The 205,525-nt window shown below is 47.7% G+C and overlaps 6 protein-coding genes and 2 long non-coding RNA genes across 13 annotated transcripts; 6 read left to right on the top strand and 2 right to left on the bottom strand.

Annotated features, from left to right (window-relative positions):
* The first annotated feature begins 19,312 nt into the window (after positions 1–19,312).
* Positions 19,313–41,462, top strand: TRAF1 (TNF receptor associated factor 1). 3 transcript variants are annotated; one of them, XM_043567454.1, is made up of 9 exons: positions 19,313–19,472; positions 22,047–22,176; positions 22,395–22,785; positions 24,637–24,721; positions 33,252–33,317; positions 33,809–34,219; positions 35,736–35,913; positions 37,852–38,000; positions 40,238–41,462. In XM_043567454.1, the coding sequence occupies exons 3-9, from the start codon at positions 22,646–22,648 to the stop codon at positions 40,454–40,456; spliced, it is 1,248 nt and encodes a 415-aa protein (XP_043423389.1). In that variant the 5' UTR covers positions 19,313–19,472; positions 22,047–22,176; positions 22,395–22,645; the 3' UTR covers positions 40,457–41,462. The 3 variants fall into 3 exon arrangements, with proteins under 3 accessions (XP_043423389.1, XP_043423387.1, XP_043423388.1); XM_043567452.1 differs by having other exon boundaries at positions 19,317–19,472; positions 22,047–22,296; XM_043567453.1 differs by lacking the exon at positions 19,313–19,472 and adding an exon at positions 20,476–21,416 and having other exon boundaries at positions 22,047–22,296.
* A 1,594-nt stretch (positions 41,463–43,056) lies between these two features.
* LOC122474593 lies at positions 43,057–48,718 on the top strand. The gene is made up of 2 exons (XR_006294952.1): positions 43,057–44,805; positions 44,903–48,718. It is a non-coding gene; the product is annotated as an uncharacterized LOC122474593 (long non-coding RNA).
* Positions 48,719–60,816: 12,098 nt separating this feature from the next.
* Positions 60,817–65,532, top strand: LOC122474688. The gene is made up of 2 exons (XR_006294980.1): positions 60,817–60,945; positions 63,306–65,532. It is a non-coding gene; the product is annotated as an uncharacterized LOC122474688 (long non-coding RNA).
* Positions 65,533–71,202: 5,670 nt separating this feature from the next.
* On the top strand, positions 71,203–91,079 carry PHF19 (PHD finger protein 19). 2 transcript variants are annotated; one of them, XM_043565721.1, is made up of 16 exons: positions 71,203–71,366; positions 71,831–71,950; positions 73,769–73,969; positions 74,458–74,539; positions 77,401–77,496; positions 77,987–78,087; positions 78,632–78,780; positions 80,367–80,462; positions 81,229–81,297; positions 81,502–81,622; positions 83,129–83,196; positions 84,709–84,870; positions 85,430–85,517; positions 86,309–86,394; positions 87,393–87,488; positions 88,610–91,079. In XM_043565721.1, exons 3-16 carry the CDS (start codon positions 73,784–73,786, stop codon positions 88,950–88,952), a joined length of 1,743 nt encoding a protein of 580 aa, XP_043421656.1. In that variant the 5' UTR covers positions 71,203–71,366; positions 71,831–71,950; positions 73,769–73,783; the 3' UTR covers positions 88,953–91,079. The 2 variants fall into 2 exon arrangements, with proteins under 2 accessions (XP_043421656.1, XP_043421657.1); XM_043565722.1 differs by lacking the exon at positions 71,831–71,950.
* A 1,278-nt stretch (positions 91,080–92,357) lies between these two features.
* On the bottom strand, positions 92,358–113,948 carry LOC122474687 (protein CutA homolog). The gene is made up of 6 exons (XM_043565724.1): positions 112,320–113,948; positions 108,176–108,324; positions 101,234–101,293; positions 98,998–99,043; positions 98,695–98,744; positions 92,358–95,815 (listed from the first exon to the last, which is right to left on the bottom strand). The coding sequence occupies exons 1-6, from the start codon at positions 112,386–112,388 to the stop codon at positions 95,674–95,676; spliced, it is 516 nt and encodes a 171-aa protein (XP_043421659.1). The 5' UTR covers positions 112,389–113,948; the 3' UTR covers positions 92,358–95,673.
* Positions 113,949–114,407: 459 nt separating this feature from the next.
* On the top strand, positions 114,408–138,547 carry PSMD5 (proteasome 26S subunit, non-ATPase 5). The gene is made up of 10 exons (XM_043565720.1): positions 114,408–116,996; positions 124,458–124,602; positions 125,551–125,664; positions 126,104–126,232; positions 128,508–128,617; positions 130,660–130,802; positions 132,513–132,704; positions 135,314–135,423; positions 136,057–136,197; positions 137,742–138,547. Exons 1-10 carry the CDS (start codon positions 116,824–116,826, stop codon positions 137,997–137,999), a joined length of 1,515 nt encoding a protein of 504 aa, XP_043421655.1. The 5' UTR covers positions 114,408–116,823; the 3' UTR covers positions 138,000–138,547.
* A 3,703-nt stretch (positions 138,548–142,250) lies between these two features.
* Positions 142,251–144,612, bottom strand: B3GALT9 (beta-1,3-galactosyltransferase 9). Its single transcript, XM_043565291.1, has 2 exons — positions 144,607–144,612; positions 142,251–143,354 (listed from the first exon to the last, which is right to left on the bottom strand). Exons 1-2 carry the CDS (start codon positions 144,610–144,612, stop codon positions 142,251–142,253), a joined length of 1,110 nt encoding a protein of 369 aa, XP_043421226.1.
* Positions 144,613–147,366: 2,754 nt separating this feature from the next.
* Positions 147,367–176,212, top strand: FBXW2 (F-box and WD repeat domain containing 2). 3 transcript variants are annotated; one of them, XM_043566760.1, is made up of 8 exons: positions 147,367–147,488; positions 147,591–147,699; positions 154,302–154,719; positions 163,648–163,842; positions 165,909–166,042; positions 168,369–168,455; positions 169,292–169,461; positions 175,537–176,212. In XM_043566760.1, exons 3-8 carry the CDS (start codon positions 154,617–154,619, stop codon positions 175,823–175,825), a joined length of 978 nt encoding a protein of 325 aa, XP_043422695.1. In that variant the 5' UTR covers positions 147,367–147,488; positions 147,591–147,699; positions 154,302–154,616; the 3' UTR covers positions 175,826–176,212. The 3 variants fall into 3 exon arrangements, with proteins under 3 accessions (XP_043422695.1, XP_043422693.1, XP_043422694.1); XM_043566758.1 differs by having other exon boundaries at positions 154,210–154,719; XM_043566759.1 differs by lacking the exon at positions 163,648–163,842 and having other exon boundaries at positions 154,210–154,719.
* The last annotated feature ends 29,313 nt before the right edge of the window (positions 176,213–205,525 follow it).

Below are 205,525 nucleotides of genomic sequence, written 5' to 3'. Positions count from 1 at the left end.
GGGACATGATCTTTAACTCTGATGGGGAGATTGAAATGTGGCTTTATGGTTCTGAATCAGAAAGGAATTGAGGAGGAAGGAAGGAAAGAATGAAAGAGAGAGGGTGGAGAAATGCAGGAAGGGGAAGGGAAGGAGGGAGGGAGGGGTTTGTTTTAAGACAAGATGAGAACTCCATTTCTAAGAACCTTCTGGATTCTTCTCAGCTGGCAGGGTCCCCACCCTGACAGACATGTTGGCAGAAGCAGATCTGTTCCTTGGAACACAATGTCCACTCCTTCACTGTTTCCATCATTATAATCAGATATGTGTGCATAACACACACAGAGACTCACGAATTATATGATCTGAAATGTCCAAGCCAGGAAGGACCTAGAGCCCATCACATCCAATTCCTTCATTTTCACCTGGGAAAACAGGCCCAGAGGAGCAGCCTGCTGGTGGTCAGAAGGCTGTTAAGTGGAAGGCCTGGGACACCAGCCCAGGGCATCCGAGTCTTAGCCCAGCGTTCTTTCTGCCACGCAGATGAGGGGCGGTTACAGAGAAATTGATTTGGTCTCCCTCCAGAGAAGCATTTTCTTCCAACCAGAGCCCTTCAAAGACAGAGTAGGCTCTGGTGGAGGGACTAAGTGTCCCATCACTAGCCCCTTCCGGGAGTGTTACAGGAACCATTCGGTGTGGGAGGTCTGCCCCGAGGATGCCCACTGTGCCTTCGGCTCATAGAGGTCATTAGTAGAAACGAAAGCATCTGCTTTACTTCCGTAAGCCTCTGTCTTCACATCTGAAAAGCGGGAGCACTAAGAATTCACCCTCGGGAGGATTTCTGCGAGACTTCAGCGGGAGAGCACACAGAAAGTGATGCGCACAGGGCCTGGCATGACGAATGTAACTTGGGGTGGCTAAGAACACATCCCTGGCACGCCACGGATGGTGACGTTAACACGTTTCTTGCCCGGCGCCACACTGATTGCATTTCGTGGAGCACCTATCGACATTTCACGGCCCAGGGATGATTGCCACCATTCTTACTTTTAGGAAGGAAACAGCCGAGGGTCTGGGAGGCTGCATTGCCCTAGGTCACACACCTTCACAAGTGGTCGGGCATCTTTTGGGCCCCGGGGCCCAGGCTCTTAGCCACCGAGGTACACTCTTCCCTCCTGTTAGGGCCTGGTGTCCCCTCCCACCAGCTGGGCCTCACCGGCCAGCACAGGTCAGAGCCCCCTGTGGGGCCCAGGACTAACAGTTTCAACAGAGGAGATGTGAGAAGTCAGGACTATCTTAGAAAGAGGGTTTTCTGTTTGGCTGAGTTGGGGTGGTCAGGTGTGTGTGTGTAAGAGACAGAGACAGGACCTGTTACTAAGGGGAAGTAACTATGGTGAAGAAGTAGAACTGCTGTTGTTTGTGACCTCGGGAATGTTCCTGAACATTCTTCTGTGAAGACAGAGTAGCATTGTCAGCCTCGGAGGGTTTCGAGGATTAGAAATAGTACCTCAGTGGGGCGCCTGGGTGGCGCAGTCGGTTAAGCGTCCGACTTCAGCCAGGTCACGATCTCGCGGTCCGTGAGTTCGAGCCCCGCGTCGGGCTCTGGGCCGATGGCTCAGAGCCTGGAGCCTGTTTCCAAATCTGTGTCTCCCTCTCTCTCTGCCCCTCGCCCGTTCATGCTCTGTCTCTCTCTGTCCCAAAAATAAATAAACGTTGAAAAAAAAAAAGTTAAAAAAAAGAAATAGTACCTCAGTGCCAGCCCAGGGAACACAGTCTGTGGTGGCCAATGGCAGCCAGCCGGCTGTGGGGTTTCTACCCCTCGTAACTCTCTGTGCCTCAGTTCTCTCTTTTGGAAACGAGGTGAGCCCTTCTCCTGGCTCAATCTACAGGGTGGTTGCAGGATGAAATCAGATCAAACACATGAAAGAATTTATAAGCTGTAGGATTTTGAATAAATATGGAAATAGCATTAATAATCAAAAGCATCTTTGTGCTAAGATGTCAGAGGCAGAGGCTGCCTGACGTGCTTTTAAAAGACTGGGAAGGGGTGTGCTGTCTTAAAAAGCTGTCTCCCCCAGGGCCTCAAATTTTCCTGTTTGGGCTTTATTCCTTTGATCCGAGAGGCTGTCTTAGGTCAGCATCCCCATCACCCTGTGGAAATGCAGATTCTCAGGCCTCACCTCAGGCCTACTGAACAGAAACTCTGAGTGGAGCCAAGAAATCTGTATTTTAAAAAGATCTCCAGGAAAAGCAGAGGCACATTAAAGTTTAAGAGGAATTGTTTTGGAGCTCGTGGAAATGCGGGCTCTGATTCTGTAGGTCTGGAATGGCCCTGAGATTCTGCGTTTCCCAGATGATGCCTACAGTGCTGGTTCTCAGACATAGCAAGGTTCTAGAAGTGTCCCATAAAGTCAGGATTTTTGCATGAACGGAAGCAACCCCTTAACAGCCAACACTTTAGTTAAGAGTAATGGTGCCTGGGTCTTTCAGGAATGGGTTGCAGGAAAGGCTGAGGGATTCTGGCAGCCAGAGAAACACGAGGCAACAATGAGAGATCTCAAGAAAAAAAGAGAAGGTAGGGGGTCATTAAAGAAAATGTAGGCTACCCTTGTGGAATGTGTTCAGGGCAGATCAGAGCATTCATTAAATCCATTCGCTCACTAAGTGCTGTCTATATGTTAGGCACTGTCTGTGCTTTTTGCATTCATCAACTCACTTAATCCGCTAGAAACCCAACGAGGCCGGTACTTTCATTATTACCATTTTACAGAGGGGTGAACTGAGGAACAGAGAAATTAAGAAATTTGCCCGTGATCACTCAGCTCGTAGGTGGTGGAGGCGGGATTTAGAACTGAGGCAGCCTCACCCATTAGCACTAGACTCTTCTGCCTCAAATATAGCGTCTGCCATCAGGAAGCTCACAGTTGTCCCGTGAGGAATAAGAGCTAGGAGGAGTAATGGCCAACACTTGGATGACGCCAACAATGTGCCAGGCACAGTTGTGAACACCTTACACACATCTGCTATTTTAGCCCTTGCAGCAATTTTAGGAGACAGGGCAGGACACTGCTGAATGGGCCCGGCTGTGTGCAGAACTGTGCAAAGCAGGTGCACAGACGCCGAAAGTCCCAGACTCCAGGTTCTAAGAAAAAGAGCTCCAATCCAGGAATAACCTTTGCAAAGGGGCCTCCAGTATACCGGGTGCAAGCCCCACTGTGTGTGCTCGGCTTCCACACCCTCTCCGCTTCCCGACCTGGCCTCCAGAACTAGGCTCCGCTGTACCAAAAGGCAGGTGTAACTGCCAGCTACTCCGCTCAGCCTGGCTCCTGCAGCTGCACCCAAGTTCATGCAGCGAGTGAGGCCCCCTGCGTGTGCAGCTCCAGGCAGGTCTGTAGAGCCAGGCTGTTGACCCTCCTGGAATGGGTGGCCCGCTGAATGGTTGGTCCCTGCTGCCGCTGAGGCCTGACCCACCCGTCCATCCCTGCCATCCCAACTTGTGTCTCCCGCCCTCCGTCCCTCCCTCCCCCACACACCAAAAATCACTACCTTGGCACGTGGGATTCAAAAAGTTGCCTAACAAATGAAAACTGACCTTACATCTTTGCAAACCACTTCTGGCAATACATTTTATGAGCCAAAATATGTTTCTATCCCTTGATCCAGGAATCCTCCTCCTCTTGGATTATTTATAATAAAATAAATTTCCAAAAGTGGGTAGGGAGAGGGGGAGTTCATACACAAAGATCTCCTGTGCGGGATTAATTATTCATTTGATAAATATTTATTGAGTTCCTCCTGTGTGCCAGACACAGTTCTAGATGGTGGAACCAAGATAAACAAGGTCCCTGCTCTCCTAGGAATGACATTTTAACTGTGGAAAAAGACAATAAATACCTACATAAATGAGAAAAATAATCTATTTACAAAATTCTCTGCAGAGAATTAAAATAAAGGTCTGTGGTAGAGAATAACTCGGTGGCTGCTTTTGATTAGGTGGCCAGGGATGGTCTCTTAAATGTCACTAAATAAGATGACCTTTAAGCTGAGATTCTCAGGACAGGAAGGGGCAGCCATATGAAGGTCCAGAAGAGAGTATTCCAGAAAAGGAGGCCAGTGTTCCAGGGAACTGCAAGAAAGCTGATCAAAGAAAGCAAGTGATCCAAAATGAGTTCGGAGGAGGGGAAAGGGCCAGATCAATAGGATCTTGCAAGCACGGGTGAGGTGTTTGAACTTTGTTCAGTAGATAATAAATACTAAGCAAGGGCATGAGACCATATTGTGGATGAGAAAGGGGCAGTTAGGAGCTCTTGCCGCTGTTCCCGTGAAAAGGGATCGTAGCTTGAACCGGCATGGTGGAAACGGAGAAGAAGAGAAGTTGATGGATTTGCAATATTTTTGGAGGCAGGGCTAGAAGGGTTTGTGGAAGGAATTGGGATGGGGTGATGAAGGCAGAGAAGTCAGGATTACTCATGGATCCTCGACTTGAGCTGCCACAGGTACCAATTATACCGTTGGGAAGACGGGAGAAGATCAAAATTTGGGAAATGAGAAGGGAAGACGTTATGGGTTGAACTGTGTCCCCCTCAAAAAGCTATGTTGAGGGGCGCCTGGGTGGCTCATTTGGTTGAGTGTCTGACTTCTGGTCAGGTCATGGTTCGCGAGTTTGAGCCCCACATCGGGCTCTCTGCTGTCAGTGTGGAGCCCGCTTCGGATCCTCTGTCCCCCGCCTCTCTGCCGCTCCCCTGCTCGCTCGCGCTCTCTCTCTCAAAAATAAACATTAAAGAAAAAAAGAGAGAGAGATGTTGAAATCCTAACCCCCAGCGCCGCAGAACGTTACCTTATTTGGAAATCGGGTTATTGCAGATGTAACTAGTCAGGGTAAGATGAGGTCCTGCTGGAGTAGGGTAGGCCCTTTCTCCAACATGCCTGGCGTCCTTATAAGAAGAGAGAAATTCAGACACAGAGACAGAGACACACAGAAAGGAGAAGAGCATGTAGAGACCCTGACACTTGAGGAGAGCCAGCCACATGAGGAGGGGGCAGAGATTGGAGTGAGGCATCCATAAGTCAAGGGATGCCATGAACTGCCAGCTCGTCATCAGTGGACAGGAAAAGGCATAGCAAAGGTCCCCCCTCAGAGCCCTCGGGAGGAACCAATCCCGCCGAGACCTTGATTTCAGACTTCTCAACTCCGGAACTGCAGGAGAATACATTTTTGTTGTCTTAAGCCATCCAGTTTGTGATACTTGGCTATGGCCCTAGGAAACCATACAGAAGAGAAATAGGATTTCTGCTTGTTATGTTTACACGAGAAGCCTTTTAGACGCCCACGTGGAGTCACTGAGTAGCCATGGGATATACGCGTCTAAGGCTGTGGTCTGTAAAGTAAGGCACCGGCCTTTATACTTTATACAATATAGCTTTATATATATATATGTATATGTACTTTATACGATAGAGCTACATGACATACAAAGTGATGTCCTAGAAAGGGAGAAACGATTACATAAATGATGGCATGCACATTCTATGAAATGGTAGGTCGCCTCTGAAAGAGAATCATTCTAAAGACAGGTAGGAACCTGGAAAATGCTTATGATACTGTTACGCACACAGAGCCGGCGACTGCCATTACGTAACGACCATCTGCGTGCGGATGAGAAGTAAGTGTGGAATTGTCTGATTCAGAGTGTCTACCACAGGCCAAGCATTGTGGCAGCATCAAAGGTTAGACTTGGCGAGGGGCGCCTGGGTGGCTCATTTGGTTAAGCATCGGACTTCAGCTCAGGTCATGATCTTGAAGTCCGTGAGTTCGAGCCCCGCATCGGACTCTGTGCTGACAGCTCGGAGCCTGGGGCCTGCTTCGGATTCTGGGTCTCCCTCTCTCTCTGTCCCTCCCCCACTCATGCTCTGTCTCTCTCTGTCTCAAAAAATAAATAAACATTAAAAAATTTAAAAAAGGGGCACTTGGGTGGCTCAGTCGGTTGAGTGACCGACTTTAGTTCAGGTCATGATCTTACAGTCTGTGAGTTCGAGCCCCGCGTCAGGCTCTGTGCTGATGGCTCAGAGCCTGGAACCTGCCTCGGATTCTGTGTCTCCCTCTCTCTGCCCCTTCCCCACTCATGCTCTGTCTCTCTCTGTCTCTCAAAAATGAATAAACATTAAAAAAATTAAAAAAAAAAAAAAAGGATAGACTTGGTGAAATCTCCAGTAAGCCACCCTCTGTGAGCACACCTATGCTGGAACTCTCACCACACACCGAGTGTCCTGATGGCTTATCCGTGTCCCGTCATCTCTATGTGAGCTCCTTGAGGACCGGGGCTCCTCTCTGTATCCCGAAGCACAAGACCTGGCACAGGGCAGATATAAACTGAAGGCTGTTATATTTACTAGAACAGGAGAATCAGAATTTGATTGTCATACAGGAACGTGCAGCAAAGGAAAATAGATACCGAGTCTGTTGGCCAGTGGACATGAGGCTCCTTAAAATCTCCCTCAAGGTAGGGATCTGAAGCCTGAAGCCCAGCTCAACGTTTAGTGCCTGTTAAGTGACTTTATCTAGGGGGAGCACGGGGACTTAACTGCTTTGGAAGAAGTGATAGAAGCAAACGCTGGTGAGTAGAAAAATATAACCGAAGAAGACATCCCACTTTACAATAGCAAAGAGAATCAATCCATTGAGTAAGTAAGACTCACAGTGTATAATCATAAATCAACTTAATTTCATTTCCCAGCCCCCCAAAGGAGGGTTGCCCTTTCTCTGCCCTTCAATGAGACTTCAAGCATCCTCCAACCTGTCTGCCACTCCCAGGAAATGAAAAGTCCGGTGACCACTTCGATCACCAAACAAACGCTATTCCTAAATGAGATGCTCAGTCCCAGACAAAAGCAAAATCCCAAATTTGATTTAAAATTCTGCCTTTTAGGGGCACCTGGGTGGCTCAGTCAGTTAAGCGTCCGACTTCGGCTCAGGTCATGATCTCGAGGTCCGTGAGTTCGAACCCCGAGTCGTACTCTGTGCTGACAGCTCAGAACCTGGAGCCTGCTTCAGATTCTGTGTCTCCCTCTCTCTCTGCCCCTCCCCCCACCCATGCTCTGTCTCTCTCTCTCCTTCAAACATAAATAAACGTTAAAAAAAATGTTTTTTTAATTCCACTTTTTGTTCCAACAGGGCTCGCTGCAGGTAGGACTGCTGTAGCTGGGGACAGGGGCGTGGACAGCTGCTTCTTTTCCCCACTTTGCTGTGATTCTGACTTCTCCAGGGCTAGAGGGGTGGGGAGTGGCGAGGTGAGGAGAGGCAGAAGAAAGGAGAGCAGGAGGGGCGCCTCGGTGGCGCATTCGGTCGAGCGTCCAACTCTTGGTTACGGCTCAGGTCATGATCTCGTGGTTCATGGGTTCGAGCCCCGCATCGGGCTCTGTGCTGACAGCTTGGAGCTTGGAGTCTGGAGCCTGCTTCGGATTCTGTGTCTCCTTCTCTCTCTGCCCCTCCCCTGCTCATGCTCTGTCTCTGTATCTCTCTCTCTCTCTCTCAAAACTAAATAAACACTTAAAAAAAAAAAAAAAAAAAGGAGAGCTCTTACCTGACCAACACTATCATAAGATGGCTTTAAAGCTAACTCTTGTGTGGACACATCCATGGACTTTTCAGACACTTGCCCCACAAGCTCTGAGGACCTCTTACCCCAATGTGGGCATGGCACCACCTTGTATCCCATTGTTCACTCCTTCTGCGACCTAAATATCCAGAGATAACTTCAGCTCGTGCCCCCCGTTAGACACACCTAACAGGCCTTCACATCAGTTCTTCCAATGCATGGCTCACTTCTAGTCCCTGGGAACAGCATCCTTTGCACAAACCATCTTGGGGCATTCAGGCCGATCTGACAGTGCCCCCTCCCCTTTGTCTTGTTTGCCTAAGATGGTACCCATCTATCATCCCTTGAATCTTTTTTTAATGTTTTTTTTTTTTTTAATTTTTTTGAGACAGAGAGATACAGCCAAGCAGGAGAGGGGCAGAGAGAGAGGGAGACCCAGAATCCGAAGCGGGCTCCAGGCTCTGAGCTGTCAGCACAGAGCCCGACGCGGGGCTCGAACTCACGAACCGTGAGGTCATGATCTGAGCCGAGGTCGGATGTTTTAACCCACTGAGCCACCCAGGCGCCCCTCTCATCCTTCAGATTTCTATGGTGGCCGTGAGATGCCAGTCTCCCCTGTCTCCCCGTCTCAAACTACCATAGACACATATTAAGCTTTCTGAGTAGACTCCAGGGAACATCTGTCTCTCTCCGTCCTTCTCCCTCTCTTTCAGTATAATTAACATACAATATTATATTAGTTTCAGGTGCGAAGAAGCCCCTCTTTCTTGACTTGCGAAAGGGGGCCGCACAAGAGCTCACTCCAACACAAAATTTGTTCAGCTCTAATCTAAAGGCAGCCCCAAGGGTCTCGGGGCTTTTGCCATTACACCATACCGCTAAGTAGTATGAAGGACACACACACACACGTGCTCACACAGGGGAATCAAAGGTGCCTCCACCACTGTTTCTCAAGAGTTCCGGTCTCTGAGGAGAACTGGCACATGTATCCGTAAGGCCAGCCCGAGGCAGCATAGTCCCTGCTGGACGCAGTAGAGAAGGTTCCATGGAGAAGGCAGCCTCTGAGCTAGGTCCTAAAGGAGGAAGACAAGCAGAAGCTGAAACGAGGGGGAACTGTGTGGACACATGCCCAGTGGTGGAATCGAGGAGGAGTGTGTAGATTACCACTAAGTAGTTTGTTTAAACGGGACAAGTGAAAGATAAGGCCGAGCCAGACCCGACATGAACAAGACACGGGGTTTGGATCTTTGTCTGCAGGAAGTCAGTCCTGAAGGTTTCCAACGGGGCAGCAAGATGGAGGGCGGGTTGAGAAAGGCAGTGACTAATTCTTGGTGAAATGTGTTCTTCATTTCCTTGAGTCATTAACCAGGGTCCCATTAAGAAGAAAAACAAAACAAAAACCTTCCAGGACTTGCTTTCTTTTCCAGGAAAACCCTTGCCCTTTGGATCTTCTCCTGAGTTCAGTTTATAAAGACACCCAACCCTCTTTTTACTCTTAGTTAAGGGGTCTTGGCACAGCTGCTCGTCCCAGGACCCTCCTTCCAGCCCTGGGGCCCTCAGCTTCAAGCCTGACGGAGCTGCCCAGCCCATTGCCCCGGGGCCCCCCAAGCTGCCTCTGCGAGAGGCCTAGGGGAGGGCCGTCCTTTCTGAGCAGAAGGGCCATAAAAACCTTGTGTCCGTGAGCCCAGCCACAAAATCTTCACCCTGGGCCCACTGAAGCCAAACGGGAAAAATCTAGAAGCCTGCAAAGCCAAGAAAACAGCAGGTTCGGATTCAAACCCCAGCTTTGCCCCTACCCTTTCCGATCTCGAGACCTCCCTCAGCCTCTATGCGTTAACCTGTAAAATGGAGACAAAACCACTTACCTCAGCAACGAGGCTGCTGTGACAATTAAGCGAGAGAGATCTTGTCCACACAGCTACCACAGAGCCGACGCTCAGAGAATGTCACTCCTGCTCCTTCCCCCAACCTCTCTCCGTGTCTTGATTTCCTTGCCAATTAAATGTGATGGGGAGTCAAGGAAAAAGTTGAAACTGACCAAGTTCCCAGACCTCTGCCTTCTGCCCCACACAGAGGCCAGCAAGAGCAGAGAGCTTTTTCTGCCATGTTTGAGCTCTGGAAGCTCTTTCTTCTTCTTTTTTTTTTATTTATTTATTTTTTTTTAATTTTTTTTTCAACGTTTATTTATTTTTGGGGCAGAGAGAGACAGAGCATGAACGGGGGAGGGGCAGAGAGAGAGGGAGACACAGAATCAGAAACAGGCTCCAGGCTCTGAGCCATCAGCCCAGAGCCCGACGCGGGGCGCGAACCCACGGACCGCAAAATCGTGACCTGGCTGAAGTCGGACGCTTAACCGACTGCGCCACCCAGGCGCCCCAGTTTATTTTATTTTTAAATATAACTTATTGTCAGGTTGGCTAACATACATCGTATATGGTGTGCTCCTGGTTTCGGGGGTAGATTCCCGTGATTCATCGCTTACATACAACACCCAGTGTTCATCCCACAAGTGTCCTCCTCAGTGCCCATCACCCATTTTCCCCTCCCACAGCCCCCCCCCATCAACCCTCAGTTTGTTCTCTGCATTTAAGAGTCTCTTAGAGGTTTGCCTCCCTCTCTGAAACTATTTTTCCCCTTCCCTTCCCCGATGGTCTTCTGTTAAGTTTAAAATCACAAAGCCACTTAGTTGTAGCACACATTGGCACATACTTGGAAGGAGCCTACCTTCCCCAACCTCACCCCATTACCACCGCCTGACTCAGTTTCCCCCTCTGTAAAGTGATTGCATCTGAGACGGGTCCCGTCTTTCCCCCTCTGCAACTGCCCACTAGGTTGGGAGGACTGAGCCCGGCAGAGGGCGTGCTGAGCGTAACCTCTTGGCCAAGGCCCTGGGGAGAGGCGTCCAGCCAAGGAAAATTCTAGTGGAAAAAACGAAGAAAGGATTCCAGGTTTATGAGTCCCAGACTTTGAAAAACAAAACTGCTGAGTTGTCTCCTGAGTTAGGGAAAAAGAACACCACAGCCGCCTTGAGATTTCCAGGAAACGATTTGTGAAGGTTTTAGGGGAGGCTGGCAGGGGGGCTCAGGGAGGCCCAGCTCGGTTGGATGCCCTGGGAGGTGGGGGACGGGGGCAGGGGGGTGTTCCCGTGGGAGGCTGAGTGTCCAGGTGTTCCTGGTCATGGTAGAGTTAGGTGACTCTACGTGGGTTCATAGGGACTGTCTATGCACACTTGTCTGTTTGCCTGAGGACAGCCCCCCCAACCAAGTATTTATTGAGCACTTTCTATGTTCCACTGTGCCCTGTGCTAGGGGATGGGGACGCAGCGACAGATGAGACACAGTCCCTGAGCGCAAGGAGCTGAGTTTAGCAAGGGATGCAAATCAGCAGGCTTTCAGTTGGGAGTACAGGCACCTGGGAGGCGGTTTGGGTGGCCATTCACTAGCTTTGTGGTCTGCAGCCCAGGGTGCAAGCCCAGCCACAGGCTAGCTACTTGACTTTGGAGATGACACTTGGTCTCTTTAGCTGGAAAGTTAACAGACTACGATGACATCGTAGGAGATAGCGAGTGTATGTAAACGTCTGATGACTTCTCTCCATCACGTGCCTGCAAGGTCTGCACCTGGGTAAGTACACAGTTCGTGCAAAGTCTGGGTGAGCTCTGGGCAGGGCTTGCCTGCCTAGGTCACGTGTGTGCCAGGCTCCATCAGGGGGCGCAAGTTGGAGCCCACAGTTTGTGGGGACGCTCGTCCAGTTTGGATTTGTGTTTCGGCTCACGGAGCGTTCTAAAAATCAGGACGTTCTGCATAAAAATCCAGATTTCCAGTTTTTCTTCAAACCTCGGAAGACCTGGCCATCCTGCAAGCCTGCCACGGTCTCTGCTTCCCATGGATGCGTCCTTCCCAGGAGCACCCTCGCTCCTGGCTGGTCTCCAGGTCTGTCCTTGGAGGGATTCCAAGCTGGTTCAGGAGGGCTTGTGTGCAGACATGTTCTCTCTGAAAGGAGAAGCAACACTGGGCAGAGGCTGGTGCCAGGGCCCCAGCCTCCCCGGGCAGCTCCAGCTGCAGGCATCAGAGGGGCAGAGAGGCCGGCGGACCCTACCCAAGGCTCAGGCTGTGTGGCCAGACACTGGTTACCAGCGATAGTACCCGAGGATGGCAGCCGGAAAGAATGGCTTTTCTGGCCCATTCGATTTTTACATTTCCAAAATGCGTCAGTTACAGCTCCCAAATGATTAAGACAACGGCTCTCCCCCAGAAAGTGTTGCTGAATGTATATACTATGGTTCTTTTTAAATGAGCAAACACCGGACACCTGGCTGGCTCAGTCAGTCAGTAGGGCATGTGACCTTTGATCTGGGGGTTGTGAGTTCAAGCCCCACGTTGGGTATAGAGCCCACTTTAATTTTTTTTAATGTTTATTTATTTTTAAGAGACAGGGAGCTACAGTGTGAGAGGGGAAGGGTCAGAGAGAGGGAGATACAGAATCCGAAGCAGGCTCCGGGCTCTGAGCTGTCAGCACAGAGCCCAACGCGGGGCTTGAACTCACAAACCATGAGATCATGACCTGAGCCGAAGTCAGACGCTTAACCGACCGAGCCACCGAGGCGCCCTGAGCTCACTTTAAAAATAAATAAATAATAGGGGCTTCTGGGTGGCTCGGTCGGTTAAGCATCCGACTCCTGATTTCAGCTCAGGTCGTGATCTCAAGGTTCGAGAGTTCAAGCCCCGCATCGGCCTCTGTGCTGACACTCGGGAGCCTGCTCAGGATTCTCTCCTTTCTTCTCTCTGCCCCTCCCTTGCTTGCTCTCTCTCTCAAAATAAATAAATAAACCTAAAAAAAAAATAAATAATAAAATAAAATGAGCAAAGAGGCTCATGGTTTAAGCTAAAAGTGTATTTGTTAAAATTCACGCTGGGAGCCTACAGGTGTGAATGGTAGGATGGATGTCTTCCTACTATCCCTAGATCCTCTTAAGATGGAACGTAAGCCCCTCATAACAGATAGTTACCGGGCCCCCACTGTGTGCAACATGCAGGCTGGAACAAGACAGGACGGGGTATTATTGAGACATCTTGGGACAAAAGAGCACCAGAACATAGAGGAAGACCCCTCTGGACCTGTGACTTGCTGTGCAAGCTCGTTCCCCTCCCTGGGCCCCCATTTTCCCTTCTGTAAGATAAGAAGGTCAGAAGAGATGAACAAATACCAACCCCACACTCACAACCCTCCCCAGCCCCGAGCTTGGGCATTGTTTTCTTATTTCGACGGAGTACTAGCTATAGCCGTGATTCTTAGCCTCTTACTCCCCATCCCACATTCTTGCTGCCAAGTCTTGGCTTGTGCTGGGAATTCATCTGGCTCGAGCTCTGAAAGAAATTCATCAGAGGAGGTTTTTCACATTGTTTTCTCTTATTAAAAAAAAAAAGAAAGAAAGAAAGTCTGGAGTCCAAAAAGACGAGGCATCCGGTGGAAGCTTCCAGCATCCGTTATAGAGGTGGTCCTGGTCCAGGTGGGGAGAGGAGCCCCTAGACAGGTGGGAGAGCGGTACCCCTTCTCCAGCACCAGGGTGTGAGTGGCTAAAGGGTTCGCCCTGAAGGATTCCTCTGAGGTCATTCTCCCAGTTCACAGATGGGGGAAAATGAGACCCAAGGGTGGATGGGACATTCCCCACAGTCCTGAATCCTAAGCAAAAGCGCTCCCCACTGCCTGATTTTTCTCTCTCAGGCTGAGTCCTCAGGACGGAGTGGGATATGCCCCTCCTCAGCCTGAGGTTGACTGCCGTTGAGCTAAAACATCCGGTTTTCTTGTTTTGCACCAGCCGAGAGCCTGGGAAACCCAATCTCTCAAAAGTATGTGTAAAGGCACAGCAGTGTGTCTGTAGCCCAGGAAAAGGCCTTGGAGGCCCGGGGCGTCCACCTTTAGGAGAGTCTTGATGGCCAGATCCCGCGAAAGAAGGAATTTAACACACGTAAAACCAAGCTTTTAGAGCGGGGTACACAGGTGACCAGAGACAGTGAAGAGAGGGAGTAGGTGACTAGTATTAATCCAAAGATGTTTGCCTTCCTCATTATTGGCCTCTTAGGAGCTTGTCCTTATCAAAGGGTCCATCGGTCAAGCTCTTTGCCTAAACCACGTCGCTATCCCCATGAGTATCACTGACATTTGTGTCATAAATTGAAATCCCCATTGCAGTTTCAAAGTGGCCAGTCCCACAAATAATTGGGAACCCCCTAGGGACAGCTGTGAAGACTGCAATTCAAGGAACTTCAGAGGCACTTTGTTCCTGACCTTACAATCTGAAACTCTGTGGAGAGTGGAAAACTCACCATTTTAAGATGGTGAAAATCGCCAGACTCAAAAACTCCCTTCCACAAACAACCCCAGATTTCTTATCAAATTTATGCTACCTCTGTCATCACAACACCCTAAAAACGCCCAAGTCTAAGACACTGAAATGTGTTCTGATGATGCATCATTAACGATGCTCACCTTCCCTGAAAATGTGCACGGATCGTGTGTTACACGGCAGTCCCCATGGAACAAATGTTTATCGAACGCCTCCCATGTGCCAGGCACTGTGCTAAGCCGACAACAATAATGAAGAAATCAAATACAACCCTACTTTCATGCATCTAATTTCCTATATTCCCATAACTCCTATACTGTAGTGGGGCCACAAGAAAAAAAAAAACTTGTAAATAGGCACATGTTGTAAATTGCCTATTATATTATTCCTACGGAGTAGGAATTAAGTGTATTATAATTTTTATATTATTATAAAAATTATATGTATTATAATTATTTTTATATTATTATTAAAAATTATATGTATTATAATTATTTTTATATTATTATTAAAAATTATATGTATTATAATTATTTTTATATCATTATAAAAGTTATATGTATTATAATTATTATAGTGTATTATAATTTTCCTACAGAGTGTTAACGGAGGCTGAGGGAAAGAAACTCGGGGGACATTTTTCGTCATCACACCAAAGCAGAGAGGCTATAGTTTTCACAGAATCATTTGGTGTATTTCTTTATTTTGTCGCTGATGTCCTTTGTACAGAAGTTACCCCGGAGAAGTACGGAATTTGGGTGGAAGCACCCAGTATAATTTGGTCTCCTCCTCTCCTAGGTGACCACTAGCCTGTAATCATCTGTTTAATTACATTTCCTGGCGCAGGAATCAGCAGTTATCAGAGGGGATTAAGATAATGCTAACGGGAGGGGCGCCTGGGTGGCGCAGTCGGTTAAGCGTCCGACTTCAGCCAGGTCACGATCTCGCGGTCCGGGAGTTCGAGCCCCGCGTCGGGCTCTGGGCTGATGGCTCAGAGCCTGGAGCCTGTTTCCGATTCTGTGTCTCCCTCTCTCTCTGCCCCTCCCCCATTCATGCTCTGTCTCTCTCTGTCCCAAAAATAAATAAATGTTGAAAAAAAAAAATTAAAAAAAAAAAAAAGATAATGCTAACGGGAAAGCTGTTCACTAACTGTTTTTACTAAACACAGGCTGTGAATATGCGGAACAAGGCAGGTTACTGGCAACGAAAAGAAGGAATATAAGGGAAAAATCGGGAGCCGTCGGTATTTCGAAGCAGAGGGAGGATAGCCCATCCTGGGCTCCACATTTTAAGGGTTGTTGACAAATAGCAGCATGCCCAGTTGGCTGTCATTCGCTGACTGGATTCACGCAGTTGGTTCATGTACATCCAGATGGTAGCCATGATGGGCTAGGAGCCATGTCTGTGTCATTCACAGCGGTAGAGTGGGGCCTTGCTTATGGCCTAACACCATGTAAATGTTCAGTAAATATACGCAGGGTGAGGTCATTGAAACTGTCTGCAGCAACTGTGACGCACCTTCTATCCTCCCCCAGAATGGACTCTCTGAGTTCCTTCTCCTCTACCGGCCCGCCCTCAGGAAGATTCCCCCTGACCTTTAAATGGATCACCATGACTCAGCTCCTCTCCTCTCCCCGAAGAAGACATTAAGGTGTCTCTTGTTAAAGAAATGTCCAGAATTAAGGGGCTGGAGGGTGAGCTGCCATATTGGTCTGGAACAAGCAGTCGGGTGGCCCCACTTCACACACCTGTACCCTAGACCTGGATTCTGTAAACTAAAAGTCATGGTGTGCAAAGGATCCCTGAGGGTATCTGTTCCCCTCTTGTCACTGTTATCATTTTTACCATAACCACAGACCCCAATCCTCCAGATGCTTAGGCTGACACCTGATCCTGCCTTCCCCCAGAAGGCTGATGACCCAGTCCAGGGGAACGTCTCCCTTCCTCTAATGCCCTGGGTCACCAGCAGCTGAACTCCATAGCGCATGTAAAGTCACGGTTGTCAGAGTTTGGGGTGAACGGCCTGGGACAGCTGAGGCAAGTCAGACCAGGAGAGAATCCCGGTTTCCGCATGTGGGACCTGAGAACATCTCATTAGGTCCATGATTTTCTAAAGCACATCCCCAGAGCCCAGAGGTCAGGCTAGGGAGGACAGAAGGCCAGTGCACAGGCTCCGGGCCACCTGCTCTGTTTGACACAGTCTCTGCTCCTTGCATTTTTATCTATTTGGGTTCCATGAGAGAAAGCATTCAAAGACACAGTCCTACAGCTAATACGAAGTTTGAAAAAACCCAACCCATTCTATGGTCTTTAAGGTTATTTTCCACTATTAAAAAAAAAAAATCTGGGGCGCCTGGGTGGCGCAGTCGGTTAAGCGTCCGACTTCAGCCAGGTCACGATCTCGCGGTCCGTGAGTTCGAGCCCCGCGTCGGGCTCTGGGCTGATGGCTCGGAGCCTGGAGCCTGTTTCCGATTCTGTGTCTCCCTCTCTCTCTGCCCCTCCCCTGTTCATGCTCTGTCTCTCTCTGTCCCAAAAATAAATAAACGTTGAAAAAAAAAATTAAAAAAAAAAAATCTATGAACTATTTTTTTTTTTGGACTATGACTTAAGCATTCATTTATTTATCCCAAACAACTGGTTAGAGGCGAGGAAAAACCAAATGGAACGCAAGTCTGACTTCTAATCCAGTGCTCATTCCAATATATAAATATATCCTCCAGTATATCGCTTAGAGATTTCGGGTGGGGGCAGAGAGAGGGAAGATTATAGTCCCTTTCCTCCCAGTACCAAGTTGTCAGAGTGCGGTCAGCTTTTACCATTTTTCTATTCTCCATCTTGGAAGGGATTAAAAATCTCTGCTCTGGGAAATAGGGCAGGCCAGGAGGTGGTCGGACACGTAAGGGGCTTGTCACATGTGCTCGAACAGTGCAGCACGGCTCACAAAACTTTAATTACCCAGCGTCCTTCTGATCGTTCCGCACATCGCTCCTTTCAGGAGCCACAAGCTCAAAAGGCTAGGAGCGCAGGAGGGCAACGTCAATATCAAGAGTCTGGTGGCTGAAGGTTTGGGGCAGAAGCGGAGGATGGAACTCTTGGTGCCTCTTCGAACGAACCCAGCAGATACAGATGTGAAAGGAACCGCTGAGGCTCAAACCCTCCCTACTTCCCTTCTCTTTCTTGTTCCTCAGTCTCGGCCTCCCGCTCAGACCACCAGATCTTAGGGCTTAGCCAGACGGACTACATTTCTTTTTAAACTTATTTTTAGAAAAAAAAAAAATTTTTTTTTTCTCTACCGGGTAGAGATGAGTGGTCTCCAAAAGGTTTCGTTTCCTTTCTGAGTCAGATTCAGCCTCATGGGGCTTGGCTTTCAATTTCTTCAGCCTCGCCATTCCCCGAGCACTCAGAGGTCCTCTGGTGAGTCCCCCTCAATTTCAAGAGCCCCCCAGAATAAGCCAAATGACTACAGATAAGTTTTTGGTACTTTCCAAAATTAAACTATTTCCCTTGGTGAATTTCCACCAAATGAGCTCATTAATTTGAAAACAGGAAGTGACACATGAAGAGAGTGAGGTCAGGCTGCTGGTGCACTTACACTGCTTTGTTTTGGGGGGGGCGGAGAGGTGGTTGGGAGAGAGGTGGGACCAGAGAATGGCTTTCACAGGTCCCAAATCCTTCCCGGATTGGACTGAGTCGGGAATCGGTTTTTTTTTTTAATTTAAAAACGTTTTTTAATGTTTATTTATTTTTGAGAGAGAGACAGAGACAGAGCACGAGTGCGGGAGGGAGAGAGAGAGAGAGAAGAGAGAGAGGGAGACACAGAATCCGAAGCAGGCTCCAGGCTCCAAGCTGTCAGGATAGAGCCCGGCTGGGGGCTTGAACTCACAAACGTGAGATCGTGACCCAAGCTGAAGTCGGATGCTTAACCAACGGAACCACCCAAATGCCCCGAATCAATGAGTTTTTAAACCAGAGATGCAAAACTCAATCCTTTCCTGTCAGGATTGATGGACCCTCCGGAGGACACCACTGGTCAAACTTCCCACAGGCTGCGACTATTAGAAGCCCCTGAGACCCTCTGCTTGAGCAGGTGTGTCCCCTCCAGGGAGGACCTGAAGGCTCGCCCTTCAGCAGCACCGCTCTCTGCCTGAAGCATCAGCTACTCCCTCAGAAGCTAGAAGAAGGTCTGCCCTGGGGAGGAGGCTTAAACACATCTCAGGTTAAAATACTAAACCCTGGGCGTGGGGGGCGGACCTGGGTGGACACAGGTGCTTAAGCATCAGGCTGATTTCAGCTCGGGTCACGATCCCAGGGTTGGGGAGATCGGTCGCCTCCAGCTCCAGGCTGAGGGTGGGTGCCTGCTTGGGATTCTATCCCCCCCCCTCTCTCTCTCTCTCTCTGCCCCTCCCCCGCTCATTCTCCCCCCCCCATAAATAAATAAATAAATAAATAAATAAATAAGCAAACAAACATTAAATTTTTTTTTTAAAATTTTTTTTCAACGTTTATTTATTTTTGGGACAGAGAGAGACAGAGCATGAACGGTGGAGGGGCAGAGAGAGAGGGAGACACAGAATCAGAAACAGGCTCCAGGCTCTGAGCCATCAGCCCAGAGCCCGACGCGGGGCTCGAACTCGCGGACCGTGAGATCGTGACCTGGCTGAAGTCGGACGCTTAACCGACTGCGCCACCCAGGCGCCCCTACATTAAATTTTTTTTAAATAAAAACACAGTTAAGTATCAGACAAAAAAAAAAAGAGACCCTGACACATAAAGAGAACTTACTAGATGCCTCTCCCAGTAACTAAAACCAAAGCAAACCAACCAAGTGGGCAGCCTCACTCCTCCCTCAGCTAACGGTCCTGCAGCTATCAGAGGCGTGATGAAGAAGGAGCCTTCGTCAAATTCATAAAACCGAAGGCCGTTCGTATCTCTTAAAAATTCCACTAAGTTCCGTAACGATTTTGACTGATGCACCCAAACGCACGGCGGGTAAGTGGCCTGGTGTGCGTGCGTATGTAGGTGAAACCAGACTCGGTGCCTTAAAACATCCAGTTTGGTCGCGTGCCTTCGGAACCGCTCTGCAGCATCTCTGCGGACCGCTGCGCGCCGAGCAGCCCGCAGCCGCGCGAGCCCTGGGCCCGGCTCCTGGCGCGAACCCAGGAGAGCCAAGCTTGGGGGTGTTGCTGCTGCTCGTCCCGTCCCCACGCGGGATTTCAGGCAAGCCGGAGAGGGGGGCGGGCAGGGGGGCGAGTCCCAGGTGCGCATTCGTTTCCTCCGCGAATGCTTTTCTGAGTCCCGCATTTGTGCCAGGGGAGAAGGGCCGTGGCCGCGTGCCGCCGCCCACGCCGCAGATCCCGCCCCGAGCCTCAGTTTCCCCATCGGGGAGGCGCCCGCCCCGCCCCCGGGGCGGCCGGGGGCGTCGGCGGGGGCCGCGGGGACCTGCCCCGGGCCTTCCCGGCTTCCGCCTCCCGGGCCACGTCCCCGGCGCCCCACCGGAAGCTCCCGCTGGGCCGCGGGGAGGCGACGGCGACGGCGGCGGCGGCGGCGCCGAGGTTGGTTGCACTGCACCCCGCCCCCACCCCAGGCCAACCCGCCCCGGGGCTGCCGGCGGCCCCCGCCCCCTTGCTCCCCGGGCCGGGCCGCCCCGGCTCCCGCTGGCTCGGGCGGGGGACTCCCCAGGCGCAGGCCTCCCGGCGCGGCCCGTGACCTGGACGCCGCGGCTGCGGAGCCCGCCCCCGGACTCCTACCCCAGCCCTTCCTGCGGGCAGCGGGGGCAGCCCCGGGGGTTCGCCCCCTCCTCGAAGAGTGGCGGGCGCCGCTCTGCTCTCGGCACTGGGCACGCACCTGATGTGGCGGTGGCGAGGCGACAGTCACCTGCCCGGGGGCGGGAGGGATGCACGATTGAGGCTGGGGGGCACAGACAGGCAATCCCCGGCATCGGCCTCATGGAGCAGGGGGGCTGTGGGGGACGCTATGGGATCGAAAAGCCGGGCGCCCAACCCCATCCTGGGGCCAGCCCACGGAGACCCAGGGGTCTGGTCAAGGGCGCCGGAAAGGGCAAGTGGATGGCTGGGAGGAGGGGGTGTATGCGGCGCGGAGAGACTCCAACCGTGCAGATCCCGCGGTGGAGCCACGGAGATGGGGCCAGTGGAGGTTCAGAGCAGAAGAGAAAGGGGGCAAGGAGAAGATAAGGAGTGTCCGGAGAAGTGGGGGGTGGGAGGTACACGGAGAGGGTGCGAAAGCCAAAGGAAGGAAGGGAATTTGAAAGGAGAAGCCACCAATGGTGTGAGGTGCTGGCCAGAGGGCTGGTCGGATAGCGGGGACAGGCCCCGGGCGTTTGGTGACTCCAACATTGAGAATCTTGGGGAGCTGGTTCCCGGAGATTCGAGTGAGGAATTCTCCATGGAGCCAGTCTTTTCCAGAAGTTCTGATAAAGTGAGGAGAGAGTGTCGACGCAGGGGAGGACTTTGGGATAAGGGTGAAGAGCAGTTTAAAGCAGACCGTGTGGTTAAAGCACAGGCTCTGGGGTCAGGGGTCCCCGCACACTATCTGCGAGATCTGATGATGATGGACAATGCCTGCCTGTTAAGGATCATGTGAAGATTAGCTGAGACAGTTAAAAGTACTTAACGTGGCCCTAAAATGCTGTACCGATCATTTTCCACTTTTGTTATTGGAACAACTTGGGCATATTTTGATGTTCGTATGGAAGAGCTGGTGGAGAAGGAGGCATTGGAAGACGGAGAGGAGAGAAAGGGGACCAGGGGAGAGGGACCCAGAACTTGGATGGGAGATAAGATCCTGTCTATGCCGAAGGAAGGGAAAGAGAGAATTGGTGGGGATGCAGGGAAGTTTGCAGGTTTGGGGTATGTGGTTAAGGGACTGCCTTTCTCTGCAATAGGCCCCAAGGTCGTTTGCTGAGAGGGCCAGGCCATGGCTGGCCCTGGTGAAGAGGGAGGTCCCAGTTTACACTGCCGTGGTAGGGTACCGTGCCCTCTTTGCCAGGAGCCCCAATGTCGTTCCAGCGAAGAGGGGCAGTTGAATTTTTCTGGGGTCAGAGGACAACATCTGACCTGCCTTGCCCACTTCCGAGGCTCAAGTAAAGTTGAGGGGTGTGGAAACGCTATATAAGCAAAATTTACCATCTTAATCCTGTTCCCTGATCTTGAAGAGCTGGGAGCACAGTGGCCCTGAGTGGAACACCATGCCAAAGCCTTCCAAGCAGTCCCCTTGGGCCATGCACCACGCCAGGTTCCCACCCTTCACCTCATTCCGCCATCACACCAGACGGGGAAGGTGGAAACTATTATCCCCGTTTCACAGATGCACAGACTGCCATTCAGAGGAGTTAAAGGCCACGTCCCAGGACCCAAAGCTAGTAAATGGAAGACCCAGGATCCCAACTCCCATCTGTCAGACCTCAAAGCCCATGATTTGAAATCACTATGAAAGTTTGCAAAATCCAGCAGGATAGGAAGATGTGGAGCTACCATCCGGTAGGTGAGAAAACAGGCTGGGATCTCTGCCCTCCATCCCAGCTCTGTAAGCGCCACCAAGTTGCCTTGTTTTTTGTCCCTCACGCTTGGGTAAAAGAACACAGATCTTAGAGTCCCACAGACCTGTTGCTGATGCTCCGCTACCGGGGGCTTTGACTTTGGACCAGGCATCTCGTTCCTCTGTGCCTATATGCGGCCAGTGGATTCTCAGCAGGTTTTCTATGGAGTAGGAAGGAAAATGTTGCCCAGGATGCAGAAGACATACCAGGGACCATAGTTCCTACACAGCCATGGGTCTCCGTCCCACTTGGCCGCTTAGCCCAACTCCCTGCGACCTAGTATTTATTTCGAGCTTTGTTCTCAGAACCAGGACGTGGTAGCACCTGACCCAAGTATGTGGCCACCTATGACTTCCTGCGGGGGGAGGGCCCAGATCATGGTCCCGAGGCCTAATTTCAAAGGAGGGGAGAGCCCTGTGTCATCACCGTGACTGACGAGGAATGCCACGGGCAGGGCCGGGGCATCAGAAGCCTCTCAGCTGCCTCCGGTGGCTTGGCCACCGGCTTGCAGAATCTCAGAGCCCAGAGGGGCCTTGGAGACAACCTGTTACGACTCCTTTTTTTTTTACAGATGAGGTTAAGAAGACCCACTGTGAGGAAGTGACTGTTACCTGAGACACTCTGGCCAGTGCACAGCTAAAGCGCCTGGAGCTTGCATTTTTGAACCAGCCTCCAGCACCCTGGGGATTTCCACTGGGGCGGTGAGCACCCTCACCGAGAATTCTGGGCTGCTTCAGGGTGACAGGGAACACCGGCTGTGACCGCGCCACTGAAGTCCCCAGGAGGAGGAGGAGGAGGAAGCCAGCAGGAAGCAGCCCGAGGTGCTCAGAGAGGGGAACTTTTGACTGCAGTTCCTGAAAATCCACGGCACGGTTCTTTTTTCTCTCTGACTTGTTTTCTTTTCTCTCTCACTTTAAAGAATGACTGGACACTCCTAAAGCCTTCAGTCACCATCCAGGGGATTTTTTGCACCACAAAGGGTAATTCCTGCCCCATCCCTGCTGTGACTCAGCCGTGACGTTGAACCACACAAGCCAGCAAAAAGATAAAGTTGTCAGACTCCTGCTCACCAGAGAGAACTCACCTCTTCTCTCAGCACAGACTTTACAGGCCCGGTCCCCGCCCCAGAGGAGCGTAGACGGGCCCCCCAGGCCAGCCTGGGACCCCGGGATGGCCTCTGGCTCAGCCAGCAGCCCCCGCCCAGCCCCTGATGAGAACGAGTTTCCCTTTGGGTGGCCCCCCACCGCCTGCCCGGACCCACCAGAGCCCAGGGCCCTCTGCTGTGCTGCCTGTCTCTCTGAGAACGTGAGGTGAGGGGTCGGAGGAGCAAAGGGTGGGTGGGCAGGGAGGGACCCCTGACAGGAGGAGAGGGTGAGAGGAACCGATGGCTTTAGGCGGGTGACCACCTGGCCGGGCCTCAGTTTCCACACCCTTTCCATGCAGTCCATGCCACTGGCCCTTCTGACTGGTGGTGGAGAGAGAAGCAGGCACTGAAAGCTGTCCGCACCCCTGCAGAAGGCCACCCGGGGCGGGGGCCGGGGGGAGGCGGGCTCTGCAGCCAGCGGGGCTACTTTCTGCCTGTGTGGCCTGTGCAAAGTGCCTAACATCTCGAAGCCTCAGCTTCTCTGTCTGTAAAATGCCTGCAAAGCTCTTCTCTGCCTCCCGGGATTGGTACGAGGCCCAACCAACAACGCACGAGCCCGTTCTTGTCAGGATGAGCATAAGCTCCCATAGCAAATGACAAAGTGCCATAAAATACATCTCTTTCCACGATACCACCCGCCTCCTTATACTGTGTGCTGGCCGTGCTTTTAAAGGGGAAGCAGATGTCTATGTTTATACACATCTATATTTATCTATTTCTGTATAATATATTAGATTGTGTATATCCGCATATAAATACAGATACATGTATTTACATAGAGTATACATTTTACATATGTATCAAGTACATATAATATACATCATACATGCTGTATATAATATGTAAAAACGTGTATATTTGTAGTTACAATATAAATAATTCAGGTGTGACAATATGATCCTCGACATCCCATCCGAGGCAACTATTATGCACCTGCTGTGTGCTAAGCACTGTTTCCTTGGCTCTTCCAAGAAGGCAGGAAAGGTGGATACCGTTATTATCCTGTTTTACAGAGGGGGACAATGAGGCCTAATGGAGAGATTAGGGCAGCCTGTCCCCGGTCAGCTTCCTGGCCAACGTGCTCCCAAACTGCCTTGCGCCAACGTGACCTTTGCTTGGGGCTTTGCCTGGGGAGGCTGTGAGGAGCGGAGAGGATGTGGCTGTGGAAAAGCCAGGTGGGGAATGGGGGGGGGGAGGGCGGGGAGCAAAGCTTGACTGCTTTTACCATCAAGCTGATTTGGGGGGGGTTCATCTCAGGCTTTTTGCAACGGGTCTGTTCTGCCCAGCTCCTGAATCGGTCTGCACTTGGCCAACTCATACGTCCCCGAGGCCTCGTTTTCCTCCCGTGTAAGCTGGGCCTGACCGGTGGCTCTCACTGTGGCTCAGAACCCCTCGGGAGCTTTCTCAAAGCACATAGATCCGTGTGTCATTGCTCTCAGAGTCTGATACCCACTCCTGGTAAGGAAACCCAGGCTGGTTGTTCTCTGAGGCCCCTTCTTATTCTGACTGTGCTCATCCAGAATTACTGAAAGTAAGAGACCCAAAGCCTAATAGAGGAAGCCGGGAAGAGCAAATATAACCACGCATCCACAAATCCCTACCGGAACCCCTGGGCTCAGGTATATTTTGGAATTCGGGACTTTTTCAGATGTTAGAAAAGGCAGTCAGTGCATTACTATGTAATTCTTCCAGCGGGGACGGGGGCATGTTAATATTTCTGCCGTGAAACAGAAGGGCTCCCACTACGTGGGGTAGGTAAGGGTGATGATAGCCTCCAGTCACCCCAGGGCAGGTGCAGCTGCTAACTGAGCTCACTGCGAACTATGGGAAGGTACCGGGTGCCCAGTACTTTTGAAGTTTGGGAATGGTGGGTCTGGGGCTGTGGACCTGCCTGCACGCTTACTGAAATCAGCTGCGAAACCGGGCACGGCCTGGACGTTTGCAGCGACAAGGATGAAGGTTGGTGCCGAGAAGCCATGAATGCTTCACTCAGCAGGCTTTGTTCATGTGTCCCCAGGAATGGCGAGGACCGGATGTGTCCAAAATGCAGAGGGGACGACCCCCAGTCTGTAAGCCCAGGAAGCCTTCTGTCTCAGGAGAAGGTACGTGGCACGGCCTGGAAAGAGTATTTGTCCTTTTTTTTTCCCTTTTGTCGAGGTTGAAGCCATTGGGCAGCTGCCCACAAAGTCTCTGGAAGATACCTGCCCCCTTGTCTGGAGTCTGGACTGCATCAGTTTGTAAGCAGTGGGTGGACTGACATTCACAGTGGCAAAGGGACTTACCCAAAGATACCTCACTGATCTGTGACAGATTCAGGGCGAGGACACCAGTCTAGACCAGAGGTCTGCAAGCTACGGCCCATGGGCCACATCTAGCTTGCCACCTGTTTTTGTTTGTTTGTTTTTTGTGTGTCCCACAAGCTAAGAATGGCTTTTATATTTCAAATGGTTTTAAGAAGCCAAAGGAATGGCATCTTGGGACATGTGAAAATTTTATGAAATTCAAACTTCTGTGTCCATAAATAAAGTTTTATTGGTTTGCAGCCACTACCTGCTCATTTATTTACGTATTGTGCGTGGCTGCTTTTGCCCTGCAACAGTAGAGGTGAGTAGTTGCCACGGAGGCTTCAAAGCGCTAAATATTTGCCATCTGGCCCTTTATGGACAGGTGCATCACCTCTTGATCGAGACTTCTTTCTGCCCCTGTATCCAGGGACAGGGAGAGGCATTCTCAGCTTCTGTCTCAAGTTCCGCTGTGCTTCTAGGAACAAGAAATAGCTTTGGACGTGTGAGGGGCCGAAGACACATTCTCAGGCACCGCAGTTTAGAACTCTGTCCCTACCAAGCTGGAAGAACCCTCACCCGGCATGTCTCCAGGGCAGATTCCCGCATGCCGGCCGGCTCTGGTCCAGTCCCCCCCGGTATATGACAAAGTGATAAGAATAAGGAAATTGTAGTGAGTTTGTGGGTTGTTGTTTTTTTTATATATAAAACTAGAATCTTTTCCACTTATAGAATCAACCTTTACCCTGGGATTATGCCCTCCCTGTACGTGTCTTTGTACAAATGAAATGAGAGTGATAATAGATGGCGGGATTTTTGATAAAGTGTTTACTTGGTAAAATTAAAAAAAAAAAAGTGGCAGTCTTTATGTTAATCTTCTGGCTTAAAAAAAAACAAAACAAAACTTGTATTGGTCCCAAGCTGTAAGAACCACAGCTCTAAATCCACACCCCTGGTCTTACACGTAGGGCCCCAACACCCACTGGGGAGTCTCGGCGTGAAACGCCCTAGTGACCAGGGTCTCACCGTTCGGCCACCCTCTCTGTCTGCGAGATACCTGGCTTCTTTCAGCCCAAGTTCCCTCCTTGTCCTGAAACCACAGCCCAGCGGTCAGGAGCCTGGTGTCCAGGGATGTTGTAGACTCAGTGCGCGGCCAAGATAATGCCCGTGCCTGCTTCTCCATCTGTAAAACGAAGAACCGGATTTGGCTTCTGCCAAGCCTTTCCAGGACCTGTGATGTCCAGAGTACCTGTGTGGGCGGCTCTCCTTCCCTCCTGTGGAAGCCAGAGGCAGACAAGTCTCCACACCTTCCTCTCCCTTCTCCATCCTGGCCCCCTTCCTGCAGAGAGTTGGAGGAATTTCCTGCCCTCGACCAGAGCTGGTTTTGAGGGCCCCCCATCCTTTCCTCAGCAGCCCCTCCCCTGCAGGCCCTCAAGGAAATAAGAGTGAGGACCCGATGCATTTTTCTAGAACTGTATAGCTTGCAACATGGTATAAGAGCTAATTGGATACACTGAGGCAGGCCTCCCCGTTGGGACGTGTTAGTGAGCTAACCCTGAGACGCCAGCAGACCCCTGGCTCTGCGGGGGACCCCCCACTCCACCCGCAAAGAGGAGGCCGTATGCCACATGCCTTCTGAGGCCCCTGCCTGCTTGAGTGCTCCAGGAAGATCGTTTCCAATTTGGTTTATGTTTGCCTCTTAACAAAATTAATACACACGCCTTGTAAAATCTCGGATAATATAAGTAAGAGAGAGTTTAGATCTCTCCAGGGGCTTTAATTTCTCATCTTTGTGAATCGGACTGAGGGGGAGCCTGACACCCCATAACCTTTAGTTGTGCCCTTTCCTTCTGTCCCAGCTCCCGAGGAACTTTAGGGGCTCCTGGCGTCCTGCAGGGCACAGTTTGAAGCTTGCCGCCTTAAATCCAGTGAAATGACTCTAATGGTGGAATGATAGGAACCCTGACAGGCTTCCAGGTGGGAGTGGGTGCTGCCTGCGTGGGAGGCCTTTGCCTCTTGGGTGCAGGCAACGGCAGACCCCATCCCCACCCCCGCTTCCCCGCCTGAGGAGGTCGGCACTGCACCCCCAGTGGAAAGCTGGGGGCCAGCATGAGCCAGAAGTCTCACACCTGCACAAAGCCACGACTGGAAAGAACAGAGGTTCCTCTGACCCCTCCTGCCCCTGATGGGAACTTTGGGGGACTTTTGACCAAAGCAGCTGATTAGGAGTCAACACTTTGCATATGTGGTCATCCTGAAGTTTGTGCATCTGGGGAAACCTGGGAGATGGGGTGCGGGGTGGCCGGAGCCCGGCCAAGTCCAGCGCAGAGGTGCCTGGCCTTGTGAACACTTTCCATGCCATCTGCTTATCGGCGTGTCCTTGTCTTCTGACTTCATTAGAGTAACATCTGTCCCAGAAATGCTCACAGCCACGGGCTGATAAGCTAACGTAAGACGCAGATATTAAAGGATCACCGTTGGCCTAGTTAGAGGCTGCATTCTTGCCTGGAATGACCTTCCTATAGAAGTGACAGTGAAATAGGGGGCAACGCAGTGGCTGGAAAATCACGTTCAATTCTGCCTGCCTGCGACACTGTGAATACAATGGCGTCTCTCACTCTCTTCCCTTGGAGACGGCTCAGGAAGGCCAAAAGCAAGCTGGCATCTGATGCTGGTGGCTTACAGTAAGCCACGGGCTCATTACCTCCTGAAACAATCACTTCTACCTCTTGGTTCCTCTTTGGACTGAGCCGAAGTCTGTTTCCCTTACGGCCACGAAAGGCAAGTCAGTCATAGGCTTCTGTCCCCCAAAGCAGGCCTGCATCTGTGGGAAGACACGGACCGTGTCCCTCTGGAGTCTGTCCCCAGTCTCTATGCGTTTGTGGTAACTCTTTCTCCCATTTCTCGGTGTCCCTTGATGTGTGATGCCTGGAAATGAACCCCTGCACCCCTACACTTCTGAACTTGATAGTTACGTCTGTAACCTTGTCGACCCCATGGCATCCTGTGTCATGGGTGATGGTAATATTCCTATTTTACCTAGATTTTAGGTAATATATTGAGGCTCAGTGAGAAGGTGTGCCTGAGCCAAAGTCATACGACAAGGAGGGGGATGGTAAACCTAGGCCGATGGCGGCTTCTCTTGGGGGATCACCCCAAGTGTTTTATGCAGGTTTAAATAATACAGTCGGCCCGAAGTACTGGAATCCACCAAGTGCTGGAAAAACAGGAATAGGCAAGGCTGCTTTCTACTAGGAGACTCAGGGAGGGCTTCCTGGAGGAAGTGGTGAGCTGAGCAGAAGGTCCCAAAGAGGAAACTGGCTCGGGTACAGAGGAGGGCAGGAACTGGCAGGTAGACAAACACTGACCCGGCCCGCCCTGTCGCCATAAAGTGCCTATCTCTCAGCTGACGCCAGAGCAAGACCTGAGCCAGCCTCTGGGTCTGATGCAACGGTGTGGTCAGTGCCTGGCCCGCCGCAGGCCCTGTGTTCTGTGCAGTGGCTTCACAGAGGCCCTTCTTCTGCTCTGGCACTCTCTTAATGCTCTCACATTCTCGGAAGCCCACAGGCCCCCAAATGGGGGGGGGCCTCTGGATGACCCCATCACAAAGGGCCTGGGTAAGCAGGGTGGCTGGGAACACCACACGCCCCCAGACTTCTCGGATACAGACAGAAGGACAAGTGTTCCCTCAGGGCTGGGGTTTTGTTTTCTGTTTCTGTTTCCTCTTCAGAGAAAATTCCACTGCGAATTTTATTTTTAGCAGTTTGCAGGCGGTGAGGCCACTCACACAGGGGCCGCTCATGGCACCAGCCATATACCAGGCTTGGCCCGGGACAGATGCCCCGTTCTTCCTCTGCAACCCCAGCCTGATTCCCTCTCCTGCCCCTCAGTCCCCAGCCTTCAGGTGAGGCCACCCTTTGGTGAGAGGAGGGACCCTGGTCATGGACTCCAGGCCCCTGCCTTATACCTCGTCTTTGCCCTGGACTTGCATCACCCCCTGCAAATCACTGGTCGTCCCTGAGCTTCAGATTCCCCGCTTGGACGACAAGCAGAACCTCAAAGCCCCAACCTCCTCCTCATGGTGCCGTGAGATCCGATGGGGCGGGCGCTCACACAGGTGCCCAGAAGGCAGCAAACCCTTGCAAGGTCCTGGAACTATGGGACAGGAGACCCAGACCCAGCCTGGTGTGACCTCAGACGCGCCATGACTCAGTTTCCCCATCCGTATGAAGATGAAGCTGCCGGCACCCTGCCTGCCTCCAGAGATCACTGCAGGGATCCCACGAGATAACACGCAAGAGTGCTTTGGTGCAGTTTCAAGACGAATACGCTGAGGATGTTCCTCGCCTCCCCGAGGAAATCGAACGGCAAAATAGGGCTTTACAGGATTAGTTATTAAGAGTTCGAGAGGTGATAAGTAAGTGAGAAGCACGTATGTGACAGCAACGGGAGAAAGGAAAAAAACGTCCTAAGGGCAATGCTTAATCCATAGGAATAAAAATACAAATAATATAATACCACTGCTACTAATGGAGGCTAACATTTATCGAACACTCTGATGGGCAGAATGGTATCCACAGATGTCGACATCCTGACTCCCGGAATCTGGGACTGCGTCATCTTACATGGCTGGATTGGTCTGCTCAGCCTGCCGTGACGAAACACCACAGATCACGTTGGCAGAAACAATAGAAATTTATTTTCTCATGGTTCTGGAGGCAAGAAGCTGAAAACGGCGTGGGTTTCACCTGAGGCCTCTCTCCCTGGCTTTGTCGATGTTGTTTTCTTCCAGCATCTTCAAATTGCCCGCCCTTGGTGCCCAAACTTTCTCTTGTTACAAGAGAATCCCCTATTGGATTAGGGGCCATCCTAATGCCCTCATGTTGACCTCTGTAGAGACCCTGTCTCCAAACACAGTCATGTTCTGGAGGTTAGGCCTTCAACGGATGAATTGGCGGGGTCAGGGGAGGGCGGTGGGGTGGGGGGTGGGGGGAACACAAGTCCGCCCATAACAGCGGCAAAAGGGACTTTGCAGATGTGATTAGATTAAGGATTGAATTGAAATGGAGAGACTACCCTGGATTGTGTAGGTGGCTCCAGAGTCATCACAACGGTCCTCATAAGAGGAGGGCAGAAGAGTCAGAGTTAGAGAGTTTGGTAGCTGTTGTGCTGCGGACTTTGAAGGTGGAGGAAGAGACCGTGAGCTGAGGGATGCAGGCTGTGGCTGGACGAAGCAAGGGAACGGATTCTCCTCCTAGAGCTTCCGGAAGGAACTCAGTCCTGCCGATACCTTGAGGTTAAGGCTTCCGATCTCCAGAACTGTCAAGAGAATAAATTTGTGTTGTTTTAAGCCGTTGCGCGTGTGGTATTTTGTCACAGCAGCAACAAGTAACTAATACCACCGCTTGTAAGCATCAGCTCATGTAATCCTCACAACTCCATGAGGCAGTTGGGGAGCGTGCTATGATTATCCCCGTTTTGCGGATGAGGAAACCGGGGCAGGGAGCAGTTAATGGCTCTCCCAGGGCTGAGCAGCCAGTGTGTGAGGTGACTGAAATGGGCTTTGCACCCCCACAGGCTGACCCCAGAGCCCGCTAACCCGTGTGGCAGTCCAAGGAGCGAGAGGCGGACTGTGGCGGGCCTGCGGGCAGCCTGGCTGGCCACCTAGGCCTCGGAAGGCCTCCCCCTGTCAGCCATGGGAGGCCGATCACAGGCCACGCCCATCCGCGCATCCTGATACATCCAGAAGGTGCTTTCCGTGCCGCAGCGCGCTTTGCCTGCACAGATCACGCCAGCAAGGTGCAGCGGCCAAAAGAACACGTGCTCCTCCACCTGCGGGTGATGTCTGAAATTCCACCCTTAGTTTTGTCACTTTTGCTTCGTTATCCCTTCTGTGACTCGCTTCAGACTTAGGGGGCGAGAGCTTACCCCTGGTCCGTCCCTTCACTCAGGAACCAGGTCCACTTCTAGCCTCAGGCACTCCATTGTGGCCAAGTGTTGAAAGCTACCTGCTGGGAGAGGCCCTGTCGCCACAGGCTGGGTCTCTGCCAAAGCTGCCCTCTGCCCCCGCCCCGGTGAAACATCTGTGTTCCATTCCTTGCCGGGAACAAGTTGTGCTTGGAGCCCCGGGGCAGGCGGTGAAGGGGAGGGCGGCCCTTTGCTGAGCTGTGTTCTGTGCCCCACACCAAGTATACTCAGTAAACCCACAGCTCTTGTTTATTTTACTTTTAAAGAATAATAACTAGTGTGGCCTTGTATTTGCTTAGCCTAAAAGACCTCTCCTCTCCCCCCTCGTTTCTCCGTATCTCCCTTCATTTTGCTGCATAACATTATTCTTTTTTAAAAACAAACAAAGCTCTTGGAAAAATCAAGGTATTACTTCTACGCAATAAAACTCACTCAAGTGAATTTCGCTCGAGTTTGACGAATGCCAAGCAATGTATACATCGTGTGACCATTACAGCAAAGGTGGCGAATGTTTCCACGCCTGAAAAAGCTTCCTCGTGCCCCCCCCCGCCCCGGCTAGTCAGTCTCCCCAGCTGCGGCCCCAGGCAGCCACTGAATCCACTTTCTGTCACTGGCGTTTATTTTTTTCTAGAATCTCCTAAGAATGGAATCATAGTATGTAGTCTTTTCTTGTAGTGTTTGACTTCTTTCACTTACCGTAATGCTCTGGGGGTTCTTCGGTGTCCTTGCACGTATCGGCAGTTCAGTTCATCTGATGGCTAGGGACTGTTCCAGTGTGTGGGCACAGCACACTTTGTGTATCCATTCACCCCTTGATGGATGTTTGGATGGCTTCCAGTTTGGGGCCATAATGGAGAAAGCTACTCTGAACATTCACACACACAGGGATGTGTGTTTCAGGTTCTCTTGGGTAAATTCCTAGGAATGCAATGTGTGGGTTGTGCAATAACTTTATAAGCGTGCTTTTATAAGACAGTTGCTTTTTAAGTACCATTTGACTGTATGATATACTTGCATCAATTTTTCCAAAGTTGGGTGTACCATTTTTCACTCCCAAGTTCCTCCACATCCTCACCAAAAACTGATATTGTCGCTCTTTTTTAATGTTGGCCATCTAGTGAGTAGATCGTGGTAGTTCACTGTAGTATTTCGTTATAATTCGCATTTCTGGGATGATGAGTGATGTTGAGCATATTTCCATAGGTTAGTTAGTTCCTTTTCCAATGTATCTATTCATTATCTTGCCCATTTTGCTAGGTTGCTTGTCTTGTTTATTGAATTGTGAGAGCTCTTTATATATTCTGGATACAAGCTCTTTATAGATAATATGTTTTGGAAAATTTTTTCTGCCAATCTCGCATGAGTTTGTTATTTTTTTTTAATGTTTATTTATTATTGAGAGAGAGAGAGAGAGAGAGAGCACAAGCAGGGGAGAGGCAGAGCGAGAGGGAGACCCAGAATCCCAAGCAGGCTCCAGGCTCTGAGCTGTCAGCACGAAGCCCGATGCGGGGCTCAAACTCACAAACCGTGAGATCCTGACCTGAGCTGAAGTCGGGTGCTTAACTGACTGAGCCACCCAGGCCCCCCCTCCCATGGGTTTATTCTTGATAAGAGATGGTGATATTGTGTGGAAAGAGCTCTGTGGCTCTGCTGCTCCATAGCTGTTCCTTCCTGGGCAGACTCTTTCCCCTCTATGAGCCTCAGTTTCTTCATCAGTAAAACGGGAACCAAAAAAACTATTCTGCCTTCCTCACAGTGTTGTTAGGGGCCCTGATCAGAATCATGATCATGAAAGCATTTTGTAAACTCCTCAGGTGCATAAGTTGGTTAACAGTGTTGTCAAGTTGCTGTCGCATCCTGTCTGCGTCCCTCCCCTCAGGGCACACGTTATCTGTAAGGGACAGCAGTACAGAGCAGACATGCCTCAGTCAGTCAAGGATGGATTGCCAAGGAGGGGTGCATTTGGGAGCAGAGGCCCCCTGGGCTTCAGGAGGAGGGAGGTGCTCAGTCATGCAGCCCAGCATCCTCCCAGTGTCTCCCCTGGGACAATGCTGGGAGCACAGCTGTGACAGACCCCCAGACCCGTGGGGCCGACCAAAGAGCGAATGACGACTGTAAGGCTGGGTGGAACATGCCCCAGTGCAAGAGGTAGCAGCACTGCCCAGGATCATGACGGAGGCCTTGACCCTGTTGTGAAGGACAGTCCTGCAAGGGCTGATGCTCGAAGGAGGGCAAAGAGTCATCCAGGCAGAAGGAACAGCCTGTGCAAAGTCATGTGAGCCAGCCCAGCTCATGCCCTGGCAGATCCCAGTGCTTTGCAGGGAGCCGCAGTGGTGGCCACTGGGACACACGTGACACCTAATGACCTGGTTATTGTTTCCAGGATCACCCCGAGGTGGCTGAAGCTGAAGTTGGGTGCCTCTTTGCTGGTGTTGGCTGCTCCTACAAGGTAAGCATCTGGGTGTGAGAAAGGAGACCTGCCCACTTCAGCCCCTCCCAGATTTTCCCACGACATCAAGCTACTCCTCTGGATGTCCCTTACATTAATGACTTCCCCGAGCAACAAGTCCCACTAGTGAATCATCCCCATACTCAGGAAAGTTCTTCTTAATGCCTCACCTGGGCCCCGTAGCATCGCTAAAATACACCCCCTCCCCCAACCCCACCCCCCACCCCCAGGCCTCTCTCCGTGGTCCTGAATTATCACTGCACTCAAGGGCAGGGCAGAATTGTTGCTCTAGAGGCTGGGGTGCACATGGCTCAGCCTGGGCGTGTCTGATGCCAGGATCCTCATCCAAATCCCTCTTGCTACACACACCCTTGTGCTGGGTGAATGGATCTGACTTTCCTTGGCAGCCTTTGGGTGGCAGGTGTCTCCCCTGGTCCCTGGTTCTCCTCAGCCTTCTCTGTTTTCACTGACCAGCCCCGCTCTCTCGACAGGGGAGCCCAAAGCTCATGCAGGAGCATGAGGTCACCTCCCAGACCACCCACCTAAACCTGCTGTTGGCGTTCGTGAAACAGTGGAAGGCCCAGCTGGGCTCTGGCCTGGGCTCTGGGCCCCTGGCCCTGGAGCAGAATCTGTCAGACCTGCAGCTACAGGCGGCCGTGGAGGTGGCTGGGGACCTGGATGTTGACTGCTACCGGGCACCCTGCTCTGAGAGCCAGGATGAGCTGGCCCTGCAGCACTTAATGAAAGAGAAGCTCCTGGCTGAGCTAGAGGAGAAGTTGCGTGTGTTTGAGAACATCGTCGCTGTCCTCAACAAGGAGGTGGAGGCTTCCCACCTGGCGTTAGCAGCCTCCATTCACCAGAGCCAGCTCGACCGCGAGCACATCCTGAGCTTGGAGCAAAGGGTGAGCATGGGAGGCAAGCTTACCTTCAAGACTGGCGCGGGGGTCCCCTTTGCCCCATCTTGTCTCCAGAGCAGTGGACCAGCCGCCTTCCTTCTAAGCATTCTCCGCGCGCAGAGCAATCACCCCTGCCCATCAGAAATATCTCTCCCGTGCTCAGGAAGAGCACCGAGTCTCAAGTTGTAGTCCAGGGCAAACTCCTCCATCCAGTATGCTTCATTTCCTTTGCCTGAACTTCTTCCATGATAGGATAGTCCCTTCCCAAGCATCTCATTCCACTGGTAGACATTGTTCACTATGAGAAAGTTCTTCCTTATGCTAAACTAAAATCAGCCTCTCTGTGTCTCCCCTGCATTGTTCAGGGCCCACAAAACAAATCTGCCTTCTAGTCCCCATAGAAGCCCTTCAGATACAGTGTTTCCTTCTTGAAGCTAAACACTCCTGGTGTGTTCACACCTTCATCAAAGCACATTGCTTCATGCTGTCTTCATATGCTCTGTCTCAGTCTCTAGAGAATTCCCCACACTTGGAGGGTGATCCCAAACCAACTCCAGATAATTCACCTATCTGATAGTTCTTGGTTGAGCAGGACTATGCCCTCCTTTGTTCCAGAGCTTATACTTCTCTTGATATAACCAGTCACCATGCTAATGTTGTTTTTTGCTGTTGGGTTTTGGTTTTTGGGGTTTTTTGGCGGGTGGGGTGGAGGGGTGATGGTCCAGCAATACTATATCATTGTCTCAAGTTGAGTTAGGCCTGGATTTTAGTTTCAGCTCCACCATTAACTTGCTGGGTAGGTCTGAGTAAGTCGTTTCCCCTCTCAAGATTTTTAGCTTTCCCATCAGTAAAATCAGGGATTCAATTTCCTTACAGGATACTCACTTCCATTCGTACCTTCCCTACCCGAGCATACCCAAGAATAAATCTGTATTTTTTTCAAATGTCAACGGGCGAACCCACCAGAAAAGCAAGGCACTGGGTTCAAGTGACCGAGTAAAACCTCTCTTCATGTAACTCTTGCCCCAGTTAGAAGGAGGGCTCTCCGAGGGCAGCAACCATGGCTTCAGTTCATCAACAGCCTTCCTGGCTCTACTCTTACATGCCAGGAACTTTGCAAGGCCTGGACACAGAGAGAAAAGTGAGCATGGGCCCAGCCTTCGTTAGGAGAAATCATCTATCTGGTAGGAAGGGCAGAAAGATGCATCTTATAAAACCTGCTGTAAGGGCTCTGTAAGAACACAGACAAGAGAGAGAGACCAGCTGAGCGAGGGCAGTGGTTAGAGGCTTCCCAGAAGAAAGGCTGTGTATGCCAGATGCCTGATGGGTAAATAGAGGTGGCCGGTGGAGAAGAAAGGCAGGGGGATTCCAGCCGGGAGGGACAGCATGAACAGAAACAGATACTTGAGGGAGGCACGGTCAGGAAGGCATACTTTCAACAGATCTGTCTCTCTATCCTATCATCCCCTCCCCATCCCCAAGCTGCGTTCTGGTGTCCCTGGCTGAATGGGCTTCCCCACAGGTGGTGGAGTTGCAGCAGACCCTGGCCCAGAAAGACCAGGCCCTGGGCAAGCTGGAGCAGAGCCTCCGCCTCATGGAGGAGGCCTCCTTCGACGGCACCTTCCTATGGAAGATCACCAATGTCACCAGGCGCTGCCACGAGTCGGCCTGTGGCCGGACGGTCAGCCTCTTCTCTCCAGGTACCGGCTCCCCCCGGGGCACAGACCAGCAGGGGGAGGCAGGCTCTCCTGGACCCAGGAAACAAGCAGGGACAGCAGCCCAACTCTGTGACTGCCATGCTGTGACCGCTGAGGCCACACTGGGACCGTGGAGGAGGCAGGCTCCCTGCCCAGCCACATGGAGCTCGGGCTGTTTGAACCGGGCACGCCTTCTGCCTCCCTGAGATCAGTCACATTCTGCAAACAGGAGTAAGATTGTTGTCTACTTATGTGGCTATGGGCTACGAGAGAGTGCTGGAGCCAGAGCTCGAGGAAATGAGAGGGGTGCAGAGGATGCTTTCCACAGGGGCATCCCGCAGGCCCCTGCCATCAGAGAGCCAGTGGCCTGAAGTCAGGCCAGTGGAGAGTTCAGTAAAACGTGCCTTGGTAGGTTGTGGGTAGCGTGTGAGTGAGTGCTTTGTAAACCGGGCCACTTCGCATTCATTTCTGGGGCCCCTGAGCCTGGCTGGTTACTCAGTAGACTTTTCTCTGAATTAACCTGTGTCCGTTTCTGAAACAATGTGTATATTTGTGCACAAAGTTCTCCGACCTATGTGCTTTTCCCCGACTCCTAACACACATGCGTCTAAGTAAGGGGGTGGATCGTTAGGAGGATTTCTGCAAGTTACAATCTTACTATGGGTTGTTTTTTTTTTTTTTTTAAGTTTTTAATGTTTATTTGTGAGAGAGACAGAGACAGAGCGCCAGCAGGGGAGGGGTGGAGAGAGAGGGAGATGCAGAATCCAAAGCAGGCTCCAGGCTCTGAGCTGTCAGCATAGAGCCTGACACGGGGCTGGAACTCACAAACCGCCAGACCATGACCTGAGCCGAAGTCAGACACGTAACTGACCAAGCCACCACGGTGCCCCTCTGCAAATTACAATCTTAACAGCCTCTCACGTTTGCCCCAGCTTCATACCTTCCCTGTTCCTCAGCTCCTCTGCACCCGTGACCAACAGGGCTGGGCAGAAGAGAGGCATTGGCCTTTGCTCCACAGCACAGAGCAGGGCTGGCTCCCAAAGCCGGGCCCCTTTCCTCAGGGGCAGCCCCCTTCATGGGGTGGCCTCACCTCCTCCACGTAGGCCTTTTTTCCTCACTTCTTTCCAAAGGGGGGGAAAAAGCAAGCAGTGTCTCTGGCTTCCTGTTTTACCAAAATGTAAGGGGACAGATGAGTCAGCCTGTCAGTCTGTCCCTCCTCCACCTCTTTCTGCCTGCCCCCGCCCCACCATCTTCCATCAGCCCCTCCCAGAGGAGCCCTCGTGGTGACAGCCACTGGCACCCACGCTTGGACGGCCCCTTCGGCCACCCACGGAGAGAGCCCACGGGCCCCTCTGCGTAATCACCAGGGGATGATGATTCATCCCTCAGGGGCCTTCGCCGAGGTGGCGGGCAGAACTGTGAGCTGCCCCAGTCTCCCCCAGCTTCCAGGGGACCCCCACCACTTAGCCTAGGGCAGCAGAAAGAGGTCAGTGTTGTGGGGTAGGAGCCCTGGCCCCTAGGCCTGGCTCTGCCCCGGGCACACTGTGAGACCAGGGCCAGCCCACTTGCCCTTGCTGGGCTTGGTTTCCCCATTGCAAAATGCAAGTTAGTTAAATCAAAAGTGTGGTCCGGGGGCCAACAGCATCACCATCCCCCGTCAGAGATGCACATTCTCAGTCCTCGCCCCGCACGAGTGCATCAAAGTCCAGGCCCGGCAATCTGTGGTCTGACGGCGGGTTAACAGCCACTGAGCTAGATGATCTCCAAGAGCCTGGTTCTCCTTGATGCCCTGGAATGGAGAAGAGCGCTGGGTTCCAGCCCCAGACGGCTTAGTCGTAAGCCGCTGACCTTGGGCACGCCTAGCACGGGTCCCAGATTCCTCGTCTGCTGGTGCCATGCCCTCCAGCTACCCCTGTGCTGACTCTGGCTTCCACCTTTCAGCTTTCTACACTGCCAAGTACGGCTACAAGCTGTGTCTGCGGCTCTACCTGAACGGGGACGGGACGGGGAAGAGGACCCACCTGTCTCTCTTCATTGTGGTCATGAGAGGGGAGTATGATGCTCTGTTGCCCTGGCCTTTTCGGAACAAGGTACGGGCTGGGGGTGGGTGGGGGTGACCGGGCGGGGTGGGGAAGCCTGTGCCCTGGTCCTCTCTGCATTTCAACTTCACCTTTTATAAGAGAAGAGCCGGAGTTCACGTCTGGTATCCATGGCTATCATGAGTCCAGGGACTAAAATGCCTGGACCAGCTCCCCGGGATGGCACGCAGAAATGAAACTCACATGCTGGGGTGAATAAGGAGAACTTCCTGGTGGAGGTGCTGGGGGGCTAGCCTGAACTGGCAGCATTTTCAGAGAAAAGGGAGGGAGGCAGTTAACCGCTGCGCACCTCTTAGAATGGCCGCAATCCAAAACACTGACAACACCAAATGCTGGCAAGGACTTGGAACAGCCAGAACCCTCATTCGTTGCTGGCAGGATTGCAAAATGGGGCACAGCCACTTTGGAAGGTAGTTTGGCAGTTTCTTACAAAATTAAACATACTCTTACCATATGATGCAGAAACCACACTCCTTGGTATTTGCCCAAACGAGTTGAAAGCTTTTGTTTTCAAAAGCCTGCACACAGATGGCCCTAGCAGCTTCGTTCATAATTGCCAAAACTTGGGAGTAGCCAAGATGTCCTTCCGTAGGTGAGTGGATAATATTATCCGTGCTAAAAAGACATGAGCCACCAGGCCATCGAAAGACAGAGAGGGCCCTTAAATGCAAATCACTGAGTGAAAGAAACCAGTCTGAAAGGGACTCTACAGACTGTGTGGTTCCAGCCATATGACATTCTGGAAAAGGCAAAACTATGGAGACAGTGAAAATATCAGTAGTTGCCAGGGGTTGGGGGCGGGGGGAGGGGGCGACGAAGAGGCAGAACACGGATATTTTTAGGGCAGTGAAACTATTCTGTGTACTATAAGTCCGGGTACATGCCATTGTACATCTGTCCAAACCCAGAGGATGAACGCACAGCACCAGGGGTGAACCCGGAGGTCAGCTGGGGACTTTGGGTGATTATGATGTGTCAGTTTAGGTGCGTCAGCAAATGGACCACCCTGGGGTGGGTGCTGGGGGGGGGGAGGGGAGGCTGGGTAGGAGCAGAGGGTATGGAGAGATCTCTACATTTTCCATTCGCCTTGGCGCTGCACCACAAACTGCTCTAAAAAATAAAGCCTATTAAAAGTATTTAGAAGGAGGATGGGAGCAGGGAGGTGGGGGAAGGCTGGGCACTCCCTGCAGGCAAACAGCAGTGGCAAGGGGGCAGGGTAAGGAAGGGGTGGGGTCGAGCACACAGACCTCAGCGAGGGTGGAGGGAGATGGACGGAAGACAGGTGGGGCAGGGGTGGGGACGCCACAGTGGTCTGGGTATGAGTCAGTCAGCAGGTCGTGGTTCCCATGCCTGTCAGGCAGAGTTTTAAAATACCAACGGCTAGTCTCACTACTGTAAATGGTGAGGCCTGAGCATCAGGGTTTTTAAAGCTTTCCCAGGGCTCTCTAAAGTGCAGCCGGCGGCACCTGGGTGGCTCGGTCGGTTAAGCGTCCGACTCTTGGTGTTGGGTCAGGTCATGATCTCCCAGTTGGTGAGTTCCAGCCCCCCATCGGGCTCCACACTAACATCAAGGAGCCTGCTTGGGATTCTCTCTGCACCCCTCCCCGGCGCCCCTCCCCCTCCCCCCCCCCCCACCACGCCGCCAAATAAATAAATCCACGTTTTAAAATAAAGTGCTGCCCAATTCGAGAACCACTATGGTAGGCATCGGGTGTTTCAGTGACATGTGCCGGAGAAAGGGGTGTGTGTCATACGTAGATCATTGGCTTCTGAGGGGCCGCGTATCTGTGCATCCCAGAAACTCCATTCACATCTCAGGGCATTGACTAACAGCCCCTCTGCAGAAGGCCTGTGTGTTCTTGCCCCCAGCCTTGCCCCAGAAGATTCCAGGCGTAGTTGATGGATCAAACAGTTCCCAGCAGGAAGGGGCGCTGGAGGCCATGGAGTCTGGCCTCCTCGTCGGTGCTTGGTCCCGCCTTTAGCACCCGACCAAAGTTGACCACAGTTCTGAATTCCCTCCCTTCTGATCCCTACTCATGGGGCAAGCCTTGAAGACTGCCCAGAAACCAGATGCTTCCATTAACCGGCTCTTGCCGCATGCCAGGTGTGGTCCCCACATTGCGTCTTTGGCTGCCAGTCTGCCTGAGCTCAGGGGCAGAGGGGCTGTACGGGTGTCCCTCGGTGCTGCCGCCCAGGGCCTGACCTCCCACCTGCCCCCTGCCGCACAGGTCACCTTCATGCTTCTCGACCAGAACAACCGTGAGCACGCCATCGACGCCTTCCGGCCCGACCTGAGCTCGGCATCCTTCCAGCGGCCGCAGAGTGAGACCAACGTGGCCAGTGGCTGCCCACTCTTCTTCCCCCTCAACAGGCTGCAGTCACCCAGGCATGCCTACGTGAAGGATGACACCATGTTCCTCAAGTGCATCGTGGAGACAAGCGCTTAGGGCGGGTAGGGACTCTGCGAACAACACCTGACTCCCGAGTGAGCACCACTGGGGGTTTAGTAAGATGACTGAGGTCCTGCCCTTGGCGCCCAAGATCCCAGGGCACGATGTTGGGCCGGGCTGGCAGGATCTCAGCGGGCCTGCCAGACTGACCGTGGCTGGCCATCAGCTTAGGTGGCGGGGCCTTGGGCTGGGACCACAGGGGCAAAGGACCCAGGAGACGGCAGCCGGGTCGTTCGTTGCCCTCTGCACCGAGCACACAACCCTGCAGGCCTGGGAGCCACTCCAGCCCTGAAGGTTGAGGCGGACTGTGACCAAGGGAGGGAGGGACTACGGACCAGGCCTGGGGCATGGATGGTGAGCGTAGGGAGGAGCGCCCGAGCAAAGAAATTCTCAGACAGGAAGATCTCTGCCCAGGGCGGGAAGGCATCAAGTTGGGGCTTGGATTTAAAGACCTTCAAGCTCCTTCCAGTCCAGAAAGTCTCCAGTTTTGGGCCTCTGGCCCAGAAGAGACCTAGGACTTGAAGGGGTTCTGGAAACGTTCAGGAACCTCATGCCCACCAGGCTTCTGACTCTCCTTCAGTACCGCCAGGTGGGCCGGGCTGGCCCGCACAGCACCTGCCATGCCGGGTCTGGCATCTCCGTTCCCCACTGCGCGGGGGCCCGCGTAGGTCCTGAGCCCCGTGCCCGCCAGCAGGACTCCCCTGCACCTCCTCCAGGTGAAAGCTCCCAGGATCAGCCGGAAGAAATGTGGAGAAGGAGGGGGGCCCAGACTCTGCTCTCCTTCCCTCGGAGGCCCCACCACCTTTGCACTTTCCTGCATCTCGTGTCACCTAATTAAGCAAGGTATTCACTTCTCTCAGTTGACTGATCAGAGCCTCTGAGCCACTGAACAGAGGCTGTCCTTTTCAATATGTATAAAACCAAAGAAAGAAATTTTTCTACATTTCTGTTGAGGCTTCCATGAAGTGCATATCCAACCTGGGCCCAAAGCAGGTACCCCACAGCGCCTGAGCCTCTTTATTTGAAAATGGGGGGCAGCGCCCTCGCTGGCCCTGCCCCGTGCACGGGGTTTCACGAGGCCCACATACAGCAAGGAAGCATGAGTGCTTTGTATGTTCGACAGCACCTTGCTGTGCGTGAACATGCCAGGCTTCCTTCTCTTGCCCCAGCGGCGGACAGCTGGTCAGTAGTGGAGACTTCCCTGCTTCCCCTGGACAAGTGGAAGCAACAAGTAGAGGTCTGGCCCAGCAAGTGCTGGGGACTCCTGCCTCAGCACCTGTGTCCTGGCGAGTGACATCTTCGTCCCTCCCCCCTGGGTGCTGAGCTGACGGGATCGAGGACAAGCTGCTTCTAAAGACAACTGCTGTTCTTGCCTTTGCTCACACGTTTCTGATGGGAAGAGACACGTCCTCGCTTCTTACGGCGTGAGCGGCAGCCACTGTTTCAGCAAAGCCTCACTGAGCCCCGCCTGTCCTCCCCTCGCCAGACACTAGGGAGGAGGGGTTAAGATGTGCACGCTACCCGCTACCCTCGAGAGACTCTGAGTTCAGTGGGGGGAGCAGGTACATAAGTAGATCTTTGAAACTGATGTGGAAGAGTAGCTCAGAGAAGGCACAGGATCCCAGGTCCATTGGGTGAAGCAGGAAGGGAGGGCTTCATGGAAGAAGTGACATTGAAACTCAGCCTTAAAGTATTTTGAGATGCAGAGGATAGGAGTGTGGGGGAGGGGGAAGACACCAAGGTGGGAGGCAGTTTTGGCTGCAGGGAGGGAGGGTGTGCGAGGCAGAAGCATGGAGGGGAAGGGAGGGGAAGGCTGTAGCACCCAAGGCAGCAAGGCAGTCCCAGCTGTCTGAAAGCAGCACCAGGAAGTGGGGGGGGGGGGGGGGAGGAGTGGTTCTCAGATCGCCCGCAGGTGATCCTTTGGGCTGTTAACAGCAGGACGAGACGATGATTTAAAACATTCAACGGGGCGCCTGGGTGGCTCAGTCAGTTAAGCGTTGGACTTCAGCTCAGGTCATGATCTCACGGTCCGTGGTTTCGAGCCCCGCGTGGGGCTCTGTGCTGACAGCTCAGAGCCTGGAGCCTGCTTCAGATTCTTGCCTTCCTCTCTCTCTGCCTCTGCCCTACTTATGCTCCCCCCCTCTCTCTCGAAAATAAATAAATATTTTAAAAAATTGAAATATTTGACAACTGATGCAGGGCAAGCAGTGGTAAAACCAAAGGACAACTAATAAGTCCAAACAGACAATTGTTGAAAATAACCAGAGTAGGCTTACCATGCATACTAAATTATTCATCAGAGATGAATCCCCTTCATCTCTGTTGAAGAATATGAAATGTTTCAGATACAAAATGTTTCAGATAATTAAAAAAAGAAGGAGAATTTCCCACATTAGAAAGAGGCAAGAGGGGCGCCTGGGTGGCTCAGTCAGTTAAGCGTCCGACTTCGGCTCAGGTCATGATCTCACGGTTCGTGGGTTCGAGCCCTGCGTGGGGCTCTGTGCTGACAGCTCAGAGCCTGGAGCCTGCTTCAGATTCTCTCTCTCTCTCTCTCTCTTTCAAAATTAAAAAATAAATAAATAAATAAAACATTTAAAAAATAAGATAAAACATTCACCCATGTGTTTTCCAGCAAAGCCCTGAGATTAGTGCCCTGTCGCCTCACTTGTCACCTCACCTCTCCTCTCTCAGGTGATTCCAGGGGAGGGAAGGCAAGGTGGAGGCAAAGCCACTGTTTCTTGGGTCCCCACAGCTCCCCCGTGAGGCGGGCACCATGTCACCCCGTCTTAAAGATTGGGAAGCCGTGGCCAAAGAAACCAGGTGCCTTGTGCAAGGTCAAGTGGGAGCGGGGGAGTGGAGGAGACAGCTGGAATTAGGAGTCGGGTCTTTGGTTTCATGTTACTTTCCTTCCTCTTCAAGCTTCCCTTTGGCTGAAGTCTGTGTCTTCTGCCGCGATGAGGTCACATCCTCACGGGAGGCCTCAAGAGGCGATGGGTCCCTCCGCTGCCAGCCACAGGGGCCAGCCCTGTGGGCACACCCCGACCCTGATGCCAACCCCGACCACCCCTAGGAGGAGAGGGTGAGCACGGTCAGCACCGAGAGCATTTGCCCACAGCTGGGGGCTCACCAGCCGTCTCCTCACTGTGGTCCGCTAACAACCCTGAATAGTAGGGACAGCTATTTTTTAGGCCTTTAATTGCTCATTTCTTACTGGAAGAGACACACACTCATTGTAGAAAAACTAGGAAAAAAACAACTACAAAAGTAATATATAGAAGGAAGTAAAAGTCACCCATGAGCCCAGCGTCCAGAGGGACTAGGGACGTTTTAGTACATTTTCTTTGTCTTTTTTGAAACAGTGGATGCAGGCACACGAAGACTTTTAATTATGCAGCGAAAATCATAGCAATGACAGCTTTATGCCCTCCTGTTTTCATTGACATCCCACTGTAACATTTTACCATTAGCCTCTTTTTATAGGCAAAGGCACAGAAATTAAGAAAAGGGAAGTAACTTTCTCAAGGCCACTCCAGGTAAGTGGTGGAATAGAGATGCACCCTTTTGATGGATTCCCACTCCGATGGAGAAACGGAGGCACAGAGAAGCGCAGTGACCCACATGAGGTTGCACTTCTGAGGGGTGAGCCCCCAACTGAAGGTCTGGACTCTTCTCTCTCCTGCATGGCGTGCCAGCGGGGCTCCGGGGGAAGTCCCAGGACAGGATTGGCTTTGTGGGTCTGGAAGAGACAACACGTCCAGAAGCTGGTGGGCGGGACACCACACCCACAGCCTGGGCCAGGGGACAGGGATCTGTCCTCTGCCTTCTGGGATCTGTCCTCTGAACCCCAGCACAGCAAACAGGACGTGCTCTCCCCTAGTGACCCTGCCTCCCTGCTGAGCTCGAGAGCAGACACTGACGAAGCCTCAGTTTTCACTTGTGCCACGTGGCTGAAAATTCTAATGTCCCAGTGTTGTGGCCAGGGTGTCAGGGTCACAGAAACCACTAGCTTTGTACACGGTGGAGTCCCAGTCTGATGAAAACAGAAACAAGGATCCCAAACAGCCATGGGTGCCTCGCCGAACAGCAGACTCTGTGCCGAGGGCTTGCGTGCGTCCCTTCAGGAACCTTGCGTAAAACCCCACGAGGAAGTGTGGTGATTTTCTCCCGTTTCATGGAGGAGGAAACGCAAGCTCTGAGGAGTAAAAATCATCCACTCAAGGTTACACTAGGGCCAGGAGCCAGAACTAGGATCCAGATCAGTCTATGCCAGGTCCAAGCCCTACAGTCCAGCGACTTGATCCACATAATGTCGCGGAAATGACACAGAAGGGAGAGATCCGGTCTTCGTTCTGGGCAGACCACAAGTTGATTTTTTAAACAGCCGTAACAAAATGATGATAGCTTATTTATTGAGCACCTACTTTACTTGGCTTTACTTGCAAGGAACACACTTAATATTGATAACTGGCTTGGGAGGAAGGTTATCCTTTCCTTCACTCTATAGATGAAGGTACGAGTTCAGAGAGGCCAGGCAAGTTCCCCAAGGACACACAGCTGATAGGCAGGTTTCTGCCCCCACAACCAGAGGTTTTACCCACTGTGGCATCCTCTCCAGTGCTTTGGGGGATGGTCAAACAAATGAGAAGTGTGTCCAGCAGTCTTCTGGGCCGGCTGCCATCCCTTCTTCTCCAGGGGAGATGCCCACGCCCGGAGCACCACAAGGATGGAACGATGCAGGCCGTGAGGAAGGATGAAGTCAGGGGAGCACTGGCGTGCCAGTGACCCTTTGCCAGGAGCTGGATCTCATGTGCCACCTCAGCATCTGGGACGTGTGTGTCTGTTTAAGCAAGGCACATTCAAGTGGCCCAGACTTTGGGGGACCATTCCGGAGGGGGGTATCACACTCAGCTGGGCCAAGGGGAAGGACGCCCACTCTCCCTTTCCGGTCCTTTCCTCAATCCCCGCCCATCTCACAGCGTTTTCCTCCTCAGAAAAGCTGGGGAGCACGGGGCTGGTGTTGTCATAGCTGTTACATGACCACCGTCCAGGCAGGGAGACCCAGAGCACTCGGCGGGTTGGGGGCTCCGGTGGTGGCCTGAGATTTCTCTCCTGGAGGTCAGCGGAGCCATCGTCCCTCCCCGCCCGCCATCCCGACCCTCTCCCCTCCCTCTGGGGCGGTAGGCTCCACTCTGGGAGAAGTGCAGCCTCTGTTCTCTGCGTGCCGATGAAAACAAGGAGCTCAGAGGAGAAAAGTGACTCACCCGGGAGCACCCAGCTGCCAAGGGGCAGAGCCTGCCCGGGACCGGGGTCTTTTGCCACAACGCCCGGCCCTTCTCCCTGCACCCAGTAGCTTGTTGGTATGGATACTAAAGATTCTCTTTCTGGAAACAACGGATTTCTACCCCCCAGCCCACCCCCAAGCACAGCCCCACCTGTCGGGAAATCCCAGGGCCAGCAGTGGAATGGGAGCATTTGGGACAGTGGGTGAGAAAGCCCCTCCCCCCCACTGCTGCTGTCCTCCCACGTATGGCTATAGGGGGCCAGGTGGGCGGGGTAATGAGGACACTCTGAACCCCCAAGACGGTCACAACGTCCCGTGTTCGGCCTACTCAGGACTCCATACTCTTGCTGTGGGATCTTGGGCCAGTCACCTGCCATCTCTGAGCTCATTTTCCCTCTCTGCACAGTGGACAGGTGGTTGGCGAGAGTTACAGGCCTCCAGCACTGACCATGTTGGATTCTGAGCGCAAAGAGTCTGACGGAGAGAGGCCCTCTTCCCATGGGAATCTCCGGTGATATCTTTTCTCAGTCCTGGCCCCTGCTCCTTGAGGAGGACCTAAGGCTCTGGCCCTGTCTGCCCTCACAGGGCCGCCAGTCACGGCCTCCCCACAGTACACGAGCTGGATTCCCTCTGAGCTGGGTCAAGGGGTGCAGGTCACTGAAGACTGTCTCCCCAAGCCTTACCCTTGCATTTGGTCTGGGATGCATGTGTCGGAGTCCAACAGTCCAGTTCAAGCCACGCCTCTGTCATTTCGTAGCCGCGTGTCCTTGGGCATGTTATTGAACCTCCCCGTGCCTCAGTTTCCCCATGTGTGAAATGGTGATATTAAACTTCTACCTCATAGGGGCGTTGTGGGGTGAAGCAGGCCAACGTATGGCAAGGGCGTGGTGAGCACATGGCCTGCACCTCATATTACTACTACAATCCTCATTATAGTCTTAACCCTCGGCCTCCAGCCCCCCGAGGATCCATCAGTCAAAGCCATAACACCCTCTTCCCTCTTCCTGCCTCTGCCTCCAAATGAGTGAATGACTTTAGACCAGCCCCTTCCCCTCTGTGGGCCTCGGTGACCCTGCCTACAAAATGACCCTTGAACCTGAGGAGGGCAGGACCACCGTCTCTCTCCAGGGGTCTCCCCGGGGGGGTGGTGCACAGGACGCAGCACAGGGTCTGGCACTCGGGGGACCACACAGGTGGATATCCAGCATGCTCAGCACCGTGCTGGTTCTGCCAACTCTTACATCGCCAGGATCCCAAGGAAGAACACGCACCTCTTTCTCCCACAGGCATGGAACCTGGCTAAAGAGCGGATTAGGGTGTTAATATCTGGAGCATTCCTTTCTGAACTGCCGCCGGCTGTTTTCAGAGCCTTACCACCCATGCCCACACCTCCTTCTGGCCCAGGGGTCTCCCTGCAGCTCGAAGGACAGCCCCGCCCCGTCCAAGGTTCAAGATGGAGCTGGAACACTGGTCTGGAGGGGGAACCTGACACAGACCACAGCCACCTTGGGGTTCCTGCTCCACTCCTGCCTTTCTCCCTGGCTCCTGCCAGCTGGCCAGCCCCGCCCACTGGTGCAGGGGAAAGTTTGGCTCCGGAATAGGCTATCTGTTGGCCCCCAGAAAGACAGTGGAGGGTGCCCCAGAATGCAAGCACCTCTGGCCTAAACCCCAGCCTCCCACTGTTCAGCTGGGCACGGAGAAGCCAGGGCAGGTGCCCAGGCCAGCAGGGCAAGCCAGCGGGAGAGCTAGAATAAGAGCCCCAGGCCTCAGAGAGCACTTAGCTGGTCCCCTGCTCCCAACCAATCCACAGCCCGCACAGGAGCAGAGCTAGGTGAGAGCTGAGCCTTGGAGAGGTCACCTGCCAGGAAAGAGCTCCAGGTCCCTTGTCAACAAGGAGAAAGCCAGCTTCCTGCTGCTTCCCAGACTTGGTTCTAGAAGGCGGAGAGGAGAATAGACAGAAAGACAGGAAGAGCTTGTGAGGATGCTCAGCAGGTCCCTTGAGGTCCTCCGAAGTATCCAGAGGCCCGAAAGCCAGGGAGGCAGAGGGCACAGCTGCCTTTGCCCTGGAGAGATACTCAACGCTGTGCCCAGGTGTCATCGAGACCTTCCTTCACACAACCCTCTGTCCCCAGAGCACGTTCAAACCTGGACACCCTGGACAAACCTGGACATCCTTTGACCTTCACCAGAGCCTGTTCCGAGTTGCCTTTTACAGGTGAGGAAACTGAGACTCGTAGCTGTTGGGCAATGTGACATGGATGGGAAGGGTGCCCACTGGGTCCCCTCCCTGGCTCAGCTGCCAAATCACTAGGAACCTCTTGCAAGCCTCTTCCGGCTCCGGACCTCGGTTTTCCCATGTGTAAAACGAGGCTGCTGTACCGATGGCCTCTGAGGACCCTCCAAGCAGTCAGGTGTCCCGGCACGGGGCAGCCCCGGCCTCCAGCCTGCCGGTGTATTGCCACCCCTCTTGCAGTTGAGCAAGCACTTATATGCCCGGTACCTTGTTGCATTTTCTCAGGCGTGGGCATCATCAGCCCCATCTTATGCACGAGGCAAGCAGAGTCAAGCAGGGACATGAAGTGACTCGCCCAAGGCCCCACAGCCTGTTAGTGGTTGGGCTGCACTGTGAAGCTAGGAGATCTGACCAGACTTTCCACCTCGATTCCCTAGAGCTGTGCCATCCAGCCTGGTAGTCACCGATACGTGTGGCAGGCTGACCTCCACATCCTAACCCCCGAAAGGGTGCCTACGCTGCCTTCCATGGCAAAGAGACTTTGCAGATGTGATTAAGGATCTCGGGACAGGGAGGTTATGGATCATCTGGGTGGACCCAATATGATCACAAGAATCCTCATAGGTGAGAGTTCAGGGGATCAGAGTCAGGGAAGGCAAAGCGACAGACAACCAAAGCAGGGGGGAGAAGATGTGCCCACGGAAGCAGGGGTTGTGATGATGCCCTTTGGAGGCGGAGGAAGGGACACATGGACGGCATGCAGGTGGCCCCCAGAAGCTGGAAAAGATAAGGAAGGAATTCTCCCCCGGAGTCTCCGGCAAGAACCCAGCTCTGCCAACACCTTGATTTTATTTTTTTTTTAATTTTTTTTTAACATTTATTTTTTTTGAGACAGAGAGAGAGCATGAACAAGGGAGGGTCAGAGAAAGAGGGAGACACAGAATATGAAACAGGCTCCAGGCTCTGAGCTGTCAGCACAGCGCCCGACGCGGGGCTTGAACCCCCACGAACTGTGAGATCATGACCTGAGCTGAAGTCGGAGGCTTAACCGACTGAGCCACCCAGGCGCCCCAACACCTTGATTTTAAAAGCCCCCATAAGACTCATTTCAAGACTTGCGGCATCCAGAATCCTAAAATGATACATTTATGCTGTTTTGAGCCACTGAGATTGTGATAATGTGTTACCACGGCAACTCGGAACTAAGGCCGCACTTGAAATGTGGTCACTCCAAATTGAGATGAGCTGTACCTCTAATACACGCACTTTGGGGCGCCTGGGTGGCTCAGTCGGTTGAGCGTCCGACTTCAGCTCAGGTTGTGATCTCACCGTCTGTGGGTTCGAGCCCTGCGTCGGGCTCTGCGCTGACAGCTCAGAGCCTAGAGCCTGCTTGGGATTCTGAGTCTCCCTCTCTCTGCCCCTCCCCTGTTCATGCTCTGTCTCTCTCTGTGTCTCAAAAATAAATGTAAAATACACGCATTTCCAAGACTCACTGCAAAGAGGAGAATTTATTTCATGACAGTTTTTATATTGATGACACGTTGAAATGACCCGCATTTCAATATATTAGATTAACTATATGATGAAAATTAATTTCTCCCGCTTCTTTCTTTAAATGTCGATATTGGAAAATTCAGAATTACACACGCAGCTCGCACTGCTTTCCTATGGGTCAGCGCTCTCGAGGTGGACTTTTCTCACTGCCTCGAGCTGGGCTGGGCAGACCGGGCCCCACCCCCTGTGCTATAGTTGGGGATGGGGCGGGGGGGCTGGTGCTGGGGAGAAGAATCAGCCCCCCACGCACCCTGCAGGTGGGGGTCAGATCAAGACCCTCCTCTCCCACGCCCCTCCCCCTGGGGCGAGTCCCGCTTCCGGCCCGGCCCACGTCCCTGCGAGACTTGACTTTTATTTTTAGCAGCCTCAGCGCCGCTGGCTCTCAAGCTTGCTGGGTGTGGGCCAGCCCCAGGCCACCATTTCCCTGCCAGCGGGGGTCTCCGGGGACCGGGCTCCACGTTTGGAGCCTCTCAGGGCTGGTAAGCAAGCCTTTCAACATCCCACGGCAAGTAGAGTATCATAATCTGCGCGTTTTCCATGTCGAGGCCCAGGCCAGGAGGTCTCTACAAGCGAGGAGGGGGCTGAGCAGAGTCTGAGCCTTTCCTCCCAAAGGCCTGACCCTGGGGACCCAACGCGGGCCGCTTGCCAGGTCTCAGGCAGCCTTTCTCTGGGGGCATTTTATACCTTGGAAAGTATCCTGAGCAAGAGAAAAGGCCAGAAGCAATTTGGAAGGAGGTGGGGGTGGCTGAAACTCAGCTTCAGGCTGTGCAGGCAACATCTTCTAGAATAAAGTGGGTCCGAGTAGTAAAAAAAAAAAAAAAAAAAAAAAAAAAAATCCATGCAAACATAAAGGCAAAGCTACATGAAAACCAGAGTGTCTGATGGCTCAGAACCCAGACTCCAGCATCACGAATACCTGGCTTCCAGTCCCTGCCCCATCCCTTAGAGAGCTCTGGGTTGGCCTGTTCTGGGCCTCGTCTCCTCCCCTGCCCAGTCCGCACACATTAGCACTTGGAAGAGTGCTGACCTCATGCGGGAACCTGCCTAGCACGGTGGTGCCCAGCCCTAGAGAATGTTCCATGTTGTTAATATTTACCAAGGGCTCCAGGTGTATCCAGATCCAGCACTGTGTGAAACAGTTAAGTAATTCTCATTAACACAACAAGCTCATGAAGTCCCTGCTGTCACCATCGCCATTGAAGAGAAGGAAACTGAGGCAGAGGCAGGGGATGTCCCTCTTCCAGCTATTGTGAGGGGCAGAGCCAGGAATTTTTTTGGTAATGGCTTCATTGAGATATAATTCACGTGCCATACAATTCACCCCTTTAAAGTGTATAGGTCGGTGGTGTTTATATATATATATATATACACATATATATGTACACATATATATACATATATATGTACACATATATACATATACACACACACATACATACTGGTGTATTTTTTTTGTTTCTTTGGTGGAATCCTGATACTATCTAGATTCGTTTTTAGTTTTAAATCACGTTCTATTTTCTAAGCACACATTTGTTTTTAAGCGGACAGATTATATAGTAATTTAAAAATAATATAAAGGTAGGGTATATTTTTTTTTTCAACGTTTATTTATTTTTTTGGGACAGAGAGAGACAGAGCATGAACGGGGGAGGGGCAGAGAGAGAGGGAGACACAGAATCGGAAACAGGCTCCAGGCTCTGAGCCATCAGCCCAGAGCCTGACGCGGGGCTCGAACTCACGGACCGCGAGATCGTGACCTGGTTGAAGTCGGACGCTTAACCGACTGCGCCACCCAGGCGCCCCAAGGTAGGGTATATTTTATGGCGAGTAAATGATACTTCAATAAAGCCATTGAAAAATAATACTATAAAAGTGATAGCTGCTCATTACTTTTAAAAGGGAAGGGGAAATACAGAAAAGCATCCGACTACTCAGAGATGACTACTATTAACATGGTGGTATATTTCCTTCCAGACATAGATATGGGGTATAGGTACATATATGGATGAACCAGACACACACACAATCATCAATATTGGGATATGTGTACATCATTCTTTACCTTGCATTTCCTGTTTCCTATTGACAGTTTTCTATACCATTAAAAAATATATAGGAGCACTTGGGCGGCTCAGTCAGTGAAGTGCCCAACTCTTGATTTCAGCTCAGGTCATGACCTCACGGTTCATGGGTTCGAGCCCCACATCGGGCTCCGCGCTGACACTGCAGAGATTGCTCAGGGTTGTCTCTCCCCTTTCTCTCTGCCCCTACGCCACTGGCTCTCTCTCTCAAAATAAAAGAATAAACTTTAAAGAAAAATTAAAAAGAAAAAAATCTAGGAGCAACTGGGTGGCTCAGTCGGTTGAGCATCTGACTCTTGATTTCAGCTCAGGTCATGATCCCAGGGTCGTGGGATTGAGCCCTCCAAGCTGAGCTTGGAGCCTGCTTAAAATTGTCTCTCTCTCTCTCTCTCTCTCTCTCTTTTTTCTCCCTCTGCCCCTCTCCCCCACTCGCACTCTCTCTCTCAAAATAAATAAATGTTAAAAAAAATTAAATGAGGGGCGCCTGGGTGGCGCAGTCGGTTGGGCGTCCGACTTCAGCCAGGTCACGATCTCGCGGTCTGTGAGTTCGAGCCCCGCATCGGGCTCTGGGCTGATGGCTCGGAGCCTGGAGCCTGTTTCTGATTCTGCGTCTCTCTCTCTCTCTGCCCCGCCCCCGTTCATGCTCTGTCTCTCTCTGTCCCAAAAATAAATAAAAAACGTTGAAAAAAATTAAAAAAAAAATTAAATGGAATTGTATTTCATATTGTGTAATATGTCCTCATCCAAGTAAGTTCTGTGGTTTGTTAATAGCATTGTACCAATTTCAATTTCCTGGTTTTGAAAATGTCCCATAGTTACATAAGAAGCTGTCACTGGGGAGAGCTAGGTGATGGGGTACCTGAGGATTCTGGACTATTTCTGTAACTTCCAAACAAAAGGGTAAAATGTAAAACCAATGTAGAAAAAGAGTCATTTTGATTCTCTTTTAATTTTGATGGACTCATTTTTTTATTTTATTTTTTTCAATATATGAAATTTATTGTCAAATTGGTTTCCATACAACACCCAGTGCTCATCCCAAAAGGTGCCCTCCTCAATGCCCATCACCCCCCTCCCCTCCCTCCCACCCCCCATCAACCCTCTGTTCTCAGTTTTTAACAGTCTCTTATGCTTTGGCTCTCTCCCACTCTAACCTCTTTTTTTTTTCTGCCCCTCCCCCATGGGTTCCTGTTAAGTTTCTCAGGATCCACATAAGAGTGAAAACATATGGTATCTGTCTTTCTCTGTATGGCTTATTTCACTTAGCACCACACTCTCCAGTTCCATCCACGTTGCTACAAAAGGCCATATTTCGTTCTTTCTCATTGCCACGTAGTACTCCATTGTGTATATAAACCACAATTTCTTTATCCATTCATCAGTTGATGGACATTTAGGCTCTTTCCATAATTTGGCTATTGTTGAGAGTGCTGCTATAAACATTGGGGTACAAGTGCCCCTATGCATCAGTACTCCTGTATCCCTTGGATAAATTCCTAGCAGTGCTATTGCTGGGTCATAGGGTAGGTCTATTTTTAATTTTCTGAGGAACCTCCACACTGCTTTCCAGAGCGGCTGCACCAGTTTGCATTCCCACCAACAGTGCAAGAGGGTTCCCGTTTCTCCACATCCTCTCCAGCATCTATAGTCTCCTGATTTGTTCATTTTGGCCACTCTGACTGGCATGAGGTGATATCTGAGTGTGGTTTTGATTTGTATTTCCCTGATGAGGAACGACGCTGAACATCTTTTCATGTGCCTGTTGGCCATCCGGATGTCTTCTTTAGAGAAGTGTCTATTCATGTTTTCTGCCCATTTCTTCACTGGGTTATTTGTTTTTCGGGTGTGGAGTTTGGTGAGCTCTTTATAGATTTTGGATACTAGCCCTTTGGATGGATTCATTTTTTTAAACTCTTTCCTCCATCAGAAATTTATTTGATATATAGTGAGAGGCAAGGCTCTGACTTTTTTCCAGATGGCTGGCCAATCGTACTAGCCTTCCTATGGAACCATTCTTTACCTGGTGATTTGTGCTGCTATCTTTATCATACACTGAAGCCTCTAGGTGATAAGGACTGTCTGTGAGCTGGTTGTGTTTTTTTTTTTATCTTTTTTTTTTTTTTTTTTTTTTTGGCATTTGTTACATCCTTTCCACTCTGTTTTGATTTTTATAGCTTTAGTATGTTCTAAAATGTTCCAGGACAGCTGTTATTTTCCTTCACACATCGAATTAATCTTCTTAAAAAAATGACTCTTGGGGTGCCTGGGTGGCTCAGTCGGTTAGGTATCCGACTTCGACTCAGGTCTTGATCTCAAGGCTCGTGAGTTCAAGCCCCGCCTTGGGCTCTGTGCTGACAGCTCAGAGCCTGGAGCCTGTTTCAGATTCTGTGTCTCCCTCTCTCTCTCTGTCCTTCCCTCACGTGTTCTCTCTCTCTCTCTCTCTCTCTAAAATAAACATTAAAAAGAAATTTTAGTGACTTATTTTTCAACATATTTTGATTTTGTATTCTTCCAGATACAACAAACGTTATTAAATATTTCAAAGATTTCTTGTTGGACTCTCATTAAACTTGCAATGTAACTCGAAGGAAGCTGACAGCTGTACAATATCCAGTCTTCCCATCCAAGACCATCGTATGATAGAACCTCCCTTTATTTCTTTGTGTGTTTCTCAATAAGAATTTGTCGTTTCTTCTTGTAGATTTTTCAGATTTCTTGTTCAGTTTCGTCACTGGTATTTTACGACTGAGATCTTCTTAATAAAAATTCTATTTTCTAGTTGGTTTTGTTGGTACGTAGATGGTCCAGATATACAGGACTGTGATCACCTTTCCTATCCAGTCGCTTCACTGAATCTCTTATTAATCCTAGTAGCTTTTTCAGTTAATTCTCTTGGTTTCCAAGGGGCACAAACAGATCCTCTTTAACTCAGCTTCATTTTGCCTCCTTTCCAACAGCAGTAGCACTCGGGAGCCACAGGACCATTGGGTGGACAAACACAAGCGAGTGATTTATGATCTACGAAGTTTAATTCCCTTGCACGTAAACTACGAAAATAATACCGAGATACAAGTAAGCATTGCCCAGCTTGCTGAGGTGCTACAAGAATCAGATAAAATAGTTGATATCAACTCCAATTTCAGAGTCCTTAAGCAGTAATAGTGTCTTTTTCTCCCCCTCACCTTCTTGCTTCACATCTTACAAGGGCGGCTTAGGCTTGCAGATCAATGTTGAATAACAATGGTAACCGAAGTCCCTATTAGGTTCCTAATTTTAACTGGAGGGCTTTCAGGGCGTTACCAAAGAGCCTGTTAATCACGTGATCATGCTCCTATAGCTGGAGCAGAAACAACAGGAAAATCACAGACCCTGTTTAAGGCCATTGGGCTCCCTTAAATTTGAGAGCTCAAAAACCTCCCACAATTTTATGTGTCGACTATACATCAATGAAGCTGAAAAAAAAAAGATTTTATTGAAAATCTTGCTGGAGGTTGCTATGCTTTGTTTTCTTTCTTTTCTTTTTTCTTTTTTCTTTTTTTAAATTTTTTTTTTCAACGTTTATTTATTTTTGGGACAGAGAGAAACAGAGCATGAATGGGGGAGGGGCAGAGAGAGAGGGAGACACAGAATCGGAAACAGGCTCCAGGCTCTGAGCCATCAGCCCAGAGCCCGACGCGGGACTCGAACTCCCGGACTGCGAGATCGTGACCTGGCTGAAGTTGGACGCTTAACCGACTGCGCCACCCAGGCGCCCCTTTTCTTTTTTTTTTTTTTTTGAAAGACAGAGAACAGGCAGAGAAAGAACAGAGAGAGAGAAACAGAATCCAAAGCAGGCTCCAGGCTGTCAGCACAGAGCCCTAGGCAGGGCTCGAACTCACCCACCGTGAGATCATGACCTGAGCCAAAGTCAGACGCTTAACACACTGAGCCACCCAGGCGCCCCTGTTTTGTTTTCTTAAGGAGTCAATTCCTTTATGAGTTTCAGCAACTCTGGAATCCAAGTGAGAAAAACCCCCAGGATGCCAGGGTGAAGTCTCAGCAGGGCCTGTCTCCTTGTGGAGCTCAGACAGAAAGAGCACTGGACCTGGGTCCTTTAACCTGGCTTCAGATCCCGATGGAGTAGGGGAGGGAGGGGGAGAGCTCCTTGCTAGCTGCGTGACGTTGGACAAGTCCTATTAGCGGCCCTGAGCCCAGCTGTCATCAGGGCGGAGCTGAATATCCAACCCCGGGCCATTCCCTGGGATCACACTCGGAGATCCTGACACAGGGAAGCTTCCCCTGGGAATGGTAGGTGGGAGGGAACTGAGCGCTCTGGGGGACTGTGGGCTGGGTTTAAGGGGGGAAATTCCTAAAGCCTTCTCCCAATACATTGTCTGTGAAGTGTTGACTCATCAAATCCTCCTAACATCTACTACGTTCCTGGCACCGTGCTAGTCCCGGGAATCAGTGGTCACCCGCGCCCCGGGTGGCTGGGGAGACAGACAACACAGGAGCACAAATAAACGTGCTTTCTTGCAGGAGGACGGGGCAGGGGCGACCCGTGCAGCGCCCGGCCGATGGATCGCCGCAGTCGGCTTCCTCCTTTCGGTCCGCTCCGGCCGGGCCCAGCGCCGCCCAGCACCCGCAGCCAGAAGGAATGCGTTGAGCGACGCTTGCATTCCAAGCACGCGGTTCTGCTCTCCCAGGAGCCGGTTCCCGGACCGCGCCAGGCCCTACCGGGGCAGCCAGGGCCTTTCCAGGCCTCCGGGGCCTCCTGCCCTGCCTTACCCACCCCCTGCCGGAGCGCCGCCCAGGGGGGCGAAGGGAGGGCCTGACCGGAGGTTGCGAGCTAACCTGTGTAGGGGGGGCCGCTGGGCGCCAGCAGGTGCCCTTCCAGCAGCCCCACCAGGGACTTGCCAGGGGCTGCAACGTGGTCTAGAAGGACGGGGCAAGGCGGCCCCAGGGGCCTCAGGAATCCCAAGGATCCTGTTTTTCTGTTGCAGAAAAAAACCAAACATTTCAAATAAAAATCCTAAGGTTGGCATTTAGGGGCCCAACCAACCCTTCCAATCAGGTTTCCGGTAACTTTGTCTTCTTTTCTCCTCCCTGCTGAAGCCCTTGTCTTAGGGTCTGTGACTGACGGCGCCCGTCCCCGAGCAGCACCGGGTGGCAATCAACACTCCAAGGTTGGCTTGATGCTTGACCAGGTGAGGGGATTGCTCGGCACCCACCGGGTGAGGCCCGATTCCCACATCAGTCTCATTTCCCTGACACACTCCTACTGTAGAAGCACCGGCCTTCTTTACAGATGAGGGAGTTCAGGCTGGGAGCTGGAACCCAGGCTCTACGCCACTGGTCTACAAACGGCACGTGCATCCAAATCACCCTGAGGGCTTATTAGAACACAGAGTGCTGGGCCCACACCCAGGTTTTGTGACTCAGTAGTTCTGGGGTGGGGTTGGGTGATTTGCATTTATCACACATTCCCAGTTGATGCTGATGCTTTTGGTGCCGGGACCACACTTTGGGAACCTCTGCCCTCCACAACGATGCCCCCTCTGGATCAATTTTTGGCATTTAGGCAGACCTTACGTTCCCCATAATGCCACTTCCCGTGGCGAAGATCTGTGGTGAATTTACCTAACCCATCACGATACTACAGGGCTACGTTCCTGACTGTCCACCTGATGTTCCGTCCCCAGAGGACTGCCCTCCCTGTGCTCCGTTCAGTCCTCGGGAAGTGCTCCCCCTGAACACCAACAGGACACAAATTTCCTGCAGTGGGGGTGCGGCCATCAAGCAATGAGGGCAAATGACCCTTCATGATGAATTTGCTCCTAAGTGATCACTAGGAAAGGGGCCGCTCAGGGCCAGGGAAGGAGCTGGAAAGCTTGGGGAAAACTGCCAGAGGCTTCCAGAAAAGGGGTGTTCAGGACTCGGGCTGGGGAGCTGAGTTATGCACGGGGCAGGACAGGGTCTTCCGCACCTGAGCACGCTGGAGAGTGATGCCCGCCCCCCTCACCCCACCCCCCCACCCCACCCCCAACAGGAAGCGACCTGCCATCACTGCTGTAACCACGGGGGCCCTGGGCGTGGCAAGCAGAGACTTGGGACAGAGAGCTGAGGAACTGGAGACCTTCCCAGAACTCATTTCCATTTTATTCCCCAGCGTGTACATGTGGCTTCTTTGTCAGATTCTAGCGGGCTTGAGCAGAGCAAGAGTCTATTCTCACTCCTGCTGCACCTTATTAATTAGGCTATGAAAGAATGACATCGTATATGAGGGAGCTCTTATTAATAGTCACAGCCGCTATTTATCAAGTGGCCTGCTATGTACCAGGCACTTTACATACATTATCCCACTCAATCCTCCAACAGCTCTGATGAATAAGGTGAGTGCTGAGATTATGCCCATTTTACAGGTGGGAAAATGAAGGCTAAGAGACGTTAAATCATTTGTGTAAGGTCCTAGTGGCTGGGAAATGACAGACCTATTGTCTCTCCATCTCTAAACTGTCGCTTTCCACCCTAGCATCCTGCCCTCGTTTCCTGAACACCTGCTGTGCAAGGCTCTGGGTGGTTCTGCAAGATGAATCATTTAAGCAGTCACTTACTCAACAAACCTTTTTTTGAGCCCTTGCTACTTTGTATGGGCTTATTTATTTATAGCATGCCTTGTTCCAGAAAACACATAACAGAACTTCTGTATTTGAGAGACTAAAATTTTAAAGGTGTGGTCACGGGACGGGACGAGTGACAAATGGAAAACAGAAGTTGAAAAGGTCAGAAGAGCCCAGGAATGAAACAGCGATCCAAAGTACAGGCCTTGAGGTCCTACGTGGTACAGAGACAGGCTACAGGTTGTCCTCTGAGCTTTCCAGCAGCCAAAACCAGATCCCACGCCGTGCGGGATCCATGAACCAGTTGCAAGAGGAGAAACATGACTCACGTAGGTCCCAGGACCAGAGAGGCCTTTTCCCGGTGCGTTCGCAGAAGAGACAGAGCATCATCAAACATAGGGAGCGATGTCCACAACGCTGCACATACAGCACAGGTGTCAGGGGACCTTTCCCGTAGGCCCTCCATGCTGGCCCAAGTCCTGCAGCCTTTCTGCAGCAGGGAGAGGATGACAGCACAGGGCAAGCATGCCTCGCCCTGGCTTAATCCATATGCAGTGTTTGTAGGAAACATTTACAGCAAACTTGCAGTCAACTGGCTAAATGCAGTCCTCGGGTGAGCTTTGTTTGGTCCGAGAAGGATATTTAAATTGATTGGATTACAAGGGGGTATAATGCACCCTGAATTTCATACCAGCGTTATCAACAATAGGCAAATCACAGGGGCCCCCCGGGGGCTCAGTCGGTTGAGCGTCTGACTTCAGCCCAGGTCATGATCTCATGTTCATGAGTTCGACCCCCGCGTCCTGCTCTGTGCTGACAGCTCAGAGCCTGGAGCCTGCTTCGGAGTCTGTGTCTCCCTCTCTCTTTCTCTCTCTCTGCCCCTCCTCCACTTGTGCTCTGTCTCTCTCTCTCTCTCTCTCTCTCTCTCTCTCAAAAATAAATAAACATTAAAAAAAGAAACGATAGCCAAGTTACGGAAGCAGCCCAAGTGTCCACGATTGATGAATGGATAAAAAACATACACCATGGAGGGGCGCCTGGGTGGCTCAGTCGGTTAAGCGGCCGACTTCGGCTCAGGTCATGATCTCACGGTCCGTGAGTTCGAGCCCCACGTCGGGCTCTGTGCTGACAGCTCAGAGACTGAAGCCTGTTTCAGATTCTGTGCCTCCCTCTCTCTGACCCTCCCCCGTTCATGCTCTGTCTCTCTCTGTCTCAAAAATAAATAAACGTTAAAAAAAATACACCATGGAATATTACTGAGCCATCAAAAGGAATTGGAATCTTGCCATTGGCAATGACGTGGTTGGAGCTACAGTGTATTATGCTAAGTGTATTTGTCAGAGAAAGACAGATATCATATGATTTCACCCATATGTGAAATTTAAGAAACAAAACAAATGAGCAAGGGGAGAGACAAACTAGGAAACAGACTCTTTTGTTTTTTTTAATGTTCATTTTTGACAGAGAGAGAGAGAGACAGAGCATGAGTGGGGGGTGGGGGAGTGCAGAGAGAGACACAGCATCCAAGGCAGGCTCCAGGCTCTGAGCTGTCAGCACAGAACCTGACACGGGGCTCGAACCCACAAACAGCAAGATCACGACCTGAGCCGAAGTCGGACGCTCAACCGACGGAGCCACCCAGGTGCTCCGGAAACAGACTCTTAACTATGGAGAACTGATGCTTACCAGAGCGGGGGTTGGGTGAAACAGGTGATGGGGATTAAGGAGGGCACTTGTGATGAGCACTGGGTGATGGATAGAAGTGTATAGAAACGCTGAATATTGTATACCCTAAACTAATGCTACGTGTTCACTGACTGGAAATTAAATAAAAACTTTTAAAACGTGATTGAATCACCTGTCAACTTTAAACTGTTAGATTTCACAGAAAAATCCAGATTTGGGAGGTCTATTAAAAAAGAATGGGGGGTGGAGAATGACAACATGGGGCCCACATTCCCAAAGAACAAGGATTGGCTAGGGCTAAGTAGTTTTCCAATCCCCTCCCATGGTTCCCTGAAGACGCATTATGTTGTTAACTTCCTCGCCTGGCGTTGCAAGTCCTGGGGAGCTCGAAGCCCCGAGCTGTAGCACACGGGCGTGCATCAGAATCATCCAGTAGCTTGTTCACATTGCGGGGTCCCAGATGGGCTCCTTGGATCCGGGGTGGGGCTCAGACAGGCATCCTTCTCCCAAGTATCGTGATGCAGGTGGTCCCTCCTAATAGGCCTGGAGGGTTGGGAGGGGGGTGCAGCAGGGCAGGGGGTATATAGCTACTGAGCACCGCTGCTCCAGGTAGGAGCATGAATAGTGCTTCTTTCAACACAACCTGTGGCAAGTTCAATGGAGCTGTGAGTTCAAGATCATGCTCTGTGAGAGGTGCCCTGGGTACAGCTCCTCTGAGCTGCCGGGGAAGTCCTAAGTCAAGTGCTATAAATCACAGTGCTGTTCAACCTTGGCCACACGTAAGAACCACCTGGGGAAGTTTTCAACCCATGCTCCCCAACCCCAGGCCCAGCCCTCCCCCCCTCCCCTGACCAATTAAATCCGAGCTTGCGGGAACGAGAACGCAGGTGTCTGCGTTTCAAGGCTCCCGGGACGACCTCAGTATGTGCTGCCGGGTGTGAGGCACAGGACTGCAAAACTGAGCACTTTCTCTGAGCCAGAGCCGGTATTGAATGTAGAGACACAGAGATGAGCAAAGGTCCCAGAAGGGAGCGGACTGCACAGTAAGTGCGGTGAGTACCCTGGGGAGCCCTTGCAGAAACACCTAACCCGTCCTGGGAGACTCAAACTGTCTCCCCCCGTTCTCTGGAGGAGAGGCCTGGGCTAAGTTTGGGAGTAAATACCACCCAGCCACATAAAGAAGGAGGAGGAAAATCCCAGCCAAAGCAAGGGTACAGTCCAAGATGCTGAGGCCCAAGAGGAGGGGGGAGAAGGTGGAGCTGAAGGTTTCTGGCACCGCCCGGATCAAGGCTGGGGGTGGGGAGCATAAGAGGCCACAGAGGCGGGAAGGGGCCAAATCACAAGGCGGTTGAACTTGACCCTGACACTAGGAGGCACCTCTGGAGCGTTTTAAGTCAAAGAGTCAGAGGGCTGAACAAACCCATGATTTGCTGGAGTTACCAAGGAGGGCTTCCTGGAGGAGGTCAGACTTGAGTGGAGACAGGGGTAGCGTTTGGAACTCTGGCAGGGAGGGAGAGCTGGGGGCATTCTGATCGGCCGGGGCAGTTAAAGCTCTTGAAAACCCTTCCCTCCCCCACGCCCTTTGAAACCCTTTGAATCACAGCCTGCCTGGGTCAAAGACGTGTTTGTTATTTGAAAGCTGTGTTTTCTCTTTAAGAGATTCTGGGCCCCATCCTTTGACTAGGAACCAGGAAGGAATGAAGAATGCAGCCTCTTGCCCAGAGAGCTAATTGTCGAAATGCTGTGGGCCTCACCAGGTTTTATGGCGTCACTGATCTCTATCCCCCGACAGCCCCTCATCTCTAACCGGTCAGTTTTCAGTATATTTTTATGGGCTGCCCCAAAGCCAGCTGGAAGCTTTTTTTCCTATAAACTTTCTCTGAGACAAGTAGCCGAGTCTCACATATTAAAATGAAAATGTCAAAGGGGTTGTTTAAAATATATATATACACATAATATCATTTGTGAAGCTTCAGCTCACGAAACCCACATCAGAGTCCAACAACGTCTGTCCTTTTTTTTCTGCAAAGCTGATGGTCAAGTTAGGACGACCATAAAAATCACTTGCTTGCTTGTTTATCCATTCACTCGACAAACATTTACTGGGCATTTACTAGGTGCCAGGCTGTGAACTGGGCACCAGGATGAAAAGATGCCTCGGGCATGGATGCTCCAACACCAGCACCCTCTAGGGCTCAAAATACAAAGTGTTTTCACCTGCAATTTTGTGAGCTGTCTGTGCTGTTATTCTCCCCACTTTTCAGAGGAGGAAATCGAGGCTCTTAGAGGTGAGATAACTTGCCCAGAACCAGGATGCCAGTAAGCGGTAGAACTTGATCTCAGGACATCCAAGTTCACATCCAAGTTCTGTCCACTTGGCTGCTTTTTAAGCAACACCATCTAACTGTTAGTGGCTTAAGAAGGACAACGGCTCCAAAGGTTTAGCCGTTACTTGTAATCTGTCCAATATCTACCCCCCACCTAGAACCCTGCTTTCCTTTGGGGGGAATTCCCCATTGTGAAGAAGGAAAAAACTGGCATCCATTTCCCATGGCCACCATTACTGTAAAAGCAAAGCGAAGCCAGATTCTTCCCCAGCGTCTCCTCCTGCCTGGATAGTGAATAGGCATGTGTGAAATACAACCTCAGCCAATCAGGTACTCATTCCATAGGCTGACTCCTGAGTGAGTGGTGAGTGGATCCTTGCTGGTAAAATTCAGTCTCAGTCGAGGCCCCTGGATCAGACTGTGCCTGCAGTATTCCATTGGCTGGGGTTCCCGTGGTTCCCTTGACTGCCCTCACTGTCTTCCCTTAAGTCCTTCCCTGCTGAAGATGGCCACAGACAGTCCTGGTTACTTGTAACCAAGAATCCCGACTACTACAAAATCATAGGTCCCCAGCCCGTTTACAGAGCCGGCAGGAAATAGCCCCCTTCCCATGGTGCCGTGGGCACGGATCAAGGAGATTCTTCCCAGGAAAACCATTTTCGAATGCTGGGAAAGGCTGGGAAAACGTTGGCATAGCCTCTCTTGCCAACGCCTGAAAAATATCCTAGCAGACAGATCCATTTGTCCAGGCTGCTGCTCGCATCCTGAAAAGCCAGGCACGACCTGGTCTGTCTCCCCACACGGTTCCAGACCTCTCGGCTCTTCCAGCTGCTGCCAAGTTTGCTCTTCTACAACCCCATTCCCACCTGGATCCTTCTGGACCTTTTGTGGTCACGAGGGTGGACAAGGAGACTGAAGTGAAACCCGGGGGTCTGGTCTGCGTAAGGAGGGATGGGCTGGGGTATGCGGACAGAGGGCTAAGGGACAGAGGGCGTGAAGAAGTTCTCCAGCAAAACAGAACCAACTGGAGAAATATATATAACGTCATTAATTCATTAATTCATTCGGAGATCCCTTTATTTTAGGAAACTGGCTATCATGGCTGTGGGACTGCCAAGTCTAAAATCCACAAGGCAGGGCTGGAAACAAGCAAGAGTCGGTGCTACAGTCTTGAGAAGGCATTTCTTCTTCCCCAGGAAACCCCAGTTTTTGTTCTTAAGGCCTTCAACTGATTGGATAAGGCCCACCCATGCTGCAAGAGGTAATCTTTATTTAAATGAACTTATTGTAGATGTTAACCACATCTACTGGATACCTTCCCTGCCATGCCTAGATCAGTGTTTGATCAACCACCTGGGCACTAGGGCCCAGCCAAATGGATGCAGAAAATTAACCATCACAGAAGGGTCACCCCAGTGGGGTATCCCTGATCAGTCCCATACGCTCTTCCTTCCCGGGTGCACACTGCTCTGGACTCCCTCTCAAGCTTCTCTTTCAACCACCCCAACCCGGCCACCACACACACCCTGTGTCTGTCCAAGCCTCACAGGTGAGATCCAGACACTAAAGCTCAGAGCCACATCTGGAATGAAGAGCTCTGAGTTCACAGCCTCCTACCCAGGGTGTCTCCCACACAAGCTGGGGAGCTGCCTCCATGTGACGCTGGCCCAGATGTTTCCTCTCTTCCCTGGCAGGAGGCGAATGGGACCTTGAATTGTAATCTTGGAAGAAGCTGCTGCAAGACACAGATCTGAGCGGTCCTAGCTAAACTTCTTGGCACTACTGCCCCACTCCAGACCCAAAGATCAGGGAGCAGGACAGACCCCAGAGAGAGACCAGACTTGAGATTTTCTTCTGAGAGCACCAAAAGAGTGAGGATTATCTTGGAATTGCTGTAGAATTCTGGTGGCAGAATCACAGGCTCTCCAAGCTGAAAGGTCACTTAGATGTTCCCCCACCCTCTGAAATTCATGAGAATGTCACGTATCACAGAACACTCAACCAGAAGGGTTTTTAAACAAAGTCTGGCAGTCGAAAAACTCAAGAGGACTGTTGGAGATCCGACAAAAGCAACATGACGTAAATCTCTGGGCAAGGAGGCAGAAGCCTTGATCACATGATGGCTCGGCTGCTGATTTACCACTTGACCTTGAACAAATCTTTCCTGGACGACCTTGAGCAAGCTTGCTCTCCAGGCACTGGTTTTCCCACCTGAAAACGAGGAGTGGGCAACTTGACTTGGAAAGTCTTCTCTGGTTGTTGTGACTCCCTGCCTCCCGAGTCTGGTATCTAACATGTTCTAGCTGCATGGCCTTGGACATATCACTTAACCTCCGTTTCATTATCTGCAAATTGGGGGAATCATAATCCCTGCCTTGCTCGTCTTGTATACTTGCTGTGGGGATGGAGTGAGAGGTGTGAGGTTACCCTGGGTGAAGTACAAAGTGCTATTCACATCTAATGCATTATTGCAAGGTGAAATATCATTGTATGATGTATCTAGGGTATCTGAAGCTGCACAAGCCCCTACAAGACCCAATCTGTCCCCAATTCACAGGGAACAAAGGGCACGGGGGTTAAAGGCTCTGGAGCCAGACTACCTGGGTTCGTGGCTTACCTCTGCCAAGTTTCCTCATGAGCGAAATGGAATAATAATAGCTCATGTGAAGCCCAGGGCAGAGCCTGGCGTGTGGCATGGGCTCCATCCACGTCGGTGATTATCGTGATCATTCTATCATGAAGCGAAGGAGGCAGGGTGGGGCCATGAGAGGACCGGTGGCTTTTGAATAATACACCAGACCCAGCTGGGTTCAAGTCTCAGTTCTACCATTACCAGGTGAATCATACACGTGGCCACATTCTACATCCACTGTCTTCTTTTTTGCTCTCCTCTGATGGCTCCTGGGTCCAGTACTTGTCCATTTTCCCTCTCTTTTGGGGCTGGACACTTGGTTACCCACGTTGATTGATTGATTCATGGACTGCTTGATCCAGAAGAGATGCCTGGAAAATATTGGAATGCACTAGCACGAAAGGCTCCTCTGTATTTTAATGTGTGGATAATTTGAAAGATGTCTTTAATCCTTTCTGGAAGTATCTGCTATAAAATGGCATAGATGGACTAAATACCAGTGCCCTTGCTTTGGGCTTGAATTCTGTTTGTCTGTCTGTCTGTCTATCCATCAACTCTTTCTTTTACAACCACACTATTTATATCATATCAATCAAAGTTCTGATTGAATGCAATAATGTGGACCTCATTCATATGAAAGAGAAGACAAAATATAATAAATGCAGCGTTTGGTGGTCAAATCTTTATAGAAAAGCCTTTGTGGAGACAGATTGGGAACTACTCACTTGTTCTAAATGTTAGGGTTTAACCAGTTTAACCGGAAGCCCGGATTATTCAAAGTTACCCAGAGAGGGAAAAACCAAGCTTACGTTAAGTTCATAGAATGAAATACCAGTTGTCAGAAGGAACTTAGAGACCCTCGATATTTGCTCAGGGCCATCACACCCGGTGCATTAACCCACCATCGCAGTCACCTGTCGATCGAGGAGTCTGTCCCTCCAATCCCACCTGCCAGCTCTGGACCAGACATTTTTTGAGCCCAGCGGCTGTCTTACTCATCTTCACGGTGCCTCTCTCTCTCTCTCTCTCTCTCTCTCTCTCTCTCTCTCTCTGCTGCCCACCTCCTCTCTCTCTCACACAGGGCCCGCCTGCAGCATGTTTCCCTAAAAGGCTGCTGAATCTTCAAATGTGAGTAAAGCACCACTTTAACAGATGGGGAGCCCGCATTTTGGAGGAGAGAAGAGGGCCCCACCTACGGTTCCGCAGCAAGTCTGGGGGGAGGGCCAGGAGGATCCCCTGTGTCTCCGTGTAGTCGCTCTTCTACCCTCCTGAACTCCAAGAGGGGGACAGGCTCTTGCCTTCTCTCATTTCCTCACAAAAGCCACAGGTAAAGGCGTTTATGGCCTGGCAGCTAACCAAGACCATGGTTCTTCAATAGGTCACGGTCTGACCCCGCCAAATGTTGTTGCCGTTGTCTTTAATTTTTAAATGGTGTTAACGGTCACGCCTTCTACTGTAATTTGGAAACTCTCCGGCACCTCATGCCGGGGACATTATAAACTGACCCCCAAGTTCAGGCAATGAAACACAGACCCACCTAGCTGGTCACCTGGCTTCAAGGTGAAAGTAACTTTACTATAGTTACTTCCAAAAATTGTATTACAATAATAATTACTCATATTTGTGAAATGCATTTCTTCTTTGTTCAAGCACGTTCATATACCCCCAGCTTATCTAGCATTAGTGCTGTGCTTTTCAAGTAGGTGATTTTACTGTGTAGGAATTACATATGCCTCAATGAAGCTTTTTTTTTTTTTTTTAGTTTATTTTGAGAGAGAGAGAGAGCAGGGGAGGGGCAGAGAAAGGGAGAGAGAGAGAGAAAGAGAGAGAGAGAGAGAGAGAGAGAAAATCCCTAGCAGTTTCCTCACTGCCAGCACAGAGCCTGAGGCGGGGCTCAAACTCACAAACTGTGAGATCATGACCTGAGCCAAGATTAAGAGTTGGATGCTCACTGAGCCACCCAGGCACTCCTCAGTGAAACTGACTTTATTTTTTTTTAATTTTTTTTTAACATTTATTTATTTTTGAGACAGAGAGAGACAGAGCATGAACAGGGGAGGGGCAGAGAGAGAGGGGGACACAGAATGGGAAGCAGGCTCCAGGCTCTGAGCCATCAGCCCAGAGCCTGACGCGAGGCTCAAACTCACGGACCGCGAGATCGTGACCTGAGCTGAAGTCGGACACTTAACCGACTGAGCCACCCAGGCGCCCCTGAAACTGACTTTAAAAGACAAAGGGTGGCTCAGTGGGTTAAGCATCTGACTCTTGATATTGACTCAGGTCACCATCTCACAGTTCATGGGTTCGAGCCCCACCTCAGGCTCTGTGCTGACAGCTTGGAGCCTGGAGCCTGCTTCGGATTCTGTGTCTCTCTCTCTCTCTCTCTCTCTCTCTCTCTCTCTCTCTCTCTCTGCCGCTCCCCTGCTTGTGCTCTGTCTCTCAAAAATAAACCTTACAGAAAATTTAAAAGACAACGAAAACCACAGGTGATGTTCGTGTTCTTCCTTGTGCTTTTCTGTATTTTCCAAGCTGTCCCTAATCAGAAGAAAAAACTAGAACAGTGCAGTGCACCAAAGAAGGATGGATTACTGTAAGGCCCGTGATCTGCTCTGGAGGTTCTGGACTTTGGGAGTCTCCGGTGATGGGCAGGTGGTAAGACACAGCGGAGAGGAAGGGACCCGTCCTCCCTCCCTAGGGTATGTGACCCTGGAGAAATCACTTCCCCAAGCCTCCATTCTCTCCCCTGTAAATGGATCTGAAGCCTGCCGTGCCCAGCTCCCCAACTCTGGCAAACCTCCTTGCCAGATGTGTTAGGACATTGTAGCTATGATGGCCCTGCACCGGTGACAGGTAATGTTATTACCAAACCTCCTCTGCTCTACAGTCTCCTGGTCTCCTCACCTCCCCCATCTTTAAAATTGCCAAATATTTCAGAGGCACCTGGCCGGCTTTCTTGGGAGAGTGTGCGATGATCTTAGGGTTGTGAGGGTGAGCCCCATGTTGGGTGTAGCGATTACTAAAAAAATAAGCCAGCAAATATTCTAAACATACAGAAAATAGAGAAAAAGTTTCAGGCTTGAGAAGGAGAAGGGTCAGACGGACCAGCTATGGACTGGCCACCCAGCTCTGTCAACTCTTCACACTTTGCCACCTCTGCTTGAGATATTCTTCTTTTTCCTAAGAAATCATAACAGATAGAATTCAATCCCCTGTGGGTCTCTTTCTGATCGCCTTCCCAACCCTCCCTTCCCAGAGGTTATCCACTGTTCTAAATTTGGTGTCTTTGGTTTCCTGCACACGTTTTAATACTTTTTGGACCCGACTGTATCCCTAAAAATATATACATGGACAGTTTTGAGTGTTTAAAAAAAAAAACAAAAATTTTTCTATCACGCTGTACCTATTCTATAACTTGATGCTGTTTGTTTTTGTTTTTTTTTTTTCTGGATAATATCTATGTTCAAGCTTATTGCCTTGGTTTATTTTCACTCCCAGGAGATCATTCCACTGTATGAACAGATCACGATGTGTCTATCTCTGGGCAGCTGTAGATGGACAATTAATGAAGGTCTAAGTTTTCAGAATTATATGCTGAGTGAGTGGATCACTATAGCACAGAAACGGGCACCTTTGAGTTTATGAGAGGTTGTCAACACTTCGCCAATGTAGCTGGAGACACGTACATCTCTACCAATGGTGTATGAGGGTTTTAGCCATGTCACACGCTCAGCACCCCGCCCCTCTCCCCACGTGGACAGACTCTCACTCTTGGCCCGTCTGGTGGACGTGAAATGGTGTGGCACAGGCTATTCTCGTTTGCATGTCTCACATGGCCAGTGAGGTTGAACTTCTTTTCATATTTTTGGCCATTTAGGTTTCCTTTTTTGTGAATGGCCCATTGATATCCTTAACCCTTTTTAACCCCCCCCCCTTTTTTTTTAGCCATTGGATTGCCTTTTTCTTGTTTGTCCACACTTTCAGCCCACTTCTGCCAGATCCCAAAGCAAATTCAGATCATGGCACTTCCCGAAGCTCTCTCTAGAACATCCAAAGCTTAGCTTGTAACCTTGCTAGTGGCCCTGGTTTGCCTGTGGGCTGTAAATCAAGTTCAACCCCAAACTCAGCTCCACTTTCTTTCTCTTCCGACCTTACCTTCCACTGCTTCCCTCCATCCACCTGAACTCCAGCCCCATAAACGCAACCTTCTCTGTCCCAGGCTTTCTGCAATGCTGTTCCCTCCTCCTGGAAGGCTCACCTCCCTATTTCTGCATTCTGCCTACTGCCACTTTCCCCGTGAAATTTATACTCTCTTCTCGATTCAGAGTCAGAGCTGCCTCTAAGTAATCACTGGTGCCATCATACTTTTCTGGTGGCATTTATTATTTCCTAATTTGTACTGTTTTGGCAACTCGCTTTAGGGGTGCCTGGGGGGCTCAGTCAGTTAAGTGACCGACTTTGGCTCAGGTCATGATCTCACAGTTCGTGGGTTTGAGCCCCGCATCGGGCTCTGTGAAGACAGCTTGGAGCCTGGAGTCTACTTCAGGTTCTGTGTCTCCCTCTCTCTCTGCCCCTCCCCCACTCACACTCTGTCTCTGTCTCTCTCTCTCAACTAAATATTTTTTTAAAAAACTCGCTTTGCATACCTTTTCCTTTACAAATGTACCTGCTCCTTCATTATGTTATTTTAACCTTCATTCATAGTCTGATTTTAACCTCATCCATGCAACAGCCTGAGATGGGGTGGTGTTAACAACTCCTTTGGACAGATGTGGAAACACGGCCCAAAGGGCTACTCGCTTACCCAAGATCCCATACTGGCCCAGAAGCAGAGCTGGATTTGAAGCCTGGACTCTCCCAATTCCACTTCTGGATCACTGCACCACACCCCTCATATGTGTATGTGTGTGTTGTGTCAAAGCCTGATTCCCCCTTGAGACTGTGGCCCCCCGTGGCTCCCAGCTCTAGGTCCCCCCAGAGTGCACTCAATGAATATGTAATTCCTTGAAACTACAAGGATCGCGGGGTGCCAGGGACTGTGCAAATGTCAACTCTGATCTTCACAGCAACTCTATTCAGATAAGGAAACTCAGGGTCCCACGGCCAGCAATTAGTGGAGCTGGCCTTTCAGACCCAGAGGTAAGCTCCTACTTCCATAATCTCCGCCACTGGCATCCCGAAGGCAGAGCCAGCCAGCCGGAGAGATCAGAGCCCAAGGCGGGGAGGCAAAGGGCCAATGGTGGGCAACTTGACAGTGAACATGGAAGGCTGGGATGCGGATGCCCACTGACCACACCCACGATGTGCACACTGCCCCCAGACTCCACGGAGTGTCTGCAGAACGCGACGGTAGCAGGTCAGAGGAGGGCTGAGGGATGGGGTGGGGGGTTGTTTGCAAGTGTTCACCCCACCCCCACAGAGTGAGTCTGGATACGGACAAGTCTGCACCCCCCCCTCCCCAGGGCAAGGACTCTAGGTGACTGGAGTCATGTCCAGTGCCTCAGTCAGCTATTCCTATGACCCTGTGTGTTGTCTTTCACGGTGTGCCATTTATTTAGACTTTGTGTTTGTGTGCCTGGTATGTATTCGCGATTCTATCTTTGTGTTTCGTTCCTGTGCGTTGTGTTCGTGTGCCATGCGTCTGGTGTCGTGGGCCTGTTGTTTGTCTACCTTACGTGCATGTTCCGTTGTGTGTCCGTGCCGAGCACACTCTGTGTCTCTCCTTGTATCTGTGTCCAGTCTGTGTCTCTATTGTGTGCCGTGTGTACCGTGTGTCGGGAACTTGGGTCTGTGCTGCGTGCGCTGTGGATCTACGTTATGCTTGTGCTGGTCTCCGGCCCGACTGTCCACGCGGCGAGCGCCGGCTGCTGCGTGTTTACGTGTGTGAATCCCGTCCGGCCGCCCCGGGGCCTGCGCCCCCGCCTGCAGCCAGTGCGCGTCCGCACCTCCCCGCCGCGCGTCTGGGCCAGCGGGAGGTCTGCGCCCCGCGCGCTGCGTAGTGTGTTTCCTCCAGCGGCGCGGGGCGGTGCTTCCGCGTGTGCCCGCGGCGTGGCCCGGTCGCGGCGGGCTCCGCGTCCCCGTGCTGTCGCGCCGCGGGCCTGCGCCCGGCGCGCGGGGCGGCGGGGATGCGCGCGCGGGGGCCGGGGGCGCGCGGGGGCGGGGGCGGGCGCGGGCGGGAGGCGCTGCGGGGCCCCGCGGCCGCGGGCTCCAATGGCGAGGCCGGCGCGGCCCCCGCTAATTACATAAGCGGGACGTCAATAATTCGCGGGAAAACGCGAAAAAGATGGCGCCCCGCGCCCGGGGGGCCCCTTCCTGAGCGCCCCGGCCCCTCCCTCCCCCGCCTCCCCCCCCTTTTCCCCGCGGCGCCCCCGCCCCGCCCCGCCCCCGCCGAGACCCCGACCCCGGCCCCACGGGCGGACACTCGGCCGGGCAGCCGCGGGCCGCGCGCAGCCGCCTCCGCCGCCGATGCGCCTGGTGGCCAGACTCCAAGTGGGACCGGCCGACACGCAGGCTCGCGGTAAGCTCAGCGGGGACTCCCCGCCACACGCTTCGCTCCCGGCACACATCCCTCTTCTCGAAATCTCCCCGGACTGCGGCGGGCCGAGCGCCTCCGGGGGTCGGGGTGGGGGGGTTGGGGTCCCGGGGAGCCGCGCGCCTGGGGCTGGGACGCGGGCGAGCGGCGTCCGCGGGGCCGGGGAGCCCCGCCCGAGTCCCCGAGCCTTAGGGGGGCGTGGGTGACAGGTCGCTGCTCCCTAGCCCCAAATCTTGACTTTTCCCGTTCGGGGCGGGGGGTGGGGCGGGGTGGAGACCGACGGGGGCATTTGGGATTTTGCTCACGTCCGAAGTCAGGCTGCAGCAGGACTGGGACGGGGGAGGCTTGGCGTCGGAGCGACTGAAGAGAGGAGCGCTTGAACCCGAAGGGGGTACCTCTGCAAGGTTTTTTTTTTTTTTTCCCCCTCCTGAACACCCTTTTTTAAAAAGCCAACGGCTGCCCTGGGAGAGGCCCCGGCGCATGAATCATCCTCGCTTCCTGCCCCCGCCCGGCCCCGCGCTCCGGGTGCCGCGGATTTGAACTGGACGCCGACGGGAACCCGCAAACAGGCATTTCTTTGCAGATGGGTTTGAATCAGCCAATCACAGCCCGCGGGGGCCCGCCCCGGGAGGATGGAGGCGCGGGGAGGGGGCCGCCACCCGGGGGCCCCCGCCCGGCCAGTGGGGGCGCGGCGACCGGGCCGGCTCCCAACGGCGCGAGGGGGGAGGAAGTGTCAGTTTGTGAACCTGCCGCGGCCCTGGGCCCAGGCCCGGCGGGCGGGGACTTCGCAGCGCCTGGGAGCCAGGTGGCAGGGAGAAGGCAGGGATTCAGAGCGCTGACCCTGCCCAATGCCTGCGCTGCCCTGCTGTCCAGAAAAGGGCAGAATGGGTGTGTGGGGTGGAGGAGAACGTGGCCACACTATCGTCTGGGGGGCCAAGACCCCTACAGTGCCCTGCCTGCCCCATGGCCCCTGACATGCACACGCATGTATTTCATTTCATATACACACTGACATACTGCTGCAGACATCATCAAGCCCAATCTCACGGGAGTGCACATGCACTCACACAGAAAAACACACAGAATTCTCTCCCTGTCTATAAATAATTGTAACACCAGGTGCCGGTGCCATGGCGGGGGGGGGGGGGGGGGGGGGGGGGGGGGAGGGGGACCAGAGTAGGAGGTGCAAGGCTGTGTTTTGACTCAGCAGGGAGTGTGTGGAAGGGCACGGAGCCAGGTGAGCCCAGAGAGGGGAGGAAGGGGCCTTGGGAAGGCTTTCAATGCCAGCAGAAGACATGGGGGAGCCACAGAAGGTTTCTGGAAGGGAGCCTAAGAAAGGGAATTGGGGGCCCTGGGGAAGAGTCTGGTAGGAGACAGGAAAGCAGGGAGTGACCTGCACTGGGCACTGGTGTCTCATTCCCCTTCCTAGTACCCAGCATAAGTGAGCCTTCCGAACCAGTTACCGAATGAATGAATGAATGAATGGCCCAAGCAAAAGAGGCCTGAACCAAAATGGGCTTGGAAGAGAGGGGCCAGATGCCAGAATTCACTAGGCTTGAAGTTGGCCGACTGTGGCAATTCACGGTTGGAGAAGTCTAAAGATGCTCGGGTTCTGGGGACCATCAGTGGTACCATTAGCAGAAAGAAGAGCGCACTGGGGCAGTGGCACATGTCGTAGGATGGTGAGAGAGACAGGTGTGCAGAGAGTGACCAGCAATGACTTCACTGTGTGGAGCACATTTGCATCTGAGTAGAAGCATAGGGAGTTTAAATGTCCCAGAATTGGTTTTCATTAAATCACCTCATAATTGAGAACAGAAAGGGGGATTACAAAAGACACAGGTGGCCAGTCTATACCGGGTCACAGGCCAGCTAGGAATTTTCCTTCCTAGGTGACTTTCCTTGGGCCAGATGTCAGGGCAGGGGCAGAGAGGGGGGAGAGTGAAAACTTTCCGCTGCTCCCCTGGAGAAGACCCTCCACTCAGATAGCCCGTTTGCTTAAGGGAGAGAGCTTCAGGGTCCTAAGCCTGGGATTCAGGCCCCCTGGGTGCAGAGACCACTCTGTGGATGGTTGAGGTGTTCGTTGTCTTTAGAAAGCAGCATGGTATGGGTGGGAAAGAGAGGTGGGGTTTAGAATCAGCCCACCTGGTTATGAATCTCGGCTCTGCCTCTGCCCCACTGGCCACTTTCCCTTGCCAAGCCTCAGTTTCTGTGTATAGTGGGAGTAATAATGTCTCCCTCGCAGGGTTGTCATGAGGCTCCAGTGAGATAATAGAAGTGCCTGGCACATAGCCCGGGTTTCGTAAGTGGTAGTCTCCTTCCTTCCCCGGATGGACTTCTGGAGCAGGGGAGAGAGGAGTAAAAACCCTGTTCTCTTTCTCTTCCAGTGTCAGGGGAAGCTGATGGAGAATCGCGCTCTGGACCCAGGCGCTCGGGACTCCTATGGTGCCACCAACCACCTCCCCAACAAGGGGGCTCTGGCAAAAGCCAAGAACAACTTCAAAGACCTGATGTCCAAGCTGACGGAGGGCCAGTATGTGCTGTGCCGCTGGACGGATGGACTGTATTACCTCGGGAAGATCAAGAGGGTAAACCTTTCCTCCCGGGCCCCAGTTCCGAGGCTCAGCCTCTCTGCTCATCCTCTGGCCTAGGCCTCCCTTCATCCCCCTCATCCTCCAAAGATGAACATGGAAGGAGCCAGAGTCTGCTCTTGCAGGTGCCGTCCTTAGGGCCAACATCATCCAACCAGGTCTTTAGAAAAGAGCCCTGCGGTCCTACAGAACAAAACAAAGGCAGGTTGGAGAGGATCTCAGATGACCACCTGGCCTGTGCTGTCCTCAGCATTTCCACCAAGTTGTGGTCCCCTGGCCCCCGACCGTGCGGCTCCAGGGTCTGGGCGCGCACTACCAGGAACTGCTGTCCTCCTTCCCCTTCCAGCCCAGCTCTGCTTTCTGGAGCGCGAGGAGTGGGTGTAATCTCTCTGTCCTGCAGGGGCAGAAATGGGAGAGGAAGACCACGTCCCAGTGGCTTTTCCCCAGCCACTTTCTCACGTTACCCCTCCCTCTCCGTGCCCCAGGTCAGTAGTTCTAAGCAGAGCTGCCTGGTGACTTTTGAAGATAATTCCAAATACTGGGTCCTGTGGAAGGACATACAGCATGGTGAGTACTCCTAAGAGCTTGGGCCCCCTGCCCCGTCCCTGGCCCTCTCTCCTCCTCCACTTCCGTTTTGTCCTCCTGTCCTTCTCTCTTGCACTCCTGGCACCTGGCCTTGTCTCCCCACTCCCCACCAAGCCCACCTGAGAAGACGGTAAGGTGGCCGGTTGTGTTTTTACACGGAAAAGGGCTTCTGACATCTGTCATGCCCTTGATTACTCCCATGTCTCCCCTGTCACAAGGGAGGCAGGAAGGCGGAGAAGGTGGTTCGGGAAGGTGCCGGGAGAACTGGGATGGGTCTCGGGCCCGTGTCTGCTTTCTTGCTGTGCTTCACCCCCTGCTGCACGAAGCTGTGGGTCAGTCTGGGGCTAGGAACGGGGAGGGGTCCAGGCAATCCAGACGGGCACCTCTAGACGTGAGCACCGTGTGCCGTACCCCCGTGTGAGGAAACCGAGCGGAGGCAGCTCTAGCCTCGGTGGAAAGCCAGGAGAGCAGAGACGGACCGGGCAGGGTGAAGATGATCATGCCTACGCGGGGCTGGACCAGCTTCGGGGGCGAAAGGGAGCTGGGCTGGGTGCCACCCCTGCACTCGGAGAGCTGACATCTTCCTGTCTCGCCACCGCTGTGCCTTCCCACGGACACGACAGACCTCGCTAAGCAGTCACGGCACTCTCATATTTCCAACGTGGAGCTCCAAGCGGAGGCTCAGTAGACCTCGGACCAAGGTTTAGCTCTGCTGCTGGCTGGCTGTGTGTCGTTGGGCAAGTGACGACACCTCTCTGAGCCTGTTTCTTCATCTGAACAATAAGGAGATGATGAAAAATACTGGACTCCCAGGGTGGTTAAGTGAGACTCCACGTAAAACTCTTAGCCCAGTGCTCCGGAGTTACAGGGAGGCAGTCTCTAAAGAATTTGTTACTGTAAGAAATGATCTCAAGGAGCCTGCCAAGTAGAGGCCGCAGAACCCAGCCAGTTTGTAGAGATTCCAAACTGCCCTTTTCTCTAAGATGTTGTGGCTAATGTAGACTTGGAGGTTCTCCAAGCTTCCCTCACCCTCAATTTATAATACAGAGATCCAAAGCAATGAGGAGCTCTTCTCCCAAGTTACCCTCTTATTGAAGACCCAGAGAGCCAACAGGTGAGAAAGACCCCTCAGCAGACATTGAGTAGAAGGTCCAGCACGTGCCAGGGACCACACGTGTGCCACCGCCCCTGGGGAACAGCTTGTCTCCCCCTCCAGACGACTGTGCCTCACCGGCAGGATGGGGCCCTGTCCTTGGCTGTGCCCAAGATGAGAGCACAAGGCTGAGCAAGCCGTAGTTATCGATTACTTAAGCTTGTTGCTTTATTGGTTTATATCAGTGGCTTTACTTCCTGAAGCCAGTGCCGGCTTAGTGCAGCCCCTGCCTGGGGGCGTATTGTGGGATAAGAGGCAAGAGACTGCGTGTTCATGTTCAACAAACATGTCTTGACCATGTGTTATGTGCCACACACTTTATGAGGTCCTGGGGATATCGTGAGGAGCAGCTACCATTTCTGCCCTTAACAAAACTTTTAGTTGGCTGGGGGAACCAGACAGAAACATGTTTCAAAATGTATTAATTTATTCACGCAAACCTTTCACACATAAATATACTTATTCTTCAACAATAACCACCCCTCCCCCCCCAAAAAAAAGCAGAGAAAAAAAGAGATGAGAAAGAACTTGTAGATTAGAAGCAGTTGAACACATTTGTGGGGCACCTGGGTGGTCAGTCAGTTAAGCATCCGACTTCAGCTCGGGTCACGATCTCACAGTTTGTGGGTTCGAGCCCCGCTTCGGGCTCTGTGCTGACAGTTCTGTGCAGCTTCAGATTCTGGGTCTCCCTCTCTCTCCGCCCCTCCCCTGCTTGTGCTCTGTCGCTCAAAAATAAATAAATGTTAAAAAAAAAAAGGTTAATAAAAAAAGCAGTTGAACATACTTGAACTTATTATATTTTTATATAAGAGACAGTTGGAAATGTGAATAGTCACCGAATTTGTTGGTGATAGTAAGAAACCGTTTTTAATTTTTAGGTGCAATAAAGGCACTGTAGTTATGTTTTTGTTTTTTTTGTTTGTTTTTGTTTTTTTTTTAATTTTTTTTAATGTTTATTTATTTTTGGGACAGAGAGAGACAGAGCATGAACGGGGGAGGGGCAGAGAGAGAGGGAGACACAGAATCGGAAACAGGCTCCAGGCTCCGAGCCATCAGCCCAGAGCCTGACGCGGGGCTCGAACTCACGGACCGCGAGATCGTGACCTGGCTGAAGTCGGACGCTTAACCGACTGCACCACCCAGGCGCCCCTGTTTTTGTTTTTTAAAAGAACATCCTAATTTTTCAGAGATACATACTGAAATATTTTCAGAAAATGATTAGGTATCTGGGAAGTGATTCAGAATAATACGGGAGGAGAAAGTGGGTGGGAATATAGGCAAAGCAAGACTGGCTATGAGTTCTTCATTATTGGTAAGAACATGGAGTTTCATTAGAACATTCTATTATTATTAACATAGAATTTTGTTTAACAAACAAGCTAAATTAGGCAGGAGAGGCAGCGTGATATGGTCAGAAAGAACAAAGGAGTTGACGTTAAAGAGCCATGGGTTTGAATCCGACATCTCCTACTTAACTTCTGGGACTTCTCAGAGCCTCAATTTCCCCACCTTTAGAATGGGCTAATGATAATAGGTACCTCAGAGTAGTTGAGATTCAGTGAGTTGGCCCATGGGGCCCAGCGCCACGTCCAGTAGAGGCTCAGGAACTGGAGGGTGATTTTTTTAAACTCTTCTAAGTCCTGCGAGTGAGCAGAACCTGACCCCGAGGGCCTCCCTCTCTCCCTTTCAGCTGGCGTTCCAGGGGAGGAGCCCAAGTGCAACATCTGCCTGGGGAAGACCTCAGGGCCGCTGAATGAGATCCTCATCTGTGGGAAGTGTGGCTTGGGTGAGTGTGGTGAGCAGGGCACATGGGAGGCCCCCACCCGCCCCGGCCCCAAATGGCATATGCCTCGCTACTGGGATCTTAGCCGGCTTCCCGTTTCTCTTGGAGCTCCAGAGTGACAGGGGGCCAGTCCATGGGAATGAGGGCCCAGGGAAGTGACCCCTGGGGGGAGCTGGGGCTCCAGGAAAGTGAGACAAGGTATGCAGTTTGGAGCTCCCCCTAACCCAGTAGAGAGGAGGGTGGAGAGATGGGGCACAAAGGCTTAAGCCAGGTTGTCGTGCCTCCCCTACTGGGGCCCAGGCTGTCTTTTAGTTGCCTGCTTGGACGCCAACTTGGCTGCCTTGGTGAGCATCGCCTGCCAGTGCCCTGGCAGCTGGCAGGCACCCGGCTCCTCCTAGCTGCTGCCACCCTCCCCAGCCCTGTGGCCTTTGGGCTGCCTGGCTTGGGGTCAGTGCTTCCCTGTGGGCGCTCAGCAGCCCCCTCTCTTCCTCAGGTTACCACCAGCAGTGCCACATCCCTATAGCAGGCAGTGCCGACCGGCCCCTGCTCACACCTTGGTTCTGCCGACGCTGCATCTTCGCCCTGGCTGTGCGGGTGAGCCCTCCCCGCTTGCAGCCCCTGCCTTTCCCCACGCCAGTCTGGGAGCCTGGACTCCCTGGGCTCCCACCTGTCGGCAGGTCACAGAGCCTGCACTTTGGAGGCAGACAGCCCTCCTGCCACTGACCAGGGAGCGTTACGTCCTTGGCCGGGTTCCTTAGCCTCCCCGAGCCTGTTTCCTCAACGGTAAAATGGATATGGGTTGGTGCCAGGGGTAGGTGGCCCCCAATAAATGGTGCTCTACTATCAAAAGACAAAATCCATGTAAGCAGCCACCCTCAGTACCTATTGGTTATTATTGTCACCTTTCTTGCAGCGTGCGACTACTAATACTGTTGTTAATAGAGATCTTTCTGGGATGGAGAGAGCATAGATTTGGGATCGATAAGAAAAAGCTTCTTGCGTTTCTGACAACGTTGGAATAATTGCGGGTCCCCGAGTCAGCGTTTCCCCCGTGCTGGCCGCACGCAGACCTGTGTGGCCGCGCCCCCCACCCCCCACCGGGACCCCGCCGCTGAGCCGGACCCTCATCTCCCCGCAGAAAGGCGGCGCGCTGAAGAAGGGCGCCATCGCCAGGACGCTGCAGGCCGTGAAGATGGTGCTGTCCTACCAGCCGGAGGAGCTCGAGTGGGACTCGCCCCACCGCACCAACCAGCAGCAATGCTACTGCTACTGCGGCGGGCCCGGAGAGTAAGGCCGCGGGGGCGGGGCCTCCGGGGGCGGGGAGGTGGGCGGGGGCTCCGCGGAGGGGCGGGGCCCGAGGGAGCGAGGCTGGAGCTCAGGCTGTGTGGCTCCAGGAAGGGAAGGAAGTGTGGAAGCGCGGCTAAGAGCCTAGCCCCAAGTGTCCAGATCCTCCCAGCCCCTTGGGGCTGTGTGCAGCCCCTGAGTGCAGTCCTCATCGCAGTTTTCCCGCTATACGGTGTGGTGGACAGGGTGCGATTAGATTAATTCACGTAAAGGCTCATGCAGTGCCAGTTACTTGGAAGGCACTTAATAAATGTTAGCTGTTACTGCTGGCGCATGGAATTGAAGGTAAACCTTGATCTTGTCCGAGCCAATGAAACAGGCTGCTGGTGAGGCATTAAAGTACTTTGGCCTGGAAGTGTGCAAGCAGGGGTAGGGGATCATACCTCAGGGATGCTGTGGACGGATTCTTGCCCTGACTATAGGACAGGAGTCTTTGATTGATTCTTCCTTGCCAGCCTGGGCCTCCATGTAGCCATGGGGGACTGAGCCTGCTCTCTTGGCCTGACTGCACCAGACCTTGTGGCAGGAACCACAGAAGTGACAGATGGGGTCTCTGCCCTCAGGACATATCCGTATGGGATGCCCTAAAGTCCTGAATCTTAGACCCAAGCTCTGTTGACAACCAGTAGGTATCTGGAGGCTGGGCTTATCCAGCCTAGCAGGGTAGCAGGCCTAGCTAGGCTTATCCAGCCTAGCAGGCCAAGGGATTAATTACCTTGGCCCCATCAACTTCCCTGGGTGTGGGGAGGTCTGTGGGATAACAGAGGAAGAAATGCTTATAGAGACCTTAACAGAATTCAGGCAGTGGTTCTCAGTGCATCTCCCGCCCGCCCCCCCCCCGCCCCCGCAAAAGATTGAGTAGGTCTGGAGTAGGCCAAGGAATCCTCATATTTTAACCTGGACCCCAGGTGATTCTGATGTTCACGGTCCATGGACCGCACCTGACAAGTTATGAATGAAGCATCGGTTGTCAGTGAGGAAATACCACTTTGCTCTTTGTTCATATTTAGTGCATAGTTGTTGAATGGCCATGACAGGGTAGATACAGTACTGGGTGAGAAAAACCAGACATGGCGCTGCCCATGGAGCTTACAGGAGCCATTATATTCCTGCCAAGTCTCTAGGGCAGACCTTCCCATTGCGGTAGTTTTTGAGAAGCTGTGTGTGGGGCCCAGTCCATAGATGGGGGCTCCAGCTGTGTCATGAGGAGGGCAGGCTTTGAAGTTAGGGAGGCCAGGGTTTGAATCACCATCCACCGTTTGCTTCCTGAGTGACCTTGAGCAAGCCATTTAAGCTCTGAGTCTATAAAATTAGGGCAGTGGCCCATCTTTTACCAGAGGGTGAGATCAAACAATGTAGCATATGCCTGCTCCCTGGACCTCCCCCTGGCCCAGCCTAAGTGCTCGGTAACTGTGAGTTCTCTTCCTTTTCCCCCGGTGGAGTGCAAGTTTGTGTTGGGAGAGGTTGCGGAGGCTGATGCCTGGCTAGCAGTGTGGGCCTGGCTGACCCTGGCTCCTCTGGCTCTCCAGATGGTACCTGCGGATGCTGCAGTGTTACCGGTGCAGGCAGTGGTTCCACGAGGCCTGCACCCAGTGCCTCAATGAGCCCATGATGTTCGGAGACCGGTAGGTACTAATCTGATCCACTTCAGCCTTGAGGGGACAGGGGACAGTGGTGGCGGTGGCTCTTTCAGACTGCCTGCCAGGCCCTACGCAGGTGGGGGTCTGTGAGGTGGGCACCTGTCTATGGGAGGCAGCTCAGGGTGAGGGAGGCCTTCTCAGTAGAGGGCTGTGCCGGACCACAGCCCCAGTTGCCATTGACTTGTCGGGGACCTTAGACAAAGCCCCACCTCCCCTAAGCCCCAGTCCCTTCCTGAGTCTGGGCCGAGGGAGAGGGATGCAGGAGGCCCCGCCTCACCCCTACCCAGGCTACTAGAGGAGCCACTGGGAGCTGGATGATTGATCTGGCTTCTAATGAATGGGGCTAAGCTAACAGAAGGCTTCTGTGTGTCACACCAGATATTGCGTGTCTTGGTTGGTGTGTCAGGGTTGTGATTGCGTGTGTGTGTGCACGTGGGTGTGTGTGTGTGTGTGTCTCAGAGGGGAAGAGGGTGCCCACTGCAGCCCAGCCTAGCTCAGCTGGCTCTGAACTCAGCCACACTCTGGGATAACGGCGTTTGGGGAAGAGTTTGGCATAGGGGAAGGTCGGGAAGTATTGTGTGGTCTGTGTCCTGCCCCGTCCTAGCCGCTGCCTCCTGCAGGGACCACTAGTCGTTGGAACGAGGACAGCACTCACTGTGGGAAGGCCGGTGGAGAGCAAGGGTGGGCGAGGGCTAGGCTAGGGTGGGGTGTCAGCCCCTGCCACCACAGGCCTCTCTCCACCTTCCTCCAGGTTCTACCTGTTCTTCTGCTCCGTGTGTAACCAGGGCCCGGAGTACATCGAGCGGCTGCCCCTGCGATGGTGAGACGGGGGGGCTCGCTCGGCCAGGCCCACCCCTGTCCCCTCCCAGCTGCTCCGCTCCCACCTCCCTCCGGGAACAATTCCATGTCCAGCCACCAGGTCCCAGCCTTGCCCCTGCCCTTCAGCCTGGGCCCCGGAGGCTCCAGCCCGGGCTGGGCAGGCTGCCGCCTCACCCCAGCCCCACCTACTCGCCCCCTTGCCCAGGGTGGATGTGGTTCACCTGGCCCTCTACAACCTGGGGGTGCAGAGCAAGAAGAAGTACTTTGACTTTGAGGAGATTCTGGCCTTTGTCAACCACCACTGGGAGCTCCTGCAGCTTGGCAAGGTATGCAGGGCCACGGGAAGGCAGTACGGCCAGAGTCCATTGCACAGTGGGCTTACCGAGGTCCAGAGAGGTGAGAGGTTTGCCCAGGGTCACACAGTGCAGGACTGGTGTCGGGGTCTCTTGAGGACTCACCCTTCGGCAGCACCACCTGCCCGCAAGGGCTATTGGCTGGGAGAAAGACCTAGAGCCTTGCAGCTGCCACATCCCCTGGTCCAAGCCTCTGAGCCCTTGCCCTGCGAGGGGCTTCCTTGACCCGGGTTTTGGCAGCGGGCGGATTGGGGCCACCCTGACTCAGCAGCAGGGGGCCGGGGGTGGATCTGGCTGCAACAGGGCTCCCTACAGAGATGTTGGACCTGCTCCAGATTACCTGGCTGTAGTGGAAAGTGAAGTGGGCCTGCCCTCTGCTGATCTTACTCTGAATAGCAGAAGTGGTCAGCGGGAGCCTGCGAGCCTGGGAGCTGGGCAGTAAAGTAACAAACCACAGACTTTCAGGAGGTCAGAGGTGGCCAGCACAGCTTTGGGGCTGAGCCAGGATTGGAGCCAGGGCATCCCAACCTCTCTCATGGTGGGGCCATGCCCGCTTTTCCCTAACAGCAGCCTTAAGAGTCCTCTCTACCAATCCAGAGTGGGGCATATTCTCTACTGACTGCCAGAAATCTTTCTTTGATGAGACAGGAATTTACCAAAAACAATTTTTTTAAAAAGGACAACCCTTTATGCTTTGCAAAAGCTTTTCATATAACAACATCTTCATTTATGGTGTTTGATAATTTATAAAAGCCATACGTGTTGTAAAGCCTTAAAAGACAGATAGAGCTGGTATTTTTAATAACTTTTTTTCTGATATATATAAAAAGAACATACATGTTCCTGATAGAAAAATTGTTAAATGCCAAAAAGCATAAGGAAGTAGACTTTAAAACGTCACCTACCCATCACACCACACAGAAACAACTGCTACTAATGTATTCCATCCTTTCTTCTGTGTCTGTTTTTCCTTTTTCCTTGGCTTAGGTTATACAGTAAGTAAACTTTTAAATCATCTTTTTTTTTTCAATTCATATTATATCATAAATACGTTTCCATATTCCAGAAAGAGTTTTCAGCAACATTTTTAATGGTTTCCTTGGTTTCTAGCATGGTTTACTTAGTGCTTTCCTTCCTGTTGGGCAGGTAGTTTCTTGCCCACGTTTCATATTTGGCCGTCATTAGGAACGACGCTGCAGTGACCACTTTTGTACTTAAAGCTTTGTGTTTCACGTTAGATCTCTGTGATAGATCCCATGGCGTGGCATTACTGGGTCAAGGGCATGGGCATTTTTAAAGCTCCTGATACATCTAGGACGGGAGTTACTCTCCCCATTTCCAGAGGGAGAAGTGAGCTCAGAGAGGTGAAAAGATTTGGAATCCTGGAGGAAGTCAGGGTCCTCACCCAGAGATTGCAGGGAGGGGACAGGGGCCCCCACGTGCCTGGGTCTGACTATCCTGCTGGCTGCTCTCCCTCAGCTCACCAGCACCCCCGTGACGGACCGAGGACCGCATCTCCTCAATGCGCTCAACAGTTACAAAAGCCGGTGCGTGCAGGGAAGGGAGCGCGTGCATGGGCCCTCCCCCCCCCCCAACAGGTGGGATTGGGTGTAAAGCATCTTCTGGCCTCGTGGTCTTTGCTCAGCCTGTGCTCCAGCCTGGGTGTCCTGCCCCTTCTCTTTGACTAGATGAGTCCCACCCATTCTTCAAGATCCAGGGAGCACTCCACCTCCTTTGTGATGCCTCCCCTGAGCACTCCAGTGACCTGATGCATTTTGGCCCTGGGCTCGGCTCCACAGGGGGTACACCCCTGATCTCTGAGGGCCCATCCTGCTCTGGCCGTCTGTGGGTCTGGGCCAGGCACCAAAGGTTCCATTCATCATCTCTTGGGTGGGCCACCGCCTCCTAGCTTGTCCCCAGCACCATGTTTTCCCCTCCAGACTTCTGACTCCTCAGAACCTACATCTGGCACATCCCTTGCTACTCCTGCACAGAATGCCCAGGCTCCTGAGCACGGCATTCAAGGCCTCTTATGAGGAGACTCTGCCCACTCCTTCTGCCACTGATTCTTTGCTTTATTCTGGGTGTCAGCCATTCTGAATGCACTGCTCTCCCACTCAGTGCTTTTGCTCAGATCCCTCTGTTTGACTAGGATGCTCTTCCATCCATTTCACTCATTTGTTCCGTGAACAACTTTATGTTTTTTAAACGTTTATTTGTTTTCGAGAGAGGGAGAGAGGGAGAGAAGGAGGGGCAGAGAAAGAGGGAGAGAGAGAACCCCAAGCAGCCTCCACACTCAGCACAGAGCCCTACTCAGGGCTCGAACTCATGAACCGTGAGATGACAACCTGAGCCGAAACCAAGAGTTGGACCCTTAACCGACTGAGCCCCCCAGCCGCCCCCAGGAACAACTGTTTATTGAACTGCTACTCTGCGTCAGCCCTTTGTGGATGCTGAGGACACAGGGAGGAATAGGACATGGTCCCTGCTTCTGTGAAACCTCTCCAGACATCGCTAGACAGAATTAGCCACTCTATTTTCCTTCTGCCTTCTCACTATTCTTGAGTAGTGGGACTTCCTGCCCTCCCCGTAGATAGTCTCTTGAGGGGGAGGACTGTCTGAGTCACCTCTTCACCTCATGGCAGCTCGGCTAGTGTTGGAAGGATGAGGGAAGTACCTGGAGGTGTTTCCAGTCTCCCTGGGGAGACCAGAGAACAGAATGGTGCAGGATCCAGTGTCTTGGCCATAGCAGTTCCACTGAAAGCTGGAACTTCCAATAGAAGGTGACCTTGGGGCTGGCTGAGGGAGAGGAGGAGCAGCAGGAACCACAGACATGCAAGAGGAAGGATGGGGGGGACCACCAGCCACATCCCCAGCCACGACCTGGGACCCCTGGTCCCACAGGCCTTGAGGAATCAGCATCTCCATGGGCAACTCTGGATTTCAGTTCTGGGTCCAGGGAGACAGAGAGTAATTTTAATGCTTGACTCTCCTCCCCAGGAGGATGGACCGACAGACTCCAGAGCTTTCTCCTCCCCCTGTCCACCCCCTCCCCCCAGGTTCCTCTGTGGCAAGGAGATCAAGAAGAAGAAATGCATCTTCCGCCTGCGCATCCGGGTCCCGCCCAACCCGCCAGGGAAGCTGCTGCCCGACAAGGGCCTGGTGCCCACTGAGAGCGTGGCCTCCTCTGAGCTGCGTAAGAGAGGAAAGAGCAAGCCTGGGTCAGTGCCTGGGGACCGAGCTCGGGGTCTCCGCTGCTCCCGGCTCCAGCCCCAGCCTATGTGCTGTGCGGTGGGCCCAGAGACCACAGTGACATCCAAGCGAGCAGGGAAGAACTCCACCTGGTTAGGCCCAGCTGGAGGCACCCTGAGAGGGCCAGTCAGCGGCTGGACTTGATCCCCCATCTGGGATTTCTTCCACCGCGGCCCCTATTGCCTTGCTTGGAGGGAAAGGCAGATCGTGAGGCCCCGTCTTGCCGGGTTAGAGCTGAGGCAGAGAGGGAAGAGGAAGCGAGAGTGTGTACGGGGTCCCTAACTCTCCTGGCCAAGCTGAGCCCCTCATCCTGGGCGCCCAGGGCAGAACATCCTTCCCTCTTTTCTGCCCACCACACCCCCCTCCGCACGCTCCTACACCTGCTGCCTGGAGGATGTGCCCTCCCCAGACAGCCCTGTGAAGGAGCGCCTGTCCCTACCCGCCCTGCTGTGACCCCAGCCCTGCCTCTCCTTCCTCCGGGCCTTCAGGCTCTGACCCAGCCACCCTCTCCCCTTTCTGTCTCCACAGTTTGTTGCCTCATGAATTCCAGCAGCAGAAAAGGCGAGTTTATAGAAGAAAAAGATCAAAGTTTTTGCTGGAAGATGCTATTCCCAGTGTTAGTTTCTTGTTTTCTTGCTCTCCATGTTCACACACAGGGTCAGCACATTAATTAGGGATTCCTATGCAGGAAACTAAGCACCCCAGGCCCCAGGGACTCTCCCACATCCCTTAAAGGAGAAGCCAGTTCCTTCTGCAGCAAAACAAGCAAAAACCAGGCACTTTGAGACCACCGCTTTCTCTCCCTACACTCTCCCACGACTGCTTTCTCTCCCCAAACTCTCCTGAGAAGCCAAAGGGGGCGGGGCAGGGTAGGTAATATCCTCACCTCCACAGTCCAGTGGGGACACTGAGTGCCAGGGAGGGACAGTGACTTTCCTGAGGTCACACCTCAGCCAGTGGCAGAGCCCAGCCTAGACCCAGGGCTCCGGAGCAGTCTTTCCTTGGCCCCGCATCCTTGCTGCAGCCCTCCCTGGAGGACGAATACTAGCGATGCTCACACCTCCCTGTCACCTGACAGCGAGCAAGTTGCTTTTACAGCCAACATCTCATTCTTCTGTGCTTCCCAACACCTCTACCAGGGAAGCACGGCAGGTGTCGCTGGCCACCTTTTGCGGTTCAGGTAACTGCGGCCCAGAGTTGGGAAGGCCATGTGCTCAGCTAGGGACAGGGCTAGAACCGGTCTGATGTGGCTCCCTGGTCAGACAGAATAAAGAGCGAGTGACGAGTCTAACCTTCGGGAGGCCCAGCCCTCAGAAACCCCGTGTGGCCCTCAGCAGAGAGAGGGTGCTGTGGGGGGCGGGTCTGATGCTCACTGACCCATCCTCCTGCTCCTTCCTGTGTCCACAGAGTGACTTTACCTCAGCCTGGAGCACCAACCACCACCTGGCCAGCATATTTGACTTCTCGCTGGACGAAATTCAGAGTTTGAAAAGGTACCAACGAGGGACCCGGCAGAGAGGGCTGTTCTGGAGCGTGGGGTAGAGGCAAGCAGTGAGACCTCCATTCCCTGGCAATGAAGGAAGGCTCTGGAAGGGGCAAACGAGAGAGCCTTTTGAGGGAGTGGAAGGTCCCTTGGGTCATTCTAGTTAAAAGGGTCCACGCTGCATGAGGCCTACTGACTAGGCTGCCTGACGGGTCTTCCCACGATAGAACTTTCAGCACGACATCCTCCTGCTGTAGGTGTGCGGGGCTCCCAGAGACAGCTCCCCAGAGCAGGGTCAAAGGCCGCCTCGCCTGGGCCCTCCCTACCTGTCCAGCCCCTGTCCTGCTTCTCCCTGTCCTCACACCATATACCAGAATTGCTTTGGCCACCCTGCATTCCCATTCCTCCAGGGAGCCTTCCCTGACCCTCCCCAGGCTGTGTCGGGTGCTCCTGTCTGTGTATCCCCACAGCTCCTCATGCTCAGTACACCCACGGGGAGGGGACACACAGCCCACTGTTCTGTTTCTGGAAGTGTCAAAGGCCAGCTGGTGCTTCCTGAAGGAGAGGAAGGGCTTCAGTCAGGCCTGGGCTGCGGCCCCTACGTACCAATTACTGACTGCGGCGTCAGGGTCCTCCAGCCTCTCTGCACCTCCCACCTGTTTCCGCGTGGTTGTTAGGAGGCTCGAACGGGTGCTGGAAATGAAAGCCCTTTGGGTCTATATAGCACCCAGGTGGCGGTGGCCAGGCTCCTTAGTGGACCTCTCGCCACGGGGGCGGGTGTGGGGGGAGGCTTCCTCTAGCGTCCCGAGGCTCCTCGGGCTCTGGAGGCTGCTGCGTAGGAGATGGACAGGCCGAGGAGCAGCCCCTGCAGGCACGGTGGTGGGAAGCGCCGTGGAGGGAAGGCGGGCCTTCGCTGGGCCGGGGGAAGGGGGCGGCGCTCAGGGCTGACTGGAGGGTCCCAAGGGATGCCGAGGGCCGACGGCAGGCTCACCCTCTCCCCCCTCGCAGCGCCAGCTCGGGCCAGACCTTCTTCTCCGACGTGGACTCCACGGATGCCGCCAGCACCTCCGGTTCGGCTTCTACCAGCCTCTCCTATGACTCCAGGTGAGCTTCCCGCAGGATGGACCCTGTCCGTCGTCCCCCCGCCGCCTCGCCTCCCCCTGGTGCCGTGTGGCCCACTCTGTGTGCTGGGGTGTCAAGCTCGGGGCCCGGGACCATCTGGTTCCGATGTGGGCCTTCAGGTGGCTCTTCATCAGCTGCAGGTTATGTGACACTTGTTGCCGAGCAGTTTCGGTTCTAGGGCTCTACCTGCCATGATTTTGCCCGTCTCTACCCCTGACTATAGGGTCCCCTGCTTCCTGGCTGTCTAAATCTGGTGTCTGTCTTCTGGGTCACTAAGGAAAAGAGCCACTGATTTGGAAGCCTGAGGGAGGGGAAGATGGCATCCTGCAGGGTCTGGGGTCTGGGAGAAGGGACAGAAGCGCCTGGGGACCTAGCCAAGGGTGCAGCCTGTGTGGCAGTAGCTGGTGCTCGGCAGCACGGGAGGCTCCTGTGACTGTATGTGAGGACACTTGTGTCTTGACGTCTATCAGAGCATCTCTAGTTGTCGGTCTCCTTTGCTGCCTCTGGATTTGTAGTTATTTCCTCTCGTTTCTTTGGTTCTCACAAGCTCCCCGGGGCTTGGCTTATGTTTCTAAGCATCTGTGAACACATGCCTCTTCTTCTGTGTGTTTCCCCACCACCTCTCTCTGTCTCTTCGTCTGTGTGTGTGTGTCGCCCACATACATCTGTCTGTCTGCAACCCAAGACTCTGGGTACGAGGCCCGTCAGTCCCTCCCTCCCATCCCCCACCCCCTCCGACTCCCCAGGGAAGGGCCTCCGCGGTGCAGGTGCAGGCGAGGCCTCCGCGCGGCACTCGGGAGGCGCAGGGTGGCGCCCCTCCACCTGTGCGTGCAGTGCTGAGGTCCTACGTGGAGAGTGTGCACTTTTAGAGCCGGACACACCCGGGTTTGAATGCCTGGCTCAGCCACTCGCCCGCTGGTGGCTTCTCCTGTTCGGCCTCCTTGGGACCGTGGTGGGGACCGTGGTGAGGATGGTGGTGAGATGCTGCAGCCCCCCTGGGGCCCGGCCCGGTGCCTGGCGCCCGGGAGGGGCCTCAGGGAGAGGGGCTGGTCAGCATCGTTCCACCCCGTTCCCGCCGTCTTCCTCCCCCAATCCTGACGCAGACGGACAGTGGGCAGCCGCAAGAGGAAGCTGGCGGCCAAAGCGTACGTGCCCCTGCGGGCAAAACGGCGGGCAGCCGAGCCGGGTGGACGCTGCCCCTCAGACAGCAGCGCGGAGGGGGCTTTGGGCCCCGAGCGGCCGGACGAGGGAGTCGACAGCCACACCTTCGAGAGCATCAGTGAGGATGACTCATCCCTGTCCCACCTGAAGTCCTCCATCACCAACTACTTTGGCGCGGCTGGGCGGCTAGCCTGTGGGGAGAAGTACCAGGTGCTGGCCAGGAGGGTCACGCCCGAGGGCAAGGTCCAGTACCTGGTGGAGTGGGAAGGGACCACCCCTTACTGACGAGCCCCAGGGGACGCTGGCAGCCCGTTCTCTCCAGGCCCGGGCGGGGGAGGAAAGCAAGACAGCTGCGAGTGCCTGTGGCCGAAAGGCCCTCCCACCTGCCTGCCAGGCCCAGGCCGGCGCCTCTCTGCGTGCCTGTTCCGCTCTTGGGCCTCGTCAGGCTCGCCACCCCTTTGCCTGTGTGTCTAAGGTCCCACTGGCTGTCACTCAGTGTCTTCACACTCTCCCTCCAACCGTTTACCTGTAACTGAATGTGTGTCCCCGTGGCGCTAGGACCCTTCTCCCTGAGGCCCGAGTCTTTCTCTTCGTCCCATTATGTCCCTTTACCTCTCTCCTACCCCGTTTGGGGTGGGGGGGGGGGGGTATTTACACACCTACGCGCGCATGGCTGTCCCCGTACCGGATGTCCTTCACAGCTGACCCGCGGGCAGCCGGTCGTCCCAGGGACCACGGTGTGCCCAGGGAACCTTCGAGCATGGCTGAAGGTGAAGAGGACGCCCCTCCGAGCTTTTCCCTCCCCCCTCTGCTGCCCCAACCTGCTGTGAGAGTGGGAGGCTGCCTCTGCCGGTGAGGCAGAGACCCCGGGGCTCTCGGGATCCCAGGAGCCAAGAGGCTGGGTCTCTGCCTCAAGGCACCAACACCAGAGCCCGGTTAGTACGGGCTGCAGGTGTCGCTGCAGGTGTCGGCTTCCGAGGTCCCAGAGTTGGTCCTTTCTCTGGCCCCGCCCCCTCATCGTTGCCGAGGTCCTGGCCTCAAAAACTTGCGGGACAGGAAGGGGGAAGAAAGGAGACCTCAGGCTGTCTCCTGTGCCTCCCACCCCCAGACCCACCTCACACCCAGCCGAGCGATACCCACTCTCACAGAAGCTGCCATCCACACGTGCGCTTTCACCCTCGCGGCCTACACACCACCCGCACGCACACACGCGCACCCCGCTCCCTCCGGTGCCAGCCTGGCTCGTGCCCTCTGCTCTCCCGTGGCCCTCTTCAGGGGCCCTGTGCTGCAACTAAATGTGAAAGTCCAGCTCCGGCCCCTTCGTCCTGCCCATGAACCAGCTAGGACCCCACAGGGAGGCGTGGAGGGTGCACACCCTCTTCCTCACCCCCTGCCGCACCCTGAGACTGACAATCACTTTTTGGGACAGGTTGGGACTTTTAAAAGGCTTGTGTTGTTCAGTCCCCCCAAAGGGAAGCCTTTGTCAGCGGGGGTATAAGTAGAATTCTTAGAACTGACATTACAACTCATACCATCTGGAGGGAAACCAAAAATGAGAAGGGGAGGGGACCCCTCATTTTTGCTGCTTCCAGAGAGATTAGAAACTGACCCACTTGATTGGAAAGTAGGAAGAAGTGCCTTGACTAGGGCAGGGGGTGGACCAGATGGGGACCAGCCTTGCCAACTGCCACCATGGCCTCCAGCCTGGCTGAGTTCTGCAGGCTGCCAGCTGCAAGGCGAAAGTGGGTGAACGAAGGGGCGGCAGTGGGGGCAGCAGGCCTGGGGAGCTGGTTTTTCCGTTGCTGTGCACATCATGGAGTCCCTGAGATTGTTCAGACGCCCCTTGCCTTAAACCTCAGCTCCTATAGTGCCTTTCACACGGGACCTCACCTGCACGTGGCCCACCCACTCCCCTCTGCTTCCCCAGCAGGACCCAGGCAGGGAACAGCTGGGGTTGGGCCCAGTTCTCTCCCTTCTCAGCCCCACAGCTGCTGCCACGGAAGCCCCCCCGCTGGGGCCAGATGGAAGGGGAGCCGAGAAGCCAGCCCCCAGCCTAGCAGGGGTGTGGGACCCGGCATCCAGTCTGTGGCTTCCTGCCTGGCTTTGGCTTTCTAGGCTTCTGGGAAAGCACTGGATGAGCAAGGCCTGCCACAGTGCACCTGTACCTTCTCTACTCAAGCTCCAGAGAGGCTCTGGGCCGGAAGAGGGGAGAGGGTGTCTTCCTCACTTGGGAAGTCAGAGTAAGGCCTGGGAAGGCCACCCTGGCTCCACACCCCAGCATTTCATTCATAGCAGATAATAGCTGCATTACTGCCAACTGACCTTATAATAACCCTGTGCACCTTTGAAAAGATTTATGGTTTTGAATTGCTGCTTTTAATAACATTTGTTATATTAAAATTATAATTAATATGTGTGATTTATAATTTAAAAGCTCCCTTTGAAAAATTAACTATCTTCTCCCTGGTGAATGAACCGTCTATCAGCCGTTGGGTACCGGGAGGAATGGTCTGGTTTCTGGTCTTGGTTTCCTGGAAACTGAGGAGGCATGACAGGACTCCATCTGGCCACCTGCCACTCCTACCCCTCCCTCCCACATTCTCCCCACAATATTCTCACCTTTACCACCAACAGGATGTGGAACTTTTTTTCTACTGTGAGTACCTGATCCATGGGGGCAAAAAACAGCTGAGGGCCATGAAGTAAAAGATGGGGAATGACCTCAAACTGACCTTATTAAAATAGTTAACGTACAGCCGCTCTAAAACTACTTAATGCACGCAGTCACACAATCCGAGAAATCTGGTGTTTATGGCCTATGCCACTCCAAGCAGGTGCCTTTGCTTTCCTCACCCTCCAGATGCCAGCAATAGTCCCTGCCGAGTTTAGCTCCCAGGTGTTTGGAGGAAACCCTTCTACATATACGTGTGATGTGATGGGTTATTACTTTAAACTTGTCTAAATTTGGGACAGTTGGAAGAGAGAAAAATAGGCATGAAGGGATAAGAAAAAAATCAGCTATAGGGAGGTTCAGGTCATTGGTTCAAATGGATTCGGTAATTGCAGGGACAAAGTGTAGCCTGTTAATCACCCTGAATGTTCATGTCTGCACTTAAAAAAATTCATTAACCGTCGCTCCCACTTGTTTCTACCATGGTTTCTGGTTCAGCCTTTTAGCTGCCCTTGGAACAAAACCACAGCTGAAGCCAGGGTGTAAGGGGGTGGGATTATTCTTTGGGCTGCCAGCAATGTGATGGAATGAAAAGTGAATGGTCTGAGGGGTCAAGAGACCTGGGTTCTAGTCCAAGTTCCAAAGTGAACAGCTATATAGACCTCCTGAAAACAATGGTCCTGCCCAGGCTGGAGAGTGCCTGGTTCTTCGTAGTCTAGGTTACTGATTACAAATTTACAACAAATATTTACTTTGGAATTTAGGAGCAAGAAATTAGAATTCTCAGAAATTCTCTAAATCACAAGTTATTCTTGAAATACTTGAAACATTCCCCCCCCCCCCATTATCATAGATATCTGAAAAAAATTTAACAGGAATATTAAGCTTAGCAGTAACTACAAAGAACTGTAGCCTATAGGGAATATTTAAACACTGGAAACCTCCAGGGAACATTACTGGCTAGTATTCAAATAACATTCAAATATCCTAGCAAGGTTAAGAATACATGGAATCACATGTCAAAATTGCTAAATTAAAATTTACTTTGCTTCCAAAGCTTATTTCTTCAAACAAAGCTCATAGGATTTGTATAAAGTATATTATGTGTATTAACTTATTTGTACAAACAACTCAGTTTGCAGCAGATAGGGCTCGACAGACACACCTGGGACATGGCAACAATCGCAAGCAAGATTCATTGGTGGGTAACCATTTCTCTCCTGCCCTGGGTCCCTCCACCCTCAACTCCGTGTGTTGGTATTTCTTGCTCTGTTTTGATTTGATAAAGATAGATTCCTTCAAACCAGTTAACATCTTTATGCTTTTAAGCGTTAGTATTCACAGATAATTTTAGTATTGTTTTTCATTTCCTCAAGTGATTTTTCTGGGAATTCTAGATTCAAAAAACATACCTTTCCTGAGAAATGCTGGGAAGGAATTCCTGTATGGAGCCACTCATCTAGGTCCTATCCCAGGTCCACAGGATGACTCAGAGGGCAGGGTGGGGGGCAGTGTGGTCTACAGTAAGTAAGCTGGGAGTCACACAGACCTGCAGAATCACTGAACTCCTCTAGTCCTGTGCCCTGATGTGCAGAACAAAGATACTGTCACCAGGCTCTGGATCTGTGGGGACAAGTAAACACTGCAGTACATTTTCAAGTGCCAGACCGATTACTGTATACATGTTTTCAGAACGACTCACCCTTCCTTTAGAGTTGGCTACAGTAGGCTCTCTGGGCGTTTGGCCTACAAAAGGGTATGTCCAACCTCTAAAAGAGGCAGTAAGAGCATCAGATCTAGAATCAGACGGGTTCAGAGTCTAGCTCTGCCACTTATGTTAGGTGTCATGCTCCCTGATCTCAGGATTCTTCTGCAGGCTGCGGAGAACACGGAGTTAAAACCAGCAGAGAGCTGGTATTTTGTTCTCTCCCATTTCCTGTAGGTAACTATGACACTGAGGCAAAGGAAGTCCACCAAGAAAGCTTTCTGTCCACAGTCAGCATCGAAAATGACCCAATGAAGGCCAGAGATAGAAAAATCTCCTTTGGAATTAGTCCCACTTTAGGAAAGGTCAAGGAAAAGCAGCTGGATTTTGCCAGTTCCATAAGTTAGAAAGTAACTGGGCTATAGAGAAAGCTTTATTCAAATCCTTGAAACATCAATTTGGGAAATATTTGCCAAACCCTGTGCAAGAGATCAAATTGATTCAGACATACTCTTGACCTCGAGCAGCTCACAATCTAGAAATAGGAGGCTGGCTGTAATGCACAAGGATAATAGGAACACAGGCCGGAGAGATTCCTTCCAACCCAGAGGGAGCCTGCCTTGTAAAGGAGCAGCCAGATTTCCCAGGTGTTCGTGGAAAAGGGCACTCCAGGCGGAGGGGATGTCCGGAACGCAGGAATAACTTCACATAGCATACTGGAGCCATCCACTTGCCACAGTGGGCAAGGAGAGGTGGGCAGTGGAGATGGGAAAAGCGAGTTGAGGCAAGGTTATGAAGGGCCTTGAAAGGCAGACCAACAGACTGGGCTCTAACCTGAAAGCAACAGAGGCAGTCCGTCTGGGGTCCCCAAAGCGTTTTCAGCAGGGTTTACTTCACACCAGATTTTGCTGTGTATCAGAAACATCTGTTGTAGGGGGCACCTGGGTGGCTCAGTCGGTTAAGCATCTGACTTCAGCTCAGGTCATGATCTCGTGGTCCAGGAGTTCAAGCCCCGCATCGGGCTCTGTGCTGACAGCTCAGAGCCTGGACCCTGCTTCGGATTCTGTGTCTCCCTCTCCCTCTGTCCCCTCCCCCGTCACGCTCTGTCTCTCTCTCAAAAATAAACACTTAAAAAAATTAAAAAAAAGAAACATCTGTTGTAAAAAGGGACATCACCAGTATCATTCTCTTTGTCCTTCTCCTGAGGTAGCCCTCCAAAATCCCTACTGGCTATCAAAAAAGGATCCTCTGGAGCTTTGGAAGGGCCTCGGCCTTAAGTCCCTACAAGGTGTTCCCAAAGGGCCCTGGGAGAGCCTCCATTTTATATTTGGAGGAACTAAGGTTCAAGAAGCACAGTAGGTGTCAGAACTCGAGCCTGGCAATAGCTCTGCACATATCCTTCCCTCTGGGAAGACCCAGGATACCAAAGAGGCCTGTGGACCCCACAGTCTCCCCAGAGTGGGGTTACCTCGTGACAGATTCCGGGAGGGAACCTAGGTCAAATCTTTCTCCTCACCCTAAAGGGGTGCTGCCTCCCCTGCCCTCTTTCACCTGACACCCGGGAGCAGGCATAGCAGAGTACCAGACACAGGGTGAGCGGTCTTGGTTTTACCGTTCTTAACACGCCACCCCCTTGCCGGACCTCAGTGCAGTTCAGTTTCCTTTGGTAATCTATAAAATGGAGACTGGCTTAGACCCCTGGTTTACCAGCTTTTATCAAAGAAAACTCAAAAAAACTTACAAGGGAGTTCAATACATAAAAGTGATACAAGACAGTTCTACTGGTTGAGGTATATATTGGTTGAAGTACGGGTGGGGAGCGGGTCTCATACCCTTACCCCACCCAGGAAGCACCCAGGGTACTGTACCTTCTGTTGACCGCTAGCTCAGGGGAGCAAGTCTGAAAAACCCTCCCCAAGGTTCTTTCCTACTTTAGGATGCTCAGTTTCAATGCTCAAGTGACCAGGTTAGTACAATGGGCTCAGAACCTAGGTTTCTAATGAGCAAGGCACCAGAACCTTCTGATACCTGTCACGTTCAGGCTAGGAGGAGTCTAGACCTATTTCCACCCACGAAGCTGTGTCTAAGCCCTAATACTCCTGCAGTCCTATCCCCAATCACAAAGCCCATTCCCACATTCAGGAATAACAAATACCATCTTTAGTTACAAAAAATAACCCTGCTTGTCCCTGAAACCCCACCATTAGCATTTCATCCTTTTGGATAAAGTGCTTGCCAGCTCCCCTAGAAAGTGACATTCATCCCACACACCGGATGAACAGGTCACCGGGTCTTCTTCCTGCATCCTGGGCACCCAAGGTAGGCCCAGTAACTGCAGGAGATGACGAACGTCACCCTCACTGCCATCTCCCCTGGGCCCTCCCCCCACCCCCCATATAACTGCCCTCACCCTCCCACCCCCTGGCCACCTTTAAGCATGAGGCACTCAGAATCCAGTTCCATTGCGTTGCATGGCCAGACCAACCTGGCCTCCTCCTCCAGCCTCGGGGGCCTCAGACCTTCACCTCCTCAAGTTCCTCAGCTCTTCCGCGCTGACACAGACACAGGCTCCAGAGATGCGAGGAGGCAGCTAGAGGCCCCCCGCCTCCCCAGAGGGCGGCTGCTGCAGGCTAGAGGCAGCCGGCGGGACCTGCAACGAGCCGCCCCCACTCAGTCCTCCCCGTGCCCTCCTCCAGCCACTTTAGATAGCGCACATCTCCTTGGTCCATGGGAAGACTGAAGACCTCTGGGATTTCAAAAGGATGCACCAACCTTTGGAAAGAAAGCAGAGCCCTGTGAGTGACTATGATGGGAATCAGCCTATGCAGTTAAACCCAACCGGCCAGCCTCCTGTGAGGCTGCCATCTACCACCATCTACCGCGGTCCACCTGCCCAGGCCCATGGGCCGCTGCTCCTGAGCCTGTTTCCCATTTGTCAACAAGGAATGAGGTGGGCCAGATGGCTTTAGAGTCTCCCGGTCATGGGTTCCAATTCTAAGCCTGCCTCTTGTAGCTGTGTGACCGTGCACAAATCACTTCATTTCTCCACAGGCCCTAAAAAAAGGGTGTCAAAATAGTACCTATGTGACTGGGCTGCTGGGGAGTGAGACAAGGCACAGAAGGCACTTACCTGGCGTACCGATGGGCACTGCATGCATTCATTACATGGCAGTTACTGTCTGTATCACTATCCCACGCTCATCGCTGTGCCTTCCCCAAACGACCCCCCGTATCTCTGCATTGTCTTCTCCTCCAAGAAAGTTCTCTGTTCGTCACTTACAAGCCCGTCTATCCTTCAAAGCCCAGCTCAACCACTGATCTTCTTCCAGGGATCTTCCTCGACCATCCAAACCCATAGGAAGCTCTTCTTTCTCTCCATTCCTTTCACCTGGCCCTCGGCACACAACGCAAGTTCTTTTCGCTTCTTAGACTGAAGAGATATGAGGCCTTGGGCCTCAGTCCCCCATCTGTCAAATGCGGGGAACAATCCCTGCTTCCTTTCCAATGAAGGAGGCACTGTAAAATTTTCATGAGACAGCATGCATAGTAAATCACAACACATGCACACGTGCCTAAACATTTGGAGTTGGGGTGATTTTATCCAGTGACCAAGGATAATGCATTTTCTTATTTCAGGGCACACATCAGTGTGTTTGTTTTCTGTTGGTTTTTTTTTGTTTAAGATCTTATTGGGTTTATTCAATGATTCAAAAACCAGGCAGCATCCCCTCTAGCAAACAGAAAAGGAGCTCCCTCACGTATGTGTTTTTATTAGCAGACATACAGAACTCAGTGTGTGTATGAAGGCAGTATTTGGATACACAGAATAAGACCGTTTTAACACATTAGTAGTAAGAGCTGCCGTGCCACCACCAAGAATCACTGATTTTTTTTTCCTTTGAGAGGAAGAGAGAGAGCACACATGTGTTGGGGAGGGGTGGAGAGAGAGGGGGGACAGAGGATCCGAAGCTGTGCTGACAGCAGAGAGCCCAATGCAGGGCTGGAACTCACAAATCAGGAGACCGTGACCTGAGCTGAAGTCGGACACTTAACTGAGCCACCCGGGCGCCCCAAGCATCAATGATTTAAGCCAGCGCTTCTCGAGCTTTAACGTGCGTAGGAATCCCATGGGGATCTTGTTAAACTGTAGTTTGACTCCTTAGTTTGGGGTGACAGTGAGGAGGCAGTCCTGGCAAGCTTCCAGGTGATGCCAATTACTCCCCAAACCATACCGTGAACACCAATCTAGACCAGCAGTTTTCAGAGTGAGGCCCACTGACCCCTGGGGAATTCCAACACTCTGCCAGGTCCATGAGGCCAAAACTGTTTTCAGAAGAATACTAGTTTTCTTTTTTTTAATGTTTATTTTGAGAGAGAGAGAGAGAGTGGGGGGGGGGGGGGGGGGGGGGGGGGGGGGGGGGGGGGGGGGGGGGGGGGGGGGAGAGAGGGAGACACAGAATCTGAAGCAGGCTCCAGGCTCAGAGCTGTCAGCACGGAGTGGGATGCAGGGCTCGAACCCACGAACTGCGAGATCATGACCTGAACCGAAGTCGGCTGCTTAACCAACGGAGCCACGCAGGCGCCCCGAAAAATACTAATTTTCTATTAATCTTCTTACTGTGTTGACCCCTGCACTGCTGGTGCAAAACAATGCCGAGTAAGACTGCTGGCACCTCAGCACGCGGCAAGGCAGTGGCACCACAGTGTATGAGCCTCACGGTGCTCTTCTCCACCGCACGCTCGGGCTTCAGAAAAGTCACGTTCACTCAAGAACATCCTCAATAAAACAGCGAAGATCGCTATTGCTATTGCACTTCAGCCCTGGAGTCCCTGTCTCATTAATGACGAAATGGAAAGTGCACATTAAAGCACTTCTGCCGGATACTGAAGTTCAATGTTGTCTTAAACCTGTCTGCCCATTGAAGCCACAGGCCAAACTAAACAAACTGCACTTTTTTTCATGGAACACCATTTTTAATTTCAAGCCTGAGTGACCATAATTTGTCTGTCATGTTTACAATGCTGGTTACTGTGGTTTGAGCATTAGGCAGATGTTTTTCTCTAATGTGAACAAAGTGAGCCGATCACTCAAATGAAGACAACTGATACCATTTGTTGAGGAAAAAAATTCATGTTTTCAAGCAAAAATTAGAAGTTTGAAAGTTTGAGTTTATCATCATGAGCGTAAAAGTGTCCCAGTACTTAAGAGGGAGTATGTTTTCTGAGGAGACGCAGCCTTCTCAACAAGCCAGATGTTGCCAAAATATAAAATGCCATTTTTCTCACTTTGTTTCTTGGAAAATATGGTTACTTCCCATAAAAATGTATTACTTATGTTTATATAGAACAGTTGTATTGTTATTATTCTAAATGAACTAAAACATTTTTTTTAATTTCGTAGTTTTACTTTCTAATGCAATAAACTTTAACATAACCTTAAGCTCCCCTGGGATCCGAAGACCAAAATCTTGAGAACTACTGTCTCCATTCACTCACTCTAGCCTCTCATTTTATAGCTGGAGAATCTGAGGGACAGGGACATGCCCAGGGTCATATGAGAGGTTGGTGACTAGGCTCTAGGTCTCTTGCTTTTCAAGCTCATTCACTTAGTTCCCAGGACATCCCTGGCTGAAAAGACACACCAGCATTACCTGATATAGCTGAACAGCATGCGGACCTTGCAAGTCTTTGTCTTTATTAGCTGTAAAAGAAAAAAGAAATCCCTGCTTTAGGAAGGACCTTGGCCCCAGCCATGCAGCTACTCGTTCATCTGGCCATTTTGGAGACAGCATTCATCCAGGTCACCGGGCACCGTTGCATTTGCAGATTAACCTAGGGCACCTGATGTGAGGCAAGAACCTCAAGCAGTTGATCTTTGCTCATTTTTAATTGGAACCTTGGTCTCACTCTCCATCGAGGCCCCAACCCCCCCCCACCCCCCCATCCTCACTCACCAACAGGATTTCAGTGGCTTCTTCTATTTCTCCATTCCAAAAGTACCTGGAGAAGAGAACAAAACCAAATTATGATGCTCACACGAAGAGCCCAGGAGATACCAAACCTGGCCCAATTAGGTGGCTTACCAAGGTGGAGACTTTAAAATCCTTCCAACCCCACACAAAAATGTCTATAATTGGCCAAGTCCCCAGAGGTCATCGAGTCCAATCATTCTAATGCATGCTTCTAGTAGCTGTCTGAACATTCTATCTCTTGAAGAAGTCCATCGATCTACCTTACAGGCTTTCACCTGAGATGGTTTTCCTTCCGGTATGCCAACGTCTGCCACCCAGTTGTTTTCCCCAACTTCCACATGAAGAGCCACCTCAGGACAGCCCTACAGAAACTCCTGTTTTCTCTCCTCCAAATTGGGCATTTCCAGCTCTTTCTGTGCTCATCCTATAGTCATGACTTCCAGGCCCCTCCCATCCTTTGGACTGCTACTTTTATTACTGACTCTTTAAGTGGAGAACCCACAAATGGAGAACTGAAAAAACACAGGAGGCTTCAGGGAAAAAGTGAGCTTTATAAATATGGAAAGAAACAGGCCCAAAAGTTAAAAAAAAAAAAAAAGTCAATAACGATGTTGAGAAAAGAACACAAAAACAGCATCACTAGCAGGGAAAGAAATTTGGCCTGAGAATATCTACACTGACCCAGGGCAAGCCCAAGATGACCTAGGCCATCGGCACTGTGGTGAAGGGATTGATTATAAAAAGGATGGACGTATGAAGGGAATGCTAGGCTGAAATGCTGTTCTAGTTCCCAAGCACTGGCTTTATGTGAATCACTTACCTAGTTTTTTTAAAATTCAGTGAGCCAGGCCCAACCCCCAGGGAGAATGACTGAGTAGCAGCTCCAGAATGGAGCTCAGGCCTCTAAAACACAGCCACATTTGGCTGTGCTGACAGCTCAGAGCTGGAGCCTGCTTCAGATTCTGTGCCTCCCTCTCTCTGTGTCCCTCCCCTGCTTGCACTCTGTCTCTTTCTCTCAAAAATAAATAAAGATAAAAAATTAAAAAAAACCCACAGCCACACTTGGGAGCTACAGCTACAGACAGATGTGAACCACTGAGGGGAGGGTGTTGCTGGAGGTGTGGAGGGGGCTTTCATAACACAGCACTTTCCTGCTCTGACCTTCAGAGTAGATACTATTTCTCTCTCTCTCTCCCCCTCCCCCACCAGGGAGGAAGGAGATGAGAAACAGGCTGATCAGAGATATCAAGGCATAAGACAAATCTTGCACAGCTAGTACTGGGAGGCTGAGATATTTTGATAAGGGAAATGGTACAACCAGGATTAACTCCTGTGAGGGAGTTAACAAAATGAGAGGCAGACACTACAAAGAAGCAGCTTGTCACATAAGCTAACCTCTGAGTTTCCCACAGAATTCAAAAGGGACAGGAATTATTTTCCTTGATATCTTAATAGGCTTACTCAGGGATGGAATGTCCAGTCTGACTCTTTTTTTTTTTTTAATGTTTATTTATTTTAGAGAGAGAGAGAATGAGAATGAGCAGAGAGAGAGGAAGACACAGAATCCAAAGCAGGCTCCAGGCTCTGAGCTGGCAGCACAGAGCCTGACGTGGGGCTCGAACCCATAGGCTGTGAGATCATGACCTGAGCTGAAGTCAGACGCTTAACCTGACTGGGCCACTCAAGTACCCCCAGTCTGACTTCTTTGCTAATAACAAGCTAACTAATTTAAACAAAGAATGTTGGTTAAGCATCCAGCTCTTGACTTCAGCTCAGGTCATGATCTCATGGTTCATGGGTTTGAGCCCCGAGCTGGGGCAGTGCTGACAGTGTAGAGCCTGCTTGGGATTCTCACTCTCTCCCTGTCTCTGGCCCTCAGCCGCTCGTGTGTTCGGTCTCTGTCTCTGTCTCTGTCTCTCTCTCTCAAGATAAACTTAAAAAAAAAAAAAATTTAAACAAAGAATGTGCAAACAAGATTTATTGTTCCTAAACTACAATTTTTTCCACCCTTCTGTTTACATAGCCTATTTTTGCTTTTATTGGTTAACATAAATCCACTAGGTGATTTCCTCTGAATATAAATTAACAATGAACTGTTCGTTAATCAAATGCCTTTGAGTTGTTCTTTGACAATTTCCCATTAGTTCGTTGTCCTTCCCACCAGCCAGTACCTGACCTCGCACTCCCACACTCTTCCACAGGCCACAGCAAAACTCACAGTGAGGATGCCTTGGGCAGGATGTTCACAGAGGCAGCCAGCTTCTTATCCAGTATAGCCCTAAAGCAGACAGAGAGAGAGAGAGAGAGAAAGAGAGACCATCACCAAGGTAAGTACCCAGCATCTTAAGAAAAGGGACAAGGGACAGGAGTTCCTGGGAATTACCCAGGAAACCAGAGTTTACGTAGATAACCATTTAGAGGGCCCCTTCCTCCTCAAACCAACACATTCCATAACCACCAGGCACAGAACTTCTAAAGACAGTGTTATTTATAAGTCCTCCCCTGGGTTGGGAGGAAGGTAGAGAAATAGCTATGGGAAGGCAGTTTTAAGAACAGGCCCAGGGGAAGGGGAACAGATTAACACTGGACAGAGCACAACACCTGGATTCTGTTCCTGACCCTGCAGTGGATGGTTGTGTGACTTTAACCACATTCTTTCATTCCAAGAATAAGTATTCGAGCATCTGTCCAAGACAGGCATGTCCCCCTGACTCAGGCTGCCTCTCCTGCTGTATAGTTACAGTAACAGGATAGGTTCAGTCAGCGGTTTCCAAACCTTTCAGTCAAGAACCCATTTTATTCTATCACCATCTTCTGCTTTTGTCTGATTGGTATCCGGCTGACACTGCTTCTGATCTGTAGATACCCACATGACCACACAGATCAGATACAACTCCAAATAAAAGCAAAAACCCATACTTCTTTTCACCTCTTAATTTATGTAAAGGTTTCTACCACAGGCCTCAAAGCACAATCATCACCTTTGCAGACCTGTAAGATTTTTTGTTTTTTGACAGATCATAGGTTGGAATCCCTGGTCTGATAGTCTGATTCCTGTGCAGAACCCTGATGAACACAATCAAATGCACTTGAATTAGTACAGGTGTCACGGAAACAGGAGCACCGCCAAGTCATCAACGCAAAGAGGCGTTCTCAGACATCAAAACCTCAAGCCATCAAATCAGGCAGGCCTTGACAAACATTTCTCAGGTCTCAGGCAGCCAAGGGGGCCTGATCTATTCTCCGAAGTACTTGGACCCTGAGCCCTGCTCACTGATACCTCCTGCCCTCAGCTGTTGCCAAGAGAACTGACCTACTTTCTCTTCTGTGAGTTCCAGGCTGAACGTGGCTCTATTTAAGGCTCCACATTTTGTGACAGTCCCTTGGAAAGTTCCAGAGATAAATAAATCCCTGACTGTAAGGAGAGACACATGGCACAAATCTGTTTAAGCACCTGCTGCAAGCCTTGCTCACTCAATCATCCGCTGAGAAAGTACATTTTATTGGTCCTGACTGTGGCAAGGAAACACAGCAGGTGAATTAAACCTTAAAAAAGAAATAATTCCATTGTCTCATAGGCCCAGGTGAGCTCCTCAGAGACTGTCACGGCAACCTGTCCATGGGTAAAAGACTAGAAACGTGGAGGGCTATGTTATTCAAAAAGCCCCTGTGGCCAAAAACCAAAACCAGAGAGTGTGAGAGCAAGAGAGAACATTAGCTGATTAACACACACACACCAAGACAAGCAGCGAGTCACAGGCGGCAGCTGAGGTCCTCACGCTCATCCGAGGACAACAGAAGATAGAGACGCGTAGAGCCTCGAGAAACTGCCAAATTCACAGACTAGTGAATCACAAACCACATACGTGGTCTGGCTCTTGTGGCATTTTAAAAATTCTTGATTTTGTTACTAATATTTACTATCAGGATATTTCACACTCAAAAAGTAAGAGATTATCAGGGCATCTGGGTGGCTCATTCGGTTAAACGTTCGACTTTGGCTCAGGTCATGATCTCATGGTTTCATGGGTTCGAGCCCTGCATCTGGCTCACTCTATCAGCGCAGGCCTGCTTCGGATCCTCTGTCCCCCTCTCGCTTTGTCCCTCCCCTGCTGCGTGTGTATGCGTGTGCATTATCTCTCTCTCAAAAATAAACATCAAAAAAAATAGATTACCTTGTTTCTCACCAGAAAGTGAGTCTTGTAACATTGGACATACTGTCCTCCAAGGTCACATTTACCTAAAGCTGAGCAGTGGCTAGTCCCTCGAGGTGACATCCACTTCTCAGGTCCACACATTCCCACTGCCCTCCTTCCTCCCAGTGTGCAGAAGAGTCAGGGCTGCTATCTACCATCGCCGTCCCTCATCATACCCCAGCCCACTTTGCTCATTTAGGGGCCTGCTTGTGGGTATTTGTGTTTGCACCCCTGATCTGATCCACTTTCCTCTTATCTACGGGAGGTCGAAGCCCAGAGAAGACGACTTGTGTAAGGCCGTATGTGGAGTGGGAAGCAGAGAGGACACTAGAATCCAGGTCTCCCAGTTCAACATTCAGGATTTATACTCCGGCCCCAACAAGAGATGTTTCTAGATCACTTTTCTAGCTAAGAACGTGTCTGTCAATGAAGAGATCTAAGAACACTGCCAAGAACCAGAACTGAACTGACCCAGAACTGAGAGGCAGCAGACTAAACTTCAAAGAACGCAAAAGAAGAAAGACCACCACACCAACCTGAAGTTGAGAGACGCGGTCTCGCTGCTGGTTCTGTAGCTCAGGCTGGGCTTCCTGCCTGCTCCTGGTGACGGGCCCTCCCCATCACGTACCATCTACTCTGCTTCTACAAATCCTGGAAACTACACCTGGCTGCCTCTTTTCTATCCAAACCACTAATAAAAAATACCAAACAAAACAGGTTGAGTGAGAGCTCCACGGCCACATCCCTAAAGGCTCCACTTGAGACTTCCAGTCCGACCGGACAGACTAGACAGATACTCCATCCTCCCCTTTGACACCAAAGCCTAGAAGCGACAGGAAATACCTGTTGCTCAGCCATGCCAGCACACGGTAAGAACACGCTGCGTACCAACGACTGTGGGGAAGCCCCAAAGAAGAAAGGGCAGTCCTGAGACACGAATGGGAGCGTGCAGGGGAGCTGCCACGGGAGACGAGAGCAACAGTCCCCGTCTGAAGGGGACGGGAACCAGAGCAGGCAGGAACGCGGAGGCAACCACCAAGGTGGGTAGCTGGGACGCCGCCGCAGAGGCGGACCCCCAAAATCTCCCAGGGCCCAGGCAGCAGTAATGGAGTGTCTGTCCCCAGGCAGGAGTGGAAAGTGTGCCGGAAGACCAGTCAGTAGGACACCCCGGCCAGGTGAACGTCCCCCCAGTGCGCACTCACACTGGAGACAGCGCTGCGTGTCCTTGCAGCCACTCTGCACTTCCCCACAAGCACGACTAAAAAGATGAGAGAGGTCACAATTAATCACCAGGTAATTGAGGAAGGTCAGTAACCAAGAGAGACAAAAACTCAACAAACAGAAGAATTTACACAAGAGAACCAGTTAACAGGACATTCAAAGCCAAGATTTTAAAATAAGTAGAACTGTGTACACTTGAGAGTTGCTGAGAGCAAATCTTCAAAGTTTCCACCACACACACCCACACGCAAGAGAACTAGGGAAGGTAATGAATGTGCTAACTAACCTTACTGGGGTAATTGTTTAGTGTTGTATATTTACATTAAGTATCACGTGGTCCTTAAATTTAACAATGTTGTGTATGTCAATTGTATGTCAAGAAGGCTGAAAAAAATTAAACATAAATTAAGTATAATTAACATCCATAAAAGACAAAGCAAGGTTACTGCATCCATAAAATATGATCAGGCAATTATGAAAGAAGAGCAGTTGGTTAAACTATTAAAAAAAAACTCTATGGGAATGCAAGCTGGTGCAGCCACTCTGGAAAACAGATGGGAGGTTCCTCAAAAAACTAAAAATAGAAATACCCTAGGACCCAGCAATTGCACTACTAGGTATTTATCCAAGGGACACAGGGATGCTGTTTCGAAGGGGCACATGCGCCCCGATGTTTATAGCAGCACTATCAACAATAGCCAAGTATGGAAAGCGCCCAAATGTCCATCGATGCATGAATGGATAAAGAAGATGTGGTGTATATATATATATATATATATATATATATATATATAATGAAGCATTACTCAGCGATCAAAAAGAATGAAATGTTGCCATTTGCAGCTACATGGATGGAACTGGAGGGTATTATGCAAAGTGAAATTAGTCAAAGACAAAAATCATATGACTTCACTCATATGAGGACTTTAAGAGACAAAACAGATGAACATAAGAGAAGGGAAACAAAAATGTCCTCCTCAGGGAAGGGGACAAAACATACGAGACTCATAAATATGGAGAACAAACAGAGGGTTACTGGAGGGGTTGTGAGAGGGGGGATGGGCTAAATGGGCAAGGGGCATTAAGGAATGTACTCCTGAAATCACTGTTGCACTATATGCTAACTAATTTGGATATAAATTTTAAAAAATTAAAAAAAACCCGTAAATGTTTAAACAAAATAATCAATAGAAGGGCTGAATAGCAAAACAGCTGAAAAATAAGTAAGAGAGAACACTGCTCCAAAATTCTCCTAGTACATAGAATAAAGAAACAGAAAAATATAAAAGTTCAGTCAGAGAGAGCAAATTCAACATGTACCTAACTAGGAGTTACAGGAAAAGGACAGAGAAAGAATAAAAAGAGAATATTTACTAAACCAACAGTTGAACATTAAGATAGAAACTCCTAATTAAAAAAAAAAAAAAAAAAGAGGGATACCTGGGTGGCTCAGTCGGTTGAGCATCTGACCCTTTTTTTTTTATTAAAATTTTTTTTTCAATGTTTATTTATTTATTTGGAACAGAGAGAGACAGAGCATGAACGGGGGAGGGGCAGAGAGAGAGGGAGACACAGAATCGGAAACAGGCTCCAGGCTCTGAGCCATCAGCCCAGAGCCTGACGCGGGGCTCGAACTCACGGACCACGAGATTGTGACCTGGCTGAAGTCGAACGCTTAACTGACTGCACCACCCAGGCGCCCCAGAGCATCTGACCCTTGATTTCAGCTCAGGTCATGATCCTAGGGTCGTGGGACTGAGCCCCGTGTCAGGCTCCATGCTGAGCATGGAGCTGCTTGAGATTCTTTCTCTCTCTCTCTCTCTCTCTCTCTCTCTCTCGGTCTCTCTGTCTCTCTCCCTCCCTCCCTCCCTCCCTCTGCTCCTCTCTCCTGATCGCACGCTCTCTCTCTAGAGTAAAATTTTAAAAAGATAGAAACTCCATGGGCGCCTGGGTGGCTCAGTCAGTTGGGCGTCCGACTTTGGCTCAGGTCATGATCTCGCAGTTTGTGAGTTCGAGCCCCGCGTCGGGTTCTGTGCTGACAGCTCAGAGCCTGGAGACTGCCTTGGATTCTGTCTCCCTCTCTCTCTGCCCCTCCCCTGCTCATGCTCTGTCTCTGTCTCAAAAATAAATAAAACATTTAAAAAAATTTTTTTAAAAACATAGAAACTCCTAAAAACTATCAGAGAGAAAAAGTATTATCTACAAAGGAACGAGACCCCAATAAACACCTGACTTCTCATCAGAACCCCGGAGGCAAGAAGGCAATAGAGACCCTTCCCCAAGCTGACACTGATACATTTACTGAGTTGGCCTTCCAACTAGTTAGGACCCAGGTGTTAGAATCCTTTTCCTCCCAACACCCCACCTCACAGATGTCAGCTGATAGTTCTCTGACAGGACCCAGACTGGCTGATCCAAGGGTCAAGACAGTTTAGCACAGACCCTGGGCATACCAGAAGCATCAGAAAGGATTTCAGTTTCTAGCTGCTAAATATTATGGTTGTATTTCTGGAGTAATTACAGGTTCTTTTAGACAAGTGCTATTCTCAGGGCACCTGGGTGGCTCAGTTGGTTGAGCATCCAACTTTGGCTCAGGTCATGATCTCACAGTTCCTGAGCTGGAGCCCCACACTGGGCTCTCTGCTGTCAGCACAGAGCCTGTTCCAGATCCTCTGTCTCTTCTCTCTCTGCCCTGCCCTCTCTCTCTCTCTCTCTCTCTCTCTCTCAAAAACAAACATTAAAAAAAAAAAAAAGAAAAACTTTAGACAAGGCTATTCTCCAAAGGTAACATTAATGAAGGAAAAATAGACATTCTAGTTGGGGGAAAGAGAATTGAATAAATTGCAAGGTTAATCTGTGACCAACAATTTGGGGGGCTTTGTGTTCCCAAAGACCAGATTCAACATTTTAAAAGACTGTAACTTAGTCTATCATCAGACTTCAAGAATGCTGAGCTACAAAGTAAAAAGCCAAATTCATTACCCTCTAGACCCACTAACTCTCTTCAAAGCTGTATCTATAAAAAAGAGTATGGGGGGGGGGGATTCATAGCCAACAAACATTTAATGAGTACCTATTACATCCAAGTTAGTGGGGTAAGAATTGCACATATTTCCTCTCCTTTAATCCTCACGACAGCCCTGTGAGGTAAGTGGCATGATATTATGTTATACTGAGAAATCTAATGCTTTGAGAAAGAAAACAACTTGCCCAAGATCACACAGTTAGCTAAGTGGCACAGCCAACATTCGAATCCTGAACGTTTGATTCTAAGTCCAGTGCTCTTCGCACCACACCATAGCTGCCTTTAGAAAATTGCCAAGTATTCGAACAGCCTCCTCGCCCTCACTTGTCATGGTGAGCACCTCTGGTACTAAGCTAGGAGAATATCTCCAAGAAGACAGCAGAGTCAAGAATTGTAAGACAAAAATTCTCAACCTGCAAAGTCCCGCCATCCTCTGACTTTAACACCCTGGGCAAGCCACCTGACTCTCTATACCTCATATCCCTTAAATGCCCCCATGTGCCACTCAACATTTTCAGGCCCAGGAGCAGGATCCATGGGGGGGGGGGGGGGGGAGGGGTTCATTCAGCCGTGGTCCTCTTATCACCCCAAGCTGACAGCTGCGTAGTGGACACACAGGGTTGTCAGAAGCAAGAGAGGGAGCCCAAAGGGGCCACCGTGGAGCATCCCGGTAGCTCCCCCAGTCTCCTGGAGCAGCACCCGAGCCTCTTCACGAGACCTGGCAATATCTCTGGCAATCTGCTCGTTGGGACAGTTGACAAAGACGATGGAGTAAGTGCCGGATACGTAGCTGCCGGTGATAGCTGAATGGAGCTGCAGGCTAAGGGTCCTGAGCACTGGATAGGACAGGAAAGAAGCTGCCAGGATCTACATGGTGGGGAAAGAAAAACACAGGTCAGCAGTGACACGGCCACTTCGCTATCTGCCGGCTCAAGCACATTGGAACCAAAGCTAAGCATCATTTTTTCATCCCCATTCCCCATCCACAAAGTAATTCCTGGTATCTGTATGGAGCTCTGGTGCTTAAACAAAGTTTTCATGCCTAAATATTTTCCTATTTTCATGCCTAAAACTTTGCATTTTGCAGGTGACAAAAAAATGATAAATCAAGATCATGTAGCTTTTTTTTTCTTAATGTTTATTTATTTTTGAGACAGAGAGAGACAGAGCATGAATGGGGGAGGGTCAGAATCCGAAGCAGGCTCCAGGCTCTGAGCTGTCGGCACAGAGCCCGACGCGGGGCTTGAACTCACGGACCTTGAGATCATGACCTGAGCTGAAGTCGGCCGCTTAACCGACTGAGCCACCCAGGTGCCCCTCACGTAGCTTTTTTAACTGGTGAAGCCAGGATTAGGAATCAAGTCTGGATGAGCAGAAACCCATTCTTATTGACAGAGCTACTACTGGAGGTAAAGCCAACTGGCAACCACTGAACTGCTATCATCCCATGGGGATTATTAGTAATGATAAGCTCTTACATCTGTTGATGTTTAGGGAGTTAATTTCACCTCCATTCATTTGTATATGTGCAGGCACTGTGGGTAGTCCAGTGGAAAAGGTAGCCTAATTCAAAGTAATGTGACCTGTGTTATTGTAACTGAGAGGTGGTGGGACCTGGAGGAAGGCTGTACCTGAGGGAGCAGAAAAGCCTTTGAAGAGAAGGCACCGTCTAAGCTGGATCTGAAGCAATAAATAGGTTTACAAGAGGAAAGGGAGGTACTCTTAGCAAATGACAATATATACAAAGTCGAGAGGTATTTAGGGACAGATATCTAGTTTGCAGGTATGAGATCAGGAGGAAGAAAGACCGGCAAGACTTACAAAGACAAGGGTCAGACAGAGGAGTCTGGGGTTTACACTCATGTGACAGGGTGCTTTCGTAGGTTTTTAGGTAGGAGAGTAATAAACATGGTCAAGCTGAGTAAAATAACAGAAGAGAGAGGAGGGACCAGAAGGCAGTCTATTTAAAAGGCCACTACAGTGTTCTAGGAAACAGACCTTAACAACTTGAGCAAAGAAGATGGCAGTGACAATGTGAGAGCAAAAGACACTCAAGACTGAATTATCCTCACTATTTTAATGATAAACTTTAAAATAAGACGAACTGGAAACAACTGATGAACAGTCTCCAATCCAGGGCTCTCTGCTTGGGGGATACCACAGAGCCATTAAGAGGATGGAGGCAACATGCAGGGGCCACAGTGTGACTCAGGCAAGGCTGAACAGGAATGCGCTTCTCCTGCCTCCCAGCCCAGGGCTCAGGCCTCCCTCAAACAAGCCTCTGTCCTCCCACTCTCCTTCCACATTATTGCCTGGGGCCTGGCTCCTACTTCTTGGCAGGGCCTGAGCAGCGTTTTTATGTTCTGAGCTCCAGTTTGACTAGAGGCCTGTCTGGGTTGGGTTTCTCATTCCCTCCTACCACCTCCACCGACACCTCAATTCAAAATACCAGTCCTCTGAACTAAACCAGTGACCGTGCAAGAACAAAAGAACCAGGCGGTGCAATGAAGCTTTTATTGCATGTGTGCGTTTTTTAATGACAACCCAATTAGAGTATAAGAAAAAAATTAAAGCACCAGAAAGCAGGATTTAAATCCTATTGCCAGTACTGCTAACTGCCTGTGGCCTTCAACAAGTTACTTCCTCTCCCTTCTATAAATGTTATCTAGAAAATGGAGATCCTGACACTTGTGCTGCCTACTTCAGAGTTGTCATGGGTTCAAACCAGCTAGAGAAACTACTTTGTAATCACGAGTTCAGTCGAGGAAGGGAACGTGCTTTGCTCATCACTGTATCCCCAGAAAAGTTGATGGCCACAGCAGGTTAATATTTGTAAACTAGTGAATTAATATACCAGTAATGTGTGGTTATTAAGACTGAAGAGCCTTGTGAAGTAGAAAGGGCTCTGGAGTCACCCACTGCTGCTTTGAGCAGAGCACTGAACATACTGGAACATGCAAGGTGTCAACTACATGACTCTGAAGTGGCTTCCAGAGCAGACTCTAAACAAAAGGGGCAGTGGGCTATCCCCCCAATCAAAAAAGCCACTCCTGGGGAAGATGTGGGACATTTCAGCCAGCAGGTATCAGCGGAAAACAGAGCTAACAGGATTAACTACAAACTCTCCTAAAACGTGTTGGAAACTCTCATATGAACTCACAATCAAAATGCTAAGAGTAAGAGGTAAATGGGCCCTCAGCTATTATCTAAGATAACCTTTCATTTACCAAACAAGGTAACTGAGACAGAACATACAGGAACTCTGTGATAGAACCAAGACTTGAAACCAAGGCTCTTCCTCCCACTGTGGACTCTCTGAACTGCAATGACCAGGAATTGGTCTAGTGGGGTCATGTCAGCTTCACATACTCCAGTGGTTCTCAACTAGGGGCAATTCCCCCCCGCCCAGGGGACATCTGACAATGTCTGGAGACAATTTTGACTGTCATAACTGGGAAGGAGATGCTATGGCATCTAGTAGGTAGAGGCCAGGATTGCTGTTAACATCCTCTTGTTCCATTGATCACAGTGAAATACAGACAGTTGTCTGCACAAGTCTCCCCCATTGGGCATGAGCTCCTTAGTCCCATTCATTTCTATGTTCCCAGCACTTTACAAATCTTGACAGGGAGTACAGATTTGAGAAATGTTTGTGGACCTACCAAAAACGTGTCAGAAGCATGAAAAGTCAGTTTGGAACATAGTCATTTCTATGTTCCCAGCACTTTACAAATCTTGACAGGGAGTACAGATTTGAGAAATGTTTGTGGACCTACCAAAAACGTGTCAGAAGCATGAAAAGTCAGTTTGGAACCAAGGGTGGACCACAATATATTACAAAGTGGCATTCTATGAAAGTAAGATTGATGGGCAATACACACATCACAGAATTCCCTGATAAAAACATTATAACGGAAAAAGATCTATAACTTTTAAAGTCTTTATAACATTTTCATACTTACCTTTTACTATACACTTTTTCTAACTTTACATTTGTTTAAAATATGAACCTTTCAGTTCATATTTCATTCTGCCTTTTTCCTTTTTTGTCCTGGAATATTCACACAGCTTTTAAGAGGTTATGATTGACTTTAAAATCAGTGTTAAGACAGAAGAGAAGAGGCCTCAGAAACCACCCAGTGGTTCTAACCTTGTAATCGACCTAGTTTTAAGGAATCTAAGATACTCTGGAGTTGAGTGCTACATTGTGTTTATCTATATACACTTTCCTTGGGTGCAGATCCAGAACTTTCTCACAAACACACAAATCAAAAAAATCTACAGTCCTAAAAAGGTTAAGAGCCACTGATTTGTGCCAATGTTTCAGAAGGGGGATGGAAGAGCCAGAGAGGGGAAGAAATCACCCAAAAGGGAAGTAGCAAGGCTTCTGATCTTCTCCTACAGTTCTTTCCACCTCCCGCTCAAACACCACCACCAGCAGTACTCTGTAGGCACTTCCAACCTCAACATTTTACGATATTTCATAGATGAGAAAACAAAACTCTTCCCCAAATGCAGAAAAACAAGATGGTAACTGCAAGAGAAAGAGGCAAAGAATCTACCCTGTGACCCTCACAGGAGAACTCAGCAGCGACACCCCTTCACCTCCCGGACAACTCTCGCCATGAAACACAACCCAGGCACTCGTCCTCACAAGGTGGGGAGTGAAGGGTTGCTGGAAATCTTCGGAACCATGCTACAATCTCCAGAACCCAGGCAGTGTCTCCAGGGATCTTCCTACCTGCCTGGTCCCAGCTCAAAATCCCAGGAGCAGAAAACAGAAATGCAGTTTCTTCCCTCAATCCCCAGGTTGGGGGTTTAGGGGTGAGAGAGTTCATGGAGTCGTAGCATGGGGCACTCACCAGGAGGCATATAAGGACAGAGCGCCGCAGGTAGCCTGGCAGAGGACACCGGGAGCCCAGCCTGTCCATGGCGTCGCTGGTAATTTAGTAGCACAGTAGCGAACTGTGGCCTCAGGCTGAGTTGCAAGCTGATGGGCGGGCACTGAGGGCCTAAAATGCCCTATCCCCTCACCACCTGCTGCCTGCCTCACTGCTCAGCCAGGCCCCAGCCAGGCTGGCCAGAAGGAGATAGTGAGGGGGCAGGGAAAGAGGGAGTAATTATTCTCACTAGGCGATTCTCTTCCTAGAAACAAAAAGCCCACACACCAAATGCAGACCTATAACTCCTACAAAAATAAAAATAATAATTTTCCCTCCCCGTTGTAACAACAAAAAATGATAAAAATCCCCACATCACATGTACAGATAAAAAGATGGAAGTTTCTTAGATCTATAAAACTTTCAGAAACCATGGCACACAAACACGAATACACCTACACAAAACTCTTCCACTTTATAGGGGCCTATCCTGCCAAAAATAACCAGTGAAGCACACGCACACAGGCGTGCACACACACACACAGCTGCCTTCCTATCCCGCACAGCACCTCCTCCTCCTCCCAGGAGCTCCCTTCTAACTCTCCCTGGCTTAAAATACATTTGTTCCCAGCTGCTCTTCTGGGAAGTCCTGTGAACTTCATCTTTCCAGGCCAGATGCTCCATGCAGCTTTTTCCAGGGTTGATCCCACTGCCCTCTATTTCCCTAAGGCACTTTGTACACACTTCTGCGGCAGCATTTTATATCAACCCTGGGGAGCTGCAAACAAATAAGAAAAGCAGCAAGCTAATGACTGACTGCTGCCCTTTGAGAATGCAGTTCTCGAAGTTCTCTCCATTGCCAGGGTTTGCAACTTTTAAATCCAGCTTTTTAATGTGAAAATATCTTAATTTTTAAATGAGATTTCTGGGGCAGGGGAAGGAGCTGACTACACAAGGATACAAGTAAACTTAAAGTGAAGGGAACTGTTCTGTATCTTGATTGTGGTAGTGGTTACACAAGTGTTAAAAAAAAATTCAACAACTACACAGTTATATTGGTGAATTCTATTGTATGTAAACAGTACCTTAAACAAAGAGCCAGGGAAATGCTGGAAACCAATTCAAAATTGTTTTACACTGGGTAGACCAAACAACTCATCTGTTAGCCAAATATGGATCGCAGGCTGCCGGTTCACAGCCTTTGTGTTTAATTATCTGCTTACTATCTCATTCCTTGGGACTATAACTTCTTAAAAACCCATACTTCCTAGCAGCGTCTGACAAAGTGGTTAATAAATCAGGTGTAGCCCTAGGCTTATCATTTACATGTTTAGCTGTGAAGACACGTGCAAATTACATAGCCTCTCTGAGCTTTGGTAGACTTTTTGGTAAAGGAAGGGCTAATACCTCCTTCACAGGTCTAAAGTGAGGATTAATAAAGACAATGTGAGAGTGTTGTAGAAAATCTAAGAGCATGTCAGCTTTTCAAAAGCAAGTAGTCTCATACTTACTGTTATGGTTAACTCAGAAAATTTCAGGGTGCCTGGGTGGCTCAGTAGGTGAAGTGTCCAAACTTTGGCTCAGGTCATGGTATCTCATGGTTTGTGGGTTCGAGCCCCACGTTGGGCTCTGTGCCAAGAGCTGAGAGCCCGGAGTCTGCTTCTGATTCTGTGTCTCCCTCTCTCTCTGCCCCTCCCCTGCTCTCACTCTCTCAAAAATAAATAAATGTTAAAAGAAAAAAAAAATCTCCACCTGTGTTTGAAGAATTTAGTATCTGTGGAAAAACTGGGCTAGAGAAAAAAAAGCTGAGCGGTCCTAAGAAAACCATTATATCCAAAGTCCAGAAAAATAAATCAAGACTGTGATCTTTTATACCTATTACATTAATAAGAAATGTAGCCACTGTTAATGACCATTTACCTTAGATCCTGAGATGGCTTCCTGAGATCAGGTCCCCAAGTTTAGCATGGGACCCCACATAGCTTATGCTCAGTAAATGCTTGTGGAATGATGAAACAATATAGATGCGTGGCTGATGATAAGCATGGTCATGATGAAAGTGATGTTGGAACAAGAGAGGAAGAATGGCAAGACATGAATCATCATTTGGAAGAAAACGCCTCTGGATTCACTTCTTCAACTCAGGCACTTCTACTCTCTCCAGATTCAATTCTAAGGTTAGATTCCAAAAATCCAATTCTGCATTTATAGCTTCGGCAGAGTCTTCAGATACAGTAAGTCTCAGCGCCAACGCCTGAGGGTCCAGGATCTTCTTCTGGAGGCTTCTTATCCTCTTTCTCTGTCTCTACCTTCTCCTCCTTTTGGGATTCAGATTCAGACTCCCCTTCAGACTCAGATTTTGTATCCATCTTCTACACCCACACTACCTCCTCTTTGTGTCTTCTTTGTTCAACACCTTTGCTTTATTTTGAAGGTTCTCTTGCACCTCTTTACAGGTATATAACAATTTATTGAAGTCTTTTTTAAAGGCCAAACTTCGATACGGGAAAGGATCCCTATCCTTTGCAGCATCAATGAGGTCTGAGGCCTGGCATAAGAAAGCATTCAGTTTCCTTAGATTCATCTTTACCTCTAGTTCCAGGGTCTTGTCTTCTTCCATATTTATTGATATAGACTCTCTTTCGGTTATGAACAAAGCTTGAAACTTGAGCACCTCATTAATTTCCCCCTGTTGGCTATCAATGAAGTTAAAGTCCATCCGTGTTGCAGACTCCATGATTTTTGCAACTTCTTCATTAGCTCTAGGGAAACATGCATAATCATTCACAACATCATCCAAAAGTTTCCACCAGGCTTTATTAAGAGCAGCTGGTCTTATATCATCCATTGACTCTTTTATCACTACCAAAGCATCAGCAATGTTGTACGGTTGCCATGTTCCTCTCAAAGTAAGACAAGGGTTTTTTTTCAATACAGTCAACAAAGTGGTCAAACATACGCTTGGTGTAATACCTCCTGAATGCTTCAATTATACCCTGATCCAAGGGCTGAAGACAGCTAGTGCCTTCCAGGGGGAGAAACACAGTATCAACATTAAGATGAGCAACCAAAAATGAGTCTGGGCGATTGGGACCTCTGTCCAAAATTAGCAACACTCTGAACTCAAGATTTTTTTTTTTCTATTAAATAACTCCCAGCCTGATGAATAAAACAATTATGAAACCAATCCAAAAAGAGGGCAGCGGTTTGGGGTGTGAACTCCAGAATACAGGAAGGCGGTTTTTATCTTTTTCCAAAAGACATGTGGGATTAGGGTCTTTACAAAGCAGCAATGGTTTTATCATTTGGTCACCGGCGGCACTGGCACCAAAAAATGAGGGAAATCCTGTCCTTAGCTTCCTCTAAGCTTTCCGGATTTTTGTCTCTTTCCCTAAAAGTACGTGGAGGCATGCACTGCCAAAACTGGCTCATCTCCTCGGCATCGAAGACCCGTTGAGGCACATAGCTCTGATCAGCCTCTGGAGTTGTTTGGACATACTTGGATGCCGACTGGGCAGTCAGCGCTTCTTCCCCTCCCATCGACCTCGAATTTCGCAGACTGTGGCGATTTCTAAACTTCTCAAACCATCCCTTGCTCCCATGAAACTTATCCGGGCTGCCCTTCCCAGTCGTTTCCACCCGCTGCTTGTAAATGCGTTTGGCCTGGCTGCAGACGGCCTTCAGCGTCCGAGGCCGCCCCCCTATGGTCTGGGCCTCCACCCAAAAAGGTTAACTCCATCTCCATCTTCTCGATGTTTACGTGCCGGGGAATGCACCGCACCTTGGAGCGGAGAGGCGACACAGTCTCCATGAGGGCCCTGATGGCCTTCGCGTTTCTCCTAATGGTGCGCACGGTCTATTCGTTGACGCCCAACAGGCGCCCCACGTCGGTTTTACTCACGCCTTCTTCCAGCTTCTCGCGAATTTTCATCTTGTCTTCCAGAGGTATGACCCTCCACCTCCTCTGGATTCGTGTCTGGCCAGGGAGCAATATGCCCAATCGCCTCGGCTCCGCCTGGGGTGGCCTCGGCCGCCGCCCCCACCGCAGCCGACAGCCTGTGGCTTTGGGGCCCAGAGGCCGCCCGCGAGGCCATTTAAGCTTCTGTGGGTCCTCATCGTCACCACTCCGCTTGCCGGGCATTTGACGCGCCTTCGCTCTGGAAGGGAAATACGCAAGGCGACCGGAAAGTCAGCCTGCGGGACCCACCGAGCGGCGCCCACGATGACGCCCCGCCGCGACCCCGCAACCACAGGCAACAGTTGGCTCGGCCCTTGACGGCCCCTGTCTCGCGAGGCTTGGCGGCCCCCCAGGCGCTCGCGCTGCCCGCCGGCCCCACATCGCTATTGGCGCGGCCGGGGCAGCCTGCGGCGGCGGCGGCCGAAAGCCCGGGAAGGGAGGCTGCGCCCCGCAGATCTCGCGAGGCTCGGAGAGGCGCGCCGCGAGCCTGGAGTGTGCGGCCGCGGGAGCCCCCGCTGGAAGTGCACGATGGCGGCCCAGGCGCTGGCGCTGCTGAGGGAGGTGTCGCGGCTGGAAGCGCCCCTGGAGGAGCTGCGCGCGCTTCAGTCGGTGCTGCAGACCGTGCCGCTCAGCGAGCTCCGCGAGCAAGCGGCGGAACTGCGCCTCGGCCCGCTTTTCTCCCTGCTCAACGAGAACCATCGGTGAGACGACCCCAATGGAGGTCGAGGAGACGAGGGTGGCTGGGAGGAGGGGACGGCTTTCCCCGTTCGCGGTGAGGCTTAAAACTCGCTGACACTTTAGCGGAAAGGACCCTGGGCCGGGAGGCCAGACACAGGGCTCAAGTCCAGCCTGTGAGGTGTGCCCGCTTCACTGCCTCATCCTTGAAATAGGAATTGGAGAGGGAAAGCGCGGTTGCTCACCGAGAAAGAGGCGCCGCAATATTCGCGTACAGGTTGGCGACGTTTGTCGTCTTAAGAGGGCCTGTCCTGGCACTTTGGCAAGATCCATCAACATTTTAAATTGCGTTATCTTTTGATCCATAGGCAGTGAACACGCAGGTATGCTCGCACTCAAAATGTACTGTATGTATAAGGATGGCCGTAACAAAAGTGACAGCAAAAAACTAGAAACAACCTGCATGCCCATTAAAAGGGAATCGTAAATAAATTGTGCTACATTGCTATATCACCCTGTGCCGCTATTAGAAAAACTAAGGTAGATCTATATATGGGGACGTGGGAAAATCTCTAATATATGTTGTTGAACGGAAAAAGAAAATTGTAGGAGTTTATGATCCCATTATATGTAATGTTTTTAAGTCCCCCCCGCCCCCCCCCCCCGCCCCAGGCTAGTATGGCATTGAGAATATCTGAAAGGTACAGCAGAAACTATTAATATAAAAGTGGGATTTCGGATGGCAACTTTTTTCATTTTAGGCCCATCTGTAGTGTTTGATTAAAAAGCACTTTGCAGGGGTGCCTGGGTGGCGCAGTCGGTTAAGCGTCCGACTTCAGCCAGGTCAAGATCTCGCGGTCTGTGAGTTCGAGCCCCGCGTCAGGCTCTGGGCTGATGGCTCAGAGCCTGGAGCCTGTTTCCGATTCTGTGTCTCCCTCTCTCTCTGCCCCTCCCCCGTTCATGCTCTGTCTCTCTCTGTCCCAAAAATAAATAAACGTTGAAAAAAAAAATTAAAAAAAAAATAAAAAGCACTTTGCAGTTGATCGTTTGATAATTTAAAAACAGTTGAACAATGTTTGTGATCCAGAAATGCAAAAGTGACAAGGTAATAAAGTCGCTGGGTCAACACTGGATGATTCCGGGGGGCTTTCTTGGCTATAACTTTCTGAGATGCCTTCCTTTTTTTAATACATGTTCCCCTTCCTGCAGTCCATTAGTTAACATTGTTCAGTTCTGCCTAGGAAATCTCTTCTTTTCTGTCCTGTTTAATTTAGGCCCTCGTTTTCTCCCTCTTGCTAGGTCTGTTGCATTAGTCTGACTTCTCACTACGTTTAAGCTTCCTTTGCCAGCGTGCCCTTCCCATACTGCAACCCCAGTGAACTTCTTGGATCATTTGACTCATATTTTTTCCATGGTCTCCCATCGTCTACAGTATAGATCATGGCTTCTTTTTCTGGCATTTGGGCCCTTACCTTGTATTTCCATCCTCCTTTTTCCAGCCTCATCTTTTCCCTCTGTTCCTCTACAGGTACTTCATCTGCTTCAGCTACCGTGTGGCACCATTTACTTTCCCTTGAGCATGACTTGGCACTTTCCTGTGTAGATGCCAGTCCTTCTAATGAAATGACCTCCCTCCGTCCAAATTCTGTCCATTCTTTAAAGCCCAGGTCAAGTGCCATCTCCTCCAAAATGTTTTACTCGGCCACTCCAGTTTCAAGTGACTGGTCCTCAGATCTCCTGAGAGATGTTATCATTATTTCTGCTAATGATACTTGCCACTGTTGCGTTATATTATAGTTCTTTATGTGGTTATTTCTACTTTGTTCATCTCTACATCCCTCTTAGGATGCAGCACATAGTGTAATATAGGCTACATAAAAGATTAGATTCATAAATTTTCTTTTTTTTTTCTTTTTTTTTTAACGTTTATTTATTTTTGAGACAGAGAGAGACAGAGCATGAACGGGGGAGGGGCAGAGAGAGAGGAAGACACAGAATCGGAAGCAGGCTCCAGGCTCCGAGCCATCAGCCCAGAGCCTGACGCGGGGCTCGAACCCACGGACCGCGAGATCGTGACCCGAGCCGAAGTCGGACGCCCAACCGACTGAGCCACCCAGGCGCCCCAGGATTCATAAATTTTCAAGAGGCCACTTTATATCATGGATCAGGAAAATTTCAAAAGTCCTACCATAAGTTAACGCCAGAGATACAGTAGGAGCTGAAATGAATGGGAGGTTGTAGAATGAGGTCCATGGAGGACGTATTTTACCAAATGAAGGAGCCGTGGCGTAGGAGACAATTTGAATGGAAATTGACAGGGTAATTCAGAATGGGGTACATAGTAGATACCAATTGCAATTTGTGGGAATAATTCTTCTGCAGATAGTAGATGGGCAGTCTTGAGATCTATTTCTATTATCCTGCCTAAACTACCAGGTTCCTATATATTGGTTTAGAATCTGATCTAATAGATATAAATCTAGAATCTTGACGAGAGTTTTTATGAGAGAAAGTAAGTTCTAAGACTACTGCTTTTACAACGTGGAGACTGTAAATTATTAACTCTTTGGCTTTTGGTATAAAGGACCACATGTGGCCTGAAATTTGTGCACTATACAGTTTAACCTATGGCTGCTTTAAAAAGCAGGGGTGGGGGGCGCCTGGGTGGCTCAGTTGGTTAAGCGTCTGACTTCAGCTCTGGTCACCATCTCACGGTCCGTGAGTTCTAGCCCCGCATTGGGCTCTGTGCTGACAGCTCGGAGCCTGGAGCCTGCTTCAGATTCTGTCTCCATCTCTCTGCCCCTGCTCTCTCTCTGTCTCTCTCTCTCTCAAATATTTAAAAAAAAAAAATTTAAGCTTTATTGAGATATAATTTACATAAAATAAACTGCACATAATGAAATATACAATTTGACAGGTGTCAACATATGTCTATACCCATGAAACCATCACCACAATCAAGATAGCAAAGCTGTCTCTGAGCCCCAGAAGTTTCCTTGTGCCTCTTTGTTGAATCCCTTTTCACCTCAGCCAGGCAACCACCGATCTCTATAGATGAGTTTGCCTTTTTTTTAAGAGTTCTATACAAATGGAATCCTACAGTATGTACTCGGGCTTCTTTCACTCATCATTTTATTTTATTTTTTTCAATATAAACAAAATTTATTCAGTAACAGAAAATTGCTTCTGTGCAGTTTCTCGTGTACTATGTTTTAACATAAAGGGGATATTTTACAATTATAAGCATCTGGTGACGGATGCTGTTAGTGACAGCAGAAGCTTCTAAATTAGTGTCCTGTTTTTTGAGTTTACTAATTTTTCTTAAACAAAGTAATTGTGATTGTTTAAAACCATGGTCTTAACAGACCCATATGAGGAAAGCATACTGTCTGAAAAGAATACAAAATAAAATGTAAAATATAAAGTATTTAGAATTATTTCATAAACAGAATTATTTGATTTGTTATTTCTTCTGAGAAAATTATCTTTGTGGGGAGCCTGGGTGGCTTAGTCAGTTAAGCGTTCAGCTTTGGCTCAGGTCATGATCTCATGGTTCGTGAGTTCAAGCCCTGCGTCGGGGTCTCTGCTGTCATTGCGGAGCCCGCTTCGGATCCTCTGTCTCCTTCTCTCTGTGTCCCTCCCCCGCTCATGTGCATACTCTCTCTCTCAAAAACACACATGAAAGGGGCGCCTGGGTGGCTCAGTCAGTTAAGCGGCCGACTTCGGCTCAGGTCATGATCTCGCGGTCCGTGAGTTCAAGCCCTGCATCAGGCTCTGTGCTGACAGCTCAGAGCCTGGAACCTGTTTCGGATTCTGTGTCTCCCTCTCTCTGACCCTCCCCCGTTCACGCTCTGTCTCTCTCTGTCTCAAAAATAAATAAACGTTAAAAAAAAAAAGTTAAAAAAAAAAAACCACATGAAAAAAATTCACTCATCGTTTTAAACTTTATGTGGTGTGGGTGAATACTTCATTCCTTTTTATTGCTGAGTAGTAGTCCCTTGTATGAACGTACAGTAGTCCCTTGTATGAACGTACCACAATTTGTTTATCAGCTTACCTGCTGGTGAACATTTGAGTTGTCCTCAGTTTGATTATATTACAAATTACATTACTGTGAACATTTGTGACAAGTCTTTACGTAGACAAATTCTTTCTTTTCTCTTTGAGTTAATACCTAGGAGTGAAATGGGTGGCTCATATGATAGGTGTATGTTTAACTTTTTAAGAAGCTGCCTGTTTTCCCAAATGATTGTACCATTTTAAATTCCCATTAGCACCGCATGAGAGTGGATTATAGGCCTAAATATAAAACCTAAAAAACTATAAAACTTCTAGAAGAAAACCTAGGAAAGAATTTCCATGACCTTGGGTTGATGAAAGATTTCTTTGATGTGACACCAAAAGCATGATCCATAGAAGGAAAAATTGATAAATTGGACTGAATCAAAATTAAATACTCTGCTCTTCAAAGGTCACAGTTAAGAGTGAAAAGGCAAATTACAAATGGAGAAGAATCTTAGTGAAGAATATATAACAAGGAAAGAATCCATCTTAAAAAATGGGCAAAGTATTTGAACAAGAAGATATATGGATGGCAAATCAGCACATGAAAAGATACCCAACGTCATTAGTCACTAGGGAAATGCAAATTAAAATTACAATAACAGGGGCACCTGGGTGGCTCAGTCAGTTGAGCATCTGACTTCGGCTCAGGTCATGATCTCACAGCTTGTGAGTTCGAGCCCCGCGTCCGGCTCTGTGCTGACGGCTCGGAGCCTAGAGCCTGCTTCGGATTCTGTGTCTCCGTCTCTCTCTGCCCCTAACCCACTCTCATTCTGTCTCTGTCTCTCTCAAAAATAAATAAACATTTAAACAAATAATACATAAAATAAAATTACAATAACAGAGGCAATTCAAGTATCTATCAGCAGATAAATAGATAAAGTGTGGTATATACATACAATGGAGTATTATTCGGCCTTAAAAAGGAAGGAACTTCTGACAGACTACCACATGGAGGAAACTTGAAGGCATCACGCTAGGTGAAATAAGCCAGTCACAAAGGGACAAATGCTAGGTAGGATTCCACTTAGATGAGGCACCTAGGGTAGTCACACTCACTGAGATGGAGAGTAGAATGGTGGTTGCTAGGGGCTCAGGGAAGGGGAGAAAGGGAAGTTTGTGGTTTTGTTTGTTTGTTTTTTTTTTTTTTCATTTATTTATTTTTGAGAAACAGAGTGAGACAAAGCGTGAGCAGGGAAGGGGCAGAGAGAGAAGGAGACACAGAATCTGAAGCAGGCTCCAGGCTCTGAGCAAGCGGTCAGCACAGAGCCAATGCGGGCCTCGAACCCACAAACTCTGAGATCATGACCTGAGCCGAAGTCGGACGCTCAACCGACTGAGCCACCCTGGCGCCCCGGGAAGTTTGTGTTTAATAGATACAGAGTTCCCATTGGGAAGATGAAAAAGTTGTGGAGATAGATAATAGTGATGGTTGCACAACGTGAATGAACCTTAGTGCACAGAACTATACATTAAGAAATGGATAGGAGTGCCTGGGTGGCTCAGTCAGTTCAGCGTCCAACTTTGGCTCAGGTCATGATCTCACGGCTCGTGGGTTTGAGCCCCGTGTAAGGCTCTGCACTGGCAGCTCAGAGCCTGCTTTGGATTCTGCATCTCCCTCTCTCTCTGCCCCTCCCCCCTTGTGCTCTCTCTCTCTCTCTCTCTCTCTCTCTCTCTCTCTCCCTCTCTCTCTCTCTCTCTCTCTCCCAAAAATAAATACATAAACATTTTTTTAAATGGTTAAAATAGTAAATTTCATGGTATATATAGTCACAATTTTTAAAAAAGGAAAAGTGGGGTGCCTGAGTGGCTCAGTCAGTTAAGCGTCAGACTTCAGCTCAGGTCATGATCTCATGGTTCACGGTTCCAGTGCTGCGTCGGGCTCTGTGCTGACAGCTCAGAGCCTGAAGCCTGCTTCATGGATTCTGTCTCCCTCTCCCTATGCCCCTCCCCCTCTCATACTCTGTCTCTCTCAAAAATAAATTAAAAGAAAAAAAAACATTAAAAAAAATAAGGAAAAGAAACCCATAACCATTAACAGTCACTCCCCATTCCTCTTCTCTGCCCCTGCCCCAGCCCCTGGCCACCGGGAATCTGCTTTCTGTCTTTATGGATTTGTCTGTTCTGGACAATGATATAAATGGAATCATCATCAAAAGGAAGCCTTTTCTGTTCTGGCTTCTTTCACTTAGCATAGTATTTTCAAACTTTATCCATGTTGTATAATATTCCACTGTATGGATAAAACTATTTATCCACTTATTAATTTATGGACATTTGGGGTGTTTCTATTGCTGTGAACATTCACGTACAAATTTTTGTATGGACATATGGTCTCAATTATCTTGGGTATAAACATTCTTAATTATTTCCTTAGGTGCAGTTATACAAAATGCAACCCCTAGGTTATAAGAAATTTGTTCATTTTTAAGGCTTTTGTTATGTATTGCTTAATCGACTTCTAGAAAGGTTGTATTGGTTTAATAGTATACTCCTGTTAGCAGTATATGAATGCCTATGGTACTGCCCATTAAGAGAAAAGGAAGTTATTCTTAAAACACTTTTTATATCTACAACTAGTAGTCATCAAGTTGTGATTAATTTACCTCTTTCATTGCTCCTGAATCTCTTCCCTCTTCTCCATCCCCCCTGCTACTCCCCTGTTTCACTTCTTCATCACCTGCCTTCTGACTGAAAAATTCTTTCTCTAACTTATACAGAGTGATTTCCTCAAGTCAGATCTCATCATGTTACTTCTTGGCTTAAAACCACTTGATGGCTTGCCATTGCCTTGTGCAAAAAGTCTGAATTCTGTAGCATGACAAAAAATGGCCTATCAGAATCTGGCTTCTGTGCATCTTTCTTATTTCATTTCTTGCCATTCATCCTTCCCCTTTTACCTTCTTCCCACTCCTCTCCCATTCTTATCCCAGTCATATGGAGCTTCTTATACTTCCTTGAATGTATAACCCTATCTGTCCTCTGTGCCTTTTATGTTGTCCCTCTACCTAGAACACCTTTGTCCTCCTAGATAATTCCCACTTTTTTTTTTAATTAAGCTCAGGTATTACCCCTTGGGGAGGCCTCCCTGAACCCTGTGTTCTTTTTTGAGCTCCCACGGCTTCCTACCCTAACCTATAGCATTTGTCCACCTGGATTATAGTTGCTTTTCTGTTTTTCTGTATTTTCCGTTAGACTATGCTCATTGAGTCTAGAGTATATATATTTTCCTTCTTTGTAGCCCCAGCGCAAGCATGGCACATAATAGATACTTAGTAAATCTTTAATAAATTAGTAGAAGCTAGTGTTTTAAAGGGAAGTCTGTGTGTAAGTGATCCTCATTGAGCCAGTCTTCAGATATTAATAGGTTGTTACTTCCTACCTTGCAGGACACAAACTAATGAGATCTGTGATGTCTCCTTTAGGGAACAGACCACTTTGTGTGTATCCATTCTGGAGAGATTGCTCCAAGCTGTGGAGCCAGTTCACGTGGCCCGGAACCTCAGGGTTGACCTTCAGAGGGGACTGACTCACTCCAATGATTCCGTAAAAATTCTCACTCTGTCCCAGGTATGAAATTTTACTAGCACATAATAAAGGAGCTGACATTTACTGACCACCTGCTCTGGACCAGGCTCTACGCTGGGTGCCAAAGACAGAAGGATGAAGAAAATATGATCTCTCTCTGTCCCTAAGAAGCGTCTATTCTAGTGTGCATGGCTAACTAACCAGGAGGAATAAGCTAAAGAAGTTCTACCAAGCATTATCTGAAATAGTCATTCATCAAATCCTGACTGATCCTTTTAATGCCAGGCATTATACCGTATACTCTTAAAGCTACCAAGATAAATAAAGCCTATTTCTTTCCTTCAAAGAGCTCCTAGTCTAGAGAAGGTATTGCCATGTTAGGTCTTACTATAGTGGCATGAAAAAGTACTGTTGTGAAGGTCTCTAAACCAAGAAATTGAGACAGTAACTCCTGTCACCCAGATAACCAAAATACCCTACTATTTGGGAAAAGAGCTGCTGCTGAGGATTATCTTGTTGAGATGTTAGGACCCGAGCAGTTACTTACCCAGTAGGTTTTCAAGTACTGTTTTTTTTTCTCCTCTAGAAGTGTTAATTCAACAAAAAGGCAGAAAGTAATTGATTTTTCTTTGACCATTTATGTGCCAGACACTGTAGTACATGCTTTTCTATTTAGTCTCATTTAATCTTCATAACAATCCTACAATGAAGTATTCTCATTTTATAGATAAGAAATTAGGTTCAAAGAAGTTAATTTGCTAGTTGATGGAACTAGCATTTGTATTGTTTTCTTTCACTGAAATGTCTCAACTCCTTATCTACCACTTATTTTTTTCTTTCTTTTCAATAATGTGACTATACCCATAAGTGTGTTCAGCTTTAATGAATTTGGGTCATTTCGAATTTTTAATGGCTTGTCTTATAGCTGTAATCTGTAACCCCTAAAATAACAGCACACTAAGGGAATTTCTGATTACTTTTTTATTTCAGGTCGGAAGAATTGTTGAAAATTCTGAGGCTGTTACTGAGATTCTAAATAATGCTGAATTACTAAAACAAATTGTTTACTGTATTGGTGGAGACAATCTGTCTGTGGCTAAAGCGGTGAGTCACCTAGAACCATCAGCTTAAACATGCACAGTATCCTGAAAAACAAAGAAAGACCTTCTGGACTGAGAGGTGAAAGTTGAGTACGGATGATTTGTATAGTTGTTTTCACAGCCTCATGTAGATGGTATCAGATACATAAAAAATGTTGAACAAATACCAGTAAACCCTTCCCTTTTTTCTAGACAAAGCATATCTAAATTATCCGTCATAGAGCTTGTATTAGGTTGCTTGATAAGGAAAAAAAAATGTACATAATCTGTTTTCTATAGGCAATACTATGTGTCTTTTTCAGTTTTAAATAACGATAGCTAAAACATAGCGAATGGTCATTGGGGAAGATGCATTCCATACACCAATTTCACATCGATATCATGAAGTAGATACTAATATTCTGCATGTTTATGACTTAAGAGATGTTTTCTTTCCTTATAAGGCCATTAAATCCCTGTCAAGAATATCATTAACCCAGGCTGGACTGGAGGCTTTGTTTGAAAGCAATCTGCTGGATGATTTGAAAAGTGTAATGAAAACAAATGACGTTGTTCGGTACAGAGTGTATGAGGTAAGACTAAAAGCATACTTCCTGATGCCTACAATTCAGAATGCAGTAGAGCTTCCACTGGAAGGCAAGATGGCTTGTTTACCATGCATTTACTGAGTATGTAGTCTGTGTTAGGCTCTGTATTTGACGCTGGAGATGTGGGGGTGAGCTCCCAGCCTAGTGTGTGAAACAGTCATGTGAAAAATATTTACAGTACACTATATTAACTACTAGAATAGAGTAGATAACATTAAAACTAGACTTTGAAATCGTTACAGTAGGTAGATGAAGAAATGGCTCTTATTTGCACCCACTTTGTGCTTAGTATGGTGCTAAATCTCCACATATATTGTCTTCGACTTTTACAGTAAACCATATACGTTATTACTGTTAACCTCACTGCTGATGGAATAGCTGACCCAGACCACACAGTTAATAGGCTGCATATTCAAAATGAACCCTTGACTGTCTAATTCCCTGTTCAAAACACTTTCTTACTTTGCGTGTCTTAACGCCATCCTAACCTGGTTTCCCCTTCTGCCTCTCTAGCTGTTTCATCTTAGTCTCCTGGCTCATTATCCTCATTGAACTTTTAATTGTTGAAGTTCATAAAAGTAAATTCCCAAATCCTGTTCTCACTGTATATTCATGTCCAGGCGATTTTGTTCATCTTATGATTTCAGTTCCTATCTGAATGAGATGACTCCATAAACCAACCCAGACCTCTCTTCCTTTTTTTTTTAAGTTTATTTATTTATTTTGAGAGAGAGAGCGCAAGAGTGAGTGAGCGAGCAAAATTGGGGAGAGGGAGAGGGAGAATCCGAAGCAGGTTCCCCATTCAGCACAGAGCCCAACACAGGGTTCGAACCCACGAACCACGAGATCATGACTTGAGCCAAAACCAAAAGTCAGATGCTCAACTGACTAAGCCACCCAGGTGCCCACCCCCAGACCTCTCTTCTTAACTCAGACCCTCATGTTCAGCTGCTTACTCAGTGTTCCCCCTTTGGACCTAGGTATTCTAGGCCCCTCACACTCATGCTCCAACCAAACTCCTAATCTTCTTAACCCAGCCCATTCTCCAATAAAAAAAAACAACAGCAACAAATTAGCCCTGTGTCACAGTCAGCATGGTTGGGTATTAGAACTTGAGCTTATTCTCTGTGAGACCCTATTTTCCCTGCCACATATCCATTAGGTCATCGTATTGTGCCGGTTTTACTTATATCCATGTGCTTGTCTTCCTTGGTATAATCACCACCGCCCTAGTCTAAGCTACCAGTATCTCACACCTGGACTACTGTTGTATTTGCATCTCACCTGGTCTCATCCATTTTTGACACCACTGGTCTATTTTCAGACGCAGTCAAGATGATCTTCTAAAAATTCTCAGGGCGCCTGGGTGGCGCAGTCGGTTAAGCGTCCGACTTCAGCCAGGTCACGATCTCGCGGTCCGTGAGTTCGAGCCCCGCGTCAGGCTCTGGGCTGATGGCTCAGAGCCTGGAGCCTGTTTCCGATTCTGTGTCTCCCTCTCTCTCTGCCCCTCCCCCGTTCATGGTCTGTCTCTCTCTGTCCCAAAAATAAATAAACGTTGAAAAAAAAAAAAAATTAAAAATTCAAATCTAGGGCCACCTGGGTGGCTCAGTCGGTTAAGCAACTGACTTCGGCTCAGGTCATGATCTCACAGTTTGTGAGTTCAAGCCCTGTGTCGGGCTCTGTGCTGACAGCTCAGAGCCTGGAGCCTGCTTCGGATTCTGTGTCTCCCTCTCTCTCTGCCCGTCCCCCACTCACACTCTGTCTCTCTCTCTCTCTCTCTCCCTCAAAAATAAATAAATATTTTAAAAAATATTTTAAAAGTAAGTAAATAATAAATAAAAATTCAAATCTGGTTCTATCATTCCTCTGCTTAAAACCCTTCAGTGCCCTATATCTCTCAGTAAGCCCTCAGGACATACTTGTGGAATGAGTAAGTAAATGACTGACTGACAGAATGTATGAATGGAATGATTTTTAACAGTCTTATCGTTCATTCAGGCTTTTGTACCCTGATTTATGGATTGATGATTTAAGGGAGAAAAAAAAACAATGCACAGCTACAACCAGACATAATGGAGTATTTCTGTGCCAAAACAATTTCTCACAGGTTCAATGAGATTTTTCCAGTTGTGGAGACAAATAATGGATTTTTTAAAAAATTCAGTTATATAAAGTACCTAGTCCTGTGTTTAATTTACAATGAGATCTAACAGGTTTGGGCTGTTTTGACCTTTCAGCTTTTTCTGTTTTTTTCTTCCAGTTAATTGTGGAGATTTCTTCTGTGTCACCAGAATCTTTAAACTACTGTACCACCAGTGGATTGGTAACCCAGCTTCTCAGAGAGCTGACTGGGGAGGATGTGCTGGTCAGGTGTGTTGACTGAGAGAGTTCTTAAAGCAAAATGTCTTCTTTGAGAGGTCCGGGGAGCAGCTTTGGGACTTAGGGCAATCTTCCCTATTAGAACCTGGACCTGGGTTACAATCTCTTGACCACTGTCCTGAAGAAGGGGCCTTTAGAAAAAGCTCAGGTTATTCGTGACAGTATACTAAAACTTAGCAGAGCCGCCCATGACAATCTACTTTAGGTTAACTGTGTTGCCTGTCCTTGGACATGTGTACTTTTGCAGTCACATAGTAACTGCCATTTTGTATTACTTAATATGTTATCTTACACATTTTTGGTTTTGTTAAATAATAGCACTATGGCATGATGGAAGAAACATGGGCTTTTGAAAATGAGCAAGACTTAGGTTTGCATGCATTTCTGCTACTTACTAGCTTTTGACCTTGAACAGATTATTGTAACCTTTCTACACCTCCATTCCCTCTCCTCTCAAATGGAACAGTAACAGCTCTAAAGAAGATACGAAGATTGGAGAGCCTGGGTGGCTCAGTCAGCTAAGCGTCTGACTTCAGCTCAGGTCATGATCTCGCGGTTGACAAGTTTGAGACCCACATCGGGCTCTGTGCTGACAGCTCAGAGTCTGGAGCCTGCTTTGGATTCTGTGTCTCCCTCTCTCTCTGCTCCTCCCCAACTCACACTCTGTGTGTGTGTCTCTCTCTCTCAAGAATAAATAAAAACATTAAAAAAAAAGAAAGAAGATAATGGGTTATAATGAATTGGCCAAAGAGACGATACATTCTGGAGCCTGCTTTGGATTCTGTGTCTCCCTCTCTCTCTGCTCCTCCCCAACTCACACTCTGTGTGTGTGTCTCTCTCTCTCAAGAATAAATAAAAACATTAAAAAAAAAGAAAGAAGATAATGGGTTATAATGAATTGGCCAAAGAGACGATACATTGGATGACATAGGTCCTTAAAGAAATATTAATTCTAGTCTCTTCACTCCCAGCCCTCTACTCCCTAAGTCCCATTTAATATCTGCCAATGTTACCTTGTTGATATTCCACAGTTTACTAATACATCCTCACTGTTGAACACTTGGTTTGCTTCAAGTATTTTGCTATTTTTGTGCACACAGGTTTTTGTTTTCCTTAGGTGATTTTCTGAAAATTTTTTTAATGTTTATTTATTTTTGAGAGAGAGCATAAGCAGGGAAGGGGCAGAGAGAGAGGGAGACAGAGAATCCAAAGCAGTCTCCAGGCTCCGAGCTGTCAGCACAGAGTGTGACACAGGACTCAAACCCATGAGCCATGAGATCATGACCAGAGTCAAAGTCATACACTAAACTGACTGAGCCACCCAGGCGCCCCTCCTTATGTGATTTTCTGATTGTTATGTTTTTTAAATGTGACTGGATTTGTTCAACTCATATGTATAAATCAGTCACGATTTAAACACTGTTTAAAGCATTTGAGTTACATTGTTTCAAAGCATTCCTAATAAGGAAATTAATTTTTAAGAATTTTTTTAGCCTTATATCAAATTTTGTAACGTAGAAAAAAAACCCTGCAAATCATCTGTTAAAATGCCTTAAGGTCAACTATAAAAATACTTTTAAAAATTATTTGTGGAAATTTGATCACAGGTACCTATTACATGATACCAAGAATTTTTATCAATTTTTAAAATATGAGGACATGGCATTATAATTGTGTAAGGAACTGTTCATATTTTTTAAAGGTGCATACTGAAGTATGCAGGGATAAATGGCAAGTTGACTAGAATTTGATTTAAAATAATTCAGCAAAATAAAAATAAAAAAAAAATCTTTTAAGAAGTTGCTCTATTTTAGTGGAAACAATAATGGGCCTCAAGTCAAAAGTCAAAATTTAAACTATGCCTTGTAGTGACAATGTGATTCTGGACGAATCACTGCAGCTTTCTCATTCTTGTGTCCCCATCTGAAAAGTAGCCAGGATTGCTGACTTTTAGATTAAAAGAATTAAGTAATACATCCTATGAAAGCAATTTATAAACTATGTTAATTGTATGCAAAATTTTGGCATTTTAGAGCCACCTGTGTAGAAATGGTGACATCACTGGCGTATACTCAACATGGACGACAGTACCTTTCTCAAGAAGGAGTAATTGATCAGATTTCTAACATAATTGTTGGGGCAGATTCAGACCCTTTCTCTAGCTTCTATTTGCCAGGTAAGAAATACTGATTTCTGTGAAAATAATGGTGCATGTTTTGTATCTGAGTTATCTCCGACAAGAGAGGCCAGAGATTATTTTCTGTAGAGCAGATCCCTGTATATTTTTTTTTAATTCTTTTTAATGTTTATTTATTTTTGACAGAGAGAGCACATGCACGCACACGAGCGGGGGAGGGGCAGAGAGAGAAGGAGACACAGAATCCGAAGCAGGCTCCAGACTCTGAGCTGTCAGCACAGAGTCCAGTGCGGGGCTTGAACCCACGAACTGTGAGATCATGACCTGAACTGAAGTTGGATGCCTAACTGACTGAGCCACCCAGGCACCCCTAGAGCAGGTCCCTTTAGATGATACCCATAGCCCCTTGATGAGGTGGAATATATTGCCCTGGGAGCCATGTATTGTTGAATCTGATTTTCTGGAAATACCATTGCTGTTTTGAGTATTAGGATAGTTTCCTTTGAACCTCAGTCAAAAGCAACATATATTAAAATGCTATTAATGGGACGACTGGGTGGCTCAGTTGGTTAAGTGACTGACTTCGCTCAGGTCATGATCTCACAGTCCATGGGTTCGAGCCCCACATCATGCTCTGTGCTGATGGCTCAGAGCCTGGAGCCTGCTTCAGATTCTGTGTCTCCCTCTCTCTCTCTGCCCCTCCCCTGCTTGCACTCTGTTTCTCTCTCAAAAATAAATAGACATTTAAAAAAAATTTTTTTTAATACTACTAATGACACAGTATATTTCACAAATTCATCAAATCTCTGTCGGAATCTTTAATATAGGATATACTCTAGCCATTCCATTGTAGGACATGGTTAATTAGTTTTTCTTGAGCACTTGCAGAAATTGGAAATTTATTCCTTCCTTAAGTAGCCTAGCTTACTTCATTGATGAGCATATCTGTTTAAAAATTTCCTGGGGTGGAACACATGGTTGGCTCTGTAGTTTTGAGTGTCTGACCGGCTCAGGTCATGATCTCATGGTTCATGGGTTCGAGCCCTGTGTCGGGCTCTGTGCTGACAGCACGGAGCCTGGAGCCTGCTTCAGATTCTATGTCTCCCTCTCTCTGCCCCTCCTGTGCTCACGCTCTGCCTCTCTCTCTCTCCAAAATTAACATTAAAAAAAAAATTTTTTTTTAATTTGTTCCTAATACTCCAAACTTGCCTTCCTCTAATTTATATCCAGTGGTCCTTGTTCTTTGCTCTTCCTCTTGTGTATGGCAGTGCTTCAGTATTTGAACCCAGCTCCATTGACGCCCTGGGGTTAATGTTCTCAGGACCACATATCACAGGTCCTTCGGTATCTCCTAATGGTCTGTCTGATTTCTAGGTAATAGAGTACAGTGCATAACCATTCTCCCCTTCCTGGCCTGTAGTTTATTCCTGTCCGTATGAAAACATAGGGCCCACATTTATGTGGCCTTCCTTCTCTATTAATGTATATTCTTGTAGGACACATGGGTGGCTCAGTCGGTTAAATGTCCCTAACTCTTGTCCCTAACCCTAACTCTTGATCTTGGCTTAGGTCATGATCTCATGGTTAGTGAGACTGAGCCCTGTGTTGGGCTCTGAGCAGACAACACAGAGCCTGTTTGGGATTCTCTCTTTCCTCACTCTCTTCCCTCCCCGACTCCAGTGCTCATGCACTCTCTCAAAAATAATTAACATTTTTTAAAAAAACGTATATTTTTGGACATATCTTCAGGATTTGTGAAGTTTTTTGGAAACCTGGCTATCATGGATAGTCCTCAACAGATCTGTGAGCGCTATCCTGTCTTTGTGGAAAAAGTCTTTGAAATGACAGAAAGTCAGGACCCCACCATGATTGGCGTAGCAGTGGACACAGTCGGAATCCTGGGATCCAATGTTGAAGGAAAACAAGTTTTACAAAAAACAGGTTGGTATGACTTATTTGGGTTTTCTTTAGGGATATCTTTGTTTTTGGCAACAATTCAATATATAAGCTCACTTGCTGGTGCAATAACTACATTGTAGAAACTATTCTTGCAGATGGCAGTCTTTTTATTGTGACCTTGAACGCATCCCTAGAAAGTCTTACAATTATTACTGAATTTTTATTTGTTTATTTTTTACCAGGCTAGACCAAGTACTGTGTCCCTTCTACACCTTCTTTGATAGTGTTCAAGGTCCAGAGACCATGGGCTATACTCCAAAAGACCTGGATTCATGTTCCAGTTCCAACACTGACTTAGCTTTCTTTTTTTTTTAATATAATTTATTGACAAATTGGTTTCTTGAACTTCATGCCCTCACTTCATTACTTCAGGTCTTATTTTCCTCATTCATAAAAAGGATAAACAATCTCGGGATTGTGAATATTTAATGAAAACACACATTTGTTTTATATTTGTAATGTCCAGGAAGAAAAAGAAACAAAAATTTGTTACCAATTTTATGTTAAGAATGATACTTTTAAGGCATATCTGTGAGTAATTATTTATTTAATCTTTATGGAATCTTTATCTTTATTTATTTATTTTTTTACACATAATTTATTGTCAAGTTAGATAACATACAGCGTATACAGTGTGCTCTTGGCTTTGGGAGTAGATTCCCCTCATTCATCGCTTACAAACATCTGTGAGTAATTTAAAGGACTGTGAATTCTATATGAAAACTAATATGGGCACAGTTAAAACCCTTACAGAGTATATGTTGAAAATTAATGTGCTACTGTCTGTCACAATTGGTATCCTTATTAATATACTTTTCTAAGTGCTTTTGTGTATGATACGTAATCCTTATACAGTCCTGCAAAGAACATATTATGCATTCTCACTTTACAGATAAGGTAGCTGAAACTCAGAGAAGCTAACATTTTTTTAGATGATATAGACTGTGGATTTGCTACTCAAATCCAGGTCCTTTAATTCCAAATTCTCTACACTTTGTCTTTTGTATACACTGCATTGCATCTGAATGTATGTTTTTGGCCTGTTACTTGGTCCCTGACTACGTGGGGGTTTTTTGGTTGTTGTTTTTTTTATTGCTTTTTTTTTTTTTTCCTCTTTAATTTATTTTGAGAGAGAGCATGGGAGGGGCAGAGAGAGAGAATCCCAGGCAGGCTCCACACTGTCAGCACAGAGCCTGATGCAGTTCTTGAGCTCACAAACCGTGAGATCATGACCTGAGCCAAAGTCAGATGCTTGCCTGACTGAGCCACCCAGGCATCCCATCTGACTACATGTTTAATTTTGTGTTGGTTTAGGTTGGTAGAGGTCATAGTATATGAAAGCATACTTTAAAAAAATCTCATTGTTGGGGTGCCTGGGTGGCTCAGTCGGTTGGGCGGCCGGCTACAGCTCAGGTCATGATCTCATGGTCTGTGGGCTCGAGCCCCACATCGGGCTTTGTCCTGAGTGCTCAGAGCCTGGAGCCTACTTCAGATTCTGTGTCTCCCTCTCTCTCTGCCCCTTCCCTGCTTGCTCTCTCTCTCTCTTTCTCTCTCTCTCTCTCAAAAATGATAAACAATAAAAAAATTTCTTTTAAAGTTTTAAAAAAATCTCATTGTTCACTTCACACTCATTAGGGTGGCTATAATGACAGAAAAATGACAAAAATAAATAAAAAGTGTTGACAAGGATGTAGAGAAATTCCCATATTTGGTGGCTATGTAAAATGGTACAGCTGCTGTGGAAAACATTATGGTGTTTCCTCAAAAAATTATACATAGAATTACCATATGACCCAGCAAACATGCTTCTAGATATACATGCAGAAGGATTGAAAGGAGGGACTCGAAAGATATTTGTGCACCTGTATTCATAACATTATTTACAATAGCCAAAAAAAGTAGAAACAATTCAAATGTTCATTGATGGATGAATAGATAGACAAAATGTGATATATACATACAATGAAATATCCAGCCTTAAAAGGGAAATTAAATTCTTGGGGTGCCTGGGTGGCTCATTTGGTTAAGCGTCTGACTTCAGCTCAGGTCATGATCTTGCAGTTCATGAGTTCGAGCCTGGCATCAGGCTCTGTGCTGACAGCTCAGAGCCTGGAGCCTCCTTCAGAGTCTGTGTCTCCCTCGCCCTCTCTGCCCTTCCCCCCACCCTCTCTCTCACAAATAAATAAACATGAAAAAAAATTATATAAAAAAAAGGAAATGAAATTCTCATCCATGCTGTAACATGCAGAGACCTTGAAGACATTATGGCAAGTGCAATAAGCCAGACTCAAAAAGACAAATATTACATGACTCTATTTATATGAGGTTCTTGCAGTAACATATACAGAGACAAAGTAAAATACTGGTTATCAGGGGATGGACGTAGACGACATGGAGAGTTACTGCTTAATGAATACAGAGTTTCCGTTTGAGATGAAGAAAACGTTCTGGAGACAGATAGTGATGATGGTTGCACAACAATATGAATATACTTAATGTCACAGAGCTATATACTTAAAAATGGTTAAAATGATAAATTTTATATTATGTGTATTTTACCACCATAAAAAATATTTTATTATCTTTCAAAGGAACTCGCTTTGAACGCTTGCTCATGAAAATAGGATATCAAGCAAAGAATGCCTCAACAGAGCTCAAAATTAGGTGTTTGGATGCAATTTCGTCTATTTTTTATATACCAGTAAGTACATTGGGAAATTAATGAAGGATAGTGGGATATGTTTGGGACAATAAATCTATATAAGTCAACATAATCCTGGTTAACTTAATATAGATGGTATTCAACTTTTAGTAAAAGAAGATAATCCTCACTATGTTACTAGTGACATTTTTTTAGTTAAAGTGGAATCATCCAGTATTAGAACTGGAGAGAGGGGGCGCCTGGGTGGCTCAGTCAGTTAAGTGTCCAACTTTGGTTCAGGTCATGATTCACGGTTGGTGGGTTTGAGCCCCTCATTGGGCCCTGTGCTGACAGCTCAGAGTCTGGAGCCTGCTTCGGATTCTGTGTCTCCCTCTCTCTCTCTGCCCCTCCCCTGCTCATGGTCTGTCTCTCTTTCTCTCTCTCAAAACTAAATAAACGTTTAAAAAAAAAAATTTTTTTTTTTTAAAGAACTGGAGAGAGGACCCTAGAGATTGCCTAATCAACCCTATCAGAAAAACAAAACAAAACAAAACTGAGGAAGTCTGGAGCTGGATTTGGGAAAGAGTGCTCCGGACTTAGCAGAGATCACATAGCAAACTAATGACAAAGTGCCATCAGAATCCAGGTTTCCTGACTTCCAGAGGCTTGAGAGTTTTCATTTCTGTCATGTAGCCTGAGCAGCAGACTGATGACCTCCTGAGGATGACAGAATCCTGGTTTTCTTCTTTATCTCGGGACCCGCTGGAGCTCTTCCGTGGCATCAGTAATCAGCCCTTCCCTGAACTGCACTGTGCTGCCTTAAAAGTGTTCACGGTAGGCATCCTTGTCTTTTTCACCAGTCCTTCTGGGAAGAGGCTAGTTCAACACATGAGTACTTATGATGAGCTAGTGCCTCTGCCATACCTTGGGGATACACAAATGTGTAGTTTCTGCCCTCTATTAGTGTAGACGAATGAGGGAGACGTGTAAATAGATTGTTTCAGCTCAAGGTCTTAGGTGTTGTGGCAAAGGTTTGAACAGGATTCCACAGGATCATAGAATCAATTCCAGATTCCTTATCTGCCATCAAACAAGCCTTCTGTTGACCCAGCCCTAGTCTTCTTCCTGAGCCTTATTTCCCGCCATTCCCCCTCTGGCACCCAATGCTCTAGTGATACCAAACTGCTTACTTTATCTCTCTGGACCTTTACGTGCCCTCTACATTCAGCACTGTTTCACAACTTTGCTTGTTAACCTCTTACTCATTCTTGAAGGACTAGCTCAGGTATCTCTTCAGCAAGCTTTGCCCAAACCCACAAGGTTGAGTTAAGTAGTGTCAGCTCTCATAAAAGTTGCTTATTCATTATTTTAAAATTTGGAAAAGATTGCAAAGTAGAAATTTTTAAAATCAGACCTATTTTGTATATCTCCTTTTAATATTAGTGTTAGTGTCAGTTTTTATTTATTTACCTTTTTTTGGTAAAATATTTCAGACATCGGTAATACTTTCCTATCTCTGTCATTCCCCCTTCCTTCCTCGCTGACTGTAATCACTGTCATGAATTCAGGGTTCACAAGCCTATACATGATTTTATACTTTTACTACATATGTGTGTATCTTTAAACAAATTACAGTATTTTGCATATTAAATTTTGTAAACAGTATCATGCTGTTTATATCATTCTGCACTTTGCTGTTTTCTTCAACATTTCTGTTTGTAGGGGTTGTCTGTGTTAAAAGTGGCAATTAGAAAGTCATTATTTCATTGTATAGCCACAGTTAATCATTCTCCTGTCAATGAAGATTTCAGAGATTCTCTGTAACAAATGGTCCTATAAAGAACATTCTGAAAATGTCATCCTGTGCACAAGCGTGAGAGTTTTTTCAGGATAGTCTTTTCTTCTCTGGTGTTTGTTTTTATTTTTCCACTGTTGTGATTATGCCATGAGTATAATTTGGATCTACTTTTTTCATATCATAGATTTACCTATTCTTTATAAAAATTATTCTTAATGTTTATTTAATTTTCTCTTGCTATATACTAAAATATACTCACCGATCCCCCACTATTAAGCATTTATTTTATAATTTTCACACTATGATAACCATTTTTATGTACAAAGCTTTTTAATATGTAGATTTAGATTTAATTAATATTTAGATTTATTTATTTAATTAAATATTTACTAAAATTTAGATTAATATTTAATATTTAGATGATTTTCTTAAGATTTCTAGGAGAGAATTTTCTTAGGCAAAAAGTAACATTTTTAAGGTTCATGTGGCCAAAATTTTTTGTAAGGATTGTGCTATCCAAGTCACACATTTCACTTCTTAAGGCTCAGAGGAGTTGTGTTCTTTCTACCTTCTATTTCAGGCCATCGCAAATCAACCCTGGGCTCAGAAACTTATGTTTAATAGTCCAGGGTTTGTGGAATATGTGATGGACCGGTCTGTGGAGCATGACAAAGCTTCAAAGGATGCCAAATATGAACTGGTTAAAGCACTTGCCAATTCCAAGACAGTTGCAGAAATCTTTGGGAACCCAAATTATTTGAGGCTCAGAACTTACCTGAGTGAAGGTCCATACTATGTGAAACCTATTTCCACAACAGCCGTGGAAGGAGCTGAATGATTTCTTCAAGAAGGTAGACCATTTTTTGACCAAAACTTCTCCTAAGGCATTTGACTTCACCATTGTTTTACAAAACAGAGACTTCCCTTCTCCCAGAATTAATCATGGAGTATCTAATGTAACTTTATCACATGCATTTGTGGTGTTTCTACATTGAAATACAGTGTGGAACCAGGAAAGCAGGCAAACTTGATCATAATTGCATCAGGTGTTTTTCAGATTTCTTTGACTGCCTTAATCTTTCCAAGAAGATGGAAGTTTTGTTCTCAGAAAATTTTCATGGACTTAGCCCATTTTATTTAAAATTGTGCTTCAAATAGAATAATGGAACCAACTTGTTTCTGAATTCTCTTCAGCACCTTTTTTGTTGTTCTATTCCCCCTTCTGATTCCACTTGCAAAGTCTTGGATATAAAGATTCTTTGAAAAATAATACGGAATTTTGAAATTATGTTCTCCATACTAAGAATAAATGCTTTTAATAAGGTGTCTTTGGATTTTTTTGTTACTATTATGGAAAATGGACAATAAATAAATCTTTTAAAAACATTTCTAGTGTTCTTCGCGTTTTTGTTGCTGATCATTGAATTTTGCTGGAGGAGTAAATGTTAAGGAGGAGTGGTAACATTCCTAAAGCAGGAAGACTCCCCAAACTCTTGTCTTATTGGTGGGCCATCAATTGTTGAGGGTTTTGCTTTTAATTTCTCAGATCCATCAAGTCAGTATTGAATTGATCAGAGAGAGATACTGACTCCTAGTAACTAGAGTCAGATGGCAGCTAGTATATATAAACCAGGATGCCATCTCATTGATTAACAAAGGATGTGCTTTCTTTTCATTGACAAAATGTCCCCACCTCTTTCCAGTGCCCTGCTTTCTAACCGGAAGAGCACTCTGCATACCAATCCTCAGTCACAGGTTTCTGGGTGAGTGTGTTATCTGAGTGTAACCGTTCAGAATCCAGAGATATGTTTCTTTTAGGCCATGGTGATGTTGATAAACCATCCCTGCTCTGTAACAAAATGGTCCTCAAGTTCCTGGAGTTCTCTTGTCCCTGGATTGATCATTTCACATTGATCAAACAGTGTGAGATTCTCGGTTCCACCATCTCCTATATCCCTCTGTGGGTCTATTTCTTCGTGTGTTTCCATACTAGTCATTTCTCTACAGCTAATACCACTAATTAGGCTACAGCAAAGTCTTTCCTGGCCTGAGAAACATTCTATCTCTTTAAGGTGACTTTGTTTAATCTCATTCATGAAGTTGATCTTATTCATTTGACATCAGAGTTCAGAGAGTGGCCCTCTCCTATGTGTGGCCTACGCACTCATTCTGACTTTGCACCTGTGACTTTTTTCTACGATTAAATAAAATTTGAAAATTATTATTTATTTCATACTTTATTTCACATTTAACACATAAACACTATTGACTGCTTATTATGTGCATGGCATTGGGAAAAAGTGTTAGACACTGTCCTAAATGCTAAGTTCATCTCATTCATATATATAAAAATTTTAATGTTTTATTTATGTTTTTATTAGAGCGTGAGGGAGGGGCAGAGAGAGAGGGAGACACAGAATCCTAAGCAGGCTCCAGGTTCTGAGCTGTCAGCACAGAGCCCGATGTGGGGCTCGAGCTCACAAAATGCAAGATCATGACCCGAGCCGAAGTTGGATGCTTAACTGACTGAGCCACCCAGACGTCCCAATCTCGTTTATATTTTTACATCTGTATTTCACAGATGAAGAAACCCGAGCTCGGAGAAGTTAAGTAGCTTATCTCAAAATCACACAGGTAGCAAGTGACTAATAGTGGAGGAAAACAGAAACAAATTTCTATCAGAAATAGAAATAGAACATTAGTGTATAGTAAGTACAAGAATAGAGAAAAACAGGAAACACCTACCCTAGACTTGAAGGAAGGTTTCTCAGAGAAGGAAACACCTGAAACTCGAAGAACCGGTAGGAGATAGTCAAGTGAGAAATAAAGGAGAGTAGCAGGGCAAGCAGGGGACAGACATGAAAACAGGAAACATTTGGGGGAACTACAAGGCGATACGGCCAAAGCCTGGAACTTAAAAGGGGAAAATTAATAAAATTCTTAATCATTACTACTCATGGTAGCTACTATTTCTTACAGATTGCACATTCCAGAGCCAGAATGTTAACCTGGCTTCCTGGTGGCTAGTCGAATGTTTTACTTGGTTATATTTTGAGGATAATAGCAGACAAATGTTTGTCAAGCATTGTTCTAAAAGCTTTTCATCTATGAACTCATGTTGCTCTTTTTCCTCTCCCAGGAATAAAATACTATTATTACCCTGTTTACACATGAGGCTGAGGCACAGCAGAGATAAGGAACTTGTACAAGATCACACAGCAGATAAGTGGAGCCAAGATTTGAACCTAAGCTGTTACACTCAGAACGTATGTTTTTAAATGCTACCTCTTCTTATCGGTCATCTTCTATGGGCCAAATCCAATGCTAGCTGCTTGACATGTCTCATTTAGTCCACGGGTCCTACAAGGCTGAATCTGTACATAGACTGAGGCTCAGTATATTTTAAAAATATATCCAGAAAGATGATGTAGTAAGTGTCATGGCAGAGATTTTCAAAGTGTATTACTTCGGGGACACCTAAAATTCCGAGGGCCCCAGAATGGGAACATTGAGCTAGTGCCTAGTTATTCCACAAGAGAAATCACCAAGTGTGTTGTGAGTTAAACTGTGTCCCCAAAAAAGGTAATGTTGAAATCCTAACCCCTGATTTTTGTCAATGTGACCTTATTTTGAAATAGAGTTTTTGCTGATGTCATCAAGTTAGGATGGGGTCATTTGGGTCCTAATCCAATGACTGATGTCCTTAGAAGAACGAGAAAATTTGGACACAGCACAGAGCAGAGATTATACAAAGTCCCAGACCCATGAGAGAAGGCCATGTGTGAAGATGGAGGCAGAGATTCAAGTGGTCTGTCCGCAAGCCAAAGAATGCTAAGCATGGTTGCCAACCACCAGAAGGTCGAAGAGACAAGGAAGGATTCTCCCTCACAGGCTTCAGAGAGAGCAGGGTCCTGCCAACACCTTGATTTCGTCTTCAAAACTAGTCTTTGGGGCGCCTGGGTGGCTCAGTCGGTTGAGCGTCCGACTTCAGCTCAGGTCACGAACTCGCGGTCCGTGAGTTCGAGCCCCGCGTCGGGCTCTGGGCTGATGGCTCGGAGCCTGGAGCCTGCTTCAGATTCTGGGTCTCCCTCTCTCTCTGCCCCTCCCCCGTTCATGCTCTGTCTCTCTCTGTCTCAACAATAAACAAATGTAAAAATTAAATAAATAAATAAATAAATAAATAAATAAATAAATAAAACTAGTCTTTAAAACTACAACAGATAGGGATGCCTGGGGTGGCTCAGGTCATGATCTCCACCGCTCGTGAGTTCGAGCCCCGCGTCGGGCTCTGGGCTGACAGCTCAGAGCCTGGAGCCTGCTTCCGATTCTGTGTCTCCCTCTCTCTGCCCCTCCCCTAGGCTCACTCTGTCTCTCAAAAATAAAGAAACATTAAAAAATTTGTCATACAAAATAAAACTAGAACAAATACATTTTTGTTGTTTTAAGTCACCGAGTTTGTGGTACTTTTTTTACAGCATTTCTAGGAAACTAACTCAGAGTGTACACATTAGCAGGGAATGTGAATGTGTCGCATCCCGTCTGTAAAGCACTGGCTAATTAGAACTTGATGAAAATTGCTTTACAAAGAGTTAGCTATCCAAGTCCATATACTGTGTGGTTCATACTTTTAAATTAAATGTAATTCCACTACCCAATGAGTAAAATGCTTCCTGCTTACATACAAGATGACAATTTTGTTCAACAAATTCCTTAGTGTTTGCCTTTAATTCTGAGCATTCGCAAAAATTAGTTGCCATTGCTATTGCTGAATCATGATAGTTCCACAGAATATGATTTTTATAAATTCAATGACTGTAAAGAGAAACAAGACTTTGGGTTATAATTAAATGTCATGTTCTCCCTTTTTTGGATAGAATGTTTTATTTTGAAGAGTGCTATCTCAACTTAGATTTCGTAACATGAAATCTCAATATGATGTAGTACATCTGAGCACTAGTAACATTTTGCAACTCGCTAAAACAAAGTACATAAAACACAAGGAAGGAGGGATGCTTTCTATAACGAGGTATGAGTTAATTTAAAAAGACCAAATTTATAGTAAAAAGCAAAAAAAAAAACCAAAACAAAACTAATCACCCAAATACATGCCATCATTTTTTATGGTACCCACGTGGAAACGTTTAAGGGTGTCAAAGTATGTCAGAAGTTTGCAGGAAATGAGCCCATAGTAAGTCTCAAACAGGGTACATTCTTTCCCACTGCTAATTTCCTTCCACGCCAGGGGCATTTCAATATCTGTAGTTTCTGAGGATGTAAAAATGAACTTATAGCAACATCTGTTGTATCTGATGTGCCTTTTTCCAGAAAACCTTGAACTGTGGATGGGTATAAGGCCAATAGACTTTGCACAAATTCCTATAAACACATCAGCAGGAACCATTATGGGTACTTCTTTGAAAACCACATACATCATCCGAGCCACATCTTGGGACATAATAAAAGCCTCGCCACTGCAGTAATCTGGGTAGTACTTTTCTGGGTACTCGCTGAAAGGGACAAATTCTTGACTATTAGGATCCCTGTTGGGTGTATCTTGATGGATAACTCTTCCTACATAGACATCCTCCAGGTGATCTTTCAGATTAAGAAGATAGTCTACCAAGCTCGGGACATTGACAAACATCTCTTCATCAACCTTAAGAATGAACAGGGCATTAGGGCAGAAAGTCACAGCCCACTGCGTCATCGTGATGATTTTCCGGGTTTGGTTCTCAGCACTGTCCAAGAAGATTCCTTGAATTATATCATTATTCTTATGGGACTCTTTGTCTATTTCTTGCTGGGTAGTTACCAAAACGGGCATTCCCAAAGCAAACAGTGTGAGAATGTGGTGCCCTTGAACACTGGTCACGTTACCCCAGGTTTTCCTGATGAGGTCCCGCCTTGTTCCATTTCCCGGGCTACTGAAGATAAGAGAGAGTAAAAATATATTCTTCCCTTTACACAGCTCCGACTGGCTCAGGATGTAATACTTGGAAAGATTACTTCTTAGGGGCTCCGTGTTCAATTTTCTTGCCTTCTCCTTAATTTCAAGAGCTTTCATATCCACATAAGGCAAAGCATGCAGAAAGTATTCTTCCACAAAATCAGCCCCAAAAAGCAAAGCATGAAACAGGATAACATTAAATAGAATGAAACACCACTGGTGAGTCCGAAGTCTGCAGAATGTCACCTAAATAAGACGAAAACACATGTTCATTCAAGCTTCGTCTCCATTCTTATTTTTGCTCCCACTGAATGCTATACATACTTCTTACAGCACTTAGAAATACACTATTTTAAGTGTTTCTCGTTTATTTTTGTTATCTGTCTCTCCCACTAGATCATGGTCTCCTGGACAGCTGGCAGAGAAGAGACAGCTCTCTCTTCTCCACTGTTGCAGAGTTCAGTATTTGGCGTGAAGGAGAAACTGAATAAAATGCTAGTTGGTTGTTTTCTCGCTTGTTTGGATGAAAGCCTACTTACTATATGCAAGGCACGGTGCTAGACATTGGAAAAGCAAAGAGGAATCAGGCATAGACATATGGATATAAAGTAACAAGCAGAATTATTGTGTTAAAAGCCTACAGGAAAATACATGATTTTTTTTTTCTGAAAGTGAAGCACTTGGATCAGTTTCTTCTCTAATTACAAAGGTCAAGGGCTATTTTTCCATGAAGTAGTTGCTTTTGTTGGCCAGTGAACAATGGCTACTATCAAACATTTACATCCTTCTACTATGACTTTCCAATTTAATCTGATACTGATTTCTGACATTGTCTGTTTTAGCGATGTCCCCTAATCCATTCAACACATCTGCCAATATGGGCAAATTCCCGCTATCTGCATAGCACCCCTTCAGAGATCTAGGATGGCTCTGTGCCAAGCTTACTCCACATCATCAAAGAAGATGGAAACTTTCCATCTGGAAGGGCATATACAGTATCGTAATATAACAGAGCAAGGGAACATTAAAGAAATTAAATTTCATTGGAGTTTGATTGACAAAGCCTTCCATAATAATAGATACCTCTTACTGAGCATTTGCAGTGTGTCAGGCACTGTGCTAAGCACTTTAAATGACTTAATTCGCTCAGCCTTGGTAACATCCCTTTCATATAGGTTATTTCCAAAATTAAGGTGAGCATCCAAGTTTAGTAACTTGCCAAAGATCATCTCAGTGGGTAAGGGCGTGGGGAAGGGTCATAATTGGAACTCAAGTCTGGGAGAGTCCAAAGCTTAACCACTGAGAATCCTGACCCCCATCTTTTCCTTTCCTATACCTAATGAACAGGCAACAAAACAAAACAAAACAAATCCCTGTAATTATAATCTGAATTCCATTCCATTTTCTCAAAGCTGATGATGTGCACATAGAAGAAACTTCAGCTTTCTCAAACCTATTTTAATAGATATCAAATGCTTCCAAGATTTAAGAAACTTACCTGCATGTTGTCTGTGAACCGTTTCAGGACTTTGGAAATTACTGAATCCAGATGCCAAAATTATGTCCAAATGTAGCTCTCAGCATCATTCCAGTCTAACAGCAATTGAGGTAAGGTGTTTTGTGCCTGAGACTTTAAGGATAAAGTTTCTTTCCAATCAACTTGAGCTTTTGTCCCAGAATACCTGCTGACTCCATAGGGAAGCAAGTGCAGATTATGTTACAGCTAGAGTGAATCCGGAACAAAGAATGGAGAACACAAACCTTTTCAAACGCTTCCAACCTTGTGTATGTTTTGAAACTGACCTGTTGCCGGTATGCTGAATTCCTGGTGAAATGTGTGTGGGAGTTGAAAGAGCAGTTCACCTACATCACCTCTCAAACATCATAATACAAGGAGAAATGTCATACAGTATGTTTTAGAGTGCTCTCAAGAAACTAAACGATTGGACTAGTTCCTGCTCCCTGGTATATGCATGTGTAAGACATGTACTAAAACATCAAGGAATACTTATCATCCCTAATGGGTGCGTTTTTTTTTTTTTCCTCCCCAAAGAAACATCGTATGAAAGTTTTGGTTTATGTCTCATTGGGAAGGATTTTGAATTCCTGGTATAGGCTATGCAAGAAGTTTACTGAATCAATTATATGTCACCCCAACTACCTACCCAGGCATTTTTTTTTTATCTCAAACTGGAAAACAACACATAGTCCATTTTAGCCAGAACTGAAGGAACTAAGCATTTGCTGTTTGCCATTTTCCTGGGGGCATGAATATGTAGGGATTATTCCAAACACTGTTTCTACCAGCAAGTTTAAGAAAGGAAACAACATTCAGCATATTTTCATGTTGCTGTCACATAAGCAGTTGTATTGAGCATTCTGTTTTCAGGCAGGGCTGAACCATTTTCGTCTTTTCACATGTTGATGTTCCTGCCTGCCACTCAGGGCATTTTTTTGTAATTGTTTGGCTAGGAAAAGTGTCAATGTTTGCTCAGCCATTTGTCATGCAATCTTGGAAATTTTTACAAAGTGGGAAAATCTAACCTAAAAAAAAATCATATGAAAGGAAATTTTTTTATACATTCTAAGTTTAACAACTAAATACAAATCCTATTTTGCAATTTTCATCTCTTAGAGCTATAAATTTTGCTCCCAGATCTCCTCTTGCTTCAATTTTGACAATTTGGTTTCTTTGTTCATGAGAAGGTCTAACAACATTGCCTCTAGAGCACCTCTGTCTGGGATTTTCAGTTTGATTCATCAAACTCCTACCACAATTTGTTTGCTACAAATTGATAGGGGGGCTTGTTTTTCTTAATTACCTTGGTATTGCTTTGCCTTTCATAGAGGTTATCTGATCTGCATACACGTCTTCCTAAAATTTCTTACAATGTTGTCATCAGTCACTGTTTGGCTTAGATGTCTACAGAGGCTTTCTGTTGCCTACCAAATCAAATTTGCTCTCGTGGAGCCTGACTTTCAAGACACCATACTTGGCTTCTACTTCACATAGTCAAATATGTATCTCCCATGTTTCAAGCGTACTAGATGGACTCAGGATGCTTGGCGCCTTGGTCATTCCCTAACACTAACTGGATACGTGACTGTCTTACTGTCTATATTACGTGTTCTATCTCTTGGACCAGTCTGTTCAATAGGGTAGCCATTAGCCACATGTGGCTATTTATATTTAAATTAATTAAAATTGTATTTCCTCAGTCACATTAGGCATTTTCAAGTGTTCAGTAGTCACAAGAGGCTAGTGGCTGCCTTATTAGACAATGTAAATAGGGGACATAATTGCTGAAAGTCCTTTTGGAAGGTGCTGGTATAAGATAGGCAGGTTCGCAGTTTATGAGCCCTTAGGGAGAGACAAGGAGAATTTCAGTTCTTGAAGTCGGGGGGGGGGGGGGGGGGGCGGGGGGGGGGCTGGGTTGAAATCCTAAGATAGCCGGTTATGATGACCTTAGGCAGGATGCTTAACCCTCTTTTGACCCGGGTTTCCTCATCTCTAAAAACAAGAATTAATAATAGTAACTACTATGCAGGGCTACTGTGGGAACTGAATGCGGTAACACAAAGTGATCAGGAGAGTGCCTGGCCCATAGGAAGCACACAATTTTTGTTCTTTGATGCTTAGAGATTTATGCTTCAGCTTTCAGTCCTCAGGAGGATCGCACGAGGAAGTACTATAACTGCTATGCAGAAGACGAATATAAATCCAGAGATGTTACGTAAGTAAGGCCAACGGCACAGCCGGAGTGTCAGAGCTGGGATTTGAACCTAGATCACCTGACTCCTTTGTTTCGTTCACTAAACCCTTAACTTGCTTTATTTTTTTCGTGAGCACTTGCTAAGACTTGCACCATGCCTTGCTTAGTTATTTATCTGTCAGCCTCCCCCGCTGGGATATAAACTCCAGGCGGCCGGGTATTTTTGTACTTTTTGCTCACTAACCCTATCTCCTAGAATAGTGTTTGGGACATGCATGATAGGCGGCTCAATGGGTTGTTTCACTTTGGACACGTCTCTGAAATTTTCCTCCCTCTCCTCCGAAAAGTGAGGATAAGGAAAAGCGCCACAGAGTTTGTGCAAGGTCGGATCGGTCCGACGAAGGACACCAAGGCTCCGGACAAATTCCGATACACGGCACGGAAGTAAGTCGAGGATGAAGCGCCACAGGTCCCAGCTATACTGCGCATGCTCCTCCTCCCTGGGCGCTCTCCTCAGCCCGCCCGCTTCCCCCTCGAGGCCGGGGCCGGAAGTGCACCCGCGTCCGCTGGGCGCCGCGGGCGGAGGGACGCGCGGAGATGACGCAGGCAGCACCGGAAGCCGCTCCCCTGTGAGGTTGCAGACCCCGAGCGGCGGCCGCTGGTCCAGGTCTGTATGTGAGGCGGGGCCCGGCCGGGGAGGGGGTTCTTAGGCGCCCGCGCCCCTGCTGACCAGCCGCGCCTCGGGCCGTTTGTCTTTCTCTCCCTGCAGGCGCCATGGCTGCGGAGCGGACCCGGCCGCTGCGAGGCTCTGGCGGCCCGAGCGCGCCTAGTCGGTGTGAGCCCGGCGCGAGGTCCCGGGCCCCGGGGCGCTCGCTCAGGTCAGTGCTGCGCGGAACACGACTCTGGGAGCAGGGAACCTGGGAGCGACGAACGGGCTGAAGGGATCTGGAGTTGATTTTAGAGATGGGAACATTGAGTCTCGGAGTTACTGCCTCTTAGTTCTCAGCTTCCTTAGCTGCGAAATGAGTTAACAATGATGTCCCAGGGCTGCCATGACTTTGAAAGATGATGAAGTGTGGAGAGGTGGTTTTGAAGTACAAAGCGCTGTATTAATGTGAGGGACTGCGCCGTAGTTGTGGGTATGCTATGGAAACAGGTGTGTATGTGGCGGGGGTGGGGGGGCGCTTGAACTACAGATAGCCATATTAATACTCAATAATAATGGTAACTGACGTTTCTCGGAGGCTTACAGCGTGTAGGGTACTGTGCTAAACGCTTTACGTGCATTATCCGATTTAAGCCTCACAAACACCCTTGCAGGGAATGCTGTTCCGAGGTTGCATTTTACAAGTCAAAGACTGGACTTGAGATTGGTGAAGTGACTTCCCCAGTGTCACTCGGCAACAAGTGGAGTTGCAGAGTCTGGATTTTATAAACACTGTATTCTTTCCGAGCTGTTTGTATTCATCTCAAAACCAAAGGCGAGATGAATAAATAAGTTGTAATATTAAGTTGTAATAATAAGTTGTAAGATTTTAAACAAGTTGTATATTCACATGGTTTTAAATTCAAGAAAGGGCTCCTCACGCCTGTTCCTCAGCTCTCCAGGTTTCTCTGGAGGCAACCAGTGTTACCAGCTTCTTGAATATTCCAAAGATACCTTGGGTGTGTGTAAGTTTATAAATCCAGATACACGTTTTCAAAACCTCTGTACTGTAACAAGCTGATTATGCTTGATGAGAAACCAGGGAAGATGAAGCCTCGGGCTTCCGAACAACAAATGTCTTGTTTTCACTCTTAACTAGGCCAGGTCCTGGTGGAGGAGAGGAAAACGTACATGTGATGTTTTATCCAGAACATCTATCTCTAGTAAGACCTAGCAGTATATAGGTTTTGTTTTGTTTGTGACGGTGGGAAGCTAGGTAAGATGTTAAATTGCTTAACTTCCTATGGGACCCTGGGAAAGTCACTCCACCTGTCGGGTCATAAATCTCATTTATTAGTTAAGGGCAATAGTACTGATACTTTCCTTGAAGTTCTGATAATCAAATGAAATAATGTCTATGAGTAGTACTTGAATCTTTTAAACCAATACAAATATGAGAGTTGCCACAGGGAACATAGGGAATTAAGGGTAGAACCAGAGACCAAACCCAGGCCTCCTGGCTTCCAATTTTGCAGTCTTCATCATACCCATTTCGGAGCTTTGTGATTGTTAATATTGAAGGCAGAAGGACAAGTTTAATGTTTAATCTCAAGTCGGGGGGAGGGGAAGGCAAGACAGCATGGAGTGTGGGTACAGACACAAATGCACCTAGCAGGAAATTCTAGCCTCAACTCAATAACTGGCCTTAATTATAAAATTAAACCCCAGTAAGTTTGAGTCCGTGGATTTTTCTTCCATGTATTTTAAGCCAATTTAAGGGAAAGTTTATGGTAAGGATCATAGGGTTGAAAGGGTTGTTAGTAGTCCTGTCTATTCCAGCCTTAGGGCTGCTGAAAGCTTTCCTGGCCAGTATTCATAATAATAAAACTAACAAAAGTACCACCCCTGCTCAATTTCTGAGTTTCCCAGCCCTCAAAGTGAGAGATAGCTTCCATTTTACAGATAGAACTGAAGTTTAGAAGTTGGTCAGAGATGCCCATGATCACGTAGGAAGTGGGTAAATCACTGAAAGACTTGACTGACTCCAAAGCATTTTCATATATACCTCATTCTGCCTCTGTTTCTAACTGTCCTTGGCTTTCCCAGTAATGGGAATCTCACCATTCTGGAGGCAGCCCCTACATTGTTGGAAATCTCCTGATGATTTAGAAGTTCCTCCTAATGGGGAGCCTGAGTGGCTCAGTCAGTTAAGTGTCCAACTCTTGATCTCAAGCACAGGTCTTTTTTCTTTTAATTTTTATTTATTATTGAAAGATAGAGTCAGAGCGTGAGCAGGGGAGGGGCAGAGGGAGAGGGAGACACAGAATCTGAAGCAGGCTCCAGGCTCTGAGCTGTCAGCACAGAGCCTGACGCGGGGCTCGAACTCACAAACCGCGAGATCCTGACCTAAGCCGAAGTCAGATGAAGTCGGACGCTTAACCGACTGAGCCACCCAGGCGCCCCACTCAAGCACAGGTCTTAATCTCAGGGTTGTGTGTTCAAGCCTCTCATTAGGCTCTGCGCTGGGCGTGAAGCCTACTTAAAAAAAAATAAAAGCTCCTCCATGTGTTGAATTGAAATCCTGCTTCCTGAAGTTTTCCCCTGGGGGCCTTGTGCAGCCAGTATGTGATATTCCTACAGGCTCTCTAAAATTCATTTTATACCTGTGACCTTAAGAAAGTTACCTCCAAAGTCTTTTTTTTTTTTTTTTTTTTTTTTTTTTTTTTTTTTTAGAAAAGTAAATACTGGTGTTTTCTAATAGTGCAGAGTAGAGGAAAAAATTCTTATTATGGGTTAAGAGAATATATGAATCTCAGAAATGGCTGGGTTTTTTAAAGGCTCTCACTGAAAAGTTTGTCCCATAATTTTCTGTGGTGTCATGACTACATTAATTTGGCATGCTGTAAGATGTGTCTTAGTTTTTGTTAATGGTGCGAACCTACCTGATAACGTTTTCATGGGTATTACAAATTTGCCTTGTGGTCATTTAAATAATAATTCAGCTTACTTACGTGTAAACATTTCTATGATGGATGTGTGGATATTCATGTGTGTGTAGGTGTAGGTGTGATAGAGGAAGAAGCCCCCCATGCTTTTTCACTGTAGAAAAGGATTCCTGGGCAGATGTTTTGGTGGAAGGTTTTAATTGGCCAGTATTAATTAATTAGCTATGGTGACATTTTGTGGGTGTCCAAAGAAAAGAGTTGTTTTGCCTTGCTATGAGTGGTTTTTTCCAAGTAAAAAATTTCTGGAAATGTTGAAGATAGAAGGTTGTTTGGCTTCAGGAGGAGGTAGTGTGTTAACTTCTGTTGTTGATTAAACTTTTGGTGAACTGATTATTTTTTGGCTGCCAGGTAAATCCTTAAACTAATAAATCCTGCCTAGCCCAAACCCTGAGGATTCCAGAATATTATTTTATTTTTAAAGTCCATTCACTGTTCCAAAAACCAAAATTATTGGGTAGTAGATGATGTGATTGGAAAGTTTGGTTGCATTTACTGTTTTTTGTCTGATAACATTCTGGCCAAATTTGATATTGGGAAATTAATGAAAAGGACTTTTACTGACCTTACGTGAACAAAGTTGGAAGGTGAGATCTGGCTTTTGATGTAGACCTCATCTAGGTGACATTTATGGGAAAAATTTTATTTTCCTCTTCGACATTAATTTAGATACTAATGTTTTTAATCTATGTGTCAGGATTCTTTTTTTTTCTAAATATAATTTTATTTTAAATTCCAGTATAGTTAACATACAGTGTTATATTAGTTTCACATGTACAATATCATGATTCTACAGTTCCGTCACCCAGTGCTTATCACAAGTGCACTCCTTAATCCCCATCACCTATTTCACCCACCTCCCCTCTGGTAAATAGGTTTGGTTTGTTTGGTTTGTTTTCTTGTCTCGTCTCGTCTCGTCTCGTCTCGTCTCGTCTCGTCTCGTCTCGTCTCGTCTCGTCTCGTCTCGCCTCGCCTCGCCTCGCCTCGCCTCGCCTCGCCTTTCTGTTTTAATTTTATTTTTTTTAATTTACATCCAAATTAGTTAGCATATAGTGCAACAATGATTTCAGGACTAGATTCCTTAATGCCCCTTGCCCATTTAGCCCATCCCCCCTCCCACAACCCCTCCAGTAACCCTCTGATTGTTCTCCATATTTAAGAGTCTCTTATATTTTGTCCCCCTCCCTGTTTTTATATTAGTTTTGTTTCCCTTCCCTTATGTTCATCTGTTTTGTCTCTTAAAGTCCTCATATGAGTGAAGTCGTATGATATTTGTCTTTCTCTGACTAATTTCGCTTAGCATAATATCCTCCAGTTCCATCCACGTAGTTGCAAATGGCAAGATTTCATTCTTTTTGTTTGCCGAGTAATACTCCATTGTATTTATGCCACATCTTTTTTTTTTTTTTTTTTTACATTTATTTATTTTTGAGAAACAGAGTGAGACAAAGAGTGAATGGGGGAGGGGCAGAGAGAGTAGGAGACACAGAATCTGAAGCAGGCTCCAGGCTCTGAGCAAGCGGTCAGCACAGAGCCTGATGCGGGGCTCGAACCCACGAACTGTGAGATCATGACCTGAGCCGAAGTCGGACACTCAACCGACTGAGCCACCCAGGCGCCCCATGCCACATCTTTATCCATTCATCCATCGATGGACATTTGGGCGCTTTCCATACTTTGGCTATTGTTGATAGTGCTGCTATAAACATGGGGGTGCATGTGTCCCTTCGAAACTGCACACCTGTGTCCCTTGGATAAATACCTAGTAGTGCAATTGCTGGGTTGTAGGGTAGTTCTATTTTTAGTTTTTTGAGGAACCTCCATATTGTTTTCCAGAGTGTCTGCACCAGCTTGCATTCCCACCAACAATGCAAAAGAGATCTCTTTCTCTGCATCCTCGCCAACATCTGTTGTTGCCTGAGTTGTTAATGTTAGCCATTCTGACAGGGGTAAGGTGGTATCTCATTTGATTTGTATTTCCCTGATGATGAGTGATGTGGAGCATTTTTTCATGTGTCGGTTGGCCATCTGGATGTCTTCTTTGGAGAAGTGTCTATTCATGTCTTTTGCCCATTTCTTCACTGGATTATTTGTTTTTTGGGTGTTGAGTTTGATAAGTTCTTTCTAGATTTTGGATACTAACCCTTTATCTGATGTGTCGTTTGCAAATATCTTCTCCCATTCTGTCGGTTGCTTTTAGTTTTGCTGACTGTTTCCTTCGCTGTGCAGAAGCTTTCTATTCTGATGAGGTCCCAGTAGTTTATTTTTGCTTTTGTTTCCCTTGCCTCTGGAGGTGTGTTGAGATTTGGATGTTAATTTTTAAAATTAGTATGGCAATCTGGTAGGAAACTAAGTGATATTAGAAGGAAAGCTTTGTTTTTTAATTATGGAATGTTTAAACATATGGTAGTAAAGAGAATGAAAACCTCCGTGTATCCATCATCCAGCACTAACATCTATCAACTATAGCTAAGCTTGGGAAAGATGATTTTTGCTGATTTGCTGTATTTTTGTTTTTTTTTCATTAGTTTACTCCCTGTTCTTAAAAGCGGGCTGATACCTTGATGCAATGTGTAATGCTATATACTTGTAACGTTTCTTTTTGCTCCAGTTAGTCCTGGAGCAATGTGTCATTCTTTTAAAGGAGAAGGTGGTATAATCAGATAGGTACCAGATTTTATAACCAGGTTGTGATTCTTCTGGTTGTAGCTGTAGTCAGAGAGAGACAGTTCAGCTTGTGTGGTTGGAAGAGTACTGATGGAGGGAGCACTGACTTCCAGTCTGTTTTGATGCTGTTTTAATAGCTCTATTGACTGTAGGTAGGCAAATCACTTACCTTCTCTGACTTGTAACTTCCTCTGCAGAGTAGGGATGATGCTACCTGGGGTTTTTTTGTTTTTTTGTTTTGTTTTGTTTTGTTTTGTTGTGTTGTGTTTTGGAAGCATCAGGATTACTTATTTGTGCAAGCTTCCTTGACCCTCTTTGCTCTCTGGGGGCACATGATTAAGAGTTGTCACCAGCTCATATGAGGCTTATAAAAACTATGTAAGGCTACATAAGGCCTTTGGTAATTTTTGTTCTAACAGGCAGTGCCATAAAGGAAGTAGAAAAACCAAAATACCTGAGCCACATGATATATTACATCTGCCTGTTTTTCTTCCCCAGACCTTTTTTGCCTGAATATTTATTGAAAACCCAGTAGTCAGTTCTGTGATTTTGGTAACAGATCAAGCTGTGCCTAGCATGATAACTAATGTCTCCAGTTACTGCTCAGGAGACCTGCCTTCTGGTTGTCACATGCTGGTGCTTATATTTGTGACTTAAGTACCCAAATAGAGCGTATTAAGGAAATAGTGTTACGATGGTTTTGATCGTGTTGGGGGGAGGGGAGAGAAGTGTATAGAATAAACTATTTTATAATGAGTGATACTATAAATCTTTTACTGTGAAGATGCATGTAGCATGTGCTAGACTTCAAAAGGAGCAAGTCACCTACACCAACATAAGTCTCACTGATTTATGTTTCAGAGATCATGATTCATTAAAGTATGTTTTCTTAGATGTATTATCTTTTGTGTGCATGGAAGATTTTCGAATACAATATATTAACTGTAAAGTTGTAATGTAATAACTAAACAAAGTTGTAATGCCAAGTTTTTTACACTAATTTTCATTTGTTAGCAGTCTTGCTTGAATGGTCTTTTTGAGCAGAACTAATACAATATTTTGATGTGCCACAGGTAAATTTTTCCATAACCTTATGGAGAGAAAGGACTTTGAGACATGGCTTGATAACATTTCTGTTACATTTCTTTCTCTGACGGACTTGCAGAAAAATGAAACTCTGGATCACCTGATTAGTCTGAGTGGGGCAGTCCAGCTCAGGCATCTCTCCAATAACCTGGAGACTCTCCTCAAGCGGGACTTCCTCAAACTCCTTCCCCTGGAGCTCAGTTTTTATTTGTTAAAATGGCTCGATCCTCAGACTTTACTCACATGCTGCCTCGTCTCTAAACAGTGGAATAAGGTGATAAGTGCCTGTACAGAGGTGTGGCAGACTGCGTGTAAAAATTTGGGCTGGCAGATAGATGATTCTGTTCAGGACGCTTTGCACTGGAAGAAGGTTTATTTGAAGGCTATTTTGAGAATGAAGCAACTGGAGGACCATGAAGCCTTTGAGACCTCATCGTTAATTGGACACAGTGCCAGGGTGTATGCACTTTACTACAAGGATGGACTTCTCTGTACAGGTAAGAGATTCTGGAACTGTTTTGTTGTTGTGCGTTTCATAGGGTATAATCTTAGAAACAGAACAAACTAGTCCTTAGGCTTGAGGATGGCAAGTATTAATTATATGAGATATCTATAGTGGAATTTCCCCCCTCCCTCCATCCCTGAGCAGTTTTACACCCTTTTATCCTCTTTCCCTCTAGAAGACAAATCATTTTTATAGAATTTTGTGAGAAGAAGGCTCCAGACATTCTTTTTTTTTCTTTTTTCTCTTTTCTCTTTCCTTTCCTTTTTCCTTTTTCCTTTCCTCCATGCCCAGCATGGAACTCAATGCGGTGCTTGAACTCACAACCCTGAGACCAAGACCTCAGCTGAGATCAAGAGTCGGACGCTTAACCGACTGAGCCACCCAGACACCCCCAGACATTCTTTTAAATGTGATGTGAGTCAGAAAGCTGTAACTATTTTTTTCAGTGCTTTTTCCTTCCATGTACAGTTTTCCATGTTGGTTAAACTTTTTTTCTGTCAACAGTGATTTTTGAGAAAAACCAGTGGAAAAGATGATGCCTAGACCTAGCAAGTAATTAGATCATCTTGCAAGAATTACTTAACCTCTCTGTGTTTGTTTTCTTATCTATAAAGTATGGGAATGGAGGTATTTCTTTCTTGCTAAAATTCCTGTGGTTCTAAGAAGAATTAAAAGTTAAAAGAATTTGGGCATGGAAACAAAGACAGATGGATATTTTAATCCTCAGCAATTAAGTAACTATGTAGCAGATACAATCATTAAAATTTGGAATTGTGTGATTCTTCCAGTTATAATGGCTGTTTGTACATGTAATCAGTGCATATGTTTTAGGCAGTACATTTTGATGGGCATTGTAAATAATTCTTAGGCAATGGTGTAGAATGATTTCAGGCAGCCTTATCGATGATCCCGATGCCTTTTCACTTCCATTGTATGTAATATTTAGGGATCCTTGGTGTTCTTTTTTCATCCAGGATAATTTCTTTTTAAAAAAATTTTTTTATAGGTCAGGCCCTTCTTGTTTTTTTGTTTTTTTATTTTTATTTTTTTAATGTTTATTTATTTTTGAGAGAGAGCACAAGCAGGGGAGGGGCAGAGAGAGAGGGAGACACAGGATCCAAAGCAGGCTGCAGGCTCTGAGCTGTCAGCACAACCCGACGTGGTGCTCGAACCCACAACGGTGAGATCATGACCTGAGCCGAAGTCAGACGCTTAACTGACTGAGCCACCCAGGCGCCCTAATCCAAGATAAACATTTGAGTATTACTGAAGTACATAGTTGCCTTTTTAAAAAAGTTTTTTTTAGTTTATGTATTTATTGTTAGAGAGAGAGAGAGGGAGGGAGGGAGGGAGAAAGCAAGCAGGAGAGGGGCAGAGAGAGAGGCAGACGCAGAATCTGAAGCAGGCTCCACCCTGTCAGCACAGAACCCAATGCGGGGCTCGAACTCATGACCTGAGCCAAAATTAAGTCAGTCGCTTAAGCCACTGAGCCATCCAGGCACCCCATAATTGCCTTTTTTAATAGCATATTCTGTTCCTTTGTGTAAATATATCATCATTATTTAGCCAATTCAATATTAGTGTATATTCAGGTTGTTTCTATGAATTCAGAATATATCTATGAAATATTTATGAATATTTTTGTTTGCCTTTTTCCCCCCTTGAATTATTTATTTGGGGCAGAAGCCTCAAAGTAGAATTACAGATCCGGAAATATAAATGATTTTAAAGCTCCTCTTAACTGTCCTTTCCAGAGAGACTGAATTCATGGCATGGCCACAGCAGTTTTAAATAACAGACTCAGTTTTAATACTCTTGAGGTGTATGATCTCTTGAGGATGTACATTTTCTCATAGTGATATGTTTCTCTAAAATGCTAAATGCTTTGCCAGTTTTATAAAATGAACATTAAACTTAAGGCATTTCGTGGTTTTTGTCATCCTAAAGTTACTCCATGCTTACATTATTCTGTGTCCTATAAGCCGGATTATTGGAAAGGTATCATCCATTCTTTTATACTTGGATGTGCTTTCCCAGTTGAGGCAATGGCTTTTCTGTGTCCTTTTTGCCTTATGATCAATGGCAGGTAAGTTTTAAAGATTAAGATGCAGTATTGCCTTCGAGCCTTGTGCTCATTCACACTTGGGCAAATACTGGCAGTTGACTCATTTTCAGAACCACATGTAACTTTAAAAGAAAAATTCTCATCAAATTTTACTTTTGAAATGCAGTAAAACTTGAGTTTAACTTGGGGCAGAAGTGAATGGGACACATTCACTGAATTCTTTAACTACCTGGAAAGTTAATATCTGCAATAACGGTGGACCCGACCCTGCATTTTAAGGTTATTCTGTAGGTGGGTCTATATTTTGTATTTTTTGTTCTTTTTTTTTTTTTTTTCAACGTTTATTTATTTGTGGGACAGAGAGAGACAGAGCATGAACGGGGGAGGGGCAGAGAGAGAGGGAGACACAGAATCGGAAACAGGCTCCAGGCTCTGAGCCATCAGCCCAGAGCCCGACACGGGGCTCGAACTCATGGACCGCGAGATCATGACCTGGCTGAAGTCGGACGCTTAACCGACTGCGCCACCCAGGCGCCCCTGTATTTTTTTGTTCTGATTAAATTCATCAAGTTTGTGTATTGAAAATTATGCTCTATTGAAAATAATCCAAAGTTTTAGTTTAATTTTTCTTTTCTTTTTAAAAAAAAATTTTTTTTTTTTAATTTTTTTTTTTTTTCAACGTTTATTTATTTTTGGGACGGAGAGAGACAGAGCATGAACGGGGGAGGGGCAGAGAGAGAGGGAGACACAGAATCGGAAACAGGCTCCAGGTTCTGAGCCATCGGCCCAGAGCCCGACGCGGGGCTTGAACTCACGGACCGCGAGATCATGACCTGGCTGAAGTCGGACGCTTAACCGACTGCGCCACCCAGGCGCCCCTAAAAAAAATTTTTTTTAATGTTTTTATTTTTGAGACAGAAAGAGACAGAGCATGAGCAGGGGAGGGTCAGAGAGAGAGGGAGACACAGAATCCGAAGCAGGCTCCAGGCTCTGAGCTGTCAGCACAGAGCCCGATGCGGGGCTCGAACCCACGGACCGTGAGATCATGACCTGAGCTGAAGTCAGATGCTCAACCGACTGAGCTACCCAGGCACCCCAAGTTTAAAATTTCTAATAGCTGTATCCCTGAAACTATAACTAGTGAGAGAAGTGTTTGTTATGGAATTGTACATACCTTTGTTTCATGCTATTACCAAAGAGGTAGTTATCCTTCTGCTGAGCTGTGAGCTCTGAAATGGTGAGAAAGGAACCTGTTGTGCTTTGTTTGTGCTATGCAGTAGATAATTAGAAAGTACTATGCGAAAGACAATGTAAGGACATATGTGGATGAATTAGGACAGTTCTTTGCTCAGAGAACATACATACTGGAATCAGGAAGGTAACCTGATTAAGTAAAAGTCTCCATGTAGACTGCTAGCAAGAGAACACTTGCCTTTCTAGAGAGGGTAGCTGCTGCTCTACTGCAGTGAATTATTTGCCATGTGGGGTATAGGCTCACAGTGGTCAGATCTGATTTTTTCAAAGAAGTCCTAAATCTAGATTTTTGTGCAATATTCTGATTGATTTTTTTTTTTTAGTGTACTGATTTTTAAGTATTATCACATTTTAAAAATATTGTGATTGTGTCATATTTAACCTGCACGCTGCCATATTGTGACCATGGCTTACAGTTGAATAAGAAAAACAACAGCTATAAAAGATATGCGGTCAAATGATATATTTGAATTGTATGAGTAAAAAATCAGTTGTTCAGAGGAAGGAGTGATGTCTTTCATTTGCAAAAATTGAGCGGTGTTTATGTTGAATCTTGGAGAATGGGTAGATTTTAGATGAGAATAAGCACTTTCCAGCAAAGGTATGGAAAGGGCTAAGCATGGAGCATATAGGAGGAAAATAAAAATTCTTTTTATCTGAACTCAGTATATAATTAAGGACTCTATAAGAGATTCTTAGAATATGAGCTGGAGAATTGTCTTGAGCTGTATTGTAAAAACCTTAAATATTGGGAATATGAGTTTGGACAGTTTTCTTTAAGCAATAAGAAAAACTATGAAAGATTTCTGAGCAGAGAAAGGGCCAGGACTAGAGCATTCTGCTCCAAGTAGACCAGTGTTTCTTATTTCTGCCAGGCCCCAGGTCCTCTTTTTGTAACGTCTTTTACAATATTCTCTTAGCTTGAAGTCAAATTCATAGAAATAACTTACCTGTACATACACATATTTCAAAAAATCAATATAATACCTAAACTCTGATCCAGAGGAGAAATAAGACAGTAAATTAAAATAACGCACATTAAATGTGTTGTGCTCAAGCACAGCTGTGTTAGAAGACGGTAGTGTAATCAGATGTTTGCACCTGTGTATGTACTATCATCATGAACATGACAGTTGTAAATAGCACAGTGTTGTATTTGTACCATCAGTGATGTGGTCACAAGTGGTGAAAAGTCTCCAACAAAGCAAAGTACATTTTTCCTCAGTCTACCTGGTAGTTACACTCATAGTAAATTCAGAATAAACTCGGTGCTTTGTAAAACAGGTCCAAGGCTCAGACAACTAAGAATAAACTTGTCACAGGCAGAACCTTTAAGGCAATCAGGCAGAATCTTTAAGAAGTCATGCAGAATATGGGTGCCTGGGTGGCTTAGTCGGTTAAGTGTTCAACTTTAGCTCAGGTCATGATCTTGTGGTCTCAGGTCCCTGCATCGGGCTCTGTGCTGACAGCTCAGAGCCTGGAGCCTGCTTCAGATTCTATGTCTGCCTCTCCCTCTCCCTCCCTCCCTCCCTCCCTCTCTCTCTCTCTCTCTCTCTCTCTCTCTCTAAAATAAACATTAAAAAAAAAAGGTCATGCAGAATACATGACTTTTTTTTTTGTACATTGTCCCAAACATCGCAGAATGTCTAGCATTTCTGGTCTTTGCCCAGTAGAGGCTGGTAATTTAGACCCCCCCCCGTCCCCCCCCCCCCACTGCCTCCAAAATCATTGTGACACTTGAAACCACCCCTGCAAATTTCTAAAATGTTCCGTTGGAGGATGACACTACTTATATGAAGACCCTCTGACATAGACAGATCTAGAATTTCTAAACTAAAGTATTAGCCTATTGCATTTTAGGTAAGAGTAGATCTAGATTTAGGATAGTAGGTGTAGAGTTTTTGGGTTTTTTTTTTTTTTGAGGTTTGTTTACTTAATTTTTTTTATGTTTATTTTTGAGAGAGAGACAGACAGACAGAGTAGGGGAGGGGCAGAGAGAGAGAGGCAGACACAGAATCCTAAGCGGGTTCCAGGCTCTGACCCAGCACAGAGCCCGATGTAGGGCTCAAACTCACAAACCGTAAGATTGTGACCTGAGCTGAAGTCAGTCAGACACTTAACTGACTAAGCCACCCAGGCGTCCCAAGGTTTATTTATTTTTGAGAGGGAGCGTGCCCACAAGTGGGGCAGGGGCAGAGAGAGAGGGTGCAGAGGATCTGGAGCAGGCTTTGTGCTGACAGCAGAGAGCCCAATGCAGGGCTTGAACTCACAAACTACAAGATCATGACCTGAGCTGAAGTCAGATGCTCAACCCACTGAGCCACCCAGGTGCCCGAAGGGTAGAGATTTTTTTAAAGGAGCAGTTAAATGGAAGAGCAGCCATTGAAATGGAATTAACAAGACTTAACAAAGGACTGAGTATGTGGCGAGGAAAATACCTGGGAAGGTGGTAGTACTGGTACCAAGAATAGGAAATGAAGGAATAAATTTGAGCGGGTAGAGGGAGTTCAATTTGGAATGAAATTTTAAAAAAACTTTTTTTAAAGTTTATTTATTTTTAAGAGAGAGTGCAAGCAAGGGAAGGGCAGAGAGAGAGAGAGAGAGACAGAGAATTCTAAGCAGGCTCCCCAGTCAGTGCAGAGCCTGATGTGGGGCTTGATCTCCCAAACTGTGAGATCGTGACCTGAGCTGAAATCAAGTCAGATGCTTAACTGACTGAGCCGCCCAGGTGCCCCTGGGATGAACTTCAATGCAGTTGGATGTGATGGAGATTCCGACAAGGTTCTGGAAATGTAACATCAGAGCTTTGGGGAATAGCTCAGGGCTAGAGCAAAAGGTTGAGGAGTTAGTGACATTTCAGCTATGGCTATAACAGTGAAATTTCAAAAGGACATGGAGAGGAAAAAAGAATGGGGCCTAGGATGGATCCTTGAAGAGTGTACTTAGGGAAGAGGTAAAGAAGAATGGTGATGAAGAGAGTTTCAAGGGCAGTGAAAATTGCCTGTATGAAAGAGGCACTGGCTAGTGTTCAGTTGGTCATCAGAGTCACATGCCTCCAAGAGGCAGTTGAGAGCTGAGATCTGATTCTACCAGTTAAATATTTAAACCTTGCTGGATACGATAGTTTATTCCATTTGAGTTACAGCTCAGTTTTCTGCTTACGTTTGTTATATACCCATCCCTGGAATTTTTTATGTCAAAATATTGTTTTCAACCTCTTCTGAATTGAGAGGGCTTTTTTTTTTTCTTTTATATAATGAAAAACAGTCTACATTTATTTACTCCCCTTTCATCTTTAGGCTGCGTCATTGATGACCTCCTTGAAAACACGTTGGAGTATACTCAGTGCAGCAAACAGGAGTCTATAGGAAAGGTTGAAATAAAACCAAAAAGGAGCAGAGAACAATGACTCCTAAAGGCTTAGCGGTTAAGAGTAGACTTGTACCACTAGAAAATGGAACTGAAATCAACCAAGTTATTCTCTGATGCTTCTCTAGGGTGTAAAAGAGTGGCCCAATATTTTCCTGTATAAATTAATTTAAAAATTAGGATAATCTCTCCCTTTTTTTTTGGTTTGTTTTTATCACATTGTGGTAAAATATATACTAGATTGAGAAGCTAATCATGCCATTTCCTAAGGCATATTTGTGGAACACCTAGATTTATCGTTTTAACCATTTTTCAAATGTACAGTTCAGATTATCTAGACACACTGTCCAGTATACTAGCCACTGACCCCACAAGGCTTTTGAGCTCTTGAGATGTGGCTGGTCCAGAGATGTGAAATGGGAAATACTCAGTAGATATCAAAGACTTAGGATATAAAATATTTCATTAACAATACTTTTGATATATTGAGCTAATGAAATTTGTACTAAATTTGTTTTTACAGTAAATAATAGAAAAATTTTAATTACGTATGTAAATTGCATTCGTGGTTTGTATTGTTTCTCTTGGAGTGTTGTTCTAGATCATTGGTTCTCAAAATATTGCTGATACATTAGAATCACCTGGCAAGCTTTTAAGATGATCAGGCCCCACCTCAGAGGCTCTAAATTAAAATCTCTGAAGCTAGGGCCCTACATAGGTGTTTGATGAAGCTTCTCAGATGATTCTTCCCCCCCCCCCCCAAAGATTTTGTTCTTAAGTCATCTCTACACCCATTGTAGGCTTGAACCTACACCACTGAGTTCACGAGTCACCTGCTCTACCAACTGAGCAGCCCAGTGCCCTTCTCCAGATGATTTTCATGTCTCATATGACCATTGAGAACCACCAACCAATTCCCATCCCTTATTTTATAGGGAAGAACCTGAGTCTCTAAATAGTAAAGTGACAACAAATATAGTCTAAAATGAAGACTGTATTTCTCCTAGGGTTTGTCCAAGTTGAAATTCATGCTCTACTTCTTTCATAAGTGGTAGCTATTTTTCCATTGTCTGGAACAGTGGCTCTTTACCAACCCTTAAAGGCAGAATTGTGGCTGATTTTAGCCATTTCATCCTTTCCAAAACCAGTCATTTGGTGATTTCCTGCATAGTGTGTCCTTGTCATAGTGACTATATTTGTTATGTCCTCAAAATGTTTTTGTCAATTCTTACTATTACTTTTTTATTATAAAGGTAAATTGTGAGCGTGATTTAATCATTATACCTTTAAACATAATTAAAGCTAATCTTGAATTATCACAATTGGTATATTTTCATCAGAATAGAAATAAAACCTACTTTTTCTGCAGAATCTTTTTTTTTTTTTTAACATTTATTTATTTTTGAGAGACAGAGAGAGACAGAGCGTGAGCGGGGGAGAGGCAGAGAGAGGCAGACACAGAATCCGAAGCAGGCTCCAGGCTCCGAGCTGTCAGCACAGAGCCGGACGCGGGACTCGAACTCACAAACTGTGAGATCATGACCTAAGCCGAAGTTGGACGCTTAACCGACTGAGCCACCCAGGCGCCCCTCTGCAGAATCTTAAGGGGCTTTACAAGCTCAGTGTGTTGAGTTGTGAAATCTGGGGACAATTTATCCACGGTTTTCTTAGAAATTGCTTTGCACATTTCAGGATGGCTCAAAGAATTAGCAGTTAGCCTTTGCAGAAGTTAACCTGTGATCTGAGAGATCTGAGGCTTTTCCCTGACTGCCCTTAGAGTAGAACCTGTTCCAGTGGACAGCTTTACTCTTCAGCATTCTTTATTTGTTCGGGATGTGGGTCATGGATAGGCATGCAAATGTATACATGCAGTCATAGGTAATACCCTTCATCTCAAGCTCAAATCAGAAAGCTCGTGATGGTCAAAGATTGTGAAATTTTACAAGTAGAAGCAGCAAGGGATGTAGTCTAGCACTCCTCTTGTAGCCTGGCAGGTTAAGGGAAACGGACAAAACCAAAAAGCTTGCATTCAGTCCCTGTGCTGTTAACACCATTTTGGTGACCCTGAATGAGTTGTATTAGCCTCTCCATGCTTTGCTTTTCTCAGCTATGAAGTGGGAATGCTAGAGGAGGGGACCTTGAGGTTCTACTTGAAGAATACCACAGTTTGGGGATTGATTGGCCTTCTTTAGTGTTTGTTTTCTTACTAACCTCCCTGTTTTTCTCTTGAAGGGTCAGATGACTTGTCTGCAAAACTGTGGGATGTGAGCACAGGACAGTGCGTTTATGGCATCCAGACCCACACTTGTGCAGCAGTGAAATTTGATGAGCAGAAGCTTGTGACAGGCTCCTTTGACAACACTGTGGCCTGCTGGGAATGGAGTTCTGGAGCCAGGACCCAGCACTTCCGGGGTCACACAGGGGCGGGTGGGTTGCCCTTTTTCAGGGGTTTCTACAGTTACTTTAACTTCATTCCTTAAAACCGGAAGCCAAGAATATGACCCCCTTTTTGTTTTTTAACTTAACCTGCCTCTCCTTCCTCTGTTTTCTCAATAGCAGCAGTTAATCCCTTTATTTAAGGTACCCTTATTTGGAATTTTTTCCTGAATTTTGCTTTTCCTTGGCCCATTCAAAACTCTTCTTTGTACCCTTATGCAGGGAGGGGGCATTTCTCCTTACCTATTTCATTTACACTCCATTGAACAGTCCGTCCTTTTTGCTTTTTATCAGCTTCCATACTTCCAAATTGAGTAAGTCCTACACTTGTAAATCAATCTACTTTATTTGTAGATCAAGGCTAACCATCCTTTGGAGTGACAGTGGTTCTCAGATTGTGTGAGCTACACACTTTACATTGAATTGGAGCTTGGTTGACAACTGATTAAAACAAACAGTGCCTAGAGAGAAGACAAAGGAAACAGATACCTGATTTTTCCTAATAATTTTATAGTGGCCTGGTGTGCAGAAATTGGTCGTTTGAATATAGTCTCGAGACCAGAGCTTCCACCTCTGTTGCATTGCATTTTGGAGCTTTGTGCAGAAATCATGTTGAGCTGCTTCCCAGCCTCTTGTGCAGCAGCTCCCTTCCTTTCCCCCATTTACCCACTGCACTAGTCTTGGAGAGTCACAGTCTGTGCTCTTAAGCGTCTTCTCGGACTCCCTGAACAGGTTTCCCAGTAACCTGTATTTTGTCCTAACACTCGTCATACAAATAAGTCTGATATACCAGGCTATACTGCCAGCAAGGCAGGGTCCTACCTGTCTTGTTCATCCTTAGGTCCTGAGTTCTTTGTATTGTGTCTGGTGCTTAGTAATACTTTGAAGTGAACCTGGCTGTTTTACTCCTGAAGACCATTTTTTCACCACTTTGTTTTTCATCTTACACATTTTTCCTCAGTCTGCTTATTTGTTACCACTTGTTTGTTATGGAAATGAATATTGGAAAATCTATGGTTTAGCATGGAACTTACTAAATTGAGTATACTGTTCCATAGTGTCAAGATGTACATTGACTTCCAGGTGATCAACTTCAAGAGCCCTGCTCTAAAAAATTTCCTCGTTACTGTTCCCTGGACATTGCTGTGGCTTTTCCATAATTCCATGCCTTTGCTGTTCCCTCTACCTGCAATATTCTCTTTCTTTTCTTGATAAACTCTACTCATCCTTCAGGGCCCATCTCCAATATCGCCTCTTCCCTGAAGTCTTCCCTGATACCCCTGGGCAGAGTTAGTCATTCTCCTTGGTGTTTCCCTAGCAAGAGGTAAACATTTAATTTTTTTGGACTTCCTCCTTCACCCCTCACTTAGACTGAGTTCCTTAAGGAAAAGCCCTTCATCTCTGGGTCCCCAGTGTTCCTTTAGAATTTAGCAGGCATTTAAAAACAAATGTTTTGCGTACTCGCTGTACTCAGGCTAAAACTTGCTGTTTTAGGTGCTGGGGGTACACCTGTGAAGAAATTCAAACCGTTTGAGAGAGTGGTTTAGTCTGACCATTGAGATACTTGTGTGTCTTTTGTTTTTCTCGTTACACTGGCTTTTCTTGATTATGGGTATTGTTTTCTTGATTATGGGTATGATTCTTGAAGTTGAGTCTCACTGCAACAAATAGTGCGCATCTAAGCGGGGCCACCTATGTTCCTATTTTCCCTGCATAAGCTGGATTAGCTTTGTGTCGGATCAGGCAGGCAGTCCTGAGTGGAAATGCCATTATCTCCAGTACTGCTTTTACCTCTCGCTTTAAAGCTAGCACAAGTATAAAAGATTGCATTACTCCAGGGACGTTCCAGCCTTAGAATAATCAGCTATGATAATAACAAGAATTTTGAACTGGATATATTTTTTATCATAAAATTCTTAACTGAGTAGCACCATTCTTAACAGTAACTGTGGTTGAGAAATTATATAATTGAGCAGCTAGGGAGAATGAATGTTATTGAACTCTATTATAAAAGACTCTCGGGCATGTTTTAACTCTGTGTATGTTGTATATACTAGTGTTTAGCGTTGACTACAATGATGAACTGGATGTCTTGGTGAGTGGCTCTGCAGACTTCACTGTGAAAGTATGGGCTTTATCTGCTGGGACGTGCCTGAACACACTCACCGGGCACACGGAATGGGTCACCAAGGTAGGAAGACTTACAGGAGAAATCTTGACATCAGGCTTTGAAGGGGTGAGGGAGCTGGGGGTGGGGTGGAGGATGCTGGGTGCTGCTTTGTTAAGTGGTAGGGGAGCCATAAGACGGAGCAGGTGCTCCCACAAAGCGTGATGGCCAACAACAGTGACCAGCAAGTAAGAGGCACTCAGTAAATAGTTTAACAGATGAATGGACTTACGGACATGGAAAAATACTCACAATATATTTGGTGGGTAGAGGGAACAAACACAATAAAACTGTACTGTAGACTAGAATACCAGTTTCTGAATAAATATGTTCATGCACCGAAATGTTGAAGGTGGTTATTACTTAGGAACTGTGGGTGCTTTTTTCCCTTTCGGATAAGCATATTTTTTAATCAGAAAAGCAATTTTTTTGTAAAAAAAAAAAATAATAATTGCAAGAAGTGGGACAAAGAAAAAATGTATAAAGTCCTTAAAAGAGTATTGTGGTGTTTACTTATTTTCAAAAAAAGATGGCCGTGAGGATCAAATGCAATATTAATCATGAAAATGTCATGCAGAAACACTTTTCCTGAGCTTACCAGGCATTTCTGTGAGGGCTGGAGGATACAGGAGTGAACAAAGTAGACCCAGGCTTGATATGGATGTTAGCCCAGTAGGAGAAAGAGTTATTAAATAGTAATTTCACAAATAAATATATAATTACAAATTGTGTTAAGTGCCATGAAGGAAAGAGTGCAGTGTTCTGTGAGGAAGGCTAGGAGGTATCTAAACTCTTTCAGGGGAGAGCTTTTTGAGAAGGGACAAAATATGAAGAAATCGGAGGTAGCTGTGTACAGAGTAGTGGAGTGTTTCCGTGTGCACAGAGTATGCCCAGGCCCTGGGCAGGAGAGGACCTGGACCATTTGATGACCTGAAGGCCAGTGGAGCTGTGCTGGGGGTGGTGTGGGAGAGGTGGCCATCGTGTGTGCCTTCCTCGGCCGTGTTAAGGATTGTGCATGTCCTACACGTAGCAAGAAGCAGTTGGGTGTTCTGAGCAGGGAGAAAACAGCCGCTGAGTGAACAGTGGGTTGGGGTCGGGCACAGTGGACACATCGAGGCCAGTTAGGGGTTTGCGATAATCTAAGCAAAAGATACCTGTGGCCCGGACCGAGGTGGCAGCTCAGAAAGAGAACACACACGAAGGATATGCCTTTAAGGTAAAGCCAACTGAACGTACCGACTCCTGGGGAACAAAGAAGAAAGAATCTGATGTCCAGTGGGTTTCGGGTCGGGTGGGTGAATGTGTTTACCTGAAATAGGTGGAGCTGGAAGGAGAGCAGTTGGTGAGAAGGTCAGTAACAGCACTGAACTGTACTCTTAAAATGGTTGAGATAGGACATTTTATGTTCTGTATCTTTTACCACAGTTCTGTATTGGGCACATTGAATATTTCAGTGGAAAAGTTATAGAAGACAGTTTGGTGTGGTGTTAAAAACACTGGAGTTGGGGCCAGGATGCTGACCGTGATGTTTTAGACAAGCTGCCCCTCCCTTCGGGGCCTGACTTGTATCTGTTAAATGTTCCTATGAATCCTGAGTGAGGTCACGGGACGGAACCCAGCAGGGTGCGTGCGGTTAGTAGGTCTGTGTTTCAGTTGAGTCTGCAACCCGGGCTTCAGAACAAGTGAGCCTGGCCACCTCCTCACTTTGTGCTGACTTATTACAAAAATAACTGGCACCTAAATGTCTACAGACTATCCCCAGTGCTAATGGATGGCTAGCTCTTATTTCATCATCATCATCATCATCATCATTTAATTGTTTTATTTCATTTTCATTGCAATTGTGAGATCTAATACATGCCTCATCCCCTATTTTAAAGATGAGGAAATTGAGAAACAAAGGTGCTAGATGGTCTCGTCCAAGGTTGCAGAGTCAGTATATGGCAGATTCTGGTCCCAGGTCCAGTGCGTTTTCCCTTACAATGCACATGCCCGTGCTCCTGAATACAGATTATTTGTAACTATTTCTACGTTTACGGACTGTTTTCTTTCCTGTTCCTCACACTTTCTATGAGGTCACATTTTACAGTTTTTAAAACCATTCCAAATGTTTGCTTCCAGATTAAAGTTGAATTTAAATGCTGCCATCATTAGACAATTTTAGATCCTCCTGAAAATATAGAGACTCTGGTTGTACTAACTAGAGGCTAACTTGGTCCTAGAGTTACAGCTTAGCTGTTCTAGTGTACCATCTCATTTCGGGCTCTTTTTCCTATTTTAATTTTTAAAAAAGCAATCTAGAAACAGTTTTAAAAGGATATTTCTGTAACATGGATGTTTATATTTCTAGGTGGTTTTGCAGAAGTGTAAAGTCAAGTCTCTTTTGCACAGCCCTGGAGACTACATACTCTTAAGTGCGGACAAATATGAGATCAAGGTGAGGTTTTTTTTTCCTGCATTAATTTGCCTCATCAAAGAAAAACTGGCAAATACAAGGAAATTAAAATGGTGTAGCACAGGGGGAATATTTTAAGGGAAGCAGGAATGTCTTCGTATAAGCCATCTTAAACCCATTGGAAAGAGAATTGCTCGTTATTTCTATGTACAACGCAGTTTCTAACCCTGATTTGCAAGTAAAGAAAAAAGAAAACACAAATTTATCTTCACATTCTGTTTTCTTAAGACACATCTCAGGGCGCCCGGGTGGCTTAGTCGGTTGAGCATCTGACTCTTGATCTCGGCTCAGGTCATGATCTCGCGGTTTGTGGGGCGCGGCGGAGCCTGCTTGGGATTCTGTCTCTTCTTCTCTCTGCCTCTCCCCAGCTTGTGTGCTTGCTTGCTCGCTTGCTCGCTCGCTCTCTCTCAAAATAAGTAAACTTAAAAAAATAAAAACCACACATCTTGTACCCACTTCAATTCTTAGATCTACACTATGAAAACGAAGATTTACTTGTATAATAAAAACAATTTGCAAAAAGTTTACAGAGCGATCTTATATACATTCTTTTTGCAGTTTTTAAATTGTTTTGTGTGGTAGGCATCTTCATTGTGGGAGCTGAGGTTCAGAGAGGTTACGGATTTTACCCAAGATCACACAGTAACATACATGCAGCATCAGAACTAGGACCCATGCCTCTCAACTATAAAACTTGTGGCCTTTCTCATGTACTTCACTTTATACTGCCTTCAGCAACCATAGGCCGCATTGTGTAAGGGTAAGCTTGTCTATGGTGATGTGATTTGTCATCTTGTCTAATATTCTTTTATCTGTAGATTTGGCCGATTGGGAGAGAAATTAACTGCAAGTGCTTGAAGACATTGTCTGTCTCTGAGGATAGGAGTATCTGCCTGCAGCCAAGACTTCATTTTGATGGCAAATACATTGTCTGTAGTTCAGCGCTGGGTCTCTACCAGTGGGACTTTGCCAGTTATGATATTCTCAGGTAATGTTTCCTATCTTTGACAGTCTGTTCTCTTTTTTCTTTTTCTTTTTGTTTGTTTGTTTGTTTGTTGTGGTTTAATAGTAAAGTCAAGACTGAATATTTGGATAAACCAGTCAGTAGTTTGTGTTTGGGAAATGTTTACTACATCAGTTATAAACAGGGTTATATGCCGAAAATCACACACATAAAAATATTAAAGGCAATAATTAGAGTTTCATGCTAGAACCTCAAAGATCTAGGTTCTAATCCCTCCCCTTACTTCCCCCTTTCAGAGTTTAACATGCTTTTCTGGAAAACGAGAGGCTTGGATAAAAAGAACTTTCAGATCTCTAGTTCTAATATTTTTTTAAATATATTTGTTTAAGGTTTTAGACAGATAAGGTATATTTAGTAAAATAACGATTTTTTAATTAAATTTCTTATTTTAATTCCAATACAGTTGCCATGCAGTGTTACTACATCGTACACCTGAAACTACTGTATTTCAATTCCATGCAACACCTAGGGCTCATCAAAACGTGCACTCCTTAATCCCCGTCACCTATTCCATCCATCCCTTCACTCGCCTCCCTTCTGGTAACCATCAGTTTGTTCTCAATACTGAAGAGTCTGTTTCTTGGTTTGTCTCTCTCTTGCTGTCTTTTCTTTTTCCTTTGCTCATTTGTTTTGTTTCTTAAATTCCGCATGTGAGTGAAATCATATATTTGTTTTTCTCTGACTTAGCATTCTACTCGATAGCTCCATCTATATAGCTGCAAATGGCAAGATTTGATTTTTTCTTTTATTTATTTATTTTTAAGTTTATTTTGAGAGAGAGTGTGTGATCAGGGGTGGGGCAGAGAGAGAGAAGAGAGAGAGAATCCCAAGTAGTCTCCATACTCAGCACAGGGGCCCAACATGGGGCTTAGATTTCACGACTGTCAGATCATGACCCGAGCCCATCATGAGTAGGACGATTGACTGAGCCACCCAGGTGTACCAAGATTTGATTCTTTTTTGTGGCTGAATAACATTCACATATATACATACACACACACCACATCTTCTTTATCCATTCATCTTATCAATGGATACTTCTGCTGCTTCCGTAATCTGGCTATTGTAAATAATACTGCAGTAAACGTAAGAGTGCATGTTTCCCTTTGAATTAGTATTGTTGTATTCTTTGGGTAAATACCTAGTAGTGCAATTGTTGGATCATAGGGTAGTTCTATTTTTAACCTTTTGAGGAGTCTCCACACTGTTTTCCACAGCAGCTGCACCAGTTTGCATTCCCACCAGCGGTGCACAAGGGTTCCGTTTTTCTCTGCATCCTTGCCCACACTTGTTTTTTCTTATGTATTTGATTTTAGCCCTTCTGACAGGTGTGAGGTGATATCTTATTGTGGTTTTGATTTGCATTTTCCTGAAGATGAATGATGTCGAGCATCTTCTCATGTGTCCATTGGCCGTCTGCATGTCTAGTTCTGATATTTTAAATTCCACTTCCTGGTCAGTGAAATTCTGCATTAAGGGATCAAGTGACCTTCTGTTGACTAGTAGAAAGATGGAGGTATTTAGAGAAAAACAGAATTTGTAGGATTTCTCTTCAAAGAAATAAGAAGAGGTCCGTGGACAAAATAATTCTGTGATACGCTGCATACTTTAGACCCTTCTTGGAGATTGATGGTAGTTGTAAGCATGCTGGAGGCTGATGGGAGCCAGTGCCGTATGGTGATGAAGAGAACTTACTTTGGTGATAAGCCTTGGTTTAAAATCTGGTGCCATCTCCTATGAGCTGGATGATTTTATGTAAGGTTCTACCTTTCTGTGCCTCAACTTCCTGACCTATAAAGTGAAGACTAAATGGAATACCTGTAACGAGGACCAAGTACGAGACCTGGCAGATCTTTATTACCAACAGCTCTGAGAGGCCCCACACAAAGAAGCCTGTTTGCATTTGTTTAACCTCCTGTACCTCAGTCTCATTGTATACAAAGCCCTTTTTTTGAGGAACACCTACTAATGGTTCAGAGAATTAGTGTTCCACAGAATGGTTCAGGAAATGCTGGCTTGGAGTTGTACAGAAAATTGAATGTTCTCGTCATTGTTTTTCTCCCTGACTGTTTGAGGGCAACTGGTATGGGATCTGTCATGCTAGCCAATAGGACTTTGTCAGGCCCGGTCTCTCTGGCCAGACAGTTATAAATAACCCCTTTTATATCTTCCTGGAATCAGACAATATTTCTAACCAATTAGCTTTCCAAGCTGTCAGAATCATTTCTAGAAATGATTGATAATTATGCTTTGAGGAAAAAAAAGACTGGAATAGATCCTAGAAAACTTTAGTCTATGCTTTTCATTTCATAGATGGGGAAACTGAAACCAAGAGAAGGTAGGGGGCTTGTGCAACATCCCCCTAATTCACCCTAGTCCTGCATCTGTTCATCCTTCTTTCTGTCCATCTGTCTATCCATCCATCTGGCTTCATCCAGTAGGCCTATGCTTCAGGTACCAGCAAGCCAGAGAGAAGGAACTTTTGAAAGAATGTGATACTTTGCAAAAATCCAAGTAGTCACCATGGGAAAAATCTGATTTTTATTACAGTTTAGTATTGTTTTTTGTTTTGAATCAAAATTTGGATAGGAGGGATGTAAAGGTAAGGTGGAATGCTTAGAATCTCTAAAGGTTTTATTTTGATCCCACATTTACCTTTCTCATGTATGTATTTCTCTTACTCAGAATGGCTTAAAGAGTCCAGAGTTCCAGAAGAAAGTTGTGTTAATTTTTGGTATTCAGATACACTAGCTTTGAGCAATAAACCTACACATTTATTTGCTGCTAGGAAGTGTTAAGTTTAGATTTTTCTTTCTAAAATTTTTTTATTTTTGTTTATTTTGAGAGAGCGCGTGCGCACACCCACAAGCATGGTATGGGCAGGGAGAGAGGGACAGAGGGAGAATCCCAAGCAGGCTCTGCGCTGTCAGCACAGAGACGACGTGGGGCTTGATCCCACGAACCATGAGATCATGACCTGAGTTGAAATCAAGAGTTAGACACTTAACCAACTGAGATTTTTCTTTGGAAGGGGGCCATTTTATTTATCCACGGGATACAGGTGTGCTGTTTTGAAGGGACACATGCACCCCCATGTTTATAGCAGCACTATCCACAATAGCCAAAGTATGGAAAGAGCCCAGATGTCCATCGACGGATGAATGGATAAAGAAGATGTGGTGTGTGTGTATGTGTATATATATATATAATGGAGTATCACTCGGCATCAAAAAGAATGAAATCTTGCCATCTGCAACTACGTGGATGGAACTGGAGGGTATTATGTGAAGTGAAATTCGTCAGTCAGAGAAAGACAAAAATCATTTGACTTCACTCATATGAGGACTTTAAGAGACAAAACAGATGAACGTAAGGGAAGAGAAACAAAAATAGCATAAAAACATGGAGGGGGACAAAGCATTAAGTGACTCAAATATGGAGAACAAAGCGAGGGTTGCTGGAGGGGTTGTGGGAGGGGGGATGGGCTAAATGGGTAAGAGGCACTAAGGAATCTACTCCTGAAATCATTGTTGCACTATATGCTAACTAATTGGGATGTAAATTTAAAAAAATAAAAAATACAGTTAAAAAAAATTAAAGAAAGGGGGCCATTTTATGTCTTGCCTCCTCCTCACCCCCTGCAACACAAATAAACCAGCCTCTTTTGAAATCTTAGTGCAAGTCCTGTGGCCTCAGTTGCTGAGACCAGGCAGGGCCACTTCTGCTTCGAAGCTAGCTGAAAAGAAGCAAAGCACACGTGGTAGCATGGTGTTCAGGAAATCTGAGATAGGCCGTCTCTTGAGCTAAGTTAACTCACTACCGCAAGCAGGGTGATTTGGGTTCCAGGGCCCAGAGGGCACGGCAGGGATATCTGTTTACAGTTCTAAAGTAATCAAAGTTAAAGGGGCTGTGAGCCTGTCGAGACCTGCATTCCCCTCTGCAACATATTTGTGCTCCAGTGGCTGGAGTCTATTCACCTTCACCAGGCTTGGGTCCTATCTGCTAGCCACCCGGTTACCTGAGTTTCTGGTTGTTTCCTGTTTTGCATTGGTGACGTGGGACTTACTGGACTTTTCTGCCATTTTCCCAGTTTCCTTTGGATCTCTTTCGTAGGAGTTGTTATTTACCCATGTTCATTGCACCACTGCTCTATTTGTTAGCAGATATTTATTGAGCACCTAAGTATGTTTTTGGCATTGGGATATGTACTGGGAACCTGCAGAACTACTTACCAAACTTGTAGAAATTACTAACCAGAAAGAGGGAAGACTGACATTAAATAACTAGGTGTTTTAGTGGTTGGGCTAAGGGCAACACAGTATGGGGTACTTTGAGACCCCACCTAGGTGAGCAGTAAAGGAAAGCTTCTTTGAAGAAGAGGTTTGAGCTGAGCCCTGAAGGATGAGTGTCTGCATTAACTAAGTGCCAGCGGATGGTGTGCAGTAAGCATTGTAGACCGAGTGACCTGGCTGTTCAAAGGCCCTGAGACTGAAGGAGCCTGGTGCCGGAGACATGAGTGCAGTAGAGAACCATCAGAGGGTTTAAAGTTAAAAGAGGTGTTAATAGGATTAGATTTTAGAGTGAGATTAGCTGACTAAAAGGGGCAAAGAATAGCTGTGGGAAGACCAGTTGAGACTGTTGGCAGCTCAGGCAAAGGATGACATCTTGGATCAGTCGTGGCAATTTCGCTAATAGCGAATGAAGTAGAAACTTTAAGAGGTAAAATCAGTTGATCTTGGTATTGAATTTGTTGCTTGAGTAAGGTGGAGAGCTCGGCGGTTGTCATGGTTTGTTACCTGAGCAACTGGGTGAAAGAGCAAGGAAGGAAATAAGGAAGAGAAACAGGGTTGGCCCACACTTCAGTTTGGGACAGGTTGAGTGTGGGGAATAGGTCGTCGTCACTACTCAGTCCCCTCCCTTTCCAGTGTCCGCTGAAATCTGCTCGGACCCTAGTTCTCTCTTCTAGAGGTCATGACGTCTGGCCTCACACGTCCTTCACTTCGTACGTGTGGGCGGTGATCGTGTACAGTTTCCCTGTCCCTGCCAGCTCTTTTTCTCCCCCTGTCAGCTGATCTCCCTTGTGTTCTTTCTTTGTCCCAGTTACCAGGCCCTGCCTGTTCTGGGTGAGCTCTCGGGCACACGCTAGTTGGCAGTGTCCTTGTTAAAATGCGGGTCAACCCGGCCTTTCACAGGGCCCCCCCCCCCCCCCCCCCCCACTGTTCCAGAGCAGGGTTTGCGCATCCTTTTCCAACAGCTCTCTTCCTGGTGCCTCCAAAGAGGACGTCAGCTTTCCTTGTCAGTCTTGGCGCCTCACTAAGTGTGCAGACGACAGAGACTATGTTTTTTTGTGCATTTCTGTTGCTGTTTGGCTGGGCCTCTCCCGTTCTGTGCCTTTGTCGTCAGTGTTTGGGGAAGGTGAGGGGTGCCCTCTCCACACCCCCAGTCTTCCCTAACAATTTCTGATGCATCTGTCGTTAGTGTTTCTGGATTATTTAGGAACACCTTGGTTCTTCTAGCCTCTGCTGGTTTTAGAGTTGGCTACCTGCCGAGTAGAGTAGCACTGGAGCCACCTGGTTTCCAGTCTTTGTTCCAGGCACAGGAGGCTCCCACAGGCCAGTGTTCTAGGGTTTGATGAATCCATCTTTTTACCTAGTGGTACGAGTTGAGTCTCGCATTCTAGTTCTCCCTGGTAATCCTTAGCCACAGCATGGACCCCAGCGGGACTTCAGTTTTCACCTAAGTGAGATACTCTGTAAGATCCTTTCCAGCCTGGGTGGGCATCTTGCGCCTTCAGAGATACGCATCAGACACTGCCTTTTCCCTTACGTGCCGCTGTTATCATGTCAGGGTTCTTCCTCTTCTCCCTTTTTAAATAAGCTCAGCTTTTTGTCTTTTCCATTTTATTGAAAACTTTCATTTAACTCTCTAAATTTTCTTGAATTTTGTGTTGGTTTTTAATGTCTCCAGAAAAGATTACAGTGGCAGAAACAGAAGTAAAGTTGCCTTCTGGTTCATGTTTCTTAACTCTCGTCTTTGTAGGGTCATCAAGACTCCTGAGATAGCAAACTTGGCCTTGCTTGGCTTTGGAGATATCTTTGCCCTGCTGTTTGACAACCGCTACCTGTATATCATGGACTTGCGGACAGAGAGCCTGATTAGCCGCTGGCCTCTGCCAGAGTACAGGAAATCAAAGAGAGGCTCGAGCTTCCTGGCGGGCGAAGCATCCTGGCTCAATGGACTGGATGGGCACAATGACACGGGCTTGGTCTTTGCCACCAGCATGCCTGACCACAGTATTCACCTGGTGTTGTGGAAGGAGCACGGCTGACGCCACGAGCTTACCACCGCTGACTTGACTTTGGGTGCCGGGGCTGCGGGTTTTCAGTGCAACCTCTGTGGCAGCCGACTGCATGAACCAAAGTTCTCACCTAATGGTATCATCGCGCAGTGCACAATCATTTATCCATGTTTGCCAGGGGGCCAGGGCTCGGGGCGGGGGAGGGCTTGTTTTATTGACATACAGCACAGCATGCTAGTGGGGGTACGCCATTGACTTCATTTGTACTTAGTTATGTTGGTCAATAGAAGAGGATGCATTTTGGGTTCATCTTTCTTGAATATTGGTTTTAAGTAAAGAAAGTTAAATGCCTCATTAATCTGCTAATTGGTTGCCTATAAAAACACATTCAGTCTATTATTAAAGCTTTTTACCATCGCCTTTTTTTCTTTTGAAGTTGAAGCAAAGGTGCTATGATGTTGTTCCAGCAACTTCTCTCACGTGGGGCTTAGCTTTTATAATAGCCAGTGTTACAAAGACCACCGAGTCCTGTGACATTCATAAACTCTCCACCACATACCAGTTCTAAAGAAGGTCTGTCTTCCAGGGCGTATCAAGTTCTATAAATTGTTCACAACACATTCTAAACCCTAGTACTTGGCAGAGTCAGGGTTGGCCAGGTCTGAGATGTAAGGGAGGTCTATGGTTTTCGTTTCCGTGTGGAGCAAGCTGGCCATCGGTCCCCTGCCGCCTGGGTGAGTGCACACAGGTGACTGGTACAGTAGAAAGGGCACTGAGCTGGAAGGTCGAAGACTGGCCCTGTTACCTAGGAACCCTGTGACCTCACTATATCACTTCCCTGGGCCCCATTTTCCCTGTCTGTATAGCCAGGTGTTAAGCTAAGGGATTTCTGAGGTTTTGGTCCTGCATCTACTGAAGTGTGGGCAAAAGTTGGTATTTCAGTTTTGTCTGATTCATGGTTTCTTTTGGGTTGAAGATAATAGTTAAATGAAATCATTGGTACAGAGTTATTATCTATAAGGGAGTCAGATGGACCCAGGGGAAATGTAGAAAATATAACAGATTCCCTAGAATGTTAGCATTTGGATGTTAGCAGATTGGATGTTAGCAAGATGTTAGCAACTGGATGAAATGCTGAGGAGAATCTTGGTTCTTTTTTTTTTTTTTTTTTTTTTTCAACGTTTATTTTTATTTTTGGGACAGAGAGAGACAGAGCATGAACGGGGGAGGGGCAGAGAGAGAGGGAGACACAGAATCAGAAACAGGCTCCAGGCTCCGAGCCATCAGCCCAGAGCCCGACGCGGGGCTCAAACTCACGGACCGTGAGATTGTGACCTGGCTGAAGTCGGACGCTCAACCGACTGCGCCACCCAGGCGCCCCAAGAATCTTGGTTCTTTAAAAAGACAGTGGGCTGTCTTCGAAGGAAAGGTACCTGAACCTACCTTGTTCTTCCTCCTTTGCCTCTAACTTGACACGTGGCTTCAGGCTGGTTAACTTTTTATCCCTGGGCCTAGATTAGGGTTTACAAACTCAGATGCCCAGGGCAGCCATGCAAATAACATAAATGGCTGAAAGGCGTTAGGGTTGTGCTGAATCACGGAAAGCGTATTTGATGGGGCAGTCACTCAGCTCTCAGTGGTGGTGGGTCTTCACGATTTTTTTAAGAGGGAGTAGAAATCCAGATTTTCATTTGAAACCTCCTGATTTTTGAAATGTTGACAACTAATTGTAGATAGTGTAAAATACAATGAGCTAAACCGAGCATGTCTATGGGCTACCAGTTTGCATCCTCTACCCTGTCATTCCTGTAAAGTTAGGTAATTCTGTGATCCGAATCGGGAGTGTTTTGACATCATCGTCACAACATTAGGGACAAAGTAGAGGGAGCGAGCTGTAGGACAACTCAGCTGTTTCCCATTGTGTTATAGGAAAGTGAGGGGGCGCGTTTCATCCGCGGGCCAACAGGAAAGTAGTTTGAAGGTGAACATACGAACTGGAACCCCATTTGCAGCCTCCACCTGGGAATATTGCTGACGCGAATATGAAAGCCTGTCCGTTTTACAGGTGGGAGAAAGGCTCCTGGCCGAGCTGAGAATGATGTCGGCCCTGGTGGGGACCCAGCCCTCGCACATTCCGCAGTAGCACAGAGCCCGACGGTGACCTCTGAAGGCCTTTGTAAAGTTAATATTCTAGAGAATTCGTGTTTGGCTTCAAGGACAGGTTTAGTTAATATTCTTGTTGAGACTGTAAGGGGATGAGGTAAGAGTATTGTGTTCTGCATCCCCAAAGGCCATGGGTTCTGTGCGTGGGCTCCGCTCTGTCTTCCAAGAACCGGAACCAGAATTGTGGCCGGAACCGATTTCACAGGAGCCTCAGGAGACTTTGGGCGGTGATGAGGGCAAATGACTTTTTCTTCTTCCTCCAACTTGAACAAATAACTGAGATTGCAGATCTGATGGCCATCCTTACGCCCACCTCACTCCCTGATATATCCAGCAGGAATTACAGTCATTTGTGGGAATTTTTTTTTTTTTTAAATGACCGACCTGGCACTTTTACGGCACGTCCCATTTCAATTTTCAGTGGACACCGAAGTTCCCATCAGGTAGCGTGGCGCAGCTGGTTGGGACAGCAGTATTTGAGGCAGTGGTTGGAGTCCTCACTTAGATTCCTCCTCACCAAAGGCCTTCGTTCCACCTGAGCGGGTTATTTCAGTGCTTTATAGATGCCGGATTTAGCCATACAATGGCCGGCTTTTGTGAAAATGAAGAGCTAACGCGTCCTTTGAAAGAATAAAGCAAACTGGAGCATCAGAGGGTGGGCAGGAGGTAGCTAAAGCTGTAGTTTCTTAGTCCCCTTTCATTGCCTTACAAGGTTGTCTTCCCCGCGCCCTGACTTGCGCTCCCTTAGCTCGGAGGGGAGGCAGCTGCCTTTTCCTCTTTTGTGAACATGCTCATTTCTGAAAAATTCGCAAGTCCTGAGCACATAGACTCCATCCTTTCTTGATGAGCGTTGGATTTCTTGAGTGAAGATGTGTGGTGGGAGGGAGGGGCTCCTCACCTCTCAGCTCCATAAGGGCGGGGCTGGGGGTCCAGGAGAGCTGAGGGAGCGGGAAGTTCTAACATTCCAAAGCAAAGTCATTTCCTCCAGCCCCGTTGTTTGAAGTAAGAAGTCAAATTCGGCAAAACTGATACCAGGCTGACCTTCAGACCTGTCAGAAGAATAGGAAGGAAGCCTTCTTTTCAGGGGTGGGGCTAGACTTTGAAAAGTTCCACGGGAAGGTGCACACGTTTGGATAGCTTTTTATAAGTGGAAGGTAGGGAATAAATACTGTGACTAAGTTTTAGATCGCACCTCATTTTTCACAGTTAAAAAAGACCCTTGTGGCCATTGCAGACACTCGGCGAAGTGTGGATGAGGGTGATGTAATCATTCCAGTGTTTGCGCTCGGGAGAGTGGTCACTGCTCTGCATTTGTAAAACCCCTTCAGGAGAAAAGAAATATTTTTGTAAACGGTATCATTTTAGACAAGAAGTGGCTTGTTCGGTTCGGCATTTCGACCTAACAGAAATGGCGAAGGATGGAGGTGCAGCCGGGTTTTCCGCCACTGCTCTGGCCAAACGCGGCCAGCTCCTCGAAGCGGGGACGGTGCACCCTGGCTTCTTGGGGGCCTGGAGGTGAAGCTTCCACCGCCACTCGCTCTACCAGTCTCGGGGCCTCCGCTTGGCCTCTGGCAGGCCTGGGCGACCTGCAGGTGCCCTCCTCAGTCGGGAAGCGCGCAGAATCAGATCACTGCTCGAGGACGCCGTCTGGGGCGGGCCACACGGTCCCCTTTGCCTTTAGGGACACGGGGATTTGGGCAGGAGGGAAGCTCTTGAGGTCTGTCCCCGTGCCACAGCCTTCCTACCTGGTTAGGCCGGTGCTGGCCACGATATTTGCAAGACACCCGAGACACCCCAGAAGATTATGCGGCCCCCAGACAGAGTGTGATGGCAAGAGCAGGTTAGCGTCTTGGGCAGAAATGCCCACTAGGCGTCTTCGGCAGCGTGGGAGCAGAGGGTCCCTTGTGCCTACTCTAGGAAAGCGTTCCCCAGAGTAAATCCTCCGGTGGAGTCCTGGGTAGTCTTTGTACCACTCCCTTATCAGGCTGAATGATCGTGCTCCGTTCAAACGGGTGTTGGCTGTCGAGTTGTTTCAGGGTGTCTCCGGTCTTCCTACGACAGGGGACTTCGGTCGCTTCCAGTTAGTATTGCGGTCCCGACGAGTCGTAACCCTGTGCTGTCGTCGCCGCCTAGAGAACCCAGCTACGTCTGCGCTTCGTGAATGTGCTCAGAGAAAAATGTTTTTGCATATTTCAACCTGGAAAAGTATTAACGCAGATGACAAAAGCTCACAATTACCCTGTGTCCCTCTACTCACACTGTGAACAGACGCATTTCGACTAATTTAGACTTCGTACTCTCGACGAGAGCGCTCAGGTTGAAAAAGGCTGGTCTCACCAATCCGACGTCTGTAGCAACGTGGTCAAAATGTATCTTCTCATGTTTCACTAATTTGATGTCTATTGTGATCTAGGGGGAAGGAGGTGAAGTTTGCATCTGAAGTGTCTGTGGGGTGGCAGGAGAAAGGGACTGCGTGAGCAGATAGTGGAGAGAATGTGGGACAAGATGTCTTTATAAGATGAGAAGTTACTTTCACGCATCGTGTGGAAGCATTCTACTGTGAGTGATTGTGCTAACTATAAATCATTGATGTCTATACATTAAGGCAGGTTCTCTCAATTAGGCAACATTTGGTTAGTCAAGTCCAAGTTATTGTTTGTACTTGAAAGTAATAAAGCTGCGTTTCCTTAAAAATACATTCTGTAGTTTGAAGACTGTTTTCTTGCCTTCTTTCCCCAGTGAATTCAGGTGGGACTTTGCGAGAGTTGATCGCGTTTTTAGAATGTGTTTTTTAGAAATGGAACTGGCTGTCGTGTGGATCTAAAGCGACTCTGTTCCTTTGCTGTTTCTGCACGTTCTAGAACGTAAGCCCAGTAATATAACAATTTCTGAATGAGATCCAAGAGGGAAACAATACGTTGAAAAGTCAAATGCAAGGAAAGAATTTTGGCGACCTCCATGAGTAGATACAGATGGGGGAAGTACCATGAATGCAGGTTGCAGAGCTTGGGATTCTCTTCCTCCCTCCACTATTCAGCCCATCTCCTAGTTGGGTCATTCTTCTTCATTTCAGTTTGTAAAGCCCCTTGTTGTTCACCAAACATCATCCTGTACCTTTGATCCCCAACGACCCCATCATAGGGCAGGCTGTCCTGTTATACAGAGAAAATTGAGGCCTGAAAAGTGGCTCATTGCTTGGAGGAGTAGTGAGCGGTGATGAGGGGGTTGGGGCCCAGAGTTTTAGCCTCCACAGACCCAGACCCTAGATTTTCCCCACCTTTCCTTGTTTCCCTTCCCATTCTCTCCCTACTTCAAGTCTCTTGGATCCAAACCTGGACTGTTCCCTTCCCCCTTCATCACTTGCGTGTGCCTTTCCGCCCGTTCACACTCTGGAATGCTTCCGGGGAGTCTCGCCAACCGCTCCTTCAAGCACATGGCTCCTCTGTTCAAACCACCTCAGTGAGTCACTATTACCAACAGGGGTGGGGGGTAGGGGGTGGGGGGAAGAAGGGTCTAGTCTAGATGTATTAACCTACCCATAATTGAGTCTCAACTCATCTCTTCAGTTTTATATTTCTTTTCCTGGCTTTGCACTTGGGGTCTTCTCCCAGCCTCATGGAAAAGCCCCCATTGTTCCTTTCTCCCAGCCCTAGGGGCAGCCTTTAGGATCCCACTGACCTTCCAAGATCTTTAAAGCCTCAGTTAACCAGCATCCCTCAACTCAGGCTGACTCAACATTTTTGCCTAGGGTAGTTAGTTGTGCAATCGGTTGGCAGTTCATCACATTGTACCTTTTGCAACTGGCAAACCATTGACTTTCACCCTTGATCCATAACTTTTTCCAAATCCAGGTGAATGCCTTATCTGCCCAGCAACAGTGTAAGGTTGTTATTATCTGATGCTCAGTAAGTTCTTGGGAAGATATTTTAATAAGTTCCACGGATCATCCTAGGGGACATGTTAACTGGTAGAAAAATAACTTTTGAGAGGATAAGAACATTGAAGCAAAATGAAAGACCAATGACACAGCTCTTCCTCTTAGACTTTCCTGTTCTCCTGTGTCCTATGAACATCTACATTGTTCTGAGAACATTTGGGCAGAATGTTTGGTGATCATTGCGTGATTAGACACAGGCAGTCCTTTCCAGTGAGATGTTCCTGTCCTTTGCACTTGAACCACATGTTCTCAATTTGTGGTAAAGATAATCCGACAATAATACAAATTTATAGAGAAAATTGCCCAGAGCTCCTATATCATAACAATTTGTAATATTCTCTTCTAATCGTTATGCACATAAGTATGGACTTACATGATTGCAAATCATTTTTTATTGTGCTGTCAGAAATGTGCTTGAAGTCTTTTCAATTACCAGAATCCTTTGTAATACTTTTATTACCATAGTTTGCAAAACGATTCTTGTTTTGATGAATAATTAGGTAGCTTCCAGTTTTGCTTTTCAGATAATGCTACAGAGAACTTCTTTGTGCATATTTTTTTTAGGACGAGTTCCCAGTATAAGACTCGTCGGTAAAAGCAAAGGAGAATTCTTTCTTAACATTTTTTTGGTCACAAACATGGAAGGGCACATACACCTTCCATATAGTATATAGTTACAAAGTGAACACCTGTTTAAGGACTGTCAAAGTCAAGAAAGGTCGTTCCTGGCTCCCCAGAAACCCTCTGTGTCCGGGAAGGAACGCTTCATGGCTTTTGCATCATATTTATCACATGGCTTTCCAAGTGGGTTAAAAGGATTTATGGTGTCACCTTGCTGGATTAAATACATGTTTCGCCACAACATCATCAGTTTTGAGTGGTTATTATTTTTTTTTATTAATAACATACGTTTGTTATTACATATCCATCAGTGTGGTGCTCAATACCACTTGAAACATGCATATTATCCTAGAGATGAATCCATTTTCCAGTGCTTTTTATTTGAAACACATTACCACAAAGCCATTATAAATTACTGAGGAGGTATTCAGTTAAAAAAATAAACAATAGGGGCGCCTGGGTGGCGCAGTCGGTTAAGCGTCCGACTTCAGCCAGGTCACGATCTCGCGGTTCGTGAGTTCGAGCCCCGCATCGGGCTCTGGGCTGATGGCTCAGAGCCTGGAGCCTGCTTCCGATTCTGTGTCTCCCTCTCTCTCTGCCCCTCCCCCGTTCATGCTCTGTCTCTCTCTGTCCCAAAAATAAATAAACGTTGAAAAAAAAAATTAAAAAAAAAAAAAAAAATAAATAAATAAACAATAAAATCATACTGCCCATATGACTCAACTCTTGTTATTGGACAAGAGTTTAACAGTATTTAAACTGGTGATTCCTGTGTTAAGTGGAAAACATGACAGATGTATTGCCATAATTTTCTTTTATATTGATGTAGCCCACATAGCTTGCAGAATTTTATAAAGTCGTTCATTATTGTGGCAGGTAGTTTAAGGCACAGATGCTTTGAGTGACTATTTTAAATATGTTTGCCAATTTAGTAAATATAAAGAGGGCATCTCAAGCTTGCTTTAATTGACATTTCTTGTCTTTATGTGAAGACAGAAAACAGATTTTTTTTAATTTTTTAAATTTTTAGTTTAATTTTATTTCTTTCAATATATGAAGTTTATTGTCAAATTGGTTTCCATGGCAGATTTTTTAATGTATGATTATTTGTATTTCATTTGAATTCTGTCTGCATCTTTTATCCATTTGCTTTTATTAACATTTTCAAGTACTTGAGAAACATTGTTTGAGATGAATTAAGGCCACAAATAAAATTTCAGCAATCTAGGCATCACTGATTTAGAAATAATAATTAAGCCCAAGGCATGTGTTGAAAGCAAACCTATCAACAGTCACTATTTACATCCCAGTAATTAATGTGATATGTCACGAATATGCCTGGTCTCTCTCTCTCTCTTTTTTTTAAATACATTTTTTGATTTTTTAATGTTTATTTTTGAGAGAGAGAGTGTGTGAATGGGAGAGGGGCAGAGAGAGAGGGAGACACAGAATCCGAAGCAGGCTCCAGGCTCTGAGCTGTCAGCACAGAGCCGGATGTGGGGCTTGAACCCATAAACTGGGAGATCATGACCTGAGCTGAAGTCAGACACTTAATCGACTGAGCCACCCAGGCGCCCCTCTTTTTTTTTTTTTTTTTTTTAAATTTTAACTTGTTTTATTTTTTATTTTTTTAAATTTACATCCAAATTAGTTAGCATATAGTGCAAGAATGATTTCAGGAGTAGATTCCTTAGTTCCCCTTACCCATTTAGCCCATGCCCCCTCCCACAACCCCTCCAGCAACCCTCACTTTGTTCTCCACATTTGTGAGTCTCTTCTGTTTTGTCCCCCTCCCTGTTTTTATATTATTTTTGTTTCCCTTCCCTTATGCTCATCTGTTTTGTTTCTTAAAGTCCTCATATGAGTGAAGTCATATGATATTTGTATTTCTCTGAGTGACTAATTTTACTTCGCATAATACCCTCCAGTTCCATCCACGTAGTTGCAAATGTGCCTGGTCTAGTAAGACCCGGAAATGCAGAAGAGAGCTCACCAACAATACTGGATATGTAGTGGAACCCTATTTTCAATTTAATATTTTCCTAATGCAGATATACCACAGGTGATCAGTAGTATTTAAAGGAAAATACGGGCAATCATGAATCAAGTTTTTCTCCCCAAATGAACTATGCTCGAAATTTAAAATGAATAATTAATCCAGAAGGCAACCAAGTGCAGATACCAAGAACACAGTCATCCTAGTGTTTTATTTTTACTCCTGCAGAGTCAGAGAGGGGTGACAGGTGTACTTTTGTATCTCAAGCCTCGGTGGGTTCAGAGAGTTTTAATCTGAGAGTTTTAGGAGAGCAGACATTCCTGAGTTTGGTGGTTCAGCAGATTTAGCCAAGTAATGCAATTCTTGAGCTAGTTGATCATTCAAGCTTTAAGGGCACAAAGCTTGAAATTTATTTGAGACAGGATCAGAAAAACAAGACCACTCGAAGGCTGCATGTCAGGAAGAAAAAAATGGAGAGGTAGGAGTAATAAACCTAGTGTTACTCATTTCTCCCCTCCCCCCCCACCCCGCCACTACTCCCCTGTAAGATTATGTCTGGATCACAGGAAATCTCTTTTTTTAAAGTTTCTTTATTAGAGAGAGAGGTGGGGGAGAGAGAATCCCAAGCAGGCTCCACACTGCCAGGGCAGAGCCCTATGCATGGCTCGAACACACAAACCATGAGATCAAGACCTGAGCTGAAATCAAGAGTCGGACGCTTAACCAGCTGAGCCGCCCAGGCACTGCATGGAGAACGGGGAATCTTATTCCTCTTATTCTTATTATTCCTTTTATTCCTCTTATTCTTCTCTGTGCCCATAAAACTGGTACAAAGTACACTAAACATGGGGATGTGTGGGTGAATGTGCTTTGGGTTTATCTACATCGACTTCTTGTAATTTAAAGTTCTCAAAGTGTGTTTTCTCCCAGCATTTCAGAATTACCTGGGACTGGTTAGAAATGCAAATTATTGGGCCCCACCCCAAGGCTAAGGCCTCAGAAACTCAGGCTGGAGCCTCGGCAGATGATGGTGATGCCCATGAAGGTTGAGAACCACTATTATCTAACCTATTCTGCCACCTAGTGGAATGTGTGGGAATAGCATCTGGCAATGAGTGGAGTCCATTAATTATATTAAGAACTATTTTGCACTTACACAGCCACCCTGAACGTGTTCTAAAACTGGAATTGCCTTCTCCTCATTTCCAGTCATTATAGGGCATGTCATTTCAAGATATCAGCAGGCAGTGTGTGTAAACTTGTCTTTGTTGTTTTAGAAGTAGCTTTAAATTTGTACTGAAATTGCTTTTATCACACACTAGAATAATGCACAGCTATTAAATACTGCTAGGAAGAAAAATACATGGGGAAATGCAAAAATGTGCACGGAAAAACAGGGTTAAAATGGCACACAACATTATTCAAACTAAATGGTTTAAATACGCATAAAAACAAAATGAAATATACCAAAGGGGCAATCGTGGTTCTCTCTTGGGGATGCGATTATAGGCAAATATTTTCTATATGCTTCTTTTGGGGGGGTATGTTCTAAGTTTCTGTGATGAGTATGAATTATTTTTAAGAATAATTAGAATATTTTTTTCAGTTATGTAACACAGCTGCAAGCATCATTTAGCCCAAATTCCTTCTCGCAGGAAATATGTATGAAGTCCTCACACCAGGCATTGTGCGAGGGCCTGGGGAAACAGAGGAAATGGGCGTGGCCCCTCGTCCTGGAGCTCTGGGGTCGTATGCACATAAAACCCAAGGGGTTTAATGAAGGAAGCACACAGAAGGGAGAAAGGCTCTACTTAGGGGTGATAACCAAGATTTCCCAGAGGAAGTAGCTCTCCATAAAGTTCCCAAGCTAAGGGACGCCTGGGTGGCTCAGTTGGTTGAGCGTCTGACTGTGGCTCAGGTCATGATCTCACGGTTCATGAGTTCGAGCCTCACATCGGGCTCTCTGCTGTCAGCGCAGAGCCTGCTTCAGATCCTCTGTCCCCCTCTCTCTCTGCACCTCCCCTGCTCACCCTCTCTTCCTCTCAGAAATAAATAAACAGCAACAACAAAAATTCCCAAGCTAAGGATTCTAGATCCAGATGCCCTGTAAGTTACCAGCCTTTGTTAACGGGCTGTAGGACATGTGTGGTGGGCTGGATTGTATTACTCCTGAGGGCCTCTATAGTCAACACAGGAGCACATCAGACAGTGCTAGAATTTGGAGACAAGATCGTTAAGCAATTGAAATTCAACACAAAAAGAGCAGGCTGTTGGTGGTAGAGCCATAGTTTTTCAATCTCCAAATCTCCACATAAAAACGACACCCAAATAGCAAAACCGAAAGCCCAGACAATACTTAAAACAAAAGTAGGTCACAAGGTAACCCCATGAGCCCCCAAACACAAGCAGGTGAGGCCAACCAAAAACTGCCACAAGAGCAGCATTTGTATAGGAGGAAAAGGAAGGTGCAAGGGTTGTACGTGGTGGATGTGAGACCAGGAGAACCCAAGACAGGCACAGGTGGTCACAGAAGAGGGGCAGCCAATCTAAAAATGTCGGCTGAGGGTGGGAGAAGTTTTGTCCTCTCCCAACATTGGTTTCATGTGAGGACCTACTGGAAGAGCACCTGAAAGGGCTGGAGCAGGGCAGCCCTGATAAGCTCATGAGACTGCCTGCCTTCTTCTAGGACAAGATCCCACACTGGGGAAAACACCCAGGACTAAAATCAGAATTGAGCAAGACAGAGATGAGAGAGATCGTATTACTCTTGAGAGGCTTTGTAGGCAATGTAGGAACATGTGAGACACTATTAGAATTTGAAGACAAGGAAAGAAAGAGATGGCTCAGACCCAAGAAAGGATAAGGACAGAGGCAGGAGATCCCAGAAAGCAAGCTACTTTATTTAAAAAAAAATTTTTTTTTTAACGTTTATTTATTTTTGAGACAGAGAGAGACAGAGCATGAACGGGGGAGGGGCAGAGAGAGAGGGAGACACAGAATCTGAAACAGGCTCCAGGCTCTGAGCCATCAGCCCAGAGCCTGACGCGGGGCTCGAACTCACAGACCGCGAGATCGTGACCTGGCTGAAGTCGGACGCTTAACCGACTGCGCCACCCAGGCGCCCCGCAAGCTACTTTATTTTTAAACACATACAAGCAGCAGAAGAGGGAGCTCTATGGTGAAAATCTTTCCTGAACAAAGCCTTAATCCAAAAAGCCAGGGAGGATCATTTCACAATGACACCAACAACAGCAAAGTACCAGGGCCAAATTCCACACACAATTATGAACAGCAAAGGGACCAAAGGGAAGCAGAATAACACCCCTATGGACAACGGAAGCACACCAGGGAGACGTGGTTAAAAAGAGACCCAAACCATAACATATTCAAAAATGACAATATACTAAGCACCTGAAACAAGACCGGAGAGAACTGCATAAATTGGAATTAGAAGAACTCAAAACTGGAATGAAGAATTCAGAAAGGAATTCGAAATTTTTTTAAGAAATGAAGGCTGAACCCCACGTGGCGTAAGGGACTAAACCCAGCAGATAATACCTTAAGAGAAACAGATGGTGAAGAAGAAAAAGACGTGTAAGTAAAAAGAAAATGAAGAATGGGAGGAACAAGACGAGAGAAAGTGACACGTATCCAAGGCACGCAAAGGAGAACAGACACACAGGTAACAGGAGTCCCTGATGAAGAAAACCAAAGCAAGGCCAACACTCACAACTGTAATTCAAGAAAACATCCCATTTAAGCAGGTTGAAACCACATATTGAAAGTATACTCAGTACCTGAGAATATAGATATATATTCTATATATTAGTTGGTTGGTGAGGGGAAGCATCTCTTTTAAACTATTCTTTTTAACGTTCATTTATTTTTGAGAGAGAGAGAGAAAAAGAGTGCGAGTGGGGGAGGGGCAGAGCGAGAGGGAGACCCAGAATCCGAAGCAGGCTCCAGGCTCTGAGCCATCAGCACAGAGCCCGACGCGGGGCTTGAACTCACAAACCGTGAGATCATGACCTGAGCTGAAGTCGGACGCTCAACCGACTGAGCCACCCAGGCGCTCCAGGCATTCAATTCTTTTATACATTTTTTTTTTTTAAATAAATGGTTGCATAATCAGTGCTTTTGAAAGCACAGACGAAAGATATTATGTGACAAATCACGGACACTGACAATGTTGACTTGAAAAGTGATTGAGGAGAACTGGGCTCTGAGTGTGCAAAAGTTTTAGGAGTATCTGAATGCTACTCAGCAATAAAAAGGAAACACTCTCAGCACATACAATGACATAGATGCACTTCACAACAATCACGCCTAGCTGAAGTCAGCTGTATACAAGAGAATGAAAACTTTGTAATTCTATTTACACAAAATTTTCTGTATAAAACTGACCTCTGGTGGCAGAAAGCAGATCCCTGGTTGTCGGGGGATGGAGATAAGAGGTGGGTTGCCAGGGGCAGGAGGAACCTTCGAGGTGGGGAGGAGATCTTCATGATCTTGATTATGGCGGTGGTTTCACAGACGGATACTTAGGTCAAAATTCATCCAGGGGAGCCTGGGGGGCTCCGTCTGTTGAGCGTCCGACCCTCGGTTTTGACTCGGGCCATGAGCTCATGGTCCGTGGGTTCAAGCCCTGCACTGGGATCTGCACGGACCATGTAGAGCCTGCTTGGGATTTTCTCTCTCTCTCTCTCTGCCCCTCCCCTGCTGTCTCTCTCTCTCTCTTTCTCAAAAAAAAAAAAAAAAAAAAAAAAAAAAAAAAAAAAAGAATAATAATAAAAATAAATAAACTAAAATAAATTTAAAAAACCTCATCCAGTTGATTATTTCAAATGCGTGCGGTGAATTGTATGTTCGTCATACATCATGAAAGTTGTGAGATCGGATTTCCTGTTCTTGCTTTATATTTTTAAACGCCTTATTCTCCTAAACGTGTTTACCGTGCATATTCTTAGCCAGTCTATTCCAGTCATTTGGCTTCAGACGGTGGGTGTTTGTCCTGGGAGACATTTGTTCCCCTTTCACTGTGGTTGTGCTTCACAGGCGGCTAATTAGTTTGGTCTGCGAGGGCACGTTCCCTTGACATATCCCTGCTCTGGGATGTTTTGGGGGAAGGGCAGAGGACCAGGCTCTAGTGTCTGCCCCTCCCGCTGGGGTTAAGTATGAGGAGGCGTCAAGCCCCAGGTCGCAGAACCTCAGGACCCTCCAGCATCACTCTTGATCTCTCTGGTTTAATCCCACCATTCTAGGTGGGATGAATCCCCTGGTCGGGGATTTGTCTTTCACTTCACGGGAAGCAGCAGCAGCAGTGGGAGGAGGCGGTCTCTCTGGGGTGTAATCTCTAGCTCCATTTTATTTTTCTTCTCATTGGGGCATTTTGCTTTCCTCACAGGCTGACCCGTGTGGCCTGCCTGTGCTGCTGGTCGCTCATGGGAAAAGGCGGGCAGTGGATGTCCCAGGACAAGGCAGTAGCCAGCCTTAAAGGCCTTTCTTCTGGCCTGTCCTCTTTCTGTGCCCTCCATCGGCCTTTCCCCAGGGCTGCTGGCTGCCCCCCCGGGTCCCAGGTGCAAACACCAGTTCCAGGCAGACTTCTGACTCCCCAGGGGCCTCTTCTTATATATTGTTTTGCAAGCTCCTCAACCCTGTCCTCCGCCCTTGCTCAAGGGAGAGAACCCAGCGTTAGTTTGCCATCTTTTTTTTTTTGGGGGGGGGGGACAGAGAGAGACAGAGCGTGAACGGGGGAGGGGCAGAGAGAGAGGGAGACACAGAATTGGAAACAGGCTCCAGGCTCTGAGCCGTCAGCCCAGAGCCCGACGCGGGGCTCGAACTCACGGACCGCGAGATCGTGACCTGGCCGAAGTCGGACGCTTAACTGACTGCGCCACCCAGGCGCCCCAGTTTGCCATCTTAATACGTACCCCATAACTGATTTTGTCTGCTCTAAAACCTTTAATATTCTTTGAAGACGTGGTCTAGGTCTGAAAATCCGATTCTGAACATAGTAAGAGAACACGGAAAAAAACAGTAAGAACTACAGAAAAGTGGGAAATAGTTTGCTGATTCCATGGCCAGAAGAGTAAAGAGCGTTTAGACAGTGTTTTGTCAAACAATGTCTGCCCGCTTACTTACTTATTGCCTATCTTCTCCCAGATGAGGCTGGGGCTTCTCCTGTCTTGTTCAACAAGGTGCAGATCCCCAACACCTAGGATAAGATAAAATTTGGTGCAGAGGAGGCCCTCGTAAATAATTGCTAAAGAAATTGCTATTTCTATCTGTCGCTATGTGATTTTCTGCTTTGAAACGTAGTGGCCTAAAACAATGGCGATTTGTTATTTCTTACCATCCGGTGGGTGGACTGGGCCTTCTGGGCTCCCCCGGTGGCCGGTGTGGGGATGCCTCACCCACACATCTAGGCCTTAGCTGGGGCAGCTGGGCCTCTCTACATGGTTTCTCACCCAGGGCTTCTGTTCCCGATGCAGAAGCTGTCCAAAGGGCAAAGGTAGAAGCAGTGAGGCCTTGAGATCTAGGATCTGGAACCCCACAAGTCACTTCCACCATGTTCTTCTGGTTAAAGCAAGTCATGAGGCCCGCCTGGAATTCAAGGTGTGAAGAAAGAGACTCCACCCCTTGATGGGAAAGCCTGCAAAACAGTATGATCCTGCCTTTCTTTCTGCCACATTGTTCCAAAGTTTGTAAACAGAGGAAGAATAATCTGAATTGTCCACCGTTGGCCAGCTTAGTGCCTGGCACCTGGGAAGCCCTCACTGTTGGTCCAGTGAATGAAAGAATGTCATGGCTGGTTCCATTCCCTTCAAAAATGGACTGCTTCTTGGGACACATTGGCCGATATTGCCCCCGAGTGGAATTTGAGGATTGAGGCCAGGGTAATTCCTTTCTTGGAAGATTGAACTGTAAGATTGCAGTTTACAGGTTAGGACAGGGGTTTCTAAACTTTAGCATAGGTATGAAGCGTATAGAGATCTTATTAAGAACAGAAGATTCTGGGACCCCAGCGTGGCCCGGTTGGTTAAGTGTCGGACTCTTGATTTTGGCTCAGCTCCTGATCCCAGGATCGTTGGGGTCAAGTCCCACGTTGGGCTCCGTGCTGAGCGTGAAACCTGCTTAGGATTCTCTGTCTCTTTTCCTCTGCTCCTCCCCAGCTCATGCCCCCCCCCCCCCCATCAAAACAACAACAACACCAACCAGAAGATTCTGACATCCATTTTCAAAATAAATCGGACAGTCTGACAACTGATTCAAAACAAAAACAAAAAAGCAGAAGCTTCTTGGACCCCATCCTGGTAAGTTCGGTAAGTCTGGATAGGCCCAAATTCACTGAGTCCTAGGCTTTTTGAGGGCTTTGTGATGAGTGGGTGTTGGGGGTGATGCTGCCCTGGAGGGAACAGGGCCCTAGGTTTAAGAGCAAGGAGACGTGAAAACAGTGCTGCTCCTCTCTCGGTCATCCCAGGAGATCCACTCACTCTCAGATTCTCAGTTTTCTCATCTGTAAAATGGGGTTGGCAGCCATCTTAGAGGCTTGTTATGAGATTAGAAACAGTGCCTCACTGGGGCGCCTGGGTGGCTCAGTCGGTTAAGCTTCCGACTTCGGCTCAGGTCACGATCTCACGGTTCGTGGGTTCGAGCCCCGCGTCAGGCTCTGTGCTGACAAGCTCGGAGCCTGGAGCCTGCTTCGGATTCTGTGTCTCCCTCTCTCTCTGCCCCTCCCCTGCTCACGCTGTCTCTCTCTGTCTCTCAAAAATAAATACATAAATATTTAAAAAAAAATTTAGAAATAGTGCCTCGTTATGGTGCATAACATGCTCTGACTCAATGAGCAGGGTTAATACCACGGACATACAGTGTATAATAGATGTTCAGCAATCATTAGCCAAATTTAAATACCATAAGACCAGAAGAGCAAGAATCATATCTTTTTTAATCACTATTGATGGCCAGATTCCAGGGCATCAAAAATATCTTACAGCAGGTGTTTAACAAGTAGTTTTTTCTTTTTATAATTTTTTTTCTTTTTCAAAATTTTAATTCAAATTCTAGTTAGTCAACATGCAGTGTCATAGTGGTTTCAGGAGTAGAACTTAGTGATTCTACTTACATATAACACCCACTGCTCATCCCAACAAGTGTCCTCCCTAATGCCCATCACCCATTTAGCCCATCCCCCTACTCAGCTCCCATCCAGCAACCCTCAGTTTGTTCTCTGTATTTAACAGTCTCTTATGGTTTGTTTCCCTCCCTCTCTCTGTTTTTTCCCCTTCCCGTATGTTCATCTGTTTTGTTTCTTACATTCCACATCTGAGTGGAATCAACAAATAGCTTTTCAATGAATGAATGAAGTTCTCATATCCTATCTCTACCAGTGTGAATGTGTTCACTGGTTGTCCCAGGGGGGTGTGTGTGTGTGCGTGCACATGCATGTGTATGCGTGTGTGTAGTTATTTTATGTCATTTAAGGACTTCCAGACACGGTTTGCTTTGTGTACACGTCAATACTGACCAAGCTGCCAGGGGTCAAGTTGTTTTCAGAAGCGTTTTTTTTTTTTATTGTGGCGCCATGAAAAGAATACAAGCCTTGAAGGAGAGCTTGGTTCAAATCCCAGATCTGACCAGTCCTACTTTGGTCAAATCACACACCCTCCCCTCTCTGAGTTTCAGTTTCCCCATTTGGGACATGAGGAAGTTGTTGCCAAGGACAGTTCTGTTGTGATGTGTTAGTTTTCTGTACATCTAATTTTTTTTGAGTTTATTTATTTTGAGAGAGGGAGAGAGAGTGGGGGGGGGGGCGGGCGGGGTAGAGAAAGAGGGAGAAAGAGAACCCAAGTAGGCTCCGTGCTATCAGCACAGAGACCGATGCAGGGCTTGAACCCACTAACCGTGAGATCATGACCTGGGCTGAAACCAAGAGTTGGTTGGACGCTCAACCGACTGAGCCACCCAGGCGCCCCTAGGATTCTGTACATCTAATTGTGGGAACCAGCATATGCAGGTGATGTCATTTTGTATTTTGTTGTTGGTTTTCATTGCAGATCATCATTAGCAACTCACTTGTTGCTACATTGCCTTCATGATTATCATTTTTACTGACTATACATTATTTTGTTGAATAACAGAATTTGTCTAAACATCTCCTCTATGTGGGCTCTTTAAGTAGTTCCAATTTTATGCTACTGTGAAAATTGCCGCAATTAACATCTTTGTCAACATAACTTTTTGCTTCGGTTGGATAATTTCCTCAGGAAGCGAGGTAATTTTGACCGCCTCTTATGGAAGACTAGAACGAGGTTGTGGCAACATTTTCTGCATTAGCATTTTGCATCGGCCAAAAATGGGAAAGATCAGAACTCACCTTCAGGAGGAAGTGCTTCAACTGTGAGCCAACTGTTCAGTAAGAGGCTGTGCAACCATTACAAAGAACAAGGATTATTCACTCTCGCCAAAAAGTAAAAACCATCTAAAATGTCCTTCGACGAGCGAATAAGCAAAATGTGGAAGACTATGCTACAATGGGATACGATTCGGCCATAAAAGCAATGAAGTTCTGAGACACGCTATCACATGGATGAACCTTGGAAACATGGCGAGTGAAAGAAGTCAGACGCAGGGGGCCTCATAGAATATGATTCCGTTTATAGGAAATGTCTAGAATAGGTAAATCCATGGAGACAGAAAAAAAGATAAGTAGTTACCAGGGGTTGGGGAGGGAATGGGAAATGATTGCTAACAGGTATGAGGTTTCTTTGGGGGATGATGAAATTATTCTGGAATAGATAGCAGTGATGGGTACACAACCTTGTGAATATACAAAACCCACTGAACTGTGCACTTTAAGAGAATGAACTTGGGGTGCCTGGGTGGCTCAATCAGTTAAGCATCTGACTTTGGCTCAGGTCATGATCTCACGGCTCAGGAGTCTGAGCCCCGCGTCGGGTTCTGTGCTGACAGCTCAGAGCCTGGAGCCTGCTTCGGATTCTTTGTCTCCCTCTCTTTCTGCCCTTCCCCCGCTCATGCTCTGCCACCCTGTCTCTCTCAAAAATAAATAAACATTAAACAAAATAAAAGAGTGAACTTTATGGTATGGGAGTTATATCTCAATAGAAAAAAGAATGAGGAAGATCTGTACTGATGTGATCTATTATTCATTGAAAACAGCAAAGTGCAGAGCAACATCTAAAGCATAGCATTTGTTTTCTTTGTGTGTGTGTGTGTGTTTATTCATTTTTGAGAGAGACAGAGAGACAGAGACAGAGTGTGAGCAGGAGAGGGACAGAGAGAGAGAGGGAGACACAAAATCTGAAGCAGGCTCCAGGCTCTGCACTGTCAGCACAGATCCCGATGCGGGGCTTGAACCCACAACCGTGAGATCGTGACCTGAGCTGAAGTGGGACGCTTAACCAACTAAGCCACCCAGGTGCCCCAGTGGAAGTCTTGTTTTCTATCTTTGGTGTCTGAGATTGTGAGGCTTCCCCAGGAAGTGTCAGTCCTGCCCTCTCTGCCATGAGCTCAGGCATGAGAACAGCCTCTTTCTCTGGGCCATAGAGCACACCCATTGTGCGCTAGGAGCTGAGACAGTGTACAATAACCTCTATGTGATACATAATTATTCCCATTATTCCAGATAACAGACCTGAGCAGCAAGAGAGACAAAAGGCTTTACAAGGTTATGCAGCAAGGGATGTGGCTCCAGCAGGAACCAAACCCAAGTCTATATAACTCCAGAGGAGGTGAATCAGAGGCTTGGGTGCTGGGAGCCGGTTTATTTGTTCCCTGTGTTCTGGCCAGCCAGGGGTGTGGAGGCTGCTTCGCTTCAGAGAACATAGCTTACAAGAATGTTGGTTTCTGTATTTACCCAGAGAGGTCATTTATTCTCCTTTATTTGAGGGTTGTGGGAAGGGGATTGCAGAGGCTTATCTTGCCCCAGGCTGGTCCATTATTGCTTGATGGGAATGTTTCAGGAGTTCCCAACTGGTCCGCTCATGCTGCCGAAACATTCCATGCTCCTTCACAAAGCTGCCCGTGCTGTTGTTTCTAACTAGAAAACCCGTCCTGTCCATTAGCCACTCAACAAACTCCTACTTACCTGTCAAAACCCAGCTCGTATGTCCCTTCTGTTTTCTTCTTATCAACAACATTTATAGATGCCCTTACTAGCATCTTTATAATAATACCAGTAATGTTCATAGTAGTTCTCATTTAGAGAGCCCCACTATGTGCTGGGCAGTTTTAACTATCGACATGGGTGTTCCCTTTAATTCTTATGGGAATTATGCAATAGGACTATACTTATTTACCCCTCTTTCAGATGAAGAAACAACCCAGCAAGGTTAGGAAATTTGCCCAGAATCACACAACCAGGATGTGAAGAAACAGATCTTTCCAGCTCCAAAGTTCATACCTTCCCCTAACCCCACATCCTCTTCCCTACCCTGGTCACCTTGAATTGCAAAAAAGGCCTCTAGGGAGGCCTAGAAGGCAAGTGGTGACTCTGATTTCAGGACTGTGACCCATTATGGGGTCTGCTCCCTAGTGGCTGATCCTGGCCGTGGCAGGGACCCAGCCTGGAAAGTAAACGCAGTCTGTCTGTCCTATCCCTGCGGTGGAACGGCCTTGCTATCTCTCCTGGAAAGGCGATAAAGGGGCAGGTCTTGCCTCCTTGAGGACTTGCAGATGTTTCCTGAAGCCGTGAGAGCCATTTCTGTTTCTTGCCAGTCCACATGAGCTTCTAGAAAAGCTGGCTTCATGGCTCTGTTAGTGTGAATGTTAACAATTCTAGCAGCCCTCGGGACATCGAGCTGAAATATTAAGGCCAGCAGGGGCCCATCGAGGACAGAGGCCCCATCCCCAGCTTGTTGGAGTTTTGCTAAAGCCCCAAAGAGGCTTCATTGTGGAGACAGCAGGACCTGGGGGTTGGGACCTCCAACTTCGCAGTTAGTCTGGCTCTGAAAACCATCTCCACCGCTTACTAAATCGGTGGCCTTGGAGCACGTTTCTTAACCTTTCTAAACCTCAATTACTTCGTCTTTACCAGGAAGTAATTGCCTCCTTTTTAAAGTTACGGATAAAAAGAGCTAATGCATACAAAACGCTTCCCGCCAAGCCTGATACAGTGCCTTCTCACCAAGGCGGGGATGCTAATGATGGTAATAACAATAAAAAGAATTGTTATTACGGAAAAATCCATAATAGACTTTTGTTGTTTGCAGCTAAGAATCCTGTCTGATCTAGTTAATGTTATTAGTAGGGGAGCAGAGCAGTTTTCTAGAAGGACAGGCCACTGGAGCCAGATGGGTGGTTTCCCCTGGTCTAGGACAAGAGGTGATGGAGAAAATGATGTTCCCGTCCACTGGGCTGAGCATGTGTGGTTCTTCCTGGATCCCACCTCCTGGAGTAACCTGAGAAGGGAGAGGCCCAGTCGAGACTCGATCCCCATTCCTGTGATTCCCAGGCAGCCATCTTTTTTCTGTCCCAACCACCTACCTCGGGATTGCGCAATTAGCAGCTATTAGAATCATGGGCTATGTTTTGAAGAATATGAATAATAATATCTCAAAGTTAGCACTCCATTTTCACAAGGATGATTTTATTTGCATATCCAAGCACACAAATGCCCACAGAAAAGATGTGCTTTATTTATTTATTTTTATTTATTTATTTTTAACATTTATTTATTTTTGGGACAGAGAGAGACAGAGCATGAATGGGGGAGGGGCAGAGAGAGAGGGAGACACAAAATCGGAAACAGGCTCCAGGCTCTGAGCCATCAGCCCAGAGCCTGACGCGGGACTCGAACTCACGGACCGTGAGATCGTGACCTGGCTGAAGTCGGACCCTTAACCGACTGTGCCACCCAGGCGCCCCAAGATGTGCTTTATTTAAATTGTGTTTAAGGTTTCCTCGAGCGCTTCCTGTTTTCAGGTACAGGCCTCCAGGGAAGGAATGGATAGGCCTGTGCAGTTTTGATTTCTAACATTTTCAGTGGACAGCTTTTCCATGTCTTGGTGAGATTTATATTTGTCGCTGGTAAACTTGTCATAATATTCCTTCAACTGGATGGGCCAGAGTTTGCCCTTCTGGCTGCCATTTGGAGCTGGGGTAGTTCCAACCTTCCGCTATTATATATAATACTATCAACCTTTATTAAGACAAGCTTTTTCAACGTTTTTTTTTTTTTTTTTTTTTTTAATTTATTTTTGGGACAGAGAGAGACAGAGCATGAACAGGGGAGGGGCAGAGAGAGAGGGAGACACAGAATCGGAAACAGGCTCCAGGCTCCGAGCCATCAGCCCAGAGCCTGACGCGGGGCTCAAACTCACGGACCGTGAGATCGTGACCTGAGCTGAAGTCGGACGCTTAACCGACTGCGCCACCCAGGTGCCCAAGACAAGCTTTTAAAAACAATCTTTGGGAAGTATTTCCTTAGGACAAATTCCTAGAAGCAGACTGAGGGACCAAAGGGCGGGAATAGGTTTCCTTGGCCTTGTTTACTGAAGGTTAGATCATTGCTGAGAGAAGATAACACCAAACCCTAGAGATTGCCCATGTGTTCTCTCCTGGTCTGAAACGGGAAAGAAATACAGAAGCAGTGCCAACAAGATGACAAGACAATTTGCTGAGCCATGCAGAATTTTCTGGAAGGTGCTGGGCTTTTCCATGAGAATATCCTCAACTGCTATGCCACTCCTCCGACTGCTGATTCGGGGCCATCCCCACGCTTCCTCAACTACCTCCACAGGAAATGTACACTGGCCGGTAGTGAAGAGCCAGGGGCTCTGCAAATCTCCTGTGAATTCCCAAGGGTCAAATGCCCATGGTGGATGGAATACATGTTTTACATAAACAAGGCAACGGAGCCTGGTGATGTGAGCACTGGCGGGTCCCTGGAGCTAGAAGAGCCGGCTGCAGACAGGGCCCTGCCGTACACGCTCCCTCCCACACCCACCTGGATGGCAGATTACTGAAATGACACGTTTTCATATATCCCTCTGACTCAGGGCTTTGACTTTCTTTTTTTTTTTTTTTTAATTTTTTTAATGTTTTTATTTATTTTTGCGACAGAGAGAGACAGAGCATGAGCAGGGGAGGGGCAGAGAGAGAGGGAGACACAGAATCGGAAGCAGGCTCCAGGCTCTGAGCTGTCAGCACAGAGCCCGATGCGGGGCTCGAACCCACAGACTGTGAGATCATGACCTGAGCTGAAGTCGGACGCTCGACCGACTGAGCCACCCAGGAGCCCAGGTCTTTGACTTTCGATGAAATACAGAACTCCTGGGAGACGGTGCAGTGCCATTTACACTTGGCAGTGAACTCTTCTGTCATCGCTGACTCTGAGAACAGGTCAGGCTGGAGAAGAATCCCCGAGAAGACTCTGACAGCCAGGGAAGGAGCGCTCAGAGTCTCGCCTTTCACAAAAACTTTTAAAACGGGGTTCTTGGGACGCCTGGGTGGCTCAGTGGGTTAAATGTCTGACCTCGGCTCAGGTCATGATCTCTCGGTTTGTGGGTTTGAGCCCGGCATAGGGCTCTGTACTGACAGCTCAGAGCCTGGAGCCTGCTTGGGATTCTGTGTCTCCCTCTCTCTCTGCCCCTCCCCTGCTTGCACTCTGTTTCTCTCTCTCTCTCTCTCAAAAATAAATAAAACATTGAAAAAAAAGTTAACACAGGGTTCTTTAGTTGCCTCTTACCTGTGCAGCTCCCCCGGGAGTGCAAGTTCCCTGGGGGAGCGGCGGACAAGCCTTCCTGAGGTTGTCTGGCGTAGGCAGGGACCCCGGATGAATGTCTCCTGTTGAATGTGAGAACTCAGTGGCAGGTTCCAGGGAGCTGTCCCAGTGACCCCATCCCAGCCACGTGCCTGTGAGCCCCTGGCCCTCGCAGTTATCATCACAACGATGCTGTGATTTCTGCTTTGTTGTGGCTCTGCTCCTTGGGAAGTGGAATCATGCCGTGACCTCTTCTTCAGCCAAACACAGTGCAGTAGCTTCAAGTGCAGACCACACAGCCTCCTCTCAGATCTTATCTCCTTCCCTCTTCCCCTCACTGACTATGCTCTAACCCTGCTGGCTTTTCTCTTCCTCAAACGGCAAGCTTGTTCCTGTCCCAGAGACGGCTTTGCATGGGCCATTCTCCCTCCTTGGATCTTCCCACGCTTGCCTTCTCGTCCTCACTCGGGCCTCAGCTCGATGGGCAGCTTTTCCAAGAGGTCAGGCTGCCCCTGGGTCACTTTCTATCCCACTACTAGCGTGTTTTCTCCTTAGCAATGCCATTTCCTAAAATCACCTGATGCGCCGATCGCTGACCCCCTAACCAGAAAATAAGCTCCCAGAAGGCTGTTGTGCTCTCTGCTCGGGGCAGAGAACCGTGTGCGCACCCGTGAGGAGATCCCTGCAAGAATCTCCAACAGAGCTTCCCTTGCTTTTCCTCATTCAGTCCCATTTAGTTTCTTTGTAAAAAAATTTTTTTTGATGTTTTTCGTTATTTTTAAGAGAGAGAAAAAGAGCGCGAGTGGGGAAGGGGCAGAGAGAGAGAGGGAGGCACAGAATCCGAAGCAGGCTCCAAGCTGTCAGCACAGAGCCCGCCGCAGGGCTTGAACTCACCAACCGTGAAATCATGACCTGAGCCGAAGCCGGATGCTCAACCGACTGAGCCACCCAGGCGCCCCTGAGAGCCGTTATTTCTAAGCCACCGGTCTTCAGGAGGGAGAAGGTGACAGGCTGAGTTAAGACGCTGATGGTGTGCCGGGGTTAAAGGTCGGTGACCCACAGCACCAGCACACTGCTCACTGCTCACGTCCATCCCACCTGCTGCTTGCTCTGTACCGAAGGCTGATCATCTGAATCAGGAATGCAGCATCTAGAAGAAACAGGAGTCTCAGACCCGGTTCTGCTGTCAGGTTACTACTGCGTGAGCTCGACTGGGTCCTTTTCTTCTCGGAGCCTTGGTGTTTCTTTCTGGAAAAAGTGAGAATGTTTGGATTCGACCTAGATGCTTCTAAGGCCCTCTCTCCTAACCCTAACATTTGCTCTCCTAACTCTGGGACTTTGCCACTGAGCCTCAGATGTGAAAAACAGGCTCACCCAGGCTCCGACTCTTCAGCAGTTCACGTTTTTTAGTTGACAGCCTGGCAAGGAGCCAAGACCCCTGACCTCCAGCATCAGCTGCTCAAACCTTCGCAGAGTGTCTGTGTTTATTCACAGCTCTGGCTGGGCAGATGCCATCAGTATGTGCTCTGTCAGTGGGCAGGGCCTGAGGTGTCCGTCATGAGAGAGATGAGCTGAAGCTAGTCCAAAGTCACCCTGGAGGCTGCCAGCCCCCGCCCCCCTCCCACACCCCGCCTGTCGCGCCACTGACTGGTCGGCTCATCCAGAGGGCAGGAGAGGGACTTTGTGCTCTGTCTTTGGTAGCGCCTTTGGTAGCTTTTATGCCATGACCGCCCTGGCTGTGGCAGCCCCGGGCAGCCCTCCCTGCGATCCTAAAACAGGATTGGGAGATGAGTATTCTGCAAAGGAGCATTTTCGTGATGCCCTATGCTAATTGCATGATGTTCTGTAGTTTCATTCTGCTTTCCTGAAACACATCTGAATTAATCGTCAGTACAGCCCCCTAGGAAGAACAGGGAAGCCTAACTCTGAGTTCCTGTCCTGAGCCAGCTCTTTCTTTTACCCCATGGGGGGTTCCTGAAGGAATGAGAGGCTCAGAAAGCCCAAAAGCTGAGTAAGCATTTCCCTAGCAATCTTCTCTGAGCTAACTGCAGGTTGGGATCTAGGGATTAAAAATGAATCATTAACTTCTTAATGCTCTATGCAACATACTTATCTATACAACCACAAACATACTTATCTACACGTAGATTCCCAGAGGAGTAGGGTTTTCATGAGGCATAAATCTTTTAGATCATCACCAAAGGGACTGATACACTGGCTTAGGGGAATATATTTTTCATGTTTAAAAAATAAACAAATACTAAAATTAAAAAAACGAATCAGACACAGTCCCTTCTCCCAAGGAGTTTAGAGAGACCCTTTTACTCCTCCGAGCCCCAGTTCTGCAAAATGGGGCGAATGATCCCTGCCCAAGGTTGCTAGATTTAGTAAATGAAAGGATACCTCGTTAAATGTGAATTTCTGATAAATAGTGAATAACATTTTAGCCTGAGTACATCCCATGCAATATTTGGGACATACTTAACCTACAAAATTATTCATCGTTCATCTGAAATTCAAACGTAACTGGCATCTTGTACTTTGTCTGGCAAGCCTACCCCGTGCAAACCAGTTCAGGAATTGTTTGAGGTACAAAAGGAATAATATGTGAATTAATAATGCATGAAAGTGCTTTACAGTTTGCAAAGTTCTGTGTCAGCAAGAAGGGTTCGGATTGCATGACTTGGATGGAAAAGGGTCTCTTGGAGGTCTCTGAGTCTTTTCTCACTATGGAGAAAGACCACCACGAGGAGAAGGATTCAATTGCTGCATCCCAAGTGCACACTTTTTATTCCAGGGCAATGGATCCAAAACCAGTGGCGCAAGACTGAGCCTGTAGCGGCACGAGTGAGAAAGCCCTGAGGGCTTTGATTCACAGAAAACCCCAAACAGGACCCCACTGGATGTAATCAGCACCTGCATCTTCTGGTATCCTCAGAAGTGGTGTCTGAAATACTGTCTGTGCTGCTTAGACTCCCCTGAAGGATTTAAAGGGATGGGAATGGGCGGGACTTACGGGGCCTGGAAACCAGTGTCCTCCTTCCAGAAGGATCCAGGTGTGTTTGACTTGGACATCTGTGGACTCAGGGGACATAAGCCATAGGCTTCCCTTGCAGCGTGGGTCCTGGTTTCTGGAAGGTGCCCCTCCCGTCCTACATGGCATTTTGCTTTGGTAAAGGGCCTCTCGCAGACGGAGAAGTTCCTCTGTTGTCCGTATGAGAAGCAGAACACCAATAGCAGGAACAACTGTTCAAAATGCAAAGGCTGGAAAAGCCCTTAGAATCCCCCCACTCCTCCCTCCTTCCGTCCATCCTCCAAATGGGGAAGACGAGGCTGGAGAAGTGACTCATCCAAAGCCGTGTAGTAAGCTAGGGGCAGCATTAGGACTGGAGCCCGCACCTGCCGCTTCCCAACTCACGGTCAGGGTCACATCCGCCCATCCCCTGAGATTCCTTCTGTTTGGACAGGCCCTCCAAGCAGCCACTGTCTTCGGATACTCCAGAGGCACTGCTGAGAAACCTTTGTTTCTCTCGGAGGGGAGGCCAGTTATTTAATAACAGTGATGGTAATCTGCTTGGGGGCAGTGCTTTATAGTTTGCAAAATACTTCTGTGTCATTGATCTCACCTTCCCTTGACTTCTGCCTTCCTACACCCTCTACTTTCTGCGCTTGTCAAACCTTAACGTACGGTTCCCTCCCAGAGAGGCAGTTTGTGGGGCGGTGAGTTCTACAGCAGCGGTTAACCGTGCCTCAGTTGCCTCCTCCATAAAGCAGAGATGATAACGAGGGTATCTACTCATAGAGTTCTTTTTTATTTGAGAGAGAGAGAGAAAGAGAGAGAGAGAGAGGAGAAGGGGTAGAGAGAGAATGGGGAACAGAGGATCCAACGTGGGCTCTGCACTGACAGCAGAGAGCCTGATGCTGGGCTTGAACGCACGAACTGCAAGATCATGACCTGGGCTGAAGTCGGACGCTCACCCGACGAGCCACCCAGGTGCCCCTCTACTCATAGAGTTCTTATGTGAGGAGTAAGGGAGGTAATTTGTGCTTGTAACAGTACCCAGCACGTTGTTAGGATTTCACAAATATTAGCACCTACCACGACTACTGTTATTGTGATCTGTGACCCCAAAACCCTTTTCCTCCTCATTCCGGTTCTCCTCCCAGACTCAGCTCAAATTTCCCTCCCTTTGGAGGACTTCGTTGATCCTTTTCCCTCAGCAGAGTTAGGGGTTGTCTAACATGTACTGCACTTATTTAAATGCGTACACTTCCCATTTTCTGGTCCATCTCCCTAAGCTGAGATCTTCATGGCCTTTTAGCTGCAACACCAAGCCCGGGGGGCAGGAGAATCTATCTGCTTGCTGGACGTTTGGTGAACGTATGAGTGACCCATTGATTCCGCGATCTAGAAATCATTCTTGATTTGTTTCTTTCCCTCACGCCACACCGAATCCAATAGCAAGTCTTGACAAGTCCGCATCCAAAATCGATCCTGCATGTGCCTCTAGGCCAGTCCCAGGCCACCGTCTTCTCACCCCTGGGCGACTCAGCCTTCTCACTGCTTCCAGGGCTCCTGCCCTTGCTGCCCTGCGATCTGCCTTCACCCCCCCCTCCTTCACATTCTCCGTGGACTTCCTGTTGGTCTTAGAGGAAAATCCCATGCACTGGCATGGCTATAGAGCTCTGCATAGTCACCTCCTACCCCATCCCTTCCCCTTCACTCTGTAGGCTTCACTGTTCTGGTCTCCTTCCAGATCCTTCCCCACCTCATAGACCTGCACTTGCTGTTACTTCTGCTTTCTGCAGAGCCACTTCTTTAGATTTCAGGTTGAATGTCACATCTCAGAGAGACTTCCCCTGACCAAGCTGAGGGGATGTCTCCCAGTCATTCTGTGTCCCAGCACCCTTTTGCTCTCCTTTGGGCTGCCTATTATTTATCTGTGAATATCTTGCTATTATTCATTTATTTGTTAACTGACTCTCTGACTCGCGATACGGTATGCATCACGGTGCAGGGTACTGTGTGTGTGTGTGTGTGTGTGTGTGTGTGTGTGTTTGGCTTGTTCACTAAGGTGTCTCTAGATCAGTGTTCAGTATATTTTCTGCTGAATCTGCTGAATGAATGACGGAATCCTTCTAGCAACACAATGGGTAGACCGTGCCATGCATTATATGCTCACTTGACAATGGCAAAACCAAAGTGTAGACAGGTTGATGCGTGCCCTAGGTAACATAGGCTGGAAGTAGTGTGGCCAGGTCCTCTAGGTCATGGACTTTTCCCGCTAGATCATTTTGCAGTGTAGGGAGATAGACTCTGCCCTGGGAACCCAGCTGGGCTGATTCATAGACTAATTCTCTTAACATGGGACTGGATGGCAGAGATTCCAAGGTTCCTATTTCTAAACAAGTAGCACTGCCAGTATGTGGCTAAGGATTACATCCAATTCCAAATTCTGGGCTGCACTTCAGGCATCACGCACACCCAGTAAACACCGAACGATTGTAAGAAAAGTGCAGTGATTGTTTGAGAAAGGAAATCAGAGCCACAGGCCCGGCAGCAGGCTGGATGTCCCAGGACCCTCTTCAGTGCTGTTCTAATTTAGGCCTGATGGAATGGCAAAGATGTTGTTTCTAGCTCCCTTATAACAATGTGGCCTAATTTGGAAGATTTTGCCGTTCCTGACTGCTGCCTGAGAGCAGACCCCGATTATTGTCATCGCTTAACGTACTGTCTTGAGCATTGATATAAAGCTGGCAGCAGGGCACCATTTCTGTGATTCCAGGAGGAAAGTGCCTGGAGAGAGACCCTGGTGACACAAAGAACCCTGGACCAGAAGCCAGAAGGGCAGTGCTGTGGGTGGGAAGGCCATGGGCTTTGCAGCCAGCGAACTCTGGGTCCCTTGCTGGCCCTTAGCTGCCCCTCTGTAAGGAATGACGTGGGTCTGATGGTGGCCTGAGGGTCAGAGGGTGTGGATCTGACCCCAGCTTGGTTACTCATGTGCAGTGAAGGACCTCTCAAAGCCCTTTCTTTCTCTGGATCTTGGTTTATTTTCTGTACAGGGACAGGTTTAGAGGGCCTGATTCATAAGCCCCTCCCGCTCTGATATTTGCTCTTTCTGTGGCTTTTTCAGGGAAACATTTGCTCCTCCAGGACTGCGTTTCCTTATCAAACAGCCTTCAGAAACCAGCATGAAATTGACACAGCTACTTCAGAACAGTTCAACAAGGATTTGTCAGGGTTGCCTGGATTTGTCAGGGGTGCCTGAGGAGTCAACTGCCCACTCCTGC

This window comes from Prionailurus bengalensis, chromosome D4 (assembly GCF_016509475.1).
Source record: "Prionailurus bengalensis isolate Pbe53 chromosome D4, Fcat_Pben_1.1_paternal_pri, whole genome shotgun sequence".
Lineage (NCBI taxonomy): Eukaryota > Metazoa > Chordata > Mammalia > Carnivora > Felidae > Prionailurus > Prionailurus bengalensis.
The sequence above is the reverse complement of the archived record's forward strand: the minus strand, read 5'-3'. Positions and strand labels throughout refer to the sequence as shown.

Bases quoted from the DNA above. Each gene is read 5' to 3' on its own strand.
- TRAF1 (XM_043567454.1), top strand. From the start codon at position 22,646: ATGGCCTCTGGCTCAGCCAGCAGCCCCCGCCCAGCCCCTGATGAGAAC. The intron at 24,722-33,251 runs GTACGTGGCACG...TATTGTTTCCAG, and splicing joins GCCTTCTGTCTCAGGAGAAG to GATCACCCCGAGGTGGCTGA. The intron at 38,001-40,237 runs GTACGGGCTGGG...CCTGCCGCACAG, and splicing joins CCTGGCCTTTTCGGAACAAG to GTCACCTTCATGCTTCTCGA.
- LOC122474687 (XM_043565724.1), bottom strand. From the start codon at position 112,388: ATGGACAGGCTGGGCTCCCGGTGTCCTCTGCCAGGCTACCTGCGGCGC. The intron at 101,294-108,175 runs GTCTCGTGAAGA...TGTCTGCTTTAG, and splicing joins ATTGCCAGAGATATTGCCAG to GGCTATACTGGATAAGAAGC. The intron at 95,816-98,694 runs GTAATGCTGGTG...TTCTTTCCAAAG, and splicing joins ATGCTGTTCAGCTATATCAG to GTTGGTGCATCCTTTTGAAA.
- FBXW2 (XM_043566758.1), top strand. From the start codon at position 154,230: ATGGAGAGAAAGGACTTTGAGACATGGCTTGATAACATTTCTGTTACA. The intron at 154,720-163,647 runs GTAAGAGATTCT...TTTCTCTTGAAG, and splicing joins GGATGGACTTCTCTGTACAG to GGTCAGATGACTTGTCTGCA. The intron at 166,043-168,368 runs GTAGGAAGACTT...TTATATTTCTAG, and splicing joins ACACGGAATGGGTCACCAAG to GTGGTTTTGCAGAAGTGTAA.
- PSMD5 (XM_043565720.1), top strand. From the start codon at position 116,824: ATGGCGGCCCAGGCGCTGGCGCTGCTGAGGGAGGTGTCGCGGCTGGAA. The intron at 124,603-125,550 runs GTATGAAATTTT...TTTTTATTTCAG, and splicing joins AAATTCTCACTCTGTCCCAG to GTCGGAAGAATTGTTGAAAA. The intron at 126,233-128,507 runs GTAAGACTAAAA...TTTTTCTTCCAG, and splicing joins TTCGGTACAGAGTGTATGAG to TTAATTGTGGAGATTTCTTC.
- PHF19 (XM_043565722.1), top strand. From the start codon at position 73,784: ATGGAGAATCGCGCTCTGGACCCAGGCGCTCGGGACTCCTATGGTGCC. The intron at 80,463-81,228 runs GTAGGTACTAAT...ACCTTCCTCCAG, and splicing joins CCCATGATGTTCGGAGACCG to GTTCTACCTGTTCTTCTGCT. The intron at 85,518-86,308 runs GTTAGTTTCTTG...CTGTGTCCACAG, and splicing joins TGGAAGATGCTATTCCCAGT to AGTGACTTTACCTCAGCCTG.